General features: G+C 43.0%; 10 protein-coding genes, 1 long non-coding RNA gene, 3 other non-coding genes and 1 pseudogene across 27 annotated transcripts; 8 read left to right on the top strand and 7 right to left on the bottom strand.

The window, feature by feature from the left end:
- Window positions 1–24,240: 24,240 nt before the first annotated feature.
- LOC122692677 (zinc finger protein 501-like) lies at window positions 24,241–55,669 on the top strand. Its single transcript, XM_043900487.1, has 5 exons — window positions 24,241–25,046; window positions 40,635–40,725; window positions 46,348–46,676; window positions 52,436–52,562; window positions 53,043–55,669. Exons 3-5 carry the CDS (start codon window positions 46,644–46,646, stop codon window positions 54,341–54,343), a joined length of 1,461 nt encoding a protein of 486 aa, XP_043756422.1. The 5' UTR covers window positions 24,241–25,046; window positions 40,635–40,725; window positions 46,348–46,643; the 3' UTR covers window positions 54,344–55,669.
- Window positions 39,479–39,585, bottom strand: LOC122693020. Its single transcript, XR_006340820.1, has one exon. It is a non-coding gene; the product is annotated as a U6 spliceosomal RNA (small nuclear RNA).
- A 15,313-nt stretch (window positions 55,670–70,982) lies between the features above and the next one.
- On the bottom strand, window positions 70,983–77,778 carry LOC122692674 (zinc finger protein 154-like). The gene is given in 4 exon segments (XM_043900479.1): window positions 70,983–73,173; window positions 73,175–74,502; window positions 75,637–75,763; window positions 77,106–77,778. Coding segments are annotated over 4 exon segments (1,623 nt in total). The 5' UTR covers window positions 77,145–77,778; the 3' UTR covers window positions 70,983–73,044.
- Window positions 77,779–91,248: 13,470 nt separating this feature from the next.
- On the bottom strand, window positions 91,249–99,801 carry ZNF551 (zinc finger protein 551). Of its 2 annotated transcripts, none has more exons than XM_043900472.1 (4): window positions 99,098–99,801; window positions 98,082–98,241; window positions 94,715–94,838; window positions 91,249–93,465 (listed from the first exon to the last, which is right to left on the bottom strand). In XM_043900472.1, the coding sequence occupies exons 1-4, from the start codon at window positions 99,355–99,357 to the stop codon at window positions 91,652–91,654; spliced, it is 2,358 nt and encodes a 785-aa protein (XP_043756407.1). In that variant the 5' UTR covers window positions 99,358–99,801; the 3' UTR covers window positions 91,249–91,651. The 2 variants fall into 2 exon arrangements, with proteins under 2 accessions (XP_043756407.1, XP_043756408.1); XM_043900473.1 differs by having other exon boundaries at window positions 98,082–98,227; window positions 99,098–99,235.
- A 4,705-nt stretch (window positions 99,802–104,506) lies between these two features.
- Window positions 104,507–106,391, bottom strand: LOC122692678 (zinc finger and SCAN domain-containing protein 4-like). The gene is made up of 3 exons (XM_043900488.1): window positions 105,614–106,391; window positions 105,325–105,490; window positions 104,507–105,232 (listed from the first exon to the last, which is right to left on the bottom strand). The coding sequence occupies exons 1-3, from the start codon at window positions 105,998–106,000 to the stop codon at window positions 104,523–104,525; spliced, it is 1,263 nt and encodes a 420-aa protein (XP_043756423.1). The 5' UTR covers window positions 106,001–106,391; the 3' UTR covers window positions 104,507–104,522.
- Window positions 106,392–113,319: 6,928 nt separating this feature from the next.
- Window positions 113,320–113,423, top strand: LOC122692938. Its single transcript, XR_006340750.1, has one exon. It is a non-coding gene; the product is annotated as a U6 spliceosomal RNA (small nuclear RNA).
- A 5,857-nt stretch (window positions 113,424–119,280) lies between these two features.
- Window positions 119,281–129,056, bottom strand: LOC122692675 (zinc finger protein 211-like). Its single transcript, XM_043900480.1, is given in 5 exon segments — window positions 119,281–122,101; window positions 122,104–123,432; window positions 127,412–127,538; window positions 128,361–128,399; window positions 128,814–129,056. Coding segments are annotated over 4 exon segments (1,608 nt in total). The 5' UTR covers window positions 128,394–128,399; window positions 128,814–129,056; the 3' UTR covers window positions 119,281–121,982.
- A 14,910-nt stretch (window positions 129,057–143,966) lies between these two features.
- LOC122693022 lies at window positions 143,967–144,073 on the top strand. The gene has a single exon (XR_006340822.1). It is a non-coding gene; the product is annotated as a U6 spliceosomal RNA (small nuclear RNA).
- Window positions 144,074–151,025: 6,952 nt separating this feature from the next.
- LOC122692676 (zinc finger protein 211-like) lies at window positions 151,026–158,794 on the top strand. 5 transcript variants are annotated; one of them, XM_043900482.1, is made up of 4 exons: window positions 151,029–151,157; window positions 151,884–151,967; window positions 153,071–153,197; window positions 155,176–158,794. In XM_043900482.1, the coding sequence occupies exons 2-4, from the start codon at window positions 151,938–151,940 to the stop codon at window positions 156,564–156,566; spliced, it is 1,548 nt and encodes a 515-aa protein (XP_043756417.1). In that variant the 5' UTR covers window positions 151,029–151,157; window positions 151,884–151,937; the 3' UTR covers window positions 156,567–158,794. The 5 variants fall into 5 exon arrangements, with proteins under 5 accessions (XP_043756418.1, XP_043756417.1, XP_043756416.1 ...); XM_043900483.1 differs by lacking the exon at window positions 151,884–151,967 and having other exon boundaries at window positions 151,026–151,157; window positions 153,076–153,197; XM_043900481.1 differs by lacking the exon at window positions 151,884–151,967.
- Window positions 158,795–164,322: 5,528 nt separating this feature from the next.
- On the bottom strand, window positions 164,323–181,488 carry LOC122692673 (zinc finger protein 211-like). Its single transcript, XM_043900478.1, has 3 exons — window positions 181,254–181,488; window positions 177,061–177,187; window positions 164,323–168,685 (listed from the first exon to the last, which is right to left on the bottom strand). The coding sequence occupies exons 1-3, from the start codon at window positions 181,284–181,286 to the stop codon at window positions 167,061–167,063; spliced, it is 1,785 nt and encodes a 594-aa protein (XP_043756413.1). The 5' UTR covers window positions 181,287–181,488; the 3' UTR covers window positions 164,323–167,060.
- A 1,225-nt stretch (window positions 181,489–182,713) lies between these two features.
- On the bottom strand, window positions 182,714–207,753 carry LOC122692682. The gene is made up of 4 exons (XR_006340706.1): window positions 207,544–207,753; window positions 190,309–190,314; window positions 185,332–185,338; window positions 182,714–182,727 (listed from the first exon to the last, which is right to left on the bottom strand). It is a non-coding gene; the product is annotated as an uncharacterized LOC122692682 (long non-coding RNA).
- LOC122692669 (zinc finger protein 211-like) lies at window positions 194,083–246,621 on the top strand. 8 transcript variants are annotated; one of them, XM_043900467.1, is made up of 5 exons: window positions 203,955–205,648; window positions 206,458–206,546; window positions 206,770–206,896; window positions 231,006–231,491; window positions 242,468–246,621. In XM_043900467.1, exons 3-5 carry the CDS (start codon window positions 206,797–206,799, stop codon window positions 244,282–244,284), a joined length of 2,403 nt encoding a protein of 800 aa, XP_043756402.1. In that variant the 5' UTR covers window positions 203,955–205,648; window positions 206,458–206,546; window positions 206,770–206,796; the 3' UTR covers window positions 244,285–246,621. The 8 variants fall into 8 exon arrangements, with proteins under 8 accessions (XP_043756401.1, XP_043756405.1, XP_043756399.1 ...); XM_043900468.1 differs by having other exon boundaries at window positions 206,349–206,546; XM_043900466.1 differs by lacking the exons at window positions 203,955–205,648; window positions 206,458–206,546; window positions 206,770–206,896 and adding exons at window positions 194,083–194,323; window positions 195,467–195,593.
- On the top strand, window positions 217,603–220,124 carry LOC122692679 (annotated as a pseudogene).
- On the top strand, window positions 220,284–225,392 carry LOC122692680 (gastrula zinc finger protein XlCGF17.1-like). The gene is given in 2 exon segments (XM_043900489.1): window positions 220,284–220,565; window positions 220,734–225,392. Coding segments are annotated over 2 exon segments (903 nt in total). The 5' UTR covers window positions 220,284–220,288; the 3' UTR covers window positions 221,360–225,392.
- A 3,349-nt stretch (window positions 246,622–249,970) lies between the features above and the next one.
- LOC122692672 (zinc finger protein 211-like) lies at window positions 249,971–271,762 on the top strand. 2 transcript variants are annotated; one of them, XM_043900474.1, is made up of 3 exons: window positions 249,971–250,246; window positions 251,345–251,471; window positions 267,900–271,762. In XM_043900474.1, exons 1-3 carry the CDS (start codon window positions 250,199–250,201, stop codon window positions 269,639–269,641), a joined length of 1,917 nt encoding a protein of 638 aa, XP_043756409.1. In that variant the 5' UTR covers window positions 249,971–250,198; the 3' UTR covers window positions 269,642–271,762. The 2 variants fall into 2 exon arrangements, with proteins under 2 accessions (XP_043756409.1, XP_043756412.1); XM_043900477.1 differs by lacking the exon at window positions 249,971–250,246 and adding an exon at window positions 251,620–251,930 and having other exon boundaries at window positions 251,343–251,471.
- Window positions 271,763–279,769: the final 8,007 nt, after the last annotated feature.

The raw sequence follows: 279,769 nt of genomic DNA, 5'->3' as shown, positions 1-279,769 counted from the left end.
GTGGGGTCTTTTAGGTGGATGAGGACTGGGGGTTGGTGTTGGGCAATTGTTGGGATCTCGGTGTCCCAAACCTGGGGATCTATCTGGGAGCTAGAGGACCCGGTGAGTAGCAGTAGGAATCTGCCTGTGGAAGGGAAAGGCCCTGGGGCTAGGTGAAGTGTGGCCTTGAGTTTTGTTAGAATATCTCTTCCTAGCAGAGGGGTCGGGCAGGAGGGAATAACTAGAAAGGAGTGGGTGAATAGGCAATTGTCTAATTGGCAGTTTAAGGGCTTGGTCTCTAAAGGCTGTGACGGCTGGCCGTCAATTCCCATTACCGAGACCTGGGAAGGACGCAAGGTGCCTCCAAAAGAGGAAAGGACCGAATAGGTAGCCCCCGTGTCAACCAAGAAGTCGATCGACGTACCCACTACCTGGAGCATTACCCTGGGCTCGGCTTGGGTTATCGGGGTTCCCGAGTCTGGGCGGCTTCAGTCTTCATCGAAGGTCAGCAGTTGTAGGGTGGGGTCTGGGCTTGGAGTCATCCTGGGTCGCTCTGGTCCCTTACCCCATGGGGTCAGGGCCCGAGAGGCCGAGGGACAGTCACTTGCCCAGTGCCCACATTGCCTGCACTTTGGGCAGGGCCTTGTGGGCGGTCTTGGGTTAGGACACATTTTGGCCCAGTGTCCCTCTTTGCCGCATTTGAAGCAGGCCCCCGGTGGGGGTTTTTGTGGGCCCGAGCCCGTTGCTGGCTGCAGGGCTGCTATCAGAGCCTGGGTTTGTTGGTTGAGGAGGCTGGCCTGGAGTTTGGCCTTTTGTCTCAGTCTGGCTTTACAACTAGCCTCTGCAGTCTCTTCCCGGGCATTGTAAACTTTAAAGGCCATTTTTACCAGGTCTTGTATGGGAGTCTGAGGGCCGCCCTCAGCCTTGGCCAGTTTTTTTCGGATGTCGGGGGCGGATTGAGAGATAAAACAATTGGCCAGAGTGACTGCTCCGGCTGGGGAGTCTGGAGCCAGTCGGGTATATTGGATAAGGGCCTCTGTCAGCCTATTTAAGAACATAGCGGGGTTTTCGTCAGGGCCCTGGGTGATCTCATCCAGCTTGAGGAAGTTGACCACTTTATTAGAAGTGGCTTCCATGCCACCCAGGAGGCACTCTACCATATATCTGACCCTGAGTTCGCCTCCCCCAGTTTCCTGATAGTCCCAGTTAGGGTCTGTGTCTGGGACTGCCTGGGCCCCTGGGGGGCGCTCCAGAGAGGGGTTAGCGAAGTGTCTCTGGTCGGCCTGGGTCTTAGCAGCTGTCCAGATGGCTTGTCGCTCTTCTGGGGTGGTGGTGGAACCTAAGACCACATAGATATCTTTCCAGGTTAAGGCGTATGAGCAGGTCAGTTGGGTGAACTGCTTGATGTAGTGGGTAGGGTTGGATGAGAATGACCCAAGCTTGGCCTCAATTTGAGACAGGTCTTGGAGGGAGAAGGGGACTTGGACCTGTGCCAAGCCCTAGGCTCCGGCTACTTGTCTCAGAGGGAGTAGGGGGGCCAGGGCACAGGGAAAAGAATCTCAGGACGGCTGTCTGTGGGACTGTGTGTGTGAGCTGACCGGTGATGGGGAGGGTGTTAGGGGAGGTAATGGAGGATAGAGAATGGGAGTAGGAGGGAGGTGTATAGTTTCAGTTGGTTGTGTATCGATTGAGGAAGTGTGGGGAGGTGTTGTTGGGGCAGTTAGGGAAGTGGGAGTGGGGGAGGGAGCTGCTGGAGTCGGTTTTGTATCGATTGAGGAAGTGTGGGGAGGTGTTGTTGAGGCAGCTAGGGGAGTGGGAGTGGGGGAGGGAGCTGCTGGAGTCAGAGGAACATAGGGCGGCGGGGGGCGGGGGGGGCAACCAGGTCTTCTGGGGGAATAGAGAAGGCAGAGGACTCAGGGCCTGGCGATTCTTCGGGGGGGGGGAGGGTCTGGATTTGGGCAGGTGGGCTGTTTAGGAGCCATGGTGAGCATAATTTGGGTCGGGGAGCAGGTTGTGCAAAGGGTAGGGTGGGAGCGCAGTGTCCAGAAAGCCTGTACGTAGGGGACCTCGGACCATTTTCCCGTTCTCTGACAGTAATTATCTAGATCACAGAGGACATCAAAGTCTATCATCCCTGTGGGGGACCAATGGGAATCATTGTCTAGGGGGTATTGAGGCCAAGCCTCTGAGCACAAAAAAGTGAGCCGTTTTGGCCGGACGTAGCCCATTAACCTCAGATTTTTTAGGTTGGGTAGCAGGCATTCTAGTGGAGTAGACAAATTGGACTTGGGTTTGGAGGCCGCGGACCCCATGGCGACCACGTGGGGCTAGCCTCTATTGTCCGGGCGTCCCCGGGCGAACAGAGGCAGCCGGATCGGAGGTCTTGAGAGAGAGAGAGACTGGGGGCTAGCCTCTATTGTCCAGGCGTCCCCAGGCAAACAGAGGCAGCCAGATTGGAGGTCTCGAGAGAGACTGGGGGTTACTCAGCCAATTAGGACGTCTCTGGCACGAGCTGACAACCGGGAGGAGGCACAGCTGCCGGATAAGGGCCCGATAAGCGCGCACCGGTTATCTGGCCCTAGGAAGTGGTCGCCCAGGGTGGCGGGACCCAAAGCCGGAGGGACTTACCCCATCGTCTGCCGTCCGGGAGGTTGGTCCGTGGCTGAGGTGTGTATGGCCGCGGCGGTGGAACTCGAGGGGGCCCGCACGGCGTGAGCCGGGGCCCTCACCTTGAGCCCCACGTTGGGCGCCAAATGTAAGAACGCCGCGGCAAGACAAAGAGAGCGTCGGAGTATCAAGAGGCTTTTGTTGGGCAATCGCTCCCAGGCAGAGCTCCCAGGCGCGAGCAGGGGGAAAGCAGGAGTCTGCAGCCTGCGGGAAGGGGGGGGCGACACCTATATACCCTGGCAGCTACGGACTTGGCGGGACCTTTCCATATACGGTTAGGGTCGGGCTCTAGGGTGCTGGTTGGACTTTCTGGTCTCGTGCCAGTTTTTGATTGGCCGGAGTCTTGGCTCCTTTGTGTCCATCAGTCTGCCTGGCAACAGGCCATTGATTGGTGGATGTCTGTCCCTGGGACTTATCCGGGACTTTCCGGCGGGGGCTTCTCTGTCAGCATTTTCCGGCTGGCGCTTTCCCGCCTGTGGTCAGCGTGACCTTTCAATACCCAACTGGTTGGCCTAGAAACAGCAGGATTCGTCTAGAAAAAGGCACAGACCTCCCTTCTCTGCAGTGAGTGGATCTAATCCCCTTCTATTTTGTAATATGGTGGCCACCAAGGAATCAAAATTGATTTTGGATAGTTATTAGGCCTTGAGCTATTTCCTGGAGGCTGCCTGATAGGTCTTTAGATAGTGTCTGGTAGTTTTGGATGGAGTTGGTTAAGCTGGCGGTTCCTGTTCCAATTCCAGTCGCTGTTCTTTGTCCTACTAAGAGGAGAATGAAATGAACGGCTTGTTTTATTCACTTGTGGATGAGAGGAATAGGCAAGGGTTGATCTTTGGGGGCTATTAAAATGTTTGGACTGGAGTATACCAGGGTGCAGGTCCCGGTCCAGTTAGTAGGTGGACAGAGGTATGTAGACATCCCACACAGGAAAAATAGGCCAGGTGTCGTAATATAGCAGCTGAAGTCAATGGCGAAGAGAAGTCAAGGGGGTTTTGATCGTTCAAGGATGCTCAGAGACCCCACTAAGGTGGCCCCAACGATGGGAGAGATGGAGGAATATGCTGAGGGAAACCGCCCTGTAAAGGTTAAAGAGTGTCCTGTAGGACCAGAAACATTATATATAGCCTTTCTAGTTGCAAAGAGTAAGGTGGAGGTATGGTTGCACATGGAGCTTGGGATTGTGCCCATGGGTTGGTCATATGAACTGTTTTGGGAATTTCTGGATATGCAAAAAGGAGCTGGTTGTAACAGTGTTACTCTCTGGGTGATAGGGCCTCCTATTGGAGGTTTTCCGTTGAAGGAGGGAAGTTCAGTGAGTAAAGATTCTAAGTGAAGTGAAATCGCTCAGTCGTATCCGACTCTTTTCGACCCCATGGATGAAGGAGCCTGCACCAGGCTCCTCCGTCCGTGGGATTTTCTAGGCAAGAGTACTGGAGTGGGTTGCCATTTCCTTCTCCGGGGCATCTTCCCAACCCAGGGATCGAACCCAGGTCTCCCGCATTGTAGACAGACGCTTTACCATCTGAGCCAGATTCTAAGAGTATGTCTGAATTTCAAATTTGGTCACTAGTGTGAAGATATTTAAGATATGAGATGACTAAAGGCTCCCCATGGTATGAGTGGTGTAGGGACATGTTACCTGTGGTCCAGTCGAGGATGGATGTGGGAAGGGCTGAATCTCCCAGAGGAGTTACAGATAGATATATCCAGCAGTCTTTAGCCAATTGTGTGTTGGAAGCATTGAGAAGGGTATGGGTTAAATTAAGGGTCTGGAATAGATAGTTGAGGTTAGGATTTTGAAGGAGTTCATGGGTCAGAGGAAGAAGGGAGGATAAGAAGATGTTAAACAACATTTGGGAAAGTGAGTATAAGATAGATTACTATGAAAAAGCTGAGCGCCAAAGAATGGATGGTTTTGAACTGTGGTGTTGGAGAAGACTCCTGAGAGTCCCTTGGACTGCAAGGAATCCAACCAGTCCATCCTAAAAGAGATCAGTCCTGGTGTTCATTGGAAGGACTGATGATGAAGCTGAAACTCCAATACTTTAGCCACCTGTTGCGAAGAGCTGACTCTTTGGAAAAGACCCTGATGCTGGGAAAGATTGAGGGCAGGAGGAGAAGGGGGCGACAGAGGATGAGATGGTTGGATGACATCATCGACTTGATGGACATGGGTTTGGGTGTACTTCGGGAGTTGGTCATGGACAGGGAGGCCTGGCGTGCTGCGGTTCATGGGGTCGCAAAGAGTCGGACACGACTGAGCTACTGAACTGAACTGAACTATGGAAAAGAATTGGATTTCAAGGGGTAAAAGTTATAAGAGGTCCCCTGCAGCCACAGGGTGAAGATGTAATCTTTAACGTGTTCAAACGTCGATCCTTGAGGACTCGAGACCCAGATATCTGCCAGAAGTTGTTCCAGGAATAATTGCAGCCGTGAAACCAACAGGCTCATCCATCGCCAGTTGGGGCCAGTGGAAGCCGTGCGAACTTTAGAGTTGTAGGGCCTGTGTGAGAAACTTGGTAACCATTAATCTGGCAAGCATTTTCATCATTGGGCTTCATAACCTTTTTTAACTGAGTGATGTATACCCAAGGCGTGATTTCTTTTAATTTTGCAGTGGTAGGGGTCAGCAGAATTACCGTGTAGGGACCTTGCCATTTTGGGGTTAGATCTGAGTGGGACTGAGTTGTCATATAAACTCTGTCTCCTATTTGAAGGGATGGGTATGGAAGATTGGGATGTGGTTGAGGAAGTCATCCATATGTTGCCAAAGGGCATCTCGTATCTGGGCAAGTAAAGGAAAAGGAAGGTGGGATGGCAGTTTGGGACTGTCCTGGGAAGGGGGAAGACCCAAAGGTATTATGGGCCTCCCATACATGGCCTCGAATGGACTGATATTTAAGGGTGTTTTTTTGGTAAGGCCTGGACCTTTAATCGGGCTAAAGGGAGGAGTTTAGTACAGTCTTGATGAAATTCTATTGTTAATTTGGTAAGAGTTCTTTTAGGACTCAGCTCTCTCAATCTTACCGGACGACCAGGGATGATAAGGAATGTGAAACCTCTAAGGAACTTGAAGGGCTTGTGCAATATTTTGGTTGATTTGGGATGTGAACTGGGGCCCATTGTCAGACTGGAGGGAGGAAGGCATTCCAAACCTGGGGAGGATTTCAGTAAGAATAAGGTGAGCCACAGTAGGGGCTCGTTTGTTAGTAGTCGGGAAAACCTCAATCCATCCAGAAAATGTATCTATGAAGACTAGGAGAAATTTAACCCTTTTTATGGGTGGCATGTGGGTGAAACCTGAGTTAGGAATCCCCTCTCCCTCCAGATTGTAATGTTAGAATGTAATATGTTATAGACATACTTGGAGTCAGTGTAAATGTTTATCTTTTGGTCTTTGGCTAGGATCAAAGCTTGTGTAAGAGCTATCAGTTCAGCCTGCTGTGAGGATGTGTGAGCCGGGAGTGTGGCTGACTTGATGAGGCAAGGGGGGATTGTCGGGCTGTCCCTGAACTATAGTGTATCCAGCCCCGAATGGGGCTTGTTTCTGGGCACTGCCCTCTGTGAACCAGGATGAGACTGTGGGGTCAGTAAGGGGCTGATCAGTTATATGTTCAAAGGGATTAAGTGTCACACAGTCATGAGATAGGTGTCCTGCTTCTGGATCTGGTGTAGGGAGTAAGCTAGCAGGATTAAGAGGTTTACAAGGCATAAAAGAAAGGGATGGGTCAAGGAGGTGTGCCTGGAGGATTTGTAGTTGAGCAGGAGGCAGAGAAAGGAAAGCCCGATTAGAGTAAATCTTTGAAGGAACGAGGTGAGCATACATTTAGAGGAGCATTTCCGGTTAGTTTTTGGGCTTCAGGTATTAAGAGGGTGGCTGCAGCTAAGGCCTGGAGACAAGGTGGCCATCCGAGCATGATGGGATCGAGTTGTTTAGATAAGTAAGCTAGAGGCCCCCTTGCCCCCCCCCCCCCCCCTTTTGGCACAGAATCCCTAAGGCATGTCCTTGTCGAGAATGTAGAAAAAGGAAAAAAGGCTTGGTGTAATCAGGTAAGTAAAGAGAAGGGGCCTGTAGTAAATGTTTGATGAGAGTTGGTATGGGGGTGTGGAGAGAGGTGGGGGCCAACAAAGGTCCATCTAAGTTTCCTCGAGTAGCTTGGTAGAGAGGTTTTGTGTGGAGGGCAAAATTTGGGACCCATATTCAGAAGTTTAATAGACCTAATAGAGAAGAAAGTTCCTTCTTGGTTTGGGGCCTGCGGGTCTGTGTCAAGGCTCGAAGTCTTTGAGCAGGATTATTTTGGATATGGGAGTGAGAAGCAATCCCATGTAACTGACAGTGGTAGAAGCAATTTATGCTTTGGAGAGACTCTCTAGCCCCAGTTGCCTAGGGCATTTAATACTGTCGCAGTGTGGACTAGGCAGTTACAATGAGAGGAACAATAAATCATCTACATGTTGGAGTAAGGTAGTAGAGCCTGAGTCTAAAGTCTGTAGGTCTCTTTGGAGGGCTTGACCAAAAAAATGAGGGCTATCTCTAAATCCTTGTGGTAAAACAGTCCAAGTTAATTGTTGAGATTGATATGTGTCTGGGTCCGTCCAGGTAAAGGCAAATAGGGGCTGTGAGAAGTGGTGTAGAGCTATAGTAAAGAAAGCATCTTTGAGGTCCAGTACTGTGAAGTAGTGTGTCAGGGGAATATGTGAGAGAAGGATGTAGGGATTAGTGACCACGGGGTGTATGGTATTATGGCCTCATTGATCTTGGGAAGATCTTGAACTAGACCCCAGGAGTGGGGTCCCTCTTTGACTGCCAGTATAGGAGTATTATAAGAACAGATAGGCCTCAAAAGGCTGGCTTTGAGCAGTCGGGAGACTTGGTTTAAGTCTTTGTCTGGATTTTGTGGGCAGGGTATACTGAGTTTGGGTTATGACCTGAGAGGGATTTTAAGAAAGACCTGCATGGGGGAATGGTGTTGGGCTACTGATGGGGCTTCGGTGTCCCAGACCTGAGGATCTATCGGGGGAAGGTCATGGGGCAGGTTTTGGGAGTGAGGGCTGGCCACAGGTTCGGGTGTCATTTGGATGCAAAGAAGTGATATGGGATCTAAGAATGGGAGGTTTATAGAAGTTTGTAGCTTAGCCAGAAGATCACGTCCCATCAATGTCATTGGGCATTGAGGAACTACTATAAAAGAATGTGTTAGTGTTGTTTTGCCAAAGGAACAAAGAGGAGGGGTTATTTTGGGATAAAAAGGGATGCCTGAGGCCCCTTCAATGGCCACTTCTGAAGGTTGGAGAGGGCCCCAAAAGGAGGTTAAAAGTGAAAAGGCCGCTCCAATGTCTGTTAGGAATGAGACTTTGTGTTCGGCCACTGTGCCAATTACCCAAAGCTCTGAGTTCATCTGTATGGGGACTTGAGGTCTGGAGCTTGGGTTCCATCACTGGAATAACTCAGGCACAATTGGATCGTCTCTCACCTCATCTGAGGAACCATGGTCTGGGTGCCAGGGCCCCCCTGAATCTGGTTCCCAGCCCATTGTTGTTGGGCCTGGGGTGGACCCTGAGGTTTGATGGGTAGTGTCTGAGGACAATCCTTTTCCAGTGCCCCCATTGTTTGCAGGTGGGGCAGGGTTTGGTGGGTGGCCGGAGGTTTGGGCAGGACTTAGCCCAGTGTCCCGTTTGGTTACATCTGAAGCAGGGGCCTGGAGAGTTAGGTCCCATACGGGTGGGCCAAGGTTGATGGGCCAAAGGGGTTGAATTTTTTTCTCGACTAGCTGCAGCGAATAAAGCATATTTGGCCTTTCTTTCCTTTTCTTTTTTCGCTTCTTCCTCCCCATCGTTGAAAACTTTAAAGGCTGTTTCTAGGAGATCTCGCTGAGGGGTTTCGTGGCCCTTCTCTAACTGGCATAGTTTTTGGCGAATATTGGGGGCTGACTGGCTTATGAACTGGACGTGTAGGTACAGAAGTCCAGCAGGGGTGGAAATATCTAGATTAGTGTATTTTTGGACTGCCTCAGTAAGCCGTGAAAGAAAAAAGGCAGGATTTCCATCTTTTTCTCGAGTCACTTCCCTAATCTTATCGTAGTTAACATGAATGTGAGAGATTTTTAGCATTCCTTCTAGTAAACAAGTGATCATGTGATGTAGGTACTGGATGCTGGCATCGCCTGCTTGATATGTCTACTGTGGCTCAGTTAAAGGGACTGCATCATCAGCCACCAGATTAGTCCTATCTTGGTTATGGAGCTGATCAGCATGAGTCTGGGCTGCCTGCCAGATCGGTTCCTTTTCATCGGGGTTAAAGTGGCGTTTAGGATGTAATAAAGATCATTCCAGGTTAAATGAAATGCTTGGGTAAGGCTGGGGAATTCCTTCCTATATTTAGTAGGATTTTCTGAAAAGGATCCCAATTTTTCTTCAGTTTGGCTCATATCAGTAATTGAGAAAGGCACATGAACCCGTATAGGGCCGTCAAGTTCTGCTAACTCTCTGAGAGGAAAACTGTTTGCTTTGGGTCCTGGCCGATGGAAGGGGGGTTGGAAATCTCTTTTGGGGTTTCGGAGTCATCGCTTCCTGTTTTGGAGGAGGAAGGGCTAGGGTGGGGTCTTGTCTCTGGAAGCCTCATCTCTAGGGCGGTAGGGAGGAGGCTCATCTGCTGGATCAAAATCGGGGGCTGAGGGTTTAGTGGGCCTTTTGGGGGCTTTAGATTTAGATTTTTTTGTAGTGGAGGGGGAGAGAGAGCAGAGGAGGATTTGATAGGTAGAACAGTCCTTGTAGAGAGAAGGATGGCTTTTAAGGTCCCAGAAAGCTTGAATATAGGAGACCTCCAACCATTTGCCATTCCATTTGAAGAAGTTTGTGAAATCTGATAAAATATTGAAATTGAAAGTCCCGAGCTCAGGCCAGCAGTTTTGGTTATCCAGTTTGTGTTGAGGCAAAATTTGAGTGCAAAGTGACTCGAGCTTATGAACCTTGAGATCGGTCAAGAGTGGAGGTTTGAGGTTTTGTTTCACGCAGGCCGAGGGAGAGTCCTGCGGGACGGATTGGCTTGACCCCATAGCAAATGGCTAGCGACTACCCGGTCGAGAAAAAAAGTCGTCATCTAATCTTTTGACTGGGCAAAGAGAGACTCTGAAGGAGGGAGGGGCGTCCCCCAAGTACCTCCCCCAGAGGGCCTTTTGACCAGAGGGTTCCCCAGGAACCCGGAAAGAACGATAGTCTATGGCGCCCTAGAGTACCGTCCGAACTTCCCTGGGCTATTGGGTCAGGTGAGGATTCGTGGCAGATGGAGGGAGGTCTAATGGCAAAGGCCTCTGTCCTGGGGTTGGTCAGTCTCACGGAAAAGAAAGTGTAGAGGAAAGAGGAAAAGAGAGAGAGAGACAAATATTCCTTGGGGGACATGGAAAACCCAATAAAGCCCTTACACAGGACTTGTACCACTCACGAAGGCGCAGGGTGTCCTCTCGAGGAGGTCTTGAAAGCCTGGGCAGGAAAGTGAGCTTGGCAGGCTTCCATGCTCTGAAGAGGTGGAGAACGAGAAGGAACCTCAGCCTCCTGGGTTTCGGCACCAAATATGTAGGGTAAGGGAGTTAAACACGAGGTTCAGAAGAAGAACGAGACCAGCACTTTACAGAAACAGATCACCTTTAATGAGGCAAGAAGGGGCAGCAGTCAGATCAGTGAGCTGCTACACTAACCCTAGAAAAGAGTGAGTATATATAGGCATATATGTGGAAATCTATTGTCTTAAGGGGGCCTGTCCTTCTCTGAGGTTGTTTGGAGTAGTTATCTCTTAAACAGCTCGGTCAAGGAATTCTGGAGATCAGCCAGAGCCTGGGACTGCCTGGGAGCTGGGCATAATCAACCTTAATATCCATTTTTTTCTTGGGGTGAGAGAGTTCTTTGTTTTGCATAGAATGGAGAGGACTCGGATGGGAGTTTTAACTCCAGGCTATTTTGACCCATGTAATTTTCCTTCAGTATAGGGTTGCCAAATCTATTTTCAAAAAAGGGGGGTGTACATCTTGGAGTGTTTTTTAAAAGCTTTATTTAGGTATAATTTACATGTAGTAAAGTGTACATCTTTAAAGTGAAATATTGAGACTTTCCTGGTGGTACAGTGGATAAGAACCCACCTGCCAATTCAGGGGACACAGGTTCAATCCCTGGTCCAACAAGATTTCACAAGCCTTGAGGCAACTGAGCCTGTACACCACAACTACTATTTACTTTCCTTTATAATAGATACCTTTACATTTTCTATAATTTATATGATGGAATCCTTAAGTGTTGCTTTTTATTCTGTAATTATTTTATGTGATGTTATATTTGTAATATAGATGTTATATGAGTGGTTCATCACCCTCCTTTTTCTTGGTTCAATCCTCATTAGATATACTGCTATTTAACCATTCACTTGTTCATGACAAACCCAGACAGCATATTAAAAAGCAGAGACATTACTTTGCCAACAAATGTCTGTTTAGTCAAAGCTATGGTTTTTCCAGTAGTCATGTATGGATGTGAGCGTTGGACTATAAAGAAAGCTGAGTGCTGAAGAACTGATGCTTTTGAACTGTGGTGTTGGAAAAAGACTCTTGAGAGTCCTTGGACTGCAAGGACATCAAACCAGTCCATCCCAAAGGAAATCAACCCTGAATATTCATTGGAAGGACTGATACCAAAACTCCAATACTTCAGTCACCTGATGTGAAGAACTGGCTGACTGGAAAAGACCCTGATGCTGGGAAAGATTGAAGGCAGGAGTAGAAGGGGACGACGGGGGATGAGATGGTTGGATGGCATCACTGACTCAATGGATATGAGTTTGAGCAGGCTCCGGACATTGGTGATGGACAGGGAAGCTTGGCATGCTGCAGTCCATGGGGTCGCAAAGAGTCAGACACGACTGAGTGATTGAAATGAACTGAAACATTCACTTGTTTATGCGCATTTTGGATATTTCCAGATTTTGACTGTAGAAAATAAATTGGTGCAAACATTTGTATACAGTTTTTATAAGGATATTTATTTCATTTATTTTTTGGTCAAAGACTATTGCTGTGTCTGAATCATGAGGCACGTGACTATTTAGCTTTTGAAGAAGCTAACAATTTGTGACCTAATAATTGTGTTTTTTTAACATTCTTTCCAGCAGTGTATGAGGGTTCCAGTTTCTCCACATCCTAGTGAATACTTAATTTGGTCAGTCGTTATTAATTTTAGCCCTTTTAGTAAGTTTATCATGCTGTCTCACTGTTTTGTTTTTCTGTAAGAATTCACGATTAGCATTTTTCCCCAGATGTTTGGTCTCTTTTTTCATTTGCTCTATCTTGTGAAATACCCACTTTTATCTTCTGCCTACTTTATGAACTTTGGCATTTTCATGTGGTTTTTTTTTTTTTTTAACAAGTAGGACAAAGATGTACATTGAAGAGTCATCCATCTTCACTTGTTGAATAATGTGATTGTTAAGATTTGCTTTCAGTGCTGGAAGAATGTGTCCTGAGTTTTTTCAGTTTTTATTATGCACAGTGTAATGGACACATGTACCATACATTTTTAAGATTAATATACCCTAGGAATTTCCTGATGGTCTAGCAGTTAGGACTTTGCTCTTTCCCTGTCTGAGGCTCAGGTTCAGTCGCTAGTTGGGGAACTAAAATCTCACAAGCCTCATGCCACACTGCCCAAGCGGGGGAAAATAAAGATTAATCGGCCCCTAATATGTCTTTCATCAATTTCTGAAGTCCAGACTGAATAATAAACCCTTGCTTTGTAGTGTTTGCCCATTTTCCTGCTCCATTATGGGGGATGGTGGGTTGGAGCAGGACTGTTAGATGGATTAAGTGCCATCAGGCTGGACAGTACATCTCAAAAGCCCAGTGTGGAGGGAAATAGGAGGGCAGGGGTCAGTCTCTCCAAGCCTGGGTCAGGCAGACTGGGTTTGCAGCCTAGTTGTTGGGTTCACATCCGATCCCTTTGCCTTGACTCACAGAGAAATGACAGCCACCCACCCTCTACCCTCCCTGACCTCCTGGAGGCAGGGATAAGGAGAGATCCTGTCGCCTGGTCTTTAGAGGAGCTGAGGAGCCGAGGCGCCCGTTCCCCGTTAGGAGGGTGTGGCAGTGGTGACACATTGCGCCCAGCCACCCTGCGCTCCTCACAGTCCAAGCTGATGCCGTGGAACCGCCCTCAGGGCGGCCAGTGCTACAGACACTGAGGTGGCAACGTGGGTTTTCCACCTGAGAATCTGCAGGTGACTTATTGGAGCGCCTTCAGGCTCAGTTCCTGACTGGGATTTGCGGGCAAATCTTCGTGAGAATCAATAAAGAGAGACTGGGACTTGACCATGCAGGGTCCACAGGTTCCATCCCTGGTAGAGGATCTAAGATCTCACGTGCTGCCGGGCAAGCCCATGCATTGCAACTGAAGAGCCAACATGCTGCAACTAAGATCAGACACAGTCAAATACATGAATATTAAAAAAATAAAATAAAAATTAAAAAAAAATAAAAACAAAAAAAAGCACCCCTGACTCAAAGACCCCGCGGGAGTAGATGTGAGTCTTGTCCCCCGCTCCCTTGCTGGGTGCCCTGCAGTAAATTTTGTACTTTCTTTCATCGCCACCAGGTGGCACTAGATCGGCTTTGTGGAGCCAGTGGACTAAGTTGCATTTAGCAACACAAACACTTGGGTGATCCATTGCAGACTGATCCCACAGATTCTAGTGTGGCTCCTTTATGAGGAAGAAAAGCCGCGTCTCTGTCCTTAGAACTGGAATCATCGTTTTCCAGCGACGCTCATTGTGGAGCTTAGCCTTTTCTTTTTCTCCTGAAAGTCTCATAGGGAGAGCCCTTGCCTGTGACTTGCGCGTGTGTCCGAACCACATTACCCAGGATGCTCAGAGTAAAGAGCAGCATGGGTAACGAATGAATTATCAGGAAACAGGCAGTTTCCGTTTAAAGAACACTTCGTTGGGGCGGGGCTTCTGGCCTCTTCCCTAAGGCGGCCGTTTTAACTGCTCTAGGTCTGTTCAGGTCCGGAGGCCTGTTAGGACCGGGCGATGGGACCGAGAACGTTCAATGGGAGGGGCTGTCGTCGCTGCACAGAGACGGGTCTGAGCTTCGGCGACGCCGCCCGGGGACCACCTCGCCCGAGTCTCCCCGCCGTTCCTGGCCCCGCTCCGCCCAGAGTCGCTGGCGGCGGCGGCGCTGAGGGACCAGGCTCAGGTAAACGTCGTCCTCCGGGCTCGCACCGCCCTCACCCCACCGGACACGAAAGCCCCGAGTGCGAGGCTCCTGCTCACGTGCCCGCAGCCCAGGCCGCGGGCTCCAGGACGGTGAGGCGGTCGTGGGTGGGAGCCCTGTGTGTGATGGACTGTGTGATGGCGAGTGGGACAGGGTGATGGGCGGAGGGACCCGCAGTTGCAGAGGCTTGGAGGCCGGACTGGGGCTGGAGGATTCAGGAAACCTGGATCCATCTCATGTCTGCAGGACCCAGACAATGAGAAGCGGAGTCATGCCCGGACTGTCAGGCTGAGGGTTGTATCTTTATTGTCGGGACCTAAGAAGGTGTGGGGAGAAGGACGTGGCAACCCACTCCAGTAGTCTTGCCTAGAGAATCCCATGGACAGAGGAGCCTGGTGGGCTGATGTCCATGGGGTCGCACAGAGTCGGACACGACTGAAGCGACGTAGCATACATGCATGCATTGGAGAAGGAAATGGCAACCCACTCCAGTATTCTTCCCTGGAGAATCCCAGGGATGGAGGAGCCTAGTGGGCTGCCGTCGCACAGAGCCTGTGGGGTCGCACAAAGTCGACACGACTGAATCGACTTAGCAGCAGCAGCAGCAGGAAGGTGTGGAGAGTTTTGGACAAAAAGGGGAACAGGATTTACATTTGCTTTTAAAATGTTTCCCAAGGCTATTCAAAGGAAAAACAGATTTGAGGGGAGTGATGAGAACGCTGAGGCACTAGGAGGTTGAATCTTCGTTCAAGGTCACACTGCTGGTAAGGAGTGACAAAGTGCACGGAGGCACAGAGGTCAGACAGGTCAGACGACCAAACTGAGGTCAGCTGGCTCGGGCTAGGCAAGGATGCGTGTGGGGTGGCATGAGCCTCAACCTTTCTGTCCCCACTGTTACATTTTTCTAAGGTCTGTCTCTTTCCACAGAGTCCCAAGGCTGCAGAAGTACTTAGAGAACAAAACGGTTATGTAGAGGGTGTCTTAGTTCCTTTCTGGCTCTAACCCTCATTCAGATATTTTCTGGTTTGTGGTGTCCGGGGACTCTTAGGTGCGTTTTCCCAATCCTTGGCTCTGGGCACCCTCGAGAAATGCCATGCCCAGAGTCTTAAGTCCATATTAGAGGTTATATGGAGGTATTTCCATTTCTGGAAACCATCGTAAAGTAGTGTGGAAAGTTAACCCAGGAGCTGGTACCGCCATGTGCAAATACTTAGTATTAAAATTAAGGTGGGAGTGTTGAGGAAGCACAGGTTTCCTTATCTGGTATGAACACAAAAAGAAATAGAGGATGAACACCTGAGAAATTGAGCATCTGTTCTGGAGGTATTGGGTGGTTTCGATCAGAGGAGGGAGGTGATATTATCACGGTCTTAAAAAGTTATCTCTGACTGTATGTAGAGTGGAGAACAGACCATGGGAGTGAGAGGAGTGAGGCAAATCCCGGTAGAGGCTACTGACATAGTCTAGGTGAGAGTTAATGGGCCAGAGTTGTGGTTTAGTAGATGAGGTTGATGGAGAAGGAAATGGCAACCCACTCCAGTACTCTTGCCTGGAAAAATCCCATAGACTGAGGAGCCTGGTAGGCTGCAGTCCATGGGGTCGCTAAGAGTCAGACACGACTGAGTGACTTCACTTTCACTTTCATTCATTGGAGAAGGAAATGGCAACCTACTCCAGTACTCTTGCCTGGAAAAATCCCATAGACTGAGGAGCCTGGTAGGCTGCAGTCCATGGGGTCGCTAAGAGTCAGACATGACTGAGTGACTTCATTTTCACTTTCATTCATTGGAGAAGGAAATGGCAACCCACTCCAGTGTTCTTGCCTGGAGAATCCCAGGGACAGGGGAGCCTGGTGGGCTGCTGTCTATGGGGTCGCACAGAGTTGGACACGACTGAAGCGACTTAGCAGTGCAGAGCAGATGAGGTTGAAGTCTGGATGCATGTTCTGAAAAGGGGCAACTAGGTTTTCTAGTTTGGATGGTGAGAAGTGAAACAGAGAAATCAGAGATTACCCCAGGGTGTTTGGTCTTAGATCTGTAGGGATGGAAGCTCCAACTGAGATGAGGAAGTTGATAGTGTGAGTAATAATCACTGGGTTTATCAGAAGCTTTATTTTGACCATATTAAGAGTCTGAGGTATTTCAGGGACCAGTAAGTGGAGGCATCAAATTGGCAGCTGGACTCACAAACTGGGAAATCGAAAGAGGGGTTCAAGTGGAGCTATCCAAAATGTGGTAGCTACTATGTGGACCCAAGTGAGTGAGCTGTGGTCACATCTAGGAGGTATAATCTTCATGTTACAGTCCTAATGCTGTTCAGGGAGCAGGAAGTGGAGGATAGAGGCTGAGCACTGGGGCTCTTGCTTGAGTACCTGAGTGATGGTATTGGGTTTCTTGGTGGCTCAGATGGTAAAGAATCTGCAGTGCAGGAGACCTGGGTTCAACCCCTGGGTCAGGAAGATCCCCTGGAGAAGGGAATGGCAACCCACTCCAGTATCCTTGCCTGGAGAATTCCATGGACAGGAGCCTGGCAGGCTACAGTACATAGGGTTGCAGAGTCAGACACAACTGAATGACTATCGCTTTCACTTTTCAAATGCAGTTGAGGGAGGTATATGGCCATAAAGGTAGGGTGTGTCAGACATGAGAGCCTGGTAAGTGGCCAAGGCTTCCAAGAGAAGAGTAGATATGAGTTGGATGCCAAGGCATAGCAGTGATTGAGGCAGGATGACATGCAGACCAGAGCTATTGCTTCTTCACTTCACTAGGGACTCAACAAGATTTTGTGAGGATTTTAATGGGGTCTGGAGTGATTCATTCGGCCTGGTGGATATGGACAGAGGCAAATACTGTCATTTGTGGTAATTAGTGGGATTGGGGTGACTTGAGAAGGCTGTCATTGCTGAAGGACAGCGAGAGCTGCACAGAAATGGAAGAGGGCCATGGGCATCCAAGATTGACTGGTGGGTTTGTGTGGCTTAGTCTTAGGCAAGGAGCAGCCATGCAGGAAGAGAGGCCATAGAAGGCTTAGATGTTTCCACCCTCAATGGGTGCTGTGGGAGGTCTAAGCTAGTATTGAATCCTGTCTGAATTTGCTGAGCAAACCTGGGTGCTTTCTGCAAGGTTGTATTTTAAGACCTTAAATTAAGGACTTCCCTGGTGGTCCAGTGGTTAAGAATCCACCTGCCAATGCAGGGGACACAGGTTCGATCCCTGGTCTGGGAAAATCTCACGTGCCACAAGGCAATAAGCGGGGCACCACAACTACTGAGCCCATGTTCTAGAGCCATGAGCTGCAGCTGCTGATCCCTTGTTCAGTTATACTTCTCCTGAGAGGAGTGGGCTCACCTTGATGAGGTTCAGGGACACTTGTACCTTGATGCTGGGGAACCTTGAACTTAAAACCTTCCTGGATGAGGTCATCACACCTACCTCTGTGTCCAGAGGTATTCCCTGCTCTCTCTTTTCACCCTAGAGCCTGGTCTGCCCTTCCTACATCAGAACCACGGACAGTGTGTCCTTCCTCAAGTCCCTAAGTAGGTGCTGGGGTTGGTTGGATAAGGTGTGTGCACTGCCCTCTTCTCTCCTTGAAAAGCCCCAACTTCTGCTTCCATGAAGCCTCACAAAGAATGATTCAGGGTCAGCCATCTACTGGTCACTGTAATGGATTCTATTTTGCTTGCCCTCTGCCTGACCTGGTGACTTTGTCCAGATCTAAAGCACTCTAGTACCCTGGATCCTATTTCTCTCTTGTAGCTGACATTTCCTCATGCTTGCCCATGCCAGGATTTGCCATCATTGACATGTTTACTAATTACGTGGACCATCGTCTTTTCTTGCAAGACTCTCTGAAGTTTTCTGTAATAGTTTTCTTTCCTGTGTACTACTGTGTGCTGAGTTATTCTGGCCTAGTACTGGCTGCACTTTGTAACGTCTTTCTCTAAGTAATTGCATCCCATGGTTGCCATGTGTATTTGCTCATCTCGGGAGTAGGATGGAGTGCATTCAGTGGTTCACAAATGACTGTTAATCCAGTCACAGCAAGATGCATCAGGAGGCTCCTGGTCTTAAATGGCATCTCGGGGAGGGCATGACATCCAGGCTGTGTTCAAATTATAGGAGAAGCTTACTGTGTTTGTTTAGTATTTTGTGCCAGTTCTAGCAGCCACACCTCATTTCTGGTGTTGCTTCCCCATTCTTGACATTTTGATGGCTTGTTTACTCTGTCTGTTCTACTCTACATCCCATGAAGGACTAATCCTCACCTCTCTGGATTCTCACCTGCTTTTCTTACTGCTCCTTCTGCAGTGCTCTCCAATGTTGACTTTTACATATTGTGTCATGAGGTGTGCACCTATCTGAATAGTCCTTGAGCACAGACTATTCTATTGCAATTGGATATTCTTGGTCCTGGACTTACCCTTCTACTCTAGTGGTCATGTGTCACCAGCAAACGGGAGCCCTCTGGAAATTATTTGCAGATAAACTGGTTGTAGGCCCTGTTCTCCTCCAGATATCCCATTCCATAGCTGTGTCCTTCACCTTGCGAGGCCTTCCCCATTCTGTGCTCTTTATTTCCTAGTACAGCAAAGCGGCCTGATCCTTAGCCTGCATCACCTCCCTGGTCCTGTAGACAATCCCATGGACTTGAGTTTGTGTTCAGGTGGCCCTCTCCAACCATGTACTGTGTTATCTAGCATCATCTACAAGAGTGCATGATAGAAATGTACATGACTTTGCAATGTGAAGAGGCAACAGAAGTTTTCAGAAGGCAGATGGAAGAGCACAAAACAGAAATACAATGGCATTATAAATTTTAAGTTTCATTATGTGTCTAAACACACATCCATTCTTCTGGATTCCACTAAATAGTATGAAGAACAGAGAGAGAGAGAATGTCTGACATCTAGGACCTGTCTTGACTTCAGCTCAGTAACATTTCCTCATTTTGCCAGGAGCAAATCCATATGGAGAAGATTCCAAGTCTGGGAAGCCACTCTAGATGGCTCATCATTTTCCTGTGTTCCCTTTTTATGGAACCTGAATACAAGGTCACTGCATACATTTAGTAAATTATCTCTGACAAGGTGTGATCTTGGATCAGAGATAGAGAACAAACACATGGGGTAAAACAAAGGAAAGAGAAGAGGGACAGAGAGGGAAAATGAGAGAGATGAATTATGGTAGAAATGACACATAAATATCAGGAAGTGGCACAGTTCTGAAAATGAGAGACTGTTAGAGTTATATAGTTTGTGAACATGGGAAACACTATAATATTTTAGGTCAATTAATTCTTCAAGGTATAGAGAATGAGAAGCAGTTCATGAGAAAGAATAAGAAGCAAGCTATAAAGAGTGAAACTATGATCTAGACTTATGAAAATCCAGATTCTTAGACAGATGGGAAGGTATGATAAATCTTCAACAATGAAAATTTAAAATGGACATAACTGAAAGTAAGTTAACTGAGGGAAAATACATTTTCTAACACAATTGAAGTGAGATAGTTTTCAAAGGAGAATAATCAAAATAGAACTCTAATAAAGATTTATTTATATAAGTCTACTCACAATTTATCCACACATCTCAGCCATGGGATAGATATCCATATATAATTGCAACTACCATTGTTTCGCACAAGTTGACTTAAATTCCAGGTTTTCCGTGTTCAATACAGTGCTTAGATTAAGCAGTAGTTTGCTTCTAAGTACATCTGATTATCTCTACTTTTGTTTATTTGAAATTAAGTGCATCATTTTGAGTAAAGTCTTTTGCTTATTTACTTTGATTTTATGGACTAATCTTTTGCTCTTCTTCTCATGCTATTAACTTGGGGGCTTACTCTCTGAGTCTGTGAAGAATTGATACTGATGCTGCCTTTGTATATAGGTGTTACTTCTGCCCTCCTGACAGGGACCTCATTTGGACAGACCTATGACATAAGCCTAATATCTACCCAGTATTCTACCTGATGAATACTTAGGCAGTGATGCTTTAGATTTTCACACAAAGGCACACACATATACAACAGCCAAGTTTATAACTGTACAGCATGATTATTTACTGTTCAGTGTTTTGGTGTTCTGAGGTAGGAACTGTTGTAGAAACATAATTTGAAATAAAATGTCCTGCTAACCCAGAAAACTTCTTCACATAAAAGGAAGAGAAAAAAAACATTTTTTTTTTCTGTTGAACAAGCGTTGAGGCAGAATGTGATATGCATTACAGGCAATCTAGTGAGGAGATTGTGAAGTCAGTAAGGAACCTCACCCTTTTATGTGACCATGTAGTACAAGGTATTACATACAAGTCCTTGAGATAAATGAGAACTAGTTCTCCAGTAAGAGGATTTGACAGTACCATTTCTCATATCATTCATGCTAAATTTACCTTGTAATTGGAGTGACCATTGGTATTTGCTAAGTGTCTTTATCTAAAGGAAAAATACATTTCTTATACCTTTATGACAGGAGGTAGTTTTATAAATTAGAGCCAGACACCTGCTGAAGTTAGGCTCCTGCTCTTCTACAGAAACTGGAAGATAAGGGCACCCTCTTACATAATGATTAAATTTAAAAGAGCAATCTCTCAGGTCCCGGAGCAAAAGTTTTCCAGAATGCAAAGCTGGCAAAAGGCTTATATAGCTTTTAAAAATATATCATAATGGGCAAAGGAAGAAAAGACAAGTTTTCTTAAGTAAATGCCTTAAGAAAAAGTGGGTGTGGTGATGAAACTCTCCTTTTTTGCCTCAGAGAATTTATTTTTCTTTTTTTAAAATCTGTGTTTACTGTTACAAAACTCACTGTTAATTTGAACTTTAAGTTGATCTCCAAAAAATTTATTTGCATTGTCTAAGCATACTGGCTGGTTGAAGTTGCTTTCAAATGGAGAGGAAAACGTCCTAAAAATTTACTGACTTCTGGAAGCTTTTGAAGACTGGAAGAACTGAAGGGATATCAAGAATTCTGTGTGTGGGTGTGTGTAAGTAAGATAAAGCCAGGAAAGCATGTGATAACTTCTGACAGGTTTTGATGGAAACACCAAAGGAGAGAGATTTTCCGGAAGAGACATGATGTGTCACTGAGCGTTTATTCATGTAGGAGAAATGATAAGATTCCTTAAAAAATTCAATTAAAACAAATTGATTTTGTTAAAAATTATTTTTTAACTCTTTTAGTTTTAAGTATTAAATAAGTATTTTTAATATAAGTAATGTTTAGCAAAATTTGATAGCCATTAGCACCTAAAAGCAACATTCCAAGACCTACCTTTTCATGTAGTCTTTATTGTCCATATTTGATAATAACTTGCCATTTATTATAAATAACATGGTGCAGTGGTAAAGAATCCACCTGCCAATGCAGGAGACATGGGTTCGATCCCTGGGTCCGGAAGATCCCCTGGATGAGGAAAGGGCAACCCACTCCAGTATTCTTGCCTGGGAAATCCCATGGACAGAGGAGCCTGGAGGGCTACAATCCATGGGGTTGCAAAGAGTCAGACATGACTGAGTGACTGAGCACACACAATTAACTTATACACAATACTTGGTCATTGAAAAATAGTCTTACCTGTGGCAAAATGTATAATTCTTCAGCTCTGTGATGTCTGCTTCACTTAAAAGTGATTGAAAAAATTGTTTTGGTCTTTTTGTATTTAATCATGTAAAATGCTTTTTAATGTGTGCAGATATGAAGCACATAATTTAATTATTTAAATATCATTTTGATCCAGAATATGTAGGTAATATGGTTGTCATTAGTGATAAATCTTGCTGAAATAAGTTACATTTATTGCCACTAATAAAACGTCATAGCAGCAATACCTCCCAGAATGAGTTTTTCTTTTCAACATTCATTTATATTCCTATAGTAAATTAATACTAGATGGATTTCTTTTCCAAGATTTTAATTTGATGGTTCCCTATTATTTACAGACTCAAAGTTTTTAGTACTTGTTCAGTGACTTTGAGATCTGTCCTAATTTCAGATCCTCAGGATTATCTCTTGTTCACTTATCACATTTTTCAAAAGCATAAATACTGTGTGAACTTTTTTATGCTTATGACAGTGCGGTGACCTGGTGAGAAACCTCATCCTCTCCTGTTTCCACAATTCTACATGGTATTTATAGTGAGAAACTTGTGCTCACTTAACTATATGCCAATTAACAAATCAATCTCAAAACTCATTATTGCAGAGACTGAATATGATCTTTGGTATGATTCATTCTTTTTTTTTTTTTTTTGATTCATTCTTAAAAATTGTTTTATGATTCTATATCTTAATAGATGTAAAAGACATCAGAAAAAAATTAAGCAATTTCCTTCACTTCTTGGATCTGACCATTCTCAATACACTTTGACCTCAGCCTCAATACTTCATTATAGGAATGAGCACAGCTCATAGTGCTTCTGTCTATTCTCTATTCTTTGCACTCTGCCTACTCTCGGTGCCCCCTTTATCTTTTCCTCAATGCTGATATTGTGTAATGACTTAAAGCGTAAAGAAGAATCACATTTTGAAGACAATGTCTTAAGGATAATTATTCTGGTCACATGCTCAGCTTAATTGTATCTCTTCTCAGACATCACTGCTAAAACTTCTCTAAGATTTTCACATTTTTAACCATCTACTGATACTTCCACTGAGACATTTCAGACACAATCTCTGAATCACTACATAGTCATTAATAGCTTTCTGTAATTTGAATTTTATAACTTTTTCTCAGGTAGTAGCAGTTTGTCATGCAGAGCAGTCTCTGTAATCCAGGGGAAATGATAACGACTTCCCAGTGATGAGATCATAGTTTCAGTTACTCCGTGCAGTTTGGGGTTCAGAACACCTTTTTCATACATGCTCCATTTGTGAACACCACACCTGTTAATCTGTATGAAATCTGCATGTCTTTCATTGTTCTGTTTTTGAGAAATAACTATCAGGCTATCCAAAAAGAAACTTAATGATAAAAATATTATATGCTTGCTAAATTAGACACAATAACTTACTATGCTGTTAGAAGTATTTTCTGAAGTGACTACAGAGATCCACCTTTGTACTCCTGCTGACCCATCTGGAATGTTTTTTCTCTTCTTCCTGACCAAACATACAGAGACTGATCAAACTGATTCTAATGCTTCATAGTGCATAGATTTAATTGCAACATGGGTAATGATTATTTTTCATTATTAGTTTATTTTTATTGAAGTATAGTTGTTTTACACCTGAAACTAATCCAGGTATATAACATAGTGATTCAGTATTTTTATAGATTATACTCCATTTAAATTTATTAAAAACAAGGCTTCCCTGGTGGTCTAGTGATTAAGAATCCTGCCTGCCAATGCAGGGGACACGAGTTCGATCCCTACTCTGGGAAGTCCCCACATGCCACAGGGCAGCTAAGCCCTGTGCCATAGAACCTGTGCTCCACAACAAAAGAAGCCAGAGCAATGAGAAGCTCGAGCACCACAACGAAGGGCAGCCCCTTCTCGCCTCAACTAGAGAAAGCCCACACACAGCAGCAAAGACCCAGCATGACCAAAAATAAATAAATCTTTAAAAAGTTATTAAAAACAAAAGCTCTATTTTCCTGTGCTGTACAACATATCCTTGTTCTTATCTTTTTATACATAGTGAAACTGAGCAGGACCCTGTGGGACCTTCCTGGGAGAGACATCCCCAACCCTCATAGCCCCTGACTCCCCCCTGCCCCACTGGGTGTGCTGCATAGCTTGTGGGATCTTAGTTCCCTGAGCAGGGATTGAACCCAGGCCCTGAGCAATGAGAGCATGGAGTCCTAACCCTTTGACTGCCAGGGAATTCCTGTCCTGACGCTTGTTTATGAAAAATTTTATCCTCCTCGGCTTACCCAGAATTCCACAAAGCAAAATGAGAGAAGTGCAAAGATGCAGAAACAAAGGAAGGCAGTCAAGTGTGACAAAATAATAGTTTAACCATAAAACAAAGTGAAGGACCTTTATAGTTCCTCCTCAGGGGCTATGGATAATATCCTGAGCTATATCCTTGAGCTATTTTGCAGTTACTAAAACCCCCACCAGGTGGAGGAAGGTAACTGCATGCTGACAACCCGCCTGTAACCTCCCAGACCAATTGGAGTTAGAAAACTGATAATTAAGATTCTGAAAATATCACCATTATCTCATCATCAACCAGAGAATTGTGCTCAGGCTGATCACACATCCTGCCACCCTCTTCCTCATACTGTCTTTAAAATCCCTTCTTTGAAAGTCATTGGGGACTTCAGGTCTTTTGAGCATGAGCTGCCTGTTCTTGCTAGTTCCTGCAGTAAACCCTGTACTTACCTTTCACCACAAGGGAATATCAATGGCTTGGCTTTTCTGTGCATCAGGTGACTGGCCCAAGTTTGGTTTGGTAACAGTAGTTTGTGTCTCTTAGGCCCGTAGCCCTATTTTGCCTCTCTCCCATGAAATGTTTATTAGCTTCTGCTACCAGCGGACACATTTTGTATCTGAAGGACTAGGAATGATATGTGTATTTGGCTCTGTATCCTCTGAGAAGAAATGATACATGTGTCCTCAGGCAGCATGATGAAGTTCACAGAGACTGAACTAACACATCTCCAATCTTGGGTGAATGTCTTCAGGCAACCCAACACCCCCCAGAAGTCCTGAGATCTGTCCCTTTAAGAACGAACAAGAGGCTTCTAAATCCTTGGACGGGTGGACTCCATTTCCCAGCGCCCCTCGGGTCTAAACTTGTCAGGGTGCAAAGGGGTGGTGTGCGTTACCCCAAGCGTGAGAACTACATTACCCAGAATGCTCTGCTGAGCAGCCTTGCTGAGCCAATGAAGGCTCAGAACAGAGGCGTTTCCGTGCGTGTCCCCTAGCGAGGGGCGGGACTTCTGGCGTCCTCCTCCGGGCGGTCATTTTGGCTGTTCGGGTGTGTTCATCCGGACAGAAGTTCTGGAGCCGTGAGCCGGGGCCGACGGGACAGGACCGAGAAAGCGTCAAGAGGAGTGCCGCTGCACAGAAGCGAGTCTGAGGTTCGGCCGCAGCACCGCCCGAGATGATTCGCACCAGGGCCGGTTTAAGACCCGCCGGCCCGCTCCCGGACCCACTCCGCCCAAAGGCCTGGATGGCTGCGGCCGCTCGGAGGGACCCGCCTCAGGTAAGCGCTTGTCCTCGGGCCCTTCCCGCCCTCACCCCACCAGACGCTAACGCCCGGAGTGCCCTCTTCCCTCAGCCCAGTCCCCGTTGTCCGGGACGGTGAGGCGTTAGTACACGTGCTCTTGTTTCTGACAGTGTTTGTGAATAAACATTTCAGTTTTCCAGTTTAGGCTTACTATCTGGGGTGTGATTAGATGAGGGAGAGGGATACAGGCAGAGGAACCGGCATGTACAAAGGCCTGGAGCTGCGACTGAGCTCTGGGGATTCGGGAAATCTGGGCTCCGTTGTGCCCGGTGAGGAACAAAGTTTGGGGCGGAGTTATTCCTGGAATGGCAGGCTGAGGGCTCTGCATATATTCTCAGGATTCTAAGAGCTGTGGGAAATTTTAAACCAAACTACGTTAGGTTTTCAAAAGTCTTCCAAAAGCTGTTTAACAGCCTTTGAATGAGCTGGCCGGAGGAGGATGAAGACGTTGGGGCATCAGGAGGTTGAATCTTTGTTCAAGCACGCAGAGCTAGTAAGGTGAGACACTGAGGCACAAAAGTTAGGCATTCAGCCCAAGGGCCAGGCGTGCGCTCAGAGCGGCCCGAACCCCGTGAAACCTGACATTAATTATATTCATTCATCTGTAGTCTGTCTCTTAAAATATGACTGCCGAAACGTTTGTGGAACCTGTATAGGTATGTGTAGTGTGTTCCAGACTGTTACTGTTCACTTCCCCAACCCATATATTCTCTGTGTTGTGGTGCCTCGGGATCCTTTTTAATACATTTATTTATTTATTTATGGCTGTGCTGGGTCTTCCTTGCTGCGCAGGCATTTCTCTAGCTGCCGTGAGTGGGGGCTACTCTTTTCTGAGGTGTATGGGCTTTTTCATTGTGGTGATTTCTCTTGTGGAGCATGGGTTCAGTAGCTGTGGTGCATCGTCTTAGTTACTGTCACAGCTTGTGAATCTTCCCAGACCGGGGATCGAACCTGTGTCCACTGCTTTGGCAGGCAGATTCTTATACACTGCACCGCCAGGTAATTTCCTGCCCTGGGATTCTTTAAGGACCTAAGCCCAGGTCCTGAGTCTACCAAGGGTTATATAGAGGTGTTTCCATTTCTGGCACCTAATGTAAATGGATGTGGAAATGTTATCCCAGTACCAGGATGTGAAAGTGCTTAGAGGTAGAGCTGAGGTGGGATCATTAAGATCTCCTTTCCAATAGGTGGGAAGAAGGAACAAGAGGACAGAATTCAGGACTGGAACTGTTGCCTAAGCAATTGGGTATCTGTTCTGGAGGTGATAGGAAGTTTGGATAAAAAGAGGGGAATGACCTTGCCTAGCTCCATTCTTTCATTCGTTCATTCATTTATTTTTGGGGGGATGCCTCTCATTGCAGTGGCTTCTTGTAGCAGAGTGTGGGCTCTGGGTTACGTGGGTTTCAGTAGTTGGGGTACACGGGCTTGATCGTTGTGCCTCTGGGCCTAGTTGCTCCGCAGCATGTGGAATCCTCCTGAATCAGGGATTGAACCTGTGACTCCCGCATTGGCAGGCAGGTTCTTTAACACAGCCACCAGGGAAGCCCTTACCTAGCCCTTAAAATCATATGCCTGCATGCCTGCACAGTGGAGAATAGATTGTGAGACTGCGGGAAGAGAAAGGAAAACTAGTGTGGAGGCTCCTACAGTAGTCCACTTGAGGGTTTATGGAACAGAGTGGTAGCTTAGAAGTGGCTGGATTCTGGATATGTTTTTATTATGAGGTAACTGGATTTTCCAATGGGGAAGGAAAGTGTCTTTTTCTGCATGGGTGGTTATAACAAAATACCGTAAACTAAATGACTTATAAACACCAGGAGTTTATTTCTAGAGGCTGGAAGTCCAAGATCAGGGTGCCTGCATGATCAGGTTCTGTGTCTGGTGAGCGCCTGCTTCCTGGTTCCTAGAAGCCATGTTCTGTGTCCTTAGGTGGTAATGAACAAAGAGGAGCAAGCCTTCCTGACTTTTATACGGGTGTCAATGTCTTCTTTGTGGGCCCTACCTTCATGGCCTCATCTAATTTCCTCCCAAAGGTTCTTGCTCCTAATACCATAAAATTGGGAGGTTCTGTGTCAACTATGAATTGTGGGGGGACATAAACATTCACTCTCTAACAGTGAGAGAGTGAAACAGGATTCAGAGATGAACCTAGGTGGTTTTTTTTTTCTTTTTTTTACGTATTTGTATGATTGACTTATATTAGTTTCAATTGTACAATATAATAATTAGATATTTTTATACAGTACAAAATGATGACGGGAAAAATTCCGTTACTGTGTGTTACCATACAGAGTTACTACAATATTACTGACTCTGTTCCCTATGCTGTACTCAGGGGTCCCCAACCTATGGGCTGTGGACTGCTACCTCTTGTCAGATGTGCAGCGTCATTAGATTAGAAATAAAGTGCACAATAAATGTAATGTGCATGAATCAGCCTGAAACCATCCTCCCCTGGTCTGTGAAAAATTGTCTTCCATGAAACCAGTCCCTGGTGCCAAAAAGGTGGAGGACCACTGCTTACATTCTTTATAACTGGAAGTTTGTTTTGCAGTTACCAGGAGGCTTTTGTTTGTTTGTTTGCATGTGATCTTTGTTGTGTCATGCGGGCTCATTGGACGTGGCGCAGAGTCTAGTTGTGGCGCTCGGGCTCCTGCGGAGCCTGCAGGCTTCAATAGTTGCTGCTCGCAGGCTTAGTTGCTCTGCAGCATGTGGGATCCTAGTTTCCCACCAAGGGGTCGAACCCGAGTGCCTTGCACTGCCAGGCAGGTTCTTTTTTTTTTTTTTTCATTTATTTTTATTAGTTGGAGGCTAATACTTTTACAATATTGTAGTGGTTTTTGTCATACATTGACTTGAATCAGCCATGGATTTACATGTATTCCCCATCCTGATCCCCCCTCACACCTCCCTCTCCACCCGATTCCTCTGGGTCTTCCCAGTGCACCAGGCCCGAGCACTTGTCTCATGCATCCAGCCTGGGCTGGTGATCTGTTTTACCTTAGATAATATACATGTTTTGATACTGTTCTCTCAAAACATCCCACCCTTGCCTTCTCCCACAGAGTCCAAAAGTCTGTTCTGTACATCTGTGTCTCTTTTTCTGTTTTGCATATAGGGTTATCGTTAACCATCTTTCTAAATTCCATATATATGCGTTAGGATACTGTATTGGTCTTTATCTTTCTGGCTCACTTCACTCTGTATAATGGGCTCCAGTTTCATCCATCTCATTAGAACTGATTCAAAGGATTTCTTTTTAATGGCTGAGTAATATTCCATGGTATATATGTACCACAGCTTCCTTATCCATTCGTCTGCTGATGGGCATCTAGGTTGCTTCCATGTCCTTGCCAGGCAGATTCTTAATCTTGGGCTGCCAGGGAAGTCCCTACCATGAGGTTTTTATGTATGTATACATATACATACATATAACATTAAAATATATGTTTTATATATATATATATTATTTTAAGTTGCTGGTTTCTTCAAGTCAAATGCGTTTCCAATACCCTACATTTGTACTCTCCACTTCTCATAATTGCTGGTTTTGATACTGTATTTGTGTGTGGGTGATTTCCTACCTTGACTGTATGTTTGCCTTTACCAGTGAGCTTTCTCATTTGTAATTTTCTTGTTTCTAGCTGTGGCCTTTTCCTTCTAGAGGACTTCTTTTGGCATATGTGCTAAAGCTGATTTGGTGGTGCTGAATTCTCTTAGCTTTTGCTTGTCTGTAAAGCTTCTGACTTCTTGGTCGAAGCTAAACGAGAACCTTGCTAGGTAGAGTATTCTTGGTTGGAGGTTTTTAGCTTTTCTGCCTTGCAGAGTTTCTGCTGGAAAATCAGCTGATAACCTTATGAGAATTCCCTTGTATATACTTACTGCTTTTCCCTTGTTGCCCTTTTTTTCTTCTGGGCACACCGAGCAGCTCTCGGGTCTTAGTTTCCTGACTACAGATTAAACCTGGGCCACAGCGGAGAAAGATCTGAGTCCTAACCACTGGACTGCCAGGGAATTCCCAAGTTCTGTATATTTTAGTGATGTATGTATGATTATATGTGCTGTCAAAATATGCAGACTTGTACATTAGAGTACATTTTACAGTATATACTATAGAAAATTAAGACAAATGCCAGAGACTTTTATTATTTTAAATAGGGTTGTCATGAAAGGACTCTAATAAAAAGACATTAGAACTGGTGGTCTAGTGGCTAAGAATCCATCTTCCAACGCAGGGGATGCAGCTTTAATCCCTGGTCAGGGAACTAAGATTCCGCATGCCCCAGGACAAGTATGCCCACGTGCCACAACCAGAGAGCCCTGTGTGCTGCAATGAACAGCCCACATACCTCAACTAAGACCTGATGCAGCCAAATAAAAACTATTAAAAAGAAGAAAAAGACATTAGACCAAGTGGTCAAGTGGCTAAGCTTCCGAGCTCTCAGTGCCAGGGGCCTCGTCCGGGAACTGTCAGGCAGATTACCTCACTAGTGCTGACCTGGAGATTCCAGGTTGACTGATTTAAGGTTCGGTTTCTTTAGATTTGTATTTTAGATCGAGGCTTAATTGATTAAAAACGTCGTGTTACTGTCAGGTGCACAGCAGAGCGGCTCCGTTATACATGTGCATAATGCATCCACCGTTTTCAGATGCTACCCCATACATGTCATTACAGAACACTGAGGAGAGCTCCTGTGCTACACAGTAGCTCCTTGTTGATCATCTGTTTTATTTATAGTGTGTGTGTGCGTGCGCACGCTCAGTTGTGTCCGACTCTTTGTGACCCTGTGACTGTAGCCCACCAGGCTCCTCTGTCCATGGAATTTTCCAGGCAAGAATACCGGAGTGGGTTGCCATTCTGTTCTCCATTTATTTATAGTAGTGGATATGTTAATCCCAAACTCTGGATTTGTCTACCCCCCACCTTTCCCCTTTGATAACGTAATCCTTTTCAAAGTCTGAATCTGTTTATATTTTGTAAATAAGTTTCTTTGTAACAATTTGTATCATCTTTTTAAGATTCTGTATATAAGTGATATCATATGATATTTGTCTTACTTCACTTAGTATGATAATCTCTATTATTTCATTCTCTTTAATGGTTGAGTAATATTCTATTATATATATGTATATGTGTGTGTGCGTGGCGTGTATCTGTGTGTATGTGCCACGTTTTCTTTATCCATTCCTCTGTCGATGGATATTTAAGTTGCTTCTATGCTTGGCTGTTGTAAATAGTGCTGCAGTAAACATTGGGGTGCATGGGTGCATGTATTTTTCTTGCTTGCTTTCTCTTCCTTCCTCCCTCCCATCCTCTCTTCCTCTCTCCCTGGCTTGTAGGATTTCAGTTCCCTCCAGAATTGAACCGGGCCCAGAGCAGTAAAGCCCAGAATCCTAACCACCAGGCCACTTAGGGAACTTTCTTAAGTGGCATGTATCTTTTCAAATTATAATTTTCTCCTGTTAATATGTCCAGGAGTGGGTTTTTTAAACAACTTTAAGGAGAATACATTTTGTGAAGCAGAAGTAGTTTTCCCAAATTTACAGTCTTTAGATTTGACTTCCACAATGTTAAGGCTGTAGGAGATATTTCATTTTTCCTGAACACAAACTACAGTTCAATTTTAGATGGATGCACTATCATCTCCTTGGTGTATCATAGCAGTTTGCAGCAGATGTCGTAATTCTTATTTGTAACTGAAACTCTCCTTATACCACAACCACCAATTAGGTGAGTGGAATTGGATCCTACCCCAGTGACTGTAGGCACAGTTTCATGCGCTCGTCATTGACTCCCTGGAGCATATGCTGGTTTAGAGAGAAAATTTTCAGAATCACTGGCTAGGGTCTCAGGTTCTCTGCTCTTTAGAGATGTGAAGTCCTGGGTGGATCATCACTGCTCTAAGATGTCACCGTTTCCCATTGGCCAAAAAGATTCCACATGGAGATTTCCTTTTTAGCCTTACCACCTTCACTTAGTTGAGGAACGTTCAGAAAATCTAGGACATCTTTCCCTGAACTGCCTTAGTAATTGTAAATATTTCAGTACTTTGAGGTAAGAGAACTCAGATCTGTCATTTAAAACTTCCAAAACCCTGTTCAACTGAACTCCTGTGCACGTGTTGTCCCTGGGCCAGCAACCTTTTCCATTTCCTGTTATTTTCCTCTCCAGATTGCAGTTCTTGGCTCAATCTCTTTATTAAACTTTCAGCAGGGCCAGCAAATCTTAATTGTTACTTCATTAAGTTCCCTGGTGTGACTTCCTCCTCTGTTGATATTCAGCTCCTGCCACCCACAGAAAGAGCAGAGCTCACCATGTGAAAACAGTCTGCTTCCTAACCTAAAACAAATCAATTTAACTCGAATGCCAGCTAAGGGCCATGCCCCCGTGTCTTAATTTGTCTGCGGACTGGTTCTTGATCAAATCTCATGACTGGTGACCTCTTACTGCTCTCTCTTTCAGTCTCTTTTTAAACTAACATTATAAACACTTATTCCTTCTAAAAGTTTTTCCTCTGTTAGTGATCCAGTGCATTTCTTGTTCTATTGTCTCTGTCATCTTTTACAACTGAACTTTTATTTATTTTTAATATTTAATTTATTTTTCTGTGTCTGGTCTTAGTTTTGGCATGAAAACTCTCAGTTCCAGCATGTGGGATTCAGTTTCTGGATCAGGATTGAACCTGGACTCCCTGCATTGCGAGCATGTAGTCTTAACCACTGGACCACCAGGACCCTAGAACTGAACTCTTAGAGCATTGTTTTTTTTCTCTCCTGATTACGCTGACTATATAGCTCTACTTTTTGAAGTTTTGTGTATTAGCCTCACAGCTCCATTGTCACTAACAAAGTCCTAAATCCAATGGTTAACTTTAAGATTTTGTTTAAATTTCCTCTCAGAAGATTTTGCCGCAGTTGACATTTTTACCCTTTTTTTTTTATTTTTGAACTTTTTATTTTTGACTATGCTAGATCTTCATTGCTGCGGGCTTTCTCTAGTTGCGGTTCATGGACTTCTTGTTGCAGTGGCTTCTCTTGTTGTGGTGCACAGGCTTAATTGTTCCATGGCATGTGTTCCATGTTCCATGGTCTTCCTAGACCAGAGGTTGAACCAGTGTCTCCTCCATTGCAAGATGGATTCTTAACCACTGGACCACCAGGGAAGTCCCATGCATATTAAAAAAAAAAAAATAGTAATGCTTTATTGAGGTGCTATTCACATGACATGGAAATACCATGACAGGTATATGGGGTACATGTATCCTTTGGAACCATGGTTTTCTCCAGATATATGCCTGAGTGGGATTGCTGGATCATAATGTAAGGAACCTCCATACTGTTTTCTAAAGTGGCTGTACCAATCTATCAGGTTGGCCAAAAAGTTCTTTGGGGTTTTGCTGTATGATCTTAGGGAAAACCCAGATAAACTTTTTGGCTAACATATACCTTCCCACCAACAGTGTAGGAGGCTTCAACAGCAGTCTAAGTTTGATGACCTGATGGTAATACAAGTGAAAACTTGTTGAGAACTATGAAATAATCCACATAGTTGGGTCTTCTCTTCCCCACTTTGCACCTCTACCGGCATGACTTACTTACTTCTCTGTCTTAACCTCTCCTGAGGTTGAAGGGATTCAGTATGTTTAACTTTGCTAAGGAAAACTGATGAACAGTATAATAATATTAGGGCTTCCCAGGTAGCTCAGTGGGTAAAGAATCTGCCTGCAGTGCAGGAGACACAGGAGATGCAGGTTCGATCCCTGGGTCGGGAAGATTCCTGGGAGGAGGGCATGGCAACCCACTCCAGTATTCTTGCCTGGAGAATCCCATGGACAGAGGAGCCTGCCCAGCTACAGTCCATAGGGTCGCAAAGAGCTGGACATGACTGAAGCAGTTAACTGAGCACAGTATGATAATATTAGGAGAATCCAGTGTACTGGTATCTGAACATGACATTTGTTGAGATATGATACACTTCAGAATAAAAGGGTAGCATATAGCAAATGGAAAACAAGCTCAACATGTTTGATTACTAATATAAAAATTTTGTAAGTAATATTACAGAATCTTAAAAAATCCTGGAAAAGTGGACACTGTAATAGGAAAAAAGAAAAAACCCACAAGAAGTCATCATATAGCTACAAATGAACTGACTGACAGCCAAAATAATTTCGTTTACAATCCTGCTCTATTTCCCTCAGCAGTTTGCTTATCTTGAGGCAAACTCCAGAAGCCATATCACTACCTCTAAGTTCAAATAAGGGAATTCCCTGGTGGGCCAGTGGTTAGGACTCCATGATTTCACTGCTGAGGGTGTGGGTTCAGTCCCTGGTCAGGGAGCTAAGATCCTGCGAGCCATGAGGTATGGCCAAAAAGAAAAAAAAAAAAAAAAAAAATTAAGTATCTGTAATAGGCTAGGACTTTTTTTGTTTGTTTAATTGTAGTATCTTTATCATATGTAACTATAAACAGTTTCTCCATATTATGCAGTACCAAACAGTATTCAAATTTACCAGGGTATTTTATTTTATTTTCAATATTTATGTTATTTCTCTATTTAGTTTTGGCTGTGACAGGCCTTAGTTGCAGCGTGTAGGCTGTTCATCACAGACTTTTCTTTAGTTGTGGTGCAAGGGCTCAGTAGATGCGGCACTTGGGCTTACTTCCCCTGTGGCATGTAGGTTCTTAGTTTCCTCAAACCTAGGTTCCCTGTTTGGGGAGGCAGTCTTTTTCCTTTTTTTAAAGAAGGCATATTTTTAACTATTGGGTCGCCAGGGAAGTCTCTAGATTTTTTTTTTTTTTTTTAATATTTATTTATTTGGCTTCACTGGGTCTTGGGGCATGTGGAATCTAGTTCCTTGACTAGGGATCAAACCTGAGGCTCAAGCACAGAGTCTTGGCCACTGAACCACCAGGGAAGTCCTGCCAATAATGATTTTTGCCTGTACCATCAATATAGGTGATGGTTCTACCCTCCGTTTTCCTTTATTAGGTGGAATGTGTTTTTTACAAACAAGAAAGTTATTGGAGAAGAAGTTCAGATAGAAAAAGATGCAAAAATATCTTGTTTTTTATTTCTCCTTTCCCATGTGATGATTCGGTCCTTTGCCTTTCTCCAAAATGAGGTTTTGGGGGTTTTTTTCATAGTAGTAGTAATTAATAGTCAATGTAAAGGAGTTTTACAGATTTATAGTTTGTAGATACAGTTGACCCTTAAACTGCAGGGGTTATGGGTGCCAACCCCCTACACAATCACAAATTTGCATATAACTTTTGATTCCCCCAAACATAATTACTAATAGTCTACTGTTGACCAGCATATATATTCTATTTTATATGTATTTTATACTTATAGGTAGAGAAAAGAAAATGCTCTTGAGAAAATCAGAAGGAAATGAAAATACATTTACAGTATTGTAACATATTTATGCATGGCCACCAGGCACGTGAAAAGAGGCTCAACATTGTTAATCATTCAGTTCAGTTCAGTTCAGTTGCTCAGTCGTATCCGACTCTTTGCGACCCCATGAATCGCAGCACGCCAGGCCTCCCTGTCCATCACTAACTCCCAGAGTTTACTCAGACTCATGCCCATCGAGTTGGTGATGCCATCCAGCCATCTCATCCTCTGTCGTCCCCTTCTCCTTCTGCCCCGATCCCTCCCAGCATCAGGGTCTTTTCCAATGAGTCAACTCTTCGCATGAGGTGGCCAAAGTATTGGAGTTTCAGCTTCAGCGTCAGTCCTTCCAATGAACACCCAGGATTGATCTCCTTTAGGATGGACTGGTTGGATCTCCTTGCAGTCCAAGGGACTCTCAAGAGTCTTCTCCACCACAGTTCAAAAGCATCAATTTTTCGGTGCTCAGCTTTCTTCACAGTCCAACTCTCACATCCGTACATGACCACTGGAAAAACCATAGCCTTGATCAGACGGACCTTTGTTGGCAAAGTAATGTCTCTGCTTTTTAATATGCTATCTAAGTTGGTCATAGCTTTCCTTCCAAGGAATAAGCATCTTTTAATTTTGTGGCTGCAATCACCATCTGCAGTGATTTTGGAGCCCCCAAAATAAAGAGAAAGGCAGATCAAAACCACAGTGATATAACTTCACAGCTGTCAGATGGTTGTCATCAAAAATACCACAAATAACAAGGATGTGAAAAAAGAGAGAAAGCCCTCCTACACTATTAATGGGAATGTAAATTGCTGCAGCCACTGTGAATAGGAATATGGAGGTTCCTTAAAAGAACTAAAACTAGAACTACCATAGAATTCAGCATTTCCAGCCTTGGGTATTTATTTAAAAAAAAACAAAAACACCACTGATTTGAAAAGATACATGCACCCCAATGTTCATAGCAGCATTATTTACAATAGCCAAGAAAAATATGGGAGGAACCTATGATGATCAACAGATGAATGAATAAAGATGTGGGATATCTATCTATAAATGCATATATCTTCTATATATGTATTATATATACTGTGTGCATATATTTAATGGAATAGAATACTATGCAGCCATCAAAAGTATGAAAATTTTCCACATGCAACGTGGGTGGACTTGGAGGATATTATGCTTAGTGAAACAATTCAAAGAGAAAGACAAACACTGTATGATATCACTTTTATGTGGAATCTAAACAAAGAAAACAAATTGGTGAAGATAACAAAAAGAAATAGATTCACAATATAGAGAACAAACTAGTGGTTACTCGCGAGGAGAAGGGATATGATAGAAGTAGCATACTTAGAGGTACAAACTACGAGGTGTAAAATAAGCTACAAGCATATATTGTACACAGAGAGTATAGTCAGTATGTTATAACTGTAAATCAAGTGTAAACTTTAAAAAGTGTCAGTCTCTATGTTGTACACCTGAAACTTATATAATGTTGTAAATCAACTCTACCTTAATTTTAAAATAAGATGTGAAAAAATTCATATTTACAGGTATAATGATTTACGTGTTAATAATGAAGCAGCAATATGATTGGTCCATGGTAGCCTGGCTTATGCACTAATGAATGGTTGGTTATAAGAGTTTTTCCTGATTTTCATGTTTTATTCATGGTTATCCTTAAATTAAGGGTGAGCATGTACAAATTAAAGCATAGGAGTAAAAAATGGTAATAGATTCCTGGTTTAATTAATACGGTTTGCTGCAATGGATTTGAGAGTTTTTGTTGAAATATGTTAAAATGAATTAAGCTTAATAAGAACTTTTTAGTTTGATATTGTTTTATTGTCATCATGACCAGTTTTGCCTCATTAACATTTTAATTTATGGCTGCATTGGCTAATAGAGATGTATTCCTTCATGTGATTGTTTATTCAGAAAACATTTTATCATGATATCCTATTTAAGTAGTTATTTTGCTTATGTTGTGGTTGCTAGTTTTTGTCGCAGACTATTCCAGTTCAAGAATGGGAACTATTTATAAAGATATGGCAATTCCTAACATTGAAAATGTCTGAATTGCCTTTTTTTGTAGCAAGTATTAAGACTAAAGGGATTATTCTGTTTTCTTAATTTCATTTTCTTTTTTAAATTTATTTGTAATTGGAGGATAATTGCTTTACAATATTGTGTTTGTTTCTGCCATACAGCAGCGTGGATCAGCCAGTTTCTGTCTGACTTTTAAAGTTTTTTCATTTCTCAAAAAATGTTTCTGTATGGTACCAATCCTTCTTCCACTGTGTTTGCCCTAATTTCAGTGCCCATATCATACAAGGCCCATCTTATAAAAGAAGTCAGAAGCAGTCTTGAATAATCAGAACCCTTCCGCTGGATTGTCTAAGTTCATTTTGTTTTCTGGCACTGGTGCATTGACATCATCTTCCTCATCTATCACAAGTTCAGAAGCACTCATCTCCATCAAGTTGTCTACTGTTCATTCCTCTGGTATGGTGTCAGTTAGCTCTTGCATTTCTTCAAGATCCATGTCTTGAAACCCTTCACCTTCCCACCTGCCCCCCTCCCCTGGCCCCCATACCTACAGTCTCTTTCATGATTTTCTTGACTGCCTTTGTTTTAAATCCTGTGAAGTCATCTGGACACATTTTTCTCCAGTAGGAATTTATTGTTTCAGACTTTATGGCTTTCACAGCTTTTTCTATAACAAGAGCAACTTAAGTATAATCCTTCCTGACTTTTGTGGTGATTTCTTGATCAGAATCCTCATCTATCTGTAGCACTGATAATCTTTCCATAAAGTGCTGTATGTAATGGGCCTTACAAGAACTGTAAAAGGCAGTTCTTTACTTGCAGTATACTGATTTCAGGGACAAAGCAGCAATGGAACCAATTCAGAAAAATGGTTCTTCTTGTCCAGTCCTTCTTGTATAACCAAAGACTGGTGTTTATCTTTTCCCAGGGGTTAGCAGCTTTGTAGTTAGGGGAGTCCTAATTATCAACTAGACTGCATTTGCACAACATGGTCAGGGGCTTTGGTGTAGTCAGTAAAGCAGAGGTAGATGTTTTTCGAAACTCTTGTTTTTTCTATGATCCAACAGATGTTGGCAATTTGATATCTGGTTCCTCTACCTTTTCTAAATCCATCTTGAACATCTGGAAGTTCTCATTCCACATACTGTTGAAGCCTAACTTGGAGAATTTTGAGCATTACTTTGTATTGTGTGAGCTGAGTGCAATCGTTCAGCAGTTTGAACATTCTTTGGCATTAACTTTCTTTGGGATTGGAATGAAAACTGACCTTTTCCAGTCTTGTGGCCACTGCTGAATTTTCTAAATTTGCTGGCATATTGAGTTCGACACTTTCACAGTATCATCTTTTAGGATTTGAAATAGCTCAACTGGAATTCCATCACTTCCACTAGCTTTGTTCGTACTGATGCTGCCTAAGGCCCACTTGACTTCACATTCCAGGACGTCTGTCTCTAGGTTAGTGATCACACCATCATGATTATCTGGGTCATGAAGATCTTTTTTGTATAGTTCTTCTGTATATTCTTGCCACCTCTTCTTAATATCTTCTGCTTCTGTTAGGTCCATACCATTTTTGTCCTTTATTGTGCCCATCTTTGCATGAAATGTTCCCTTGGTATCTCTGGTTTTCTTGAAGAGATCTCTAGTCTTTCCCATTCTGTTGTTTTCCTCTGTTGCTTTGCATTGATCGCTAAGGAAGGCTTTCTTATCTCTCCTTGCTATTCTTCGGAACTCTGCATTCAACTGGGGTATCTTTCCTGTCCTCCTTTGCCTTTTGCTTCTCTTCTTTTCCCAGCTGTTTGTAAGGCCTCATCAGACAACCATTTTGCCTTTTGCATTTCTTTTTCTTGGAGATCGTCTTGATCACTGCCTCCTGTACAGGGTCACGAACCTCCGTCCATAGTTCTTTAGACACTCCATCTACCAGATCTAATCCCTTGAATCTATTTGTCACTTCTACTGTATAATCATAAGGGATTTGATTTAGGTCATACCTGAATGGTCTAGTGGTTTTCCCTACTTTCTTCAATTTAAGTCTGAATTTGGCAATAAGGAGTTCATGATCTGAGCCACAGTAAGCTCCCGGTCTTGTTTTTGCGGACTGTATAGAGCTTCTGCATCTTCGCCTGCAAAGAATATAATCAATATGATTTTGGTATTGACCATCTGGTGATGTCCATGTGTAGAATCTTCTCTTGTGTTGTTGGAAGAGGGTGTTTGTAATGACCAGTGCATTCTCTTGGCAAAACTCGGTTGGTCTTTGCCCTGCTTCATTTTGTACTCCAAGGCCAGCCTTGCCTGTTACTCCATGTATCTCTTGACTTCCTACTTTTGCATTCCAGTCCCCTATGATGAAAAGGACATCTTTTTTTGGTGGATGGTAGAATTAGCCTGTCCTTTTCTGCCTTAAATCCTGATGCTCACTTCTCCTCTTTACTAATAAATGTTTTTTGTGGTATTGCTATATGATATTCTTTTATTTTGTTTTTTTTTTTTAGTTTAACTTTTTTTTTTCATTTATTTTTATTCGTTGGAAGCTAATTACTTTACAATATTGTAGTGGTTTTTGCCATACATTGACATGAATCAGCCATGGATTTACATGTGTTCCCCATCCCGATCCCCCCTCCCGCCTCCCTCTCCATCCCATCCCTCTGGGTCTTCCCAGTGCACCAGCCCTGAGCACCCGTCTCATGCATCCAACCTGGGCTGGTGATCTGTTTCACTGTTCCAATGCTGTTCTCTCTGAACATCCCACCCTCACCTTCTCCCACAGAGTCTAAAAGTCTGTTCTGTACATCTGTGTCTTCTTTTTCTGTTTTGCACTTAGGGTTATCGTTACCCTCTTTTTAAATTCCATATATATGCATTAGTATGCTGTATTGGTCTTTATCTTTCTGGCTTACTTCACTCTGTATAATGGGCTCCAGTTTCATCCATCTCATTAGAACTGATTCAAAAAAATATGGAACGCTTCACGAATTTGCGTGTCATCCTTGCGCAGGGGCCATGCTAATCTTCTCTGTATCGTTCCAATTTTAGTATATGTGCTGCCGAAGTGAGCACTGATATTCTTAAATATATAGTAAGAATGTACATATTCTTATTGTTGATATTCTGGATATGATATTCTTTCTTGTAAGAGTAGGTAAGAATATGTATTAGATATTCTTATTAAGATATCTGTCTTTAAGATATTCTGAATATGGTATTCTTACTTTTTCTAGAATGTAAGATTATGATCTGAAGGCTCAGCAGTAGAGAAAATTTATTGATCATGTCCACAACTACCTAATGTTCATTATGAGGATGCAGCATGATTTATTTAGTCTCTCAGTGATAGATGCGAGGTTGATTATTCTTTGTTACTATAAAACAGTCTATACCAAATAGCTTTGTTATTATAAAAGATTGCTCTTATTATTAAATTAAAATGATTTGTTATGTGACTAAGTTAATTTTCTGGCATTAGAATTACCCACTATCTTTCTTTGTCACCCGATTCCTCTGATTCAAATACAATCAGTCTCTAACATACTTTATAAATTGATGGAGTAGTTTCTACTAACTTTAATTTGGCTATTATCTTCACTCAGACTGAGTTGGGATCCTTGGAAATTCCTCACTCTTTATAACTTTGTAATTCCAATTTGGGCATGAGATGAGACATCTTTGGATCACTTGGTCTTTGCTAACAAGTTGGTCTTTTCTTTAAAGGGATCATCTGGTTGCAGCTTTTGCATTGAATGAAACTGGATGTAAACACGGAAAGAATATGGGACTTTCTCCCAGCATGACTTGCCTCCTGAGTAGTTTTTAGGCCATTAAGCTTTGTCTGCATACCTCTTTGGGATCAAAGTCTTAGCTCCATCCACTGAGTACTCTGACTTCTGCTGTTTCCTAGACTGGATCCTGAAACTCCTGGTATAGATTGATGTTCCTGTTAGCGTGGTGAGGAGCAGAAACAGAAATATGGGGTGTGGGTATGTATGCATATCTTCCTGGGACTTTCCAGATAGACTGAGAGGAAGTATTGTCAGTGTCTGTGATATTGATGTAGTGTGTTTGGACCTTGTCGTCTGGGCTAATGCCTCCATTGTCTTTGTTCTTTACAGGTACAAGCAGTAAGTCCAGTACATTCTCAGCAGTAGACTTTCTTCTGGACCTGCCTATGAAGTCAGAGCCACATGTACCATCCTGATCCTGGTAAGCATGTTTGGCTTTTTTTTACTTATTCACTTCTATCTTTCTCCTTTGGATGACTCTGATTGTAAACCCAAGCCACTGGCCGACAAAAACCTTTCTTGTGTCTTTATGTTTCTCAACGTTTTGTCACTTTGTTCTGATTATCAATGACAGCTCTGTCTCTATGTTCTGATTTGTCTGCTGGGTAGGGAGAACCTCTTTTTCCAAATATGGCATCTGGGCTCAGAAAGTTCCCTCTAGGATATTCAGTCATGTATTTAATAAACTTTCCTTTTATGTTTATAATCTTGTGAACTATGCCAGTTAATCTGTTGGGAATTTTACATTGACTATTGAAAAACAGTTGAAGTGACTCAGTAGTTGTAGGCTACAAAAGAATCTGTTTCAGGAAGGGAGACCCCTTCCATGGCCTAAGAGTGGGCTCTTGTCTAACACTCAGAAATGAATTGTGTGAGGAGACACATGTGCAGGAGACTTTATTGGGAAGGGGCGCCCTGGCCGAGAGCAGGAGGGCAGGGGAACCCAGGGGGACTGCTCTGCCACATGGCTCACAGTCTCAGGTGTTCTGGTGATGGCGTTAGCGTCTGGTATGGCTCTGGCCAGTCATCTCGCCTGGCCCGTAGCCTGACTCAGGGGCCTTCCTGGTGGCACGAGCATCTCTCAGCTGAGGTGGGTTCCATTGAGAAGGTCTTTGAAGGGTTGGTCGTCTCCTCCCTCTTTTGCCCTTCCCTAATTCTCCTCGTTAGTTTTTGGGTTAGTTTTGTCCTGCAGTACACGTTCCTTTTCAAGACTTCCTCTTGTGAGACAACTCAGGCAAGCAGGCCTGGCCAAGGCAGGTGGTTTTGGTCTACAGTTCCCTAGCAAAAACTGTTGTGTAAATAATTATTCCTCCTAAAGGAGATCAGTCCTGGGTGTTCATTGGAAGGACTGATGTTGAAACTGAAACTCCAATGCTTTGGCCACTTGATGCAAAGAGCTGACTCAATGAAAAGACCCTGATGCTGGCAAAGATTGAGGGCAGGAGGAAAAGGGGACGACTGAGGATGAGATGGTTGGATGGCATCACCGACTCGATGGACATGGGTTTGGGTGAACTCCAGGAGTTGGTGATGGACAGGAAGGCCTGGTGTGCTGCAGTTCATGGGGTCGCAAAGAGTCGGACATGACTGAGCGACTGAACTGAACTGAACTGAAATAGTTATTCAGAGATGTTGCTCTGAAATTAAATAACGTACAACTTTTTCAGATTTGGGGAGTTTGATGGTTGAAATCCCATGCTGCTTTGAATTTTTTTTAATAACCCCAGTTTTCTAATCATTAAGGAAAGAGGCCTGAATCTACTACATCATCTTTTTTTTTGGTAATTGGAGGGTGATCGCCGTACAGTGTCGTGATGGTTTCTGCTGTATAAGAAAGTGAATCAGCAATACGAATACATACATCCTCCCCACCTCCCCAAGTCATCATGGAGCACCGAGCTGAGCTCTCTGTGGTGTGCCGCAAGTTCCCACTAGCTCTCTGTTTTACACATGTAGTGTATTTATGTCAAATGTAATCTCCCAATTCATCCTATCTCTCCCCTTCCCCTCCGCTCATGTCCATTCGTCCATTCTCTGTGACTGCATCTCTGTGCCCTGGCAGAAGGTTCACCTGTACCATTTTTCTAGATTCCACATACTTATGATAATTGTCTTTCTGACTTCACTCAGTATGACAGACTGTAGGTCCATCTACCTCTCTACAGATGATCCAGTTTTGTTCCTTTTTATGGCTAAGTAAATACTCCATTGTGTTTATCCAGTTCATCTGTCGATGGACATCTATAGGTTGTTTCCATGTCCAGGATATTGTAAATAGTGCTTCAATGAACATTATCATATATATATATGTATGTATGTATGTATGTATCTTTTTGAATTAAGGTTTTTTTCAGCGTATATGCCCAGGATTGCTGGGTCATAGTGGTAGTTCTATTTTTAGTTTTTCAAGGAACCTCCATGCTGTTCTCTATAGTGACTATATCAATTTACACTCCCACTAACAGTGCAAGAACCCTTTTCTTCACATTCTCTCCAGCACTTACTGTTTGAGGATTTCTTGATGATGGCCATTGTGATTGATGTGAGGTGATACCTCATTGTAGTTTTGATTTTCATTTCACTAATAATTAGTGATTTGGAGTATTTTTTCATGTGCTTCTTAGCCATCTGTATGTCTTCTTTCAAGAAATGTCTATTTAGTTCTTCTGCCCATTTGTTTGACTTTTGATTTTGAGCTGCATGAGCTGTTTATATATTTTGGTTTGTTTTGTTTCTTCATGTTGGGTCCTAGTTGCAGCACATGGGATCTTCATTGCATCATGCTGGATCTTTTGATGTGGCACACATGTCTAGTTGTGGCACGTGGGCTTAGTGGTTGTGGTACTGACTGGGCTTAGTTGCTCTGCAGCATGTGGGGTCTTAGTTCCCCAACTGAGGATTGAACCCACGTCCCCTCCATTGCAAGGCAGATTCTTAACCACTGAACCATCAGGGAAGTCCCTATTTGTGTATTTTGCAGACTAGTCCTTTGCTGCTTTGTTTGCAAGTATTTTCTCCCATTCTGAGGGATATCTTTTCTTGTTTGTGGTTTCCTTTACTGTGCAAAAGCTTGTAAATTTAATTAGGTCCCATTTATTTATTTTTTGTTTTTATTTTCATTACTGTGTGTGAGGTGCTTCAGAAAAGGTCTTGCTGTGATTTATGTCAAAGAGTGTTTTCCCTAAGTTTTCCTCTAAGAGTCTTTTAGAAGCTGGTATTACATTTTAGGTCTTTAATCCATTTTAAGTTTATTTTTGAATATTGTGTTAGGTGGTGTTTTTCTTGTTTTTTTTTAAGGTAGTGTTTTAATTTCATTCTGTCCAGTTTTCCCAGTCCTACTTATAGAAGAGACTTCTCTTTTCTCCAGTATATGTTCTTGCCTCCCTTGTCATAGACTTAAGTGACCCATAGATGTGTGGATTTATCACTGGGCTTTCTTTCCTGTACCATTGATCTGTATTTCTGTTTTTGTTCCAGTGCCATATTGTCTTGGTTACTATAGCCTTGTAGTATAGTCTGAGGTCGGGGAGCCTGATGCTTACAGCTCCATTTTTCTTTCTAGTTTGCTTTAACTCTTGGGAGTCTTTTTGCTTCCCATACAAACTGTAAAATTTTCTGTTCTAATTTTGTGGAAAATGCTTATGGTCATGTGATAGGGATTGCATTGAATCTGTGGATTGCTTTGTGTACTTTAGTAATTTTCACAATATTGACTCTTCCCATCCAAGAACTTGATGTATCTCTCCATCTCTTTGTGTCATCTTTGATTTCTTTCATCAGTATTTTATAGATTTCTGAGTACAGGTCTTTTACCTCCATAGGTGTGTTTATTCCTAGGTATTTTATTCTTTTTCTTCCTATGGTAAATGAGATTATTTCCTTAATTTCTCTTTCTGCTCTTTTGTTGTTAGTGCATAGGAATGCAAGCGCTTTCTGTGCATTAATTTTGTATCCTGCAACTTTAGGATTCATTGATTAGCTCTAGTAGTTTTCTGGTTTCATCTGTAGGATTTTCTTTGTCTAGTACATCATTTACAAATAGTGACACTTTTACTTCCTCTTTTCCAATTAGTATTTCTTTTCTTTTTCTTTTTTGAGTGCTGTATCTAGGACTTGCAAATCTATGCTGAATAGTAGTGGTGAGAGTGGACATCATTACCTTGTTCCTTTTCTTAGCAGAAGTGCTTTCAGCTTTTCACCATTGAAAATGATGTTTGCTGTGGGTTTGCTTTATACAGCCTTTATTATGTTGAGGTAGATTCCTTCTCTGCCCATTTTCTGGAAAGGTTGTTGTTGTTCTTTTTAAAACCATGACTGGGTGTTGAATTTTGTTAGAATATTTTTCTGCATCTGCTGAGATGATCATCTGATTTTTAATTTATTAATATAGTGTATACATTGATTGATTTGTGTATCTTCTTTAGTTGCATCCCAGTTTTTCCTTGCATTCCTGGGATAAATCCCACTCAGTCAAGGTGTATGATCCTTTTAATGTCTTGTTGGATTCTGTTTGCTAGTATTTTGTTGAAGATTTTTGCATTTATGTTCATCAGTGATATTGTCTATAATTTTTTATATGTGGTATTCTTGTCTGGTTTTGGTATCAGGGTGATTACTTTCATAGGACAAGTTTGGGCGTATTCCCCTCTCTGCAGTTTTTGTTAAGTTTGATAGAATTTACCTGTGAAGCCACCTGATCCTGGACTTTGTTTGTTGGAAGATTTTTAATTATACCTTCTATTTAATTACATGCAGTTTGATCTGTTTATATTCTCTAATTCTTCCTGGTTCAGTCTTGGAAAGTTATACCTTTCCAAGAATTCGTCCATGTGTCAGTTTTAATTTCTCTTTTTTCATGTCAAATTTTATTGATTTGAGTCCTCTCCTCCCCCACCCCCTTTTTTTTTTGTAAATCTGGCTAAAGGTTTATTGATTTTGTTTATCTTTTCAGACAATCAACCTTTAGTTTTATTGATCTTTGCAGTTGTTTTCTTCACATATATGCTGTTGCTATTTCACGTATTTCTGCCTTGGTCTTTATGATTTCTTTTTTTTTTTTAATTTTTTAAAATTTTTGGCTGTAGTGGGTCGTCTTTGCTGCACTAACTTTTTCTCTAGTTGTGGCAAGCAGGGGCTACTCTCTAGTTGCAGTGCGTGGGCTTCTCATTGCTGTGGTTTCTTCTGTTGTGGAGTGTGAGCTCTAGGCATGCAGGCTTCAGTAGTTGTGGCTTGCAGGCTCCTGAGCATACAGGCTCAGCAGTTGTGGAACACAGGCTTTGTTGCTCTGCAGCATGGGGTGGGGGGGGTGGTCTTCCCATGTCTCTCCAATTGGCAGGCAGATTCTTTACCACTGAGCCACCTGGGAAGCCCCTATGATTTCTTTTTTTATACTAACTTGAGGGGGGTTGTTCTTTCTCTAGTTGCTTTAGGTGTGAGGTTCGACTGTTTTGAGGTATTTCTTCTTGTTTCTTGAAGTGAAGTTGAATCACTGAGACAGCATTACCACTTATTAAAAAGGCAGACAGGACTTCCCTGGTGGCACAGTGGGTAAGAACCCACCTGCCAGTGCATGGGATGTGAGTTCCGTCTCTGCTTCAGGAAGATCCCACACGCTGTTGGAGCCACTAAGCCCATGTACAGCAACAAGAGAAGCCACTGCAATGAGAAACCCATGCAGAGCAACTAGAGAGTAGTCCCCACTCTCTGCAACCAGGGAAAGCCCACACACAGCAACAAAGACCTAACACAAGCAAGAATAAAAATTTAATTAAAAATTCAGTAAGTAGCTAAAATACTGTTGTTGTTTACTCACTAAGTTGTGTCTGACTTGTTTGTGACCTCATAGACTGTAGCCCATCAAGCTCCTCTGTCCGTGGGATTTCCCAGGCAAGAAAGCCATTTCCTTCTCCAGGGGATCTTCCCAACTTAGGGATCGAGCTCACATCTTCTGTATCTCCTGCACTACAGGCAGAGTCTGTACATACAGGTGGAGGAGTTTTAATTCACTGCTTTAATTCACTGTTTTATTTACTATTTAATTCAGTGTTTTATTCACTGCTGTGAGAACCACAGTGCCCAGAGGACTTTCAGCCAGCAAAGGCACATCAGCGTGGAACCAATGAAGGTCCAGGAGAGGGGCATTTCTGTGTGTGCCATCGTGTTGGGACAGGACTTCCAGCATCCTCCTAGTGGCGATCTGTTTCCTATTCAGAGGTTCCAGAACACTGGGTCGGTTCCAAGGTGACCCAGACTGAGAAGGAGACGTGAGCAAGAAAAATCATTGCGCCTGCTTCACAGAGACAGATCTGAAGCACTAGGCTGCTCCACCCTCAGAGTCCGATGGCGGCGGCGGCACTGAGGGGCCCACATCAGGTAACCCTCACCCTACCAGACACTAAAGCCCAGAGTGTGGGGCACCTGCTCACATGCCTGCAGCCCTGGGATCCAGGATGGTGAGGCAGTCATAAGTGGGGCCCTGTATCTGACAGACAGTGATGGTGTGTGGGAGAGGGTGATGGGCAGAGGGAGCCTCAAGTATAGCGGCTTAGAGGTTGGACTGAGCTGGGAGCATTCAGGAAACCTGTTTCTTTAGGGAATAGTGAATTAATGAAATGGCACCTGGATTGGCAGGCTCAGGGGTTATTTCTTCATTCTGAAAACCCTGGGAACCATTGGAGAATTTCAACGAAGGAGAAACATGAAGTTTCCCAGGAGGTTCTTTAGATGAAAAACGAGCTTCAGAGGGTTGAAGCACAGGGAGACTGAGTCCTGTGGCTGAGGACTGAATCTCGCAGGGTTTAGGCAGCCGGAGGGCTCTCTGCTCCAGGGTGAGCACAGCCGAACCCATTAAGCTCCACCCTGGTTGCCTGCCTCCACTTCCTTACCTTGTCGTTCCCACAACAGCTGAAGCACTTTTGGAATCTTCACAGTAAGGGTAGGGTTGCCAGGGCTCACTGATTGCGACCCTATCCATGTGGTGTCAGGGCCCTGGAGAAACATCAGGGTGAGGCTGGAGGTTACTATATAGAAGTGTTCCCAGTCCCAGAGATCAGTAAACTGAAGTGGTCATGGGCACACCTACCAGCATGTCCAAGATGCTTGAAGGTGAGGCCAGCCTGGCAGTATTCAGGGAAATGTCAGTCTCCTTCTGATGAGAACAGAGCAGGGAGGTAGGACTCAGACCTGGAATATGGGTGTTGATTTTGGAGGTGGTAGGAACAAGGGGAGGTTTGGATCATAAGATGGAGGTGACCTTACGTTACCCTGCCCAGCATGTTCCATCTTAGGTGGGAGGGTGAGAGGAGGCTGCCACACTAGTTCAGGTGAGATGTGTGTAAGACACAATTGTGGAGGTGAAGTTGTTGGATCTTTGTTCACTTGCTGAATCACATCCGACTCTTTGCAACCCTGTGACTGCAGCATACCAAGCTTCCCTGTCCTTCACTGTCTCCTGGAGCTTGCTCAAACTCATGTCCATGGAGTCAGTGGTGCTGTCCAACCATCTCATCTCTGTCACCCCCTTCTCCTGTTGCCTTTCCCAGCCTCAGGGTCTTTTCTAATGAGTTGACTTTTCACAGAAAAGGCCAAAGTGTTGGAGCTTCAGCATCAGTCCTTCCATTTAATATTCGGGACTGATTTCCTTTAGGATGGACTGGTTTGATCTCCTTGCAGTCCAAGGGACTCTCAGGTCTTCAACACCAAAGTTTGAAAGCATCAATTCTTTGGCACTCAGCCTTCTTTATGGTCAAATTCTCAAATGACTACTGGAAAAACCATAGCTTTAGCTCTGTCTGTTGGCAAAGTGATGTCTCTCCTTTTGCATACGCTGCCCAGGTTTGTCATAGCTTTTCTTCCAAGGAGCAAGCAAGCATCTTTTGATTTCATGCCTGCAGTCACTGTCTGCATTGATTTTGAAACCCAAGAAAACAAAATCTCTGTTTCCGTTGTTTCTCGATCTATTCGCCATAAAGTGATAGGACCAGATGCTGTGATCTTTGTTTCTTGAATGTTGAGTTTTAAGCCAGCTTTTTCACTCTCCTCTTTCACTTTCATCAAGAGGCTCTTCAGTTTCTCTTTGCTTTCTGGCATAAGGGTGGTATCATCTGCATATCTGAGGTTATTGATATTTCTCCCAGCAAGCTTGATTCCAGGTTGTGCTTCATCCAGCCCAGCATTTCGCATGATGTACTCTGCATATAAGTTAAATAAGCAGGGTGACAATATACAGCCTTGACTCCTTTCCCAGTTTTGTTTGTTTGTTTTTTTAAAAGTTTATTTGGCTGCATCTGGTCTTAGTTGGGGCACATGGGATCTTCGCTGTTGTAGTGCATGGGCTCCGGAGCGCATGGGCTCAGGCTTAGTTGCTCCAAGGCATGTCGGCATATGGGATCTTAGTTCCCTGACCAGGGGTCACACCTGCATCCTTTGCATTGAAAGGCAGATTCTTAACCTCTGGACTACCAGAGAAGTCCCCCTTTCCCAGTTTTGAACCAGTCCATTTTTCCATGTCCGGTTCTAACTGTTGCTTCTTGATCTGCATACAGATTTCTCAGGAGGCAGGTAAGGTGGTCTGGTATTCCCATCTCTTGAAGAATTTTCCAGTTTGTTATGATCCACACAAAGGCGTTAGCATAGTCCATGAAGCAGAAGTAGATTTTTTTTTTAATTGCCTTGTTTTTTTTATGATCCAACGAATGTTGGCAATTTGATCTCTGGTTCCCCTGCCTTTTCTAAACCCAACTTGTACATCTGGAAACTCTCAGTTCACATACAATTGTACAGTATTTGAATGTTCTTTGGCAGTACCTTTCTTTGGTATTGGAATGAAAACTGACCTTTTTCAGTCCTGTGGCCACTGCTGAGTTTTCCAAACAAATTTGCTGACATATTGAATACAGCACTTTCTCAGCATCATCTTTAGGATTTGAAACAGCCAGCTGGAATTTCATCACCTCCACTAGCTTTGTTCATAGTGATGCTTCCCTCAGTGCTTCCACTTGACTTCACATTCCGGGATGTCTGGCTCTAGGTGAATGATCACACCATCGTGGTTATCTGGGTCATTAAAATCTTTCTTGTATAGTTCTTCTGTGTATTCTTGCCACCTCTTCTTAATCTCTTCTGCTTCTGTTTGATCCGTACTGTTTCTGTCCTTTATTGAGCCCATCTTTGCATGAAATGTTCCCTTGGTATCTCTAATTTTCTTGAAGAGATCTCTCTAGTCTTCCCCCATTCTATTGTTTTCCTCTGTTTCTTTGGAGGTTTTCTTATCTCTCCTTGCTGTTTCTCTGGAGTTCTGCATTCAGTAGGGTAAATCTTTCCTTTCTCTTTTGCCTTTTGCTTCTTTTCTCAGCTATTTATTTGTAAGGCCTCCTCACAGATGACTTGTAAGGTTTTTGTCTTTACAGCTGAACATGGGAGTCTCCATTCACAGGACTGGAGCAGTCAGTGGAGGGAGTGGGAACAATTTCCAGTGAGGAGACCAGGAGTTTTGTTTTGGGCCATGTTTAAGAGCCTGACATGTTTCAGAAAATATAGAATGGAGGTTTCTATGTTTCAGAAAATATAGAAATCTGACACAGTTCAGCATTAGACCCACATAGGTGGTAACCACTGGGTGGAAGGAGCTCAGTGTCACATTTAGGAAAGGGAATTCTTGTCCTTGGTAATGTTACTCTCAGGTTTGAAAGAACAAGGTGAGTGTTAATTCTGTATCTCTTTCTGGGGCACATGGTTGGAGGAGGTGGCATTTGTGGGAGGAGGGGACAGTCTTAACAAGTGGCCAGGACTCCCAAGGGAATAGTGGACTGTGGTGAATGCAGAGGTCCAGGAGTAATTGGGGCAAAGGGACCCTGAGATTGGAGCTGCTCTTGTTCAACATTTTCTTGACTCACAAGAACTTTGTGGTGACCTTTCATGCAGCATGGTGTATTTCACTCACACTGCTACATGAATTTAGAGGTGAATGGGGACATTCGTGCCCATGTAATGGGCAGAATTACATCCCCTGAAGTTTTTAAGTTGAAGTGTTAACTCCCAGGACCTCAGAATGGGACTGTATTTGGAGGTCGGATTTTTAAAGAGGTAATTAAGTTAAAGTGAGATTACTAGCACAAACTACTAGTGTCTTTGTAATAAGAGGAAGTTAGGACTCAGGCACAGAGGAAAGACCATGGGAACTCACATGGAAAGTACCAGTGAGTTTTAATCCTTAATAAACCAAAGATTGAGACTGCAAATGTTTGAATAAGGGTAGTAGAAAAGAGAAGGGCTCTGATAGTAGGGGACATCAGTGCATGCATGCTTAGTTGTGTCTGACTCATTGCAACCCCATCCACTGTAGACTACAAGGCTGCTTTGTCCTTGGGATTTCCCAGGCAATATTCCAGTCGGTAGCCATTCCCTTCTCAGGGGGATCTTACCAGACCAGGGATCAAACCCATGTCTCCTGCATTGGCAGGCAGGTTCTTTACCATTGAGCCACCTGGGAACCCCAAAGGGACATAAAGTGCAAACAGATTGAGAAGAGGGCCATGGGGTATCTTAAGATCCACACATGGTTCTGGTGCCTGAGACCAAAGCACAGATTAGAGGCAGACAAGGGGGCTTAGATTTTAGGCTGCCTCAGGTGGTTGGGTCTTGCACAGGGCTGTAGCAGTAGGGGGTTCTCTTTATCAAGGCCTTTTAAGCTGTGTGATGAGTCACAGAGATGATTGGGACACCTGTGCCTGCAGATGAGATGTGCATGTGGAGAGGTAGTGGGAGCTGATGATTCCACATCCTCAGCATTGGACTGACAAGTACAGGTTGAGCCCATGTGATTGTACCTGGGAGGTACCCTCCGGGTTCCCTAGGGATGGGGCCTGACTGGCAGGGCTTAGGCACCCCCAGCAAGGCCTTGCACTTAGATGATAACTATTGGCCCACTTGCCTTTTACAGCTGAGGACTGGATACAGTGATTCATGGGACCTGAAGAGAGAGTGATATTAGTGGCACCAGGTCCTGGGCAAGTGTGGTCATTTGTGAGAGTCACAAGGCCTGGGGTGGTCCACTACATGGGGCTGAGCTTTGAATGTGGCTTGGGTGAACAGAATAAAGTTGTGATGGCTGAGAGTGAAGCCCAGGAGTGGAGAGGGCCACGTGTGTCTTGAGACCAGACATGTTCTGAATGCAAAGTCTGAGGCAAGGACCTGCATCTAAGTAATGAGGCCTCCAGAGAAAGATCTGGGGCTGCTGCAGCTCAGGAAGTCATGAGAAGTCCCTGGGAGTATTTGAATCCTGTTTGAATTGGCAGAGTATACTCTGGATGTTTTTTGCCAGGTTGTGGTATAAGCCTAAAATTAAAGCCAGTGTTACTTAAGTGCTGTGTTGTGAAACCATGAGGACTTCAAATGGCCTGAGCGCTGGTTCTTCTCACTCTGCTCCTACACATAAGGTCTCCTAGCCCAGCAGTCTTCTTTCTCACAGGGATTAAGTGGACTTTCTGCTCATTCCTTCTCAGGTTGTTTCAGTTCCCTGCCTGCCCCTGGAGGATCATTGTTCACTCTTTTCATTCATGTAGCCCAACTCTGGCTCTGTGTGTGTGTGGTTTCCTCCTCTCCCAGACTGAGTAGATGATTAATAAATTGCTGTTGATCTCATCTGACCAACATTAGGTCTCCTGTGTTTGGTCATCTCTATAACCATAGGACATGACGCCATCCTCCCCACGAGGGTAAAGTAGGAGATGATTGAACTACCATAATTTATAGGGACGCCAGAGAGGCATTTAAGCTGTGGAGTGGTCAGATGGTGGCTTGGGACATGTGTGGCTGTGTGTCTAGAGATGTGAGGGATGTACCATATTAAGAAGGATGTGCATTTGCAGAAGGAGTAAGTCTCAGGGCCCCAGTGTGAGACATACATGATTTATCCACAAGTTAGGGACATTGCCTGACAGCTGTGCCATATCTTCTTGTCTGTGTACCTCCTCTTGATGACTTCTGGCCCCAGTGATCAGTGGGCCCTTTTGCAGACAGTGGTCTGGTTTCGTCTCCCCTGATTTGGAGAGAAGGTGGGCATGGGTAGATGTGTCGGTGAGGGGTTGTGGTCTTTGGGAGACTTTGATTTCATCTTTCCCTCATCATGGCAGGGAAGTGTGACCTTTGAAGATGTGGTTGTGTACTTCTCCTGGGAGGAGTGGGGTCTCCTGGATGAGAATCAGAGATGCCTGTACCACGATGTGATGCTGGAGAACTTTGCACTTGTGACCTCACTGGGTAAGGCCCTCACATCCACCCCAGTACCTTGTGCTCAACTCTGCTCACTTTAGACATAGGTTCTGCCTCCTTTCCCTAAATGCCTGGCTAATAGGCACTAGGGTCAACAGGGCTGGGCTAAGCTACCTCTTCATGAGCCTGCCACCTCTAACTGTGCTGCCAAAAAATCCAACCACTGTCACAGGCCACTGTTCATAAAACTCACACATAGCACTGAAATGTCACTCAGCCAAGGCTCTCATGAAGGGTGTTGGTAGAGAACTTGAACTGGATGTTTGTTTCTTTTCTGCACCCCCCCCTTACATCCTTTATCTTATGAGGCCTTCCTAATTCTTAAGACTTTCAGAGCCCCAATACTGCACATCAGCCTCATATTGAGAGCAATCCAATGGGCTGTGCTGAGTCTCACACAGAATTATGTAGAGGCTGCCCCCTCCACCACAGACGACATGCATCTCACCCGCACGTCTGTGCTTTCAGGTTGTTGGTATGGAATGGAGGAGGCAGTGGCATTTTCTGTGGAGAGTGTTCCTGTAGAACAAACATCACGGGGCAAGACTGTAATTCCAGACCCATCCATTGAGAAGACTCAGCCCTGTGAGGGGTGTGTCAGGGCCAGGAGAGACGGTCTACAGCTGCCTGAGCACCAAGGCCTGCATCCTGAGCAAAACTCACACCCCTGTGAGGAGTGTGAGAAGCAACCAGGGTTCAGCCCTGACCTCTACCCAGAGCCCAGCAATGAGAAGCCATCCAGAAGGGACACAGACAAGGCATGTGTGAGAAGTTACAGATTTCACGTATCAGCAAAGCCCTTCACTTGTGAGGAAGTGAGCAAGGATTTCCTGGCTATGCTGAATCTCCTCCAGCATCAGGCCACACTCAAAGGGACAAAGCCACAGAGCAGCTTTCAGTGTGCAGAGCCCTTTCTTCATGGAAAAAGTCAGTACAAGTGCAGCGAGTATGAGAAACTGTTTAGCTGTGAATACACACTTTTTCAGGATCAGCAGATTCTCACTAGAAAAAACTACCAGGACTGTGATGACTGTGAGAAACCTTTTAACCAAAGTTCCCTCCTTATCAATTGCCAGAGACCTGATAACGCAGGAGCAAGGCCTTACGAGTGCAGCGAATGTGGGAAGGCCTTTAGCCAAAGCTACAGACTCATTCAACACCACAGAAGTCACACTGCAGCACGGCCTTATAAGTGCAATGAATGTGGGAAAGCCTTTAGCTACAAATTAAGACTTGTGCAGCACCTACAGATTCACAGTAAAGTGAGGCCTTATGAGTGTGGCGAGTGTGGGAAATCCTTCAGCTACAGCTCTACTCTCATTAAACACCAGAGAGTTCACACTGGAGCCAGGCCTTATAAGTGTGGTGAGTGCGGGAATTCCTTTAGCCAAAGCTCCAATCTCATTCAACACCAGAAGATCCACAGTGGGGCAAGGCCTTATAAATGCACTGAATGTGGAAAATCCTTCAGCTACAAATGCAAACTTGTGCAGCACCTGCGCATTCACACTGGAGAGAGGCCTTATGAGTGTGGGGAATGTGGGAAATCCTTTAGCCACAGCTCCACCCTCAATCAACACCAGAGAATTCACACTGGAGCCAGACCTTACAAGTGTGATGAGTGTGAGAAATCCTTCAGCCAAAAGTCCAATCTCATTCAGCACCGGAGAGTTCACACAGGAGAAAAGCCTTATGAATGTGGGGAATGTGGGAAATCCTTTAGCCAGAGCTCCCACATCATTCAACACAGAAAACTGCATACCAGATAACCTCACAAATGACTCAATGACTGTGAGAAAACCAGTCACAGCCAGTGTCTGTATTCAACAAGAAAATTATGCAGCAGATTTGGGAAAACCATCTTAAAGGTCTAAGCCCAACAGGAAACATGGGTTTCTTTGTGAAGGGCCATCTCCTAGAAGTTGAGCATTATACAGCTGAACATACACAGCAGAAACATTCCCTTTGAGTTTGTAGGTTGGTGGGAAGCTTTTAGGAGCCTTTCTGCATATTTCACTGCTGGCTCTGTTTCCTCAGTTATATCCCTTCTGGTTTCTGTGGCAGAAGCCTCTGCCCTACCAGCCAGTAGCTTCCAGGTTTCAACACTTTGTATCAGTCCTGGCAGTTTGATCAGGGGAGGGAGATGTCTCATCTCTGTCCCATTCTCTACAAAACAGTATGAATAATTTTCAGGTGTACCTCGTATTCCTTCCCCTCTGACAAATTAGGGCTCAATCCAGTTTTAGCAAAGTGTGGGTAACATTGACAGCAGTAGGTTTACCACCTTCCACTAGAGGCCCAGCTTGCATAGCTGCCAAAGTCTCCTAGGAAAGAGAGAGAGCTTTTAGTAAAGGGCCCTAGTTTATGGCCTGGATGCAAGGAATTTGGTGCACCCAGAGGTCACCTGGTGCTTGTATGAGAAGCATAGAAATCAGTTCCCTTTTCCCCAGTATTACACATAATGCTGAGCACTGTTGTGGAGAAGCTCCAGGTACTGCAAAAATCATGTGCCTTCAGGTCTCGAACTGGGTTTTCTGGTGTTACTGAATGATTTCAAGGGTGAAGCCAGAATCTTACTTCACACAGAAATGCTGGATGTGGTTATATGCACTGGAGGAGGCTGTGGCAAGGAAAGGATGTGCCTGTTCTAAAGGCACCTCCACAAATGTCCCAGTGACTGTAGTGTGTTAGATGAGTGTGTTCACTCCCATTATGTGTTCTTCCTTTGAACATTGTCAGAGCAAATAAAGCTTTGTTTATTCTCATAGCCTCTGGACTTTTCACCCTAAGCATCATGCTGCACAGACAATAAGAGTAGACAAGGGGACGAATGGAGATGCTGGAGCCCAGGGATATAGCTTTTGTGACCAGCTTCCTGCAGACTCAAAAACAGTCTTTACCAGTATATTTTTTCCCTGATGGAGGGCCTGCCAGGGAAGGGCAGGTTTCCAAAGCTCTGGTTATGAAGAAAAGGAAAATTTCTACATAAAACAAATTTCTACAAAGTTTTATTGAAATATAATTGATTAAAATTGTACAATATGGTAGTTTACTTGTACACCCATAAAACTATTAAAAAACATATCTACAACAAATAGTTTACTTGTTCCCTTTCATTTTTTTTTAGCCACACTGCATAGCTTCTGGGATATCTCAACTCAACCAGAGGTTGATCTGGGGCTGTGGCAGTGAAACACAGGATTCTAGCCTCTAGGCTACCAAGAAACTTATTTGTACTCTTAAAAACTCTCCCTTCTGCCCTCACAGCTGCTGTTGATTTTACTCTTTCACAGTAAATTAGCTTGTTTTATAAAACTTTATGATTGGAATCATTAAACTGTTTACTTTTTCAAAGAGATTGTGCTTTCTTCCCCATGCAGTTCACAATGTTGCTTATGTAAGTAACTTCATTTCACAGCTGAGTATTCCTCTAGAGATGTACCCCAGTTTGTTTACCCACCTAATTGCACATTGGCTTGTTCCCAGTTTTGGCTGTTACAAATAAAGCCTTATGTTATAACCGCTGGAAAAGAATGAGTTACGGGAGCTTCAGCTTACAGGCATTCTGCTTTCATCTAGCTCCACTAGGCCCACTATAATAGTGGACTGTAATACCTAACATCTCAGGACTAAGATAAAGAACCTTCATTGTTCCAAGTAACTTTCACACAAAATACAGTGCTGAGGTATCCCAAGCTGCTTGTAAAATACATCTTTAAAGCTTCTATGTTTCATAAATTTCATCCATCATTCCAATAGAATTTACCACATTCTAGATGTGGTTCATTTGGTCTCTCCCTGAAGCTGTTTAAACATACTGACTGCACCCAGTCCCCATGCTTGTAAGCTAGGTGTTTTGGAAGTTGCTGATGATTTATCTGTTTTACTACCCCCCACTCAGCATAGCATGGAAAGCATTCAAGTATTTGTATGTGCCCCAGTGTAAGAAGCCCTCCCTTCCAGTCTTCTGCACCCTAATACACCCTTGAGCTCTCTAAACCTACTCAGAACAAGTGAAAACCATGAAACCCTAGAGACCACCACCCTTGGAAACTAATAAAGGCAGAGCTTCAAGTCTGTGCTTCCTTCCTTTCCCTTCACCACCTCACTGTGGCATGCCCCCAGGACACCCTCAACAGTCTCTCAGTAATGTCTTGTTCTTCAAGTTTCCCATCAGATTTTGTTGAAGTGCTTCCTACAGTCATAGTAAGAACCACAAGTACTGCACCAGGGCAGTGTTGGCCCTGGTGCAGGGGGAATGGCAGTAGGACTCAATGAAGTTATAAGGTCTTGCAGTGAGTGCCTGGGGCATCCCAGCTGAGAGCATCCATCACTGCTGCCAGTGGCTTGGACCTACCGCACACAGTGAGTTGGCCAAAAAGTTCATTCAGGTTTCTGCATAACATCTTCATAGCAAAACCTAAACAAATTTTTGTGCCAATTCAATATTACTAGCTCGTCAAAGGAGTAGGGGGAGAAAGAACCTGGTATCATTTTCGTGTGGTATTAAAAAGTACCTACGAGTTACTTCACTACAATCACTGTAATTACAATGTGGATGATGTCCCTGCACAACATAAATCACAGAAAAAAAAGTCAAAACTTGTAATTTTTTGCCAGACATACTAAGTGCAACACCAAGGGAAAGAATTGAGTGCTGATTTTGGCAAGACTTTTAAGGTCACTGTAGTAATAAGGTGTACTTCTTTATAATGAGAATCCCACCTAAGAATGGAAAAACTGCTTATGGACTCTATTGAAGTAATTTACTTGTTTGGGAAGTTGGAATTTTGACAACAAAATTAAGAAATAGTCCCTGGCACATCACAACAATTTGGGAAGGATACAGAAATAAGACAGAGCTTAACTCCAGCAAAGTACTTAAATGGGGAGGAAGGGGATTCAGGAAGAAAACACTTTTGCTTTTAAATGGCCTGGGGACTTACCTTTCTTTAGCTGCACCAGGTGTCAGTGGCAGCACAGGGGCGATCTTTGCTGTGGCATGCAGGATCTTTAGTTGCAGCATGTGGGATCTTAGTTCCCTGACCAGATATCAAGCCTCTGCATTGGGAGCATAACGTCTTAGCCAATGGACCACCGGGAAGTCCCCCCTCAAAACTTAACTAACTTCCACAATAGAAAAAAAAAACTTAAAACCACCCAAAACGGCAATTTGAACATTAGAGTGTGCATTTGTTGCTTTTGAACACACCTATTACAATCACCAGGCTTCCCAGGTTGCACTAGAGGTAAAGCACCCACCTGACAACAAAGGAGACGTAAGAGACGCAGGTTCAATCCCTGGGTCACGAAGGTCCCCTGTAGGAGGGCAGGGCAACCCACTGCAGTATTCTTGCCTGGAGAATCCCATGGACAGAGGAGACTGGTGTGCTACACAATCCATGAAGTTGCAAAGAATCAGACACAACTGAAGTGACTTAGCACACACGCACACACACCAGTCACCACTGTGTGCCACACATTAGTCCAAGTGTGTGGTGCGCAGGAGAAGACAAAAAAAACAAGGAGGCCTTTGTGGTTAATAAGTGAGGGAGGATTCTGACCTCATGACCTTGGGCGCCAGCTGCCTGCGTCCTACAGTCCGCTCCATGCGGCTGTGTCCCTGCTGCTGCCGGCGGGCCTGGGAGGCCGGGCTAGCAGCTCCCAGCGCCGCCTGCCCAGGTCCATTCCACGCTTCCAGGGAGCTGCTCCAGCCCATGGGGTGTCCTCCCTGGACTCACTTGGCTTCCTGTGCTTCCTCCTGCCATGAGGCTGGGTCCCTTCACAGCTGGAGAGCCACAAGAAGCAGGAGGGATGGGCACTGGCCTCCTTCGCCCTGTGACCTGGCCACTGTGTGCCCTGGCCACCTTGGCCTTTCCTCACCGTATCTGCTGCATTCCTGGCTGGCTGGCCTCCCCTGGATCATGTCCTTCGGTGACCTCTTCTGCCATCATGACCTTGGTTTTTCTTCACAGTGACATCTTTGGATCACATGCATTGGCCTTGCTCTGTAGGGCCTCCTTTGTGACAGTCTGTGCAAACCCTGAGGTGGGGGGAAAAAGGTCAGGAAGACAGGGAATGAAGAGAAGAAATTAATAGGATGAAAATTTCCAAGGAGAAAGGGTAGTTTAGTGTAATAAATAGTGCAGGGGGTTGGATTATAAATTACATAATAACTAAAAACGGGTAAAAGCGTACTCCAGTCTAGATGTGATGAAAGGGCAGGCATGAGATTTAGGGGATGAAAGAAGAGGAAACACCACTGCAACATGTCTGAGGCCAGAGTACACTTGGGAAAGTACTTGGGAAAGTCTCAGGGCAGTGCAGAAGTGTCGCCAGGCCACACACAAGACCTGGCCCCTTGTAAGGACTCAGGTGGGTGGGGGCACATTGCCAGGGTAGGGGGCACGCCCCAGTGCCCACGCGGTGAGTTGCTTTCCTCGTCAATGCACCAGCAGTCCCCTCGCTAAAAATCAAGACAAATTTTGTGGGCGGAGGACCCCCTCACCGGCACATCCCCAGCGGATGCTGAAACAGATGTAAAGAGGCCCAGCTCTGAGAGGTCACAGGGTTTGAAAGCCGCGTACGCAGCACCGTCTCAGGAGCGAACCAAACAGCCCATTGGGCCCCGGGGGTCCCTGCCTCCCTGGAGACGCGGGGCCCAGGAGGCCCAGCGCTCGGAGTCGTGTCTGCAGGGGACGGAGTCCACAGACCGGGACCAGGAGAGTCTGCAGCCTCGCGCTCCCGGCTCGCCCCCGGCCTCCCAGCCAGGCCTGGCCCGGTTCCCACTTCCGGTCCCGGGAGACCCTCTCCCGCTCCCCGCGGCGGCCGGAGCGGCTCCGGTGGAGGCTGGTCGATCGGCGGGGCAGCACCACACCCGGGCCTGGACCGAGGGGCAGGTGTCGGCCTCCGCCTCGAGAACCTGCCGGCACAACCTCCGGAGAGAGGAGGAGGCCCACCGCCCAGCAACAACCAGCAGATCCCGCCTGCCCCGCGGGCCTCGCGGGCTTTGATTCCCAGCCAGAGACTGAGGACGGCTGCCGCGGTGAAAGCACCGGATACTACCTAGACCACCAGTGGTCTGTGACAAGGGTCCTAACCCTTCCGCTTTGCAGAAAAGAATGCCTGCAAAGACGGAAAGTAGTGAGACGAGTATTTACTAAGAGGAGCGAGTACAGTGCGCCCGGATAAACGCTCCGGTCGACTGAGGGAGACGGAGTCACTGAGTCGAACCCTCGCGGCAGTTTGACTTACTTAATTGGGGCATTTCTTCCGGGTTTCCTTCGGCGGATCATTTTGATTTGCCTGGTTCACAGGTCGTGTTTAGTGCATCTCAGAATCCTCCTGGATGTGCGCACTCGTCTTAGCCAAGATGGGTTCCAGCGAAGAGGCCCGTGGATAGCCTGGCATTAGCTAACATCACTCCCCTTTGACCTCCGAGGAGACTTTCTGTGTACATGCGGTCAGACAGGTCTCCTGAGAAATGTGTGGTCTGGGCAGGGCCCAGCCTCCTCCTTAAATTGTCCTGCTATTCTCATCTTGCAGTTTCAGTCCACAGGGAATGAATCTCCAATGCTTACCTGGGACCCATCTACCCCCTGCCTCATTACCGCCTGAACCACCCCCACCCCTACCTTGTCCGTGGAAAAAATCTCTTCCATAGATCTGGTCCCTGCTGCCACAAAGGTTGGGGACCACTACTGTAGAGGGAAGGGACGATATAAAAGAGGCTGTCAGGTGGCACCCGACAACCGGCAAGAACGTCAATGGGAGGGACCCAGACCAGGGGGTGGCAGGGGCACACCGCGGGCCACCGGGAGCCCTGGCCTCCTCCGGGCCCACCTCTGAGCCCTGGACCCTCAGGCGGGCTGCCCAGAGTGGGGCCAGAGAGTTCCCAGGCTCCCGGAAGGGCTTAAATAAACTCTGCAGCAGGCAGCGTACAGCTAGACACTTTCAAGGGGGCTTCTCGGGTGGTCTAGTGGTGGAGTCTGCCTGCCAATGCAGAGGACACAGCTTGGACTCCTGGTCCAGGAAGATTCCAAACACCACAGGGCAACTAAGCACAATGAGGCACCAGCTACTGACCAGATGTGCCGCAGCTCCTGAAGCCCCCTTGCCTAGAGCTGGTGCCCTGCAACAAGAGAAGCCACCGCAATGAGAAGCCCGCACTCCGGCATGAAGGGTAATGAAGATCTATCATAGCCAAAAAGTAAAATAAAAATAAATAAATAGAGCCTTATTTTTTTAAAAAAATATAAGGATTCATAAAAAACAATGAATTAATGGTTTCATTTGTGGGAAGGTGAGGTTTGTTTACTTTGGCAGAGCCACATGGCTTGCAGGATCTTCGTTTCCCAACCTGAAATTGAATCCGGGTCTTCAGCAGTAAAAGCACCGCATCCTAACCACTGAACCAGCAGGGATTTCCTGGATGAATGAATTCTGTCATTTTGAGCAGAGGCCTTTTTTTTGGTTGTGCTGGTTTTCCTTGCTGCACACAAGGTTTCTCTAGTTGTAGTTTTCCACTTTAGAGGAAAAAAAATCCCAAGAGAAAAACTGGGGATCTAGGGTCAGGTGTGCATGCATGCTAAGTCACTTTAGTCATGTCCAACTCTTTGCAACCTTACAGAATGTAACCCACCAGGCTCCTCTGTCCATGGGACTCTCCAGGCAAGAATACTGGAGTGGGTTGCCATTTCCTCCTTCAGGGGATCTTCCCAACCCAGGCAGAGAACCTGTGTCTCCTGTGACTCCTGCATCTCAGGTGGATTCTTTACCACTGAGCCACCAGAGAAGCCCAGGGTCAGGCCCAGTGATTTTAAAATTTGACACCAGATGTGTGACCCATAAAAAGAAATGCAGACACTGAAAGTTGTCAAAATTAAAAGCCTAGGCTCTGAAGCACCTTGTGAAGAGGATGAAAGGACCAAGGACAAAGGCCAGGAGAGAAAACATGTGCAAACCACACGTCAGATATGAATATGAAAAATTCTCAAAACGTCATGGTGTTATCTTAAAAAAAATCCAAATACAGAATAGATAAAACACACATAATGTATTTTTCCCAAGAGAAGGAGATACAATTAAATGGCAAATAAGCATATGAAAAGCTATGAGGCATTTCCTGGGAATGCAAATGAAAATCTAGGCAGATCCCTCAGAACGCCTGAAACAAAATACAGAACAGTAGCAAAATGCTGAGGTCAAGGGAAGATCCAATCATTCATCTTAGTGGTGATGTCAAGTGGTACAGCCACTATGGAAAACAGTGGTGGTTTACAAACACAAACAACAAAAAACCTTCCAAGTACCACACAATCCAGAAACTCAATCCCAGTCAAATTAAAATAGTGTAGTAGATGATTGACTCAGCAGGTCTACAATGTGCAAAACCTGCACATTCCAAAGAAAAGTCTGGCCTTGCCTGGCTCTCAGGAAGCCCTTGGAATACCTGATGAGTGTTCTTGTTTAGTTGAGGCTAATAACTTGCAGGGCCTTGGGCCATGGACCATGGGATAGCAGTTTCGCCTGCAGGAAGGAAGTCCTTTGTGGGATCATGTGAGTTCTTCTAGGAAGTGAGGCATCAAATAGGAGGGTGGTCTGGAGGAGCTCCCCCAATCCTTCCCTGACGAATAACATTTATCATCCCGAAAAATCTTGAACTTGCATGGCCTTAGCACCTCTTGTTCATCAGAGCACCAAACTGGAAACATGGATTCCTTCAAGGAGTGGTTAAATAAATTAGTTGGTGGCAGGGGTAGCTGTGAAGTCAAGTGAGCCTTAGGAAGCATTACTAGGAACAAAGCTAGTGGAGGTGACGGAATTCCAGGTGAGCTATTGAAAATCCTAAAAGATGCTGCTGTTAAGTGCTATACTCAATATTGTCAGCCAAGAGCTGGACATAACTTAGTGACTGAACAACAGCAACAAGGGGGTAGTTGAGGAACTAGAAGTGTTTGGAGATACAAATGGAAGGAAGAATGGACAGGACTGGGCAATGGGTTGTCTATGTCATGTGGAAATACAGGATAAGGGCACACTTCTGGAGTCTAGAACAGAGTCACTAGGTGAAGAGTGGTGGAATCCATTCAGACATGGCGCAGTCTGTGGCCCACCCAGGGTAAGAAAGAACAGGATTTTCGTGCTGGACCACTTTTAATACGTCATTTCTATGAAGCATCCAAGTCAGAAAACACAACCAGATGGTTGTATAGCTCATTCTGGAAGGAGATAAAATCTGGGGGTCATAATGCCTTAAAACAAACTAGATCACTAAGGTTATTTTTAAAATCATTTCAGTTATGGACTTTAGGGCCCAGGGTGGAGCACTTCAAGTTTTAACATTGAGGCGGAAGAGATGATGCTGGCAAGCAGTGCTATGTAGGAGCATCAAGAAAGGCAACAATGAAGGAAGTATCTAGCATCAGGAACCCAAGAAACCAAGGCTAGCAAGTCCCTCACCCCTACTGCTCTGAAGGAAACCAGGACATTTCACCCCTAAGTGTCCCCCACACTTTGGTACATCAAATTTTTTTTGCTTGTTAGTTTTTAAAGATTAATTTATTTATATTTAAGGCTGTGCTGGATCTTTGTTGCTGTGCGTGGGCTTTCTCCCATTGCAGTGAGCATGGGCTGCTCTTCACTGGGGTCATAGGCTTCTCACTGCGGCAGCTTATCTTGTTTCAGAGTGTGGGCTGTGGGCTCACCAGCTCTAGAGCACAGGCTCAGTAGCTGCAGCACATGGGCTGCGCTGCTCCGTGGCAAGTGGGATCTTCCCAGACCAGGGACCCCCCACCACATCCCCTGCATTGGCAGGTGGACTCTCTAACCACTGGACCACCAGGGAAGCCCTGGCACAGCAATTATTTTGAATTCCAGGCAGCTATGACGCAGCAGGTGCGAGGAGGACGCTCTCTCCTCTGTCTTCCTGAGAGCAGGAGATAAAGCTCCCATGTGAAATGCACCCTCCCTTTCCCCGGAGGAAGACATTTTTAAACACCAGGGACAGGAAACACGGTTGTGAAAGGGAGAACTGGGGACTGAGCAGTCTGTGCTCAGTTTAACAAACCTTGTTAATCTCATCCCTATCTTCTATTTCTTCACCATGAAATACCCACAGCCCAAACCCCCTTTCCTTCTCAATTCTTCAAAAATTGATCCTTTGACTAAGAGGTGTAGAAGCTTACTGTTCTTGGCATATTTGGGTCTTTATTCTTTCATGAATGCTCCCATGGACACGTAAACATTTAATAAAATATGTATGCCCTACTCCTGTTAATCTGCCTTTTGTCAGTTTCAACTCTGGGCCCAGCCACAGACACTAAGAGGGGAGAGAATTTTTCCTTCCGTACAGCTGTTAGGAAGTCCAGTACAATGATAGATGGCAAGTGAGCATTGTGATGTTCACCAAATAAGTCGCTGGTGTCAATGGCAAGAGAGAACAGTGTTGGGAGCGATTTGGGGATGTTAGGTGAAAATACTGAAAGCGTGTATGTTGAAAGAAGTGTTCACAAAAATTCAACTCTGTATTGCGTTTTTTAAAGAGGAGTTTAGGTTCACAGTAAAATTTAGAATAGAGAGTCCAGAATGCCCCCTCCTCTGCCACTGCTGGTCCCTGCCTAACCCCACTCCCCACAAACAAGAGCCAGAGAGAGAGAAACTCAGAGCCTTCTCCTTTGCCACTCTCCTACCAACATTCCACACCAGTGAGTTGTCTGTAAGCATCAGAATTCTCTTTTTTAAAATAGAAGCCTTCTTTCCTTTTTTAAAAAATTTTTATTTATTTACTTGGCTGTGTTGGGTCTTACTTTTGGCATGTGGGATCTAGTTCCCCAACAAGGGATTAAACCTGGAACCTGGGGCTCCTGCATTGGGAGCATGGAATCTTAGTCACTGGACCATCAAGCAAAAATAGGGAAAGAGAAGGTTAGAAAAACACGGAGATTAGTTATAGATACTGGGACTCCAGCACATGGGACTGACTGACTCTAAGGTCAGACTCTAAGGGACTCTGAAAGATTTCTGAATGTGTATTGATTTGATATGCAGGTCATTTTGAATTTACACTACCATCTAGCCACTTCTGAATGTCACACTCTCCCTCCTCCCCACTGAAAAGAGAAAGGAAGATGGATAAACATGACTGAACCCCACAAATGGCACCTCTGAATGAAGGTGGGTGCTCTCTTTATGCCAAGTGTGACTCTGAGTTGTGATACAAGGGCATTTTATGTTTTATTTTTTAATTTTTATGCCGAGCTACACAGCTTATGGTATCTTTGTTCCCGAACAGGGATTGAACCTGGGCCCTGGTGGGGGAAATGTTGAAACCTAACCACTGAACCACCAAGGAATTCCCACTAGGGCTGTTTTAAAGATTGATTTAATAGTTTTAACACAAGGAGAATGTAAATGTACTTACTGCCACTTATAAATAGCAAAATAATGTTATGTGATACATATTTTTAACAATTCAAAACACCACCATCTCCCTGACTTGGACTAAGGGAGTTTCTGGGTCTGCTGGAGAGGGTCATAGGCAGTGTGGAAAACCAGGGGTCAGCAATTCAAAATATTTTCTTCTTTGTAAGGTGAATAAAAATTATAAATGATGTAGTTGTAGGTGCTGCAATTTAAGAAGGAAAAGGCAGGGATTCATTTGAGCATTTAAGAGCACAACAGGTTATGTGGCTTACTGTAAAGTATTCTCCTGCCAATTCAGGAGCCACAGGACACTCGGGTTTGATCCCTGGGTTGGGAAGATTCCCTGGAGACGGAAATGGCAACCCACTCTAGTATTCTTGCCTGGGAAATTCCATGGACAGGAGTCTGTGGGGTCACAAAGAGTCTGACTCGACTGAGCATGCATGCACTGTAAAAGAATGGCCTGTTTTATAATTGGTGGCATCTTAGCTTTGGTTTAAAAAACAAAAAGACAATTGAGCCAGTGCACAGTCTTACCAATTATTACATAATCTAAATTACTGTAAATGCTGGAAGGTCAAGTTTCGGTGATTATGACAAAATACAAGTAGTGGACTTGACCTAGTCTGAAGGCTGAAGAAAAGATACCTTGAGAAAAACTTACTATATATTCAGTGTTAGGCAGAGTATTCCAGTGAGAGAGATAAGTTGGTATTGGGAAGCTGAGTGAACATTCAGGAAAGATAGAGGGGTTGAGACAGAATGAAGAATGCTTCATGTTCAGACATTGAACTAAGGAAATAGAATAATTTGTGGAAATAACTTAGTTGACCCATAAATTCAATGCATGTAATTTATAAATCTGAAATCATTAGAAACTAAATCTTAAGTCTTATTAAACTACAATACTGTGATTACACATTTTTAAACATGGTGATAAAATCAGCAAAAGGTAATTCCATTTGTCAAATAAAATTATTAAATCAATTTAATTTGTTCAGAAAGTCAATATGATGAGCAACTTTAAAAATACATAATTTGTAAACATCTACATACATAAAAAAATGTTTGAAGACTCTTGAAAGCAAATTCTCTTGAGTTTCCTGCTTCTTCTTATCTGGTAACCTGAAAGTCAAGGCCATTATTCAAAATCACATTTTAATCATTTTTCCTTCAAAAATATCTTTCACTAAGAATTTATGTAGCAATATAAACAGACTGCCCAAAAAACATTGTAAACTGTAATTCAATAAAGGATAAATAAAAAATAAAGAGCCTAATCTTTGTAAAGCATTAATGGCAAAAATAAAAATTAAAAAAAAAAGATTAATGGCTATCTTTCTTTCATCCTATGTTAGGACAATTTTTTTCCCCAGATATCAACACATCCTTTTCAAAAGTTTTCTTTTCCTTTCAACTGAGTTTTGTTAACCTACAAATATATTTCAAGTGAGGTCTAGCAGACTTTTTCAAATCATAGTTTGCAGCTCTTGGGTCAGTTAAAAGATGGGAGTGTCTGTATGTGCAGAGGGGAAGAATGATCTAGCAAAGTTTTATTTTCCCACCTGGAATCTGAGAAGTCTGACAATGCCAGAGATTTGAACAACCAGACTGAACATCCATTTTCTAAGAATGTCTCCTCCACAAGAAACTGCAAATTCAAGACACACTGAAGTACTTCAGCCAATTCAGAACACTGTAGAGGAAAGCGAAAGAGTGGACGAGAGGGATACAAACAGGACAAAGAGGGACCGGGCTTAGATAGACTTCCTAGTGAGGACCCACACAGTCAAAGGCTTTGGCCTAGTCAATAAAGCAGAAACAGACATTTTTCTGGAACTCTCTTGCTTTTTCAATGATCCAGTGGATGTTGGCAATTTGGTCTCTGGTTCCTCTGCCTTTTCTAAAACCAGCTTGAACATCTGGAAGTTCACGGTTCACGTACTGCTGAAGCCTGGCTTGGAGAATTTTGAGCATTACTTTACTAGCGTGAGATGCATGCAATTGTGCGGTTGTTTGAGCTTCAGAGAAACAAAAACTCAGGGGAACCAAATCATGGGGGGAAAACCCACACCTCTATTGACATTTTTATCTCCAAGAGTGATCTCAGCCAGGAGAAAGGAAAAGGAACCATATTCAACTAGTTCAAAGCATTTTGTTTTTTACACAAAGTGTGCTGAAGGAGGAACTTTTAAAGCAGAGCCTTATGTTTTATCAGAGCCTAAGTGACCTGGAAGAAGGAAAATGCACAACTCCAGCCACCTTGTTCCACCTAATGCAGAGGAGAGACTGAAAAGGCAAATACATTGAGATCTATGTTATGTGTCAATTTAAATTATTTTTTTTAACTTAAAACTTTAAACCACAAACAAAACTTCCTATGTTTTGGAACTTTTAAGAAATCGTTCCTAAAAAAAAAATAGAAATCATTCTTAAGGTTCCCATAGGTTAATGAGGAAGTTATAATGCAAAAAGAAAAAGAAATACTGATAACTAATCATAGGACTACAGAACACTTCCCCTCTCCCCAGACCTTAAAATCACCTGTTGATTGTAGTTCCATTTACTGAGTACATGATACTTAGCTATTAAGAAAAAAGTATAAGGCATAATGAAATTTTTTTTCAAAGTTTGAAGAGAAAAAGAAAAAAAAAGGTCTGGACAGAGCAAGTATCAGAATCAGACTCAAGACAAGTCAGACATATGGAATTATGAGACCAGGAATTTAAAACAATTTATATGTTCAGTGCTCTTCTGGATAAAGTAGATGAACAGACATGCAATATTAACTGCGATGGAAATTCTACCATAGAGCCAAGAAGAAATGATACAGATAAACAATTCTGTAACAAAAGTAAAGAATGCTTTCAATAAGCTTATTTGTAGACTGGATATAGTGAAGAAAAGATTCTGACTTGAGAGTATCTCAATAGAAACCACCAAAACTGGGGGTGGGACAAAACAGAATACTCAACTGTAGGACAACTGCAAAAGCTGTAAATTATGAGTAATAGGAATAGAAAAAGATAAAGCAACAGAGAAAACTGAATCAGTAATTAATAACTTCCTAAAACAGAATACAACATACTAAAATGGGTTCACTGGTGTATTCCAGTAAATGTTTAAGGAAGAAATTATGCAAATTCTCTTTCAGAGGACAGAAACAAAAGGAATAATTCCTAACTCATTCTTAGAGACTAGCATTGCCATAACACCCAAACAAAAGATACCAGAAGAAAATTTCAGACCATGAGCACTGATGCAAAAATTCTTCACAATGAGTACCATTGCACATCTATTAAACTCCAAACTATATATACACTGAAACACCAAATGCTGGTGACAATGTGGAACAACAGGAACTCATTCATTCACTGCTGGTAAGAACAGTATGGCCACCTTGGAAGAAACATTGGCAGCTTCTTAGGAAACTAACATACTCTTACCAGCAATAGGACACCTTGGTATCTACCCAAAGGACTCTAGAACTTATGTTCACACAAAAACCTGTACATAATTGTTTATAGTAGCTTTATTCATAATCGCCAAAATCTGGAAGCAACCAAGATGTCTCCTTCAATAGGTGAATGGATAAATGGTGGTATATCCAGACAATGGAACATCATTCAGTTTTAAAAAGAAACGCACTATCAAGCCACGATGGAGGAAACTTTTTGATTTGTTTTACGGAGGAAACTTAAAATGCATGTTAGTAAGTAAAAACAGCCATCTGAAAAAGCCATATACTGTATGGTTCCAACTATATGGCATTCTGGGAAAGGCTAAACTATGGAGATGTAATAAAAGATCACTGGCTCCCAGGCAATGTGGGGAGGGATGAATACACAGAATAGAGGAATTTTAGGGTAGTGAAACTACTCTATGTGATCCTATAGTGATGCACTGGTTATTGTTTAGAAACTAAGTTGTGTCCAATCCTTTGCAACCCCACGCCCTACCAGGCGCCTCTGTCCATGAAATTTCCCAGGCAAGAATACTGATAGAGTGGGTTGCCGTTTCCTCCTCTAGGGGATCTTCCCAACCCATGGATTGAACCCGTGTCTCCCATATTGGCAGGCAGATTCTTTACTACTAAGCCACCAATTATAAATTTGTTCAAATATATTCAAACTCAGAATATACATCACCCACAGTAAACCCTCATATGAACTATATAAACACTGGGTGACGAAAATGAATCAGTGTAGGTTCCTCAATTATAACAGGACCACTCTGGTGGGGGATGTTGGTAATGGAGGTGATGCATGTGCAGCAGCAGGACACTTTCCTCTTAATTTTGTTATGAACCTAAACTGCTCTAAAAAATAAAAACTTTAAATAAAAAAGTTAAAACTGTGAATATGAAAAAACACAAAACACTGGACCAAGGGGTTACTAAGCCTGGGTTTATTTCCAAGTCTGCTACTAACAAGCTCTCCAAGTCACTCACTTCTCCTTTCTGGGCCCTAATTTACTTATCTGCTTAAGAAGGAAAGTGGGAATCATGATATCTAAGGCTTTTTCCTGTTCTCATTTTTTATGTTAATGCTATTTTTTCTACTTTAAAGTTACAAATGACCTTGAAATCTATGTAGGATTTTGTGTATCAGATAAAATAAAATGGAATAATATGGCCACATAAACACGAAAAATGATAGCTATTAAAATAAAAACAAGATCAGGAAGTGACAAGTTTGCTTATGTTTAAAATATCCATTTTGACATTTACATTCAGAGTTTCAAAACTCAGTTTCCTCCTGGCCTTTTAAATTTATCCTTCTCACCAAAGTTAACAGCACATACTATACCCTTTGTAATGGCTGCTTTCACATATATCCAAAAATAGAAGACCACTAGGAAGTAACGTCTGTCATTATTTATCCTACACTACACAGCTTGCAGAATCTTAGTTCCCCAACCAGGGATCAAACTCAGGCCCTCTGCGGTGGAAGCATGGAGTCCTAACCACTGGATTGCCAGGGAATTCCCTATTTATCTTTTTATGGTTGTTCTTATTTTATCTATCCCTATGCACTTAGTGGTTTATTTTATTTATAATCACAGACACCATGTCATTTCACACATAACCTCTTCAGGAGGTATTTCTAAAATGTAAAGATCCTTATATAATTCCAATAATTTTGTTACATAAAATCAAAATATTTAAAATTTTAAGTGCTGAATTGTGTCAGTTGCATTCATTACTTAATGTAGACTGACTGCAGTCTGGATATAAAATTTATCTTAGGCAATAAGTAGGTGTGTCTTGCAAGTTTTTTAACCTCTATGTACCACTCACCTTTTTTAAAAAAAATGCCGTGCTGAGAACTTTGGCCATAAACTGTTGTATTCAAGGTAAACTGATTAGTTCAGTTACTCTTAGTGGGCAGTGGGTAGGGTAAGTTCTCCTAGAGTAGAAGTATCTATTGGAATTTCCTTGGAGGCTTTCTTTTGGCCAGGCCATGCAGCTGGTGGGAATCTTAGTTCCCCAACCAGGATTGAACACATACCCCAAGCAGTGGAAGTGCCGAGTCTTAGCCACTGGATGGCTAGGGAAATCCCCCACTTAACATTTTCTTTTAATCATATTATTCACTTGCCATTTGTTCATTAGAATTTGCCATGATCCAGATTTGGCTTATTGAGTCTTTTGAACTGTTTAATATGTTGACCCTTCTTCTGTATCTCCTATACACCAACTATGCTCAACATTATGAAATATAAGGGAAATGAAACTAAAACCACAGTGCTCTAATGCTATATACATTTAATCAAACAGTCAAATTTTTAAAAGCAAATCATATTCACTTTAGCAAGGATATAAGAGAACTGGAACTCACACTGCAGGCAGGAATACAAAAGGGAGCAATCATTTTAAAAGACAATTTGGTGTTTCTGGAAAAGTTATATATTCACCTACACTCTTATTCAGGTATTGCATTTTGAGGTATCAGCATGAGAGAAAGGAAACGATTCAATATGAAGAACTATATCCAATTTCTATATGGCTTTTATTTGTAACAGCCAAAACTAGAAATAATATCCATAAACAGATGAATAAATAAATTGTGGTACAGTGATAGAACATAATTCTCAATAATATAAAAGAACTACTCATATAAGCACCACTGATGAATTGCAAAATAAACATGTCATATAAGGGTACCCAAAGGAAAAAAAAAAGACTAAACACTTCATGATTTCAATTATATAAAATTCTAGAAAATACAAACTAATCTGTTATAATGAAAAGCAAATTAATGGCTGCTTGGAGGACAAAGAGATTCAAGGTAAGTATGGGGTGACAGAAACTATCATGATTGTTTGATGGTTTCATGGACTTACATAAATGTAAAAAATCACCAAATTGTATAGTTTAAATAGAGACAGGATTTCCTCATTTAGAACATCAGGTTTGGCAACCATACTGACTCAACGGACAAGTTCAGTACTTGCCTCAGTGGCAGCAAAAACAGGTGAGCAATTTTTGTGAGCAATTTTTGAAGTGGAAACTTCATTCAACATGGATACTGGATGGGTCACAAATCTCACAGAGCTGACTAAGGAGCTCTCTCCTCTCTATCCTTGTTCTAAGGCACAACAATGGCCTTAGGTGAACAGCCCAGAAAGGCCAGAGGAATCCACAAAACCTTTATATTATTTTCCTTGACAAGGCCCTAAGTTATACAGATAAAAGATTTCGGAAGTCCTGAGAATTTCCATACCTGCTTATCCCCCAAAGCCATAGTGACTAAACATTTTGAGTGACCTTTTGAAAGACGCACATTCTAATCAGTATGCTGCAGTCTCCTTCACTAATCCAGTGTTTCTATAATCTTAAAATCAGTGATGTTACTCTACAGAATTCAGGACATCAAGGCACAGGGCTCCACTGCAGAACTTGGGGAACAGATTTCCTTCAACAGTGCTGAGCAAGATGCAGTATCGCCTGTGAACAAGAGAACAAATTTATGTTGCTCTCAGAAGCACTGAGAGTAGTCACAGCAATCAGAAACAGCCCCTTCCTCAGTTTGAACTCTGAACCTGAAAAATAGCATGGCATACAATTTATAAATTAGGACCAAAAGCCCTACAATTTTTTGTTGAAGGCTTTGAGCAGCAATACAACCTAGGCCACAATTGGAGAGGCATATTCTGCCATCATACCGTCTCCACTGAGGCACACAATTTGGGATCCTCACCAGAGCATTTCATTTCTTTAGGCTAGCAAACCCAATTAACAACAAACCACCCCATACAGTGAAGGAACTGCTAAGATAAATGGTGGCTTAAACAGTAAGACCTTTACTATTCTACAAACAAGAGCAAGGGAAGGCTGACTTCCCCGGTTTGATGTCTTGGAGGCTGGAAAATCCCATCACTAGAGTCTAATGAAACCAATAATATCCTTGAAAAGTGTAGCCCATCTTTTCAAATCACCAGCAGAGTCCTTTAGGCCAAAACTGGGTAAGGTCCATGTCTTAACTCACGGAGGGAAAAAAACTGGCAAAGACTTAAGTGCTCAAGCTGCTCATGAATCATCCCACAAATGGGTCAGCACTGGGCTTTCCTTCCCTGAACACACTAGGCTGGGTGAATGCTGCACACAATAGAAATCTGCCTGGTGGTTAGGGGTGATATGATTTTTGCTACAGAACTGGCAGTGACATCAATCTGGCACGGGTTCTGGACAGGTTAAAAACTGCAACACAGTTCCCACATACCTGAAATTAAGTGGATGTTTGGATGAATGAGGTTCAAAACAGGCAAATGGCATCTTCATAAGGGCTCTCCTCCAGTGTTGTTGCACTCAACAAAGAAATCATATATACCTGCACATTGAAGGTAGTTATCCCATTTGAAATTTGTGGTATCCAGTGAGATACGTTCTTCAGCTGAAGGCTTTCTCACATTTGCTGAACTTATAAGGCCTTTCTCCACTGAATTCTCTGGAGCATACTGAAGCTAGACTTAAGCTACATGATTTCCCATGTCTGCCATACTCACAAGGCGTTCATCCAACGTGACATTATTCTGTTTTAGGAGCCTAAAGATTAATTTCCCACATGCAAATACGCACAAAGCGTTTCTCCGATGTAAACATTGTAGTGGTCACTGAAGCTGGACTTATGAGTAAACGATTTCCCAAACTCACTGCACTTATCAGGCCTTTAACAAGTGTGAACTCTTCGGTGTTTAATAAGGCTAGAGCTATGGCTAAAAGATTTCCCACATTCACTACACTCATAAGGCCTTTCTCCAGTATGAATTCTCCTGTGTTTAATGAGGCTGGAGTTTTGAGTAAAAGATTTCCCACATTCACTACACTCATAAGGCCTTGATCCCGTGTGAACTCTCTGGTGTTTTAAGAGACTGGAGCTGTAAGTAAAGAATTTCCCACATTCACTGCACTCATAAGGCCTTTCTCCAGTGTGAACTCTCCGATGCTGCAGAAGTGCAGAGCTTTGGCTAAAAGATTTCCCACATTCGCTGCACTTGTAAGGCCTTTCTCCACTATGAACTCTGCGGTGTTCAATGAGGCTAGAGTTTTGGGTAAAGGATTTTCCACATTCATTGCACTCATAGGGCCTTGATCCAGAGTGAACTCTCTGGTGTTTTATGAGACTGGAATGGTAGGTAAAGAATTTTCCACATTCACTGCACTCATAAGGCCTTTCTCCAGTGTGAACACTCCGGTGTTGAAGGAGTGCAGAGCTTTCACTAAAGGATTTCCCACATTCACTACACTCATACGGCCTTTCTCCAGTATGAATTCTCCGATGTTTAATGAGGTTGGATTTGTTGCTAAATAATTTTCCACATTCATCACACTCGTGAGGTCTTGCTCCAGTGTGAACTCTCCGATGCTGAATGAGGCTAGAGCTCTGTCTAAAGGATTTCCCACATTCCCCACACTCATAAGGCTTTTCTCCTGTATGAACTCGCCAATGGTCATTGAGGCTGTAGCTTTTGCTAAAAGATTTCCCACATTCACTGCACGTGTAGCATTTTTCTCTAGTGGGGACTCTCTGGTGCTGAGAAAGTATATGTCTGCAACTGAAGTCTTCAGTGCATTCTCCAGGGCTGTAACGAGTTTTCCCCCTGTGAAAGGCTGCTCCACACTCAGTTCTCCTGTTTGACTTATCCCTGGTGTGTGTGGACTCCCCACAGGAAACTGACTTCTCCAACACAAAAAATCTGCAGTTGTTCATAAATGAGGCTTTGCCCATCCTGCTTTTGAGGCATTTCTCTTCAATGTGCTGCTTGCGATGCTGATGTTTTACACTGAAATACAAGTGTTTCTCCCATGCCCCAATATCATACAGTTTCTGCTTCTGATGCTCAGTCAAGTGCAAAATGTCTCCCAAGTCCAGGTCACATAGCTCACAAAAATGGGCCTTCTGGGAGAACATGCCTGCTTTGGGAATCCTGACCTGTGACAGTCCACGTACAGAAATGTTCTGTTCAGAAGTTGCCTCTTCATCCTCTGCTCCATGCCAACAACCTGAAAACAAGTAATGCTGGTGAAGTGCACACTGACTTTGGTGGGAGGCGGTAACTGCTACACAAGTTCAGTGTAATAAACCCAAGAACCTCTCCATGCGATTGTTTGCAGGAACAAAGAGTTGGTTCTGGTTGAGGATGGGGCTGCTTAGCACTACTGGGCTATCAAGATCAGAGAATGGGAGAGACCTTATGAGGTGAAGGGCACAACCATGTGGTGGACACAAAGCAGAGAGACAGGGTCTGCAATTCATTCCTCAACAACCAACTTTCAAAAGGAACTTGTCTTTTGGTGACACATGAACACTGTATAAAAAGGCTGTGTCACATACACACACTCAAAAGAATAAAAATTAAATAATAATTTTAAAAAAGCTGTGTCAAGACCCAAGAAAATACAACTGTATAGGGCACCTGGTGTTGCAGGACTATTTAAGAATGTGTGCACACCTCATGAAACAATACACAGAGGCCAATATGGAAAGCACTGTAGATGCAGTGGTAAGAAAAACAGGTGAGAGAGAAGTCCAGAAATGTGAGGTTAACCACAGGTTGGAAGTAACAGTATAAGTGACAAAAGAAGTCATGAATCAGCAAAGTATCAAGAAAGGGGAAGAAGGAAAGACACAAATGAAGTGTGGCCACTGGAATCAAAACTCTAGTCAAACACAATAGGTTTCTGTTGCAGTTTGAATACAGCACTGTCATCATGTCTCTTACGTGCTACGATGCAGGGCCAGGCTCCATCTGAGCCATCTTGCTTGATTCATATACATCCTGTGAAACTCTGTGGGCTCTCCAACCCAATTCCACCCTCTCAATGATCAAATACATGGCATTCTGATGACACAAGAACCAAGGAATTCAAAATCTATGATAAACTATAATGGAAAAGAATAATGAAAAGAATTTAAAAAAATAATAATAATAAGAGTGCAAGTTGACAGGAAGGCTAGTGTTGGATATGCTAAAGGAAGGAGAACACAGTGCACAAATCTCAGCCCAACCAACCACAGCACCAACCCAGGGAACTGGGGAAGGAAGCAGTGTCCAGGGTCCTGATGTGAGGACAGAATGCTCCTGGGAAAAAAAAGGGCAGAGACAGTTCAAGGAGAGATGAGTTTGACAGTCTTACCCAAGGAGATTACAAGTGACAAGTTTTCCAGCATCACGCTGTGGTACAGGCATCTCTGAGCATCATCAAGGAGACCCCATTCCTCCCAGGAGAAGTACACAGCCACATCCTCAAAGGTCACACTGACCTGGCAAGATGAGGACAGATGAAATCATAAATAGCCTCCTTCTCAAGAACAACTATCCACTCCCTCCCACCCCCCACTGCCCGCCCCCCCCACATACATCCACCCTCCCAAACTCTCCATTTCAGAGAAGAAATCAGGCCCTGGCACCACTAATGCCACCGTCTTCAAATGGTCCCACTTATCACTGGAACCAGTCATCTACAGGAAGAGGTGGGTAGGTAGGTATCAAAGTTGTTGACCTGGCATAGAGGGATCCACACACTCGTGCCTGGATATTCCACTTATGTGGCCCAGGTCACATAAGTCCCAATTCCAGGACCCTGGTGTCATCAAGGATATTCCCTTTTCAGGTATGCATAATCTATGAGATTGGATCAAACAGCAACATGACTATAATCACCACCTCCTCACTGTCCCACACCCCAGACTTCTAGACTTGTGTATTTAGCTGCTCAATTAATGCCACCACCTAATGCTCTCAGAAACATCTCGGAAGTTTCTAATATCTCTGGAGAATATTACTCCTGTTACCAACTTCCTCATCAGAGCTCCCATTATCATACCTGCTCAAAACAAAACAATGCGCAAGAAGTATACCTGAATCCTGTTTTACTCCCTCATCCTTCACATCAGAAAATACAACGTGGGACTTCTCTGGTGGTCCACAGGCTAAGACTCCAAGCTCCCAATGCAGTGGACCGGGGGTAAAATCCCTGGTCAGGAAACTAGATCCCACAAGTCACAACTAAGAGTCTGCATGCTGCAACTAAAGATTCCTCGTGCCACAACTAAAATCCTGCACGCACAACGAAGACTCAAGACCTTTCATACCTGTTTATGATGGCTGTCAGAAACAAAAGTCCCTTCATATAACCCTGGCCGTGGGGTTTCTCCAAGGCTTCCAGATCCCAAACTGGGGACAAGGCAGCAAAAGATCTCAAGAAACCACAATCCAGAGAACATGTGGCTGGCGGTCAGCGCCAGTGAGGAAATGGGACACCCTCCCAACAGCACTTGGCGTGCTGGCTCCAAAAAAAGTGCCTCTGTAGCCGTAGGAAATGTGGAAATCGCCAACTCTTGAGGGATGAGTCTATGGCGGGGTTCGATGGGCTCAGGCCTCCCGATACCCCTGCTTGGCCCTGAAGACTGGGACGCTGGTACCCATTCAGTCTCGGTGCCGCAGCGCTCGGTTCGCCCTTTTAACAGGTGTCCCTCTGCCTGTCACCCTCTCCCACGCGCCATCACACTATCAGAAACAGGGTCCCACCCACGACCGCCTCACGTCCTAGACCCTAGGTTTTTAATATCTGGTGGGGTCAGGGCTCGGAGGACCAGCGTTTACCTGAAGCGGGTTCTTCGCCGCTGCCGCTGCCGCTGCCATCGGACTCTGGGGGGCGGGGCGGGGCCAGGACAGGAGAGAGTAGACGGGCGCGGCGGTCCCGATCCGAGGCCTGGGATGGGGCACCCCCGGCGGCGGCGTCGAGCCTGAGACCCGCCTCTGTGCAGCGGGGACAGAAACTCTCTCTCGGACTTCTTCAATTCCGTCACCTCAGGATTGGCCCAGAATTCCCTAACCTTTCACACCGGTTAAACAAAACCGCGAACAGCTAACATGGCCCCCAAGCGGAGGAAGCAGGAAGTTCCTCCCTCACGTTACGCGGCCTCCTCTTTCTAAGCTCTCATTGGGTAGCATTGCTGCCGCTCGACTCTGAACATTGTGGGTAATGTAGTCCCCATAGATTCCCCAGAGAGCGGGGACTGGGCTTCTTGCAAAGGTGGCCAGGAGGGGAGTTTGGGAAGTGGCACATACAGGTGAGCTTCGCCCCCTGTTTAAAGGGACCATGATTGCATTTCTGCCAAGTGCTCTCTGCAGCTGATCACCCAAGTGTTTGGAGACATGTTTCAGACTCGGTGAAGCTAAGCATGCTCCCAGAGGCCAAAAATACTATTTTTTGGCGTCAACCAACCCCCGTCACGGAGAAGGCAATGGCACCCCACTCCAGTACCCTTGCCTGGAAAATCCCATGGACGGAGGAGCCTGGTAGGCTGCAGTCCATGGGGTCGCTGAGTCAGACATGACTGAGCGACTTCACTTTCACTTTTCACTTTCCTGCATTGGAGAAGGAAATGGCAACCCACTCCAGGGTTCTTGCTTGGAGAATCCCAGGGACGGCGGAGCCTGGTAGGCTACCGTCTATGGGGTCACACAGAGTCGGACACGACTGACGCAACTTAGCATTAGCAACCCACGTCAAGGCTACAGATAAAAAAGATTATTTGTAGAGTCTTTCAAACATAAAACATGCCCACTGTTAGCATGAGCTAATAAACTTTATCTTATTTCCATTCAAATGCATTGACCCCAAAGCATAAAGTCAGTTTCCAGTGTATGTACATTTGGTGAGGGACAAAATACTCCAGATTACCTTCTGTTCTGTCATGGGAGGAGAAGCGGGTGACAGAGGATAAGATGGTTGGATGGCATCACCAACTCGATGGACATGAGTTTGAGCAAACTCTGGGAGATAGTGAAGGACAGGGAAGCCTGGCATGCTGCAGTTCATGGGGTCGCAAAGAGTCAGGCAGGACTTAGTGACTGAACAAAAACAGCAACAAACTTCAGATTATGGTGGTAAAGCTATTAGGGGGGCAGACAGGGGGTGGTGGAGACTGTGCACTAGGTTTTTTGTATGAGTGCCTGGTTTGGGGCTTTACAAACACACTGAGGCAGGTAAGTGGCCTCAAAAGGAATGTGTCAGGGACAGGATAGTCTGGCAGATGGCTAGGCTTCCAAGGGGAGAATAGGCATTAGATGGATGTGTGAATGCAGAAACAAAAGATTATTGAAGATGTCACTCAGACTGGGGCTGGTGCTTATTCACCATTTCAAGCACTTACCAGGATTCTGTGAGTACTTAGGATCTGGGGTGCTTCTTTCAGCCTGGAGACTAAAGTCTAGGGCAAACCTGGTTATTATGAGAGTCATGAGGGCTGGAGTGTTCCATTAAATGGGATTGAACTTTCAATGTGGGTTGGGTGAACAGAAGAAAGTTGTGATGGCTGAGAGTGCAGCCCAGGAGTGGAGAGGGTCACATGTGTCTTAGACCAGATGTGTTCTGAATGGCAAAGTCTGAGGCAAGGAACTGCCCCGACTAGTGAGGACTCCATAGAAAGATTTGGGGCTGCTGCAGCTCAGGGAATCATGAGACATCCCTGGAACTATTCAATCGTGTCTGAATTGGCAAAGCGTACTCAGGGTGTTTTTGCCAGGTTGTGGTATAAGGCCTAAAATTAAGGCTGGTACTACAGTGCTGTGTTGTAAAACCAAGAGGACCTCAAATGGCTTGAGTGCTGGTTCTCCTCACTCTGCTCTTGCACACAAGGTCTCCTAACCCAACAGTCTTCTTTCTCATGAGGATTAAGTGGAGTTCCTGCTCATCCCTTCTCAGTTCAGTTCAGTTCAGTCACTCAGTCGTGTCCAACTCTTTGCAACCCCATGAATCGCAGCACGCTAGGCCTCCCTGTCCATCACCAACTCCCAGGGTTTACTCAAATCCATGTCCATTGAGTCAGTGATGCCATCCAGCCATCTCATCCTCTGTCGTCCCCTTCTCCTCCTGCCCCCAAGCCTTCCCAGCATCAGGGTCTTTTCCAATGAGTCAACTCTTTGCTTGAGGTGGCCAAAGTACTGGAGTTTCAGCTTCAGCATCAGTCCTTCCAATGAACACCCAGGACTGATTTCCTTTAGGATGGACTGGTTGGATCTCCTTGCAGTCCAAGGGACTCTCAAGAGTCTTCTCCAACACCATAGTTCAAAAGCATCAATTTTTCGGTGCTCAGCTTTCTTCACAGTCCAACTCATCCCTTCTCAGGCAGTTTCAATTCCCTGTCTTCCCTGGAGATACTCAGGTAGGCCAACAGCACCCTCCCATGGAATCAGGAGACATCCCTTCCTACCGACATTAAGGAAGCTGATCTCACAAACACTCTTCTGAGAGCGCAACTCTGATGTGGCCATGTGTGTGTGTGGTTTCCTCCACACTTGTTCATCACCAGAGAGTTCTCGCCAGAGAAAGATGTCACATGTGCAGTGAATGTGGGAGATCATTTAGCCAAAGTTCAAGCCTCATTAGACACTGGCAAAAAAGTGTTAAGAGTACAACCAACATGGGTGACCTTTTAGCCAAAGCTACAGCCTCAGTAACCACTGGAAAGTTCACACTGGAGAAGAACCTTATGAGTGTGGGGAATATGAGAAATTGTTTAGACAAAGATCCAACCTCATGAAACACCAGAGTTCACACTGGAGAAAAAGCCTTTTAAGTGCAGTGAATGTGGGAAATCTTTTAGCCAAACAGCAGCTTTGTTCTATATTGGAAAACTATACTGAAGAAACGTATGGGGGAATTGTTAAGTCAAAGATCCAACCTCCTGAAACACCAGAGGATTCACACAAGAGAAAGGTCCTAAGAATGCAGTGAATGTGGAAAATCCTTTAGGGGAAGCTTCAGTGACTGTAAGAGTTCACACTGGAGAAAGACCTAAGTGTGACCAGTGTGAGAAATCCTTCAGCCAAAGCTCTAACCTCACTTGACACCAGAGAGTTCACACTGGAATGGGCCTTATGAGTGTGTTAAATGTGAGGAAGCCATAAGCCAAAGGACTTACCTGCTTGCTTACAAAACTCACACAGGAGAATCAACTCAGATGTGCAGAAAATGTTGTATTTCCTCCTTCAGTAAAATAACACTCAAGGACATGCCTCTTGAAGGCATCATCTGCCTGAACTGAACCTCCTACATCAACATAAATTCAGGGATGTGGGAGGTGCATAACACACCTTAACCTACCCAGCCCTATTTTTGGCCACACCATGGGGATGTCAGTTCCCCAACCAGGGATCGAATACCTTCCCCCTGCTGTGGAAGTGTGGGGTCTGACTGCTGAGCCCCCAGGGAAGTCCCAGTTAACCTACCCAGTACCCTTGCCAGCTTTCTGTGGTATCAGCTCTGTAGAGATACAGAAGGCACTGAATCTCTACCACCCCGCAGGCGCCCAGACTGTGCATCACTCGCCCACCCCAGTATGTTGGGAACGGGAAATCGCAGTGTTCCCCCATTCGCCTGGGGACTTCCTGAGAGGCTGGAATACCCTCTTTTCTGATTAGTTGGGGCAGGGACTTGACACAGCTGTGATCCAAAGGACTCCATTTGAGTTCTGCTGGTGACCTGAAAAGATGGAGTACCTTTTGGGGGGATATTGTTGGTTTGACATGACTCTCATGTTGGAATTTCCAGCCTCCAAAGCACGGACCCAGGAGCAGCCTGCCTCCAGTGTTCTGGTTTTCTGTTGTAACAAAGGCCTTATGGTTTCAATCAGCTTTAATCTTGAGTGTTCTATTCACTTTATGGGGTAGTTTGAAAACAAGTAGATTCTGCCCAAATACATGAAACAGATTTCATGGGATGCCGACCCTTGTGTACCTCATGGGGGTGGTGGGAGGTGGAATGGTAGCAGTTCTCTTGGCAGTTTGGGCTTGCTTTGCCTTGCTTTGAGTCAGAATGCTAGAATTTTTTGTGACAGAGTATATCCTAAGGGGAAGAGTGTGACAACCTCAAATACTTCTGGAAACAGCATAAAATTGTCTCTTCTTCATAGGAGATACTGCTCAGCAGTGGTGAGGGAAGTCTGTTCCCCGGGTCCTGGAGGGGAGCCATGAGCCCTGATGGCCACAATTCTGTATGTCTGGGAGTGTGTGTCACTGGTTGAAAGATTACAGGGGGAATGATAATCTTTCCAGGAGCAGAGAGCACAGGAGACTACAGCAGATTGGTTGGAATGTTCCTCTTTTAAAAGGGCATCCACAGTGCTCCAGGTGCCACGGCTGTGAAGGATGAGGAGCTGCACAAATTCTCAGGACCTTCAGAACTGTGTGTCTTGTGTAGCTGAGGGCCTCATCAGAAAATATCTGATGGTCTTAGGGATTCCTGTAGCTTCTCTGGGCTGTACACCCTAAGGCCACTGCTGCTCAGACAGGAAAACAAGAAGACGATGGAAGATCTCTTAGTCCAATGACATGGTTTTTGTGACCCAGCCTGCATTCCTTCCTACTGACTCAATTGTAAATGGTCTTCACTGCTCACCAGTGTTTGCTACTATTGAGGCAAGGTGCTGATCCCAGGGCATTACAAGGGATATGGTGGTGTCAACAGAGGTTTGCTAAGCTTTATTTTTCTAAAACAGTAAGAATTTTTGTTTGTTAAAGCTTTTTAGGTATAGTTAGTAGACAATAGTGTCCATATTTGAACTGTACCATTTGATAAATTTTGATATTCATGTAAACCCATGAAACCATCAAACAATCATGATAATTAACCTATACATTACACAATATTTACCTCATGTCTTTTAATAATCTCTGTCTGCCTTCCCTGGCCTTCCAGGAAAACACTGATTTACTTTATAATAAAATATTCTGCATTTTCTATGAGTGGAATTATATAAAGTGGTTAGTCTTTTTTCCCCTTCGTGTCCTCCTCATGCAGTGTATTTATTTTGAGATTCATCAATGGTTCTGATGTGGGTAGTTCATTTTTTATGTTGTTGAGGAGTATGATACTCTGCGTATACCACTATTTGTTTATTCTTTCATTTGTTTTTGGATATATGAATAGTTTCTGGTTTTTAGCTCTATCAAAATTGCTATAGACATCTCAGTACAATTCTTCAATATGGATATATTTCATTTCTCTTGTCTAATACCTTACAGTGTGATACCTGAGTTATAGGATAATAAATATATAACTTTTCAAGAAACATCAAACTGTGACCTAAAAGTTGTTTCCTTTTGTATTTCTGTCAGCAGTGAGAGACTGGTTCTTCCATATCTTTACCAACAGATGGGTATGGCTGGACTTTTAAAGTTTTGGCCCTTTTAATAAATGTGTATAACAATATCTCACTGTAGTTTTAGTCCCACTTCCCTGATGTTTCATGACGTTAAGCATTTTTCTTTTGCTCATTTGCCACCTTTATGTCTATTAAAATATTCATATACTTTGCCTATTTTTAAAAAATGAGTTTTGGCTATTTTTGTTTTCATTAGCCAGTAAGAAGATAGTGAAACAATAAAGACTTATGTTGAAACTTCGTTCATTCTTCTTTACTAAGGAGTAATTGTTTTTACTATTCTGGAATACTGGAAGATATCTCCCCCAACTTTTTTTTTGGTACAATGACCTCACATAACTTACAGTTAATTTTAACTTTTATCTGAATTTTTAACATATTCTCCATTACTTTAAGTCAAAATATTCAACAATAAAATAAATAAAGGGAAGTTCTCTGGTGGCCCATGGTTAGGACTCTGGGCTTTCACTATTGTGACTCAGGATCAATCCCTGGTCAGGGAATTGAGATCCTGCAAGCTGCCCAGAAAAAAACCCAAACAACAACAAAACAGAACAGAACCCAAACCCAAACAAAAAATAATCCCAAAACAGTAAGTCAAGCCATGATTTGTAACGTTGCCAGTTTCTCAGGTGTCCCTATGAAAAGAAGCATGGGGGCAGTTATGGACTTAAGTGTATGCCCCAAAATTCACATGTTGAAGTCTTAACATCCAGTACCTCAGAATATCTTTGTACAAGGAAGTGGGGTCTTTAAAAAGGTTAAATAAAACCACTAGGGTGGACCCTAATCCAATGTGACTGGTGTCCATAAAAAAAAGATGAGGAAGGTAGGACAGACACACAGAGGGAAGACCATGTGAAGACAGAGGGAGAAGATTGCCATCTACAAGCCAAGGAGCACCATCTCAGAGGAATCGATGCTGTTAACTCTTTGATCTCAGACTTCTAGCCTCCATATCTGTGAGAAAATAAATTCCTGTTTAAGCTTCCCAGTTTCAGGCACTTTGTTATGGCAACTTTTGCAAACTATTAGAGGGGCCATCAGCATCCAGGAAGGAGAGGGTCTGAGGCACCCTGGGGAGTAGGGAGGCGGAGGACACTCAGAGGAACCAGAGGGAACTGGGAGGGGCTCCCCTGGGGTGGAAAGAGGCCCGGAGGGAAGGTGGGGACCCTGGGTTAGACTCCCTGAGATGCTGGGCTGTGGGCTTGATTCTGGGATCCCCACCCCTCACAGCAGGGTGGGGGACCACAACAAAAGACTCTCCCTGTAAGTCCCGGCCCCAGTAGGAAGTGGGGAGAGGGAGCAGACCTGCCTTGGGAGCTGCTGGACGTTGTTTAAAAGCTCCTGGGGTGGGGCAGGGAGTGGGGGGAGTGGGGGCAAGTGGAGCAGTGAAACTCCAGGGAGTTACTCACTGGGGTCACAGTTCAAAACTAAAGAAAATATTCAGAGTTTCACACAATCAAAAGGCTACTCGAATTGGGGACCTCAAACAGGATTTGCAGAGAGCCTCCAAATGTGGGTTTCCCATGGAGGCACAATCTTGTTCCTTACACTATCCTGCTCTCTCTGGGAAACATGAATCACATTCCAGATGGTGGCATGAGATCTGGAATCTCTGCCTGAACCAGGAATGTCCCACGTACTGTATCACTTACCATCATCTACATGAGTGCATTATAAGGGCTTCCCTGGTGGCTCAGTGGTTCCACCCCTGATCTGGGAAGATCCCATATGGCGCGGAGCAACTGAGCCCCTGAGCCACAACTGTTGAGCCTGCGCTCTAGAGCCCGGGAGCTCCAACGAGAGAAGCAAGCTCAATGAGAAGCCTGTGCACCACAGTGAGAGAGTAGCCCCTGCTCACCACAACCAGAGGATGAAGAGCCATCACAGCCATAAATAAATAATGAGGGAAAACCGAAAACATTATAAAATTTAAAAAAAAGAAAAAAGAGTGCACTATGCAAATGTCCCTGGCTCTGCAATGTGAAGAGACAACAAGCTGTTTCCAGAGGGCACCTGGCCAAGCAGAGAGAAAACAGAAACAGTCTGAAACTGCACTACAAAGATTGTTTCATAACTATAACAAAACCTGAACAACTTTAACCTTGAGGAGTACACTAAATAATCAGAGAAACAGATATGGTATGACTGACATTCAGGATCTTATCCTGAACTCAGTGAGAAACATTTCCTCATCATTTGCCAGAAATAAATCCACAGAAAGATTCTGAGTATAGGAACACACTCCAGATGGCACATCATTGTCCTATGTTCATTTTTGTGGAAGTTTAACACAAGGTCAGTACACACATCTAAAAAATGATCTGTGACCAGACTATGGATCAGGGAGCTAGTGAGTAAATACACAGTACAAAGCAAGAGAGAGTGACCAAATGGACACATTAGAATGGAAGAAGAGAGAGAACTGTGTTCGAAACCACAGATAATGAAAAAGAAATGGAAGTGGCATAATTCTCCTAGTGTTACAGATGTGATTTTGAGTATGGAAAACTTACAAGAAGCTTACAAAATAATTTCTTCAAGCTGTAGAAAGTGAGAAACAATTCATCGGAAAGAATGGAGGAGAGGGCGGAGCTATGAAGAGAAAGCAAAATCTAAATTCAAGAAAATCCGAATTCAGAGACAGATGGGACAGTAGGAAACATCTTCAACAATGACAATTAAGGCTGACATAACCACAGGTTGGGAATTGAATGGAAGTTCATTTTCTAACAAAATTGTAATGATATAGATTTCAAAAGAGAGGAATCATAATAAAATTCCAATGAAGGTTTGTTTTTCTAAGCTGGTAAGCATAGTCTGTCAGCCCTGACATCAAGAGAGTGGATAGAAGCAGTGTGTGAAAGCAGAGGATTCACGAAGAAAATATTTTCAGAGTAGTGGCAGAAACTACAGCCTGGTACTGCCGTGTTCCATGCTGGGTGTTACTCTCTAAATCTCAGTCCATTTGGGCTATAAGCCTGGCACCACCAACCTCATCAGGACATCTGAGGTTCAATTCCTGTACAGAAGAGATGGCGGGGCTACACGCTAGGGATCTGAATATATGTGACTAGAACCCTCCTGCAACTTCCTTCTACAATCATGGGCTTATGTCCTAAAACTCTTCTTAGAGTCAGAGGACATGAATGATAATTAGTTAACAATCAGTTTTCTCCATTTAGATTTCAGTCTTGATTATTTCAATGGTTCTGCCTACTGTGAAGAGTTAGGAATAAGCAGTGAGATTTCCCCCCCCACCCCAACACCCCACAATCTAAAGGAGAATGTAGACTGAGTGGCTCACATATGACATTGGGTGTCCCTATCACACGTCTGTCCCAACAATCCATGACTGTGGTGGTGTAAGCGCCTCTACTCATCTCACAGGTCCCTGGCATGCTTTACATGCACCAGAGTGTGTGGTCTGTGTTTGCCATGCATCTTCTCTAATGTGGATGTGGTATGCACAAGTCTGGTTCCAGGCAGTGAGAAGCATCAACATTCCATACCTGTTAGGCTGGTGTCCCCAGCCTGTTTATGGAGCACCCTCAAGTTGTGCTGAGGTGTGTATCACACACCTAACCCACTGTGTTCCACAGAAGTGTGCTGCAGATCTCTGAGCTGTGATGCAGTGTCTCCAACTATGGTACCATGCGGCATACGAGGTGGAAGCAGAAGACACACTGTGTTTACTGGTTTGTCATCATCACAAAACTGTCCCTCTGGAAAAGACCTCAGGCAGTATCTACTACACCAATGGGGAAATATGGGGGAAGGGTGAACAGATTAAACAGAATGGAAAGTTGAGATATAATTGACATACATTATATTACTGTCAGGTGTACAATGTGATGATTAAATATTTGTATATGACAGTCATTTTGTGAATTTAGTGAAATCCCACATTTTGTTGACTGGGATTCCAGTAGCAACTGGCCTAACTCTGGTGCATGTATTCATTGGTGAAGCTGAGTTAGCAGAAATTTCAAAAGCCTGTATCCCTTAACATTTAGAATATTTTAAGCATCCTGTATCAAGAGGGATTACCGAGACCGTCTTTGATGATCCTGAAAAGAATTATGAGAAGATAATTGCTAGCCTTCAAACTGAAGCTGAAAAGGCTAATTTACAGTTAAAAGAGCTGTAAGTATGAAGACTGTGTACCAAACTATTAAAATTATGAGTTCTTATATTTTTAGAAATGCATGCTGAAGAGGTTATACACTGACATATCTGGGATTATAAAGTAAATGTAACCCGCTAATCTACATGTAGATAAAGAACAATGAGAATGATACATCATGATGAAGACTGGGAAAGTGTTCATGGGGTTTCATAGCAGTCTTTTCTATTTATGGATACATGTGAAAAGAGCCATTACAAAAGGCAGAATATGTGTGTATAATTTTATACACACATAAAGATAAATGGAAAGATAAACAGAAATAGGCAGGAGAAAATCTGGTTTCAGGGATGCAAGCATGTATGGAAATATAAAAATATGTGTTTCATTTTAAAAAATTTATTTATTTAAATTGGATAATTACTTATCAGTATTGTGATGGGTTTTGCCATACATCAATACAAAGTTTACATTTTAAATATGTACAGTTCAAGCTAATCTTATATATATATATATATATATATATATATATATATATATATATAGTTGTTCAGTCACTAAGTCATATCCAACTTTGCAACTTCATGGACTGCAGCATGCCAGGGTCCTCTGTCCTCTACCATCTTCTGGATTTTGCTCAAACACACACACACACACACACACACGCCTATTTTGCCATGCCTTGCGGCTTGCAGAATCTTAATTCCCTGAGCAAACACTGAACCCAGGCCTACAGCATGGAATTGCCAAGTCCTAATCACTGCACTGCCAGGGAATTCCCAAAGTTAATTTAAATCAAACTGTTTTTAAAAAGCAAATATTTAAAACATGACACTTTCTAATCACTTGACACTTTTGTTATTATCTGTTTTTTGAGGTTATTTGTGGCTACTGTATCAGCATGTTGGAAATAATTAATAATGTGCTACTGAAATATCTTACCAACTTCATGTTCAGTGACACCATTTTGGCAGTTTGAAATTGACCATGACAATATAAAAAAAAAAAAGATAAAAAGAAATTGACCATGACATGAATATTTACACCAGGGAAATTAACACAAAGACTACAAACCTAGGACTGATTTAATGTATTACTGAATATTTAGTCTTAAGAATGTAGTGGAGAATGTGTTAATGCTGATTAAATATAAAAGTATATGGTGCATGTGGATTTCAGGTTGTATACAGGGAAAAAATTGAGGACAAATAGTTTCCTTCCAGTATTCAAAAACAACTGTACCATAAGATAAAGAAGTCACATTGCCGAAGAACGAGTGGAATTCCAACATGTGTGTTTGTTGCTACACTGTCTTATTTGTTAAAATAAGTAAACACATAAAAAGAAAGTAGTCAAAAGTTATAAGTAGTCTTTTTACCAAAGAAAATAAACAGAGGGCAAATAAATGCATGAAAAAATGCCCAACATCATGAATTCTTAGGAAAATGGAAATAAAACCAAAGAGCTACAACCACACACTCATTTTAAGGCCTAAAATTTTAAAAGATCAACCATATCAAGCCTTGGCTACGTTGTACAGGAACTGCAATTCTCATACACAGTCGGTAGAAAGACAAAAGGGAACGAACGCTTTAGATCAGAGATGGGCAGGTGTTAAAATGTTAAACATCTACCTACACAAGTAACAGTCTGGGAAATACAACATATTCTTACAAAGAACAAATGCAAGTATTTAAAGCAGTTTTATTTGTAATACCCCAAATCTGGAAATAACCCAATGTCCATACACAGATGAATGGATAAATAAGGTGGTTATCCAAAGAACAGAAGACTACTCAGCAATTAAAAGAAAAAAAAAATTACTCATATAAGCATCATTGTTGAATCGCAAGATAATCATGCAGCATGAAGTAAATCAGTTTTTAAAAAAAGGATATACATCATATGATGCCTATTTAAAATTACAGAAATAACAAACTAACCTATTATAAAGGAAAATAAGTAAATGAATCAATGATTATCTGTAGGGCTGAGGAGAATAGGGAATGAAATTCCAAAAGGGCATGAGGTAAATATGTGAGTTAAATTAACTTTCATGATTGTGATGATGGTTTCACAGCTTTACACAAATGTCAAAGTTGATCAAATCATAACCATTAGGTAAGTGCACTTCGTAGTATATCAGTTATACAATCCATGTTGTTCAAGGGTTACCTTACCCTTTGCTAAATCTTCATAAAGCCTTAAAAAGTGGTTCCAAATAAAAGCTTAGATGTCCCACTTCTCCTGGTTAATTAGGTTGGGAACCCTGTATGGTCTCTACCACTTCTTATGCCCTGGGAAGCAGCTTTGCCTCAGTGGCAGCAAATATTGGCAAGCAATATTGCCACTTGAATCAACAGAACTGCTGGCTGGGTCACAAAAGACATATCCTTGGACTACAGGATTGCCCTTCTATCCTTGTTTTCCTACCAGTAGAGCAGTGGCCTTGAGGGAACAGCACAGAAATGCTATAGAAGCCCACAAAGCTCACCTATAGGAAATACAGTTACAGAGGTCCCGAGAATTTCTTACACATTGATCCCATAGTATATGGTCACTGGAACATTTGTGGATGAAGTTTCAGAAGGGGCATATTCTGTCTAATTTACTGCAGTCTTCTCAACCCCCTAATAATCTGGTGCTTCTGCACCAATGAAACCAGCCCCCTTTAAAACTGAGTTCCCCTGCCAAAATGGTTAACATCTCTACTCAAAATTGTATTCCTTTTCTTGTCCTGTCCCCGTTCCACCCAGGATTGAGGACTATCAAATAAAAGCAGGACCCCGTGGGTCCTCCTGGGCATAAAAGTTCCTCCATGTCCCTTGTTTGTTAGTATAGATAGAAAAAGGCTTTAGTTTCCAAGGCTTTCCCTGAGTTCCAAAGAATAGATTCAAGCAGCTTCTAATTAAGGAAGTGAGGGAATATAGAAACGAAGGAAAAGCAGTCAAGAAAGAAAAGTAATGACAGCTTAAACAATGCTGCCATTGCTGCTGTTTAGTCTCCAAGTCCCGTCTGCCTCTTTTGCGGCCCCATGGACTGTAGCCACCAGGCTCCGCTGTCCACGAAATTCTCCAGTCAGGAATACTGGAGTGGGTTGCCATTTCCTTCTCCAGGGGATCTTCCCGACCCAGGGATCAAACCCACGTCTCCTGCTTGGCAGGTGGATTCCTTACCACTGAGCCCCCTGGGAAGCCCATCGTAAACAACAGCTCAGCAATAAAACAGAGTCCTAGTTCCTCCTCAAGGGATACACAGAACAATCCGACACATACCTTTGAGCTGTTCTGTAGAAATGAAGACCCCCACCCAGGTGGAAGATGATGACTACATGCTGACCACAAGCACACAGACCCCAGCCTGGTTGAAACTAGCAGGCTGATGATTCAGGAAACTGAAACATCACCCTGTTAACTCAATACTAAGCAATCAGAAGAAAGTCCATGAGCAGCAACACTCAAACCAGATGTTGCCTTTAAAAACTCTTCCCTGAAATCCACTGGGGAGTTCAGGTCTTTTGAACATTAGCTGCCTATTCTCCTTGCTTTTGTATTTGCATGCTCAGTCCCTTCAGTCATGTCTGCCTCTTTGCAACTCTATGGACTGTATCCCATCAGGCTCCTCTGTCCATGGTATTCTTCGGGCAGGAGAATTTCCAGCTCTAGGAATTGAACCTGCGTCTCCTGCATTGCAGGTGGATTCTTTACCACTGAGCCCCCTGGGAAGCCCTCTCCTCACTCAGTCCCCTGCAATAAATGCTATGCTTCACTTCACCACAACCTGGAGTCAGCAGACTGGCTGTGCTACACCTGGGCAAGTGAACTTGAGTTTGGCTGAGTAACACCAATAATGACTCTACCTGATCCTTACAGTCTAACAATAAATGACACTAGCCTATGAAAATTTGTATATCATGGCACAGAACCTGGGGAAAAGCCCCCCTCAGTGGGACTAGGAAGTATGTAAACAAGGGAATAAAATTTTCACATTGCTCACAGAAGCACTGGGGGTCCTCAAAACAAAGGCCTCCTCTTTAGGGTGACTTCCGACCTCTCCAAAAATCCTGGCAGCAGTCCACCAATTAGGACCACAAGACCCTGCAGTCTTTCTTGCAAGGCCTTGGGGAGCAATGCAGATTAGACCACAGCTGGACAAAGAGCTATTTATTTCCTGCCATAAGGTCCCAGAAAGCCCAGAAAGTTTGGGATTCCCACAAAATATGTTCACTCCTACATTCTCATCTATCACAATTCTGCTTCCAAACCCCTGTGGATGAGAGAACAGACCTGCCAAAATTAAAGTTGCAAGAGTGGGCCTTTACAAAAGATCACAAACCAGAGCAATGTGCAGCAAGCAGTTCCCAGGTTAGTAAATTAGAACCTGGAAAAATTAATCACTAGTATGACATGAGAACAATAATGTCCCTGAAAAAGGTAGTTCTTCTTAGAAAGCTGAGTATAGGTCCTTTGAACCAAAACTGGGTCAGGTCCATTCCCTGGAAAATCAGACAGAAAGGAATGGAGATCTGGCTAAGGGTCTGGGCTATTTGTAACTTCCTTAAGCAAATGTGAGAACACAGAGGTCAGTTTTCTTGAGACTGTTGGAGTGGTGACTAATGTAGAGAGGTGAAATGGCTTCAGTCAGAAACTGAGTGTGACATAAATCTAACAGCTCTGGGCAGGTTAGAAAGTACAATGCATTTCCTTAAAGTTGCAGATGTAACTGAAACTTATGTGGAATCTTGCATGATGTATGCTTGAATTAGAGAGGTTTGAATTCAGGTAAATGGCTCTCACAGTCTCCTCCAGTGTTGTTATCCTGAATGAGGAAATAAAACATTCCCTGAACATTTAAGACTTTTCTCCAGTGTGAACTCTCTGGTGTCTAAGGAGGTTAGATTTGCAGCTAAAGGATTTCTCACATTCACTACACTCATAAGGTCTTTCTCCAGTGTGAACTCTCTGGTGTCTAAGGAGGCTAGATTTCCAGCTAAAGGATTTTTCACATTCACTGCACTCATAAGGCCTCTCACCAGTGTGACCTCTCTGGTGTTGAATGAGAATGTCACTTCGGCTAAAGGATTTTCCACATTCGTTACACTCATATGGCTTTTCTCCAGTATGGACTCTCTGATGTTGAATAAGGCTAACATTTTGGCTAAAGGATTCTCCACATTCATTACACTCATGTGGCTTCTCTCCAGAATGAATTCTCTGGTGGTGAATAAGGCCAGAGTGTTGTCTAAAACATTTTCTACATTCACTGCACTCATAAGGTCTTGTGCCAGAATGAATTCTCTGATGTTGAATGAGCTCAGATTTTCGGGTAAAGGATTTTCCACATTCAGTGCACTCAAAAGGTCTTTCTCCAGTGTGAACTCTCTGATGTTCAATGAAGACAAATCTGCGACTAAAGGATTTTCCACAAACATTGCACTCATAAGGTCTTTCACCAGTATGAACACTCCGGTGACGAATGAGGTTAGACAACTTTCTAAAAGACTTTCCACAGTCACTGCACACATAAGGCCTTTCTCCATTGTGAATTCTCTGGTGTTGAAGGAGGTCATATTTGTAGCCAAAAGATTTTCCACATTCACTGCATTCATAAGGCCTTTCTCCAGTGTGAACTCTTTGGTGCCGGAAAAGGCTAGAGCTGTGTCTAAAAGTCTTCCCACATTTGGTGCATTCATGACGTCTTTCTTTAGTGTGAACTCTCTGGTGTTCAATGAGCTTGGATTTGTAGCTAAAGAATTTCCTACATTCACCACATTTAAAATGAATTCCTCCAGTAAGTTGTGTCTGTTGGTGAATGAGTTTGGATTTGTGACTGAAGACTTTTCTGCATTCACAAGTCCTTTCTCCAGTGTGAATTCTCTGGTGTTTTGTAAGACTAAAGTTGTGGGTAAATAATCTTCCACATTCTCTGCATCCAGAAGGCTTTGTAACACTGTGAATTCTCTGGTGTTTAACAAGGCCAGAGATTTGGCTAAAGAATTTCCCACATTCACCACACTCACCTGGCCTTTGTCCAGTGTGAATTTGCTGGTGCTGAATAAGTCTGTAGTTGCAGTTGAAGCCTTTACTACATTTGTTACATTGATAAAGTCCTTCTTTAGAGCAGATGCTTTGATCTTGAACAAGATTGTGGTTGTGGCTGTCAACTTTTTCACATTCACCCCACTTGTAATGACTTTTTTCACTGTGAAAGGCCTGCTCACCCTTTCTGCCAGTCTGTGATTCCTCACTGTTGCTTGTGGCCTGGTGCTGGAGAAGGCCCAAGGTGGCTGGGCAGTCCTCCCCAACTTCCCTACTGGTGAAAGGCTTCCCTGACACAAAGAGGTTGCAGCTCCTCACAAATGAGACCCTCTCCACATCTCTTTCCCAGGGCTTCTCTCCACTGTCATCCCTCTGCTGCCAGTGAAAGTCTGCACTGGAACAGAAGTGTCTCAAACATGTACCACCCCAGTCTGGTTTCCTAAAACAGTATATTGTTCGGTGCTCAGCTTGGTGCAAAGTATCTTTTAAAATGGGGACACACATCTCATAGGGGTGGATCTTCCAGGTGGATAGACCTGCCTTAGAAACCCTGACCTGTGACTCTGCTTCTACAGATAAACTCTGCTCAGAAGGGGCCTCCTCATCTTCTGTTCCATGCCAACAACCTGAAAGCAGAAAAACGCTGAGGAAATGCATGTTGACTTTGGTGGGAGAGGAAAGACCCATTACAAAGGTGTGTGAGAGACACAACTGAGAATGAATCATGGGTTTGTTCTAAAAACAAGGGAATTGGGGGCAAGCTGAGGAAGTGGCTGCTTGGCAGCAGTGGGCAGCCTCTGAAGATCATAGAATAGGGGAGACCTCACCAGACAAAGGACACAAGGATGGGGTGCACCACCTGGTGCGGAGGCAAGGTCTCCAACTCATTTCTCTGCCAAAAACCTTCTGCTGTGGGGAAGGCTGGTTGTGTCCTGCCCTGGTAAAATTCAACTGGAACTGAGGAACTGGGGTTCAAGGACTATTTAAGGATATATGCACACCTCATGATACATGTACAGGTCAATGTAGAAGAACACTGTAGAGGGAGCAGTGCAGCATAACAGGTGATCCATGGAAACTACAAAGGTGACAGTGGTCAGGAACCGGAAGTCACAGATGAAATGACAAGTCAGCAAAGTGTCAGGTATGGGGAAAAGGCAGAAATGAGGTATGGCCAAAGGCACTACTGAACACAGGGCAGGTTCCTGAGTTGACCTGAAAACAGCCGTGATGTCATGTCCTCCCCCAGCTGCCATGCCCCAGGCCCAGGAGGCTCTCTGCTGAGACCATCTCACCATGTCTAGTCTGAAAGAAGTAGGATTCTCTCTGTACCCTCCACTGTTTAACTACTCAGAACCTTAATACTGCAAGTCTTATTGAGTGGCCAGCACTGGCCTCAAGCAACTTGGCATTGACAGTATTCAGTAAAGAAAACATTACAAAGAACAACTGAAGGAAAGAGTTCCAAGAACAGTCCATGGTTCGTGTAAGTAATGACCATGACCTGGCACAAGCAGTCACAGAGAACTCTTAGCTAGGAGAAGGAGGAAGAATTGGAGGCCAGGGATCTGGACATAGTCACTCCACCAGAGAGATGGCAAGCAGGATGGGATTCATTAGGTGGCCTGCTAGACTCCTGACTCCCAGACCCATCTTTGCACTTCTGGAGGCAACAGGTGTTAGGGCTGCTTGGGGAGTCCACTGCTCAGGGCACTACACACAGCTCAGTGCTGGCATCCACAGCACAACTGACAAGAAAGTGGAGGAAGTCAGCAGAGTCTGTGGTCCAGCTATGGGAAAGACAATGCTAATTCAGGGGGAAAGGGGAAAACAGGACATCATCTCAGAACATGAGGAAGGGTGTGAAGGTCTTACCCAGGGATGCTACAAGTGCAAAGTTTTCCAGCATCACACTGTAGTACAGGAGTCTCTGAGCCTCATCCAGGAGCCCCCACTCCTCCTCGGAGAAGTCAATGGCCACATCCTTAAATTTCACACCCTGTCATAATGGAGACAGTTCATTCCACCATCTGCTTCTCTCCTAGGATTCCAAGTTCATTGTGCCACGTTCCCCCTGCCCTGCCCCACCCCACCCGCCTCACCAATTTATCCTCTGCTCACTCTACTTCCCAACAATTCAGAGAAGATATCAGGCCTTGATGCCATTAGAGCCACTCTCCTTATATTCTCACTGATACTGTATTTTCCCACATCTACAGGCAGATGAGCAGACAGGTGACATCTGACCTCTGGGTCTGGGATGTAGGCCACATGACCTCTTGTCAATAAGGTGGGTGTAACGAACATAGGTTAGGGAGACAGGCTGGCCACAGGGAGGGTGTAATGATCTGACACTGGTCCTTCCTTCACCCTTATATCCCCACAACAGGGTCCTGGGGCCGTTAGTTCACACTACCTCTTCATATGCACATCATTCTTTGTTTTTTTTTTTTATTATCAGTGTAGGAAACTTTATTATTCAAGATTCCAGGCTCCTGGCCCACCTTGCAAGCAGGATTTTTTTTTCCTTTCTTTTTTAAAAAAATTTTTAGTTAATTTATTTATTTTAATTGGAGGCTAATTACTTTACAATATTGTAGTGGTTTTTGTCATACACTGACACGAATCAGCCATGGGTGTACATGTGTTCCCCATCCTGAATCTCCCTCCCACCTCCCTCCCCAGCACATCATTCTTTGAACCACACTTTGCTCCCGCAGCTGTATGCTGCAACTTCAAAGGTCACAGAGCCTTGCCATGATGGGGATAGTTCATTTCATGACCAGCTTTCTCCCTCGGATTCTAATTTCACTACCTTCCCTGTCCATCACCTGCTTAGCCTGTTCCTCCCCCATGATGGTGAAGACTTCCAAGCTGAGGTGGCACTGACGCCCACTGTCTCATCGTGGTCCTACTGATCACTGCGTCAACCCTAAACAATAGGCAGATGGGCAGACAGATGTCACCTAAGCTCTGGACCTGGCACATGAAGCCACAACACCTCACTCTTTTCAGGCAATGCCCCCCGTGTTCCCCAGATCTTCTCCCAGACACGGGCTCTCACTCTTCGCTCTCAGGCCAATACAAAGGCCCTGGAGCCAGGAGTTCACGTTCGCACTCCATGTGTACAGTATTCCCACCACAACTCTCTCACAACTGCACTCCCACAGTAGCAGGGCCCTCCTGCTTACACCATAGTCATCTCCTTGGCATCTCCATTCATAACTCAGCATATGTGATCTACACAATGCTAGCCAAGTTCAAACACGATCAAGTTCTACCTGAGACAGTCAAGGCCACACGGACAAAGGCAGCCTAGAGTCCTACTATGAAAGCTTCCTTCCTTGACTGTCCCTTGCTTCAAATTCATCTACTGAGAACCACATCAGATCTCAGATACCCATGGCCGCCTCCACTTGTACTGCATTTGATGAACCCTCACCAGTCACAGCTTTCCTCTCACCACCTAACCCTCATTCAAGGCCCGACACCTGCCCTTTGCACCACCTGTGACTTTTCCAGATGACTATTTGTCTCAGATCTGATCTGGTAGCCAGACTAGAACACCCCAAGTCCCACAAAGGATTACCACAAAATCCTGGTGAGTTGGTAGAGCACCAGCTTCTTTGAAATACTGATGATGCCTCTGCATCCAGCTCACATCCACTGATCCCTCAGAGACCTTGGTTGTATGCCAAACCATTTGCCCTCACAACCCTCTCTGTGACTACCTCCCTCACCTGTGCAGTGACACCCACCTCCCATAATCAGGGGTTCAAGTAAGAAACCCAGTCCTCAGACCCTCCCTCTTCTTCCTGGGCTATAATTACCTTTATCATCCTGACCAGGATTTCCTATAATAAAATGATCTACAACTCCTCCCTCATCTACACACTCTCCACTACCTTTTGGATAAGCCTGCATCCCAAACTCCTCCTCAGAGTTCCAGATGCCCACAAACTGTCCTCTGAAACATCTCATACCCTTAAGAAGCCAAGAATAAAACTTCTGATATCCCCAACGAAAATTACCATGACTATGGACTTCCCCATCTCAGTTGGTGGAGGCTTCAGATGCAAAAACCAAACTTTCACTTGACCCATGACTCCTACCTCTCCTCCTCTCAACCTCAAAATCAGAAAATCCAAGTTGCCATACCTAAAACACCAATCCAGAATCCAGCCACTTCTCCCACGGCCACCACCCTGGTCCAGCAACCAGCACCCTCACCCAGACTATAGCAGTATCCTCCTCCTTGCCCTTCTGATGACCACCCTGAGGCCAGTATTGTTCTCAATGCTGCAGCAACACAGAGTCTGTTTCGGCCCAGGGCAGATCACCTGTCTCCACTGCTCCAAACCTCTCATTGCTCCCAACACCTTCAGAAAGTATTAGTCGCTCAGTAGTGTCCCACTCTTTGTGACCCCATGGACTATAGCCCACCAGGCTCCTCTGGCCATGGAATTCTCCCAGCAAAAATACTGGTGTAGGTTGCCATTCCCTACTCAAGGGGATCTTCCCCACCCGGGGATCTTCCCGACCCAGGGTTCCAACCCCAGGTCTTCTGCATTGCAGGCCAGATTTCTTTACCATCTGAGCCACCACCTCCAGAGGAGACATCCAATTCTCACAAGGCAGTTCCAGAACTACCTCCTGCTCTACTGCTCCCAGTCCCACGAGAAAGAAAAGATACCTGCAGGTCTCTGAACCATCTCTACCCTCGCCTCCAGGACTTTGTACTTTCTGGTATTTATGCCTAAGCTGGTACTTTCCTTATCTCCTTCGACTGGTTGCCAACAATGGAAACCACTCTATCTAACTCTAGGCCTGGAATGTGTTCATGGTCCCCAGGCCCAAGGCCTGGAAGAGTGGCAGAACAATACCAGGACGCTATTATTCCAGAGACCGTAAGAGTGGGGTGAGGACTAAGGAGACCCTGAAATAAACTGCACAAACGACTATCACTCAGTGATTCCATGATACATAAATCTGGGGGAAAAGGGAGGTCATTTGAGAATTTGAGACAACCACGGCCAGCATCCTTGGCTCAGGACGCTTAGTACCCTTGGCGAGCCCAGGACCCAGATGAGCTCAAATGTCTGAGCCCCAACACTGTCTGTCAGTCACAAGGCTCCAGCCATGACCGCCCCACTGTCCTGGACCCTGGAGCCTGGGCTGCGGGCACTCAGGGATTTACCGTCTGGTGTGGCGAGGGCGGTGGGAAGACAAATGTTTCGTTTACCTGTGGTGGGTCCCTTAGCGTCGTCACCACTGCCATCGGACTCTGGATGGAGCAGAGTCTGTAAGGCGCAGAGATCTGGATCTCTTGACTGTTTTGGGTTGCCCCGAGGTACGCCGCCTGGTGGCTCAGCTGGTAAAGAATCCGGCCTGCAATGTGGGAACTTAAGAGACAGAATCCAAGGGTGCAAAAAAGAGTTACAAAATCTTTCCACTCCCCAAAGCCTGTTCCAACTGGCCCTCCCTTGGTTGCTCCCTTTCTTGGGACCATTACTACTTATTATCTTACTCCTCTTACTTGGACCCTGTTTCTTCAATCTCTTTCAAAGGTTTCTCCAAGATCGGATTTGGGCCATCTTTAAAGACCAGGTCAAGACCATTCTTGAGAGCCTCACCTCGACACCAGAAAATGGGGACCCTGGGCCCTAGTACAATCCTCCGTTCCAGACCCAGAGCTGTCGCTCTGACCCAGCACGAAGTAGCCAGAGAGACACGGCGCCCTTTCCCCCCATCTTTTTATGACTTCAGGGTCTGGAATGAAGGAGTCCTCCGGCCTGGAAGATATCGACCTCAAGGGCCCTCGCTGAACCAACTGACTTCGGGGATGACAAAACTGAACTTTAAGTTCCACCCCGATACTCCGGGCAGATTGCGTCAGCCCGGGACCCTCCACCCCCTGGACCGCACCCCCACCCCGCCCCGCCCCTGTTCATCCACAAACTGCCATCTCAGCTAAAGAATACCCAGAATGCCCCACCTGACTAAATCTTCCCGTGTAGCTTCTGCAAAAGCTCCCCTTAAATATGAAGCCTCCCTGATCCCGCAAGTGCTCAGCCTGGTCGTTAGACCGACAGTCTCCCCTCCTTGCCTGAATAAGGTAACCTGTCTCCGTTGAGGTCGTCTTCCTTTCTTCATTGCCTCGTCTTGAACTATACCTTACAGCCTGGGCTGCGGGCACCCGGGGACTCAGTCTGGTGTGGCGAGGGCGGTGACTGCTCGGAGGACGAACGTTTCGTTTACCTGTGGTGGGTCCCAAAGCGTCGCCGCCGCCGCCATCGGACTCTGGATGGAGCGGAGTCTGCAAGGCGCGGAGATCTGGATCTCTGCCTGTTTTGGGTCGCCCCGAGGTACGCCGCCTGGTGGCTCAGCTGGTAAAGAATCCGGCTTGCAATGTGGGAGACCTGGGTTCCATCCTTGGGTTGGGAAGATCCCCCGGAGAAGGGAACGGCTACCCACTCCAGTATTCTGGCCTGGAGAATTCCATGGACTATAGAGTCCATGGGGTCGCAAAGAGTGAGACACGACTGAACGACTTTCACTTTCACGAGGTGTGCCGCCTCCAAATCTTAGACCGGCCTCTGTGGAAGCCTCCGGCTCCTTTCTTAGGACCCCTGGCTCTGAAACTCTAAGCTGGCAATCTGACCTGCGTGAGTGCGTGCTTAGTCGCTTCAGTCGTGTCCGACTCTCTGCGACCCTATGGACCATGGCCTGCCAGGCTCCTCTGCCCATGGGATTCTCCAGGCAAGAATACTGGAGTGGGTTGTCATTTCCTTCTCCAAACCTGACCTGAAACAAGGCAAACAGACCGCCACAAGGAGGACGCCGGATGTCCCGCCCCCACGCCAGGCGCACGCAGGGAAATACTTCAGTCATGGGCTTTAATTGGCTCAACTCCGCCACCTTTCGGCGCATTGCCCTCTGGTTACTGTAGTTTCCGCAGCTGTGCAAGCTAGAGTTAGAGAAACCTGCCTGGCAGCCACCTAAGCGAGGAAAAGTTCACCGCAGCACGGAGAAATATGGCCACTATTTTGTAAAAACTTTAAATGAAGTTCACCCTATAAAAATATTGTCACGAGACTTCCCTGGCGGTCCAGTGGTTAAGACTCCATGCTTTCGCTGCAGGGGTCCTAAATTTTGTAGAAGCTGTGTGTCTGCAGAAACTCCCAGACTTCCCCAGTGCCCAGTGGTTAAGAATCCGCCCTCAAATGCGGGGACGCGGATTCGATGCCTGGTTCTGGAAGATCCCACACGCAGCGGAGCAACTAAGCTTGGGTACCACAACTTCGGAGCCCGCACTGTAGAACCCGCTCACATAACTAGAGAAAACACAGTCGCAGCAAGGAAGACCTAGCCCAGACAAAAATAACAAACTCCCCAAATGTGCTAATCTGCACTCACAGCAGAGTCTCCACCTCAGCCAAATGCACAGGAGGTGACCAGCGGGAGCCCACCTTTGTATTGCTGAACTCTGCCTATATCCACTGGGATTGGAGCTGGGTGGAGGCCCTGCACCCTTTCTGTTTATGATTTCCCTGCCTGTATGGTGCCAAGTAGAGTCGGACAGGCAACTGGTTTGTCAAGGAGCAAAACTCAACCATGTTGCCTAAGTAGAGGAGGGAGAGAAAAAGTCTTTTTTGGGAAAAACAATTTTATTTATCTTACTTGCTGATTCCAATAAACTGTACTCAAAGGTCAGGTATTAAAATCAAACTAGGGTGAAACAGATCACCAGCCCAGGTTGGATGCATGAGACAAGTGCTCGGGGCTGGTGCACTGGGAAGATCCAGAGGGATCCGGTGGAGAGGGAGGTGGGAGAGGGGATCGAGATGGGGAATACATGTAAATCCATGGCTGACTCATGTCAATGTATGGCAAAAACCACTACAATATTGTAAAGTAATTAGCCTCCAACTAATAAAAATAAATGGAAAAAAAAATCAGACTAGTCACAATACTAAGCATTTCGCAAGAGTGGACATCCAAGGTCTTTTATAATGCTAATGATGAGGTAATGGATAAAAATCAATTTGAAAATGTTTGCCTCCAGGAATCTGAGAAATACTTGTTTTTCCTTTACTCTTACACTGCTATCATACTTGACACTATTTTTTTCTTATTGAAGTATAGTTGATTTACCATATTATATTAGTTTCAGGTGTGATTCAATACAATGGTGATCCAATATTTTTATAGATTATACTTCATTTAAAGTTATTACAATATAGTGGCTATATTTTCCTGTGCTGTACAATATATCCTGGTTGCTTATTTATTTTTCACATAGTAGTTTGTCTCTATGCATCTTTCCCCCTATCTTGTTCCTCCCTCTTCCCCTCTCCCCACTGATAAGAACTGGTTTGCTCTCTGTAAGTCTTTCTTTTTTGTCATATACATTCTCTTAATTCAATTTTAGATTCCACACATGACTGATAGCAGAGTATCTTTCACTGATTTATTTCACTAAGCCTAACACTCTCTAGGTCCATCCATATTGTTGCAAATGGCAGAAATTCATTCTTTTTATAGGCTCTGCAGGTAAAGAATGAGCCTGCAATTCAGGAGACACAGGAGACATGGGTTTGATCCCTGGGTCAGGAAGATCCCCTGGTTTAGAAAATGGCAACCCTGGGAAATCCCATGGACAGAGGAGCCTTGTGGGCTACAGTCCATGGAGTTGCAAAGAGTCTGACACGAATATATATACCACAGGCTTCCTTGGTGCCTCAGCAGTAAAGAATCCACCTGCAATGCAGAAGATGTGGGTTTGATCCCTGGGTCGGGATGATCCTCTGGAGAAGGAAATGCCAACCCACTCCAGTATTTTTGCCTGGAAAATCCCATGGACAGTGAAGGCTGGTGGGCTACGGTCCATGGGGCCGCAAAACATCTGATATGACTGAGTGACCAAACAACAACAAATATATCCCACGTCTTCTTTATCCATTCGTGTGTTGATGGCACTTAGGAGGCTTCCATATCTTGGTTACTGTATACAGTGTTGCTATGAAAACTGGTGTGCCTGTATCTTTTTTTTTTTTTAATTTACTCTTATTTTTGGCTGTGCTGGGTCTTCATTGCTTCTTGCAGGCTTTCTCTCATTGCAGAGAATGGGGTCTACCTTCTAGTTGAGGTGCCCAGACTTCTCACTGTGGTGGCTTCTCTTGTTGCAGAGCACAGACTCCAGAGTGTTGGCTCAGTAATTGTGGTGCACCGACTTAATTGCCCTGCGGCATGTGGGATCTTCCCAAATCAGGAGTTGAACCAGTGTCCTTTGCATTGCAAGGCAGCTTCTTAACCACTAACCACCAGGGAAATCACATGTTTTTTTCAAGTAACCACACGCAACACTTCTGACACCAGAAGTGTGACTTTTTTTTTTCTCACAACAACCAGTTCTCTGTGACACCACCTGGGTATCTTTCTGACACTAACTGCACCTAGTGCAAATCCCTCAGGTTAAGAGCTCAGTCCCACAAGACTGGCTCCCACTTCAGAGGCCAGTTGCAAAGAGTGGTTCCCCATTACCCACAAGTTCTGTCCGATTTGGTTGCAAGTCAGTTTCCTCTGATCACCCTCCTTGAATTTGATCATTTGCTAGATCAGTTCCCAGAAGTCAGGGAAATGCTTACTTAACCAGTTTACTATATTGTAAGGGAAATGCCAAAGGATACAGATGAACTTTCAGATGAAGAGGTACAGAAAGATTGGGAAGGGTCTTTGAGCACAGGAGCTTCTATCCCTGTAGAGTTGGGACCTGCCACCCTCCTGGCACATGGATGTGTTCTTTAGCTGGGAAGAACTCCAAGTCCTGAACTTAAAAAAGCATGATCCATGATTAACTTAATCTCCAGTCCCTCTCCACTTCCAGAAGGATGGCGGGGTGGAGCTAAATGTTCCAAGTTTCTAATCATGGTTTGGTCTTTCCAGTGATGAGCCCCCATCCTGAAGCCATCCAGGAACCCACCAAGCATCACCTCACTAAGAGATGAAAAGACACTCCTTTCAACCTAGAAATTTCAAAGTATGAATTGCTTCTGTATCAGGAGCCAGAGTCCAAAACCAAAGAGTAGAACAGAAGATGCTCCTTGTGTTTTTATCTCTTAGGAAAATACGAGAGTTTTCAGAGCTCTGTTCTGGGGAACTAGGCAGACTCCAATACACGTATTTTGGCTATGTTTCACAGCCCACCTCCCAGAGGTCTTTCCAAAGAAAAGCCTTCTTTAATACCAAGATTTTCAAGAATATTCACAGTAGCAAAACACCTGGAGACAGCCCAGGCAAGAAGATGGATAGAACTTCCCTGGTGGTCCAGTGGATAAGAACCTGCCTGCCAATGCAGGGAACACGGGTTTGATCTCTGGTCCAAGAAGAGTTCACGTGCCAGGGGAAAACTAAACCTGTACGCCACAACTACTGAGCCTGTGCTCTGGAGCCGGTGCTCCACAACAAGAGAAGCCAACACAATGAGAAGCCTTTGCACCACAAGGAAAATGTTCCCGCTTAGTGAACTAGAGAAAGCCCATGTGCAGAAATGAAAACCCGGCACAACTAAAAAATAAATAATTTAAGAAAATAGTTATTAAAAAAAAAAAGTTCTTCTAAAGCTTTCCTTCAGAGATGGCAATGCTTTTTTTTTTTTTAAAGGAGGGCTTCTCTACATTTATCTGGAGCATTTCCACACTATCCGCACCCAGGTAGTTCTCCCTTCTATGGAAGTATCAAGGGAATCAGAGAGATGTCAGATTTACCCATTCCAGAATTCAGGCATTTCTATGTGGCACCTTCCAGTTTTTCAGTGAAACTGAAGCCTAATTTCCTACTGGAAACCAGTTCACAAATGTATTCCAAGTAACTGGCATATATGCCTTTGCCTTGGCTGTACACAGAATCCACTTTTTCCAAAGTGAACTTTCAAACTGATTCTGCGAGTAAGCTGCTTCTACACCCATAAGCTCCATCTACTGGAAGAAATTAATGGAACACATTGGACTTTTCTGGCATGTTAATAAAATTGCATACTGCAACTTTCAGTACCAGTCTTATTTAGGTCCAGTTTACCTATCAAATTGTAAGCCACTGAATTTAAGAAATGATTATATATATTTTTAAATATAAAGTGTTCCTTTCTTCAGTTAGGCTTCTTTTCTGAGTTTCCATCTCTGCTCACCTTTTTTAGGTGCCTGTGGATGCACTAGAGGTAAAGGGTGTGAGTGGAGGACAGGCGAGCAGGCAGGGAAAGTCTGATGCGACCACTGCGAGCTAGTGTTTGTGTCCTGGGCTTGGAACTAACTGTCTTCTCACATGAGGCACGTGTCTAAAGTTGGGTGAAACAATAAATGGAAAATACAGTTAGAAAATTCTATTTAACATTTTTTTATTTCTCTTCCTTTTTTTTTTTCCCCTATTTTTTAATTTGTACTTTTTTTGGGTGGCATGGTGCAGCATTTGGGATCTTAGTTCCCTGACCAGGGGTGGAACCCATGTCCTCTAGTGGAAGCACAGAGTCCAAACCACTGGACTGTCAGGAAAGCCCCCACTTTTTTTCTTTTTCTTTTAATTATTTTTATAAAGGATAATCTAAATGGAGAAATACTATGGAAATCTACATATTCACATACATATTTATATCCATTACACATTGGGGCCGTAGCCAAGGAAGATTAATTTAGTGTGGAGCACTTTTGAGGGTAGTTTTCTGGTGAAACCTAAGATGGCGGTGGTAGGTGGAGGACTGGCGGAAGCATCTCTGGCAGAGGGAACACTCATAGGGCTTCTCTCCCGTGTGGGTTCTCTCATGAGCCCGAAGGTTGGTTTTGTGGGTGAAGGCCATTTCACATGTGCTGCACGCGAAGGGCTTCTCTCCTGTGTGAATCCTCTGATGCACATGGAGGTCTGAAGCCTGGAAGAAGCCTTTGCCACACTCGGCACAAACACATGTCCTCTCATTATTGTGTCTTTTCTGGTGAACTCTGAACCGAGAGGAATGCCTGAAGGTCTTGGGACACCTCTCACATCTGTATACTTCTGGGGCTCTATGGGATCTTTCCCGGTGTTCCCCACATGCAGAAGTCCCCTCAGAGCTCTGGTTGGTAGAAACAGGCTCAGGGGTGACCTGGTCTGCTTCCACTTCCATGAGGACATCTTGAGTAGAGGGTCCTTTGAGGGATCCGTCCTGGGGCCTGGAGGGGCCTGGGCCTGCTCCTCTTCTGGAGCTTTGTGGATTCTCCAGAGAAACACCTCCTTCTTCCAGCCTCGGACTGTTCTCTTCTTGGACAATGAGTAGGGAAGGTATTTGATTGCTTGGACCAGTAATGCTGTCACTTACTTGATGAGTTTTCACAGAAAAGTTGTCATCATTTTCTTTATCTTCATTTTCTGTAGGGAGAGAAAAAGTGACTCAGTGAAATTACACCCAAGAAAGAGCCCACATGGGCCACCCCTCTGGGAACTGGGCTCTGCCCACTCACTTTGTCCTGTTTCCAGGGACATATCTTGAGGAGTCCAGGAGGTTGTCCCCGCATTCTCTCTTGTTGGGGTTCCTGTCGACAACTGTTTTGTGAAGTGAATGATAACTTGTCTTAAGGGCATATTCTCACAAAAGAGGGCTTCCTGTCCCTGCATGTGGACGTGGACCTGTGAACAAAGCCTGGTTACCATCTGTAATAACTCTTCTTTCTCTACTTCCAGGTAACTCCAACAGACTATTTATTCCTGACACTCCCACGTCCCTCACTCTGGATCAGAACCCCTACTTACTAAGCCGGGTGTCTTCATGCCATCGTCCGTCAGATCCTCCATGAGTTTCTCCAGGTTTCTGCCACTTGCATTCCATTTCTCCTGTAAAATGGACCTGTCACTGCAGTGCCCATTGATCATAAACTGTTCCAGGACCAGACAAGAAATTATTTCATCCTTGCTGTGTTTTTCTGGCTGCAGCCATGAGTGAAATAAGTGATAGAGTCTTTGCAGTTCTTGTCTTGCACTTGAATTATTGCTGTCTTGAAGTAAGTTGAGCTGAGTGCTGGGGAACTCAGGGATCCCCTCTTCCTCCTGGACGGCAGATCCTTGGGTGGGTGAATTTTCTGACCCAGGATCCCTCCTGGATGGTTCACCTTCAAAGGAGATTCTGTGGTCTGAAGCCATTCTTAACAAGAATTCTCAGAGAGCTGCAACTTGAGGGATTCAGTCTCCACTGACTTGTTTCTCGGGCAATCTCTTTCAACAATGTTCAAGGACTGCAAAGCTAGAGACAGAAGAAATATGTAGTTAACTACAACACTGTCATAGTTGAAAAGAAACAAAAAAAATCCAGGTTCAACTGAGTTCATGGACCAATTCTACTAGATATTTAGTGAATAATCAAATGGAGAAAATGGCAACATTATTAGTAATCCCAGAAATGTAAAATAAAACTACAACAACAAGCTACAAAATCACTACCTCCCAGAAGCCCTAGAATAAAATAGTTAGCTGTGGCATGGATTGGAGGACCTGGAACTCTCAATCACTGCTGGTGAGACCTCATATTGGAAATGCTTTGATTAGTATGTAATAAATCTGTATTTATGCATCCCCTGTGACTCATCAGTTTTACTTCTCTGCCTGTACTCAACAGAAAAATATATTCATGTGCATCACAGACATATACAAGAATGTTTATATCAACATAATTCATAATATTTCCATGCTGTAAATAATCTAAGTGTCCAGCATTAAATGGGACAGATTACAATTAATTGATGTCAAGGTATATTTGATAGACTGAGAAGAAATGAACTCCTCTATGCAACAACATAGAATAATCACAAAATACAGTGTTAAATGAAATAATCCAGGCACTAAACTATACATTTTGTGTCTTCTCATTCATGTTCATTGAAAAGTATTTAAGTATTATCAATATTATTTAGGATGTTGGTTACATTTTTGGAAGCACTGGTACATCCTGGAATAGGTACTTATGGAGGACCCCATCCCAGTTTGCCTGGGACTAATGAGAGAGTGCCTGGGATGTTGAACTTCCAGTTTTAGCGGGCGACAGTCTACCTCTTGATCTCGGAGGGAATTATACAGGAATGTTTCTCTGTCAAAATCCACCAAGCTATATATATATATATATATATACATATATATATATATATATACTTTCACTTTTTCTTTTTTCTGTATGTGCATTACATTTCAATAAAAACATTCAACTTAACTTAAAATAATAAGGAGGGGTGGACTTCCCTGGTGGTACAGTGGATAACAATCCCCCTGTCAATGCAGGGCACACAGGTTCGATCCATGGTCCAGGAATATTCTACATGCCACAGAGCAATGAAGCCTGGGTACCATGACTACTTAGCCTGCGTGCTGCAACTGCTGAAGCCTGTGAGCCTGGAGCCTGTCCACCACAACAGAAGAACCCACTGCAGTGAGAAGCCTGTGCACCACAACTAGAGAAAGCCCATGCAGAGCAACAACGACCCAGTGCAACCAAAAAATAAAAATAAACAAGTAAATAGTTTTTAAAAAGATTTAAACAGGAAATGGGGGACCTTCCTTCGTGGTCCAGTGACTAAGGCTCAACACTGTCAACGCAGGGTGTCTGGGTTCCATCCCTGGTCAGGGAACAAGATCCTCCTGCATACCACAATTCAGACCCAGTGTGGTCAAATAAAGAAAGCAAAATAATTATTTTAAAATAATAAATGAGTCTTAAATCATAATTGGAATTGACTGAACTGAATGAAGGCAATGATCTAGTATCAATACAAAGATATCCCTTCAGTCATTATAAGAAAACAAACTACTACAAAAAAAGGACAATAAAGTTAATGAAATAGGCAGGCTGGAATCCATACACATGATCATCTTGGGTTGGAAACTCCGACAGCAGACACAAGTCTGCAGACCCAGCCCAGATATACCCTGTGTAAGCTTGATGATACATTCCTTTAAAAATTTTCCCTTTACTTTCACTTCTTCTCTCTTTTTCTATCAACAATTACCCTTCCTTATGAAAAACATTTGTCGTTGCTTCACTGATATTATCAAAGTAATAATTTTATATTGATCTGTCTCTAATGCCTGTCCTTTTCCACTGGAGTGTAGGATTCAGAGGTGAAGCTTGCATTGCTCAATACTGATTTGTAACTATAAAGCATATGATCTGGGCAACCATAGGCACAGGCTTTCCTGGTGGCTCAGAGGTAAAGAAACTGCCTGCCCAGCTGGAGACTCAAATTTGTTCCCAGGGTCAAGAAGATCCTCTAGAGGAGGGCATGGCAACCCACTCCAATATTCTTGCCTGGGAAACTCCATGGAGAGAGGAGCCTGGCGAGCTATAGTCCATGGGGTCGCAAAGAGTCAGACAAGACTGAGTGACTAAACAATAAGAACCATAGGCACATCCCTTGGGATGTCAAACAAAAGATTTAATCCTCTTACTATATTATTGTTCTAATTGTGTTTTATTTTTCTATACAATTAACATTTCAAAGATTATTTATTTATTTTTTTTGTTCAGCCATGGGTCTTGGAATCGAACCTATGCCTTCAGCAGTGAAAGCGCAGAATCTTAACCACTGGACTACCAGGGAAGTCTCTGGATTTGTTTTTGTTTTGTTTTGTTTTTTTAAAGTAAATCATGCCACAAGATTAGAAAGTGGGGGTGTTTGTTGGGATTGATATGTGGGCTTCCAAATACCTAATTAATTTCTGTTAACTGATATCATGCTTTGTGTCAACCTCACCTGGTGATCTGATCAGATTAGCCGCCCTGATCTCATCAGTGAATGAGGCAAAGATGATTCTAGGAAAAACCCTACAGGAGAACACTGAACACATCTTTGCCCTCCCCCTAATCAGGGCTTCTGGCTCAGTGAGAATTGCCAATGCAGAGACAGAAGAGATTTGGGTTTGATCCCTGAGTCGGGAAGATCTGGAGAAGAAAATGGTAACCCACTCCAACATTCTTGCTCGGAGAATTCCATGGACAGAGGAACGTGGCGGGCTACAGACCACCAGGTCTCAAAAGAGTTGGACAGGACTCAGTGTGTCTAAACAGGAACAAGGATCCACTTATCACACCTATTCAGTCAACCTTTTTAAAATGCTAATCTGCTTAGGTCAGACTCCACTGCTCCACTTAAAATTTCCTCTATGGCTCCCTCTTGCTCTCAGTGAAAAGCACCAAGTCCTTCCTGATTCCACCAGGCTTTGCCTCTGCTTGTCCTCACCCCTCCCACCCCATCTTAGGTGTAGTGGCTAGTTATCTACATCCAAGTTCATTGGTTTCTATTGTTGTTGTTGTTTTTTTTCTGGTGTAATACCCCTGGGACTCCGTATGAGTTCTCTTTTCTTTGGCCATGTGGCATGTGGGATCTTAGTTCCCCAACCAGGGATCAAACCCACACTCCATGCATTGGAAGCTCTGAGTCTTTACCACTGGATGGCCAGAGAAGTCCCAGGTGTTTTCTTTGTGGACTTCTCCAGGCATACACAGACCACATGGTCACATTTGCAGCCATGCACTCAATTTCACACAAGCAAGGCTGCGGAGCAGCATTATGGCTAAGACTTGGAATTCAAAATTGTCATATTTAGACAACTTTTGGAATACAAAATTGTCGTATTTTCATCACAAGAAAAAGAAATGTAATGATGTATGCTGATGTATGCTAACTAGACTTATTGTGGTGATTTATTTCCCAATGCATGCAAATATGTCATATGTAGTACATCTGAAACTAATACAATATATATGGCTATTATATCTCAAGAGAAAACAAAACAACTACCCTTCCCCCACTCCATATTGCCAGTGTTCTTAATCAGGAGCCTGGAATTTCCAAGCTGTGTGATCCCATACATGATGCCATCAGGCCTCCATCCTTGTCATGGGAGCTCTGATCTCTAAGGACACCCAGTTCAGAATTGCCACAAGAACCAAAATAATTACTACATATGAAGCACATGGAGTATTCACTGGCACATGGTAAGCACAGAGTAAAAGTCCACTAAATAACTGATACACACCCTTTCACTTTCAGCCCCACCCTCACCTCAATTGGCCATGAACCTCGACTTCCATCCGGACCTCCAGAGGACTTCCCTGGGGGTTCAGCAGTAGAGAATTTGCCTGCCAATACAAGAGACTTGGGTTTGATCTGAGTCATAAAAATCCCCTGGAGAAGGAAATGGCAACCCATTCTAGTATTCTTGCCTGGAGAATCCCATGGACAGAGGAACCTGGCAGGCTACAGTCATGGGGTTGCAAAGAGTTGGACATGATTTAGTGACTGAAAAAAATTAAAAACCAAGCCAGACACAGACTTTCCTAGGAGAAGTTGGCTTCAGTTGGGCCAGATTTTGCACGGCCTGATCAGTGGTTCTGACAGACCATCCCCCATGCCTGTGAGGCATCCATGTCTTTGTATCTAGGAATTTTCTCCCCAGAGCTATGTGTACAAACACAGGAGTGCACACTCACACACACACACATGAAATGGCAAATTTTCCTTTTGTTCAGGAAACTCACCTCCCCCAGAAGACTGAACTCCACGCTGGGTGACCCTGAGCTGAAGGCTGAGGACTCTTCCCTGTATGACTCCCCTTCTCAACTGAGTTCATCTGATGTGCCCGCCCAAGGCTCCTCCTTTTTATAGGATCAAGGACAGTAATGCATTTAAAGGCCTGATTGGATAAAGTGTGCCTGTTGATGGGATCTCCATTGGAAGCTTCATTAGCGGCAGCTCTCAGGCTTTCCAGTAGTATTACATACCAGCCCTGGGCCTGGGGCAATAGGCCACAGTCAAACACTTCTATTTCTGCAGTGAAATGTAACAACACTTGCACTGAAGTGGGGATAGAAAGTATAATCTCAGGTGTGTTCTGGTCAAGTTCTGTCATCGTTTCTGTTTAGTCTCCAAGTTGTGTCTGACTCTTTTGTGACCCCATGGACTGTACCCCACCAGGCTCTTCTGCTATGGGATTTCTCGGGCAAGAATACTGGAGTGGGTTGCCATTTCCTTTTCCAGGGGATCTTCCCAACCCAGGAATTGAACTCTGGTCTCCTGCATTGGAAGGCAAATTCTTTACCATTGAGCCACCTGGAAAGTCCCAAAGTTTTGTCACAAATGAGTCTTATACAAACTTAACACTTTCCAATTTTCCAAGATTTGTGGATTCCAAGTGAAGCAGAGAGTAAGGCTAATATTCCCTCCTTCTGGGAATTCCCTGGGGGTCCAGTAGTTAGGACTTGGCTCTTTCACTGGTGAGGGCCACGAAAACTAAGATACAGCAAGCCGTGAGGCTGGGCCAAAACAAAAACAGAGACAAAGAAAAAGTCTCTCCTCCTGTGGTGCTGAGTCCAAGGGTGCCCCCAGGATCCCAAAGAAAGTGTTCCTAGTCCAACAAAAGAATCACAGGGCTGGAAACCAAGATCATTTAGTGGGAAGGGAAAGAGCAGTGCTTATTTTAGGTAAAGAAAGTGCACGATGTTTGATGGACTTGTGGGGAGGGAGGAGGGGGAAGGTGTTTACATAGTGACTGGCGCCTGGTCTGAAAATCTGGTGGGGGTGTGTTGTGTACTCACTCGGGGGAAGGCGGGAGGAAGGGATTTCAGGAAAATCCAGCACTTCTGTTTCCTGACTAGTGGAGTGAGTGACCCCCTGGAAGATGAGAGGAGAGTTAGGGAAGCAGACGGAGAGCTTTCTGAGAGAAAGGACTTTTGCAGTAGTCCTAATATTGTCTGCTTTCAAGTTATATCCAGAATCTGTTACTCCTGCAGCCTCATTATCCCTCCCTCGGATTAATGAGGTCAGCTCCTGACTGACCTCTCCCATCAGTCTTTTTTGTTGTCAGGGAGTGGGGGGTGCTGTTATGTAGCTTGTGGGATGTTAGTTTCCCAACCAGGGATAGAACCCAGGGTCATGGCAGGGAAAGCTGGAGTCCTAACCTCTGGATCTCCAGGGAATCCCCTCACAAGTCTTTCTATTCCTGAAGCAGTCATCAGAGGGACACTTTAAAAAAACATTAAAAAAAAAATTGTTTTTCCACACCACGTGACATGCAGGATCTTAGTTCCCCAACCAGGGATCAATCCCGACCCCGCCTGCTCGAAGTCTTAACCTCTGGACTGCCAGGGATTAAGTCTGGATCTGTTGTTATTAACAAGTCCGGACATGTCCCTTGTCTGTGGAAGCTCCCAGTGGCTCAGACCGCCTCTTGTAAAGAACTTCTCCATTTCCCTTAGCCTCGCAGTTTCATATAATTCCATAAAAATGAATTATCAGCAATGTGAAATTAACACAAAAACAAAGCCATACAAAATGCAAGCTCGTTTATGTCATCAGATTCAATGGACCTAAAATACCTGTCAACTCACCCTTAGTATTTACACGCTGTTTCTGGGCTTGCCTCGCCCCAGGCAGGAGAGTGTGGTGATACCACAGTGTAGAAATGGGCGTGCTGACGGTGGCTGGAGGCCTTGCTGACCCAGCTCTGGGGTCCTGGGCATCTCAGCCCCTCCTCTTGCCCCTTTGCTTCCTCCGTGCCACCCTCGTTGACGCTGCTGTTCCCAGAACCCCAAGGCTTCACCCCCATCTTAGGCTTTTATCCCCTTTCCCTCTGTCTCTGGGAGAAGAACCCTGGAGTTCTCCTCGAATTCTCTCCAGGTCTTTTTTCTCAAACATCTGCTTCTCAGTGAGAATTGCCCTGGACCCATTTTCTACAACTCAGGACCTCCCCACCCCCGCCCCAGTTTCTCTCTATTTACCCTCTCAGCTTTTTCTCCAGAGCACTGATCTCCATCAAACTCTATATTCTCCTTACGCGCCTTGTTTATTGCCTGTCAGTCCCCATTGGTAGGAATTTTGTTTCTATTTTGCTTGGCTCTGTTATCTCCAGTGATTTACAGAGCATTTGGGATTTGGCAGGTCTCATTAATGATATGTCAGTTTGAAATGAATATTCCAGGTGTGAGAGAGTGTGGCCTGACCTACTGTGGCTGCTGCAGGAAAGGCAGAATCAGACTTACGTACTTGGTTTATGGAATGGGAACCTCAAGACAGTTTCGGGTGCGGAAGAGATGGTCTTCTTGGGAGGGCTGCTGATCACATCTCAAAACTGCAGGGAGAAACACAGCTGACAGCAACTAGCAGAGTCCTGTTGGGAACTGAGGTCGTCTCAGACTTGTCTTGATCAGAGTCCTAAGCTGCGGGAAGGAGGAGTTAAAGCAGAGCAGTTTCTGGGGAACTTCCTGCTGGCCCAGTGGTTAAGAATCCACATGTCAGTGCAAGGGACACAGGTTCCATCCCTGATTGGGGTAGTAAGATTCCACATGCCCTGGAGCAACTAAGTCTACGGGCTGCAACTACTGAAGCCTGGGAGCTCAAGACCTGTGTGCCACAACTGAGATTCGAGGCAGCCAAATAAATTTAAAAAAACATTTAAAAAGAAAGAAAAGTGGCTTCATGCTAATTTCAGCAGCACATTTAATAAAATTGCAACAACACAGAGGTTAGCATGGCCCCTGCGCAAGGATGACATGCAAATTCGGGAAGCATTCCATATGTCGTGCCCTTCCTGTCCTGAAACCCTTTGCTAATTCACACACACACACACACACACACACACACACACACGCGCGCGGTTTCAGTTACATGGCGTTGGGACACTCAATGACTTCCTGTATAGACTGAGGAGAGGTCAGGCTGATGAGCAGTCCTGGCTTGTCAGGCCAGGCCCTCTCATCCCACAGACTTTGAGGATCACAGCTCAGATGGTGCCTCTACCTGGCCAAGTTAAGGTTAAAACAGATGAATCTGGTGGCCTATTGTGGTGAAAGCTGGACTCCCTTCCCTGCCCTGCCTAGTCATTTCACATATGTGTGTCCTCCAAGGCTTCTGGCCTGAACTTGGTCTTTCCTCCACACACACACAGGGCAACTCATACATCCAGGGGGAAATAACTAGACATGGAAGAAGAATGGCAGCCTCACAAGTCATAGTAAGTAACATATGCTATACGGAATAAAGAACTGGAAGAAAAGCATAAACAAATGAAATTAAGGGGAAAAAGTAAGCCAGGAGGTGAGGAGAAAAAAGCCATAGGAGCAAGACTATATGCTTTTTAGGAAAAGTGTTGGTTATAGACAACATTGATAAAGAAAGGACAGAATAGAATACAGAGGAGGATGCATGTGTGTGTCCTCAGTCGCTCAGCTGTGTACGACCCCGTGGACTGCAGCCCACCAGGCTCCTTTGTCCATGAGATTTCCCAGGCAAGAATAGTGGAGTGGGTTGCCATTTCGTCCTCCAGGGGATCTTCCCTAAGCCAGGGATCAAACCCACATCTCCTGTGTCTCCTACATCGGCTGGTGGATTCTTAACTGCTGCACCACCTGGGAAGCCCACATAGGACAGGGGTATTTATTTGTTTATTTATTTATTTAGGGGCATTTAAAGAATGAATCAGTGAGTTTGATGATCAGACTGAAGATGACACCTAAAAGGCCAAGGGTAGGAGAATGAAATAGAAAGCATAAAAGAACAAAGTTTGTGATCCACCTGGGGGAAGGGATTTTCTCTGCTTTATGCCTCCAAAACAGTGGCTAACACCTATTAACTAGTTGTGGTACTGAACCCGCCCTCTAAGCCTTCTAGAGTGCTGCAGCTACTGAAGCCTGCTCACCCTAGAGCCTGTGCTCCACAAGAGAAACCACTGCAATAAGCTCACGCACCGCAACTGGAGTAGCCCCGCTCTCCACAACTAGAGAAAGGCTGTGCACAGCAAGAAAGACACAGCACAGACAAAAACAGGTATGTAAATAAACACTCATTGTGGGATACAGAAAGAAAATGGAAGTAGATGCACCAAGATCTGGATCCCTCCCCAAGAGAGTGGAAAATACGTGATGATCAGGCAGGAGACTGTGTGGGTGAGGGCGGGGTTCGGCAGTCTAAGTCAGGTGCAGACATGATCCTGAAGTTGCTGGACTCTCAAGCATGTGGGAGGAGGTGGCCGAAGTTCAGGGATGAGGCAGGCTGATACCTGTGGGAGAGTCAGGGGACAAGAAGATAGAGGCACAGGTGACCCGGCCGGGGGTGCCATGAGGATGTTATGTGAGGGCATGTGTACAAAGGCTGGTAGGAATGGGAAGGAGGCCAGAAGGCAAGAAAGCAAGAGTCCTGGGAAGTCTCTGGAGGTCCAGTGGTTGGGACTCTGAGCTCTCACTGCTGAGGGAATGGGTTGAATTCCTGGTCAGGGAACTAGAATCTCTCACACACACACACACACACACACACACACACACACACGGCAAAGCCTCAGCTCATTGAACTTGAGGGTGCGGCAGTGTTTCTCAGATCTCCCAATGTACACACACACACACACACACACACACACACGGCAAAGCCTCAGCTCATTGAACTTGAGGGTGCGGCAGTGTTTCTCAGATCTCCCAATGTACACACACACACACACACACACACACACACACACACGGCAAAGCCTCCTAATCAGCAAATGGTACAGCAGGGAACTAAAATCTCTCTTACACACACACACACACACACACACACGGCAAAGACTCCTAATCAGCAAATGGTACAGCAGGGAACTAAAATCTCTCTTACACACACACACACACAAACACACACACACACACACACACGGCAAGCAGGGAACTAAAATCTCTTACACACACACACACACGGAACTAAAATCTCTCTCACACACACACACACACACACACACACACACACACACGGCAAAGACTCCTAATCAGCAAATGGTACAGCAGGGAACTAAAATCTCTCTTACACACACACACACACAAACACACACACACACACACACACGGCAAGCAGGGAACTAAAATCTCTTACACACACACACACACGGAACTAAAATCTCTCTTACACACACACACACACACACACACACACACACACACGGCAAAGACTCCTAATCAGCAAATGGTACAGCAGGGAACTAAAATCTCTCTTACACACACACACACACACGGAACTAAAATCTCTCTCTCTCTCTCTCACACACACACACACACACACACAGCAAGCAGGGAACTAAAATCTCTTACACACACACGCACACACACACGGAACTAAAATCTCTCTTACACACACACACACACACGCACACGGCAAGCAGGGAACTAAAATCTCTCTTACACACACACACGGAACTAAAATCTCTCTCTCTCTCTCTCACACACACACACACACGGTAAGCAGGGAACTAAAATCTCTTACACACACACGCACACACACATGGAACTAAAATCTCTCTTACACACACACACACACACACACACACGGCAAAGCCTCCTAATCAGCAAATGGTACAGCTCATTGAACTTGAGGGTGCGGCAGTGTTTCTCAGATCTCTCAATGTGTGAAGTGCTCAATTGTGTCTGACTCTTTGCAACCCCATGGACTGCAGCCTGCCAGGCTCCTCTGTCCTTGGGGTTTCCCAGGTTGCCATTTCCTCCTCCAAGGGATCTTTCTGACTTAGGGATTTAACCCGCGTCTCCTGCATTGGCAGGTGGATTCTTTACCATTGAGCCACCTGCGAAGCCTTCTTCCATCTCCCAGTGGCCCTTAGTCTGCAGCCATTTAGTCTAGCTCAGAGATTGTTACCAACTCAGCTTGTTGGGTTTTCCTAATAAATAGAAATCAATAAAGAGCCAGATGAGAAATTCAGGCAAGGCTTTATTGGAACTCATGTCACAGAACAACAGAGCAAGCACAGGGAGCAGATGCCCTTGCTGGCTCCTGGAGGAGGGGCAAGCAGGTCCCTTAAATGCAGCGAGGGCAGGGGCAGATCAGGGGGTCTGCCCACCCCTCTGTGGAGGCACTGTGTGCAGGGATCATGTGTAGTACTTCTTGTAATTTAGCTTTTGCTCCTAGCACGCAGTACCTCAAAGGTGGCAGTTGGCTTTGGGCCTTTTTGTATTTTATTATTTATAATTTGCCCCAACTGCCCACGCATGGAGTTATTTTTAGTCCCTTAAAGCTTCTTTGTATCTGCCATTCAAGGAGATGTTTGTCCACGTGCAAGCACTGCAGCAAAGGGTCTCAGGTCCTACATCCCAGCCTGTCTCCAGGTGAGGAGCAAATCTTCAGTTATGTCACCTGGGGTGGCCCCTCAGAACTGGGCAGCTGAGGGCCAGATCCCAGGCCTTCGTTTTCCTGTGAGATGTGAACATCCAACCTCAGTAGGCTTTTAGTCTAGGGCAGTTGTGGATACACATGACGCACACATCCATACTTATTATAACGCTTTGAAACTGATGTTTTCTCCCCCTTGTGTCAGTAGTTCATTTCTTCATATTGATGGGGAGTACTCCACTGATAAATATAACACTTTCTTAACCATCCATCTGTAGATGGATGTTTGTTTTTGCTACCTAGTTGTAGGCTTTGAAGAATAAAGTTTCTGGAAATGTAAGAATTGCTGTTTAGTCACTAACTTACGTCTGCCTCTTTTGCGACCCCATGGACTGTAGCCTGCCAGGCTCCTCAATGGATGGGATCAATGTATTGTAATCCACCATAAGATGCCAACCCGCCCAGGATACTTAACATCTATGGTGGTGTCTCAGATGTAAACAAAATTGGTTACTTCTCACTTTATGCTAATGAACCTCATTTTTATATAAAAGATAATTTTTTGTTATGTTTTCCAGATAATTTCTGGTCTTTTCTCATTTAATTGACCAAATTGTGTTACTTTTGTCTACTAATTCCTTTTGCTATTTTGTGCTTAAAGTTATTTGGAAAAGATCATGTAAACACAGATGAGGATAAATCTAACACAAATATTTTTCTTCCCATCTGTATAAGTATGAAATGAATCAATTATTGTTGTGAATCCTTTCAGTGACATTTGAATTCACTTACAGTGGCATCTGTTTTCCCTCTCTGGATCTGACCTCCTGGATGTTGGATTTATTTCCATTGTGCTATTTTAGCCCCTGCCAGAAGGTGGTAAAGAACTTGCCTGCCAATGCAGGAGACAGAAGAGTCGCAGGTTCAATCCAGATTGGGAAGACCTCATGGAGAAAAGCACGGCAGCTGCCCACTTGCATGGAGAATTCCATGGACATAGGAACCTGGTGAGCTACAGCCCACAGGGTCACAAAGAATGGGACACAACTGAAGTGACTTAGCACACACAGATGCCTGCATACAGCTGCATGGTTGTAGCTTGTGAGACATGCCCTTCAAGACCCAGCCCTGAAATAGGCAACTATTTTCTTCCCAAAACATTAGCACTAATTATATTTGTGATTACAGTATTTACCAAATATAGACAATTGATATGTGAGAAAGAGAGAGATACAGTCTTCAATAAAGCCTAGTCTATATGCACTGGATAACTTACGAAATTAGGGCCTAAAATTTGCTCCTCTGTTAAGTATGGGTGATAGTATTGAGAATGTCTAGAGCTAAAAACACTTTAAATGATAACTACGCTCCCTCTTGGTCGCTCAGACGGTAAAAGCATCTGCCTATAATGCAGGAGACCCGGGTTCAATCCCTGGGTCAGGAAGATCCCCTGGAGAAGGAAATGGCAACCCACTCCAGTATTCTTGCCTGGAAAATTCTATGGACAGAGGAGCCTGGTTGGCTACAGTCCGTGGGGTCACAAAGAGTCGGACACGACTGAGTGACTTCACTTTCACTTTCATGCTCCCTCTGATTGCTTTTAAATGTACTGAAATTCCCCAATCACTTTATAGAACTCCAATTATTCTGAATTATGGTGGATTACTCAGGGCTTTTCCCTCAACAAGAACATAGACACAAATTATCAAAGGATTCATACTGAAAACAGTATGGTTTTTTTTTTTAACCGTATGGTTTTGACTCCAAAATAAAACGCTATAAAATTGCATCTCAACTTCTTTTTTGTTTTGCATCTCAACTTTTAATATGCATTTTCCTTTTTTGCCTGCACTGCACAGCATTCGGGATCTTAATTCCCCAACCAAAGACGGAACCTGTGTCCCCTGCAATGGAGGTGTGGAGCTCTAACCACTAGACTGCCAGGGAATTCCCAATAAGCATTCTTTCTGATCCCTTGTGTGAAAAATAATTTCAAAGTTTGTTTTTTTGTTTTTTTCCCTCAACAATTGCCTGTACTTGAAATATCCTGCATGCTCTGCTTTTTCCTTCTTGAATAACTGAGATAGTGAACTGAATAATTTAACTGAGTGTCACTAATATTAACTGAATAAGTGTCATTAATATATCAGTAAATGGTCTTTTGTTTCCAATGAATATTTTGGTTTCAGGGGTGTTTTAAGTGTGTATCAAAACATCAAAATGTACATCTTAAACACATGCAGTATGTATGTTCAGTCAATTATACTTTCATGAAACAAATATTCAGAACTTGTCACTTCCTAATAATTTTACTGTTTTATTATTATCTGAGTCCTACAGATTATTGTAGTTCCTGGAGTTAGAATGATGGATTTCTAGCAACTCTTCCCAACTCCACGTTCGGTGAAACCATGCTGGCAGTTTGAAATTGGCCAAAGTGAGAGTATTTATACAAGGGAAATTGGAAAACACTACAAACCAAGACTTAATATGTTTTTGAAAGCCTAGGCTTAAGAATATATAAACAATGCAGATTAAACTTATATAAGTATATGGTGAATGTGGTAATTACATTGTACAGAATGCATAAAAATTAAGGAACAAAAATGAGCTGATTACTTGTTAATAAAAAGGTAAATAATCACAATATTAAAAGTAAAACGAGAAAAAAAATAAAACAAGTATAGATATATACAGATATTTCACCAAGAAGATATACAGATGGCAAATAAACACATTAAAAAAAAATGTTCAACACCATGAATCCTTAAGATGTAACTAAAATTAGTGTTTCCTTACTAAAAGGGTAAATTCAAAAGACTGACCATATCAAGTACCAGCAAAAATGTGGAGGCATTTTACATAAACCTGGTGGGTATATAAAAGCAAACAATGATTTAAGGTCACCATTTAGCCATTTTGTAAGTTAAACATTCACCTATTCTGACTCAGGTATTATACTTTGAGTTATTAACACAAGACAAGTGAAAATACATATATACAAAAGTACATAAAACTGTTCTATCAACTTTACTTAGAATAGCCAAAACTGGAAGTAACCCAAATTCTCTTAACCAGATGAATGAATAAATAAATGGAATAAGTATAGAAAAGATACCTAGTTCAGCAATAAAAAGAATTAACTATTTTTATATAAATAATTGAAGAATCTCAAAATAATTATGAACCATGAATAAAATCAGAAAAAATTAAACATTTTAAGAATAAAATCAGATATAAATCTAGAACACACAAAATAATCTATTGGAAGGTAAATCAATGATGGCTGAAACTTACATTATTGTGATTATGATGAGGTTTTCTTGGTTTACATGTAAATTTTAAATTGCATACTTCAAATAGACACAGAATACTGCATGATGACTAGAATAAAAGTTTATAAAATGGTTCAAAAGCAAAACATAGATATCCCACTCTTTTCAGAAAATCAGGCTTGGCAATCCTATATTACCTCTCTTTCCTGACGACCTTGGAGGAGCAGCCTTGCCTTAGTGGTAGCAAATACTGATGAGTAATAGATCCCTTCCCACCTGAGTTAACAGGAATGCTGGCTGGCCACAGAGCCACGCTGTGGACTAAGGGTTCTCCTTTCTCTCTCTGTTTCTCTGCCTCTGTGGCAAGGGGCTTTGGCTGAACACCCCAGAGAGGATGTAGGAGTCCAGAAAACCAATAGCTTATTTTCTTTGACAATGACCTCAGTCACAAAAGACACACGACTGGAGGTTGGGAATTTCTGGGCATCTGTGCACACTGATACTGCACAGTCACTGGAGCATCTGTTGATACAACTGGAGAAGGGGCACACTCCACCTACTTCACTGCAGTCTCCTCTGCTCCAGGGTACTTTACCAAGAGGGCTCCCCCCAGCCCTGTAGTCTTACAGTGGCACTATCTAGTGAACTCTGGGGATCAGGGATGTGGTTCTTTCATAGGCTAACTGCTAAGCATTATGTGATAGTCACTCTGAATAACAATTCATGTTCCCAGAAGTACTAGAGGTTGGCACAACTTCCTGGCTTCCCAGGGTGTTTTCTGAGCCCACAAAAAATCCTGATACACAGTCCACAAGTCAGGACCCCAAAGCTCTGCGGTCTTTCCTAGGAGACTTTGGAGAACAATGTGCCAAAACCAGAAAGACAGCTATATGCTTCATTCATACTGACATGTGAGGCAAACAGTGTACCTGATCCCTATGAAATCTGTGCCACCCTCAATGCTGGTATAGCCTAGCTGTCTTCAGATCACCTCACACAGTGAATAGAACCCCCAGATCAAAGGGGGCTTAATATTAATGCCTTTATTATTGCAAAGTGCAAAGTAATATGAGGCATGCAGTTCCCAGCTTGGTTCTCCAGTTCCTCCAGACTTAGAGGCTGAGAAAATCCAAGAGAAGTATCACTAGAAACTAACATGTCCCTGAAAATGCAGGCCTTTCTGTCAAGTCACCAACAGAATTCAGACTGGGTCCACTGGGCCCAAACTGAATGAGGTTCATGCCCTACTGTGGAAATGAGAAGGGAAAGAGGATGCCATAAGAGCTAAGACTACTCATTACTTCCATCCACAAAGGGGATGGGACAGAGGTCAGCTTACCTAAGCATGTCGGGAGGTAATTTTTGCACACTGTGGACCTGCCAGGTGATAGAGATGAAATGAATTCTGCCATAGAACTGGCAGTGACATAAAGCTGGTGAGGGTCTTGGGAGGTAAGAAACTGTAACACAACTCCTAAGAGATTCTCACATACCTGGAACTTGAGGGGAATGCCCCTACTGAAGATTTTCTGATCTATGAGTTTTAATTCAGGCAGATGGCTCCCTCACAACTTATCTCCTCCAGTGTAATTATACTAGACTGCATCTGCTGGCACATCTAAGGCCTTTCACCAGTGTGAAGTCTCTAGTATTGAATGAGGCCGTATTAGCAGCTAACAGATTGCCCACATTCACTGCACTCTTAAGATATTTTTCACTGTGAACTCTCTAATGCTGAATGAGGCTGGAACTTTGGCTAAAGGATTTTCCACTGTCCCCAGACTCATGAAATCTTTCTCCAGTGTGAATATTCAGGTGTTCATTGAGGTTAGATTTGCAATTAAAGATTTCCCACTTTCTTTTCTCTGATGAGGCCGTTCTCCAGTGTGACCTTTCCGGTGGTAAATGAGGCTAAATTTTCGGCTAAAAGATTTCCCACATTCATGACATTCATAAGGCCTCTCTCCAGTGTGAATTCTCTGATGTTGAATGAGGATGGATCTTTGAGTAAAAGATTGTCCACATTCTGCACAATCATAAGGCCTTTCTCCAGAGTGAACTCTCAGGTGGTTAATGAGGTTAGATTTGCAGCTAAAGGATTTTGCACATTCCTGACACTTATAAGGCCTCTCTCCAGTGTGAACTCTCAGGTGGATAATGAGGTTAGATTTGCAGCTAAATGATTTTCCACATTCCCTACACTCATAAGGCCTTTCTCCTGTGTGGATTTTCTGATGTGAACTGAGGCTAGAGCTTTGTTTAAAGGATTTCCCACATTTACTGCACTCATAAGGTCTTTCTCCAGTATGAAGTCTCCTGTGATGAATGAGGGTGGAGCTTCGGCTAAAGGATTTTCCGCATTCACCACACTGATGAAGCCGTTCTCTACAGAGACCTTTCTGATGTTGAACAAAGTTGGATCTTTGACTAAAAGATTTTCCACATTCTTTGTACACATAAGGTTTTTCTCCAGTGTGAATTTTCCTGTGGGTCTTCAGGCTGTTGCTTCGGGTAAAGGATTTTCCACATTCATGGCATTCATAAGGCCTTTCTCCAGTGTGGACTTTCTGGTGCTGAATCAGATTCCACCTTCGGGTAGAGGTTTTCCCACATTTGCTGCACTCATAAAGCCCTTCTCTAGCGAGGACTCGTTGGTCCTCAACAAGTGTATCTGTGCAGTTGAGGATTTTTTTGCCTTCTCCCCAGTTCCGATGCCTTTCCCCACCATGAAAGACAGCCTCACACTCATTATTGTTGTTTGGGTTCTCATTAGTGTGAGTGACCAGTTGATGGAAAAATCCCATGCTGGCTAAGTCGTCTTTCCTTATTCCCTCAGACAAAACGGATTCCCCTGACACATGGGTTTCACAGCTCTTTATAATCAAGGCTGTGTCCACAGAAGTTCTGATGGGTATCTCTCTAATGTGTTGTCCCTGATATTGCTGAAGGTTGGCAGAGATATAGAATCGATTCCCACATGTGTATGGTTTCTGCCCAAGATGTGCTTCCTGATGCTCAGGCAAGTGAAAATTATCTCTCAAGACTGGGCCACACTTCTCAAAGGGCTGGTCCTTCTGGGGAGATGAATCTGCCTTGAGAGTCTTGATCTGTGACACTCCTTCTACAAAAATGCTTTTTTCAGAAGGTGCTCCCTTATCTTCTACTCCATGCCAACAGCCTGAAATTAAAGAAGTGATGGTGAAGTACACGTTAACCTTTCTGAGAAGGCATCACAAATGTAACTTGATACATCAAAGAATCAGTCCATGAAACTGTTTTCAGGAAAAGGAAGTTGGGGTCACCTTAAGAAAGCAACTTCTGTGCACCACTCAGTCCCTAAGGTCAAAGAACGGTGCAGGCCTCAATAGGCACAGGACACAAAGAAAGGCCCAGGGGGAAAGGTACGTGCTACAGATCATTCTCTGTCAATGGCCTTATTTTTTTTGGCCATGACACTTGGCATGTGGGATGCAGGGATTGAATCAGTGCCCCCTGCAGAGGAAGCACAGAGTCTTAATCACTGGACCACCAGGTAGGGCATGTCAATAGCTTTTAGCAGGATTATATCTGCTGATGACATGTGATGCTGTGCAGAAGTCTATTTCAGGTCCAGAAAAATCTGACTGGAACAGAGGTTAACAGGTGTTTAAGGATTATTAGATAGGTGCATACCTTTGTAGGAACACTACAAAGGGGGAAAGCACTGAGGAGGGAAGAGTGTGAGGAATGAGTAAGGTAAGCAGTCCAGAGAGGTGGACAGTAGCTCTCAGCTGGAGTCAGAATAAAAACAACTAACAGAAATGACAAGTCAGTAAAGTGTCAAGAATGGAGGAGGAAAGATGGAGATGAGCTTGGCCACTGGCAATGGCACCAAAACAGAAGTAAAACAAGAGAGATTCTTGATGTGACTTCAACCAAGCCCTGAAGTCATGTCCTCTCCCATCTGCTATTTATCTGTGTCAGGTCCCCTCTGGGCCCATCTTGTGGAGAGTGGAGTCATATGCCTCCAGGGAAGCACAAAAGACTCTTCCTCTAGCCCCAGTTGAGCTACTGCATGAGAGCTGGATGATACAACTCCAAAGGGAAGGACAGGACAAGTCAGCAGCCAATACTAGCCCAGAAAACTCAGGACACAACAGATCACAGCAAACATATTTCAAATATTACAAATAGTACCTATGGACACAACAAAAGAGTGTCAGAGTAGTAAAGATGGCAGAGTAGTAGGATGCAGGAGTAAGTAAGCAGGAAGATGGCAGAGTAGTAAAACCAGGTGTTTTCCCACCTGGACAACAACTACAGTGGTAGAATCAGTCTGATGTAACCACTTTGTAATGCAAAATTGCTTTAATTTATGTCATTTGGAGCTCTTACTATTACTCTGATATTTAAAATAAAGACAGGCAAAGACACTAAAAGAAACCTACAGGGGAATATATTTGATGATTATCAGTGCAAAATTAATCAATAAAATACTAGCAGACTGTATTCAGCAGCATAATAAAAAGATGTTTGCCACAAACAACTGGGATTTATATCTAGAATGCCAGGATGATTCAACATACAAAGTTTGATCAATGTAATATATCACTTTAACAGAAAGGAAAAAAATGTTATCACCTCAGTCAATGTACGAAACACACCTGACAAAATTCAACACCATTTTATGATGAAAATACTCAACTATGAAACTATGACTAGAAGGAAATTAGCTTAACATAATGGAAGCAAAAAATTAAAAACCCACAGCAAACATTAAACTCAATAGTAAAGACTGAAAACTATTTTTCCAAGATCACAAATAAGAAAAGAATGCCAGCTTCCAACACTACTATTCAACATACTATTAGAAATTCTAGACAGACCAATTAGGCAAGAAAGACAAAAGTCATCCAAAAGAGAAAAGAAGGAAGTAAGAATCACCACATCTCATGAAATCTTAAAAATTCCACCACAAAACTGTTAGAATAAATCAAGTTAGCAAAGAAAGAGAATATAAAATGGAAAAAAAAAAATCAGTTATATTTCTATACACTAACAATCAACAGGAAACTAAGAAAACAATTCCACAGATAAAAGTATTTGTCAAAAGAACAAATTACCAAATTTAACCAAGGAAGTAAGATTTGTTCATTAAAAATTACAAAACATAGCTAAAAGAATTACAGACAGTAAATGGAAAAACTTCTATGCTCATGGATTAGAACACTTAATATTGAAGATGTCAAAACTATCCAAAAAAACCCCCAAAAACCAAACTAACCACAACATCTACATGTTCAATGCAATCCTATAAAAAATCCAGTGAGAATTTCTGTGGTAATAGAAAAATTCATCCTAAAATTCATATGGAATCTCAAGAGACACCAAACAGCCAAAACAAACTTGAAAAAGAACAAAGTTGAAGGAGTCACAGGTCTAAATATCAAATACCACTGTAAAGCTACAGTAATCAAAACAGCGTGATACTGGAATCCAGGAAGACATATAAACCAATGAAAGAATAAAGAGCTCAAAAATAAGCTTGCTCATGTAAGTTCAAACAGTTTTCAAAAAGAAGGCCAATACCATTCAAAAAGGAAAAACAGACTTTTCAACACATGATGCCGGGAAAACTGAATATCCACATGCATAAGAATGAAGTTGCATGGTACATAAATTAACTCAAAATGGACCAAAGATCTAAACTTAACAGCGACAACCACAAAACTCTTAAAAGAAAACATAATGGAAAAGTTTCAAGACAACTGCATTTGGCAATGATTTCTTGGATATGACATCAAAGGCACAAGCAACAAAAGAAAAACAAACTGGACTTCATCAAAATGAAAAATTTTGGTACATCAAAGGATGCCATGAACATAAGAACGAGGCAACTGACAGAATGGGAGAAAATATTTGCAAATCACATATCCAGTGAAGGGTTAACACTCAAAATATAGAGAGAATTCCTAAAACTCAACAACAAAAATCATCAACTTGATTCAAAAATTCTCAAAAGATTTTTTGAAGAGACATTTCTCCAAAGAAGATAAATAGACAATAAGCACATGAAAAGATGCTCAACATCATTAGTCGTTAGAGAAATGCAAATCAAAACACAATGAGATACCACTTCACACTAATTATAATGGTTATTACTCAAAAAAACAGAAAAGAAGTATATGCAAAAAGAGGAGAAATTGGTACCTTTGTGCAGCTGCTATGGAAAACACTATGGTGATTTTTCAAAAAATTAAAAAAAAAAAAAACTATCACAGATACAGAAATACTGGTTGTGGGTATATACCTAAAAGAATTGAAGCAAGGACAGTAAAAGAAATCTGCACACCCATTTCATAACACCATGATTCACGAGAAACAAAAGGCAGAACCACCCAACTGTCCACAGATGGAATACTGAGTAAACAAAATCTGTACATACAATATTATTTAGTCATAAAAAGGAAGAAATTCTGACACATGCTACAACACAGATAAATCTTTAACATATTATGCTAAGTAAGCCAAACATCAAAGGAGAACTACTGTCTGATTCCACCTACATGAGACACTCAGTCAAATTCATAGATACAGAAAGTAGAATGGTGGCTGTCAATGGATGGTAGGAGTTACTGATTAATGGGTATGGAGTTTCTGTTGGATGATGAAAAAGTTCTATGGATGCAGGATTGTGATGGCTGCACAATGAGAATGGACTAAATGCCATTTAGTCCATTAGGCAAATGTTTTGTATATTTTGCGACAACAAAAATAAAGTAAAAAAAACATAAACAAATGATCTGTAAGTAGTACTTACATTTGTGTAAGCAGTGACTATGTAAGTGACTACACTTCTAGCACAGTCAGAAACAAATGTGAGCTATAGGAAAGGAAGGTGCTATACTAGGGTGCTATGGTGCTGAGAGTCACCCAGTGAGGCAGAGGGCAAGACATGGGGGTCCATTAGGCTGACAAAACAACAGTGATACCAAGCCCTTACCCAGGAGGCTTTGGGGCAGTAGGTGCTGTAGTGATACAGATGAGAAAGAAGCGAGCACTCAGCCCAGCCCTTGTAAACACAGCAGAAATCCAGGCAACTAGGGACACACCTGCCCCTGGAGAAAAGAGATGCACAGAGCTTGGCCCAGGGCACAGGGGCAGGTGGAAGAGCTTACCCAGTGAGGATGTAAGTGCAAAGTTCTCCAGCATCACATCGTGGTATAGGCATCTCTGAGCCTCATCAAGGAGAGCCCATTCCTCCCAGGAGAAGTACACAGCCACATCCTCAAAGGTCACACTGCCCTGCCAGGATACAGACAGAAGAGACCATCAACTGCCTCACTCCTGAAGACCCACAATCCACCTCCTCGCACATCTACCCCATCTCCATCTTCCTCCTAAGAGCTCAGAAAAGATTCTGGACCTTGGTGCCATAGCTGTCTGCTTTCTCCTCACTCTCCCACTAACCGCTCTGTTCACGCTGCTGTCCACTCTGCAACCAATGGAGCCTGTGAAGACCCAGAAGAAATCACCTCCCTCATCTGATCCACACTTCCCACTGCCTCCAGAATAGATGTCCGACTTCACAGGCAGTCATTCCAGGTCTGACTGCTGCTCCCCACACCCAGTTTATTCTCACCAGAAAGGAAGGAGACCTGCAATTCCCTGAACCAGCTTAGTCTCACCTCCAAGCACTTCTTGTTTTTGTGACAAGCTTCCACATCTCTTTCTATTGGTGGCCTGAAATGGGAACCCTTTCATATAACACTTAGACTGGACTTAGGACCCTGAGCTAGGATTTCCCAAGATCTCCATACCATACCCAAGGGCTGGGAAAATGCCAGATGACAAGTTTCATGACAACCCAAATTTGGAGAAAATTAGAGGGCTTCCCTAGTGGCTCAGACAGTAAAGAATCTGCCTCTGATGCGGGAGATCTGGTTTCGATCCCCGGGTCGGGAAGATCCTCTGGAGAAGGGAATGGCAACCCACTCCGGTATTCTTGCCTGGAGAATTCCATGGACAGAGGAGCCTGGCGGGCTACAGTCCAGGGGATCGCAAAGGGTTCAACACGACTGAGCGACTAACACAGTGTTGCGACCAATGAGGGTAACCTACACTTACCCGATTAGGTTCCAAAAGCACCTCTGCAGCCATGGAAACCTGTGGGAAGAGGTAGGTCTTAGAGGGATGTGATCCTGGCAATTTTCCAGGGGCTCAGGCCTTCCCTGCACACTTGGCGGCACCCGAACCAAGTACCTGGGGCCGAGCATCTAACCTCTGTACTGACTTCCAGCAGCTGTGTGTCCTGTTCCCTGCAGACATCAAATGGGCTCCAGGGGTCCCGGTCCTCCCGCCTCAGTCCGACCTTCAAACCTCTGCATCTGGGGGTCCCTCAGCCTGTCACCCTCTCCCATGCGCCATCACACTATCTGTCAGACACAGGGCCCCACCCAAGACCACCTCACCGCCTATATCCCGGGGCCGGGGCTGCGGGCACGTGAGGAGGCTTCCCACACTCGGAGCTTTAGTGTCCGGTGGGTCGAGGGCGGTGCGGGCCCGAAGGACAGCGATTACCTGAAGCAGGTCGCTCAGGGCAACCGCCGCTACGGAGCCGCTGGGCCTGGTAAATCCTGGCCCGGACGGACCCGGCAGCCGCGTCTCCAGGCCGCCCCGCAGGCGGCGACGTGCCCGACTCTAGAACCGCCTCCAGTCACTGGGTACAAAGCCTCTTCTAGCTCCTTCTCTGTTACTTCAAGCCTGACTTTACGCACTCGGCCCTAGGACCCAGATAACAACCAAAAAGACCGCAGCGAAGACATCGGAAGTCCCGTCTCACCATGTCACGGAAATGCTGAAATTCTGAGCGTTCATTGGGTAATCGTAGCTGCCTCTCAACGCCTGGCTTTCTGGGTAATGGAGTTCCTGCTGCTACACAGGCCGGCAGGAGGGGCGTGTTTGCTTGAATGCCTGGAAAGGCATCAAGCAATCTCCAGGGCTGCAGAGAACAGACCTCCCCGTTTTTCTAGGTCGGGGATAGGCTTCGCTTCCTCTTAAAGGGGCGAAGGCCAATTTCTGCGGAGTCCGAAGTGCATTTCGAAAGCCTTAATGAGATCAATAGTGATCTCTTGAAGTGCTTAGATAATTTAGAGTCCATGTAGTCGACTCTAGTGAACATACACTAATAGATGCAAGAGTCCTTGAAATGCACGCAAACTGAGGAGTTTAAGTAATTTTGTGAGCTTTAGTGAGTTTTGGCCGGGACTTTAAAGGAAAAAAAAAAAAATCACTTGGACCATAGTAGACAAGATAGAGGAGGCTTATTGGACATCTCTGAGGAAGACGGACACGATGGGACCCGGGCCTCTCCTTCTTGTTAGTCAATGTGCAGAACTCTGAGAAACACCGTCTGATCCATAAAACATTAGATTATTTTAGCTGAAAAACATAACACTGTTTTACACAGGCACATAATTTTTTTGTAGTAAACAGTTGACGGTCATGTACGAAATGCCACATGAGCTATTTTCTGTTAAAAATCTATTAGAGAGGGCTTCCCAGAAGCCCTCTGCAGTGGTAAAAAAAAAAAAAAAAAAAAAAAAAAATCCTCCTGTCAATGCAGGACACATCGGTTCAATCTGTGGTTCAGGAAGACCACACATGCTGGAAGAGCAACTAACCCTGTGCGCCACAACTGTTGAGTCTCTGCTCTAAAGCCCAGGATTGAGTGCACTCACTGCAGCTACTGAAGCCTGAGCGCCCTAGAGCTGGTGTGCAGCTGGAAAAGCCGCTGCAATGAGAAGCCCCTGCACTGCTATGAGGAGTACCCCCGCTCCCTTGATGCAATTAGAGAAAAGCCTGGGCAGCAACGAAGACCCAGCACACCCAAAAATTAAAAAGAGATGCTTGCTCCTTGGAAGAAAAGTTATGACAAACCTAGTGTATTAAAAAGCAGAGAAATCACTTTGCCAACAAAGGTCCATATAGTCAAAGCTATAGTTTTCCACTAGTCATGTACAGATGTGAGAGCTGAACCATAAAGAAAGCTGAATGCCTAAGAATTGATGCTTCCAAACTATGGTGCTCGAAAAGACTCTCGAGAGTCCCTTGGACTGCAAGGAAATCAAACGAGTCAATCCTAAAGAAAATCAACCCTGACTATTCATTGGAAGGACTGATGCTGAATCTGAAGCTCCAACACTTTGGCCACCTGATGCGAAGAGCCGACTCATTGGAAAAGACCCTGATGCTAGGAAAGAATGAAAACAAAAGGAGAAGGGAGCAATAGAGAATGAGATGGTTGAATGTCATCACTGAATGGACAAGAGTTTGAGCAAACTGTGGGAGATAGTGAAGGACAGGGAAGCCTGGCTTGCTGCAGTCCATGGGGTCACAAAGAGTTGGACACAACTTAGCAACTGAATGACAACAATAAAAAGAGAACGTAACTTAAAAAAAGAATCTATTAGAGGAACATGTGTGGGTTACAGATTAAGTGAGAAGGCTGTGTGCAGCTATTTAAATTTGCAGCTCATGATTCATTTATGTGATTTATTACACTTTGTGCATGCTTAGTCACTTCTGACTCTTTGCCATCCTTTGGACTGTAGCCCGCTAGGCTCCTCTGTCCATGGAATTTTTCAGGCAAGAATGGGTTGCCATTTCCCTTTCCACAGAATTTTCCTGATCAAATTTTCCTGATCAAATCTGCATCTCCAATACCTCCTGCATTGCAGGCAGATTCTTTACCAGCTGAGCCAATGGGGAACCCCGATTTCTGATTAACCACCCTGATTACTCATTTATTCCATAATCCCCCCAAATTGAATATATGATTATTTCCTTGGTCTGAATGTGACAAATATTATAGCCTTGCAGTGATGATAGAATTTTACAAATACTTCATTAAAGACTCCGCTTAACACATGTCCCCAGCCAAAAACAAACACAAAACCAGTTATGCGCTTATAAACACCACCATCACACAGACCTCAGGAGTCTACGAAGTAGATTTACCTTCTTCATTTTAAAACTCATCAGGGCCTATGTCCTGAAGTTTTTAGAAGGTAGGCTATGAGGGTGTGTTTAATGAGGATAAAGTGAGAGAAATTCAGACAATATAGCTGAGAAGAGAGAAGATGACAGGGTTCCTGAATGAGGTGGAATAGCATGATGACATGTCTCTGGTTCCCTTAGCAAATATCTTTTTCTGTTCAAATATGCTTGTGCCTGTCTGTCTATCTATCTACCTACCATCTATGTATTTAAAATTTACATATATTAGGGAGCCCGACAATCTTGGCATCACTGAAGGTACTGATCATTCTGGCCCCTAAAGTCCTGCAGTACCTCGGAAGTAATAATGACTCATCATTTCTCCTGATCATAGAGGTCAATAAGAAATTTAGTGTCTCTGTACACAGAGAGTTGGGGTAAGTTGTCTATAGTCTATCTAATAGCCTTCGGAACAGTTACCTGATTTTGTAATACATGCTTTCTAAGAACCTGAAACTTATCTGAAATTAAGAGCTACTTAAAAACTTGGATTTGTTTCAAGGACAGTGACTGTTGATACAGAGTATGTTCAAGTGGGCAAATGGGACATATACATCTAAGATAAAGGCTTGGGATTCCGTGATCTCAGCTCCTCGTTGGGAAGTGATTATCACTCCACCTGTAATTGCAGTAACAGTGACTGCAAAGAGAATAGAAGTTATCTGTGACAAACATTTGGACTTCTGTAAAGCACTGAAAGAGAATCACTAAAAATGACTAATACAGATATCCACCAGAAGTGGCAGGAACAGATGTGGGAGAATAGTTCCAGTGGGATGTGAGGAAAGGACCCTGAGATCTATCAGCAAGAGAGGGGAGCCCATCAAGACTCAATCCAGGGACTTATCTGATGGTTTGGCAGCTAAGAAGTGGCCCAGGTTAGATACCTGATCAGAAAACTAGATCCCACATGCCACAACTAAGACTCCATGCAGTCAAATACATATATATGTGTATATATATATACACACACACTGCTGCTGCTGATGCTGCTAAGTCGCTTCAGTCGTGTCCGACTCTGTGCGACCCCATAGACGGCAGTCCACCAGGCTCCCCCGTCCCCGGGATTCTCCAGGCAAGAACACTGGAGTGGGTTGCCATTTCCTTCTCCAGTGCATGAAAGTGAAAAGTGAAAGTGAAGTCGCTCAGTCCAATCCGACTCTCCGCAACCCCATGGACTGCAGCCTACCAGGCTCCTCTGTCCATGGGATTTTCCAGGCAAGAGTACTGGAGTGGGTTGCCATTGCCTTCTCCATATATATACACAAATATATATATAAATCTGAAAAATAAGAATCAATTCAAGATTCCTTATGAGTGTGAAGTCTTTGTTTTAACATATGATTCCTCCTCACAGGTACTCATTTTTCATAAATTTTTTTTTTCATTTATTTTTATTAGTTGGAGGCTAATTACTTCACAACATTGCAGTGGGTTTTGTCATACATTGACATGAATCAGCCTCATTTTTCATAAACGTTTTTAATGTGTAATTTCAATTCATACATACATGTCAATGTACAGACATACACATGCAAACATACAAAACTAACACATGTAGTTTATTTTAAAAATCACCAATGCATGTGTATTTATGAATGTGTATGATTACATGTATATAAGTCAAAGTGTTAGTCCCTCAGTCATATCTGACTCTCTGTGACCCCATAAACTGTAGTCCACCCACTCCTCTTTCCCAGGCAAGAATACTGGAGTGAGTAGCCATTCTCTTCTCCAGGGCATCTTCTCAACCCAGGGACCGAACCCAGGTCTCCCTCATTGCAGGCAGATTCTTTTCCATCTGAGCCATGAGTGAAGCCCATAGGTGTATATATATATATATGTTTTTCTTTCTCTCACTCAGAAAAAGAAAGATAACCTCACTTAACGTTCTGCCACTCTTTACTAAACAGCATCAGTACATTCTGGGCATGCATTGATAGAGAGAACTCGGCACAAACCCATCCACAGCTGACAAGTGTCCCAGCAAGAAGATACACCATAATTAATCCAATCAACTTCCCATTGACTGAAACAATTATATATTTTCCTCATGTTATTTTTTCTTGATATCGACTCAAAGTCATGTGATGTAATGTACAGCATGCTGAGTATAATATAACAATGTATTGGGCTTCCCTGGTGGCACAGTGGTAAAGGTTCTGCCTGCCAATGCAGGGGGCTGGGGTTCGATCCCTGGTCCAGGAAGACTCATCATCCTGACAAGCCTTTGCACCACAACTACTGAAACCCGTGCTCTGAAACAAGAGAAGCCACTGCAGTGAGAAACCTGTGCACCGAAACTAGAGAGTAGCCCCTGCAACTAGAGAAAGTCCATGTAAAGCAACGACGATCCAGTTCAGCCAAAAAAAAAAAGTATTGTGTATTTGAAAGTGCTTAGAGAGTAGATCTTAAAATTTCTTATTACAAGGAAAAAATTGTGGGGACTTCTCTGGTGGTCCAGCAGTTAAGACTCTGCACTCCCAACGCAGGGGCCTGGGCTGGATCCCTGGTTAAGGAACTAGATCCCACATGCTGCAACCAAGAGTTGGAATGCTGTAACTAAAGATCACACATGTCACAAGTAAGACCTGACGCAGCCAAATAAATAAATGAATAAAAAAAGAAAAGAATTGTAAACATGTTCTGTGATATACATTAACTAGACATATCATGATCATTGTGCAATATATTCAAATATAAAAAATCACAAGCTGAAATCAAGACTACTGGGAGAAATATCAACAACCTCAGACATGCAAATGATATCACTCTAATGGCATAAACTGAAGAGGAACTAAAGAGCCTCTTGATGAGGGTGAAAGAGGAAAGTGAAAAAGCTGGCTTGAAACTCAACATTGAAAAAAACTAAGATCATGGATGGCATCAGTCCCATCACTTCATGGCAAACAGAAGGGGAAGAAGTGGAAGCAGTGACCAATTTTATTTTCTTTGGATCCAAAATCACTGTGAATGGTGACTGCCACCATGAAATTGAAAGATGCTTGCTCCCTAGAAGAAAAGCTATGACAAACCTAGACAGCATATTAAAAAAGCAGAGACATCATTTTGCCAACAAAGGCCCTTATAGTCAAAGCTATGGTTTTTCCAGGAGTCACATACAGATGTGAGAACTGGACCATAAAGAAGGCTGAGGGCTGAAGAACTGATGCTTTCAAATTGTGGTGCTGGAGAAGACTCTTAAGAATCCCTAGGACTGCCAGGAGATCAAACTAGTCAATCCTAAAGGAAACCAACCCTGAATATTCATTGGAAGGACTGATGCTGAAGCTGAAGCTGCAACACTTTGGCCACCTGATGCGAAGAGCTGACTCACTGGAAAAAACACTCATGCTGATAAAGACTGAAGGAAAAAAGAGAAGAGGTGGCAGAGGATGAGATGGTTAGATAGCATCACCAAACTCAATGAACATGAATTTGAGCAACTCTGGGAGATGGTGGAGGACAGAGGAGCCTGGCATGCTGCAGTCCATGAGATCGCAAAGAGTTGGACACAACTTGGCGACTGAACAACAACAATGACAAATCTGGAATACATAAATCTCTAGAGAAAGAATGCAGATTGGTGGTTGCCAGGGGGTAGGGTGGGGGTGAGAGTAATTGAGAGAAACCGTTTAATGGGTAAGAGGTTTTACTTTGGAGTGATGGACGTGTTTTGAACTGTGTAGAGGTGGTTGTTGCACCACATTTGCATGCACCTAATGCCACTGAATCTGAAACTGAGTGGGACTCTGGGGCTCCCAGACACGGAGGCCTTTCTGTCCCCCATTTCCTGTAGGCAAGACTCCAGCCATTATGAGGTTCACTGAGTTCCAAAGGGTGGTTCCAAACAGTTGCTAATAAGGGAGAAGCAGTCAAGATTGAAGGCAGCTGAAGAGGGTGGCAGAGGATAAGATGATTAGATAGCATCACTGACTCAGTGGACATGAGTTTGAGCAAACTCTGGGAGATAGTGAAGGACAGCAGAGCCTGGCATGCTGCAGTCCATGGAGTCACAGAGAGTTGGACAGAACTTAGTGACTGAAAAACAACAGCCAAGAAATCACCTGAGGCAAGATTAAGGGGATCAGAGAAGCTCATCAAGATTAGGAGAAGGGAGAGTCAGGGAGTGTGGGGTGGACATGTATACAGGTATTTAAAATGAACCAACAAGGACCTACTGTAGCACAGGGAACTCTGCTCCATGTTATGAGGCAGCCCGGATGGGAGCGGAGTTTGGGGGAGAGTGGATACATGTATATGAATGACTAAGTCCCTTAACTGCTCACCTGAAACTGTCACACCATTGTTAACTGGCTATCAGTTCAGTTCAGTCGCTCAGTCGTGTCCGACTCTTTGCAACCCCACGGACTGCAGCACACCAGGCTTCCCTGTCCATCACCAACTCCCGGAGGAGTTTGCTCAAAACTCATGTCCGTAGAGTCAGTGATGCCATCCAACCGTCTCATCCTCTGTCGTCCCCTTCTCCTCCTGCCTCCAATCTTTCCCAGTATCAGGGTCTTTTCCAATGAGTCATTAAAATATATATATGGGATCTAGAAAAATGTACTGATGAATGTATTTGCAGGGCAGGAATAGAGAAGCAGATGCAGAAAACAGACTTGTGGACACAGCAGGGGAAGGATAGGGTGGGAGAAACTGAGAGAGCTGAAACATATACATTATCATATGTAAAATGGATAGCCAGTGGGAAGTTTCTGTATAAGACAGGGAGCTCAGCCCAGTGCTCCATGACAGCCTAGAGGGTGAGGTGGGATGGAGGGTGGGAGGGAGGCTCAAGGAGGGGATATATGCATACTTATGGCTGATCCAAGTCCTTGTAGGGCAGAAACCAACACAACATTGTAAAGCCATTATCCTCCAATTAAAAAAAATTAGGAGACCCTACCACCTGAGACCCTGCCCACACCCTAGTTTTGTCAAAGACCCCAACTTGACTCACTGCTGGAAAAACCCTCATCAAGTTCTCTGGGGTTGAGACACAGAGTTTTTCAAGAAAGAAGCCTATCCTTTTCTAATTCACCCAGAACTCTGTCTCCGGGATTTGTTTTGACACCTGTCTATTTGTTAATTTGGTAACAAACTATTTTAGAAAGGTTAATTTAATATTATGTGAATTTTACCTTGATAAGTTTACAAAAAGAAATTAGGAGATGCCTTGTGGTAACCTATATGCCTCTTTTGTTCTCAGAAATGTGATAATCTGGTAACATTCGTGTGTGCTTGGGTGCTAAGTAGCTCAGTCATGTTGGGCTCTTTGCGACCCCATGGACTGTAGCCCACCAGGCCCCTCTGTTCATGGGATTCTCCAGGCAACAATACTGGAGTGGGTTGCCATTTCCTTTCCCAGGGGATCGAACCCATGTCTCTTACTTCTCCTGCAGTGCCAAGCAGGTCTTTTACCATTAGTGCCATAGTAATTCACTGAATATTAAAGTAATTTCATGGAGATGATTTTTCTTCCTCTGGTTTGCAACTTGCACAACTGGGCGAAATTGATTTCCATCACTTATCTTGCAGTGCCATTTGAATTTGCAAATCCTAAAATTTTGAAAAAATTATTTAATCTTTAAAAAAGTTTTTTTTTATATTGGGTTCACTTGGGCTTCTCTAGTGGCTCAGACCATAAAGAATCTGCCTGCAATGCAGGAGGGTTCCACCTCTGGGTTGGGAAGATCCCCTGGAGAAGGAAATGGCAACCCACTCCAGTATGCTTGCCTGTGGAATTCCATGGATAGAGGAGCCTGGAAGGCTACACTTCAACGGGGTGGCAAACGAGTCAGACATGATTGAGTGACTCAGCATATATACAAGTACGTCTGGAACAATCCTACTTATTTATTTTATTTTTTGGCCACATCACAAGGATCTTAGTTCCCCAATTATGCATTGAACCCATACTCCCTGTGGTGGAAGCCCGGAGCCCTAACCTCTGGACCACAGGGGATTTTCCCTACGAATCCTGCATTTTGAAAAGCAATGAAAAATATGAAGTAAACAACTCTTTCAACATTCAAAAAATGAAGATCATGGCATCTGGTCCCATCACTTCAAGGTAAATAGATGGGGAAACAATGGAAACAGTGATAGACTATATTTTCTTGGGCTCCAAAATCACTGCAGATGGTGACTGCAGCCATGAAATTAAAAGATACATGCTTCTTGGAAGAAAAGCAATACCCAATCTAGACAGCATATTAAAAAGCAGAGACATTACTTTGCCAACAATGGTCCATCTAGTCATAGCTATGGTTTTCCCAGTAGTCATGTATGGATATGGTAGTTGGACCATAAAGAAAGCTGAGTGGCGAAGAGTTGATGCTTTTGAACTGTGGTGGTGAAGACTCTTGAGAGTCCCTTGGACTGCAAGGAGATCCAACCAGTCCATCCTAAAGGAAATCGGTCCTGAATATTCATTAGAAGGACTGATGCTGAAGCTGAAGCTCTAATACTTTGGCCACCTGATGGGAAGAACTGACTCACTGGAAAAGACCCTGATGCTGGGAAAGACTGAAGGCAGGAGGAGAAGGGGATGACCGAGGATGAGGTGGTTGGATGGCATCACTGACTCTATGGACATGAGTTTGAGCAAGCTCCAGGAGTTGGTGATGGACAGGGAGGCCTGATGTGTTCCAGTCCATTGGGTCGCAAAGAGTCGGACACGACTGAGCAACTGAACTGAAATGAACTCAAACAACTCTTACATGATAGAAACTAAAAGCAAATGAAGTGTATTTTTCTTGAGTGAAGATACATTCTTCAATCAAAAGAGCACTAATTTTTATTAAAGATCTGCTTTTCAAACCTTCTCTAATGAATATTTTCAAATATATATGACATCACATACAATAGAATAATAAGACCCAGGCTCAACAACTGATTATCAGTGCAAGAACATCAAGCCTGTCCATATAAGATGGTCCTCTCTATTTCTCCTGAATTATTTCACAGCAAATGTCAAATGTATAATTTCATGCACACACAATTCAGTATGTGTCTTCAAAACATAGATATCATTTGAATATGAGAACTGAATATTTTTATCACACATGCACAAGATGTATAATTCACACTTATTAAATATTCAGGACGGATACAGGTTTCCTAATTACTACATACAAATTTTATACTAGATTTTCTTAAAAAAGGGTCCAAACTGATTAGAGTACCCACAGATTATAATTCCAATTGTTCTTATGAGGAAAAACCAGACCATTTGTTAAGGTAACTTCCCATCATCTATTAGTTTCTGGCATTCCAGTGATATTCTTTCTACTACCCTTCTAAAATTTTTCCAGTAAATGTGCATTTACACTAGAAATTTAATGAAATTCAAGTTCAGTTTATTTTCAAGGACAGGTCATAAGCAGTGCCATATACTTTCTTGCTAGAGAAATTAAAATATATTTATATATTATCAGTTTATACATGGATATGTGTATATATGCATGTGCTCAGTTATGTCTGACTCTGCAACCCCATGGACGGTAGTGCTCCGGGCTCCTCTACCCACGGGATTTCCCAGGCAAGAATACTGGAGTGGACTGCCACTTCTTACTCCAGGGGATCTTCCCAACCCAGGGATCAAACTCTTGTGCCTCCTACATACATGTATACATGAAGCATAAAATATGTGACATGGGAAAAACAATAGTCGAGACAGTATGTAACAAAAGATGAGTGAACCTGAAGGTGTAGCCATGGAAAGTATGAGAAAAGCAGCACAGAAAGGGAGAGACAGAAAAAAGAAGAGCATGAGTGACTTGTAGGAAAATACCAAATGGCCTTATGAATCAGAAGCAAGGGAAGTAAAAAAAAAAAGTTAGTAATGATTGAAACGTTTCCATGTCAGACACAGAAAGCACAATGAATCCCAATTAGACTGAAGGGAAGAATCCACATCACAGCTCATCACTAAATTTTTGACAGCTCATTCTTCGAAGGAAAAAACCTTCTAAGCAATAATGAATCCAGCAGAGTCATCTACTCAACTTCACTCCCTCATTTAAGAGGTTTCAATGTCAGGTGTGCCCCTGACTTTTGTCCTTTCCCCCTTCCCCCTTGATAATTCCCAGTTGTTTTCTCTCCCAGCTCTTTTACCACATCATCGGGGAGCCATCTTTATGATTAGATTTCTATAGTGTTGAGCGATATACACAATTCAAAAAGTCGTTTACAGATAATTTCCACTCCCCATGCAGACAGTGTGACTGCAATTACAGGTAAAATGACAATCACCTCCCAACAAGGAGATGAGATCATGGCGTCCAAACCTTTATCTTGTGATTCAGCTGCTGAACAGGCTCCAAGCTCATCCCTGCAACCACTGTCCTGGCAGTCAACTGGGTAAGTAGATACTTTTCAGATAAGCAACAATTCTTGAAAGTGAAATCCTTAGTCACTCAGTCATGCCCGACTCTTTGTGACCCCATGGACTACAGCCCACCAGGCTCCACTATCCATAAAATTCTCCAGGCAAGAATACTGGAATGGTTTGCCATTCCCTTCTCCAGGGGATCTCCCTGACCCAGGGATCCCACATTGCAGGCAGATTCTTTAACATCTGAGCCACTAAGAAAGCCCAGAAGTCTTTTATCTGAAGAAATCCAGAAGTAACTGAGGTAGATAGGCCCTGGCATTAGAAGATTGGTGTTTGTCAAGTGGAGGAAAATTGAAGCATTGTTTTCACCCAGACACTCCAAGGACAAAGCTAGTGGCAGAAGCTGAGCTCTGTTGGAATAAAGAGATAAGGTGCCCACTCCTCCTCGTTTTATGTCCTTGGATATGTTCCAGTGTCTCCTGGTTTACTCTATGGGAACTTGAATAGAATTTGTATCCTGCTGTTGTGTGAAAACTGTAAATCTTAGTTATGTTGAATTGGTTCCTAGTCCTCTTCAGGCCTACTATATCCTTTTACTTCTCTGTATATTCATTCTACTAATTTTTGAGGATTTGATATTGAAACTCCAACTAAAAACCTTCATGTATCTATTAAAAAATTGTAATATATAGTGCAACTATATGTAACCTTGTTCTGTATTTTCCAAGTCTCCTGTAGATGTGTTATATTTTCATAACTTAAAAAATAAAAAGAATTAAATAAAAGAGAGAGAAGGTGTCCTTTCCAGAGCTCAAGGAAAACTTCCTTGTCTCCACATGCACAGGAATGCTCCTCAAAGAAGGTCAAAAAGGGAGGGGCCGAAACCCGTAAGTGAGGGCATGCATCCACAGGTCTCTGCAGTGGGATCCATCTTAACAAAAAGTTTTGCACCTATGTTGAGGTGTGTTCCTAAGACTGGTCAGGTCTGAAGAAAAAGCAAGATGATTGACCAAAAGTAAACAAAGACCCTTGGCAGTCTCTAGTCCATGGGGTCGAAAAGAGTAGCACACGACAGCAAAAACACACAAAGACCTGGAAGGACTGTCCTATATAAGGGATTTAAGTCTCCTCTTTGGACTCCTCTCTGGCTGTGTATTTCGGCCTTGCTTCTGACTCAGAGAAATCAACCGCTTCGCTGTGTGCTCTTCCATACTATGTTGTGTCTCTAATAATAAATTTTATTCCTGTTTTTTTTTTTTTTAACAGATTTCGCCTCCTTGAAACATTCCTCATTTCAAAGACCGGGGCGGGGGAAAGGATGAACCAGGGACACTTTGATTCTAGCCTGTAGCCCCTGTAGTTTGGCTTTCATCCAGGCTACCCAGGTTCAATTCCTGGGCAGGGAAGTAAGATCTTTCTTCAAGACCACACACTGCTGTCTCCCTGAGATCATACTCTTCTCTGTAAAATAGTTTTGTTTTCTGGGGTCACAGCACACCTGTATCTTACATATTTAGGTGAGATGTTTTCTGAGAGAACTAGAGACAGATTTTCAACCTGGTTCTCCAACCCTGGCAATGCATAACATCTCCCCTTTCTCCTACCAGTTATACCATCTTTGAGTGTTTTTTGTTTTTGTTTTTTTTAAATTTCTTGACTGTTCACCACAGCATGTGGGATCTTACCTCCCCGGCCAGGGATCGAATCCATGCCCGCTGCAATGGAAGTTCATTATCCTAACCCTTGAAACACCAGGGAAGCCCTTGTTTCATCTCTTTGTAATCCTCTCTCCCCTTTTCCCTGAAGACACACTCTGAACCAGCTTCACTTGAACAGCTTCCCACTGCCGGCACGTGAAGAGCAATAAGATGAAGGTGATCTCCCAGACACTAAGCAGGCACCTGATGTCTGAGTGGCAGGTGCTCATATATGCATTTCTTATGGTGGAAAAGGATATTGAGCTGAAGGAAGTCTGTAGTAATAAAGTCTCAGCCTTTCTATCATCAGCAGAGCCTGTTTATATTATTTTGCCATTTGGAGAAACCAGAGTCCCTCCCTCTCATCGACAGGCATTTAATTCATTTATAAAAGCAAATATTACTAAAGATTATGCAAAGGAATCCTGCAGTGGGAAATTGCAAACCACTCCGGTATCTGGAGATGCTGGATTATCCCACGGATACATGCCTGGAGAATCCCATAGACAGAGGAGCCTGGGGGACTATGATCCATGGGGTTGCAAAGAGTGGAAAAGATTGAGCCACTAAACAACAATGCAAACAAATAATCAATGAATTAAAAAATTAAAATATAAAGTCAGCTTATCAGGTGATTATATTTTTAAATGCCTTGCTGTTGTCATTCAACCTTCTAAACTTCTAAATCTTGCCAGGCAACACATTTTCTCTCTCACTCTTCCTCCCTCCCTCCTACCACCCCCACATTTATCGTGTGTGTGTGTGTGTGTGTGTGTGTGTGTGTGTGCGCGCGCGCGTGCGTGCCCACAGGTGCACACACACTCAGTCACCAAGTTGCATCCAACTCTTAGTGAAGCCATGGACCATAGTCCACTAGGATTCTCTGTCCTTGGAATTTCCCAGGCAAGCATACTGGAGTGGGTTGCCATTTCCTTCTCCAGGGGATCTTCCCAACCCAGAGACGGAATCCTCCTTCTTTGCAGGCAGATTCTTTACCATTAGAGCCACCTGTGGCTTAAGAAAACTGTTAATTCCCTCGCCATGTCTATTGGCCTGCATCCTGTAATTTAGGTTCATTTTATGATTCGTCTTCAACAAGTTTCCTAAGTCTTTGCCCTTGCCCTTCCTCTTGCTTTTATGTCCAGTTCTATGACATAACTTTTGTTATATCTGATATTCCACATCCAAGGACCACACAGGTTTATTGCTACTGGGGTCAACATTTTTACTTGCCCAGAAATGAGATCTATTTTTTATTTAGAAAAATTTGACTGGATTACAGTTGCTTTAACACTGAAACTTCTCAGGACCGATGGTGAATGTTCATGAAGAGTCAGTTTCTGCCTGCTGAATATTGATGCTGAATGCCTTCTTTACTTCAGATACATAATTGATAATGTAATGGAAAGTACTGAAATAGATAACACAAAATAAATTCTTGTTTCTATAAATGTCTATTAAATTCCTTTAAATGAAAATTGGAGATTCTTAAGAAATGTCACTGAGGTAAAAATGGGTGATAAACTATACAAGTGTAAATATATAAAATCTGAGTATTCTCTGCTTAAATTTTGAACAGTTTAAAATGTTCAGACTAGGACTTCCCGAGTCGTCCAGTGGCTACAACTCCGCGCTCCCAAAGCAGGGGACCTGGGTTTGGTCCCTGGTCAAGGATGTAGATCTTACCTGCAACTGAGAGTTCACATTCTGCAACTAAAGATCTCACAGGCCATAATTAAGACCCAGAGCAGCTAATTAAATAAATAATAAAAATATTTAAAAAATAAATAAAATGTTCAGACTGTTATGAAGAACTATCAATTTTTAGGTTATTTATGATTTGGTTAATTATGGTTTATGATCGGGAAGGTGAGAATGTAAAACTCCTATTAGAAGAATTTGACCCACAATAAAATTTGGGTAAATTAAAATATGTTATAGTTAAAAATAACAGAATATCATTTCAATTTAATTTGTGATAATTTGTGAGACAAAGATATTTGATAAAGTTTCACTTTTTCTTTCTAAGGATTCTTCATTGCTAGTGTTTTTACATCATTTTTGCAACTGATAAATCTTCAGTTCAGTCGCTCAGTCGTGTCCAATTCTTTGCCACCCCATGAATTGTATTAGTACTGAGTAATTATCAACAGTTTTTTACATTCCACGTTTTTATATATGTTATTCTGGTTTAATTTTAGTTTCATTTTCACAAAATAAAGTGACCTGTCATCTGTGCCATATGTGGTCATTATTCTCTTCTTATCCATAAATATGTAAAATAGGCACGATTATTTGAGTTAGGGTATTTGCTGCCACTTATTTTTAGGTTTTTAAAGCTCTTAATGTGTCAAGCCAATGTTCACCTTCACTTTATCAATGAAGTTTAAAAAATCTTAATATTATATATACAATTATTTTCCCAAGTATTTCACATTAATTAACTTTATGTGTATATATGTTAGTGTGTGGATATGTTTCTTTAAACATCCTGCTACATTTCAATGAACTAACAGATTCTAATAAGTAAAATCTGTTGCTTTTATTTTGTGAGGGCTAATATCTGTTTTATCATTGTGAGGACTAATTTTCTTCATTACATGATTTAAACTTTTAACTTTTAAAATATTACCTTGAGTGCTCGCTTCGGCAGCACATATACTAAAATTGGAACGATACAGAGAAGATTAGCATGGCCCCTGCGCAAGGATGACACGCAAATTCGTGAAGCGTTCCATATTTTTGAAGCAACCTAGATGCCCATCAGCAGATGAATGGATAAGGAAGCTGTGGTACATATACACCATGGAATATTACTCAGCCATTAAAAAGAATTCATTTGAATCAGTTCTAATAAGATGGATGAAACTGGAGCCCATTATACAGAGCGAAGTAAGCCAGAAAGATAAAGAACATTACAGCATACTAACACATATATATGGAATTTAGAAAGATGGTAACGATAACCCTATATGCAAAACAGAAAAAGAGACACAGAAGTACAGAACAGACTTTCGAACTCTGTGGGAGAGGTGAGGGTGGGGTGTTTCGAAAGAACAGCATGTATATTATCTATGGTGAAACAGATCACCAGCCCAGGTGGGATGCATGAGACAAGTGCTCGGGCCTGGTGCACTGGGAAGACCCAGAGGAATCGGGTGGAGAGGGAGGTGTGAGGGGGGATCGGGATGGGGAATACGTGTAACTCTATGGCTGATTCATATCAATGTATGACAAAACCCACTGAAATGTTGTGAAGTAATTAGCCTCCAACTAATAAAAAATAAAAAAAAAATAAAAAAATTATAAAATATTACCTTGATATTATTGAAGAAATATTAGCTATGTTACCATTTGACTTATGTACTAAAAAATATGTATTTAATGAATTGAATTGTTAGCAATAGTCAGTTTCCTTTTTCAGTATCCAGTGTATCTCTCAGCTCAGTTCAGTTGCTCAGTTTTGTCTGACTCTTTGCAACCACGTGGACTGCAGCATGCCAGGCTTCCCTGTTTATCACCAACTCCCGGAGCTTGCTCAGACTCATGTTCATTGAGTCAGCGATGCAATCCAACCATCTCATCCTCTATTATTCCCTTCTCCTCCTGCCTTCAATCTTTCCCAGCATTAGGGTCTTTTCTAATGAGGCAGTTCTTCGCATCAGGTGGCCACAGTATTGGAGTTTCAGCTTCAGCATCAGTCCTTCCAATGAATATTCAGGACTGATTTCCTTTAGGATTGACTCCTTTGATCTCTTTGCAGTCCAAGGGACTCTCAAGAGTTTTCTGCAACACAACAGTTAAAAGTATCAATTCCTAAAAAAAAAAGTATCAATCCTTTGGGAGAAATATCAATAACCTCAGATATGCAGATAACACCACCCTTATGGCAGAAAGTGAAGATGAACTAAAAAGCCTCTCGACGAAAGTGAAAGAGGAGAGTGAAAAAGTTGGCTTAAAGCTCAACATTCAGAAAACTAAGATCATGGCATCTGGTCCCATCACTTCATGGGAAATAGATGGGGAGACAGTGGAAACAGTGTCAGACTTTAATTTCTTGGGCTCCAAGATCATTGCAGATGGTGATTGCAGCCATGAAATTAAAAGACACTTACTCCTTGGAAGGAAAGTTATGACCAACCTAGATAGCATATTAAAAAGCAGAGACATTATTTTCCCAACAAATGTCCATCTGGTCAAGGCTATGGTTTTTCCAGTAGTCGTGTATGGATGTGAGAGTTGGACTGTGAAGAAAGCTGAGCACCAAAGAATTGATGCTTTTGAACTCTGGTGTTGGAGAAGACTCTTGAGAGTCCCTTGGACTGCAAGGAGATCCAACCAGTCCATCCTAAAGGAGGTCAGGCCTGGGTGTTCACTGGAAGGACTGATGCTGAAGCTGAAACTCCAATACTTTGCCACCTCATGCAAAGAGTTGACTCATTGGAAAAGACCCTGATGCTGGGAGGGCTTGGGGGCAGGAGGAGAAGGGGACGACAGAGGATGAGATGGCTGGATGGCATCACCGACTTGATGGGCATGAGTCTGAGTAAACTCCGGGAGTTGGTGATGGACAGTGGGGCCTGGCGTGCTGCCATTCATGGGGTCAGAAAGAGTCGAACACGACTGAGCGACTGAACTGAACTGAACTAACTGAAGCTTTCTTTATGGTCCATCTGCCAGAGCTTGCTTAGACTCATGTTCATTGAGTCAGTGATGCCATCTAACCATCTCATCCTCTGTCTTCCCCTTCTCCTCCTGCCTTCAATCTTTCCTAGGACAGGGTCTTTTCTAATGAGGCAGTTCTTCGCATCAGGTGGCCATAATATTGGAGTTTCAACTTCAGCATCAGCCCTTCCAATGAATATTCAGGACTGATTTCCTTTAGGATGGACTGGTTTAATCTTACAGTCCAAGGGAACTCTCAAGAGTCTTCTCCAACACTACAGTTCAAAAGCACTGATTCTTCAGTGCACAGTTTTGTTTATAGTCCAACTCTCATATCCATACATGACTAGTGGAAAAACCACAGCTTTGACTAGATGGACCTTTGTCGGCAAAGTAGTATCTCTGCTTTTTAATATGGTGTCTAGGTTAGTCATTGCTTTTCTTCCAAGGAGCAAACGTCTTTTAATTTCATGGCTGCAGTCACCATCTGCAGTGATTTTGGAGCCCAAGAAAATAAAAGTCTGTCACTGTTTCCATTTAACAGAGTGAACAGTTAAAGATTTTAAAAGTTGTTTATCCAATTCCAAGGTTGTTAACCTGGTTATCAGAAGCTCTGATTTGCAGCTTTGAGTGAATGAGTGAGTGGTAGTTGCTCAGTTGAGTCTGACTCTTTGTGACCCCATGGACTGCTGCCTACTAGGCTCCTCCGCTTATGGAATACTCCAGGCAAAAACTAGAGTGGGTAGCCATTCTTTCCTCCAGGGCATCTTCCCAACCCAGGGATCAAACCTGTATGCCTGCATTGCAGGTGGATTCTTTACCGTCTGGGCCACCAGGGAAGCCAATTGGCAGCTTGAGATTTCTTGACTAAAAGCCTGACTTAACTGATTATGTTTCAGACATTCTTTTAGTAATGAAGAGGTTCTCAGTGAAGAGTTTAGGAACTATTCTATTTGGTACTTAATAAAAAATATTTTTAATTAAAAAAATTTTTTCTGTCTCCTCAATTTGATTACTCTGAGGTGGTCTGCACTGGAAGCACAGGAGAAACTACTCATAGTTCCTTCTATCTTTGAGTGTTTAGAATAACTATATATTTTTTTAAAGATGACTTCCCTCTGGTCTAGTGGGTAAGACTCTGTGCTTCCAGTACAGGGGTAGGAGTTTGATACCTAGTTGGGGAACTAAGATCCTAAAGGCCACACGGAGTGGCCAAAAATATATATACGTATACTGAAGGTGACTTTATACATCAATGAAATGATCTTCATTCAATTCATGGCTGTAGGAAGAAATGTTGTGTGAATGGTACATTGTTTATTCAAATACTCCCTTATATGAACACTTGGATGGAGTCCACCAGAAGACCTTCATTAATAACCACTTACTCTTTAAAGTCCATTTAAAGTAAAATACTCTGACTTGAATAGGGGCATTATTATAGGGCTTCCAAGGTGGCTCAGGGGTAAAGATTCTGCCTGCCAAATCAGGAGACACAAGAGATTCGGGTTCGATCCCTGGGTCAGGAAGATCCCCTGGAGAATGAACTGGTACCTGCTCCAGTATTCTTGCCTGGGAAATCCCATGGCCAGAGAAGCCTGGCGGGCTACAGTCCACGGGTTCCCAAAAGAATCAGACATGACTTAGTGACTAAAGTAAGAAAATGTGCTACCAAAAGAGTTTTGTGCTCTGTTCAGCAGTAGACACAGCCAAGCAGAAGGAAGTGACACATTTGAGTTCATTTATCTTTCTAGGATTCCTTCATTTATTTCTACCTCAAATTAAAATCAATATCTCCTAGATATTTCAGATGTGAAAGTGAAGGACATGCCAAGCAGGATATGGAAATTATCTTCCTCACTCAGACTGTAGCTGGGATCCTGGGGAACTCCTCTCTCCTCTGTCTTCATCACTTCACTTTGTTGACTGGACACAAGTTGAGACTCACAGATCAGACTGTCAACCAACTAGCCTTAGGCAACAACTTGGCTCTTTTTTCCAGAGGGGTCCCCCAAACGATGTCAGCGTTTGGATGGAAATATTTACTTGATGACGGTGGATGTAAACTTTTCTTCTATTTTCACAGAGTGGTCAGAGGGGTTTCTCTCAGCACTCCCTGTCTTCTGAGTGGCTTCTAGGCCATGAAGTTTTGCCCCAGAACCGCTTTGTGGGTGGACTTCGGAATTCAGTCTCCAAAGTGCACTGATTTCTGTAGTTTCCTTTTCTGGATACTACAGCTCTTGGTATACATCTGCATTCCTATTAGAGTAGGTGGCCCAAGAAACAGCAAAACAATAAGTGTAAAAACGATAATGGATATTGTTCCTCACTCACACCAGACAAATTTATCAGCTTCTTACATGCAGTTATATTATCTTCCATTGATGTTGTATGTTTGGGCTGCATGAGCTGGACTAGTAGGCACATGGTCCTTACCCTACACAGGCACAAGCAACAGACTCTCACCCAGATTTTCCCATGAGGCCAGAGCCGCAGGTACTATCCTGATCCTAGTAAGCATCTTTGTCTTCTTTATTGTCTTTCTTCCATTTTGACTCTTTGCAATACACTGATTGCGAATCCAAAGCAGTGGCTGATGGACACCACCATGCTAACAGCATCATGTTTCCCTGCTTTCAGCACCTTTGTGTTCATTAGCAGTGACACTCGTGTCTCTAAGTTCTTCCTTGTTCTCTGCACGAGGGAAAAAAATTCCCTAATTTAGCTTACCAGCTATAACTATACTAATTTCTTCTGTTAGGTCAATTATCAATTTGTATTTTTAACTTTTTAAATTAGATAATTACCCGTGCAAATTATTCTGCTAGAATTACTGATATAATGGTAAATTAAAAAACTCTTTGTTAAGTCAGCAAACAACAACTCTATACCCAAATTACAAACTACTTTTTAAGAAACAAACAGATAACATATATATATATTTTGTGCATATATATATATATATATATATATATATATATATATATATATATACACACACATACATACACACACACAGGCAAACCCAGATAGATGCATCTATGTGTAGACAGAATTTTTAAAAAGTTACCATTGCATAAACATTGGTTTTTCCCACAAGATAGAATAATCAGATTTTTCACTTTCTTAAACAAGAAACAACAGGCTCTAAGCAGAATCATTCGTGTTAAAACCAAGACTTGGTCTGTATCATAACTGCAGTTACAACCTTCCCCAGAAATGTAATCGTAAAGTGTTAGCAAGGAATTTTCTGGTCACCACCAATGGGACCATCTGTCACGTGAACCCTCTCCATTCCTCAAAGGAAGATGTGGTAACCGATCTAAAAAGAACTTTTCTCCAAAGGGAGATAATATGTGAAATAGTTCCTTTTCCTATTTATGACTTTTTTAAAATTTATTTTTTTTATTGAAGGATAATTGCTTTACAGAATCTTGTTGCTTTCTGTCAAACCTCAACCTGAAATCAGTCATAGGTATACATATATCCCCTCCCTTTTGAACTTCCCTCCCATCTCCTTCCCCATCCCAGCCCTCTAGGCGGTGCGGAGCCCCTTTGTTGTTTCTTAGCCAAACAGCAAATTCCCCTTGGCTATCTATTTTACATATGGTAATATAAGTTTCCTTGTTATTCCTTTCATCCATCTCACCATCTCCTCCCCTCTTCCCATGTCCACAAGTTTTATGACATCTTTGTGCTGCCTTAAAAAAACCTTTCTCTTTCTGTGGCACTTTGGAGCTCCTCTGAACTTGCTTGATCGACACTGTCAGATTCATGAATCATTCAATAAAGCCATTTAGAAATTTTAATTATTTATTTTTAGGTACACTGATTCTTCCTTGCTGTGCCTAGGCTTTCTTCAGTTTAGTTGCTGTGGGACAGCAGCGGGGTGGGGAGTGGTGTAACATTCTAGCTGTGGGGCGAGGGCTGCTTATCCTAGTGGCTTCTTTTGTTGTGGTGCACAGGCCCTAGGCTGGAAGTCTTCAGTAGCTACTGTACAGGGCCTCAGTTGCCCCAGGCATGTGGAATCTTTTCAGACCAGCAATGGAACCCAAGTCCCTCGCCCTGGGAGGCGGATTCTTGACCACTGCACCACGAGGGAAGTCCAAATCATTTAGATTTTTAACTCATACTCAGTTAATTTTGTTTTTCAACAATTTTCTATTTTATAGATGTACAGAGAGTAGCACTCCTTAATAAACAATAGCAAAGGTGCTATTTCATGAGAAACTGGCAACTGTATATTAAAAAAAGAACGTGCATGTATAAAATATTTGCGTTTCTTAAGATACAATCATTTCATGTTTTATGGATAAAACGATGTTTCTGAGTTCAGCACAATCACTGACTAAGAGGAAGGCGAGGCCAAGATCCCACCACGTCCATCTTTGTCAGAGCTGCCCAATATGCCTCCTTTATCTTGTCTCCTATGGTACAGGTGATTTTTTTCCTTTAAAGTCCCAGACAAAACTCACTAAAGTTCACAAAAATGACTTAAATGCCTCAGTCTGAGTACATTTAAAGGACAGTATGATAGTGTATCATCACTGTCATCTATCAGGGCATATTCACTAGAGACAGCTGCATGGAATCTAAATTATTATCCAAACACTTCGGAGATCAATAGGTTTGAAGCCTTTCTAAATGCTCTTCGAATTGCCCAGAAATTGTCCTAAGCCCCTTGAAGAGGAAACGAAGCTTCTAGCCTACCTGGAAAGAACAGGGAGGTCAGTTTTGAGCAGCCTAGAGGATTGCCTGACCCTGGTAGATTCAAGCAGAAACTCTCAGGCTGCAGGCTTGTGCCTGTTCGAACTCCATTATCCAGAAAGCTAAGCGTTGAGCGGCAGCGGAGAACACCCAATGAACATCCAGAATTTCGACATTTCCGGGGGGTGGGCTCACTGGGTGAAGGCGGGACTTCCTGTGTTTTCATAGCGGTTCTTTGAGCGGTTCTCCAGGTCCGAAGGATCGGGGTTGAGGTGACAGAGAAGGCGCGAGAAGACGCTTTGTTCCCAGGGACTAGAGGCGGTCCAACAGTCGGGCACATCGCTGCCTGCAGGGCGGCCTGGAGACGTTGGTGCCGGGTCCTTCCGGGACGCTCGGCTGGCCCCTCTCCGCCCACCGAGTCCTATGGCGGCGGCGGCTCTGAGGGACACGCCTCAGGTAAACGCTGATCCGTCCGGCCCTCATCGGCTTCATCCCAACAGACGCTAAAGCCCCGAGCGCCGGGCGCCTGCTCACGTGCCCGCAGCCCAGGCCCGGGTATCCAGGACAGTGATGCGGTGGTGGGTGGGGCCTTCTGTTTGACAGACAGTATAGTGGCGCCTGGTAGTGGGTGATGGGCGGAGGGATGCGCAGGCGCAGCGATGTGGCTGTCGGAGTGAGGCGGGAGAATTCGGGAAACCTGGGGTCCTTCTGATGGCTGCAGGGAACAGTGTGTGTATGCTGTCGCACCTGCAGTGGCGGACTGAGGAGTTGTACCTTCCTTCTTGAGGCCTTTGAAGCCATGGAAAAAAATTTTTTTTAATTATTTTTTTAACTGGAGGATAATTGCTTTACAGAATTTTGTTGTTTTCTGTCAAACCTCAACATGAATCAGCCATAGGTATACACCTGATGTGAAGAACTGACTCATTTGAAAAGACCCTGATGCTGGGAAAGATCGGAGGCGGGAGAAGGGGACGACAGAGGATGAGATGGTTGGATGGCATCACCGGCTCAATGGGCATGAGTTTGAGTAAACTCCGGGAGTTGGTGATGGACAGGGAAACCTGGCGTGCTGCAGTCCATGGGGTCACAAAGAGTCATATGACGGAGCGACTGTACTGAATTGAACTGATACATATATCTGGTCCCCTTTGAACCTCCCTCCCCATCCCACCCCTCCAGGTTGATACATAGCCCCTGTTTGAGTTTCCTGAGCCATACAGCAAATTTGGAGCCATGGAAAATTTTGAGGCAAAGAAACGTGATGTAAGTTAGGTTTGCAAAATCACCAAAGTCTGTTCAATGAAAGAACTAATTGTAGGGATGCTGAGGACACTGAAGCAGACTTAGTTTGGGGTTTTTTTCCAAGGACACACAACTGCTGAGAGTCAATAGAGGTTAGACACTCGGGGAACCTGGTTCAGATGCCCCCAGGTGTGCAGGAAAGGTCTCAGTCCCTGGGAAATTGCCAGGATCACATCCCTCTAAGACTTACCACTTCTCACAGGTTTCCATGGCTGCAGAGGTGCTTTTAGAATCTAATCGGGCAAGTGGAGATTACCCTCACTAGTCTCAACCCTGTGTTAGTCGCTCAGTCATGTTTGCGACCCCATGGGCTATAGCACACCAGGCTCCTCTGTCCATGGATTTCTCCAGGCAAGAATACTGGAGTGGATGCCATTCCCTTCTCCAGGGGATCTTCCCGACCTGGAGATCAAACCCAGGTCTCCTGCATCAGAGGCAGATTCTTTACCATCTGAGCCACCAGGGAAGCCTTCTAGTTTTCTCCAAATTAGGGTTGTTATTGAAACTTGTCACCTGGCATTTTCCTAGCCCTTGGGTGTGCAGACCTTGGAGAATCCTAGCTCAGTCCTGAGTTCAGTCTAAGTGTTATATGAAAGGGTTCCCATTTCAGGCCACCAATAGGAAGAGATGTGGAAGCTTGTCACAAAAACAGGAAGTGCTTGGAGGTGAGACTAAGCTGGTTCAGGGAATTGCAGGTCTCCTTCCTTCCTGGCAAGAATAAACTGGGTGTGGGGAGCAGCAGTCAGACCTGGAATGACTGCCTGTGAAGTCGGGCATCTATTCTGGAGGCAGTGGGAGGTGAGGATCAGATAACTAATCTGATCAATCAGGGAGGTGATTTCTTCTGGATCTTTACAGGCTCCACTGGTTGCAGAGTGGACAGCAGCGTGAACAGTGCAGTTAGTGGGAGAGTGAGGAGAAAGCAGACAGCTATGGCACCAAGGTCCAGAATCTTTTCTGAGCTCTTAGGAGGAAGATGGAGATGGGGTAGATGTGCGAGGAGGTGGATTGTGGGTCTTCAGGAGTGAGGCAGTTAATGGTCTCTTCTGTCTGTATCCTGGCAGGGCAGTGTGACCTTTGAGGATGTGGCTGTGTACTTCTCCTGGGAGGAATGGGCTCTCCTTAATGAGGCTCAGAGATGCCTATACCACGATGTGATGCTGGAGAACTTTGCACTTACATCCTCACTGGGTAAGCTCTTCCACCTGCCCCTGTGCCCTGGGCCAAGCTCTGTGCATCTCTTTTCTCCAGGGGCAGGTGCGTCCCTAGTTGCCTGGATTTCTGCTGTGTTTACAGGGGCTGGGCTGAGTGCTCGCTTCTTTCTCATCTGTATCACTACAGCACCTACTGCCCCAAAGCCTCCTGGGTAAGGGCTTGGTATCACTGTTGTTTTGTCAGCCTAATGGACCCCCATGTCTTGCCCTCTGCCTCACTGGGTGACTCTCAGCACCATAACACCCTAGTATAGCACCCTTCTTTCCTATAGATCACATTTGTTTCTGACTGTGCTATAAGTGTAGTCAGTTACATAGTCACTGCTTAGACAAATGTTATTGACAGACCCTTAATTAAGGTTCTTTTTGCTTTATTTCACTTGTGGCACGTATACAAAACATTTACCAGTTTCTATTTTTTTGGTCACACTGCTGCCTTCAACATCTTAGTTCCCCAACTGCAGCATGAACCCATGTCTCAACCACTGGACCACCAGGGAATTCCCACAGTTATTTAATTTGTATCCTCTTCATTTGCTGAATTCATTTATTCTAGAAGTTTTGTCGTGCAATCTTTACAATTTCATGAGCTGTGAATGCCTTTTGTCTGTTTTCTTAAGGCTCCGTGTAGAACCTCCAATACTACGATGAATACTAGTGGTAGAAGCTGGCATCATTTTCTTTTTTCTGGTCTTGGAGTATTTCTGACACTTGGAGGACAGACTCCTTACTGCCCTTCCTGACTCCTAGAAGCTATTCTTGGAATATGTACTAGGTCCCCACCCCAAGGGCTCAGAGGTAGCGAGTGGAAGGATGAATACTATTACCATGCTAAGAGCTGAAAGGGACAAAATTAAAGCAGTTGAGCATTGCAAAAGAGTTGCATTAGGCTAATTCTACTGGTGTGGTCGTCCAGAAGGAAAGTCAGATTCCTGATTCTTACTACTGTGTATCTTCCCTTCAGGAATGGCCTTAGGAATTTTTTGGTAATGTTTAAATAGCTTTCTGGTGGTCTCCTGTGTGCTGAGTTGTCTGGGCCTGTTTTGACTACTGACTTGTCCTGTCATTCCCTTATGATTTTAGTTCTCTTCAGTACATGCAGATCTTCAGGTGAGGCTATGAAAAAGTCCTCTGAGCTTCACAGGATGGACATGACTCCATTCTCAACAAGATGGGCTCAGAGCAGGCCTGACCTAGATGAATAGAAGTTGACAGAGGACATGACTTCAGGTCTTGGTTGAAATCATACCAGGAATCTATCCTGTTTTATTTCTATATTGGTTCCACTGCCAGTAGCCACACCTCACTCCTTTCCCTTTTCAATTCTTGACACTTTGCTGACTCGTCATTTCTATTCTGATTCCAGCTGAGAGATACTCTCCACCTCTCTACACTGCTTACCTCACTCATTCCTCACACTGTTCCCTACTCAGACTTTGTAGTGTTCTAAAGTGTGCAGGTATCTAATAATCCTTAAATACTGTTACCTTTGTTCCAGACGGATTTTTCTGGGAGTGGACTGTACTTTTACACAGCATCACATGTCATCAGCAGATAAAATCCTGCTAAAATCTATTGACAGACCTTTCTCAGTGGTCCAGTGGTTAAGACTCTGTGGTTGCACTGCAGAGGGCGCTGATTCAATCCCTGTTTGGGGAACTGTCATCCCACATGCCAGGTGGCATGGCCACAAAAAAGAAAAGCCGCTGACAGAAAAATCGGTTACAGCACAAACCTTTCCCCTGGGCCTTTCCTCATGTCCTGTGTCTAGTGAGACCTGCACCATTCCCTGACCTTAGGGACCCAGTGGTGCACAGCAGTTGCTTCCTCCAGGTGACTTTTCCTGAAAGCAATTTCATGAACTGATCCTTTGATGTGTTGAGTTACATTTGTGATGGTTTTGCCTCTTCTCAATAAGGTTAACATGCACTTCACCATCACTTCTTTAATTTCAGGCTGTTGGCATGGAGTAGAAGATAAGGAAGCACCTTCTGAACAAAGCATTTGTATAGGAGTGTCACAGATCAGGACTCTCAAGGCAGATTCATCTCTCCAGAAGGACCAGCCCTTTGAGATGTATGGCCCAGTCTTGAGAGATATTTTGCACTTTCCTGAGCACCAGGAAACAAATCTTGGGCAGAAACCATACATGTGTGGAAATCAATTCTATATCTCTGCCAATCTTCAGCAATACCAGGGGCAACACATTGGAGAGATAGCCATCAGAAGTTCTGTGGACACAGCCTTGATTATAAAGAGCTGTACAACCCATGTGTCAGGGAAACCCACTGTCTATGGGGAGATTGGGAATGATTTCTTAGTCAATGTAGGATTTTTCCATCAACATGTCATTCACACTGAGGAGAAGCCAAACAATAGTAATGAATGTGAAGCCATCTCTTACAATGGAAAAAGGCATAAGAACTGGGGAGAAGGCAACAAAGCCCTCAACTGCACAGACACACTTGTTGAGGACCAACGAGTCCTCACTAGAGAAGGGCTTTATGAGTGCAGCAAATGTGGAAAAGCCTGTACTCGAAGATGTAACCTCATTCAGCACCAGAAAGTCCACACTGGAGAAAGGCCTTACGAATGCCATGAATGTGGAAAATTGTTTACCTACCTCTCCAGCTTCATTATACACCAGAGAGTTCACAGTGGAGAAAGGCCTTATGAATGCAGCGAATGTGGGAAATCCTTTAGCCAAAGCTATAGCCTCAACAGCCATAGGAAAGTTCACACAGGAGAAAAACCTTATGAGTGCAGGGAATGTGGGAAGTCTTTTAGTCAAAGATCTAATCTCATTCAGCATCAGAGAGTTCACACTGGAGAAAGGCCTTATGAGTGCAGTGAATGTGGGAAATCTTTTAGCCAAAACTTTAGCCTCATTTACCACCGGAGAGTTCACACTGGAGAACGGCCTCATCAGTGCAGTGAATGTGGAAAATCATTTAGCCGAAGCTCTAGCCTCATTCACCACAGAAGACTTCATACTGGAGAGAGGCCTTATGAGTGCAGTAAATGCGGAAAATCCTTTAAGCAAAGCTCTAGCTTTAGCTCACATCGGAAAGTCCACACAGGAGAAAGGCCTTATGAGTGTGGGGACTGTGGAAAATCATTTAGCCATAGCTCCAACCTCAAGAATCACTGGAGGGTTCACACTGGAGAAAGGCCTGTTGAGTGCAGTGAATGTGGGAAATCATTTAGCTGTAAATCTAACCTTGTTAAACACCTGAGAGTTCACACTGGAGAAAGGCCTTATGAGTGTGGGGAATGTGGAAAATCATTTAGCCAAAGTTCCAGCCTCATTCAGCACCAGAGAGTTCACACTGGAAAAAGGTCCTGAGTACAGTGAATGTTGGAAAAAACTTTTCAGCTACAAACATGACCTCATTCAACCCCAGAGATGTCACACCAGTGAAAGGCCTTAGATAATGCTGGGATGTGCAGTTTCCTTCTAGTATATTTACACTGGAGAAGTTGTGACTGAGCCATCTAATGCATCTGAAAATCCACACTGGTGAGGTTTCCCTTAAGTTCCAGGTATGTAGGAATCTTTAAGAAGCTGTGCTTTACTTTATTAGGGGGTTCCCTTGTGGCTCAATTACCTGCCAGGCCCTTTACAGCTTTATGTCATGGCCAGTTTCATTTCTATCACCTGGCAGGTTCACACAGTGTGGAAGTTACCTCCCAACATGCTCAGGGAAGCTGATTTCTGTCCCATCCCTTTATGTGGAGGGAAGTAAAGAGTAGTCTTAGCTCTTATGACATCCTCATTCCTTTCTCATTTCGAAAGTAGGGCTTGGACCTCACTCAATTTGGGCCTAGTGGACCCAGTTTCAGTTCTGTTGGTGACTTGCCAGCAGGGACTGTATTTTCAGGGACATGTTAGTTTCTGGTGACACTTCTGATTTTCCCAGCCTCCAATTCACCAAGCTGAGAACTGCATGCCTTGTATTCCTTTGCACTTTGCAATAATAAAGGCGTTAATGTTCCAGCCCTCTTTGGTCTGGGGGTTCTATTCACTTCATATGAGGTGATTGGAAGAAAATTGGGCTCTACCAGCATTAATGATGGCAGAGCTTTCATGGGGGTCCTGTGCTTTGTGTGCCTCACATCAGTATGATTGAAGAATGTAACTCTCTTTGTGGTTTTGGCCTAATGTAAATACATTGTTGCTCAAGGTCTCCTCAGAAAGACTGCAAGGCTTTGGGGTCCTGATTTGTGGACTGTGTATCAGGTTTTTTTGTGGGCTCAGAAAACATCTGAGGAGCCATGAAGTTGTGACAACCTCCAGTGCTTCTGGAAACATGAATTGTTATTCACAGTGAATAATCACATAATGCTCAGCAGTTAACCTATGAAAGAACCACATGCCCTGATCCCCAGAATTCACTAGATAGTTCCACTGTAAGACTACAGGGCTGGAGGGAACCATGTTCGTCAAGTAACCCTGGAGCGGAGGAGATTGCAGTGAAGTAGGTGGAGTGTGTCCTAACATCGCATCAGCAGATGCTCCAGTGACTGTGACTGTGCAGTATCAGAGTGCACAGATACCTGAACATCTAGAATGTTCAGCCAAAGGCCATTGCCACAGAGGCAGAGAAACAGAGAAAGATACCTTCATCCACACTGTGGCTCTGTGATCAGCCAGCATTCCTGTTAACTCAGGTGGGAAGAGATCTATTCTCATCAGTATTTGCTGCCACTAAGGCAAGGGTGCTTCTCCAAGGTCATCAGAAAAGAGAGGCAATATAGGATTGCGAGACCTGAGGATTTTTCATTTTGGTTGTTCTTTGAGGCTTCCAGGATCATAGTTCCCTCACCAGTGACTGAACCCTGGGCCATGGCAGTGAAAGTGCCAATTCCTAGCCACTGGACCACTAGGGATTTCTCAAGATCTGACTTCCTAAAAAGTGTGACAGACCTAGATTTTTCTTTTGAGTCATTTTGTAAATTTTTATTCAGGTGTACTTGACATATGATATAGTGTATCTATTTGAAGTGCAGAATCTAAATATTTTGAGATTCTTAAGTGATAATATATAAGTAGTTCATTCTTTATTGCTAAGTAGTATCTTTTCTATAGTTACGTTGTTTGTTCACCCATTCATCTGGTTATGGTCACTTGGGTTATTTCTATTGTGGGTTATTGTAAATAAAGGTGCTAGAACATTTATATGTAATTCTGTATGTATGGATGGATTTTCACTTACACTGTGTTAGTAATTCAAAGTATAAAGCCTGAGTCATAGAATAGGTGAATGTTTGACTTGTAAAACTGACAAACTATGATCTACATTTATAGATTGTTTTTACATGCCCACCAGGAGCATGTAAAATGCTTCCACATTCTGGCCAATACTTGGTATGGTCAGTCTTTTGAATTTCCTTAAATTTTGAATTTAAGGAAGTAGTCATTTAATTACATCTCCCTAAGGAATCATAATGTTGATCTTTCTTTTTCTACATGGTTTATTTGCCATCTGTATGTCTTCTTGGTAAAATATCTGTTCATATCTTTCACCTATTTTTCTTTTCATTAACAAATAAATAGCTCCTTTTTATCCTCAATTTTTGTGTGTGCTATATACAATGTAATTACCCCATATACCATGTAGTTTAAATTTAATCTGCACTATCCACATATTTTAAAATCTAGACTTTCAATAATATAATGAAGTCCAGGTCTGTAGTGTTTTCCAGTTTTCCGAATACAAATATTCTTAGCATGGCCATTTTCAAACTAAACATGGTGTCACTGAACATGGAGTTGGGAAAAGTTGATAGAGGTACATCATTCCAACTCAATCATACTGATCCAGTAGCAACAAATGGTAATGAAACTTGGTCACAGCAGAATCTAACACAACACCGTAAAGCAATTATCCTTCAACTAAAATATTTTAACCATCCCTCCCCAAAAAACATAGTAAAATTACTATGAAGTGACAAGTTGTGAACATTTGTGTAAGGTGTAACCTCTGGGTGGAGGAAATGGCAACCCATTCCAGTACTCTTGCCTGAAAAATCCCATGGGCAGAGAAGCCTGGCAGACTACCATCCAGGGGCTTGTAAGCAGTTGGATACAACTGAACACACACATAAGGTATACCTGACTGAACATACAGAGTGCAAGTATTTAGGATGTACATTTTGATGTTGTTGTTGTTTTTTTTTTTTTACAGTTGAGAATTTTTATTAAAACAATCATTTAAATTACAACAGTCCGCCAGAATAGCAAACAGCCTTCCCTCGTCCGGCCCTGGCAGGAGGCCCCACGGGAGGGGGGAGGGTGGTTTGATGTCTTTGAAAACCGATGGAGCTTCCCTGGAAGCCCAGAGGGGCGGGCCTGGCCCTGGGGCAGCGGGCGTCCCCACACCAAGGCCGCCCCCTCCGGGGGCCGCCGGGTCTCAGCCCTGTCAGCGGGCGACAGCGCTGTCGCCGGTTGTCAGCCTCAGGATGTGCTGTTTGGATTCCAAAGAGGAAAGAGAGGGAGAGAGAGAAGCCTGTCCCCAGGACTCAGAAGGCAGTCACTCAGGAAGCGTTATGTAAGGCCGCGGGGGCCGCCCAGCAGGGACAGCAGACGGCAGAGCCCCCGGGGCCCAGGAGGGGCGGCGAGCACGTCAGCGAGGTGGTGTGCGTGCACCCGCCAAGGGCCGCCGGTGCAGCCTCGCCGAGGGTCACTGGCCCGGTGCTTCCGCCCAGCGCCCGTCAGGGGCGCTTCTAACCCAACGATCCCAGCAGGGCCCTGCTCTCGGGGGTCAGGGGCTTCCTTAACTGGACAAGCCCTCAGCTCGTCCACTCACACATCACACGTCGCCTCTGCGGTGGGCGCGCGCCCTGAGCACAGAGCTCCTCTGTCAGAGTCCTTCTTCCACTCGGGCTCAGGACCCTTCGGAGGGCCCCGTCGTCTCCGCCTGTCCACCTCCGGGAGGTACCTGCCTGCTCTCATCCCCGAGGAAAACCGCAGTGTTCCAGCCGGCCCACTCCCCCCTCCCAGCCCGAGGCAGCTCCCCTAAACGGCTCAGACGCCAGCCCGCTCCCCTGTGGCCACAGACTTCAGACAGACAAGCAGCAGTTAAATAATAATAATAACAACAACAACAACAAAAAAAACCCCACAAAGTCCGACAAGGTTTTTATAAATGACCACCATGCTCTGTGCCCACAGCCGCTGTTACAGACTAAATCTACAGGTCAGGGATGGATGGGTGGTGAGCCTGAGGAGACAGCCGGGCAGACGCTAGAGGATCCCCACCGGGAGCCTTGTCTCAGGGTAAGAGGCCTTGGAGGGACAGGGGAGACGGAGGGGAACCTCCCGGCCACAGCCGTTCATGCGTAATGTTCAGAGTCCCACCCCGCATGCCCCGACATTTTAATGTTTTAATACGTAACTTTTACCCAGAAAATCAGTATTTTCACTGGAAACAAAAGATAATCTATAATGCCCTTACTCAGTTAATTTAAACACTTCAGTGCTTTAAAAAATAAACAGAGCAAGAAAGATATTTAAAATAAAGGCAATTCTTGGGGGGGGGCGGGGCGGAAACAACAACTGAACTTTGAGGATGTTTTCCTCAGAAAGGATCAAAAGAATGCACATTAATTAAAAATTGAGATGCAGGGATTTCCCTGGTGGTCCAGGAGCTGGGATCCCGTGCTTCCAATGTAGGGGACCCAGATTCAATCCCTGAACAGGGAACTAGAGCCCATACGCCACAACTAAGACCAAGCACTGCCAAATAAAATTAATTAATTTTAAAAAATTGAGATGCAGTTTCTGGCAGTTTATTTTAGAGTAAAAACTATACTTTTTTCAGTGTGAATGCTCTGGAAGTTTGTGTCTTTGCTCTTTGTTGACAGAAAATTCATGAGTAAATCACAGTTTATGATTAGAGCTCTGTTTGGGAATTTCAATAAATTTGAAAACAAAGGAGCATACTTAAGTTTGTTATGCTCTAGCACTCTCAGTAGGATCATCTGTATTTAAGAGGAGCAAATTTTATCCCTTAATTTGTAGTTATCCAGTACAACTAAACTAGGACTGTTTTTCTGTCACATTTCAGGTTCCATATTTCATACATTCTATAACAACATGTCCACTAGTTTTGGGAAGAAAACAGCTGCCCATTATTCACAGTTACAGGGTTAGACTTTTTTTTCTGACCACACTGTGACCCCTGCTTTGGGAGCTTGGAGTCTTAATCACTGAATCACCAATTTTTGCAGGCATCTGGCAGGGGCTAAAACAGCACTATGGGAATGAATCAAACAGGAGTTTGATCTGACAGGAGGTCAGAACGATGGAGTGAGAAAAGATAGATGTAAAAGAAAAGATGTATGTAATTAAGTGAATCTGAATGTTTCTGGAAGGATCTACAGCCATAAATGTTTCCTTCCAGATTTATACAAGTGGGTTGGAAACTGTTTGTGTTAAATTTATCTTCATATCTATTCTTGCCTGGAGAATTCCATGGATAGAGAAGCCTGGCAGCCTATAGTCCATGGGGTCACAAAGAGTTGGACACAACTGAGTGATGTAACACTTTCACATGTATGTACACGAACAGGAAATAACTAAAGTAGTCGGTAAAATAGTAATAATTAATTAAATGAGAAAACAGAAAGGCCAGAAATAATCTTGATGTATCAAAAAGATATGTTGGGACTTTCCTGGTGGCCCATGGTTAGAAACTGCCTTCAATGTAGAGGATGTAGGTTCGATTCGTGGGAGGGGAACTAAGATCCTACATGCCATGGTGCAACTCCACCCCCACCCACCTCAACTATAGTGCTACAAACTAGAGCCCACACGTGCTCTGGAGCCTGAATGCCCCAAGGAAGATCTCGTGTGCCACAACAGGACCCAACACAGCCAAGATTGAATGTTTTTTTTAAAAAATATATGTTTAACATACAAATCATGTTCATTAACTTAAAGTGAGAAGTAACCAATTTTGTTTACATCTGAGACACTATCATAGATAGATATTAAGTGTCCTAGGAGGAACAGCATCTCATGGTGACTTCTTGATATCCTGGTTCCATCCACTGAGATCCCTATAGCTCACTCATAATTGAAATGAATGTGTATTCAATCCTCATATGCCTATTTCAAGAGCCTCTTCACCTACACAGGAACTCAGTACAATACACCTTTACTTAGTTGCCCATGGGATACCTCAAAGGTTCAGGTATCACATACAACCTCACTGGACAAGAACTTTATTGGACCCATCTGTGCTCAAGCACCCAATTATGGAGCTTCATTGATGACATCCCCTTGTGAGGGGATTTGCAAGACACTTGTGCAAGACATACATTCATCATTGTGCTTACAGACAACAGATGGGCTACAGCCCCACACATTTCAGTGTCATGCCAGCACAGTAAATTTCTTAGCTCCATCCAGTGTTTGTACGGGCTACTCTATTGCTAATGTGGTTAAAGGACAACTTCTGATTTTGTCAGCTTCCATCAGTCTCAGAGGGGCCAAACCTATTGGATCTTTCTGACTTTTAGAGGCAAGATATTCTGCATTGATGACTAAGGCTTATTTATACAGTCACTCAAAGATCATCCCACTTTGGGGCCTTTATAAGAAAAAGTCCTAATCAGTTCACATGGCCAACCATTCAACAGATACTTTTTTTTTGGCTGTGCCACACAGCATGCAGGATCTTCGCTCCTTCAACGAGGGATCTAAATTGGGTACGTGGAGTCTTAACCATTGGACCGTGAGCAAAGTCCCTAACAGGCACTTATTTTGCTGCCTCCTGGAGACTCCTCGGTCGAAGCTCTGCACACACCTCCTATGCTCTGCAGTCTCTGGGCCCATGATGGCAGTAAGCTACCCAGGGTCTTCTGGTACCAAGTGTTGTCTGTTTCAATGTCACGACATGCCATGTGAGCAACAACTGCTGGATGCTTACTCAACCCTCTCATAAAGGAAGGCTTTCACAGGACCTGAACTTGTGACACTCTGTACCCAGTTACCTTATTTTCTCGGTTATTAAAGCAACACAACACCCAGTAAACAGTGCAACAGCAAGGCCTTGATACATGACAGAGCTGTTCCTGGAGCTCTGGTGTTTCCCACTTGCAGAAGAGGTGGCTTTTGTCCTCAGTCTCTTGCCAAAGGTCACAGTACTGGCTACTTGGGCATACACTTGGGATCAATCAGAAGACTCTTGGGAGTCCTTTGGACTGCAAGGAGATCAAACCAGTCAATCCTAAAGGAAATGAACCCTGAATATTCACTGGAAGGATTGATGCTGAAGCTGAAGCTCCAATACTTTGGACATTGGATGCCTAGAGCTGACTCACTGGAAAAGACCCTCATTCTGGCAAAGACTGAAGGCAAGAGGAGAATGGGGGGGTGCAGAGGATGAGATGGTTAGATAGCATCATCAACTCAATGAATATGAATTTGAGCAAACTCTGGGAGATTGTGGAGGACAGAGGAAGCTGGCATGGGGTGGCAAAGAGTGGGAAATGACTTGGTCACTGAACAAGTTAACAATGGGAGATCGCACAATTTACAGTAATGCCACCAGTACATGTATACATGTGATGGAGCTCTCTGGGGGGCTCCATTCAGAAAATTTTGGATACAGTTCCTCAGTTATGTCTGACATACTCTGTCAGATGTTAGATGCAGATGTATTTGGCTTTTCTTAACTGGATTCTACTGTTTGGGCGTCACGATCTGGACTAGTGGGCACATGATCTCTGTCCTTCACAGACAAGCAGCAGGTCCAACACATTCACAGCAACAGAATTTCCCCAGACCTTCCCATGATGCCAGAGCCACACGCCATCCTGATCCTGGTGAGCTTCCTCAACTGTTTTTACTCTCTCTTCTATTTTGACTTTCTGTCGCTATGATTCTAAATCCATGCCAGTGACTGATGGACACTGTGCTACTAGCTTCCTTCACATTTCCCAGCTTCCAGCTCCTTTGTGCATATCAGCAGTGACACTTGTTTCTCTCTTTGCCTTCTGCACCAGAAACAAATGCTTTTCCTACTCTTGTTAAACATCTGTAAGTTTTCTCTCATTTTGGCATTTGGATCAATTACTCATTGTTTTTTTTTTTCTTTTTAAAATTAATTTTTATTCTTTTCTGCTACATCCTGGGGGTAAAATGGTTAAGGAGTATATTCCTGCCTTCTATTGCTAAGAGTGAAAAACTTGTTATATGGTAATTAATTAACCTAATTATGCTTCATTATCTAGTAGGGTGTCCTGGGAAAATGGAAAGAAACATCAAACTGGGAGATACAATTTGTTACCACGTGCTTGTTTACACCACAGGGACAGGATCCGCTTTGTTCCCCCACCAGACACCTCCCGTTCAGGAATGTTTATGAAATGAAGGAAATTCATCTCAGGTAGGCCACTGATTCATAATAGCTGCAAGCCCTGACTGGCATTTTTATTTCTAGTCCCCATGCCCATTATCAGTAGCCAGAGAGGTCATGGCCAAAGTGACATGGCACATGTGGTTAAGCAGCCAAGTGACTATTTCTTTCTCATATAGCAAAATATACTAGCTCCTCATGTGATACTCAAATTTGTCCTGCCTCTCTGTGAAAACAAACTTAACAATCAAGAGCCACACATCCTCCACATGGCTGAACACCCCTGGAGGCAATGTTTCTCTTCCTTCATCATCACAGCACCAGGCACCAGGCAACTAGAGGCCACCCCTATAGCATGAAGTCCAAAGTTATTCAAAGCAAGCAATCCTAAGGTGTTTACCCCTCTCTGCCAGGCCTTTCCCATAGAACCTTAGCAGACAGTGGTCTGAACACTTCCCACTCCTGCCTTATGTCTCATGACTACCCTGATAACCTTCCCATGTGTTTCCAGGATCTGTGAGCATCAATGTTTTCCTGTTGTTGTTTTTTCCTTATAGCCACACCTGACTGATCATCTCATAAATACTACAAATCACTTTTATAGAAACTCCCTTTATTAAATGTCTGGTGGTTTGTACCATCCAGAAAATACAATATTAACAATTCTCTGTGGAAAATTCACCTGTTTATTTTTTAATTTTTAAATTTTTTTATTTTTAATTGCAGTAGATTTACAATATTATGCTAGTTTCAGGTGTACAGCACAGTGATTCAGTATTTTACAGATTATACTCCACCAAATGTTATTATACAATAATAGCTATAATTCTTTATCTGATACAATATAAACCTGTTGCTGTTTTATAAATAGGAGTTTTTAATCTCTTAATCCCATACACATCATTTGTTCTATCACACTTTTGTCTCTCCTTTGATATCCATTAGTTTGTTTTCTACATCTGTGTAGTTGCTAAGTCATGTCTAACTCTTTGAGAACCCATGGACTGTAGCCTACCAGGCTCCCCTGTCCACGGGATTCTCCAGGCAAGAATACTGGAGTGGGTTGCCATTTCCTCTCCAGAGGATCATCCTGACCCAGGATTGAACCCACATCTCCTGCACTGGCAGGCAGGTTCTTTATCAGTGAGCCACCAGTGAAGCCCCTAAACCTGAGTTTGTTTCTGTTTTGCATGTGTATTATTTTGTATTGTTTTAAAATTGCACATAAGAGATATCATACAGTATCATACAAGTCTCTTCTTCACTCCTGGCTGTGCTAAACCCAGTGCAATGCTGTGGGACGGAGGTGCTGGGAACAGAGCATTACTAGGTAGATAATGGGATCATTCATTCACAGGAAAGCCATGAATGTTGCTTTTCAGTGGATAGTCATGACCACTGAGCATGGAGCGCAGTGTATGAGCTGAGGATGGGGGCAGAGGATGATTAGGTCTTCTTTGAGTTCCCAAAGCTGGGTTGGAAGGGAAAGAAGATTACAGTGACCAGACTTCTCTTGTCCTGAAAATAGGCAACCTGACACTGAATCCCGAATATCTGTCCATTGCTGGGAGGTAATAATTAGAAAACACAGCCTCTCTGTGCCTCAAATTCCTCCCTAGAAATAGTCCATTTGCTGCCTGATGACTGCACTTGTGGCCTCCCATGCTGTTACCCACCCCCAACTCCAACGCTAGTGCTGTCCTCATTAGCTGCATTCATAAGTCCCCTTCTCCAGTGTGAACTCTCTGATAACCAAATAGACCTGATCCACTATTAAGATTTCCCACATTCACTGCACTCAAAAGGCCTTTCTCCAGTGTGAATTCTCTGATGATCAAAAAGACTGGACTTATTAATAAAAGACTTCCTGCATTCACTGCATTCATAAGTCCTTTCTCCACTGTGAACTCTGATGATACTGAAGGCCAGAGCTAGCAGTAGATTTCCCACATTCACTGAACTTATAAGGTTTTTCTCAATGGTGAGCTCTCTGATGATACCGAAGGCCACAGCTAGCAGTAAAAGACTTCCTACATTTACTGCACTCATAAGGTTTTTCTCCACTGTGAACTCTCTGGTGATACCGAAGGCTAGAGCTAGCAGTAAAAGATTTCCCACATTCACTGCACTCGTAAGGTTTTTCTCCACTGTGAACTCTCTGATGATACCGAAGGCCATAGCTAGCAGTAAAAGATTTCCCATTCACTGCACTCATAAGGCCTTTTTCCATTGTGAACTCTCTGATGACGAAGAAGGCTCGAACTGCTAGTAAAACATTTTCCACATTCATTGCACTTATAAGGCCTTTCTTCAGTGTGAACTCTCTGATGATTGCGAAGGCTCAACCTAACAATGAAAGATTTCCCACATTCACTGCATTCATGAGGCCTTTCTCCACTGTGAACTCTGATGATACTGAAGGCCAGAGCTAGCAGTAGAAGATTCCCACATTCACTGAACTTATAAGGTTTTTCTCAATGGTGAACTCTCTGATGATACCGAAGGCCATAGCTAGCAGTAAAAGATTTCCCACATTTACTGCATTCATAAGGTTTTTCTCCACTGTGAACTCTCTGGTGATACCGAAGGCTAGAGCTGGCAGTAAAAGATTTCCCACATTCACTGCACTCGTAAGGTTTTTCTCCACTGTGAACTCTCTGATGATACCGAAGGCCATAGCTAGCAGTAAAAGATTTCCCACATTCACTGCACTCATAAGGCCTTTTTCCATTGTGAACTCTCTGATGACGAAGAAGGCTCGAACTGCTAGTAAAACATTTTCCACATTCATTGCACTTATAAGGCCTTTCTTCAGTGTGAACTCTCTGATGATTGCGAAGGCTCAACCTAACAATGAAAGATTTCCCACATTCACTGCATTCATGAGGCCTTTCTCCACTGTGAATTCTCTGATGATACCAAAGGCTAGAGCTGGCAGTAAAAGATTTCCCACATTCACTGCACTCATAAGGCTTTTCTCCAGTGTGGATTTTCCTACTGGAACTGAGTTGCTGCATTTGATTAAAGGATGTCCCAGAGTCACTGCTCTTATTCAGCACTCCCCCGTTGTGAACTTTCTGATGATATCGGATGCCAGCCAGAGTTATAAAAGATTTCCCACATACATTACACGTATAAGGCCTTTCTCCTTGGTGAATTCTCTGATGTCTATGGAAATTGGAGTTGTTGATAAAAGACTTCCCACATTCATTGCACTTATAAGGCCTTTCTCCAGTGTGAATTCTTTGATGTACATAGAAAGAGGATTGATGGGTAAAACATTTTCCACATTGAGTGCATTCATATGGCCTTTCTCCAGTATGAATTCTCTGATGTCCAATGAAACGGTTCTTATAGGTAAAAGATTTATCACATTCCTTGCACTGATAAGGCCTTTCTCCAGTGTGAATTCGCCTATGAATCCTGAGATACTTTCTTTGGCCAAAGGATTTCCCACATTCAGTGCACTCGGAAGACCTTTGTCTAATGTGACCTTTCTGGTGCTGAACATGGTTACTTTTGTGAGTGCCGCCTGTGAACTCACAAGACCGTTCACTAGTGAGGATTCTCTCATCTTGAACAAGTATGTCTGTGCGGCTGGAGGCTTTCTTGCCTTCTCCCCAGCTCTGATGACTTTTTCCACTGTGAAAAACAGTTTCACACTCCTTACTGTTGTTTTGTTGATTCCTGGTGTTTTTTATCTGTGGCTGAACTCCCATGTTGGCCACGAATTCCTTCCCAATCTCACTGTATGGGGAGAGACTTCCTGATGCATGGATTGTGCAGCTCTTCAAAAATGAGAGTTTCCCCTTAACATATTGTAAAAGATTCTCTCTCGTGTGCTGCTTCTGGTGCTGCTGAATGTCTGCAGTGAAACAGAACTGTTTTCCATGTGTCCCACATGAGTATGCTTTCTGTCCACTATTTGTTCCCTGCTCTTCAGTCAAGTGCAAAATGTTTCTCAAGACCAGGATGCATATCTTACAGGGCTGGACATTCTCAGCAGACGAATCTGCCCTGGGAGTCCCAATCTGTGACACTCCTACCGATTTGCTCTGTTCAAAAAGTGTCTCTTCATCCCCAGCTCCAGGCCAAGAACCTGAAAACAATAGTGAAGTCCACATTGAGTTTAGTACAGGGAAATGACACCATCACAACTGTACATCTGACACTTGAAAGAACGAGTCCACAAGACTGTGTTCAGGAAATGGAGTTAGGGTCAGACTGAGGAAGCAGCTGGTCTGTGTTACAGGGCTTTAAGGTCACAGAATAGATGAGGTCTCAGCAAACACAGGATGCAAGGATTGGGTATGGAGAAAGGGTGAAAGGCCTTTTCTATAGTTCACTCTTATCAATAGCTTCTGCCTAGACCACAACAGCTGGTGACCTTTTCTCTGCAGAACTGTACGTCCAGGCCTCAGAAAATCTAACTGGAACAGGTACCTGGTGTTTAAGGAATATTAAGGGATAGTCCCTTGTTTCAGGATATAAACAGTGTCAGAAAAATACTCTGGAGAAAATACTGTGAAGACCAATGAAATAAACAGTTTAGAGAGGTGGTAGGGAATTAATCCCAGGCTGGAGTCAGAATGAAAATGACAAGTAGGGCTTCCCTGGTGGCTCAGTGGGTAAGAATCCACCTGCCAATGGAGGGGACATGGATTTGAGGCTGGGTCTGCAACGATTCCACATGCTGTGAAGCAACTAATACCATGCACAGCTACTGAGCCTGTGTGCTACAACTACTGAAACTTGCAGGCCTAGAGCCCATGCTCTGCAATGAGAGTAGCTACCACAATGAGAAGCCTGCGTACCACAACAAAGAGTAGCCCCCACTTGCCACAACTATAGAAAGCCCTTGCAAAGCAATGAGAATCCAGCCAAAAATAAAATAAATGGATAAATAAATAATGAGAAGTAGAAAAAATTGCAAGTTGGTAGTGTCAAGAATGGAGAGAAGACTATAGAAATGACTTGTGGCCACTGGTAATCACACTAAAAGCACTAGTCAAACAGGATAGGTTCCTGGAATGACTTGAACACAGACCTGACATTAAGCTATACCAGCTGCCATTCAACTTGGCCAGGCTAACTGCAAGTGCTTTGTGCTGAGACCAGAGTCATGTCCATCCTGCGAAGCATGAAGGACTGTCCACTCTCAGTTCAACAACTACATGGAAGGCAAATGATACAACTCTTAATAGAACAGCAGGTCAGGTGAGTAGCCAACACCAGCCCAGAAGAACTCAGCACACAAAAAGGGACAATATTTAAATACTGCAAAAAGAAGCTCTGATGGAACCAGATGAAAGGATGTGCAGCAGATGGAATACAAAATGTTAGGATTCCATCTCCTTGCCTTAACAATAACTGTGCTGACAGAATCCAATAAATGTAGCTCTCGGAACTCGAATCTATTGAAGATCTGCAGTTTCCCAAGTTAAATTTATTTCAGTCAAGTTCAGTTCTTAGCCTCTGGAGCTGCCCATTCCCCAACCCAAAGTCCCATGGCGGGCTACTGTGTACATGTTTCTAGAGCAGACTGCACATGCTTTTTATGAGCCAGCGTGGAAAATAAGGAAGGACCTAGTTAGTCCACCAGATGTCAGTGATCTAATATAGTCTGACTGCTGGCTGCTGCTCCTGAATGAATGTGAGTAATACAGAGGTGGACACTCATTGCTGTAAATGGTACCACCGATACATAAATCTCCTCTCCCTCTGGCTGAAGATTTTAAGAGCCAGTGTCTCACTGCCTCCTCTTCATTTTTCTGTTTTTTCCCTTTTGAGAGTGACACATTTGAGGACTAAGGCAATCAAGAGCAAACACTGGGCTTCCCTGGTGGCTCAGTGATGAAGAGTCCGCCTGTCAATGCAGGAGACACAGGTTCAATCTCCTGTCTGGGAAGATGCCACATGCTGTGGAGCAACTATGTGCATGTGCCACAACTACTGAGCCTGTGCTCTAGAGCCTGGGAGCCGCAACTACTGAGCCCATGTGCTGCAATTACTGAAGGCCACACACCCTTGAGCCTGTGCTCTGCAACAAGAGAAGCCACAGCAATGAGAAGCCCATGCACTACTACAGCGCAGCCCCTGCTCACAACAACTAGAGAAAAGCCTATATATCAATGAAGACCTGGCACAGACAATAAATGAATAATAATAAAAAAAAAAACCCATAAAAGAGAACCACTTATATTGTGGAAATTTAAGTCATGGTGCACCCCCAAGGAAAAGCACACTGACAGGCCTGTCAGTTTACATCTCATATCAATATACAGGAAAGAGACACCCTAAAAACATCAAAAACAAGGAGAACCCCCCACCCAGCAAACCCTGGTTAATGGCAAGCACAGTATCTCCAGACTTACAACCATAAAATGCCAGTGTTCAGTTTTCAACAACAAAAACTCACAAGCAACTCACTCACAAAGAAGTGGTTGTCTTTTATGATTTTTTTTTATTATTCATTTATTGTCTGTGCAGAATAAACGAGAAGACCCACATTGTGGCACATTATAATCAAACTGCTGAAACTCAGAGAATCTCAGAGAATCTTGAAATCAGTGAGAGAAGTGACTCATCACAGACAAAGGGTCCCAAACAGTATCATTAGCAGATTTCTCATGGGAAACCTGGGAAGGCCAGAAGACAGTGGGCTGATACGTTCAGAGATGGCTGAAGGAAAAAAACCTACCAAGATTCCTTCAAAAATGAAGGAGAAATTAGCATATTCCCAGGTAAACAAAAGATGAGGAAGTTCAAGAAATGCTAAAGGGAGTCCTTCAAGTTGAACTGAAAAGACACTAACGAGTAAAATGATACAGACAAAGCTGTATAGAAGCAGAAAAAAAATTTTTTTTGGCCTGCCAGCACGGCTCTCAGTATTTTAGTTCCAGACCATAGATTGAACCCAGGACCATAGCAGTGAGACTGCAGAGTCCTAACCACTGGACCACCAGGGAATTCCCAGAATTTTTTTAATGTTATTGATGGCAAGCTGGTATAAACTAAAATTAATATGCTCTAGCTTTAGGATATTAAATGTAATCCCCATGGTAAATAGCAAAAAAAAAAAGTTTTATAATGTATACAAAGGAAATGAAAAGGGAATTAAGATATTTCACTACAAAAAAAAAATCAACTAAATACAAAAGGAGAAAATAACAAAAAGTAAGAAATGAGAAAGCTTCAAGGCGTATATAGAAAACAAAGAGCAAGACGAAAAAAAAATACCTCTCATCAATAACTGCTTTAAAGTAAATAGATTAACCTCTCAGAGCAAAACACAGACTGGCAGAATAGATTTAAAAAAATGATCTAGCAAACTCCCTGGCAGTCCAGTGGTTAGGATTCTGCACTTTCACTGCTGAGGGCATGGGTTCAATCCCTGGCCACAGAAGGAAGAATTCACAGGCTGTGTGGCACAATCCAAGACAACAACAACAACAACAACTGTATGCTGTTGACAAAACACAAGTTGAAACTGAAATGTAGATAAAGATATTTCATGCAAATAGTAACAAAAAGCACACAGGAGTAGCTATAAATCATACCAAACAAAGAATTTAAATCTAAAAAGACTATGAAGGACATTTATTTTGAGAAGATTCAATGTAACATGAGGCAATAAGTATAAATATTCACACACTCAATAGTAGATCACTGAAATACATGACGCAAAAACTAACAATCAAAAGGAGAAACAGACAGTTCTACACTAATATCTGGAAACTTCAATACTCTATTCTCAGTAATGGATAGGAACAATAAATTTAATTAGATAAAGTTTATACCAACTAGCCTCTCTAACCACAACAGAATGAAGATCCATAACATAACATGGAAAACTGAAATATCTACACATTTCTGGAAATAAATAGGTTCAAGAAAATAATCACAAGGGAAATCAGAGAATATTTAATAGACTAATGAGAACAAAACACCACATACTAAAACTACAGGATGCAGCAAAGGCCGTACTAAGGAGAACATTTACAGCAAAAAATGCTTGTATTAAAAAAAGAAATATCGGGAGGGAGGTGGGAGGGGGGATCATCCATGGCTGATTCATGTCAATGTATGACAAAAAACACCACAATATTATAAGGTAATTAACCTCCAACTAATAAAAATAAATGAATATATATATATATATAAATCATAATCTATCTTGAGAACTTGATAAACTACCAAAAAAAAAAAACCACCAAATTAAAGAGACAAAGCATTCTGAAAAAGGAAATGATAAAGATCAGACAAATAAAATAGCCAGAACATTCTGTTCTTCTTAATAAGGTTAACTGACAAGAAAAGAAAGTGAAAGAAAGTGAAGTCGCTCGGTCATGTCCGACTCTTTGTGACCCTGTGGACTGTAGCCTACCAGGCTCCTCCATCCATGGGATTCTCCAGGCAAGAATACTGGAGTGGGTTGCCACTTCCTTCTCCAGGGGATCTTCCTGACCCAGGTTTCAAACCTGGGTCTCCTGCATTGGAGGCAGACGCTTTAACCTCTGAGTCACCAGGGAAGCTCAACTGACAAGAAAAACAAGTGCTCAATTCCAGCCCTCTCTACACATTGCTGTCCCACCTAATGGAAGGAAAATAAATTGAAAGTAACTTGTGAAGTTCATAGTCCAGACACACAAGCTCATTAAAAGACTGATAAGTAAACATGCTATGAATGCTTCCAGTACTGTGCAGGCTTCCCTTCTCCACATCTTACCAACACATGAATAAAGGCCTATTTATAGCGGTTCCTTTTACCCCATACATCATGCCAGTTATCAAGAAAAAATTACACAGCATACTAAATGGTGAAAAGCAATATGAACAAAGGAAACTTCAAAACCAGAATCAGCTATCACAAGGATGTTGTAATTACCAGACTGGAAATACAAAACAAGTATGATATATATGCTGATTAATGTTTGGTAGAGTTGGGAGTTTATGATGGACAGGAAGTCTGGCCGCATGCTGCAGTCCACAGGGTCGCAAAGAGTTGGACATTTGAGAAATGGAAATTCAAAGAAAGAACTCAAAATTCTAGAAGTCAAAAGACTATAAAAGACATGAAGAATGAATATGATGGGCTTATTGATACACTGGACACAGCTGAGGAAAGAATCTCTGTGCTTGATGTTCTCTTTGTAGAAACTTCCAAAACTGAAAAGCAAAGAGAAAAACAAAAGAAAGAAATGCAAATCAAAACTACAATGAGGTACCACCTCACACCAGGCAGAATGGTCATTTATTAAGAAGTCTACAGGGGCTTCCCTGGTGGTCCAATGGCTAAGACTCCATGCTCCCTTGCTTACCAAAAAAAAAAAAAAAAACAAGAAACCTTCATGCTCCCAATGCAGGGGGCCCAGATTCCATCCCTGGTCAGGGAATTAAGATTCCACAAGCTCCAGATAAGAGTTTGCATGTAGCACCTAAAAGTTCCCGGGTATCCCAACTAAGACCCAGAATAGCCAAATAAATACTTACATACACACATATTAAAAACAAAAGTCTACAAATAACAAATGCTGTTGGTGTAGCCATTATGAAAAACAGTATAGATGTTTCTCAAGAAGTTAAAAGTAATGTTGCCATTATGATCCATCAATCTAATTCCTGGGCATATATCTGGCCAAAAACTATAATTCAAAAAGAGATAGACTCGTATGTTCACAGCAGTCTAGTCAGGCTCATGAAGATAAAAACAGAGAACACAAATTAATAACATAAAAAATTCAAAGTAAAACATAACTGTAGATACCATGGAGAGTAAAAGAATAATAATGAAAAATACAAGCAATCTCTAACCCCATGAATTTGATCACCTAGATGCAAGGGATCAATTCCCTGAAAGACAGTCTACCAAAACCCACACAACAGATAATCTGAATAGGTCCGTGTCAATTAAAGAAAATGAATTAAAAAAAAAAAAAATGAATCAAGGGGCCTCACTGGGGTTCCAATGGTTAAGCTCTGTGCTTCCACTGCATGGGGCATGCATTCAATTCCTGGTCAGGGCCTAAGATCCTCCATGCTATGCATTGTGGCCAAAAAGAAAAAAATGAATCAATAATTAATAACCTCCCAAAAGAGAATCTAACTGGCTCAGAGTGTTTCACTGCTGAATTCTTCCAAACATGTAATGAGAGAATGTATTATACAATTATCTACAATCTCTTTCAGAAGACAGAAACAAAGGGATACCTCCCAACTCATTCTGTGAGGCCAGTATTACTTTAATACCAAACCAAAAACATTAAAATAAAACTATAGAATAATATCTCTCATAGACATACACACAAAAAATTTAACAACTTTTAAAAATCGACTAAAACACTGTATAACTTCACACCGCCTTCTCTTATTTTCTGCCCATTGACAAACCTCTCCCCATATTTTGCAAAGACAAAATTCACAGCAAAAGTCCACATTATGTCAGCTTTCTCATATTGAGAGCTCTGCTATGCCACTGTCGAATTTTTCCCAAGATTTTTTTTCTTCCCCTCTCAAACTCTGCTTCCTTGGACAGATTTGGCAATAGCTTTGTAAGTGATGTGGACATAATCGCCTACAATAATGAAAAACCTACCAGGAATTTTTTTATTTTTCATTTCCCCTTAGGCATACCTAGTCTTTTTTTCTCCCAGGCAGATCATTCTGAGTGTGCGAGTGTGTGTGCACATGTTACAAAGACAACTACCATGTTAATAAAATATTCAATTTGAAACCCAAAAAAAAAAAAAAAAAAGAATTATATACCATGATCAACTGAGCAAGTGAAACTGGTTTAACATTTGAAAGTCAGTTAACATAATACTTATCAATACTTAAAAACACAATCTCATCAATTGATGCAGAAAAAGGACTTTACAAAATCCAACCTGCATTTATGATATATTAAAAAAAATACATCTACTAGTAAACTTAGAGGAAAAACTTCAAACTGATAACCTCAATAAAACCCTCTAGCTATCATTATGCTTATTAGAGAAAAATTAGCTTTCCCACTAAGATGAATAAGAAGGAAGGGTGTTCTCTCTTACCACTCCTTTTCAAATTTTTATTGGAAGACAACTAATACAATGAGATGAGGAGTTTATACAAAAGGTATATTGATTGGTATCAAGTTATGTAAGTTCTTATATTTTGGAATATTTACCCTTTAAATATATGGCTTGCAAATATTTTCTCCCATTAGGTAGGTTATCCTTTGATTTTGTTGATAGTTTCTTTTGCTGTTTAGAAGCTTTTTAGTTTAATTAGGAAAAGGTGTACTGATTGGGAAGGAAGGAAAATTGTCTTCACTCTCAGATGACATGATCAGGTACATCAAAAACCCCCAATATAGACATCCTGCCAAAAATATCCTAGAACTAAGAAGTAATTACAGGCCATTTTCCCCTTCTGAGATGGCCCACATTCTGAGTGTATCTCTAAATAAGCCTGCTTTCACTAAAGAACAACAAAGTTTTCAGGATACAAAGTTACACTATAAAAACCAATCACTGACCTACATACCAGCCCCACAAAAAACTGAAATTTGAGGCTAAAAACTCAATACCATGTACGTGAGTACAAAAAAAGAGAGAAAGAAAGTGATATTTAGTTATAAATCTACCAAGATACGTACAAAGGGCAAAAGCTTCAAAATGTTGAATTTGGGCATGATTTCTTGTCTATGACAACAAAAGCACAAGCAACAAAATAATAAACGAGATACTGGACCTCAAAAAAATGAACTTTTTTTTTTGTTTCATACCTTTAACTTAATGTCATCTGTCAATTATACCTCAAGAAAGGTATAGGGGAAAAGGAAAAAACTGACCTATTGTACATCACAGGGAACTATAATCATAGTAAAAAGGCAACCACAGAGTACAACAAGGAATTTATATCTAGAATATATGGAGGAAGTCTAGAACTCAACAACTAAAAAACCAAACTGATGAAAAAAAAATGGGAAAGGGACCTGAATAGATATTTTTAAAAGATATACACAGGAATTCCCTGACATTAGAGTGGTTGAGACTCTACACATTCACAATCATAGGCCCAGGTTCAATCCCTGGTCGGAGAACTGAGATCCCATAAGTTAATGTGGCTTGAACAACAACAACAAAAAAGATATACAAATGGCCAATAAGCAGACCATAATGGAAATGCAATGGAAATGATAAAGATATACCACTACATATCCATTAGATGGTAATCATCAGAAGACAGAAAATAAAGCTGCAGGCATGTATGTAGGGAAACTGGAACCTTGGAAAAGGTTGTGGGAAGAATAGCTCACCATCTGTTTAGCAGTGCCCATGTCAGTGACAACACTCTTCTGTACAGACAGGCACAAATAAATGTCAGATACATGGTGACCATGGTCCACATGTAAGAAAGACAGAGCTGTCCCTGGGGAAAAGAAGAAAGGCAGAGTCTAGCTCAGGAGGATAGAGGAGGGAGTGCGCGCCTTACCCAGCATGCATACAAGTGCAAAGTTCTCCAACATGACATCAAGGTACAGTTGTATCTGAGCCTCATCAAGAAGACACCATTCTTCCTGGGAGAAGTACACAGCTACATCCTCAAAGGTCACACGGCTCTGGTATAATAGGGACAAATAAAATCATGAACAGTCTTACACCTTCCATCTTCTCACTCATCTCCCCTACTGTCCAACCTGATGGATTCTCCTGATACCTGGGAAAGAAAAGCTCCCTCCCGTGATCTGAACTTCCTGTTGCCTCTGGAACACACAGGCATTTAATTTCAAGTTGAAATTCTGCTCTTCCCTGTTGTTTATTCCCACCAGAAAAAAAAGACCCGCACTTACCTTAACCAGCTTAGCCTCACCTCAAAGCACTATGATATACTGGTATGGGTTTCACTGTTCCATACTTCCTCCATAGAACCAGTGTGCACTCACTACCTCAGGCACAGGGTTGCCAAGGTCCCCAAACCGAAGTGTTGGGAGAATGGCAGGTTAAGAGCCCCAAGACCCTCCTCAAATACAGAAAATGTGTGCGTGAGAGTGTGAACAAGTAAGGGACTGGGACAACCTCCATTTACTAAATGTTCTTCTGCAGCTGTGGGAATCTGTGGGAACATGCAGACCACAGAGGAAAGTGACCAGGGCAGTGCTCCAGAGGCTCAGGACTTGCCAGGGCAGCTGCCTGGTACCATAGCCAGATAACCTCAGGCTGACTGGCTAACATCTCCTGTGTGACTCCATCCTCAGTACTACCTTTTATCAGCTGTGAGCTTTGAGAAGCCACACTTTCCATTGCTCAAGTCCTCATCAACAGCTACAGACTTTTCTTCCACTGAACAGGCCTTGGAGAATTTTTAAAAGCCCAGATATCATGTGCTTCCTTTACTCAAAACTCTCCAGCACTCCCAGCACTCTAAGAAGAAAGGTACAACCTCTCATCTGCCACTCCAGATGCAGCCTGGCCTCGAACTTTGTTTTTTGAAGAAACAGGATGGACTCCAGGTTCCCCAATGTTCCTGGTTCAGTTGCATCTCCAAGCCTCACCCACACCACATTACATCTGTGGTCAGAAAGAGGGACACCACCCCTGAAGACCTCACTGCACTGGGCCAGGCTCATGAGATAAAGTATGAAAAATGGGACATTTCCTGCCATATCGGTAAACAAAAAAGATGTCACAGTGATCAGCGATTGCAGCCCTCTAGTGTCAGCCAGTGAGCCCTAAGGGAATTCAGGAAGAATACCTGCCATTTAGCAAACTAGTCACTCCTATGCTGAGTCCCGAGAAACTCAGGATATGAAAACACAGGATACTTGCCTCAGCTAGCCGAGGTGCATATCAAAGGAGTTGTGGAGCCCTATACTGAGATGATAGGACAATATCTCCAAAATTAGTGAAGCTCGAAGGCCACCATTGTCATGTTTGTTATGAGCCGTCCTGTTCCTAACTAGCCAGCTCCAGCCTCCATGTGACATAACATACAGAATCCTGACTAATGACCTAACATACCCCTCTCCACAGGAATTTTCTTTTCATTGAGGTTATAAACAGTCCACAAGCCCTTGAGCCACCCGCTGCCCTGACAGTCTCCTGGCGGCTCTCCCTGGTCAGTTAGGAAGTCCACCCTCTGTCTCTGCAGTGCCCCTCTCTACCTCTCCCCTTTGTTCTCAATAAATTCGCTCTAGTCTAAAATGCTTTGTGTCTGGAAATTCTTTTTCAACTAGAGCTCAGATTGCCAAGACAGAAATTATTTCAGTGAGCCCAGACTCTCACATTTTTCCATACACAGAAAAGTGCTTAATTCTTTAACTTGGGTTATCTGACTTTCCTTAACAATAATCTTTTGATGTTCAAACACCTGCCCTTTGTTGCAAAACTTATATATAAGCTGGCTTTGTTAGGGGAAGAACACTGAAACTGCCTGCCCTGGCCAGGTACCATAGTAACTATTTGCATTAGCTGTTTTACAACAAGAGGTCCTGGTAAGGAACACTGGAACCAATAAGCCACCACCAACAGGGAGAGTTCAGGAAATGTAAAAAAGTGACACCAGGTGTCCAACCACCTCCCAGAATCCTCCTCACTGGCATCCATCTTGGCTGAACAAGGTTTGCACCACCAGGAAGGAGTCAGAATGATTGGATAAAGACAACCAAAGCTAATCCCCTCACCACAGAACTCCAGACTGCAATGCACATTGCAGAGCAGTTCCCCTGGGTTCCCTTACCCTATTGCTCTCTGACCCAGAGTTCCTTCCCAATAAAATCTCTTGCTTTGCCAGCACAAGTGTCTCCTCGAACAATCCACTTCCCAGTGTTAGACAGAGCCCACTTTCAGGCCCTGGAGGGAGTCCCCCTTCCTCTCCCAGGGTTCCTTGAGATATTTCTTGGGCTGGAAGTTCTAAAAATCCCCACGGAATAAAACATAACTCAACTTCTGAGTTGTACTTTTTTTTTAATTCTGAGAGACTAGACCAGCCAATATTTGTGAAGTGCTGAGAATGGGCCTGCTACAGCAGAGCAAAGTGAATATCGGTTTTTATTCTACTCCTGACAATTCTCCACCCTGGGGACTCCGAGGCTCCCAGGCTCCTTCCCCAGCAGCGCCCCTCCCAGTCTCCCTATACAAGCCTCCTTGCAGTCACCAGCTCCTAGCTTCCACTGGCAGGAACTGCTCTCTCCAGGGTCTTTCTCCCTCCTCCCCTTCCCTCTTCCTGGTTCCTACAGATGAGATTGGTGGAGAGAGCAGCGGCTGTGTGTGGTAGGAATAGGAAGCCAGGCAGCCAGTCCCCAGTCTCAGCTGCCTGCCTGGGGAGATGCCAGGCTTGATGTGCTTGGGGGACCACCCCTGTCTGCCCTGGGAATCAGGGCTTTCCCAAGGGCAAGGGCAGGGAAGTGCTGTAAGGTGAATTCTCGGTCAGCTACTTTCTGGTGCAAATATTTGTAGGGAGATGAGAAGAGACAGGCTTCTCCACTCCTCTGAAGATACAAACATATCTAGAATACTGGAGTGGGTAGCTGTTCCCTTCTCCAGGGGATCTTCCTGACCCAGGGATCGAACAGGGGTCTCCCACATTGCAGGCATATTCTTTATATTCTGAGTCACCGGGGAAGCCTATATATATATACACACACATATACATATACATACATATATATTTTTTTCCTCTCAAGGCCCATAGCTCCGCCTCACCCAATTTTGTAGTTTTTTGTAATTTTTCCCAAAGAAGAGAGAACCGTTATTCCTCCAAAGGACCGCCTTCTCTCGAACCCCGGCTCATCCTGTAGTCGCAGCTCTCCAACACAGGAGGATTCATTTCCCCAGAGTCCACTCGGCGATCAGCGGGTTCCCAGGTGAATTGAAATCCAGAACTATTCTCATCTGGCCGCCCTGGGAGTTGGTTGCAGCGCTCTCGGTACAACCTGTTCCTCCATCCTCTGCCTTCCCCTTCCAGGCTGCGCCCAGCTCAGCTCCTCCCGCCCTCGCTCGGGGGCCCCAGCTGCGCCCTCGGGAAGACACCCGCGGTCTCGGTGCCCCGAAGGGAGGGCGGGAGGAGGAGGGGAGGGCGGGAGGGAGGCGGGGAGCCGCGCGGGGTGGAGGCCGGGCCTGCGGCTGAAGGTTGCCTCGGCTGGAAGGCGGCTTTTGGCTGCCAGAACCGAGCGAGGCAGAGCGCAGGGCAGCGGCTTCTTGACGTCAGGACCCAGCGAGGGGACCGCGCCAGCCACCCAGCCCGCCCCACAGCGGGGCCGGCCGCCGGCGGGAGAGGAGTCCGGCGCGGGGCGCCCTGCGGGTGAGGGGGGCGCGGGAACCGGTCCGCAGGGGCGCAGCATGCCCTCCACCCCCGGGTCATGGAGATCGCTCTGGTGCCCCTGGAGAACGGCGGTGCCATGACCGTCTGATGGGGAGAGGAGGCCCGGACCACGGCGGGTCAGCTCCGCTGCTCGGCGACGGCCGCACTCAGCGATGGACTCAAGCGGCCGGCGCCCAGGAGGCGCAGCGGCGCGGAGAGGAGCGAAGACCCGGGAGGCCGGCCGTCGCCACCACCGCGCCAGGAGCTGCCCTGAGTTGTACTTTTTTTAAGGCCACAAACAACATGAGCGGGAAGCTGCTCACCTGGGGAGTTCACATTCTGGTGGGGAAACGGGCAGCGGAGAACCCGGAACTCACTGCACTTACCTGACCGGGGTCCTTCAGGGCAGGCACCGCCATCAGAGCTTCTTTCCACAGAGTGGTGCAGGGACCGTCCACTGGTCAGGTCGGACTTGGCGCGGACACAACCTGCAGGCGGCAGTGTCCCCAGCTCTTACGCCGTCCCCTATGACGCCCCTTGCGCTCTCTCGGCTTGTAACAGACCTCGCAACACCGCACGCTCAGACCTTCCGTCCAGCTCCACCAACTTGAGAGCAATCAAAATGTCCGCCAGGAAGACACCGGGAGCCCCTCCCCGGAAACGCTCCCTTTCTGTATTTTCATTGGATAAACGTCGCTCCTCCGTAGCGCAACACTTCTGGGTGATGTAGTTCTAAGTCCTCAAGGAAGAATGGTCCACACCTGAAACATCGGGGCAGAAAAAGCCAAGCTGAATTGCAAGGAGAGCTGAAAAGTGACCTCTAGGGCTGGAGAAGGAATTCATCCTTCCTAAGGGAGAGGGAGAACCATTAGAACATGTAGCCTTTTTGTCGTTAGGCACAGATTTGATTGTTGTTGAGACTGTGGATCTGGTCAGAAACTCTGCAGTGAGATCTGGGAGGGAGGTGAGGGGCTAAAGGCGGAAATGGAGATTTTGTTCATACTGCACAAGGTCTTAGACTTTGGCATTGGTGGGGAGTAACCATGCGGAATCCGACCTGGTTGCCCTACTGTCGCCACTCAGGTCCCTGTGAAAGGTTGTTGCTGAACGATAAGACGCTGGGATTCTTGGCCTCTGGAGGAGAAGAATTCAATCCGGGGCCAGAGATGAGGCTGGATCGCTCAAAGCTTTTGTGTAATAAAATTTTATTAAAGTATAACGGAGATAGAGAAAGCTTCTGACATAGGCGTCAGAAGGGGGCAGAAAGAGTACCCCCCTGCTAGTGTTCAGCTGGATGTTATATAGTCACTAGCAGTCTGTTAATGAAAAGAAAGGAATGTCTTAAAACGCAGAATGCACGAGGTCCCTCATCCATAAGATGCATTTTGGGACTCTCTATTGCCTAAAAGAATACACTAATTATCTGTGTAACTGAATAGAATCATAAATTCTATTATGCTTATTGGGGTATGACCACAAGTCTGTTGATAATTGTCCATTGTTAACTACCTAGGCTTAAGGCATATGAATGACGGGTTAACTTTGATTGCATCTTTCTTTTCCTTTGTTCAGACTAGTTTCAGGGAATTTGGGGAGGTGGGTTTGGGCACTTAGGGTATATAAGGTTTTCAGAAAAACTGGTCAGGGTCCTTGGCTAAACAGAGACTCTGCTGTGGGCCCGCTGGTGTAGTAAACTGCACTCCACTATCTGCATTGTCCTTCTGGGTGAGTTTGTTTCCCAGAACTTGTGGCTACAACAATATATCTCAGCATGAGAAGACTATGTGTTGCTTTTGGATGGAGTAAACTAGTAGTCTATAGGTGTCCATATATCCAGTTATATCAAATACGACTGAGCAACTGAACTGAAGTCCATTTTCATATAACACTCTGTGGGTTCCTGGGTGATTTGAATACCTTATGTCAGGTGAGTGTATGCTCCTCGGTTCTGTCTCGTCACAACAAAGGTTTGGAGCGACGGACATCAAAGCCCTCGACGCATTACAGCTCTCGGGTCTTGGACAGACCGTGTTATAGCTCTCAGGTCTCAAACAGACTGAGTTATAGCTCTTAGAGAAAGCAGTGTTACAGCTCTATTTTATTTACAAGATAGCAGGAGAATCCATCCTCGAAGCGTGAGGGCAAGCTAACCCAAAGAAGAGAGTGGAGGAGCCCGCCAGCCAGCGTAGGGTGGGGCGGTGGGGGGTTGGGGGGGGGGGGAGGCGGGGCGCATGCATGCAGGGGAGAGGGAGAAAGAAAGCTCTTTGGATCCTCCTTTTACGTGTTTTTCCTTTCCCCTGGGCCTGCCCTATGCAAATTGGGCTTAGGCAGGAGTGCTGTTTGTTCTACCTGAGGTCTTCACTCTGGTCCTCCGACCTTCCTTTGTTCTATTTTCACAGGCTTTTCCCTTCCTTGTCTTTTAGCCACCGCCATTTTGGACTCCTGTTTCCTATTCTAATTACCTAACACCTTATAATTTTTAAAACTCCTAATTGCTTTCTCTCTTCCTTTTTATTATTTTTCTCAATTGTCCCTCTGCCTCCACAGAGGATTGGTTCCGGGAGTCCCTGCCTATACTGAAATCATTGGCTGCTAAAGTTCCATAGTCAGCTCTCTGATTCTGAAGTTTTTGCATTTATGATTCTTTCAAGTATAGATCCTATAGTCATCTGTATTTATTGAAAAATATCCATGTTAAAAAAAAATCCATATATGAGTGGACCCAAGCTGTTCTAACCCATTATTAGATCCAGGATTAACTGTACTGTATGATTATTCTAACATGTTGAATATTTAAAATAATATCAACAACACCAAACCCAGATACAGATTAACAATTGATACTTGCCAAAGAGGGGGGAGGTCCATTGATAAAATAAGTGAAGGGTGTCAGAAGTGATAGATTTCTACTTATAAGATGATTGAATTTTTGACGTGGAAACGGAGAGCGGCGAGTGGAGGTCCCAGCGTAGCGTGAGTTTCTGTCTTTGGTTTCAGACCTGCCTTCTCTCAGCCTGCTTTTCTTTGTACCCCGGGTCTGAGGGTCGTACTGACTCTAAATCCCCGCTCCCGCCTTACCACCCCCAGCAAATTCAGACGTCTCTGTAAGCGGCGAAGGGGCGCCTGCCTTTTGCTTTCAAGTCCGCACTGAAGCCGGTTCGTGCTTTTGAAACACTGGAACGCTGCGTTTCGCACCCTTTTCCGGTTTAAAACCGTTTACTGACCTCACTGACCCTTCTACCCTTTCTACACCACATACAATTCTATTAAGCGAGGTGGTGTATTCGCTCCATGTTCTTCAGCCTCTCCTTCTCGGGCCCTGGAGGCCTCGCTGGCCGCCCCGTTCCCGGAGATGCCGCGTTCTCTCCCTGGTCCAGGGATTCTGGAGAGCCCGCCCCGCTCCTGAGACCCCAGTTCCTTCCAGCCCCTCTGTCCTCACGTCTCCTCAGACCTTCCCCTGATCCCTGGTGGCGGGAGGTGACCTGAGCCAACCACGTGACACCCATGGTTCTTCGGCCTCAAATACCGGCCGCTGGAATTTGGCTCTTGCGGGAAGGTCTTTCTTAAAAAAGAAGAAAAAAAAAAAAAAGATTGAATTTTTGAATGTAATGCACAGCATGATGACTCATTAACAAAACTGTATCTTATATTTAATTAATTAATTATTTATTTATTTAGATGAGTCGCTTGTGGGATCTAGTTCCCTGACAAAGGATAGAATCCTCATCCTTACACTACAGTGTAAGTGGAGAGTCCTAACCACTGGACTGCCAAGAAAGTCCAAAAACTATACTGTATATTCAGAAGTTTCTAAGAGAGTGGTTCTTAAAAGTTCTCAGCATGGGAAAAAAATTGTGACTCTGTTAACTAAACTTAATTTGTTAGTTAGTGCAGTGTATGTGTGGTACTTAGTCGCTCAGTTATATCCAACTCTTTGTGACCCGAAGGACAGTAACCTGCCAGGCTCCTCTGTCCATGGAATTCTCCAGGCAAGAATACTGGAGTGGGTAGCCATTCCCTTCTCCAGTAGATCTTCCTGACTCAGGGATTGAACCCGGGTCTCTTGCTTTGCAGGCAGATTCTTTACCATATGAGCCACCAGGGAAGCCAATATCAGATCATGTTATACAGTTTAAAGAAATATAGTGTTCCATTGCAGTTATATGTCAGTGAAATCTTTTAATTCTCTGATGCTCTCACTTTCTCTATGAAACCCAGATTTTTTTAAAAGTATTTATTTTTATTTATTTTGGCTGCACAGGGTCTTAGTTGCAATATGTGGGATCTAGTTCCCTGACCAGGGATTGACCCCAGGCCCCCTGCATTGGGAGCATGGAGTCTTAGCCACTGGACCATCAGGGAAGTCTGAAACCCAGATTTTTAATTGATGTCATTTTTCATCTGTCTAAAGAATTTCCTTTATTATATTCCCACAATTTTTCTGTGTCTAAGAAAGTATTTCACCATCACTCTTAAAGATTAATGTTACAAAAAAAAAAGATTAATGTTACGGATATTAAACTCTAGATTGGGGATGTCCACCCTCCCCAAACCCCATCATAATCACCACACCCACTGCACTTTAAATATTTTAACTCCACTCCATTCTTATTTGCCTGATTGCTGAGGAAAATTCAAATATAATTGTTTTTGTTGCTTCTCTATGAATAAGGCATTTATTCCTGTGGCTTCTTTGAGGATTCTTTTTTATTTCCTGCATTTGAATGTGATAGACCTACCTGTAGGTTTTTTTTAATTCATTCTGTCTGATGGTTTGTGAGCTTTGTGGATCTATGGGTTGGTATCTAACATTAATTTGATTGAAGTTTCTCCATCATTATTGCCTCAAGAATTTCTTCTGTTCTTTTTTCTTTTTCTCTTTGTCATGTTTCCATATGTGTATGTTAAACCTTTTGCAGTTTTCTCACATTTTTGAATGTTCCGGTGTTTTCCATTTTATTTTATGTCATTTCTTGTTTGCTTTTTAGTTTTGGAAGTTTATACTAAGAGAACATCAAGCTTAAACATCCTTTACTCAGTTGTGTTCAGCCTGTGAATAATATGTGCATCACAGTCATTCTTCATTTCAGTTACAGTGTACTTGACTGTAGCTTTGTTTTTTGGTCCTCTGTTAGAATTCTCATTTCTCAACTTACATTGTCCTTCTGGTATTGTATGCTGTTTTCTTTATTCTTTAGCAGAGGTTAATTAGCTTATTCATAATTATTTTATATTTCCAATGTGATCGTCTTAACATCCATGTGATATCTGATTCTGGTTGTGAATCTTTATCTCTTCAAACTCTGTTTTGTGGGACACTGCAGTTATTCAGTAGGCTCCATAGTTGCAAAAGTGTTAGATAAATTAGACTCTGTAGGTACAATTATTAATATGTTTTGGTGAAGATAGAGTCCTAAAATTCCTAAATTCTATCCACTGTCCATCCTTTTCCCTGGATCCACTGGATTTTTTAAATGTAATATTTAAATGTCATATATTGTGTACTGAGTTCCTCTGAGCCAGTGTTACCATTCACCCATCCTGACTCAGTTAGAAGTTGTATAGTTTGTGTCCCATGTAGTCTTTCAGCTTGCAATGGAGAATCCTTGGGGCTTTATGGTACGGACATCACTCTGGTCTCAACATAAAGTGCTCAGAGGTACCCTGGGGAAATGAACGGCAGCTGGGTGAGGGCTTGATATCAGGTCTGTGTTCAAGTCATACCAGAAAGAATGACTTTCTTCCTTTGGACAAGTGTCATGGTGCCATTGTCAGTGGCTACAAATCACTTCTCACATCTTTGTCTATTCTTGACCTTTTGTCAATTTGTCATTTCTACTACTTCCCAGTTTTAACCTCACTGCAGCCTACGATTCCTGCAACTGCTTCCTCAATTTGACTCCAAGCCTATTTCTGAACATACTCCTGGGCAGTGGTTCTTTCATGTGTCCAACACGGACTTCTGATGTCATCCCTTCCTCCAAAAAAGTCAACAAGGACTTCTCTACCACTTATTTGTTTTCAGGTTCTTGGCATGGAGTCCAGGATAAGGAGACACTTTTGGAACAGAGTGAATTGCAGAAGAAGTCTCACAGATGAGTACATCCAGCACAGGTTTGCCTCCTGAGAAGGTCCAGCTGTGTAAGATGTGCATCTAGTCTTGAGAGACATTTTACATTTGGCTGAAGAACAAGGAACAAACAGCAGGCAGAAAACATGTGTATGTGGGTCATGTGGGAAATAATTCTGTTTCACTGCCAACATTCAGCACCACCAGAAGCAGCATGTTGGGGAGAAATCCTGCCAATATGATATGGGCAGACCTACATTTAAAAATTTTATTTATTTATTTATTTGGCTGTGCTGAGTCTTAGTTGTGACACTTAGTATCTTTTAGTTGCAGCACATTTTACCTAAGCTGGGAGATCAGTAACCATAGGAAAATCCACACTGCAGAAAAGCCATATCAGTGCAAGGAATGTGATACATCTTTTACCCATAAGTACTCTTTCATTGAACATCAAAGAACTCATACTGGAGAAAGGCGTTATGAGTGTAAAGTATGTGGCTTTCATTATCATCAGGGCATTTACAGGGGAGAAAGGCTATATAAGCCTGGAGAATGTAGGACATCCTTTAACCAAATCCACCACCTCAGTTCCCATAGGAAAATCCATCTTGGAGAAATTTATGAGTGCAGTGAATGTGGGAAATGTTTTATTGATAGTTCAAGTCTTCATTGTCGTCAGAGAGTTCACACTGGAGAAAGGCATTATGATTGCAGTGAATGCAGGAAATCTTTTATTAGTAAATCCAGTCTCTTTGTTCATCAGAAAGTTCACATTGGAGAAAGAACATTATGAATATCCCAAATATGGCTGGCTATGACTTTGAAGGAGTTTAACGTTGTTCAGTTCAGTTCAGTCGCTCAGTTGTGTCCGACTCTTTTCGATCCCGTGAACCGCAGCACGCCAGGCCTCCCTGTCCATCACCAACTCCCGGAGTTCACCCAAACCCATGTCCATTGAGTCGGTGATGCCACCCAACCATCTCATCCTCTGTCGTCCCCTTCTCCTCCTGCCCTCAATCTTTCCCAGCATCAGGGTCTTTTCAAATGAGTCAGCTCTTCGCATCAGGTGGCCAAAATATTGGAGTTTCAGCTTCAACATCAGTCCTTTTAATGAACACCCAGGACTGATCTCCTTTAGGATGGACTGGTTGTTAGAAGGTGCAAAGAATCTCTGCATCAAATGGACCCTTTCTAGAGAGGAAGAACAGAGACACAGTATCATCTGTTTGTGATCTCGGCGATCTTGGCACAATGGATATGGATCTGGGATTCAGTGTTGCCTGGTTCAGGATTTGGGGAGTCTGGTCATTTCACTCCTCTGCTGCCCCTCCCCACCGCCAAGTTTGGGGACTGAAAGAACACCTCCATCCTAACACTTCAACACTCCCACCCCTACCCCATAAACCCTGCCAATACCATAGCCAAACCAATGCTGTGAGGGACTTACACAAGTGCCCACTACTGCCAGACCTTTCATGAGAGTGGTTCCTCTACACTCCATGTGTTCACTGACTTCTACCCCTCAGTGCAAGGACTCTGTCTCCTGTGTCCTGACCATGAACTACACACACCTTCCTGCCTTACCACCAGGGACTCCAGCTTCATTTCCACCCTTGCATGTCACCCTCCTGCTTGGGAATTTCCTCACAGGGACAGCCAGGCATTCCAGACTGGGTCATTGGTATCACCCCAGACTTCTTCACCACCATATTCAATGTTTGGTTTCCAAGGTCCTTTCCATCTTCATATACAGACTTCAGCATATTCCTTGTTGTTGCTGATTAGTTGCCCAGTCATGTCCAACTCTTTGTGACCCCATGGACTGCAGCACACCAGGCTTCCCTGTCCTTCACCATCTCCTTGAGCTTGCTCAAACTCATGTCCATTGAGTCGGTGATGGCATCCAATCATCTTGTCTTCTGTCATCCCCTTCTCCTCCTGCCTTCAGTCTTTCCCAGCATCAGGGTCTTTTCTAATGGTTTGGCTCTTCACATCAGGTGGCCAGAGTATTAGAACTTAAGGTTCAGCTTCAGTCGTTCCAATGAATATTCAGGACTGATTCTTCTAAGATTGACTGGTTTGATCAGCATGTTCCTATTACTCCATTATTTAGTTGACCCACAGATGGTTCTAGTCAAAGTGAGGGACACTGAAGGAATAAGAGCGTCCACTGTGGTCCTCACATGGCCTGGTTCCCAGGTTCTTCCTCTTGTCCTCTTTACTGATCTTCTCGCTGCTCCTTCCATCCCCACACCCTTCCATAAATGTAAGAATGTAAGTCACCAGATGATTGTTAAGCAACAAGTACTTGCCTACCCATTTTTGGGACCCACACTAGGCCCAGCTATCTTTTTTCTTTATTTTTAATATTTACTTTTAATTGGAGGATAATCACTTTACAATGTTTTGCTCGTTCTGCCATACAACAATGTGAATCATCCACAAGTATAAATATGTCCCTTCCCTCTTGAATCTGCATCCCTTCCCCACACCCAGTTCCACCCCTCTAAGTTGTCACAAAGCACTGGGTTGAGCCCCTAGTTCTATACAGCACCTTCCCAATAGCTATCTGTTTTATGTATGGTAGAGGATATTTCAGTTCTATTCTCTCCATTTTTCATATCCTCTCCTTCCTCCAGTGTTTCCGTAAATTTCTGTCTGTGTCTCTATTCCTGCCCTACAAATAGGCTCATCAGTACCATTTTTCTAGATTCCATGTATATGCATTAATATATGACTTTTTTTTCTTACTTCACTCTGTAAAATGGGCTCTAGGTTCATCCACCTCAGTAGAACTGACTCAAATTGATTCCTTATTATGACTGAGTAATATTCCATTGTATACATGTACCACAACTTCTTTATCCATTCATCTGTCAGTGGACATATAGTTTGTATCCATGTCCTAGCTATTGTAAATAGTACGCAATGAACAATGGGGTCCAAGTTTCTTTCTTTTTTTTTCCATTTATTTTTTTTAGTTGGAAGCTAATTACTTTACAATATTGTAGTGGTTTTTGCCATACATTGACATGAATCAGCCATGGATTTACATGTGTTCCCCATCCTGATCCCCCCTCCCACCTCCCTCCCCATCCTATCCCTCTAGGTCTTCCCAGTGAATCAGCCCTGAGCATTTGTCTCATGCATCCAACCTGGGCTGGTGATCTGTTTCACACTTGCTAATATACTTGTTTCAATGCTATTCTCTCAGATAATCCCACCCTCGCCTTCTACCATAGAGTCCAAAATTCTGTTCTATACATCTGTGTCTCCTTTTCTGTCTTGCATATAGGGTTATTGTTACCATCTTTTAAAATTCCATATATATGCGTTAGTATACTGTATTGGTATTTATCTTTCTGGCTTACTTCACTCTGTATAATGGGCTCTAGGTTCATCCACCTCACTAGAAATGACTCAAATTGATTCCTTATTATGGCTGAGTAATATTCCATTGTATAAATGTACCACAACTTCTTTACCCATTCATCTGTCAGTGGACATCTGGTTTGCATCCATGTCCTAGCTATTGTAAACAGTATGCAATGAACACTGGGGTCCATGTTTCTTTTTGAATTATGGTTTTCTCAGGGTCTATGGTGGGAATGTACATTGATATCGCCATTATGCAGAACAGAATGGAGATTTCTTAAAAAGCTAAAAACTACCACATGACCCAGAAATCCAGCCTACCTTAAACTCTAAGACTGAATGCATGCTGACACCTCCAATGAAGACTGTAATATAGCAGTATGAAATCATTATGATTTTAGTTGCATTTCTCAGGATTTTTGATGTTGAGTGTTGTTGGTTTTTAATGTCTCTTTTCCTGCGTGTCTTGTTTGGATATCTTTCTGTTCCTATCTTTTTGCCTACTTTTATTTTGTGGGATTAACCCATTTTCCCTTTCTGTGACAAAGAGGAGAGCAGGGAAACAACAAAGATATCTGTGACATTTCACTTATTCTTCAATAATGTGAGTGTCTCCTGCATGGAATTTGAATTTGGAATACTGAGAGAACATGGTTCTCATGTTTTCCTCAATTTCTTTGCTATACATAATGTAATGATCAAATACATTATACACATTTAAGATAAATGTATACTACTAACATAAGCTACCTCAATCTTAAGTGCAGACATTCAGTTACAAAGTAAATCCTTTTTTGATATTTAGCTTAATATTATATTTAGCTTAATATTATATTTAGCTTTATATTATAGTGTTTGCCAATTTCCATGAGTGTAAATACTTCCACAGCCAATGTCGGATTGCAAACATAATGTTACTGAACATGGAGTTGGGAAGCATTGCCAGTAGTGCACCAATGTATACTTTCCCCCCTTACAGGTTTGGTAGCCAAAAATAACTTTCAAGAATGCTACCATAGTTGAATGATCATATGGTGACAGGTTTTGCATATTTTAAAAATCATTTTATGGTTGTGTAGTAGACTTAAATTTTACATATTTAAAATGTAAATTTCAATATTCTGATACTTTGTGTATACTCCTCAAACCAGTTTCTACCTGCCATTTTAATTCATCCTCAACATTAAAATTACTGATGTAAGAGCATATTCCACTTTTTATTTATGTATTTTTTTATATTCCACTTTTTAAAATATATAATTTTATTTATTTTTGATGGTGCTGGGTCTTCATTGTTGCACAGGCTTTTTTCTAGTTTCTAGTTGTGGTGCAAGGACGTCTCATTGCAGCGTGCTAGAGCAGGGCTCTAGGGCACTCGGGCTTCAATAGGTTTTGCATATGCGCTTAGTAGTTTTGGTTCCCAGGCTCTATACCACAGGCTCAATAGTTGTGACCTCTGGTATTTCCTGGACCAAGGATTGAACCCTTGTCTCCTGCATTGGCAGACACAGTCTTTACCACTGAGCCATGAGGGAAGCCCACTACTTTTGTGATGACTATTTTCAAATGTTTATATAAATGGAATGACTATTGGGTCCTACCCCTTTGTGAGATCATTTATCACATTATCAGGCAAGTGTATGCTCCTTGGTTTTTGTCTCGTCACAACAAAGATTTGGAGTGATGGACATTAAAGCCCCCCTCGGCGTCTCACAGCTCTCGGGTCTTGGACAGACCGTGTTATAGCTCTTAGATAAATCAGTGTTACAGCTCAGTGTTACAGCTCTATTTTATTTAGAAGACAGCAGGAAAATCCATCTTCGAGGCATCAGGAAAGACATGAAGAGAAGAGAGCCCCAGTGTGCACGAGAGAGAGAGAGAGAGAGAGAGAGAGAGAGAGAGAGAGAGAGAGAGAGAGAGAGAGAGAGAGAGAGAGAGAGAGAGAGAGAGAGAGAGAGAGAGAGAGAGAGAGAGAAAGAGCGAGCAAGCTTTGGCTCCTCTTTTTATGTGTTTTTCTGTTTGTTTCACCTGAGGTTCTCACTCTGGTCCTCAGACTTTCCTTTGTTCTATTGTCCAGGTCTTTTAGCCACTGCCATTCTGGACTCCTTTTCCCTATTCTAACTACCTAACAATATCATGCATTTTTTGTGTATGTTTTTGTAACATCATGTCATCTGGAGTGTGAGTAGTTTAAGAAACAGAAAGTTCTAGTTCTAGGTTTTATGTGGTGGACTGGTTGGAGGCACAGTGGGACAGACAGAAAAGTTGCAGGAGCCTGAACCCTGTTTAGTAGGAATTTGCTTGCTCGCTCCTGGCCCTAGAGCCTGGCAGAGTGAGGTCTGCTTTATCAGCAGCTGGTTTCCAGTGAGCAGGTTCACATATACCCCAGCCAAGGAGAAGATATGCTCTGGCTCCACTGACTCCATGCCCCAACATGTTGCTGGATCTGGTGCAGTCAAGACCAGGGTAAGGACTTGATTTTGGGGAGCAAAGTCAAGTTCCAGGGCAGAGCCCAGGCTGGGCTGTGGTGGCCATTGTTGGCAGTTACTCCATGGATGCATGAGGAGCAGCCCACATTTTTGACAGCTGCTTAGCCATAGTTTACCCACCCCCAGCATACCTTCAGAGAAGCCACCCTGGCCCTGCCTCCTCCCTGTGGAACTGTGCCAGGCAGGGCAGGAGTGGCAGAAACTGGAGACACTGATCAGCTGTGAGGGACAAAGGGGTCTAGTCTTAGAGTCGGGATAACATATTAATAATCGCTCAGCCTGAATACCAAAGAAAGAGCCCAGAGACAAGGACAAAGACATCACAAGGTCCAGGAGAGACACACCACCGTGGTCAGACACAGCAGGCAGGATGTGGCGGTAGGCTTTTTTTTAACTGGGGAGGATAGGGAGGTTACTTGCTTTAGAGGGAATTGAGGTGAGGTTGGCTCATCAGTTGACACGGAAACCAGGAAAAAAGCAGGCCACTCACAGTCTCTGAGAAACTCAATGTGAAGTAATTACTATCTAATGACAAAAACAAGGACTATCTGGGGCTAGAGCAAGAAGGTAGGTATTGACAGATGAGGCTTTATTGTTAAGTGAAAGTTCAGGCAGGTAAGTAGGGTATAGGTGAAGCGGACTGGTGGGGCAGGAAATATACAAAGAGGAAGAATACAGCCATTTTGGGTGTCCTGATTATCCATCATTGTTTCTCACTTAGTTGCACACCATCACTGACTATGCAGGCAAGACAGCCTTTTCTAAGTGTTTTCCCTCTTGTTCAGCTGTAGCAGGCCTGCCCAGTATCAACTTTCCACATTCCCAGTCAGAATCCTGTAGTCTTTTTTTCTTTTCCCTGACCATAATTTATAGATGACTTGAGCACTTCAGGCTGCATGCATTTCAAGAGCAATAAGATAATGTTTTCTTACTTCCAGTTACCAGAGGATGTCAGCTGGATTATCCCTACACTTCAGTGATCAGTATGATTAAAGATTTAAATTCTATGAAGCACCCACCCCTATTTCGTCATCGACTCCCCATGTCTTTAATGAGGACGGAGGCCCCCGACACGTGATTTCCCAGCGCTCCTCCCAGTGCTGCTTGGCTTTCCTCCTTGGGCTCCCAGTGTGGCGCCATTCCTTGAGGCCTTGGCACTACATTACCCAGAAGAACTTGCGCTAAGGCGAGGTAGAGCCCTTGAAAATTCAGAAGCTGCGCATTTCCTGGAGGCCGAACATCTGGCAGTGTGACTTCCGGCGCGTTTATTTAGACGTTTTGTTTGTTGTTGAGACCGTGGGGCTGGTGATAAGCTTAGTAGTGAGGAGTTTGCTGGGAAGTGAGGGGCGTAAGGGGGAAGCGGAGCCTTCGTGCACACTGCACAGGGTCTGTTCTTAGGGTCGGGGAGGTCACCTTCTGCGGGGAGTTATCGTACCGAAACCGACCTGGTCGCTCCACTTTGGAAGCTCCGTTCCACCCACAGGCTCGGATGGCGGCGGCTTTGCTGCCGGCGCCACCTCAGGTAAACGCTCTGCCCTGCCCCCTTTGCCGTCAAAATATGAATGCCCCGTGTGAGAGCGCCTGCTCAGGTCGCTTTATCTCAGGGCCCTCTTCCACGACAGGGCTGAAAGCCTCTTGCAGGCCTTCACGGGTGATGTCCTTATTTCCGAGGACCTGTATAATATGTGAGTGAGGCTTTGAGGTGCAACTGAAGCAGGAATGTTGGGGAACCTCAGGTCAGTCCAACTTCTGTGAGGAACAAAGTTTGCGGGCAGGCTTCACCTGGAGTGGCAAATGAGAGATTATAATTTCCTGCATAGACCCTCTGGAAGCGGTGAAGAGTTCTGAGCACAGGAGGAACGTCATCTGAATTTAGTTTTTTTAAAATTAGGCTCCAAAACTGTTCAGTGAAGGAAAAGTCTGTTGGTGGGTGATGATTAATTTGAGGCAGAGGGAATTTCTGGCTTTTCCTTGCTCACAACTCGTAAGAGGTAGTACTGAGGATGGAGTCACGAAGAAGACCTTAGCCAGCCACCGTGCCGTTCCCAGGGCTCTGGTCCCAGGCACAAGTCCTGGGAAAGTTGGAGCCTCTGGAGCGTCACCCAGGTCACCTTCCTCCATGGCCTGGCGGTTCCCACAGATTTCCAGGACTGCAGAAGCATTTTTGGTAAATGGAGGTTGTCCCTGTCCCTCAATTATTCTCAAGCCGATGCACACATTCTTTGTATTTGAGAAGGGTTTTGAGGCTCTTCACCTGCCATTTACCCAGACCCTTGGTTTGGGAACCCTGGAGAACCCCACGTTCAGGGTCCTGAATGCAGGCTGGGGTTTGTTGAGGTGGTTTTTATTTTCCATCATCAATGGGAGGAAGTGTGGAACTGGTCATTTTTAATGTGAGGCTGAACTGGTTTAGGTAAGTCCGGGTATTTTTTTTTTTCTTGGTGGGAATAAACAGTAGGGAAGAGCAGGATTTTGGCTTGAAACGACTACCTGTGTTTTCTGGAGCCAATGGGAGGGTCAGATCAAAGGAGGGAGGTTTTTTTTTTAACCCCAGGTTTCAAGAGGCCCCATCTGACTGGGAAGTGGGGGAGATGTGCAAAGAATTTGGATGGTGGTTTTTCGGGAGTGAGTTTGTTCATTGTTTTATTTGTCCCTATTGTACCAGGGCAGTGTGACCTTTGAGGATGTGGCTGTGTACTTCTCCTGGGATGAATGGTGTCTTCTTGATGAGGTTCAAATACACCTGTACCTTGATGTCATGCTGGAGAACTTTGCACTTGTGTGCATGCTGGGTAAGGCCTGCACACCCACCTCCTTCCTCTGAGCTAGGCTCTGCCTTTCTCCTTTTCCCCTGGGGCAGTTATGTCCTTCTCACATATGGACCATGGGCACTACTTTCTCAAAATGCTGAGTTATGTCCTGTGGTTAGTATAGCTAGGAAGAGTGCAACCTCAGTGCCAGAACACCTGTATCCCCAAATTTGCAGTTCAGGATTCAGGGTCAGTAGTTTTTTTGTTTTTATAATTTTATTAAAATATTCTGTTCAGTTCTCAACTTTATGTTAATTTTTGCTGCACAGCGTAGCTACTAAGTTTTTTTTATACACACACATACACACAGACATGTATATATATTCCTTATTCGTTTCCCTTATGGTTTATCACAGGTATTGAATATAGTTTCCTGTAATATGACATCAGGACCTTGTTTACCCATGCTATGTTTACTAGTTTGCATCTGCTAATCCTATATTCCCAATCCTTCCCTCACTTACCTCCCTCCCACTTGGCAGACACAAATTTGTTCTCTATTCCTGAGTCTGTTTCTGTTTCCTAGGTATGTTTATATGTAGATATGTTGTGTCATATTTCAGATTCCATAAAGAAGTGATATCAAATGGTATTTGTCTTTCTCTTTCTGACTTACATCATTTGCAAATATTTTCTCCCAGTTTTTATGTTGTCTTTTTTGGTTGCTTTTGTTTTTAGAATACTTAAAAAAAAATTTTTTTTTGGTTGCATTGGGTCTTTGTTGCTGGGAGGATTTTCTCTAGTTGTGGTGAGCAAGGTTTACAGGTTGGTTTCAGTACTTGTGACCTGAGGGTTTAGTTGCCCTGTGGCATGTGGAATCTTCCTGGACCAGGGATCTTATCCGTATCCCCTGCAGATATATTCTTAGCCATTGGACTGCCAGGGGATTCTTGACATGGATTTCGTTTATTGATTTTTGAATGCTACATTATCCTTGTGTACCTTGCAATAATCCCAGTTGGTCATGGTATATAAATTTTTTTTTCTTTACAGTTTTTGATTCAATTTACTGATATTTCATAGCATGTGGATCTTTTTTTTTTTTTTTTCATACATATCATCAAAACTTTATTTTTTTTTTCTCTCCTTATTAGTTCTTTTTTTTAAATTTATTTAATTAATTTATTTATTTTTTATTTTTTTATTATTATTATTTTTTTTTTCCAGTGGGTGCATGTGGATCTTTTAGTTGAGGCATGTGAACTCTTAGATGCAGCATATGGTATCTAGTTCCCTGACCAGGGATGGATTCTGGGCCCCTTGCTTTGAGAGTTAGTAGTCTTAGCCAGTGGACCACGAAGGATATCCCACCTCTTTCATTTTTTTTCCCTTTTCTTTCATTTTTGATATTATTAATTTGTGTACTGCCTCATTTTCATAGTTAGACTGACTAGAATCCTTTTTATATTATTAGTCATTTTAAATAACAAGGTTTTTTTGAGCTTTGTTGATTTTTCTATATAGTAGTTTTAAAAGGTAAAAGCACAGATAATTGATTTTAGGTCTCCTTTTGTAATATGTTCATTCAGTGTTATAAATTGCCTTATAAACACTGCTTTCACTTACTTTGAGAAGTGTTGTGTTTATTTGAAAGTACTTAAAAAGTTTCTTCAATTCAGTTTAGTTGCTCAGTTGTGTCCGACTCTTTGCGACCCCATGAACCTCAGCACGCCAGGCCTCCCTGTCCATCACCAACTGGAGTTTACCCAAACTCATGTCCATTGAGTCGGTGATGCCACCCAACCATCTCATCCTCTGTCATTCCCTTCTCCTCCTGCCCTCAATCTTTCCCAGCATCAGTGTCTTTTCAAATGAGCCAGCTCTTCGCAGCAGGTGGTCAAAGTATTGGAGTTTCAGCTTCAACGTCAGTCCTTCCAATGAATATTCAGGACTGATCTCCTTTAGGATGGACTGGTTGGATCTCCTTGCAGTTCAAGGGACTCTCAAGAGTCTTCTCCAACACTACAGTTCAAAAGTATTAATTCTTTGGCGCTCAGCTTGCCTTATAGTCCAACTCTCACATCCATACGTGACTGCTTGAAAAACCATAGCCTTGACTAGATGGACCTTTGTTGACAAAGTAATGTCTCTGCTTTTTTTCTTTTAATGTCTCTGCTTTTTAAATGCTGTCTAGGTTGGTCGTAACTTTCCTTCCAAGGAGTAAGCGTCTTTTAATTTCATGGCTGCAGTCACCATCTGCAGTGATTTTGGAGCCCAAAAAAATAAAGTCAGTCACTATTGCCACTGTTTTCCCGTCTATTTGCCATGAAGTGATGGGACCAGATGCCATGATCTTGGTTTTCTGAATGTTGACCTTTAAGCCAACTTTTTCACTCTCCTCATTAACTTTCATCAAGAGGCTGTTTAGTTCTTCTTCGCTTTCTGCCATAAAGGTGGTATCATCTGCATATCTGAGGTTATTGATATTTTTCCTGGCAAATTTGATTCTGGCTTGTGCTTCTTCCAGCTCAGTATTTCTCATGATGTACTCTGCATATAAGTCAAATAAGCAGGGTGACAGTATACAGCCTTGACGTACTCCTTTTCCTATTTGGAATCAGTCTGTTGTTCCATGTCCAGTTCTAACTAACAGTTTTCTTAACATTCCTTTTTTGGGACTACTTCTCTGACCCATGTTTTATTTGAAAATGTATAATTTAATTCTCAAAATTTTGGGAATTTTTTCAGCTATCTTTGTGTTGCTTATTTTTTTTTTTTTGAAAGTTGCTCAGTCATGTCCAACTCTTTGTGACCCCATGAACTATATAGTCCATGGAATTCTCCAATCCTGAATACTGGAGTGGGTAGCCTTTCTCTTTTCCAGGGGTTCTTCCCAACTGTGTTACCGATTTTTGTTATAATTCCACTGTGCTCTGAGAAAAGACATTGTATGATTTCAGTTGTTTCAAATTTGTTAAGGTATGTTTTCTGACCTAGGATGTGGTCTATCTTGTGAATGTTATATGTCAGCATGAATATACTATTGTGCTGATTTTGGATGGAGTATACTTTAGGTGTCCTTACATCCAGTTGATTGATGATGGTACTTTTCAGTTCAACAGCATCCTTACAGAATTTCTGTTTGCTGAATCTGTTCATTTCTGGTAGAGGAGTGTTGAATGAAGTCTCCAACTATTATAGTCTCCAACTATTATATCTGTTTCTACTTGTAGGTCTGTTTTGCCTCACATTTAAATATTCTGTTGTTAGGCATTTAAATGTTTTGAAGGATTATTTTGTAATCTGAAAAACTGACCCCTTTATCATTGTGTTATTCTCTTTATCCCTGATGACTTTGCTTGTGTTAAGTCAGCTTTGATATTAATATAGTAACTATTTCTTTTTTTTTTTTTATTATCTTTTCCTCTTTTTTTTGACTGTGAGACATGTGGGATCTTAGTTCCATGGCCAGGGATTGATCTTGCACTCCCTGCATTGGCAGTGCAGTGTCTTAACCACTTGGCTGTGAGAGCCACATCCAGTCCTTGTGTCCTGGACATGGTGAGAGCAGCTGCTACTTCAGTTTAATCCCAGTTCATGTCCTGAACATGATTCCATGGACTGCCTCTTTCATGTATCAGATATACAGTTGTGATGATGTCATTCCCTCCAATAAAGTCAACCTGTTTGTTTTCAGGTTCTTGTCGTGGAGTCCAGGATGCAGAGACATGTTCTGAACAGAATGTATCTGCAGAGGGAGCATCACAGATTAGGGCTCCCAGGGCAGAATTGTCTCCTGAGAATACCCAGCCCTGTAAGATATGTGTCCCTGTCTTGAGAGACATTTTACATTTAGCTGAAGAGCAAGGAACAAATAGGGAGCAAAAAGAATACATGTGTGGGGCATGTGGGAAACAATTCTATTTTACTGCCAATGTTCAGCATCGCATTGGAGTGAAATTCTGCCAGTGTCATATGGGAAGACCTGCATATTTGAAAAGCTGTACAATCCATGCAGCAAGGAATCTGTCTACCAACATGGAGATTGGGAATGACTTACTGGCCTACATGGGAGTTCAGAAACAAACCACTAATACCAGGATGCCACAAAACAACAGTAAGAAGTATGATGCTGTTTTTCACAGTGGAAAAATTCATCAGAGCTGGGGAGGAGGCAAGATAGTCTCCAACCCCACAGACATGCTTGTTCAGGATGAAGAAGCCCTCACTGGTGAAGGATTTTGTGAGTTCAGCAAATGTAGGGAAGCCTGCACCCAAAGAAATAGCCTTATTCAGCACCAGGAAGTTCGTGCCAGAGAAAGGTCTTATGAATGCAGCCATTCTGGAAAATTTTTTACCCACAAATCTGGCTTCCTTGCAGGTCAGAGATTTAACTCTGGAGGAACGCTATATGCCTGTCCTGAATGTGGAAAGTCATTTAGCCAAAGGAGGTACCTCAGAATCCATAGAAAAATCCACACTGGAGAAAAGCCTTATAAATGCAAGGAATGTGGTAAATCTTTCATCCAAAAGGGGAGGTTAATTGACCATCAGAGAGTTCACACTGGTGAACGGCCTTATGAGTGCAGTGAATGTGGAAAGTCTTTTGTTGCTCTGCGTGGCCTCCAGTATCATCAGAGAGTTCACAGTGGCGAGAGGCCTTATGGGTGCAGTGAATGTGGGAAATCTTTTATTGCTAAATCTGACCTCCATTATCATCAGCGAGTTCATTCTGGAGAAAGGCCTTATGAGTGCAGTGAATGTGGGAAATGTTATATTGATAAGAGAGGTCTTCAGTATCATCAGAGAGTTCACAGTGGAGAAAGGCCCTATGAGTGCCGTGAATGTGGGAAATGTTTTATTTTTTCAAGTGGTCTCCGGTATCATCAGAGAGTTCACAGCGGAGAAAGGCCCTATCAGTGCAGTGAATGTGGGAAATCTTTTATTGTTAAGAGAGGCCTCCAGAATCATCAGAGTGTTCATAGTGGAGAAAGACCTTATGAGTGCATTGAATGTGGAAAATGTTTTATTGATAGGTCACGTCTTCATCGGCATCAGAGAGTTCACAGTGGAGAAAAGCCTTATGAGTGCAGAGAATGTGGGAAATGTTTTACTGATAGGTCAGGCCTTCATCGGCATCAGAGAGTTCACACTTCTGAAAGGGCTTAAATATTGGTAACTCTTTAGCCAGAGACAGCTTCTACATATCCATAGGAAAATCCACACTGGAGAAAAGTCTTACAAGTGCAATGAATATAATACATCTTTTTTTCCAAAACTGGAACATAATTGTACATCACAGAGTTCACAGTGGAGAAAGGCCTTACGCCTGCACTGAATGTTGGAAATCCTTTAGCTGAAGGAAGTACCTCAGTACCCATAGCAAAATCCATAGTGGAGAAAAGCCTTATCAGTACAAGGAATGTGATAAATCTTTTACCTGTAAGTACTGTTTCATTGGACATCAGAGAATTCATACTTTAGAAAGGCCTTATTAGTGTAATGTATGTGGTAAGTCTTATATATTCTGTCTGGCTTCCATTATCATCAGGGCAGTCACAGAGGAGAAACACTGTATATGTGCAGTGAATATAGGACATCCTTTAACCAAACCCACCAACTGAGTTCCTTTAGGATAAACCACGCTAGAGAAAACCCTTACGAGTGCAAGGAATGTGGTCAATCATTTTCCTGAAAGTGCCACTTGATTAGCCGTCAAGTAGCTCACACTGGAGAAAGGGCTTTATGAATATCGCAATATGACTGGCAGTGACATTGAGGGATTTGAGGTAGTAAGAAAGTGGGACGTACCTATGCAGCAAATAGACACTTTCTAGAGAGGAAACTGAAGCATAGAGATGCTGTATCATGTTTGTGATCTCTTTGCAATGGACACAGATCTGGGATTTAATTCCAGGTAACCTGTTTCAAGATTTAGGGAGTCTGGTCATTTTACCTCTTCCTGCTCCCTCCAGGTTTGGAGACTGAAAGAACACCTTGTCCATCCTGACACTTCTGCACCCCTCATCTCCTGCCTGATGAGCCCTGCTTATACCCTAGCCTCACGCTGATTATCTTTTTTCTGAAAACCAACATTGATGACTTTCCTGCAGATTCTTCCATTTAGCTACTCAACCAAACCAGTGCTGTGATTCAGTTTTTATTATTGCTATCTGAGAAAGAAGGGACATCCATCTCAGAGAGGTAGAGGGCTTTTCATAAGGGCTCTCTATTGTCAGACCTTTCGTGAGAGGGATTCCTCTACACTGCACATATACGCTGGTGGCTTTTCTGCTGCTCAGAGCAGGGACTCTTATATCCTGTGTTCTGACCATGAACTATGCACACCTGATGCCTGCATCACCACCAGGGGTTCCAGCTTCATTTCCACCTTTGCATAATTCTTGCAAACACTCTCCCCTTGCAAGTTCTTCACAGGGACAGCAACACTAAGCCAGGGACTCCAGACTCACTCATTGGGTCACTCTACATTTTACACTGGCTTCACCACTTTGGGATGTGCCTGTTGTCCCATTATGCAGTTGACCCACTCATGTTCTAGGCAATGTGAGGAACACTGAAGAACTAAGAGCATCCTCTGTGGTCCTCACATAGCCTGGTCTCCAACATTCTTCCTGTTAACCTCTGCATGTCCTGTCACTTCTCCTACCCCCACTCACTTTGAAAAGTGGAAGTTGCTTGCCCAGTAATGATTGTTAATCAGTAAGAACTTGCCCCCCCCCCCCCCCACATCATTAGGAAGCACAGTTGATGAACATTTCTAAAAAAATATTTTTGTTTGGAAACTTTCTTTACAGTACTTTGGTTCCTTTCATACAATGACATGAATCAGGCATAAGTATCTGTATGTACCCTCCTTCTTGACCATGCCCCCCCCCCCCACTCCATCCCACCTCCCTTATGTTGTCAGAGAGCACTGAGTTGAGCTCCCTGTGTTATACTGCAACTTCTCACTAGCTATTTTACACATGGTAATTATATATTTCAATGATACTCTGAATTCCTCTCACCCTCTCCTTCACCTGCTGTGTCCATAAGTCTCTTCTCTATGTCTATATTTCTGTTTTCTCCCTGCAAATAAGTTCATCAGTACCATGTTTCTAGATTCCATATGTGTGCATAAGTAAACTATATTTGTTGTCCTTTTTTTGACTTTGTATAATGGGCTTTTAAGTTCATCCACCTCACTAGAACTGACACATTGATTATTTTTTATGGCTGAGTAATACTCTATATATATACCACAACTTCTTTATCCATTCATCTGTCAGTGAGTGTCTCGGTTCCTTCCATGTCCTAGCTATTTTAATATTGCTGCAGTGAACATTGGAACACGTGTATTTTTGAATTATGGTTTTCTCAGGGTATATAGTGAGAGTGGAAATTGATATAAACATTAGGGAGGACAGTATGGAGATTTGTTAAATGTAGGAATAAAGCTACCACAGGACCCAGAAATTCAATCTATGTTAAAATCTAAGACTGGATGCATGCTGATACCTCCAGTGAAGACCATGTAACAGCAGTGTGAAATCATGATTTTAATTGCATTCATCAGGATTCTTGAGGTTGAGTGTTGTTTCTTAATTTCTCTTTACCTATGTGTCTTGTTTGGAGATCTTCCTATTCTTATCTTTGCCTTCTTTTATGTCCCCATTTTCTCTTTTTTTGATGAATAGGAGAGCAGGTAAACAAGAAAGACATCTGTGAGAGTTCACCCATTAGCCAGTAATGTCAATGATGTCTGCACAGAATTTGGAATACTGAAAGAAAATGTTCTCGTGTTTTCGTCAATTTCTTTAGTATGCATGATGTAATGAGCAGATACATTATACACATTTAAGATAAATCTGAATTTTTAACATAGGCTATTTCAGTCTTAAGTGCAGACATTAAGTTACAAAGTAAGTCCTATTTTATAATGTTTGCCAATTTCTGTGGGTGTAAATACTCCCATAGTCAGTGTCAGATTGCCAGCATAATGTCACTTAACCTGGAGTTGGGAACCTTTGCCAGTAGGCCACCATTGTGTACTTCCCCCTTTTACAAGTTCAGTATCTCTATATATAATTTTAAGAATTTTACATTACTTGAATGTTTATAAAATGACAGGTATTGGATATTTGTTTTAAACATTTCATTGATGTATAGTTGACTTAAAATAAATTTTACTTATTTAAAATGTACGTTCTGATACTTGTGTACACACCTTGAAGCAGTGTCCTCCTGCCATTTTTAATTCATCCTCAGCATTAAAATTACTGATGCAAGAGCATATTCTACTTTTAAAAATATATAATTGTATTTACTTACTTATTTTTGACTGTGCTATATCTTTATTCCTGTGCAGTCTTTTCTCTAGTTGTGGAGAGCGGTGGCTTCTCTTGTTGCACACTACCGGCTCTAGATCATGGGCTTCAGTCATTGTTCCCAGGCTCTAGAGCACAGGCTCACTAGTTGTGGTGCATGGGCTTAGTTGCTCTGGGGGCCTGTGGGATCTTTCTAGACCAGGGATCAATCAAACCTGCGTCTCTTGCACTGGCATGTGGGTTCTTTACCACTGAGCTTTGAGTGCAGCCCACCACTTTTGTGAGACTATTTTCAAATGTTTATATAAGTGGAATGATTATTGGGTCCTTGCCCTATGTTATATCATCTATCTTATCATGCAAGTTTTTTGTGTTTTTGTAGCATCATGTACTTTTGTGTTTTTTAAATTTATAGTCCCAGGTATCATGTCATTGCATACATCTTAGAATGCATTTGTAAACTAAGAGAGCCCTTAATGTAACTCCAATAACTTTATTGCACATGAAAGTATTCTAAATATTGCTGCATGTTAGCCCAACAGGGGACACAGTGGGACAGAGTTTGAATGCTGACCACCCTTCCATTGCGGCTGGATCTACAAACTCATGTACCAGGGCACAAAGAGGGATGAGATATGAGATCTTGTTGGAAGATACAGTGGGAATTTCAGACCCAGCACAGCAGGTTTGGCCAGAGAAACACACAAACACTCTAGAGAGATGTTGGGACAGGCGTGTGAGATGGATGCCCAAAGTTCTGGGCTTGTTACAATATGGGTGAAAGATTGAGTTCAGTGTTACAGTAAAGACAGCTGAGAATTTATACTCAAGAAGAAATGTTAGGGGACAGTGGATGGAAAAACACTGGCATGAAACACCATAAGGGCTGTTCTTTGCAAGCTGACTTAAGACTCTTGCCATAGAAATCAGATAAGCGTAGGAAACAGGTGTTTGACTAGATATCAATGTGGGAGTTATACTTGCTAAGTTGCTTTATCTCTTGTTAGGCTTCATCAAGCCTGTTAGATACCAACTTTCTGCATTCCCATTCAGGGTATTGTAGACTTTTTTCTTAAATGACTTCAACACTTCAAGCTGCATACATTTCAAGAGCAATAGGATAATGTATGTTTACTTCCAGTTACCAACGGATGTCAAGTAGGGTTGGTTTCAAGGAGTCTGAGATTATGTCTATAACACTTAAGTGATCAGTAGCATTAAATAATTAAAAGTAAAGCATTAAAGGATAGGCTGCTCTGTAGCACCCTATTTTCGTTCCCTCATGGGGCCCCCATCCTCTTTAGAATTGTGGAACCACCCTCCTTCACCTCAGGTGATTTCTCTGCGATCCTCGCGGTGCCGCTGAGCTTTTTCCCTTGGGGCTTCCAGAGTGGGGCGCAATTGCTCGAGGCTGTGGCACTACATTACCCAGAAGATTTTGCGCTAAAGCCACCTTCAGCCAATGAAAATCCAAAGGCGGTGCATTTCTTAGAGGCGGAACATCCGGTAGTGGGACTTCCGGTGTTTCGGTGGCTGACGTTTTGGTCGCTACTGGGACTGTGGAGCTGGTGAGAAACTCCGGAGTGTGTTGTTGGAGAGGGAGGTGAGGGACTAAGGCGAAGTTGGACGCTTTGTCCGTACTGCGCAGGGTTGCAGGCGTCGCCGTCGGCCGAGAATAACCGTGCCGAGTCCGACTCGGTTGTTCGAGTGTTGTCGCTCCGCCCACAGGCTACTATGGCGGCGGCTGCGCTGTCGGCTCTACATCAGGTAAACGCTTCGTGCTCCGGGTTCTCCCCTGCCCATTTCCTCACTGAAATACTGTTGCCCAGAGTTAGAAGCGACTGCTCAGGTCGCTTTATCTCAGGCCCCTGGTTCAGAATATGGAGGCCTTCGGAGGTGGTGTCCTTATTTCTGAAGACAAGTGTAATGTGTGGGTGAGGCTTGGATGCAGCTGAAGCAGGATCCTTGGGGAATCTATAGTCCATACTGTTTCGGTGAGGAGCAAAGTTTGAGGTCAGGCTGCAGCTCGATTACTAGATGAGAGGTTGTATTGTACCTTTCTTCTTAGGGCCTTGGGAGCCGTGGAGTTTTGAACAAAGGAAGGACACGATCTCGTCGAGCTTTTAAAAGTTCTCCAAAGACTGTTCAGTGGAAGATAAGTCTGTAGGGAGTGATGAGTACTTTGAGCAGAGGGAAGTTGTGGCTTTTCCACGGTAGCATATGGTAAAGGGTAGCACTGATGATGGAGTCACAGAGGAGAGGTTAGCCAGTCAGCTGAGGCTCCCTGGCCCTGGTACCAGGAAGCGGCCCTGGCACCAGGCAGCGGCCCTGGCATGTCCTGAGTCCTTGGAGCACCGCCCTGGTCACTCTTCTCCGTGGCTTTCGTGTTCCTGCAGATTCCCAGGGCTGCAGAAGCACTTTTAGTAAGTAGAAGTTGTTCCAGTCTCTCACTTGTTATCACCCCTAGGCGCAAATTCTCTGTATTTGAGTAAGGTCTTGGGGCTCTTCACCTGCCATCCTACCAGTTTTTTGGTTTGGGGACCTTGGGAACCCCATGCTTGGGTTATTGAGTACAGGCCTGCTCTGTGGAGGAAGTATGGAACATTACTCCTGGAACTCCTGTCAGTCCATGGAAGTGCTTTGAGGTGAAGCTGAGCTGGTTTAGGTAAGTGCAGGTCTCCTTTTTTTCTGGTGGGAATAAGCAGCAGGGAAGAGCAGGATTTCAGCTTCAAATGACTGCCTGTGTATTCTGGAGGCAGTGGAAGGTTCAGATCAGAGGAGGTTTCCAGGGGGTTACATCTACTGGGCTGTGGGGAGATACATGGGGAAATAGATGGTGGCTTTTCAGGAGAGACTGTTCATGGTTTTATTTGTTCGTGTTATACCAGGGCAGTGTGACCTTTGAGGATGTGGCCATGTACTTCTCCTGGGAGGAATGGTGTCTTCTTGATGAGGCTCAGATACAGCTATACCTCGATGTCATGCTGGAGAACTTTGCACTTGTATGCATGCTGGGTAAGGCCTGCACACCCACCTCTATCCTCTGAGCCAGGCTGTCTTTCTCCTTTCCCCTAAGGACAGCTCTTTACTCCTCACATCACCGCTTTTTTAAAGTGCTGAGTTATGTGCTGTGGTTAGTATGTCTATGGAGAGTGCATCCCTACTCCTTAGTGCCTGAACACCTGTAGCCCAAAATTGCAGCTGAGGATTCAGGGTCAGCAGTCTTTGTTTTGTATTTAATTTTATTGAATTATAGTTAATTTACAATTTTGTTTTAATTCCTGTTGTACATTAGGTTCTGCTGGTTATCCGTTTTAAATACAGTACATGTCAGTCACAAACTCTCTAACTATCCATGCCCTTCTCCTTTCCCCTCTGGAAACAGCAAGTTCATTGTCTAAATCCTTGAGTCTGGTTCTGTTTCGTAAATAAGTCTGTATGTATCAGTTTTTTTTTTTTTTTAATTTTCTTTGAGTGATATTATATGATATTTGTCTTCCTTGCCTGAGGTCCTTTCTCAGTGACCTGGTTTAAAGAAGCCCTTCCCTGGAGAAGGAAATGGCAACCCACTCCAGTATTCTTGCCTGGAGAATCCCATGGACGGAGGAGCCTGGTGGGCTACAGTCCACGGGGTCGCAAAGAGTCGGATATGACTGAGCGACTTCACTTTCAGTTTCAACCCTCAGCTGAGACAACTTTCAGCTCTTGTGTTTGCTATTGATTGTTTTCTTGAGTTCTCAAAGACCTGTGACCATATTTTTTTTAAGTTGCCTGTTTTCTAATTGCATCACTTTACACGCTGTTGTCTAATAATATGTGGTATTTAGAATGCCTTCTTAATTATTTTGAGCAGCCATTGCCTGTATTTTCTTAGCACCTCGTTGATTTTCTTACGTGAACTCATCTGACAGGGAAATGCAGCTTTTTTGTTTGCCCTCTCTGCATACTGGACCGTCTGAGTCAGTGTTCTAACTAATCCCTGATGGTCTCTGAGCTACTGTTCTACCAGACTCAGTAGTTATGTGCTTCAGGAATTTTTCGGTAGAATTGGTCCTATTAGGAGACTCTTGGTGTCACCTTTGTTATCTTAAAAGCTGGTCCCTTCGCTGAGGCTCTTAATTTTTTGAAAACTTGATTCTATTTCAGCTGAAAATTGGCAAGGCTATTTAAAAAATTGAGGGAAGCCGTTTAAGAAATTGAAAAGTAATCGCAAACAACATTGGGTAGTTGTGACTTTCAGATCTGTATCAGTTGATTTTTGTGCTCTTTTCCCTGTGTACGTGGTGGTTCTATTTTTCTCCAATAAAACTTTTTATTTAAAAAAAAATAAAAAAAATAAAAAAATAAAGAAGCCCTTCCCCAACACATACACACATTAGTCACTCTCTGGGACGTTATCCTGTTCTAAAAGCACCTTTGAGGTGTCCTGGTTGTTTGCTTACTTGTTTATGATCTGCCTTCCCCACTTAGAGTGCTAGTATCCGAGAGTGCTTTTATACCTGCTTCACAGCTGTGTTCACAGCCTGGAAGAGTGCCTGCTGTATAGTAGGTGCTCAGTGTAATCTGGCACATTAACTGGTTGAGTCGCTTTTCCAGTGAACAGATAGAAATATGTTGTTTCTTCCCACAGAATACTTTCAGTTTTGGTTGGTTTGAATCTATTTTAGTTTTCCTAAGTTTTTATTTTGTAGCAGGTTATAGCCGATTAACAATGTTGTGATAGTTTCAGGTGAACAGGGAAAGGACTGGGCCATCCATGTACAGGTATCTGTTATCTCCCAAACTCCCCTCCCATACAGGCTGCCAGATAACATTGAGCAGACTTTTGTGTGCTGTATAGTAGGCTCTTGTTGGTTATTCATTTTAAATACAGGAGTGCGCACATGTCCACCCCAAACTCCTTAACTATCCCTTCTTGCAGTCCTTCCTCCTGGCAGCCATTCTCTAAATCTGACTCTTTGTGTTTTGCAACTTCATTTGTATCATTTCTTTTTAGATTCTACATATAAGGGATGTCATAACTATTTCTCCTTCTCTTTCTGACCTAACTTTTCTCAGTATTGACAATCTCTAGGTCCATCCATGTTGTTGCAAATGGCATTATTTCATTTGTTTCAGTGGCTGAGTACTATTCCATGGTATATAAGCACCACATCTTCTTCATCTATTCATCTGTCGACAGACATTTAGGTTGCTCTCATTTCTTGGCTATTGTAAACATTACTGCAAGGAATATTGGGGTGCATGTATTCTTTCAAACTATGTTTTTCTCTGGATACAAGTCCAGGAATGGGATTGGTAGATCTTAAGGTAACTCTTATTTTTCTTGTTTTAAGGAACCTCTGTAGTGTTTTCCATAGTGACTGTACCAATTTACATTCTCACCAGCAGTGTAAGAGGTTTCCTTTTTCTCCACACCCTCTCCCAAATTTGTTATTTGTAGAGTTTTAGTTAATTAATTTACTTATTTTAATTTTGGTCACACTGGGTCTTTGTTGCTTTGCTGGGTCTTTTCTCAGCGGAGAGAGGGGTCTCCTCTCTAATTGAGGTGTCTTCTCTTGTTGCGGAGCATGGGCTGTAGCCCGCAGGCTTCAGTAGTTGTGGCTTGTGGGTTCTAGAGTTGTGGTGCACAGGCCTAGTTGCTCCGCGGCACATGGGATTTTCCTGGATCATGGATTGAACCAGTATCCCTTGCATTGCAAGGTGGATTCTTTACCACTGGACTATAAGGAAAGACCATATTTGTGGACATTTTACTGATGGCCATTCTGTCCAGTGTGACGTGGTACCTCATTGTATAATAGTTTTGATTTGCATTTCTTTGATAATTAGTGATGATGAGCACCTTTTCATGTGCCTGTTGGCCATCTGTATTTTTTCTTTGGAGAGATGTCTAGTTAGGTCTTCTGGGTTGGGTTTTTTTTGTTATCAGTTGTACTCCTCTCTATATATTTTGGAAATTAAGCCCTTATCAGTTACATTATTTGCAGTAGTTTGTCTTTTTGTTTTGTTTATGGTTTCCTTTGCTGTGCAAAAGCTTTTGTTTGATTTTGTTGTTGATCACTCAGTCAGTCGTGTCCAATTCTTTGCGACCACATGAACTGCATGCTAGGCTTCCCTGTCCTTCACCATCTCCTGGAGTTGCCTTATGTCCGGTGACTTAATGGTACCATCCAACCATCTCATCCTCTGTTGCCCTCTTCTCCTTCTGCCTTCATTCTTTCCCAGGATCAGGGTCTTTTCCAGTGAGTTGGCTCTTCACATCAGGTGGCCAAAGCATTGGCGCTTCAGCTTCAGCATCAGTCCTTCCAATGAATATTCAGGGTTGATTCCTTTTAGGATTGACTAGTTTGATCTTTTTGCTGTCTAAGGGACTCTCAAGAGTATTCTCCAGTGCTAGAGTTTGAAAGCATCAATTCTTAAGCTCTCAGCCTTCTTTATGGTCCAAGTCTCACATCCGTACATGACTGTGGGAACATCTATACATGACTATGTTTGATTAGGTCCCATTTATTTGTTTTTGCTTTTATTTCTCTTGCCTTGAGAAACTGTCAGGGTCAGTAGTCTTCCATCAGCCTGATTTATATCTCCTTGTTTGCCCTCTTTTTGGCCAAGTGACTTTCCAAGTGAATGGTACCCAAGTTTTACTCCATTCCTATACCTGACATTCTTTTTGTGCCTGACTCTGCAACAGTGTTGTCACTGACATGGTTACTACTGAAACAGACCATGAGATGTTTCTGCAAGATCTTTTTTCAAGATTCCAATTTCTTTATATCCATGCCAGCATCTGTTATTTTCTGTTCTTTTGTTTTGGTCTCCCCAAGGGGCATGCAGGATGTTATTTCTCTGACAAGTGATGACCAGGGATTGAATATCTGCCACCTGTATTGGCAGTATGCAGTCTTTTTTTTTTTTTTAATATTAGGGAATTGAAGGTATGAGTGCAAGGTTTTTCTTTTTTGTGTTTTGTTTTTTATTTATAGTATTTATTTATTCTTTTGGCTGCCCTGGGTCTCACTTGTGGCACTTCAGATTGTTGATCTTCAGTCTTTGTTGCAGCATGTGCCATCTTTAATTACAGCATGTGAACTCTTAGTTGTGGCATGTGGAATCTGGTTCCCTGACCTGGGATGGGAACCGGGGCCCCTGCCTTGGGAGCCTGGAGTTTCAGCAACTGGACCACCAGGGAAGTCCTTGTTATTTTCTTTTCTTTTAATCATTGCCATCCTAATGGATGTGAAGTGGTGTCTTTTCCCATTTTGGTTACATCCCTCATGGTGTGCTAATTGGTCATTTGTATATCTTTAAAAAATATCTACTCAAGTCTTGTTTTAATTTATTAATCTGGTTGGCTTTTCAGTTGTTTTTGAATTACAAATTTATCCATTGATTGTGAATATCAGTCCTTTACAATTTATTTATTTATTTGGTTGAGCTGGGTCTTCGTTGCTGTGCACAGGCTTCTCTTTAGGGTGGCTTCTCTTTTACCACGTGAAAGAGGCTCTCTCAGTAGTTGCAGCACCAGGGCGCAGGAGTTGCCGTGTGGGGGCCCTTGGATGTGTGGGCTTCAGTAGTTGTGGCGCACAGGCTTATTTACTTACATGTGCAGTCTTCCCAGACCAAGGAGTGAACCTGTGTCCCCTGCATTGGCAGGTGGATTCTTATCCACTGTACTATCAGAGAAGTCTGATATTAATCCATTTTTGTATTTGTGTTTTGGAAATGCTTTCTCCCAACCTATGGTTTCTTTTTTTACTGTGTTTATACAAACTTTTCATTTTTTTCTCTTTTCCCCACAGCTTTCTTGAGTTATTATTGACACATGATACTGTATAAGTTAAAGGTATGCAATCGAAATTGTTCCTTTTTATGAGGCCCAGTTTGTCTTGTATGTTTTTTCCTATGAATTTGTAATTTTATCGCTTAAGGTTAGATCTTTGGTATACTTTCAGTGAATTTTTGTATATGGTATTAGATAAGGTTCTATTTTCATTGTTGTACATGTGGGTATACAGTTTTCCTAGCACCATTTGTTGAGAAGACTGTCTTTATTGAATGGTAATGGTCCTCTTGTTAGTAAGTATTGGATTACATATTTGAGGGTTGATGTTTAGACTCGTTAGTCTCTGTTTTATTCCATTAGAATATATATGTTTTTATGTCAGTAGCACACTGTTTTGCTTTCTCTAGCTTTGTAAGAATTTCGGATTCATGTGTTGTGGGTCCTTAAACTTTGTTCTTTTTAAATAAAATGTTTATTTGTTTAACTGTGTATTTATTTCGGCTGCATTGGATCTTAGTTGTATCATGTGGGATTTTTTGCATCATGTGGAATCTTTTGTTGGAGCAGATGGGCTCTTTACTTATGGATCACAGGTTCAGTAGTTGTGGCTTTTGGGCTTAGTTGTTCCAGGGCATGTGAAATCTTAGTACTGTACCACTAAGGAAGTCCCCATCTGAGTGTTAAAATTGATGAACCTACATGAACACATCGTTATCACTCAAAATCTGAGTTTGTGTTAGGGTCCACTCTTGATATTTTCCATTCTATGGGCTTTGATAAATGCTTAATTACAGATATTCACCATTATAGTATCATACAGAATGTTTTCAATTTTCAACTAAAAATTCTCTGGGCTCCACCTGTCCATTCCTTCTTCCCCCTTACTCCTTGGTATCCCCTGATTGTTATTTTACTGTCTCATTAGTTTCCCCTTTTCAAGAATGTCATACCCTTGGAATCATGCAGTATGTAGCCTTTTCATATTGGCTTTCTCATAATGGTAAGTATTTTAAGCTTTTTGCCTGTCTTTTCATGATTTGAGTAGTTTGTTGCAGTTTAACTCTGAATGATATTTCTCTTCTCTGGGTGTATCATGTTTATCCATTCATCTACTGAAGGACTTCTTGACTACTTCCAAATTTTGAAAGTTATGAATAAAGCTACTGTAAGTTTCTGTGTCAAGGTGTTTGTGTGGATATACAAAGTGGACTCTACCACTAAGCATTCCAGTTGGCATTGAGTAAAATTCCGTTGCTTCACACCTTTACCAGCATTTGCTGTTGTCAGTGTTTGGATTTTGGCTGTTTTATAGATATATTAATGTATTGGCATAGCCTTTTGCATTTAATTTGCAGTTTCTTTCATCTATGCACACGCTAACTTGTTGTCTGTATATCTTTGCCTTTAATCAGGTGTCTAGTGAGCTTGCTCAAACTCTTGTAAATCGAGTCGGTGATGCCATCCAACCATCTCATCCTCTGTCATCCCCTTCTCCTGCCCTCAACCTTGCCCAGCATCAGGGTCTTTTCCAGTGAGTCAGTTCTTCCCATCAGGTGGCCAAAGTATTGGAGTTTCAGCTTCAGCATCAGTCCTTCTAATGAATATTCAGGACTGATTTCCTTTAGGATGGACTGGTTGGATCTCCTTGCAGTCCAAGGGACTCTCAAGAGTCTTCTCCAACACCACAGTTCAAAAGCCATCAATTCTTTGGCGCTCAGCTTTCTTTATAGTCCAACTCTCACATCCATACATGACTACTGGAAAAACCATAGCTTTGACTAGACGGACTTTTGTTGGCAAAGTAATGTCTCTGCTTTTTAATATGCTGTGTAGGTTGGTCATAGCTTTTCTTCCAAGGAGCAAGTATCTTTTAATTTCATGGCTGCAGTCACCATCTGCAGTGATTATGGAGCCCAGAAAAATAAAGTCTGTCACTGTTTCCACTGTTTCCCTCATCTGTTTGCCGTGAAGTGTTGGGACCAGATGCCATGATCTTAGTTTTCTGAATACTGAGCTTTAAGCCAACTTTTTCTCTCTCCTCTTTCACTTTCATCAAGAAGCTGTCTAGTTCTTCACTTTCTGCCATAAGGGTGGTGTCATCTGCATATCTGAGGTTATTGATATTTCTCCTGACAATCTTGATTCCAGCTTGTGCTTCATCCAGCCTGGCATTTTGCATGACATAGTCTACATATAACTTAAATTAGCAGGGTGACAATATACAGCCTTGACGTACTCCTTGCCCTATTTGAAACCAGTCTGTTGTTCCATGTCCAGTTTTGACTGTTGCTTCTTGACCTGCATACAGATTTCTCAGGAGGCAGGTCAGGTGGTCTGGTATTCCCATCTCATGAAGAATTTTGCACAGTTTGTTGTGATCCACACAGTCAAAGGCTTTGGTGTAGTCACTAAAGCAGAAATAGATGTTTTTCTGGAACTCTCTTGCTTCTTTGATGATCCAAGGATGTTGGCAATTTGATCTCTGGTTCCTCTCCCTTTTCTAAATCTAACTGGAATATCTGAAAGTTCATGGTTCACGTACTGTTGTTGTTAGCGTGTGAGATGAGTGCATTTGTATGGTAGTTTGAACGTTCTTTGGCATTGCCTTTCTTTGGGATTGGAATGAAAACTGACCTTTTCCAGTCCTGTGACCACTGCTGAGTTTTCCAAATTTGCTGGCATATTGAGTGCCGTGCTTTCACAGCATCATCTTTCAGGATTTGAAATAGCTCAGCTAGAATTCTGTCACCTCCACTAGCTTTGTTTGTAGTGATGCTTCCTAAGGCCTACTTGACTTCACATTCTAGGATGTCTGGCTCTAGGTGAGTGATCACACCATCATGGTTATCTGGGTCATGAAGATCTTTTTTGTACAGTTCTTCTGTGTATTCTTGCCACCTCTTCGTAATATCTTCTGCTTCTTTTAGGTTCATACCATTTCTGTCCTTTATTGTGCCCATCTTTGCATGAAATGTTCCCTTGTGTATCTAATTTTCTTGAAGTGATCTCTAAAGTCTTTCCCGTTCGATTGTTTTCCTCTATTTCTTTGCATTGATCACTTAGGAAGGCTTTCTTATCTCTCTCTGCTATTCTTTGGAACTCTGCATTCAAATAGTTTTGTCTTTCCTTTTCTCCTTTGCCTTTAGCTTCTCTTCTTTTTTCAGCTATTTGTAAGGCCTCTTCAGACAACCATTTTGCCTTTGTGCATTTCTTTTTCTCAGGGATGGTCTTGATCACTGCCTCCTGTACAATGTCACAAACCTCTGTTCATAGTTCTTCAGGCATTCTGTCTATCAGATCTAATCCCTTGAATCTATATATCACTTCCATTATATAATCGTAAGGGATTTGATTTAGGTCATACCAGAATGGTCTAGTGGTTCGTTTCCAAGGCAAACCATTCAATATCACAGTCATCCAAGTCTATGCCCCAACCAGTAATGCTGAAGAAGCTGAAGTTGAACGGTTCTATGAAGACCTACAAGATCTTCTAGAACTGACACCCAAAAAGATGTCCTGTTCATTATAGGGGACTGGAATGCAAAAGTAGGAAGTCAAGAGATACATGGAGTAACAGGCAAATTTGGCTTTGGAGTACAAAATGAAGCAGGGCAAAGACTAACATGGTTTTGCCAAGAGAATGCACTAGTCATAGCAAACACCCTGTTGCAACAACACAAGAGACGACTCTACACATGGACATAACCAGATGGTCAATACTGAAATCAGATTGATTATATTCTCTGCAGCCAAAGATGGAGAAGCTCTATACAGTCAGCAAAAACAAGACCGGGAGCTGACTGTATCTCAGATCATGAACTCCTTATTGCCAAATTCAGACTTAAATTGCAGAAAGTAGGGAAAACCACTAGACCATTCAGGTATGACCTAAATCAGTTTATTTATATCCTCTTAATAACTTCCTGGGGATTTGATTTGGATTACATTGAATTCATAGGTGAAGGTGGGTGTAACTGACATCTTGACAAAAGTGGAATGTGAAAGATCTTTGACACTTTAGGAATGTGAAGTATCTTTTCATTTATTTAGTTCTTTGATTTCTTCATCAGAGTTTTTATCATTTCCCTCAAGTAGATCTTGTACATGTCTTGGTAGATATATAACTATTTCTTCCTTTCTCTCTCCATTCTTTCAGGGGGTGTTAATATACATGGTATTATGTTTTTTGGGGACTTCTCAGGTGGTGCTAGCAGTGAAGAACCTTCCTGCCAGTTCAGGAGATGTTAGGGATTCTGGGACAATCCCCTGGAGAAGGAAATGGCAACCTACTCCAATATTCTTGCCTGGAGAATCCCATGGACAGACCAGCTTGGCAGTTTATGGTCCATAGGGTAACGAAGAGTCAGACATGACTGAAGTAACTTAGCACATTGTGTTTTTAATTCCAAACTTCACTTGTTTATTGTTGATGTCTAGGAAAGTAATAATTGACTTTTGTATGGTATTCTTGTATCCTGAAACCTTGCTGTAATTGCTTCTGAATTGCAGGATTTTTTTTTTTTTTTTTTTGGTGTATATTTTGTTGTTATATAGCTGGTTGTGCCATCTGAAAATGAAGGCAGTTTTATTCTTTCACTCCCTATCACTATAACTTTTATATAACTTTCTTTTCTCATTGCATTAGTTATGACTTACAAAGTTGAAAGGGAGTTGTAAAAGGGAACATCCTTGCATTCTTCATCTTAGTGGTAAAGTTTCTAGTTTTTGTCTAGGAAGTATGATGATACCAGTAGGGTTTTATTTTGATTTTCAAGTTAAAGAATTTTTCTATTTTTAGATAGCTAGGAGAGGGAGATTTTTATCATGAGTGGGTATTGGATTTGGCCAGATACTTTTGTTGTTTTTTTTTTTTTTTTTTGCATCTCTTGATAAAATCATGTATTGGTGGGTGCTTTTGTTTGTTTTTTGGACATGCTGCAGCTTGCAATGTCTTAGTTCCCTGACTGGGGATTGAACCCCAGCTGAAGCAGTGACAGTGCTGAGTCCTAAGCACTAGACTGCTAGGGAATTCCTGCATGTTCATATTTAAAGTGGGTTTTTTGGAGGGAATATGTACTTGACTCCTCTTTCTGAATTCACTCTGATAATGTGTTTTTTCATTGGTGTATTGAGACTATCAATGTTTAATATAGTCATATAGTTGAATAAATATCTAATGAATTTGTTACCATTTTTTACCATTGCCATTATTCTTTTTCCTATGTTTGTTGTCCACTCTTTCATTTGTTAATTGAGAATTTTGTATGATTGCCTTTTCTCTTCTTTGTTAGCATATAACGTATACTTTTTTCCCTTCATTTTTCTTTAATGTAATTGTGCTGGAGTTTGCACTATGTATTTATATCTGATTGTAGTCCACTTTGATATGACGCTGTATGGCTTCCTTGGTAGTTTGAATACTTTATAATTTAAAAAAATTCCTAATTTCTTTCTCTGCTCCATTTTATAATTGTTCTCATTTGTTTTAATGTTATATAAACATACATATATAGGTGTTTTAAAAATGCATAATGGGGTACACAGTTGCTGTTGTTCTTTAGAATACATATATGTATGGGAAGCAGCTACATGAAAAGATGCTCAGTATCAAGAATGGTTGGGAAAATGCACATCAGAAACACAATGAGATACCACCTCATACACGTTGTAATGTCTGTTATAGAAAGGACAAAAAAATAAATGTTGGTAAACTTGTAGAGAAAACAAACCCCTTGTGCACAGTTGGTGAAAGCAAAATTGTTAGTCACTCAGTCAGGTCTGACTCTTTGCAACACCATGGACTGTAGCCCTCCTGGCTCCTCTGCCCATGGAATTCTCCAGGCCCAAATGCTGGAGTGGGTAGCCTTTCCCTTCTCCAGAGGATCTTCCCAACCCTGGAGTTAAACCTGGGTCTCCTGCATTGCAGGCAGATTCTTTACTGTCTGTGGGTAGGAATATATATTATTGCAGCCACTATAGTAAAGATTATGGAGACTGCTTACAGAATTAAAAAAGGAACTTACATATGGTCCATCAAGTCCACCTTTTTGTATTTATGCAGAGGGAGTAAAATCATCATTTCAAAAACAGTATCTGTGCCTTATGTCTGTTGTAGCTTATTTATAATCAAGAGATGGAAAGAACCTAAGTGTCCATTGATGGATGAGTGGATAACAAAAATGAAATATATATGGAATATTATTCAGTATTATATAACCATAAAAAAGATGCCTGTATTGCCATTTGCAGTTGCATAAATTGACCTGGAGAGCATTATGCTAAGTGAAATAAATCAGGGAAAGACAAATCCAGTTGTCCCACTGTGTCCACTGAGGACTGGATCCAGGATCCTCTAAATACACTGAAGTCTAGAGGCCCATAGTCAGTCCTCTGATTCTGAAGTTTTCCCATTTGTGGATTCATCCAGCTACACAGAGCATATGATTCTGTGTATATTTATTGAAAAGTGTTCCTGTAAAAGTGGACCCAAGCATTCAGAACTCAGGTTGTTCCACATTTACCTGTACTGGATGGTTATGCTTACTTGTTGAATGTTTAAAACAATAACAGCAACACCAAACAGATACAGACAAAGGATTAGTGACTGCCAGACCAGAGCAAGGTGGGCAGATGAAATGAAGGAAGGATGTCAGAAGTTACACACTTCTAATTATAAGGTAAGTCCTCGGGATGTAAGGCACAGCGTAGTGACTCTAGTTAACATGACTGTGTTGAATATTTAGAAATTTCCCAAAGAGGGCGTCCCTGGTGGTCTCCTGGTTAGGAATCCGCCTGGTAATGCAGGAGACAGGGGTTTGGTCCCTGGTACAGCATTGCTGCGCACATGCTGTGGAGCAGCTAAGCCCAAGTGCAGCAGTCACTGAGTCTGCCTGTTGCAACTACTGAAGCATTCCTGCCTAGAGCTTGTGCTCTGCCACAAAAGAAGCTATTGCAATAAGAAGCCCATCCAACACAACTAGAGACTAGCCCCTGCTTGCCGAAACTAGAGAAAGCCTGAGACCAGCAACAACCACCAAGCGAAGTTATAAATGAGTAAATGAATAAAGAGAAAAAAGAAAATTCTAAAAGAGTAGATCTTAAAAGTGCTCATCACAAGAAAAAAAAAAATCACAGATTTTCTGAGGCTTGGAGATCTACTTCCTTACAGTGTCACAGGTTGAGGAGATGTGTTCCTGGTAAAAGCCATTGACAGAGGAGTGAATTGTAGAAGATGCCTTTCTCCTTGGGCCACATCCAGTCCTTCGGTCCTGCACTTGGTGAGAGCATCTGCTTCTCAGTTTTATCCCAACTCCATTTCCTGAACACAGTCCTGTGGAGTGATTCTTTCATGTGTCAGATATAGGATTATGATGGCGTTCCCTTCCTCCAGTAAAGTCAACGTGAACTTCACTGTCAACTTCTTTGTTTTCAGGTACTTGGCGTGGAGTTCAGGATGAGGAGACACCTTCTGAACAGAGCGAATCTGTAGAAGGAGTGTCACAGATTAGGACTCCCAGGGCAGGTTTGTCTCCTGAGAAGGTCCAGCTTTGTAAGATGTGCATCCTAGTTTTGAGAGACATTTTGCATTTGGCTGAAGAGCAAAGAACAAATAGCAGGCAGAAAGCATACACATGTGGGTCATGTGGGAAACAGTTCTATTTCACTGCAAATATTCAGCAGCACCAGAAGCAGCACATTGGAGAGAATCCCTTACAATGTATCATGGACAGACCCTCATTTTTGAAGAATTGCACAGTTCTTGCATCAAGGAATCTCTCTACCTTCATGGAACTTGGGAATGACTTCATGGCAAATATGGGAGCTCAGCCACAGGCCACTAATACCAGGAAGAAACTGAACAATAGTAAGGAATGTGAAGCTGTTTTTCACAGTGGAAAAAGTCATCAGAGCTGGGGAAAAGGCAAGATAGTCTCCAGCCACACAGACATACTTGTTCAGGATGGGTAGGTCCTCACTAGTGAAGGGTTTTGTAAGTTCAATACATGTGAGAAAGCCAGCACCCAAAGAAATAACCTCATTCAGCATCAAAAAGGTCATGCTAGAGAAAGGTGTTATGAATGCAGCCATTGTGCAAAATTATTTAGCCACAAATCCCGTTTCCTTGCACATCAGAGATTTAACTGTGGAGGGATGCTTTATGACTGCAGTGAATGTGGAAAATCCTTTAGCCAAAGGAAATACCTCATTGCCCATAGAAGGATCCACACTGGAGAAAAGCCTTATGAGTGCAAGGAATGTAATAAATCCTTCATTCAAAAGTGGAACTTAATGGAACATCAGAGAATTCACACTGGATTTGCAACCAATGTGGAAAATTTTTTGCCCGCAAATCCAATTTCCTTGCACATGAAAGACTTCACACTGGAGAAAACCCTTACGAGTGCAGCAAATATGGGAAAGCTCTTACTACTAGCTCTGGTCTCTATTATCATCTGAGAGTTCACACTGGAGAAAGGCCTTATGAGTGCAGTGAATGTGGAAAGTCATTCACTACTTGGTCTATCCTTTCTAATCATCAGAGAATCCACAGTGGAGAAAGACCTTTTGAGTGAAATTCCTGTGGGAAGTTCTTTAGCCGAAATGAACAACTAAGTGCACATATGAATGTTCACACTGGAGAAAAGCCTTATGAGTGCAATAAATGTGGGAAATCTTTTACAAGTAGATCAAACCTTTGTAATCATTGGAGAGTTCACAATGAAGTAAGGGATTTTGAATGCAGTGAATGTGGGGAATTCTTTCGCCAAAAGGCACATCTCAATGTCCATAAGAAGTTTCATGCTGGAGAACAGGCTTATGAGTGTAATAAATGTGAGAAATCTTTAACTGCTAGGCTGAACCACCAGTGTCCCCAGAGAGTTGACACTGGAGAAAGGCCTTTTAATTGCAGTGAATGTGGAAAATGTTTTACTAGTAGCTCGAGCCTTCTTCATCATCAGAGAGTTCACAGTGGAGAAAGGCCTTATGAATGCAGTGAATGTGGGAAATCTTTTATTGCTAGGTTGAGCCTTTGTGATCATCAGAGAGTTCACACTGGAGAAAGGCCTTTTAATTGCAGTGAATGTGGAAAATGTTTTACTAGTAGCTCGAGCCTTCTTCATCATCAGAGAGTTCACAGTGGAGAAAGGCCTTATGAATGCAGTGAATGTGGGAAATCTTTTATTGCTAGGTTGAGCCTTCGTGATCATCAGAGAGTTCACACTGGAGAAAGGCCTTATAAGTGCAGTGAATGTGGAAAAAGTTTTGTTGCTATGAGCGGCCTCCGGTATCATCAGAGAGTTCACATTGGAGAAAAACCTTATGAGTGCAGTGAATGTGGGAAATCTTTTACTGCTGGGAGGAGCCTTCGTGATCATCAAAGAGTTCACACTGGAGAAAGGCCTTATGAGTGCAGTGAATGTGGGAAGCATTTTATTAGTTGTTCGAGCCTTCTTCGTCATCACCGAGTTCACACTTAAGAAAGGCCTTATAACTGCAGTGAATGTGGCCAGTCTTTTACTAGTCAAACCAGTCTCTATGATCATCACAGACTTCATACTGGAGAAAGGCCTTTTGCATGCAGTGAATGTGGGAAAGCCTTTAAGCAAAGACAGCTTCTCCGCACACATTGGAAAATCCACCCTGGAGAAAAGCCTTATGAGTGCAAGGAATGTGGTATATCTTTCACCTGAAGTTGCCGCTTGATTAAACATCAGCAAGGTCACACTGAAAAAAGGGCTTTATAAATATTGCAAGTATGACTGGCAATGATGTCAAAGAAGTTTGAGGTGGTGACAGAGTGGGCAGAACCTATGAAGCAAGTGGACCCTTTCTAGAGCAGAATCTGAGGCACAGAGATGCAGTGTCATCTGTTTTATGATCCCTGTTGAAGGGATAAGGATCTGAGATTGAATGCCACATTGCCTGGTTCAGGCATTTGGAGAATCTGGTGACTTCACTCCTCCCCTGCTCTACACCCACCAGGTTTGAGGACTGAAAGAACACCTTGTCCATCCTGACACTTCTGCTCCCTCTGCCCGCACCCCATGAGCCGTGCTTACATCCCAACCCATGCTGATGGTCAGGGTTATCTTTTCTCTGAGAACCAACATTGATGACTTTGCTGTGGATGACTCCATTCATCTACCCAGCCAAACCAATGCTGTGATTTCATCCCTATCATTGCCATTTTAGAAAGAAGGGCTGTCCAACTCAGAGAGTTAGAAGGACTTCCAGAGGAGCTCACTACTGCCAGACCTTTCATGAGAGTGGTTACACTGCACGTGTCCACTGGCTTTTCTTTTGCCCCTCAGAGCAGGGACTCCAGTTTCTGTATCCTGACCGTGAGCTGTGCACACTGACAGCTCCATCACCACAAGGGGTTCCAGCCTCATTTCCCTGTGTGCACGTCTCCCACTGACACCCTCCCACTTGGGAAGTTCTTTATAGAACAACAGCGCCAAGCTGGGGACTCTGGACTGACTCATTGGCATTTCTCCAGATTCGACACTGGCCTCACCACTCTGCAGTGATTGGTTTCCCAAGTCTTGTTCATCTTCTTTACATACCCACCTCAAGATGTCCCTGTTCCCCTGTTATGTGGTTGACCTGCTCACTGTTTTGGGCCGTGTGAGGGACACTGAAGGCCTGCAAATGTCCAGTGTGGCCCTCACATGGTGTAGTCTCTAAAGCTCTTCTTCCTTTACCCCTTTACTCATCTCCTCACTTTTCCTCCTACCCCTCCAGAAAAATGTTGCTTAGTAAAATAATGATTATTAGTATGAATTTGTCCTCACTTTCTGAGACCCACACTTGATCAACCTAGCTTTAAAACTAACAGGAATGCAAGGTGGCCCCTCCCATGAAGACCAAAACCTCTGTATTAAAAAATTGTTATGATTTTAATTACATCTTTCTCAGATTATATTTACTTAACTGTGCCATGTGGCATGTGGGATCTTAGTTCCCCCCAAGCAGCGATCTAAACCATGTCCTGTGATGTGGACATGGGGAATCCTAGCCACTGGACCGCTGGTGATTCTCTTTCTCAGGATTCTTGATGTTAAATTTTTGTTTTTCATGTGTCTGTTTTTTATCTGTGTGTCTTGTTTTGTTAGATTTCTATTCGTACTTTTGCCAACTTCTGTTTTGTGAGGTTAGGCTATTTTCTCTTATTTTGACATTAGGAAAGCAAGGAGATAACAAAGACATGTTAGATTTCACTCATTCATGAATGTGAGTGACTTTTTTTCCTGCATGGAATTGTAATTCGGGATGCTGAAAGTTTGTGTTCTCAATTTTTATACAATACATAATGTAATGGCCACATACATTATACATGTTTTTGATAAGTCTGCTTTATTAATATATGTTACCTTCAGATGTAATTACACTAAATCAATCCCTGTTTTGTAGTGTTTGCCAATTTCCCTGGTGAAAATATTCACACCATTACCAGTGTCAAATTGCGAACATAATGTCGCTGAAATGGAGTTGGGAAGCATTGCTTATAACCCAGCATTGAATTCTTTTTCCCCCTTACAAGCCCAGTAGCTGCAAAATGTTTTAGGAATGTACCTAGTAAACCATAGTACAGTGATTATGAATAGATTTTTCTAATTTGTTTGAAAACTCGTTTTCTGGTTGTATAGTTGACTTTGTGTATGTACATTTAAACATTTTTGGGTACATCGTTAAAATCAGTTTCCTTCTCCCATTTTAAATTCATCTTCAACATTATAATTACTGATACAAGGGCATAGTCTACTTTAGTAATAACTATTTTCAAATATATATATAAATGAAATAAATGACTGTGTTGGACCCTTCCTGTATATTATGTCATTTATCATAATTATATACATTTTTTGTTTGTGTATCATGATTTACCTAGTCATTTTTAAGTTTTGTAATTGCAGGTTTCACATCTTTCAATACATAACTTCTTAGAATGCTCTTCAAAAATAAAAGAAACCTTTTTGTAATGCCAGCAATTTATTACACAAGAATGTATTCTAAATATCAGTGTTTATCTGCACAACCTGGGGGCAGTGCAACAAAAGGCTGAATGCTCACACCCTTCGATGCAGCCTGGATCTGCTAACTCATGTACCATAGCACAAAGGTATGTGACAGAAGTGAGACCTTGTTGGGGAAATACAGCGGGATGTGCTGACCCAGCACAGAATTCACAAGCAGTGAATTTTTTTGGGGCCAGGCATGTGATATGGATGCCCAAATTTGTCACACAGTTCTCAGAGATCCTGTATGATCAGGTAAGTGCAGATGGGATTAGAAAGACAATCGCCCACGTTACTTCAAGTTTGATGCACTGATTGTGTTCAGATCAGGGACTGAGTCACAATTGTGTTACAGGCTGGAGATTCACATCTGTGAGCAGCTTTGTTTAGCAGAGGACTTCGGATTGGGTTGCGCTTGGGGAATGCGCTTGCAAGGAGATGTGAACTGGGGAAGGTGGAGCTGGAGGCCCAGTGAAGTTGTAGCCGCCAGAGTAGGTAGTTCCTGGTTGTGACACAGTTGGTGGTGTGCAAGCTGGGAAGTGCAGAAGAGAAGCCAGTGCATCTGTTTCGTGTAGTGTGAGCTCTTGTCAAAGGCCTGGCAGCTGTGTGTCCTTGTGGAAGCTATTCAGCTGAGATGCAGACCCCTCCCTCCACAAATTCGAAGAATAATTACAGATTCTGAGCCCAGGGAAGTTTGCATAGATAAATGGGATCATTCACATTAAAATTATGAATGTTTGTTCCCACTGAAAAGAAAGGCGTGTCCATTAGCATGGGGCTGTGGTGTGACTGGGGCTGTTGTGGGCAGGGACAGGGTGTCAGGACGTGTACATGGTGTTCTTTGAGTCTCCAGTGGGATAGGGCAGATGTGGCGTACAGTGACAAGACTTCAGTAAATGTGAAGGAATTATGATCAAAAGATCAGAACAATCACTAGCTGAGGCCAGGGCAAGAAGGTAGTCATTGACTGATTAGGCCTTATGATAAAGATGAAAAATCAGCCATGTGAGTAGGGTATAGTTGAATCCGACTGGTTGGGCAGGAGATGTTCAGAGAGCAAGAGAATAGCCATTCTGTGTTCCCGGTTTATACATTGGTGTTTCTCAGTGAGTTGGGCACAGATTCTGCAGGCAAGAGAGCCTTTTCTGGATGTACAAAAGCAGTGCTTTCCCTCTTGTCCACCTGCATTAGGCATACCCAGATTCCCAGTCAGCCTGCTGTCTTTTTTTTTTTTTTTTTAAGGCAAGGCTTTATTGAGACTTGAGCTGCAGCTGCAGAGAGCAAAAACGTGTAACAGGTTCGCTTCCTTGGTCTCAGAGGGGCCTTTTCTGACATTTTTATTGTCCTTGAGCAAAGCTTGCAAAATAAATTCAAACTTTTTTTTTTCTTCTTTTTTTTGACTGGGACAAGGGGCTTGCTGCATTTTACTACCTGAAATACCGATTGAACCCACCTGCATGGCAGCAGTGAACATAATAAATCCTAATCACTGAACCACCAGGGAATTCCCCCAAATCGCTAACACTTCAGGCTGTATGCATTTCAAGAGCAATTGTTCAGTCTTTTAAGTGATGTCAAGAGTTTTTGACCCCATGGACTGCAGCATGCCAGGCCTTCCTGTCCATCACCAGCTCCCGGAGCTTGCTCAAACTCATGTCCATCGAGTTCGTGATGCCATCCAGCCATCTCCTCCTTTGTCATCCCCTTCTGCTTTCAATCTTTCCCAGCATCAGGAATCTTTTCCAGTGAGTTGACTTTTCGCATCAGGTGGCCAAAGTATTGGAGCTTCAGCTTCAGTATCAGTCCTTCCAATGAATATTCAGGGTTGATTTCAAGATCAATAGGATAATGTTCATTTGCTTCCAGTTACCAGCAGTAGATGTCAGCTTGGGTTGGCTTTAAGGAGTGAGGCCATGTGCAGACACTTCAGTGGTCAGTAGCATTAAAGACAAATGGTCTTAAGCCCTTCCTCCGGTCCAGAATCTTCCACCCACCTAAGAAGGATTAAGCCCTTCCCCCACACAGGCAGTTTATCAGTGCTCCTCCCCTCAGTGGTTTAGCTTTTCTTGTTGGTCTCCTAGTGTGGGGTGCCATTTCTTGAGGCCTTGGCACTACATTTCCCAGAAGACCATGCGTTATGACGGCGTTCAACCAATGAAAATACAGAATCCAGACATTCCTTGTAGGCCGAGCATCCGGCAGTAGACTTCTGGTCTCTTCTTGGCAGGCATTTTGATTGCTGTAGAGATTGTGGAACTGGTTGAAAGTCTTTGTGTCTCATATTTATGCATGTCACACTCATGTCAGCTGTAAAGTGTCTCAGTTACATGTATATATATTTATTCTTTTTCTTTTCCCTTATGGTATATCACAAGATACATAATATAGTTCTCTGTGCTGTAGAGTAGGACCTTGTGCTTTATTCATCCTGTATATACTGGTTTGCACTCCCAATCCTTTTCTCGCTTAGCTGCCTCCCACTTGGAAATCCTAAGTCTGTTCTCTGTGTCTGTGAGTCTGTTTCTTAGATGTATTCATTTATGTGATATTTTAGATTCCATATATAAATGATAAATGGTATTTTTCTATTTCTGACTTGCTTCACTTAGGATGATGATGTCTTAAGTCCTTGCATGTTGCAGCAAATGACATTATGTAATTATTTTTTTATGACTCAATAATGTTCTTTCGTATACATGCACCCTATTGTCTTTATGCATTCATCTGTCAATGGATATTTAGGTTATTTCCATGTCTTGGCTTTGAAATTTTTTCTTCCTGTTTTTTCTGTAGTTTTATAATGTCTATTGATGTACAAAAGTTTTTCAGTTTTTTCTTTTTTTCCTCCAACTTTTCTTGAGGTTCAGTTGACACATTATATGATGTAATTTAAGGTATAAAGTGGTAATTGTTCTTTTTTTTCAAGTCCAGTTTGTCTATTTTTTCTTTTGTCGATTTTGTCTTTATTGTCATAGGCAAGAATTTATGGCTGAATCCAACATTTTGAAAGTTTTCCCTTTTTTTCCCCTAAGAATTTTGTAATTTTAGCTCTTATATTTTTGCCTTTGATATATTTAGAATGCCTTTTTGTATATGGTATAAGACTCTTAACTTCATTCTTGTACATGTGGCTATCCAGTTTTTCCAACATTATTTGGTAAAAAGCCTCTCTTTATTGAATGGTAATGGTCTTCTTGTCAGTAATTATTGGATCATATATATGAGGGTTGATATTTACAACCTGAAGTCTCCATTCTATTTCACTGGAGTGGATATATGTCTTTATGCTATTAGCATGCTGTTTTGATTACTATAATTTTGTAATATGGTGTGAAATAAACCTTAGGTGCCTTTCATGAATCCCACTTGGTCATGATGTATAATTATGTTTATATAGTTTTTGATTCAATTTACTGATGCTTTGTGTTTTTGCATTTATGTTCATCAGAGATATTAGTGTATACTTTTTCTTTACGTTTTTGGTTTGGTATTAGAGTAATGTTGGTCTCACAGAATTAGATAGGAAGCAGTCCCTCTGTTTCTGTGTTCTGAAAGGAGTTGTAGAGAATTGAATATCTTCTTGAAATGTTTATCGTATTTCACCAGTTAACCAATCTGGGCCAATTACATTCTGTTTTGGAAGGTTATTCCTTATTGATTCAGTTACTTTAACAGATGTATACATATTTAGATTGTGAATTGTTGTGTGGGTTGTGATAGACTGTATATTTCAAAAAACTAATCCATTTCATTTAGATTATCACATTTATGGTCTTGGAAATGCCCATATATTTCATTATGTGTTTAATGTGCATTGTCTCTGCAGTGGTTTTTCCTCTTTCTTTCTTTAATTCTTTCTTCTTTTTTTTTTTTTTGGCTATGCTTCGAGGCATGTGAAATCTTCATTTCCAAACCAGGGATCAAACTGTCCCCTGCAGTGGAAGTACAGATACTGGAACATTGAGGAAGTCCTCTTTTATTTTTGATACTAATAATTTATGCCCTGTCTCATTTTTGTGATTAACTTGACTAGAATCTTTTTAATTTTATTGATCATTTTAAGGAACCAACTTTGGCTTTGTTGATTTTTTTTTTTTTTTTTGGCTTTGTTGATTTTTATCTTGATTTTTAAAAATCATTTCTTCTTCCTTTGGATTTTATTTTCTCTTTTTTCTAGTTTCCTAAGGTGATTGCTTTTAGATCTTAATTCTTTCTAATATTTGCATTCAGTGCTATAAATTGCCCTGTAACCACTGCTTTCACCACATGCACATTATTTTGAGAAGTGTTGTGTTTATTTTAAGATACTTAAAAATTTACCTTGAGATTTCTTCTTTAACCCATGTTTTCTTTGAGTTGTTTAATTTCTTATTGCTGTGCTGTTTGCCAGCTATCTTTCTGTAACTGGTTCTAGTGTAATTCCACCATACTCTGAGAGCAGACATTGTCTGATTTCTGTTGTTTCAGATTTGTTAAGGTGTGTTTTTTTGGCCCATGGTGTTCTCTGTCTTATAGATTTTCCATGTCAGCTTAAGATTATTCTGCTGTTAGATGGAGTAGACTAGTAGTCTGTAGAAGTCCATATATCCAGGTGGCTGTGCTGGGTCTTCATTGCTGTGCAGGCTTTCCTCTAGTTGCAGCAGGAGGGGGTAGTCTCTAGTTGTGATGCACAGACTTCTCATTGTGGTGGCTTTTCTTGTTCAGAGTACAGGCTCTCAAGCATTCAGGCTTCAGTGGTTGTGGCTCCTAAGCTCTAGAACAGAGGCTGTGTAGTTGTGGCACACAGACTTAGTTGCACTGTCGCACGTGGGATCTTCCCAGACCAGGGATTGAACCTGTGTCTCTTGCGTTGGCAGATGGATTCTTTACCACTGAGCCACCAGGGAAGCCTCTGGTTAGATATTAATATAGTTAATAACACTTTTTATTTTCTTGAATTCTGTTAATCTCTATCATTTTACTTTAATGTATATTCAGGTTTTATTTAAAGTGCATTTTGTTGTTTTAAATTTCATTTACTTAAAGATTTACTTTGGCTGTTTGGTCTTCTTTGTGGCGCACAGGCTCTGGAGTGTGCAGAGTCAGTAGTTGCAGAATGTGGGCTTAGTTGCTCAGTGGCATGTGGGATTTTAGGTTCCTGACCATGGATATAACCAGTGTCCCCTGAATTGCAACGCTGATTCTTTATCACTGGACCACCAGGGGAGTCCTAACCCCCTAAGGGGTTAGACAACATATGGTTGAGTCCTGTTTCTGAATCCACCCTGATAATCTCTCTTTTAATTGGTACACTGAGACTATTGATGTTCACTACATTGATATAGTTTGATAAATACCTAACGTGTTTGTTACCATTTTCTAAAATTGCCCTTGTTCTGCATTCCTGTGTTAGTCTACCACTCCTTTTTTGGTATTAATTGAGCATTTTGTATGATTTTATTTTCTCTCCTTTGTTACCTTACCAACTATATTTGCTTCTTTCCGTTTTTTTATTTAGTGGTTCTAAATTTGTGTTATGTATTAACAACTGATTTAAGACCATTTCCATATAATCCTATATGACTTCATGGGTAGTTTGAATAAATATATATTTGTGTCTTGTGGGATCTTAGTTCCCTTACCAGGGATCGAACTTGGGCTTCTGGCAGTGAAAAATGTGGGATTGTAACCACTGGGCCACCAGGGAATCCCTGCGTAATTAAAAAATATCCTAACTGAGGTGAGGTTCCATGGTTGCCTAGTGGATAGGCATTTTTTCACTGCTGTGGACCAGTTCACACCAGTTGTTATCTGTTAGATGTGAAAAGATATTTTTCCAAAGGAGACATGCTAATGGGAACCTTGTACATAAAAAAATGCTCACTATTACAAATGGTAGGGAAAATGCAAGTCAAAATGACGATACTACATCACACGTTATAACGTCTGTTATGAAAAACACAAGAAATAATGTTGGTAAAGATGTGGTGAAAAGGAACCCCCTGTGCATTTAATTTTGATCCTTTGTTAAAATTCCAATCTCTCTGCTTACATTGTCCTTCTAGTTTCAATGCTGTCTGCCCTATCCATTAGTAGACATTAATTAGCTTATTAATCATAATTGTTTAAAATTACCAATATCATTCCAGTATGTCTGTAGTATTTGATTGTAGTTTTGAAGCTTTGTCTATTCAAACTCTGTAGACTTTGTAGGTCTACACTGTAGAGCTTCAGTAGGCTCAATAGTTGCAAAAGAGTTATATCAGTTAGATTCTGCCAGAGCAGTTATGTTTATGTGGGGAGAGGAAGTCTTAAAAAGTTTATACTCCATCCACCGTACATCCTTTCCTCTGGCTCCAATAGAGATTATTTATTCATTTTAACTCCTTATCTTATATTATAGTTTGGTTGGTTTACAATGTTGTGTTAGTTTCAGGACACTTTTCATAGTACTTAAAGATTATTTAAATGTTTTCTTTGTAGTATTTGATGTCATGTATTGGTGCTGAGTTCCTCTGAGCCACTCTTGCTGTTCTTTTGTCCTAACTCTGTTAGGACTTGCATCATTTTGACTCAGGTAACTGGGAATGGAGAGTCCTTGGGCCTTATGGGATGGACATTACTCTGGTCTCTGCAGAAGTGCTTGGAGAGTCTCTGGCCAAGATGGGTGTCAAGTGGGGAGGGACTTGTTATCAGGTCTTTGTTCGTCATACCAGGAACATGTGACTTCTGTCCTTTGATAGTGTTGTGGTGCCATTGCCAGTGGCTACAAATGACTTCTCTTGCCTTTCTCTATTCTTGACATTCTGCCAACTTGTCATTTCTACTGCTTTACATTCTTAGTCTGACTCCAGCCTGGGATTCATCTCCCACCACCTCTGTAAACCTCATGTGGTCTTCACATTGTTTTCCCTGTGTTACTTGGTGGCAAAATTGTTTATGTCCTCAAACATGCATGTATGCTTTACTGTTTGTTGAACTCCAGCTACATGTTGCAGCTAGATTTTCAGTGGCATGGATGTACAATATACTTCTCCACAGTGTCACAGGTCAACAGAGGATGTAGTCCTGGTAAATCCATTGAGAGAGGAGTGATTTGTAGAACATACCTTTCGCCTTGGGTCACATCCAATCCTTGTGTCCTGGACATGGAGAGAGCACCTGCTTCCTCAATTTGACCCCAACTTCATATCCTGAACATGATTCCATGGACCTGTGTATGCTTTCTGTTCCCCATTTGTCCCCACTGCTTCTTTCATGTGGCAAATATACAATTGTCATGATATCATTCCCTCCAATAAAGCCAACCGGAACTTCACCATCACTTGTTTGTTTTCAGGTTCTTGGCGTGGAGTCCAGGATAAAGAGACACCATCTGAAGAAATCAAACCTGCAGGGGTGTTACAGTTTTGCACTCCTAGGGCAGGTTTGTCTCCTGAGAAGACCCAACCCTGTGCGATATGTATCCCAGTCTTGAGAGACATTTTGCACTTGGCTGAAGAGCAAGGAACAAATGGGGAGCAGAAAGTATACACATGTGCGGCCTGTGGGAAAGAATTCTATTTCACTGCTAACATTCAGCAGCACCAGAAGCAGCACGTTAGAGAGAATCCTTTCCTATGTAATACTGAGAGACCCTCATTCTTGCAGACCTGCACAGTTCACCCAGCAGGAAATTTCTCTACCTACTTGGAGATTGGGAATGACTTCATGACCATCATGGGAGTTCAGCCACAGGCCACTAATACTGGGAAGAAACTGAACAACAGTAAGGAGTGTGAGGTTGTTTTTCACAGTGGAGAAAGTCATCACAGTTTGGGAGAAGGTAAGATAGTTTCCAGCCACACAGACATACTTGTAGAGGATGAGAGAGTCCTCATTAGTGAGGCATTTTGTGAGGTAAACAAATGTGAGAAAGCTGGCACCCAAAGAAGTAATCTTATTCAGCATATGCAAGTTCACACTGGAGAAAAATCTTACAAATGCAGCCAATGTGAAGAATCTTTTAGCCACAAATCCCAATTCCTTTCACATCAGAGCTTTAATTGTGGAGGAACGCTTTATGACTGTAGTGAATGTGGGAAATCCTTTAGCCGAAGGAAATACCTCATTTCCCATAGGAGAATCCACACTGGAGAAAAGCCTTATGAGTGCAAGGAGTGTAATAAATCCTTCAGACGAAAGGGGAACTTAATTGAACATCAGAGAGTTCACACTAGAGAAAAACCTTATCAGTGCAAACAGTGTGGAAAATTTTTTGCCCGCAAATCCATTTTCCTTGCACATGAGAGAATTCACACTGGAGAAAACCCTTATGAGTGCAACAAATGTGGGAAAGCTCTTACTACTATCTCTAGTTTCTATTATCATCTGAGAGTTCACACGGGAGAACGGCCTTATGAGTGCAATGAATGTGGGAAATCTTTCACTACTTTGTCAACTCTTTCTAATCATCACAGAGTTCACAGTGGAGAAAGGCCTTTTAAGTGTAGTGAATGTGAAAAATTTTTTAGCCGAAAGGAACATCTCAGTGCCCATATGAATGTTCACACTGGAGAAAAGCCTTATGAGTGCAATAAATGTGGGAAATCTTTTACAAGTAGGTCAAACCTTTGTAATCATTGGAGAGTTCACATTGGAGAAAGGCCTTTTAAGTGCACTGAATGTGGGAAATGTTTTACCAGTAGCTCAAGCTTTCTTCGTCATCAGCGAGTTCACACTGGAGAAAGGCCTTACGAGTGCAGTGAATGTGGAAAATCTTTTGTTGCTTCAAGTGGCCTCCGGTATCATCAGAGAGTTCACAATGGAGAGAGACCGTATGAGTGCAGTGAATGTGGGAAAAATTTTACTGCTAGGTCGACCCTTCGTGATCATCAAAGAGTTCACACTGGAGAAAGGCCTTATAAGTGCAGTGAATGTGGGAAGTATTTTACTAGTAGGTCGAGCCTTCTTCGTCATCAGAGAGTTCACACGGAAGAAAGGCCTTATGAGTGCAGTCAATGTGGGCGATCTTTTACTACTCAAACATACCTCTATGATCATCACAGAGTTCACATTGGAAAAGGCCTATGAGTGCAGTGAATGTCGGGAAAACCTTTAAGAAAAGACAGTTCCTCCTCATCTGTTGGAAAATCCACATTGGATAAAAGCCTTTTGAGTGCAAGGAATGTGTTAAATCTTTCACCTGTTTGTGCCACTTGATTAAATAACAGTGTTCACACTAGAGTAAGGGCTTTATGAATATTGCAAATATTGCTGACAGTGATGTTGAAGAAGTTTGAGGTCGTAACAGAGCGTGAAGAACCTGTGCAGCAAATGGACTCTTTCTGCAGAGGGAACTGAGGCACAGAGACTGTATCATCTGTTTGTGATCTCCTTGGAATGAATAGGCATCTGGGATTCAATGCCAGGTTGCCAGGTTTAGGGTTTAGGGAGTCTGGTCACTTCTCTCCTGCTCTCCTCTCCTCCTCCCTGCAACACACCAGGTTTGAAGACTGAAAGAACACCTTGTCCGTTGTGACCCCTACCCTAGGAGCCCAGGTTAAACACAGCTTCATGCTGATTGGACAGGATTATCTTTTCTCTGCCATCCAGCATTGATGCCTTTCATGTGAATGACCACATTATCTACTCAACTAAACCAGTGCTTTGGTTCAATTATTATTATTGCCATTTGTGAAAGAAGGGGTGTCCAGTTCAGAGATTTAGAGGGACTTACACAGGAGCTCACTACTGCCACACCTTTCATGAGAGTGGTTGCTCTACACTGCAAGTGCTTCTCTTCTGCCCCTTAGAGCAGGGACTCCATTTCCTGTGTCCTGACCATAAGCTACACAGACCTGAAGCCTGGATTAACCCCAGGGACCCCAGCTTCATTTCCACCTATGCACATCTTTCACTAACAACCTCCCACTTGGAAGGTTCTCAGGGACAGCAGCCTTAAGCCAGGGACTCTAGACTGGCTCATTGGTATTGCCCTAGGTTTGGAACTGGCTCCACCACCATAAGCAGTGATTGGTTTCCAAGGTCCTGTCTACCTTCTTTATATAGCCACCTCAAGATGTCCTTGTTGTCCTGTTAAATGGTTGACCACTCATTGTTCTGGGCAGTGGGAAAGACACTGAAGGCCTGAGAATGTCCAGTGTATCCCTCACATGGCGTGGTCTCCAAGATTCTTCTTCGTTTACCCCTTTACCCATCTTCTCACTTTTCCTCCCACCCCTCCAGAAAAATGTAGCTCAGAAGAATAATGGTTGTTTATTAGTATGAACTTTCCCTCCCTCCATGATCAGCCTAACTTAAAAACTAGCCCTGAATGCAGACTGACCTCTCCCATGAAGACTAAAACCTCTGTATAAAAAAATCATTATGATTTTAATTGCCTTTTTTCTCAGGATTTTTTCCCCCTTCACTGTGCCATGTGGCTCTGGGATCTTAGTTCTCCTGTCCAGGAATCTAAAACGTGCCCCATGATATGGACATGTGGAATCCTAGCCACTAGACTGCTGGGGAATTCCCTTTCACTGGATTTTTAGTGTTAATTTTTGTTTTTCATGTGTCTGTTTTTCACCTGTGTGTTCTATTTGGGAAATTTTCTATTCATATTTTGGCCTACTTTTGTTTTCTGAGATTTGTATTTTCTCTTTTTTTGACAAGAAGGAAAGCAAAGAAAGATCAAAGACATCTGTTAGATTTGACTTATTCACCAGTAATGTGAGTGACTTTTTTCTGCATGGAATCATAATTCATAATACTGGAAGTATGTTCTAAAAGTTTATACTATGGGTGATGTAATGGCCACATGCATTATACATGTTTTCAATAAATCTGCTTTATTCACATTTGTTACCTTAGTCTTAAGGCCAGACAGTTAATTGCACAGTAAATCAAGTCCTGTTTTGTAGTGTTTGCCAGTTTCTTTGGTGTTAATATTCCCATCCTTGCCAGTGTCAAATTGTGAACATAATGTCACTGAAATAGAGTTGAGAAAAATTGCCAGTAGCCCACCATGTATGCTTTTTCCCCCTTACAGTTCCAGTATCTGGAAAATATTGTAGGAATGTAGCTAATAAATAATACTAGAATGATTATTGATAGATTTTGCTAAATTGTTTTAAAAATCATTTACTGGATGTAAAGTTCATTTAAATTTTATGTATTTAAGATGTACATTGGACATACTTGTGTACATCCTTCAAACCAGTTTCCTCTTGCCATTTTAAATTTACCTTCAACATTACCATTACTGATGCAAGAGTATAGTCTACTTTAGCAATGACTGTTTTCAAATATATATATATAAATGGAATGACTGATGGACTCTTCTTATATCTTATACCATTTATCATATTTATACACATGATCACTTTTTGTGTTTGTGTATCATGATTTACCTAGTCGTTCTTAAGTTTTATAATCTCAGGTATCATGTTTTTCAATGCATAACTTCTTGGAATGCATTTCTGAAATGAAGCTTTTTCATAACTCCAGTAACTAACACAAGAAAGGATTCTGAATATCAGTGTATGTCAGCACAGACTGGGACACAGTGTGACAGAGTTGGAATGCTCACACACCTCGATGCAGCCTCGATCCACAAACTCGTCTGGCGTAGAATGAAGGATGTGTGACAGAAGTGAGACCTTGTTGGGGAAATAAAGTGGGACATGCTGACCCTGCACAGCAGGTGTGGGTACAGAATTCGTAAACACTCCAGGGAGACTTGGGGCCAGGCATGTGATGCAGACGCCCCACACGTTGTGGTGTGTGGGCCACACACACTCACACAGTTCTTGTGGATCCTGTGTGATAAGGTGATTGCAGACAGGCTTGGAAAGAACAAGTTTTGACATCACCACAAGTTTGATGATGCATGATGGTGTTCAGTTGAGGGACTCGGTCACAAATGTGTTACAGGTGAAGATTCACAGCTGTGAGCAGCTTTGTTTCACAAGGACTTGGGGTTGGGTTTTACAGATGTTATGGGAGGTGTCATTCTTCAGCCCCTAGCATTTGGACTAAAGTCTGTTACAGATGGGTCCCCAGAAGATATTGGCACTTTCCTTCTGGTTATCTTGATAATTAATAATCATTTGGTGATTTATATTTTTCTGCTGGGTAGGAGGAGCAGTGGAGTGATGAGTGAAGTGGTTAGGAAGAACCGCTGGCGCAGAACAAGAAGGCCTTAGGATTAAGAAGGAAGGCCAGTCCTGTGTGTAGATATAGTTGATTAAGACTGGTTGGGCCAGGGGATGTTCAGAGAGCTAAAGAACAGCTTATTTGAATGGCCTGATTATACATCGGTATTCTTCAGCAAGTTGGGCACAATAAAAAACCACAGGCAAGAAAGCCCTTTCTGGGGGAGACCAAAAGTAGTGCTTTCCACCTTGTCCACGCGCTCAGACCTGTTCAATATTTCTTCTATATTCACAGTCAGGGTCCTGGCTGACTTTTTTCTTTCCCCTCAGACCAGGAAGAAAAACGAGTAACAGGTTCCCTTGCTGGCTCTTTGAGGGGCCCTGTCTGACATTTTTAGTGTCCCTGGCCAAAGGTTACAAAATGACTTTTTCCCCTGGCTACACAAGGCCACTTACTGGATGTTATTTTTTGGACCAGCGCTTGAACCCAGACACATGGCAGGAAACACCAAGTCCTAATTGCTGAACCACCAGGGAATTCCCCAAAATAGCTTTAACACTTCAGGCTGCATGCCTTTCAGAAGCATTAGGATAATATTTATTTGCTTCCAGTTTGCACTGGATGTCAACTTGGGTTGACTTTTAGGTGTCTGAGACCATTTGCAAACACTTCAGTAATCAGTATCATTAAAGACAAATGTTCTTAAGCCCTTCCTCCTGCCCTGGATCCTCTGCCTGCCTAAGGATTGAGCACCTCTGTCACAACAGGTAGTTTTTCAGCTCTCCTACCTCAGCGGTTTTCCTTTTTATTCTTCCAGTGTTGTTCAGTCGCTCAGTCATATCCAACTCTTTGTGACCCCATGGAATGCAGCACTCCAGGCTTCCCTGTCCTTCACCATCTCTCGGAGCTTGCTCAGAGTCACATCCATAGAGTCAGTGATGCCATCCAACCATCTCATCCTCTTGTCCCCTTTTCCTCCTGCCTTCAGTCTTTCTCAGCATCAGGATCTTTTCTAATTAGTCGATTCTTCACATCAGGTGGCCAAAGTATTGGAGCTTCAGCATCAGTCCTAATGAATATTTAGGACTGAATGGTTGGATCTCCTTGCAGTCCAAGGGACTCTCAAGAGTCTTCTCTAACACCACAGCTCAAAAAGCATCAGTTCTTTGATGTTCAGCCTTCTTTATGGTCCAACTCTCACATCCATCCATGACTACTGGAAAAACCATACATGACTAAGTTGCTCCACAGCATGTGGGGTTAGTTCCCTGATCATGGATTGAACCAGTGTCCCCTGTATTGTAAGACAGATTCTTAACCACTGGGCCACCAGGCAAGTCCTAAAGTGGGTTTCTTGAAGACAACATATGGTTAAGTTCTGCTTCTGGATCCATCCTGAAATCTCTCTTTTAATTGATGTACTGAGAATATCCATGTTTAGTATATTGATGTATACTTGGATTAATAGCTAACATATTTGTTACTATTTTCTAAAATTGCCCTTGTTCTTTTTCTTTCTTTTAATTTTTTTCTTTTTCATTTTCGTTTTTTGGCTGTGCTGGGTCTTGGTTGCTGCCTGGACTTTCTCTGCTTGCAGAGAGAACAGACTACTCTCTAGTTGTGCAGGCTTCTCATTGGCATGGCTTCCCCTGTTGTGAAGCTTGGGTTCTACCGTGCACTGACTTCAGTAGTTGCTGCTTCAGGGCTTTAAAGCACAGGCTCGATAGTTGTGGTGCATGGACTCAGTTGCTCTGTGGCATGTGGGCTCTCCTGGGATCAAGGATTGAACCCATGTCTCCTTCCTTGACCGGCAGATTCTTTACCGCTGAGCCACCAGGGAAAAAACCCTGCCCTCGTTCTCTGTTCCTTCGTTAGTGTACCACTCTCTTTTTTGTGGTGTTAATCAAGTGGTTGTATGATTTTATTTTCTCTCCTTTGTTAGCTTATCAGCTCTATTTGCTTCCATTTTTTTAATTTAATTGTGCTAAAATTTGCATTATGTATTTAGAAATGATTTGAGTGCTTCCTTATGCTATATGGTTTCATGGGTAGTTTGAAAAAATATATATTTCTATATAATACAGATACACATATATATGCATATATATGCACATTTGATCCTGTGGTTTTTTATTGAAAAGTATTCATGTATAAGTGGACCCAAGCATTTTAGAACCCCTGTTCCAGGTTTACCTGTACTGAATGATTACGCTACATGTTGAATCTTTAAATCAACATCACCACCACCAATCAGATACAGACAAAGGATTAGTGATTGCCAGATCAGGGTAAGAAAGATAGATGAAATGAGTGAAGGATGTCAGAAGTTACACACTTCTAGTTTATAAGGTAAATCCTGAGGATGTAGTGCACAGCCTAGTGACTTTAGTTAACAAGACTCTGTTTAATATTTAGAAATTTCCTGAGAGCATTCCTGGTGGTCTGGTTAAGAATCTGCCTGCCAGTGCAGGAACAGGGATTCGATCCCTGGTGCAAGCAGATCCCATATGCTGTGGAGCAACTAAATTCATGTGCTGCAACTTCGGAGTCTGCCTGTTACAACTGCTGAAGCATTCCTGCCTTAGAGCCTGTGCTCTGCAACAAGAGAAGACACTGCAGTAAGAAGCCTGTGCATTGCAACTAGAGAGTAGCCCCTGCTTGCCAAAACTAGAGAAAGCCTGAGACCAGCAACAACGACCAAGAGAAGCCATAAATAAATAAAAGAAAAAGAAATTGCCAAAGTAGTAGATCTTAAAAGTTCTCATCACACACACACAAAAATTGCAGTCAGAGTTTCTGAGTTCGGGAGGTATACTTCCTTACCTCTTCACAGGTCCAGGAAGTGTGTTCCTGTTAAAAATCATTGACAGAGGAGTGAACTGTAGAAGCCGCCTTTCACCTTCAGCCACCTCTAGTTCTGTCCTGCTCTTGGTGAGATCAGATGCTTCTCAGTTTTAACCCAACTAATTTCCAGAACACAGTCCTGTGGAGTGGTTCTTTCACTTGTCAGAATTCATGGCTGAATCTAACATTTTTAAAGTTTTCCCTGTTTTTTCCCCTAGGAATTGTGTAACTTCAGCTCTTACATTTTGGCCTTTGATATATTTTGAATACCTTTTTGTATATGGTATTAGGTAGGACTCTAACTTCATTCTTGTACATGTGGCTACCCAGTTTTTACAACACTATTTGTTGAAGACTCTATTGAATAGTAATGGTCGTCTTGTCAGTAATTATTGGGTCATACATTATGAGGGTTGATCTTTATAATCTGAAGTCTATTTCACTGGAGTAGATATCTGTCTTTATGCTATTAGCATGCTGTTTTGGTTCCTGTAACTTTTAATATGGTATGAAATAAACCTTAGGTGCCTTTCATGAATCCCACATGGTCATGATATGTAATTCTCTTTATATAGTTTTTGAATCAGTTTACTGATGCTTTGTGATTTTGCCTTTATGTTCATGAGAGATATTGGTGTATATATTTTTTTGCATCTTTTTGGTTTGGTATTAGAGTAATGTTGGCCTCACAGAATTAGTTAGGAAGCAGTCCTTCTGTTTCTGTCTTCTGAACAGAATTGTAGACAATTGTATATCTTCCTGAAATGTTTGTCATATTTCACCAGTTAACCAATCTAGGCAAGTTGCATTCTGTTTTGGAAGATTACTCCTTATTGATTCAGTTACTTTAACAGATGTATACCTATTTAGATTGTGTATTGTTATGTGGGTTTTGGTAGACTGTATCTTTCAAAAAACTGATCCATTTCATTTAGGTTATAACATTTATGGTCTTGGAGATGCCTGTATATTTCACTATACCATTTAATGTCCATTCCGTGTAGTGGTTTTTCCTCTTTCATTCTCTTTGTCTCTCTTTGTTTTCTTTTGGCTGTACCTCCAGGCATGTGAGATCTTTGTTTCCAAACCAGAGATCAAGCTGTCCCCTGCAGTGAAAGTACAAAGACTTTACCATTGAAATAGTGGGGAAGTCCTCTTTTATTTTTGATATTAGTAATTTATGTCCTGTCTTTTTTTTTTTTTTTCCTGTCTTGTTTTTGTGATTACCCTGATGAGAATATTTTTTATTTTATTGGTCATTTTAAGGAACCAGCTTACTTTGTCTTTGTTATTTTTCTTTGTTGATTTCTTAAATGATATCTTTTCTTCCTCCTTTGGATTTAATTTTCTCTTTTTTCTAGTTTTCTAAGGTGATTGCTTTTAGATCTTAATTTTTTCTAATATATGCATTCAGTACTATAAATTGCTGTATAACCATTGCTTTCACTGCGTCCACATATTTTGAGAAGTGTTGTGTTTATTTCAAGATACTTAAAAATTTACCTTGTGATTTCTTGTTTGCTCCATGTTTTATTTGGGTTGTTTGATTTCTCATTGTTGTGCAATTTTTCAGCTATCTTGCTGTTACTGGTTCTAGTGTGATTCCACTATGCTCTGAGAACAGACATTGTCTGATTTCTCTTGTTTCAAATTTGTTAAGGTGTTTTTTTCTGGCCCAGGATGTGCTCTGTTTTATAAATTTTCCATGTCAGCTTAAGACTACTCTGCTGTTAGATGGAGTAGACTTGTAGTCTATAGGTGTCCAGATACACAGTTGACTATGCTGGGTCTTCATTGCTGTTCAGGCTTTTCTCTAGTTGCAGCGACTAGGGGCTACTTGCCAGTTATGGTACACAGACTTCTGGTTTGGTGGCTTTTTTTTTTTTTAGCACAGGCTCTCAAGCATTTGGTCTTCAGTAGTTACAGCTCCTGGGCTCTAGAGCACAGTCTCAGTAGTTGTGGCATGTGGACTTAGTTGCCCTGCCGAATGTGCGATCTTACTGGACCAAGGATTGAACCCATTTGTCCTACATTGGCAGGCTGATTCTTTACCACTGAGTGACCTGGGAAGCCTCTGGTTAGGTACTAATATAGTTACTAACATTTTTATTTTGAATGCTGTTAATCTCTCTCTATCCTTTTACTTTAATGTTACATGCATGTTTTTATTTAAAGTGGGTTTTGTTTTAAAATTTTATTTATTTAAGTATGTTTTTAGTCCGTGCTGGGTCTTCATTGTGGTGCACAGGCTCTGGAGTGTGCAGAGTCATTAATTTTGGCCCACAGGCTTAGTTGCTGTGGCATGTGGGCTCCTGACCATGGATTGAACCAGTGTCCCCTGTGTTGCACTTCGAATAGTTAACCACTGGACCACCAGGGAAGTCCTATAGTGTGTTTCTCAGAGACAACATATCACTGAATCCTGTTTCTGGATCCACCCTGATGATCTTTCTCTTAATTGGTACATTGAGAGTATCGATGTTTAGTATATTGATATAGTTTGATAAATATCTAATATATTTGTTATCATTTTATAAAATTATCCTTGTTCTTTGTTCCTGTGTTAGTCTACCATTCTTTCTTTTTGGGTATTTATAGAGCATTTTGTATGATTTTGTTTTCTCTCCTTTGTTAACCACCATTTGCTTCTCTTCATTTTTTATTTAGTTGTGCTAAAGTTTGTATTATGTTTTCAGAATTGATTTAAGACCACTTCTATATAACATTATATGACTTTATGGATAGTTTGAGATATATATATATATATATTTCCATCTTGTAATGTCTTAGTTCCCTGACCAGGGATCAAACCTGGACCCCTGGCAGTGAAAGTGTGGTATCATAACTGCTGGCCCACCAGGGAATTCCTACATAATTAAAAAAATCGTAACTGAAGTTCCATGGTTGCTTAGTTGAATAGAACCCCAGGCTTTCATTGCCATGGACCAGTTTGAACAAGGTATTATCTGTTAGATCTGAAAAGATATTTTTCTGAATGAGTCATGCAAATGGGAACCTTGTATGTTAAAAAAAAAAGTTCAGTATCACACATGGTCAGAAAATGCCAATCAAAATGACAGTGAGATACCATGTCACACCTGTTCTAATGTCTGTTATGAAAAAGACAAGAAATGATGTTGGTTAAGATGTGGGGAAAAGGAACCCCTTGTGCACTCTTGGGAGGTGTGTACATTGTTGCCACCACTATGGAGTAGATCATGGAGAATCCTTACATTAAATAAGGAACTACAGTATGATCCAGCAATTCCCAACTCTGTGTATTTATCCATAGGGAGTGAAATCATCATATCAAAAAGGTATCTGTACCCCATGTTTATTGTTGCATTTTTAACACTATCCAAGTGATAGAAACAAGCTGAGTGTTCATTGATGGATGAATGGATAACAAACAGGTGGAATATATGGAATATTATTCAGCCCTAAAAAATAAGGCCATTTTGCCATTTGCAACATGCGTGTTTGCTTTACTGTTTCTTGAACACCAGCTACCTGTTCCACCCAGATTTTCAGATATACAAGATGTACGGTATACTTCTGCACAGGTCACCAGAGGATGTGGTCCTGGTAAAAGCCATTGACAGAGGAGTGAATTATACAGCATGCCTTTCACCTTGGGTCACATCCAGTCACATGTCCTGTGCTTGGTGAGAGCAGCTGCTTCCTCAATGTGACTCCAACTTCATATCGTGAACATGATTCCATCGACTGCTTCTTTCATGTGCCAAACGTACAATTGTGATGGTGGCATTCACTCCAATAAAGTCAACTGGATCTTCACCATCACTTGTTTGTTTTCAGGTTCTTGGCGTGGAGTCCAGGATAAAGAGACACCACCTGAACAGAGCAAATCTGCAAGAGTGTCACAGTTTCGCACTCCCAGGGCATGTTTGTCGCCTGAGAAGACTCAACCTTGTAAGATGTGCATCCCAGTCTTGAGAGACATTTTGCACTTGTCTGAAGAGCAAGGAACAAATGGGGAGCAGAAAGTATACACATGTGTGGCCTGTGGGAAGGAATTCTATTTCACTGCTAACATTCAACAGCACCAGAAGCAGTATGTTAGAGAGAATTCTTTCCTATGTAATACTGAGAGACCCTCGTTCTTGCAGACCTGCACAGTTCACCCAGCAGGAAATTTCTCTACCAACTTGGAGATTGGGAATGACTTCATGGCCATCATGGGAGTTCAGCCACAGGCCACTAATACTGGGAAGAAACTGAACAACAGTAAGGAGTGTGAGGTTGTTTTTCACAGTGGAGAAAGTCATCACAGTTTGGGAGAAGGTAAGATAGTTTCCAGCCACACAGACATACTTGTAGAGGATGAGAGAGTCCTCATTAGTGAGGCATTTTGTGAGGTAAACAAATGTGAGAAAGCTGGCACCCAAAGAAGTAATCTTATTCAGCATGTGCAAGTTCACACTGGAGAAAAGGCTTACAAATGCAGCCAGTGTGAAAAATTTTTTGCCTATAAATCCAGTTGCCTTGCACATCACAGAGTTCACACTGGAGAAAGGCCTTATGAGTGCCCTGAATGTGGGAAATCTCTTGCTAATAGGTCGACCCTCTCTTACCACCTGAGACTTCACACTGGAGAAAAGCCTTATAAGTGCAGTGAATGTGGGAAATCTTTTCCTGCTAGGTCAAGCCTTTGTCATCATCAGAGAGTTCACACTGGAGAAAAGCCTTGTGAGTGCAGTGAATGTGGTAAATTGTTTAGCCGGAATGAGCATCTCAGAGACCATAAGAACATTCACTCTGGAGAAAAGCCTTTTGTGTGCAATAAATGTGAGAAATCTTTCACTAGTAGCTCCAGTCTTCGTCATCATCGGAGAGTTCACACTGAAGAAAGGTCTTATGAGTGCAATAAATGTTGGAAATCTTTTACCAGTAGGTCCGGCCTTCGCTATCATCAGAGAGTTCACACTGGAGAAAGGCCTTATGAGTGCAGTGAATGTGCAAAATCATTCACAACTCAGTCAACCCTTTCTAATCATCAGAGAATTCACAGTGGAGAAAGACCTTTTAAGTGCAGTGCATGTGGCAAGTTTTTTAGCCAAAAGGTACATCTTAGTGCCCATATGAATGTTCATACTGGAGAAAAGCCTTATGAGTGCAATAAATGTGGGAAATCTTTTACAAGTAGGTCAAAACTTTGTACTCATTGGAAAGTTCACATTGGAGAAAGGCCTTTTAAGTGCAGTGAATGTGGGAAATGTTTTACTAGTACCTCAAGCCTTCTTTGTCATCAGAGAGTGCACAATGGAGAAAACCCATATGAGTGCAGTGATTGTGGAAAATCTTTTGTTGGGTCGAGTAGCCTCCGGTATCATCAGAGAGTTCACAATGGAGAAAAACCTTATGAGTGCAGTGAATGTGGGAAAAATTTTACTGCTCTGTGGACCCTTCGTGATCATCAAAGAGTTCACACTGGAGAAAGGCCTTATAAGTGCAGTGAATGTGGGAAGTATTTTTCTAATAGCTCGAGCCTTCTTCGTCATCATAGAGTTCACACTGGAGAAAGACCTTATAAGTGCACTGAATGTGGCCGATCTTTTACTACTCAAACACATCTCTATGATCATCACAGAGTTCACACTGGAAAAGGCCTATGAGTGCAGTGAATGTGGGAAAACTGTTCAGCAAAAACAGTGCTTCTTTATCCATTGGAAAGTTCATACTAGAGAAAAGCCTTGCGAGTGCCAGGAATATGTTAAATCTTTCACCCGAAGGTGCTGCATTATTAAATATCAGCGAGATCACACTGGAGAAATGGCTTTATGAATATTGCAAATATTTCTGGCAGTGATGCTGAAGAAGTTTGAGGTGGTAACAGTGGGAAGAACCTCTGGAGCAAATGGACCCTTTTTAGAGAGGAAACTGAGGCCTAGAGATGCTGAATCACCTGTTTGTGATCTCCTTAGGATGGACAGGGATCTGGGATTTCATGCCAGGTTGCCTGGTATAGTTTCTGGTGAGTCCGCTCACCGTTCACCCCAGGTTTGGGGACTTGAAGAACATCTTGTCCATCCTTACCCTTCTGCCACCCTGCTACACACACACACAGTGCACCACCCCATGAGCCCTGCTTATACCCCAGCCTCATGCTGATTGCAGAGGATTATGTTTTCTCTGGAATCAGCATTGATTACTTTTCTGTGGATGACTCCATTTATCTACCCATCTGAACCAATGCTGTGATTCAGTTTTTATCATTGTCTTTTGAGAAGGAAGGGCTGCCCAGCTCTGAGAGGCAGGGGGACTTCCAGAGGAGCTCACTACCGCCACACCTTTCATGAGAGTGGTTACACTGCACATGTCCACTGGCTTCTCTTCCCCTCAGAGCAGGCACTCCATCCATTTCCTATGTTCTGACCATGAGTTAGGCACACCTGAAGCGTGCATTGACATCAGGGGCCCCAGCTTCATTTCCACCCTTGCACATACCCTACTAACACCATCCCGCTTTGGAAGTTCTCCAAGACAGCAGCAGTAAGCCAGGGCCTCTGGACTGCCTCGTTGTTATTTCCCCGGGTTTGACACTGACTTCACCGCTATATGCAGTGATTGGTTTCCAGGGTCCTGTCCATCTTCTTTATATACCCACCTTAAGATGTCCCTGTTGCCCTGTTTTATGGTTGACGTGCTCACTGTTTTGGGCAGTGTGAGGTACACTGAAGGCCTTCCAGTGTGGCCCTCATATGGCATGGTCTCCAAGGCTCTTTTCCTTTACCCCTCTAACCATCACCTCTCTTCTCCCACTCCTCCAGAGAAATGTAACTCATGATTATATGTAAGAACTTGTCCTCCCTCCCTGGGTGCACACTTGATCAACCTAGCTTAAAAGCTAACACTGAAATCAGGGTTGACTCTTCCCATGAAGACTAAAACCTCTGTATAAAAACATCATTATGATTTAATTGCATTTTTCTCAGGAATTTTTTCTTGATTGTGCCATGTGTCTATGGAATCCCCCTGTCCAGAAATCTAAACTGTGTCCCGTGATGTGGACGTGTGGAATCCTCACCACTAGACTGCTGGCAAATTCCCTACTCAGGGTTCTTGATGATCAGTTTTTGTTTTTCATGTGTCTGTTTTTCACCTGTGTGTTCTGTTTGGTAAACTTTCTATTCATATTTTTGCGCATCTTTGTCTTCTGAGATTTGGCTATTTTATCTTATTTGACAAGAAGGAAAGGAAAGAAACAACAAAAATAACTGTTAAATTTCACCAATAATATGAGTGACTTTTTTCCTGCATGGAATTCTAGTTCAGAATATTGGAAGTTTATGTTCTCAATGTTTAAACTATTTGTAATGTAATTGCCACATACATCATATATGTTTTTGATAAGTCTGCTTTATTAACATATATTACCTATTCTTAAGTTAAGACATTTAATTACACTGTAATTAAATCAAGCCCTGTTTCACAGTGTTTGCTAATTTCTCTGGTGTAAATGTTCATACAATTACCAGTGTCAAATTGTGAACATAATGTCACTGAAATGGAGTTGGGAAGCACTGCCAGTAGCCCACCATTGTATGGTTTTTCCCCCTTACAGGCCCAGTAGCCACAAAATATTTTAGGAATGTAGCCAGTAAACCATAGTAAAATGATTATGGATAGTTTTTACTAAATTGTTTTTTAAATAGTTTACTGAATGTATATTTGATTTAAGTTTTACATATTTAGAATGTACATTGAGACATACTTGTGTACATCCTTCAAACCAGTTTCCTTCTGCCATTTAAAATTTATCTTCAACATTGGGGGGTGGGGAAAAAAAATAAAATAAAATTTATCTTCAACATTGTAATCACTGGTGCAAGAGTATATTCTAGTTTAGTAATGACTATTTTCAAATATATGTACAGATGGAATGACTGTGTTGGACCCTTCCTGTATCTTATATCATTTATCCTATTAATACACATTTTTTTGTGTTTGTGTGTCATGATTTATTTAGTCGTTTTTAAGTTTTATAATCCCAGGTATCGTGTCTTTCAATTCATAACTTGTTAGAATGCATTTCTAAAATAAAAGAAGCCTTTTCATAACTCCAATAACTAACAGAAGAAAGAATTCTAAATATCAGTGTATATCAGCACAGCCTGGGATACAGTGTGACTGAGTTTGAATGCTCACACCTCAATGCAGCCTGGATCTACTAACTCATGTGCCATAGCACAAAGGATGTGTGACAGAAGTGAGACCTTGTTGGGGAAATACAGTGGGATGTGCTGACCCAGCACAGCAGGTGTAGGTACGGAATTCACAAACACTCCAGGGAGATTTGGGGCCATGCATGTGATACAGACGCCCCACACATTGTGGTGTGTGGGCCACAAACACTCACACAGTTCTTCTGGATCCTGTGTGATAAGGTGAGTGCAGACAGGCTTGGAAAGAACAAGCTCTCCTACATCACTGCACTTTTGATGATGCACTGATGTTGTTTAGTTGAGGGACTGGGTCACAAGTGTGTTACAGGTGAAGATTCACAGCTGTGAGCAGCTTTGTTTCACAAGGACTTGGGGTTGGGTTTTACAGGCATTATGGGAGGTGTCATTCTTCAACCCTTAGCATTTGGACTAAAGTTTGTCAAGGATGGGTCCCCAGAAGATGTTGGCACTTCCTGCTGGTTATTAATAATCATTTGGTGAGTTATGTTTTTCTACTGGGTAGGAGGAGCAATGGGATGATGGGTAAGGGCGTTAGGAAGAAGAGCTTTGGAGAAAGGGAGAGAACCACAGTGGTGACTCCTAGTCCTTCAGGGTCACTCATGACACTTGGGTTAGTCACCAGGAGAGTGGATACAGGCACATCTTGAATTAGGTTCTTGAGGAAGATGGGCGGGACCTTGAGAGCAAATCATGGCCTATGGCTGTGGCCAGTGTCAAATCTCCGGGGACACTGAAGACGGTGTGGGGCTAGCATGTTTGTTGCTGCTGTCCCTTTGAACAACTTCAGAAAAAGGAAGGTGTCTGCAACGAAATGCAAACTGGGTGCAGTGGAGCTGGAGTCCCTGGTGGAGATGCAGACAGTGGTGTGGCTGCGCCACAGCTGGTGGAGTCCATGCAGAGAAGTGCAGAAGAGAAGCAGTGCACCTGTCAGTGTAGAGGACGCCCTCATTAGAGGCGGGCATCTGGGTGCCCTTGTGGAAACTTAACCTGAGGGGCAAACCCCTCCCTCCACAAGTTGGAAGAACAATAAATTCTGAGCACAGGGCAGTTCAGGTAGATAAATGGGGTTATTCACATGACAGCCATCAGTATTTGTTTTCAGTGAAAAGAAAGGGGTGTCCATCAGCGTGGGGTTGTGGTATGACTAGGGCTCTTTGGGGGAGGGAGACAGAGGGTGTAAGGATGCCCAAGATGTTCTTTGAGTTCCCGAGTGGATTGGATAGGACAAGGAGTGCAGTGATCAGATTCCCTATGGCCCGAACCGGGTAACCTGGGATGGATTCCCAGATACTCTTCTGTTGCTGGGGAATCACAAGTAGCAGACAGTCACTTGCTGTGCCTGTTCCTCACCTTACCACCTCACACTCCTCCAACCCCATTCCTCTCTGTGACCTTTCTGTCTCCTTCTCCATCTAAACACCCTCACGGACTCCCCTGGTGGTCCAGTGGTGGAGGCAAGCCTCCTTGACTGGTTGGAGACATGGTGGGATAGGTTGGAGGAGCCTGGACTCTGTTTAGTAGGAGTGAGCGTGTTTCCTCCTGGCCGGGAGGCCATGCAGAATGAGTGCTTCAGCAGCTGCTGGTATCCGATGAGCAGGCTCACTAGACACCCCAGCCATAGAGAAGTGCTCTGGCTCCACAAATTCCATGACCCAGCATGTTGCTGCATCTGGGGCAGTCCCAACCCCATCATGCCTGCAGAGAGACCATCCTGGCCCCGCCTCCTCCCTGTCCAGTGGTGCCACAGCACGGCGGGGGTGAGGAGGCTGGCAACGCTGATCAGCTCTGAGAAACCAGGTGGTCTAGTCCTAGGGGCAAGATAACATATGAATAATTGTGCATCCCAAAGACCAAAGAAAGGGCCCAGAGACATCAATAGTTGAATGGTTTGGGGATCTTAACTCAGCCAAAGCAAGGTCCAGGAGAGACGGCCCTGTGGTCCAGACACAGCAAGCAGGATGTGGTAGCAGTCTGTTTTACTCCAGAGGAGATTACCAGATTTAGAGAGAATTGTGACACAATTGGTTCATGAGTTATTACAGAAACCAGCAGAAGAGTATGCCTTTCACAGCCTCCTTGTTACACTGTCAATGTAAAGTTATGATCTAAAGATTAGAACAATCACAAACTGGGGCCATATCAACAGGGTAGTCATTACTGATTCGGGGTTAGCATTGAGCAGGAAGGTGCTTCACGTGAGTAGGGACTACTTGAATAAGACTGACTGGGCCAAGGGATATTCAGAGATCTCTTTTGGGTGGCCTGATTATACATCAGTATTTCTTTTTTTCTTCACATTAGGGAGAAAAATGAGCAACAGGTCCCTTGCTTGCTCCCTAAGGGGTCCTGTCTGACATTTTTAGTGTCCTGACCAAAGCTAACAAAATGACTTTTCCCCCTGGCTGCGCAAAGGCGCTTGGTGGATCTTCGTTTGGACCAGTGGTTGAACCCAGACCCATGGCTGGGAACACACCAAGTGCTAATCACTGAACCACCAGGGAATTCCCTGAAATAACACTTAAGACTGCATGGCTTTCAACAGAAATAGGATAGCTTATTTGCTTCCAGTTTCTGCTGGATGTCGGCTTGAGTTGGCTTTAAGGAGTTTTATGTATGTATGCTAAGTCGCTTCGGTCCTGTCCGACTCTGTGACACTGTGGACTGTAGCCCTCCAGGCTCCTCTGTCCATGGGATTCTCCAGACAAGAATACTGGGATGGGGAGCCATTCCCTTCTCCAGGGTGTCTTCCGGACCCAGGGATCGAACCTGAGTCTCCTACAGCTTCTGCATTTTTTAACCACTGAGCCACTGGGGAAGTAACCTGAGACCCTGTGGAAACACTTCAGTGATCACAAGTATTCAAGACAAATTCTCTTAAGCTCTTCCTCCCTCATTGGATCCTCCGCCCACCTATAAAGGATGAAACACCTCCCCCAAAACAGGTAGGATTTCGGCGATCCTCCCCCAGCAGTTTCGCTTTTCTTCCCAGTCTTCCTGTGTGTGTTGGGGTGTGTGTGGGGGCGGGGGGAGGGGGGTGTCCCTTGCTTGAGACCTTGGCACTACATTACCCAGAAGACTTTGCGCTAAGCTACGGTCATCCAATGAACGTGCAGAAGCGGGGCATTCCCCGGAGACCGAACATCCGCCAGTGGGACTTCTGGTGTATTCCCGGCAGACATTTTGATTGCTGTAGAGTCTGTGGCCGGTCAGAAGTCCTGGTGTCTGGTGTTGGGAGCGAGGTGAAGGGCCAAGAAGGAAGAGGAGGCTCTGTGCTCACTGGACAGTAGCGGGTCTTAGGGTCTGGCCCACCGCCGGCTTCCGGGAGTAACCCGGCGGAATCCGAATGAGTCCTTGGAGTGTCTCTTCTGCTGCGCTGAGGGAACCAGCTGAGGTAAAGGCCGCGTGCTCCGGCTTCTTCCCTGGCCGATTCCCCATCCGAATATGAACTCCCCGAGTGAGAGCTGCTGGTCCAGGGCAGTGAGGCCTTCAGGAGTGGTGTTCCTGTTTCTGATGACCAGTGTTATGAGGTGTGAATGAGACTTGGAGATGCACCTGAAGCGGGAGCATTGGGGAACCTGGAGTCCATCCTGTTTCTGTGGGGGACAAGGTTTGAGCCCAGGCTGCACCTGGAGTGGTAGATGAGGGTTGGTACCTTTTTTCTTAGGGCCCTGGCTGTGGTGGAGAGTTTTGAGCACCTGAAGGACAGGGTCTGGGTCAGGCTTTTAAACATTCTCCGAAACCCGTTGACTGGAAGAGCAGAGTGTAGGGGGAAATAAGGACTTTGAGGCGGAGCGAAGTCGTGGGTTTTCCTTGGGCACAGCTGTGAAAAAAGGGTATCACTGGGGACAGTGTCACAGAGGAGACGTTAGTCAGTCACCTGGCTCTGGTACGGCCAAAGGGCCAGGGAACGCCTGAACCGCTGAAACACCTCCAGCGTCACTTTCCTCCTTGGCGGGCCAGTGTCACAGATTGCTAGGCTGCAGAAGCACTTTTGGTAAATGGAGATTTTCCCAGCCCCTCACTTATTCTAAACACCCCCCCGCCCCCCGCCACAAACCCCACATTCTCTTCATTTGAAGTGCATTTAAGGGGCTCTTCACCTGCTATTCTGCCACTCTTCGGTTTGGGGACTTTGGAGAACCATATTCTCGGGGTCATGAGAGCAGGCGGGGTTCTCTGGAGGCAGTGTGGAAGTTTCTCCTTCAATCGGTACCAGTACCTGGAAGGGCTTTGAGGTGAGTCTGAGGTGGTTTAGGTCATTGCAGGTCTGATTGTTTTCTGGCGTGGGTGAACAACAGGCAAGAGCAGGATGTCAGCTTCAAATGACTGCCTCTGTTTTCTGAAGGTTCAGGTCAAAGGAGGAAGGTTCTTGCACCCAGGTCTTTGGAGGCTCCATCTGACTGGGCAGTGGGGGAGATGTGTGGGAAGATGGATGGTGGGTTTTCAAGAATGAGACTGTTGATGGTTTTATTTGTCCCTGTTATACCAGGGTAGTGTGACCTTTGAGGATGTGGCCGTGTACTTCTCCTGGGAGGAATGGTGTCTTCTTGATGAGGTTCAGATACACCTGTACCTTGATGTCATGCTGGAGAACTTTGCACTTGTATGCATGCTGGGTAAGGCCTGCACACTCACCTCCTTCCTCTGAGCTAGGCTCTGCCTTTCTCCTTTTTCCCAGGGACAGGTCTGTCCTTGTGACAACTGGACAGTGGACTCTGTTTTTAATTTATTTCTCTGTTTGACTTCTTCTTTCTTGGGTCTTAGTTGCAGCAGGTGGTATCTTCATTGTTGCAAGGGGGTTCTTTCCTTGAGGCGTGCCGTCTTCTCTCTAATTGTGGTGTGTACAGACTCCAGAGCTCTCTGGCTTACTTGCCCTTCACTGTGGGAGCTAGTTCCCAGACCAGGAATTCAACCCATGTCCCCTGCATTACAAGACGGATTCTGAACTACTGGACCACCAGGGGAGTCCCCATTACTTTTTTGCTAAATTGTTTGTTTATGTGTTGAGATTATTATGGCAAGGCCAGAGTACATCCCAACACTGGTAGCTCCAAAGTTGCTGCTAAGGATTCAAGGTCAGTAATCTTTTGTTGTTTTTAAGTTTATTGCAATGTTGTGTTCAATACAATCTTTAATTTTGTGTTAATTTCTCCTGTACAGGGAAGTGACTCAGTTATACATATATGTATATATATATATTCTTTTTCCTTATGGTATATCACAAGATATTGACTATAGTTTCCTGTGCTATAGAGTAGGACCTTGTGCTTTATCCATCCTGTATGTACTAGTTTGCATTTGCTAATCTCGAACTCCTAATACTTCCCTCGCCCACCTGCCTCCCACTTATAAATCACAACTCTGTTCTCTGTGTCTGTAAGTCTGTTTCTTAGATGTGTTCATTTATGTCATATTTTAGATTCCACATATGAATGATACCATATGGTATTTTTGTTTTTACTTTTTGCCCATTTCACTTTTAGAATGATAATGCCTAGGTCCATGCATGATGCTGCAAATGGCATTATTTAATTCTTCTTTATGGCTCAGTAATATTCCATTGTGTATATGTACCACATTTTTATCCATTTATCTTAGTTTATTTCAATGTCTTACCTTAGGTTATTTCCATGTCTTAGGATATTTAGGTTGTTTCCATGTCTTGGCTAATGTGAATAGGGCTGCTATGAACATTTGGGTGAATGTATCTTTTCAAATTATAGTTTTTTCTGGGTATATTACCAGAAGTGGAATTGCTGGATCATGTGACAACTAGTTTGTTTTTTGAGGAACCTCCATACATTTTTCCATAATAGCTGCATTAATTTACATTCCTACAAACAGTGTAAGAGACTTCCCTTTTCTCCACACCATCATCAACGTTTGTTAATTGTAGACTTTTTAATTTTGGCCATTCTGACAGTTTTTCAGTGGTACCTAATTGTAGTTTTGATTTGCATTTCACTGATAATTAGCAATGATCGAGCGTCATTTCATGTGTGTATTGGCCATCTGTGTGTATTCTTTGGACAAAAGTCTGTTTAGGTCTTCTGCCCTTTCTCTCAGTGCATTGGTTGTTTTCTTGTTATTGAGTTATATTGCTGTTTATATATTTTGGAAATTAAGCCCTTATCAATTGCATCATTTTCTTCCAGCTAGTATGTTCTCTTCATTTTGTTTTTGGTTTCCTTTGTTGTGCAAATAAATGCTTGTAAGTTTGATTAGGTCCCATTTGTTTATTTTTGCCTTTATTTCTGTTTCCTTGGGAGACTGTCAGGGTTAGTAGTTTTGCTGTCCAACTGATAGATCCCTCCTTGCTTGCCCTCTCTTTGTCTGGGTATCTGTTTAAATGCATGGTGTGCATGTTTTGCTCCATTCCTGTACCTGACATGTTTTTGTTGCTGACTGTACAACAGACTGTTGTCACTGACGTGGTCAGTACTGAAACAGACCTTGAGATGTTTATGCAAAACTTTTTCAAGGTTCTGATTTCTCTATATCTGCACTGGCATTTGCTATTTTGTGTAACTTTTTGATTTTTTTTCCCTAAGTGTGTTTACTGGCCATTTGTTTATCTTTAGAAAGATATCTATTCAACTCCTTTTTCCATTTCTTAATCAGGTTTTTTTTTGGTTGTTGTAGACTACTGTTCTACAACATGTGTTCTACAACATGTATTCTTTTTGGTATACATGTTTTTGAAATGTTTTCTCCCGATTTTTTCTGCGATGTTTATAGTGTCTGTTAATGTACAAGTTTTTCAGTTTTTTTGTTTTTGCTCCAGCTTTCTTGAGGTACAGTTGCCACATTATGTAATATAAGTTGGGCTTTCCTGGTGGCTCAGTGGTAAAGCGGAGAAGGAAATGGCAACCCACTCCAGTATTCTTGCCTGGAGAATCCCATGGACAAAGGAGCGTGGTGGGCTACAGTCCATGGGGTCGCGAAGAGTCGGACATGACTGAGCGACTAACACACACATGATGGTAAAGAATCCGCCTGCAATGCAGGAGCCACAGGAGACATATCTCTGAGTTGGAAAGATCCCCTGGAGGAGGGCATAGCAACCCAATTTAGTATTCTTTCCTGGAGAATTTCATGGACAGAGGAGCCTGGCGGGCTACAGTCCATAGGGTCACACAGAGTCAGATATGACTGAAGCAACTTGGCACACAGGCACATGATACAAGTTAACATATAAAATGGAAATTGTTCATTGCTTTGAAGCCCAGTTTGACTATTTTTTCTTTTGTTGCTTTTGCCTTTATTGTCATAGGCAAGGAATCATGGCTGGATCCAACATTTTGAAAGTTTTCCCTTTTTTTCCCCCACCTCAAAATTTTGTAATTTTAGCGACCCCAAGAACTGTCACCTGCCAGGCTCTTCTGTCCATGGAATCCTCCAGACCAGACTGGAGTGGGTAGCCAGCCGTTCCCTTCTCTAGGGGATCTTCCCAACCCAGGTATTACCGACTGAGCCACCAGGGAAGCCCAAGAATACTGGAGTGGGTAGTTTATCCCTTCTCCAGGGGATCCTCCCGACCCAGGAGTCGAACCGGGGTCTCCTACATTGCGGGCAGATTCTTTACCAACTGAGCTACCAGGGAAGCCCATATGGTATTAAGTAAGACACTAACTTCTTCTTGTACATGTGGGTATCCAGTTTTAACAACTCTTACTTGTTGAAAAGAAAGTGAAAGTGAGCTTGCTCAGTCGTGTCCAACTCTTTGCAACCCCGTGGACTATAGCCTACCAGGCTTCTCCGTCCATGGGATTTTCCAGGCTAGAATGCTGGAGTGGGTTGCCATTTCCTTCTCCAGGAGATCTTTCCTACCCGGGGATTGAACCCGGGTCTCCCAAATTGTAGGCAGACGCTATACTGCCTGAGCCACCAGAGAAGTACCTAACAACCTATTTGTTGAAAAGACTCTCCTCACTGAATGGTATTGGTCTTGTCAGTAATTATTGGATCACACGTTATGAGGGTTGATATATAGAATCTCAAGTCTCTATTCTGTTTCACTGGAGTATATATCTGTTTTTATGTTATTAGCGTGCTGTAGTTATCATAGTAATGTGTGAAATACGTCTTACATACCATTCCTTAATCCCACTTGGTCATGATGTGTAATTCTTTTTATGTAGTTTTTGAGTCAATTCAGTGATAACTTTGTATTTTTGCATCTGTGTTCATGAGCGATATTGGTGTATACTTTATTCTTTTTTTTTTTCCTGAAACCTATACTTTATTCTTCGTGTCTTTGGTCTGGTGTTAATGTTGGCCTCACAGAATTAGTTAGGAGCAGTCCTTTTGTTTTTGTCTTCTGAAAGTCGTCATAGAGAATTGTGTATCTTCCTGAAGTGTTTGTCATATTTCACCAGTTAACCAATCTGGGCCAGTTGCATTCTGTTTTGGAAGGTTATTCCTTATTGATTCAGCTACTTTAACAGATATATACCTATTTAGAACGTATATGTTTCTGTTGGTTTTGGTAGACTGTATTTTTCAAGAAACTGTCCATTTCATTTAAGTTATCACATTTATGATCTTGGAGATTCCCATTTATTTCATTATTATCCTTTAATGTCCATTTTAAGGAACCAGCTTTGACTTTGTTGGTTTTTCTTTATTGATTTTTTAAGTTATTTCTTTTCTTCTTCCTTTGGATTTAATTTTCTCCTTTTCTAGTTTCCTAAGATGATGGCTATTAGACCTTTCTTCTTTTCTAATACATGCATTCAATGCTATATATTGCCCTAAAACACTGCCTTCACTGCATACACATATTTCAAGAAGTGTTGTGTTTATTTCAAAATACTTAAAAATTAATCTTAATATTTCTTCTTTGACCCATGTTTTATTTGGATTAATTTCTCAGTATTGTGTGATTTTCCAGCTATCTTTTTGTTATTGGTTCTAGTATAATTTCACCATGCTCTGAGAATAGACATTGTATGAATTCTGTTGTTTGAAATTTGCTAGGGTGTGTTTTCCGGCCCATGACATGCTCTGTCTTGTGACTGTTTCATGTCAGATTAAGACTATTCTGCTGTTAGATGGAGTAGACTAGTAGTCTATAGAAGTCCATATATCCCGTCAATTGATGATTTGGGGAAGTTGACCCCTTTGTCACTGTGTCATTTTCTTTACTCATGATAGCCTTGCTTAAGTGAAATCTGGTTGGCTATTTGTTTATTTTGCTGGGTCTTTATTGATGTGTATACTTCTCTTTAGTTGCGGCAAGTGGAGTTACTCTCTAGTTGAGGTGCTTGGACTTCTCACTGTGGTGGCATCTCTTGTTGAGGAGCACAGGCTTTAGAACATTTGGGCTTCAGTAGTTGCAGCTCCTGGGCTCTAGAGCACAGGCTCACTAGTTGTGACTCACAGGCTTAGTTGCCTCACCCCATATGGCAGCTTCCCAGACCAAGGATTGAACCCAAGTCTTCAGCATTGGCAGGCGGAATCTTTACCCCTGAGCCACCGGGAAAGCCCTGCCCTTGTTCTTTGTTCATTTGTTAGTCTACCACTCTTTCTTTCTGTGGTGTTAATTGAGCATTTTGTATGATTTTATTTTCTCACCTTTATTAGTTTATCAGCCCTATTTGCTTCTTTTTTAAAATTTAGTTATGCTAAAATTTGCATTATGTGTTTAGAAATAATTTAAGACTCCTCCCATATAATGCTGTATGACTTCGTGGGTAGTTTATATATATATATCCTGCACCCCCCCACCCACCCTGCTCTGTCAGTCTTACGGGATCTTAGTTCCCTGACCAGGCATTGAACCTGGGTCCCTGGCAGTGAAAGTGTGGGGTCCTAGCCCCTGAAACACCAGGGAATTCCTACCTCATAATTTAAAAATATCCTTACTGAAGTTCTGTGGTTGCCTAGTGGATAGGACTCTGGGCTTTCACTGCTATGGACCAGTTCAAATATGCTAGTATCTGTTAGAGCTGAGAAGACATTTCTCCAAATAAGACATGCAAATGGGAACCTTGTACATAAAAAAAGCTCAATGTCACTAATGGCTAGGAAAATGCAAAATTAAAACAGCATTGAGATACCTCACAGATACCTCTCACCTGTTATGATGTCTATTAGGAAAAGACAAGAAATAATGCTGAGGAAGATGTGAAGTAAGGGGACATCTTGTGCACACTTGGGGTGAATGTACATTGTTGCAGACACTGTAGAATAGAGCATGGAGAATCCCTACAATATTAAATAAGGAACTACAGTATGATCCAGCAATTCCAACTCTGCATATTTATCCAGAGGGAGTGAAATCATCCTATCAAAAAGATACCTGTACCCCATGTTTATTGTGGCATTATTTTACCCTATCGAATAGATGGAAACGAAGGCAGTATTGCCATTTGCAACCACATGGAAGGACCTTGAGGGCATTATGCTGAGTGAAATAGGTCAGAGAAAGACAGATAAGTTCTTCCTGTTTCTTCAGAGCTTTGGTCCCAGCATACGTGCTAATACTGATATCTGTGGATTCTGAAACCACTGATTCTGAAATTTTCACACTTGTAGATTCATCTAAGTACAGATCATGTAATGCCGTGTAAATTTATTGAAAAACAGCCATGTACGAGAGGATCCAATCTTTTGTAATCCATGTTCTGTGTTTATTTGTAGTATGTGATGATACATATACAATGAATCTTTCAAACAGCACTACCACCAAACTCTGATATAGACAAAGGATTAGTGATTCCCAGAGTGAGGGAAGTAGGGTAGGTGAAATGTCTGAAGGGTGTTGGAAGTTACAGACTTCTAGTTTTAAGGTGAATAGGTCCTGAGGATATAATGTACAGCATAGTGGTTGTAGTTTTAACTAGATTGCAGTTAGGACTTGTATCAGTTAGGACTTGTATCATTTGTAACCCATGTTGTTATTCAACCGGGAATGGGAGTCCTTTGGGCTTCACAGGTTGGACATGACTCTGGTCTCAGCAAAAGAGCTTGGAGATTCTCTGACCAAGATGAATGGCAAGGGGGGAAGGGCTTGATATCAGATCTGTATTCAAGTCATACCAGGAAGATATGACTTCCATCCCTTGACTAGTGTTGTAGTGCTATAGCAAGTGGCTACAAATGACTTCTCTCATCTTTCTCTATTCCTGACATTCTGCAAGCTTGTCGTTCCTGCTACTTCCCATTTTTAGTCTGACTCTAGCCTGTGTTTCATTGCTTCTCTCCTCTATAAACCACTTATCTCATGTGGGCTTCACACTTGTTTTCCTTGTGGTACTTACTGACAGAATTTTTTATGTCCTTAAACTTGCATGCATGCTTTACTGTTTCTTGAACACCAGCCACTTGTTGCAGCCAGATATTCTGGGGCTCTCATGTTCAGTATACTTCTGCACAGTGTCCCCAGCCACTGGCAGATATGGTCTTGGTAAAAGCCATTAACAGAGGAGTGAATTGTAAAGCATGCCTTTCACCTTGAATCACATCCAGTCCTTATGTCCTGTGCTTGATGAGAACAGCTGCTTTCTCAATTTGACTCCAACTTCATGACCTGAACATGATTGTATGGACTGCTTCTTTCATGTGGCAGATGTACAATTGTGATGGTGTCATTCCCTTCAAGAAAGTTAACCAGAACTTCACCATCACTTGTTTGTTTTCAGGTTCTTGGCGTGGAGTCCAGGATGAAGAGACACCTTCTGAACAGAGTGAATCTGCAGAAGGAGTCTCACAGATTAGGACCCCAAGGGCCATTTTGTCCCCTGAAAAGGCCCAGCCCTGTAAGATATGTGTCCCAGTCTTGAGAGACATTTTGCATTTGGCTGAAGTCGAAGGAACAAATAGGACACAGAAAGCATACTTATGTAGGGCATGTGGGAAAGAATTCTGTTTTACTGCAAACATTCAACAGCACCAGAAGCAATACATTAGAGAGAAACACTTTCAGTATGATATGGTGAGATCCTCATTTTTGAAAAGCTGCACAATCCATGCAACAGGGAATCTCTCTACCAACATGGAGATTGGGAATGACTTCAAGGCCAACATGGTAGTTCAGCCACAGGCCACTAATACCAGGAAGAAACTGAACAACAGTAAGGAGTGTGAAGCTGTTTTTCACAGTGACAGAAGCCATCAGAACTGGGGAGAAGGCAAGATGGCCTCCAGCCACACAGACATACTTGTTCAGAATGAGAGAATTCTCACTACTGAAAGGTCTTGTGAGTCCAACAAAGTTAGGAATGCTGGCACCCAAAGAAATAGTGTTACTCAGCACCAGAAAGTTCACACTGGAGAAAGGTCTTTTGAATGCAGCCGTTGTGGAAAATGTTTTACCCACAAGTCCGGTTTCCTTGCACATCAGAGATTTAACTGTGGAGGAACGTTTTATGATTGTAGTGAGTGTGGGAAATCCTTTAGCTGAAGGAAATACCTCATTGCCCATAGAAAAATCCACACTGGAGAAAAGCCTTTTGAGTGCAAGAAATGTGATAAATCTTTTACCCGAAAGGGCAACTTAATTGAACATCGGAGAGTTCACACTGGAGAAAAGCCTTATCAGTGCAACCAATGTGGAAAGTTTCTTGTCAGCAAATCTAGTTTATCTGTACATCAGAGAGTTCATAGTGGGGAAAGGCCTTATAAATGCAGTGAATGTGGGAAATATTTTATTACTAGGTCTGCCCTCTATTCTCATCTGAAAGTTCACACTGGAGAAAGGCCTTTTGAGTGCACTGAATGTGGGAAATCTTTTACTAGTAAGTGGATCCTTTGTAACCATCAGAGAGTACACAGTGGAGAAAGACCTTTCGAGTGCAGTGAATGTGGGAAATTCTTCAGCCGAAATGAACAACTCAGTGCTCATATGAATGTTCACAGTGGAGAAAAACCGTATGACTGTAGTAAATGTGGGAAATCTTTTCCTGCTAGGTCAAGCCTTCGTCATCATCAGAGAGGTCACACTGTTGAAAGGACTTTTGAGTGAAGTAAATCTGGATAATCCTTTAGCCAGAGACGGCTTCTGCATATCCATGGGAAAATCCTCACTGAAGAAAAGCCTTTGAGTGAAGGAATGTGATAAATCCTTCATTGACAAATTCCACTTGTTTAAACATCTAAAAGTTTCATACTGTAAGGGGCCTCCTGAGTATATCAAATACATATGGTACTGACATTGGCGGAGTTTGAGGTGGTAACAGGGTGGGAAGTACTTGTGCAGTCACTGTGCAGCAAATGGCCGCTTTCTAGGGAGGAAACTGAGCATAGAAATGATGTGTCATCTATTTGTGATCTCCCAGCAATGGACAGGATATGGATTCAGTGCCAGGCTGCCTTGTTCAGGACATGGGCCGTCTGTTCACCTCAGTCCTCTTCCACCCACCCCGTCCATTTTGAGGACTGAAAGAACACCTTATCCATCCTCATACTTCTGCCCTGCTCCATCCCCACCAGAATATCTCTGCTCATACCCCAGTCCCTTTCTGATGAACAGTAGTTTCTTTTCTGTGGCATTCAACATTATTGCCATTTGAGGTGTCTCACTTAGAGAGGTAGAGGGACTTCCATAACAGCTCACTACTGCCAGACCATTCATATGTATGATTCTTCTACACTGCACATGGCCACTGGCTTCTCTTCTGTCCCTAGGAGCAGGGACTGTCCACACCCGACAGGGCTCTGAGCTCTGCCTCTCCCAGTGTACATCTCCTTCCTGCAAGCGTCCTCCTGAGATAAATTCTTCTCAGGGACAGCAGCGTGAAACCAACCAGCCTGGAAAGGATCATTGTCCTTGTTTCCCCATCACGTGGTTTACCCGCTCACCATTCTGGACAGTGTGAGGGACACTGAATGACTAAGAATGTCTTCTGTGGGCCTCACAAGGCCTGGTCCCCAAGGTTTCTCTTCCTAACCCCTTTACCCATCATCACACTTGACCTACCTATCTTAAAAACTAAGACTTGAAAAAAAAAAGAAAAAAAAAACCTAAGACTGAATTCAGGCCAAACCCTTTAATGAAGACTGTAAAACCTCATTTAGAATCATAATTTAAATCACATTTCCTTCAGAATTATTAATGTTGAGCTTTTTTTTTTCTCTCCATGTGTCTGTTTTGTACCTGTATCTCTTGTTTGGTTAAATTTCTGTTCTTTCGTGTATTTTATTTTGTATGATTTGGCCATTTTCTCTTTCCTTGACAAATATGGGGTTGGGGAAACAAAGACATTTGTGATATTTCATTCATTCACCAATAATGTGAATGACTTCTGCATGGAATTGTAATTTAGAGTACTAAATGAGTGTTTTTTTGTTTTCCTCACTTTTTTTTTTACTATGCATACTGTAATGGCCCCATACATTATAAAGGGTTTAAATAAATCTGCCTTGTTAACATATGCTACCTCAATCTTAAGTCCAGACATTGAATCATATAGTAAATTAAGCCATGATTTGTAGTGTTTGCCAATTTTCCTGGTGTATATACTCTCATCATAGCCAGTAGTCACACTGAGAACATAATATCACTGAACATGGAGTTGGGAAGCATTGCCAGTAGCCCACCATTGTCTGTGTGTGTTTTTCTATCATACAGATACAGCCACTTAAGAATGTAGCTAATAAAGCCATAGTAGAATGATTTTTTAAAAATTTATTTTTGTCTGTGCTGTATCTTCCTTGCACACAGGCTTTCTCTAGTTGCATTCAGTGGGAGCTACTCTTGTTGCTGTGTACAGGCTTCTCATTGCAGTGGCTTCTCTTGTGGAGCACTGTCTCTAGAGAGTGTGGCCTTTGGTAGTTGCAGCTTGCAGGGCCTAGAGCACACGGGTTTCAGTAGTTGTGGCCTGTGCACTCTAGAGGGCTGGCTTAGCAGTTTTTGTGCACGGGCTTAGTTTCCCCATGGCCTGTGGGATCTTACCGGACTAGGAATTGAACTTGTGTCTCCTGAATTGGCAGGCAGATTCTTAACCACTTGACCACCAGGGAAGCCCCAGGATGATTTTTTAAAGAGATAGGTTTTGCATATTTGTTTTAAAAATCATTTAATGAATGTGGAGTTGACTTACAATCAACTGCACATATTTTAAAATGTACATTTTAACTTTGTGATACTTGTGTGTACCTCTGAAAATGGTTTCCTCCTGCCAGTTTTAATTCATTCTCAACATTATGATACAAGAGCATATTCTACTTTTGTAATGACTGTTTTCAAATGTATATATAAATGAAATAACTGTTGGATCCTACCTCTGTCTTACCTCAGTTTCTTATATTTAAATTTTGAGACACAAAATAGGCAGGCCTACTCCTGACCCCATGATGGGTATTTGGGTAGTTGAATTTTTCATGGCCTTGTTTTCCTTCAGCCTGCCATGATTAGATGAGACTTTATAGGAGGACTTGTCAGGCGGTCATGTGTATTTGTAGCATCTGTAGCTGTAGGTGTTTGAATCGCCTATGCAACATTAGTTGTTCTTTGAATAGAAATTCAAAACATGCTCTTGAACATCACTTGATGAAAATCAAATCCTTTTCCAAGGACGTTTACAGCTATCAAAAAGTATTTACCCACTACTTTGAATGTTTATTTCAAACCAGTTACTGTAATAGTTGATATATTTGGGTTTAAATATATCTTGTTATTTTTGTGGATTTCTTTTCCTACCCCTTGTTTTTTATCTTCTCCTTAAAACAATTTTAAATTTTATTATTTCAAATTCAGTTTGTTTATTAAACTAAAAATTTTAACACATTACAGCACAATTATAAATACTTCTAGACATTACAAGGAGTATCAAGTATTGATTCATTTGTCCCATAGGAATATATGTTCTTCCAGCTATGCATAAGAATTCTTTCATTCTAAATCTCTAGGCAAATATTGTTCATACCTTACACAGTTAATGACATGTGTGTCAAGATTCAGATGTATTTCTCAAATCATCATTCCTTTCTATCACCAGTGATTCTTGAACTGGAATTATAGTCCCCTTTCCACTGTCTTTAAATAGAACCTTAGCTTTCCTTTATATGTGTTAATTTTGAATTAATTTTCTCACTTCCAATCATTTTGTTGCATCCATTCTTGAATGACAAGTTTGTTGACATGTTTGCTGTATATAGAAATTATGGTTTGTGATTTTCTTTTCTGCTGTAGGCATTGTTTCATTGTGTCCCATTCTGTAGCTATATATAGGGAGGAATGGTGAGAAATAACATCATTTTGTTTACATACTTCTTGTCTCAGCATAGACTAAGAACAGAAGGGCTACCATTTAACTTGAGACCTAATAAGTGGAGGTGGTTTACAGTTGTCCCAGTAAAAAGGGCTGAAAGTGCTGAATGTATAGGTAAAATAATAAATGAGTGTCTGGTGATCAAACTGAGGAATTGTAGTAGAAACTGGGTAAGTTCTCTCCAATCCAGTTTCCTCTTTTTCATACCCAGCTTCCCTTTTGCTTGAGTTGAATGGTATGAATGTGTTTTACACACACAAAAAATGGGCAGAAATGATTGTGAAGTTGGGTCAGAACATGGTTAGGTCTGAAAATTAAACTAAAATTAAACTAAAATTAAACAGGAGAAAAGCATATAAATGTTACTGAATTTTTATACATACATCACTGCCTTCACATGAGAATGAAAACCTGAAGAACTGACAAGAGTGGCAAGGTTTGTTTTATACATTTAGACCAAAAAAATTAACTGTTTTAAAAATGACAAAAACTAGGGGTTTTGGCTATAGGTAGTAAATTGGTGAAAAAGTAACAAGGTATGTTAATGGTTTTCTCCACTGTGAATTCTTTGTCTCTAGTGGTTAGAATGTACCCGCTATACAGAGAAGGACCTTTCACCTGGGAAATTAATCTACTTTTAGGGAAGCAAGATGTAGGGGTGATGGGAGGTAGGAATGGGGGGAAGTCAGAGTGAACTTCCCTAATTCAATGGGTTTTTTTCACCTCTTTGAGCTTGAGTTATCCAGTATGCCAAGGGGCCAATTTTTGAGGTACTGTGTCCTGAATTCAACAAGGTCAACAAGAAAAAAGTTTAGGAAAGACCCCCCACAATACACACACCTACCCAGTCAGCACACAGCCTGTCCCCCTGTGAGTTGATTCTTCCAGGGAAGTGGCAGTGATCCCACCAGTTACATTGTAAGGGGTTGTGACCCCCTTTACTCTCTTACAAGTGATTTTCTTTCTTTCCCCTCTATATTTTGACCTTAAAGTGGGATCTTAGTCCCCTCACCAGGGACTGAACCTATGCCCTCTGCAGTGGAAGTGTGGAGCCTTAACCACTGGACCACCAGGGAAGTCCCCCAAGTGATTTTCATCTGTTCCTTTCTGTAACTGTTGACTGTTGGTCTTCAACAGCTCTTTACCTCCTTGGGTTTCCCTGCTTCTTGGGATTTCTTTTCCAGATACCCCTGAATGGGAGAAGACCTGGACAGGGGTTCGGGATCACTGTGGGCCTCTTGGTTCTTGTTTGGGCTTTTCAGGTGGACCAGAGCCCAGGGATGTAGGGGGAACCCCATGAAGGTTAGTCCACTGAAACTCTTCCTGCTCCCCTCTTCCACATGGAGCTTGATGAGGACTTTTCCTCCCTGGCCCCCTTCCCCCTCAGAGGGGACGATGAGAAAGGAGGTGAACCAGGTGGGGTACAGAGTGGGGAATGGGGCCGCTGCAGACTCCCAGAGACATCTGGCATTGGTGGTTCCCCAGGAGGGCTATTTAGGAAGGACTCCTAGACTGAGACCCCTCTCTCATTCCATAGGCAGTATCCCCCTCCCTCACTCAGGCTGTGGAGTAGTGACTGGATCCTAGACACAAAATTCAGAGTGTTTGCCCTAAGCTGAGCCCTGCCTTTTCACCACTGTGGTCCTGGCTCCCACCCAGGTGTGCACCCCCAGGTCACAAAATTGAGTACCCCCCTTCCAATCGGGTCCAGAGGCTGCACCAAGAAGAGCAAGAAAGAAAAGGAGCTTTGCCCACTTTCGAGGGGCTCAGTTCTCCCTGGGATTCCCCTGCCTCCAGATTCCCAGTGTGGGGAGCCAGCCTCAGGGCTGTGCCCTCTGCATTGTAGCCAACACATCCTCTGGAAGGTCCCCCAGGACAGGAAGCCACCCAACCAGGTGGCCCTGATTTCATCTTCCTGGATTCCTGGGGACACCATGGCCTTGAACCATGCCCCTCTCCCACCTCTCCTCACCTTTAGGTACTTGATCTCTGTCTGGAGGCAGAGACAGCTTGCAGGAGGACAGAAAGGGGCCTCCTGACTTGCACAGAGAGTTCCCTGGGAACCTGCAGGCAGTTTCTCTGCCCTGGTGGAGGGACCCTGCAGGGACTGAGGTGCCAGTGGTGGCCCAGAGCCAGACTGTGTGGTGCATATAGACAAGGGACAATAAAGCAGGCCCTAAAGGAAGAAGGCAGCTTGATAAATGAAGATACATAGATGTCTTATACACACACACACATCTGTATACCAAATATGATTTTACTTTTGTGAAACAAAAAACACCTTGTATCTGAATATATATGTCTAGTTGAGGGGTACAGCCATGTGCAGAAAGAGTAAAACATACCATGCTGCAGGAACCCTCCTGCTCTGTTGGTGGGAATGTAAATTGGTATAACCATTATGAGGAACAGCATGGGGGTTCCTTACAAAACTATGTTTACAACTACCCTATGATCCACTAACCCCACTCCTCAGCATATATTTCAGAGAAAACCATAATTCGAAAAGATGCTTGCACCCCATTCCCTTTGTTCATTGCAGAGCTATTTACGATAGCCAGGACATGGAAGCAACCTAAATGTCCATCGACAGAAGAGTGGATAAAGAACAGGTGGTATACATATAATGGAATATTACTCAGGCATTAAAAATAATGAAATAATGCCATTGGCAGCGTTACGTGTTGTCATATTGAGTGAAGTAAGTCAGAGAAAGACAAGTATATGAAACCAATTATGTGAGGCCTTGGTACAGATGAATTTATTTACAAAGGAGAAACAGGGTGGGAAGCAGGGGAGAAATTGGGAGACTGGGATTAACATATACACAGTATCAAATGTAAAATAGATAGCTAATAACTCACTGTATAACACAGGGAACTTTATTCAGTATTCTGTAGTAACCTATATGAAAATATAAAAGGAGTGGATATATGTTTAACTTATGAATCAACTATACTCCAATAAAAATTAAAAAACAAGAAAAAATATACCATGGTGCAAGCTTTGTGTTTGTCTTTTTAAGACTTATTTATTAATTTTTTTGGCTGGTCATTGTTGTTGCACATGGGCTGTCTCTAGGAGAAGAGCAGGGCCTACCCTTCATTGCAGTGCGAGGGCTTCTCATGGTGGCTCTCTTGTTGCCAAGCACAGGCTGTAGGGCTCAAGGGTTTCAGCACTTGTGGGTTGCAGTCTCTAGAGTGTGGGCATGTAGCATCTTCTCAGACCAGGGATCAAATGGGTGTTCCATGTATTGCAAGGTGGATTCTTCACCAGTGGGCCATCAGGAATGCCCCAAACCTTGTTCTTGTTCCTGAGCCTTTTCACTTTCTTTTTCACAAGTTTGTATACTGAGGTACACCTTTATTAACAGTCACCATTTTCGTATTTCATTCATTTGAAGTTGCAGTGTATATTGAAGAACAGGGCTTCCCTGGTGGCTCAGACTGTAAAGAATATGCCTACCAATGTAGGACACCCGGTTTGATCCCTAGGTTAGCAGGATCTCCTGGAGAAGGGAGTGGCAACTCACTCCGGTATTCTTTCCTGGAAAATTCCATGAGCAGAGGAGCCTGGCGGGCTACAGTCCATAGGGTTGCAAAGAGTCAGACACGACTGAAGCAGCTGAGCGCACACACAGATTGAAAAACCTTACAGTTGCCCAGCTTCAAGACCAAAGAGCCCAGAGACAGCAGTGGTTTAGTGGACAGGGGGTCTTACCCAAAGCAAGGTCCTGAAGAAATACACCTACCATGGTCCACAGACAGCAGGCAGGATGTGGCAGCAGTCTTTTTTTTTTTTCCTTTTCTTTTTTTTTTTTACTGGGGATGAGAGGGAGGTGACCTGCTTTAGGGGGGACTGACATGAGGTTGACTCATTGGTTCTCATGGAAACCAGCAGAAGAGCACACCACTCCCAGCCTCTTTGACGTACTGTCAATGTTTAGAAGTTAGAAAAACAATCACTAGCTGGGGCTACAGCAAGAAGATAGAGTTTTTACTATGCATTTACAACTAATGGATGTCTAATTCCATATAACACTATGGCTTCCTGGGTAGTTTGCATATTTGGCTGTGCTGGTTCATAGTTGCAGCACTTGGAATCTTCAATCTTCATTGCAGCTTGCAGGATCTTTAGTTTGCAGCATGTCGTATCTAGTTCCCCAAGCAGGGATCGAACCCAGGCTCACTATGTTGGGAATGTAGAATCTCAGCCAATGGGTCGCCAGGGAAGTCCCTGAACACATTTTTTTTTAATAATTTTGTTTTCATTTTTATTTTTTATTTCTTGGGTACACTGGATCTTCATTGCTTTGCATGGGGTTTCTTTAGTTGCAATGAGCGGGAGCTACTGTTCCTTGTGTGTGTGCTTTTCATTGCTGTGGATTATCTTGTTGCAAAGCATAGGCTCCGTGCACGTTGGCTCAGTAGTTGGGGTTCACAGGCTCTAGAGCTCAGGCTTGGTAGTAGTAGTAGATGGGCTTAGTTGCTCCCTGGCAACTAATCTTTTAAACACCAGCTACCTGTTGTAGTCAGATTTCCTGGAGCCTGGGTGTATAGTATACCTCTGAACAGTCACGGGTCACCAGCAGATGTGGTCCTGGTAACAGCTATTGATAGAGGAGTGATTTGTAGACATGACTTTCACCTTGGGTCACATCCAGTCTTTGTGTCCTGGACATGGTGAGAGGAGCTGCTTCCTCAATTTGACTCCAGCTTCATATCCTGAACACAATTTTATGGACTGCTGCTTTTGTGTGTCATGTACAATTGTGTGTCATTCCCTCCAATAAAGTCAACAAGAACTTCACCATCACTTCTGTGTTTTCAGGTTTTTGGTGTGGAACCCGGGATGGAGAGACACCTGAACAGAGCGAATCTGCAGAAGGAGTGTCACAGATTAGCACTCCCAGGGCAGGTTCATCTCCTGAGAATGTCCAGCCCTGTAAGATATGTACCCCAGTTTTGAGAGACATTTCACATTTGACTGAAGAGCAAAGAAATATTAATAATAGTGGACAGAAAGCATACACATGTGAGGCATGCGGGAAACAATTCTTTTTCACTGCAAACATTCAACAGCACCAGATACAGCACATTGGACAGAAATCCTTCCAGTTTAGTATGGGGAGCCCCACATTTTTGAAGAGCTGCATGATACATGCAAGAGAAAATCTCTCCCCCAACATGGAGATAGCAAACAACTTTGTGGCCAACACGGAACTTCAGCAACAGGACACTAGCACCAGGGAGAAACAAAACAACAGTAAGGAGTGTGAAGCTGTTTTTCACAGTGGAAAAAGTCATCACAGCTGGAAAGAAGGCAAGATAGCTTCCAGCCACACAGACATACTTGTTGAGGATGAGGGAGTCCTCGCTAGTGAAGGGTTTTGTGAGTTCAGCAAACATAGGAAAGCCAGCACCCAAAAAATTAACCATATTCAACACCAGAAAGTTCACACTGAGGAAAGGCCTTATGAATGCAGCCAATGTGGAAAATTTTTTAGCCACAGATTCCGTTTCCTTGCCCATCAGAGAGTTCGCTGTGTAGCAAGGCTTTATGACTGCAGTGAATGTGGGAAATCCTTTAGCCTAAGGAAGAACCTCACTGCCCATAGGAAAATCCACAGTGGCGAAAACTCTTATGAATGCAAGCAATGTAATAAATCTTTCACCCAAAAGTTCAACTTAATTGAACATCAGAGAGTTCACACTGGAGAAAAACCTTATCAATGCAGCCAATGTGGAAAATTTTTTGCCCATAAATCCAGTTGCCTTGCACATCAAAGAGTTCACACTGGAGAAAGGCCTTATGAGTGCAGTGAATGTGGGAAATCTCTTACTAATAGGTCATCCCTCTCTTATCATCTGAGACTTCACACTGGAGAAAAGCCTTATGAGTGCAATGAATGTGGGAAATGTTTTACTACTAGATCTATGCTTTGTAATCATCAGAGAGTACACAGTGGAGAAAGACCTTTTGAGTGCAGCGAATGTGGGAAATTCTTTAGTCGAAATGAGCAACTCAGTGACCATAAGAATGTTCACACTGGAGAAAAGCCTTATGAGTGCAATAAATGTGAGAAATCTTTTACTAGTAGCTCCAGTCTTCGACATCATCGGAGAGTTCACACTGGAGAAAGACCTTATGAGTGCAATAAATGTTGGAAATCTTTTACTGGTAGCTCCAGCCTTCGTTATCATCGGAGAGTTCACACTGGAGAAAGGCCTTACAAGTGCAGTGAATGTGGGAGATCTTTTGCTGCTAGGACTGGGCTCCGGTATCATGAGAGAGTTCACAGTGGAGAAAGGCCTTATGAATGCAGTGAATGTGGGAAATCTTTTACTGGTAGCTCCAGCCTTCGTCATCATGAGAGAGTTCACAGTGGAGAAAGGCCTTATGAGTGCTGTCAGTGTGGGAAATTATTTTCTGGTATTTCCAGCCTTCATTATCATTGGAGAGTTCACACTGGAGAAAGACCTTATGAGTGCAGTGAATGTGGGAAATCTTTTATTGATAAGTCAAGCCTTCGTCGTCATCAGAGAGTTCACACTGGAGAAAGACCTCTTTGAGTGCAGTGAATTTGGGGAATCATTTACTCAAATACAGCTTCTCCATATCCATAGGAAAATTCACATTGCAGAAAAACTTTATGAGAGCTAAGATTGTGATAAGTCTTATCCAAAGGTGCCACTTGAGAAAATATCAGAGTTCACATGGGAGAAAGGGCCTTATGAATATAGCAAATGTGGACAGCAGTGATGTTGGAGTTGTTTGAGGTGGTAATGGTGGGAAAAAATAATGTAGTTACTGTGCATCAAATGGATCCTCTCTTTTGTGGAAACTGAGACAAAGAATGTGTCATTTGCTTGTGATCTCCCAGCAATGAACAGGGATCTGGGATTCAGTGTCAGGTTGCCTGGTTCAGGGTTTGAAGAGTCTGATCACTTCACTCCTCACCCCCTGCCCCGCTCCACCCTCAGGTTTGGGGACTAAAGAACACCTTGATTATCCTGATATTTCTTCCCTCCTTAATCCTCCTGCCCTGAGTCCTGCTCATTCCTCAGCCCCATACTGATGGACAGGAGTATCTTTTTCTCTGGCATCCAACATTGATGCCTTTCACATGAATGACACTTATTTACCCAACAAAACTAATGCTGGGATTCTATTATTATTATTTGCCATTTGTGAAAGAAGGGGTGTCCAGCTTAGAGAGGCAGAGAAACTTCCACAAGAGCTCACTACTGCCAGACCTTTCATGAGAGCAGTTCCTCTACACTGCACATGTGAACTGGCATCTCTTCTGGCTCTCAGAGCAGGGCCTCCATTTGCTGTGAACTACTCACATGAACTACCCACACCTGACATTTTTATTTCCACCAGGGCCCCCTAGTGCACATCTCCTTCCTATAAACACTCCTGTTTGGGAAGTTCTTTACTGGGACAGCAGCACTAAAGCAGGCACTCCAGACTGGGTCGTTGGTGTCACCGCAGACTTGGCACTGGCTTCACCACCATACACAGTGATTGGTTTCAGATACCCTGTTCATCTTTTCATACACTCACATCAGGTGTCCGTGTTTCCCTGTTATGCAGTTGACCCACTTACTGTTCTGGGAATTGTGAGGGACTCTGAGATGCTAATTGTGGCCCTCACATGGCCTGGTGCACAAGGCTCTTCCTAACCCCTTCACCCCTTGCCTCACTGCTTTCTTCCACCACTCCCTGAAAAATGTAAGTCACCAGCTAATGATTGTTAATTAACAAGAACTTACCCACCTCTCTTTGGGACCTACACTTGAGCAACCTAGCTTAAAAACTAAGACTGAAAAAAAAAAAAAAAGACTGAATGCATGCAGACACTTCCAAGGAAGACTGTAAAACCCACTGTGAAATCATTTTAATTGCATTTCTCTCAGGATTCTTGATTTGAGTTTTGTTTCTTTTTCATGTGTCTATTTTTTTTTTAACTTGTGTATCTTGTTTGGATGAATTTCTATTTGTATATTTTGTCTTCCTTTATTTTGTTAGATTTGGGTATTTTTTTTTTCTTGACAGGTAGATCAGCCAAACATCAAAGGCATCTGTGAGATTTCACCCATTCACCAATGGTGACCAAAGTCAGTGACTTCTTTTCTCAATGTAATTGTAATCTGGAATACTGAAAGAATATGTTCTCAATTTTTTCTCAATTTTATACTTTGCATAGTGCAATGGCCATATACATTATACACGTTTAGGATAAATCTGAATTATTAACATATACTACCTCAGTCTTAAGTCCAGACTTTCAGTTACATAGTAGATTAGTCTCTGGTTTGTAGTGCCTGCCAATTTCTGTGGTGTAAATATTCCCACCATAGCCAAAATCAAGTTGCCAACATAATGTCCCTGGAGCTGGGAAACATTGTCAATAGCCCACCAATGTCTTCTTTATGTACCATTACAGGTATAGTAGCCACAAACAATTTTAAGAATGTAGTTCATAAACCATAGCAGAATGATTATAAAAAGAAAAGTTTTGTATATTTGATTTAAGAATGGTGTCATGGATGTGGAGTTGACTTAGAATAAATTGCATGTATTTAAAGTGTACAACATTTTTTGTATTTGTGTAATGTATAATTCTAGATATGTCGTTAAATAACTTCTCAGAATACATCTTTCATTAAAAAATTTTTTTGGCTGTAGTTGGTCTTTTTTTTTTTTTTTTTTGCTGCTCACGGGCTTCTTTCGGTTGTAGCACAGAGAGCAGACTCTCTAAGCTGCAGTGCTGGTGCTTCTCCTTTTGGAGGCTTCTCTTGTGGAGCACAGGGTCTAGGCACCTGGGCTTTAGGAGCTGCTGCAAATAGGCTCTGTAGGTGCATCCCTCTGGCTGGATCAGTAGTTGAGGTGGATCAGTAGAGCGCTGCGGGATCAGTAGTTGAGGTGCAAGGGCTTAGTTTCTTCCCAGACCAGGGATGGAACCTGTGTTTCTTGCAGTGCAAAGAGGTTTGGTAACCACAGGAAGAGCCTTTTCTATGGAACGTTTCCCTCCTGCAGTTGCCTCAGGCCTGTGAAAACTCCCTCCACATTGCCAGTGGAGACTCCACATTGCTGACTTATTTTGGTTCCTGACCAAAACTTAAAAAATGACTTTAACTCTCCATTTCAGAAGAAATGGGATAATGTTTAGTTGTTTCCTGCCACCAGTGAATTTACACGTAGGTTGGCTTCAAGGTGCCTGAGATCATGCCCAAAGTCTTCAATGATAAGTAAGGTTAGATTCTTAAGTGCTCTTATACTCCTCGTCCCGGTGGGTCCCAGCCCCCTTAAGAAGGCTGGAGCCCCTTCCCAGCACTACAGATCGTTTCCCAGTGCTCCTGGGGGTGCTGCTTGCCTTTTTCGCAGTTGCTTCTTGGGCATCCTTCCTTGAGACTTTTGCACTTCGTTTCCCAGAAGGATTTCTGATCAGGGCAGAGATGTTCACCCACTGAAAATCGAGTCGGGGGCTTTTCCCTGATCGCGAACCTCCCGGAGAGGGACTTCCCAGTTCCTAAGTGGCGGCCGTTTTGGTTACGGTGAGGTTTGTGGAGCTGGTCAGAAGGTCTGGTTTGTGGTGTTGGGAGCGGGCTTACGGGACAAGAGGCGCAAGAGGAGGCTCTGTGCGACCTGAACCTGGGCGGTTCTGGGGGTCGGGGACACCGCCGCCTGCGGGGAGTTTCCGTGCAGAGTGGGACCCGGTAGCTCGACCCTCACTGCCTCACTCCGCCCAGAAGTTTCGATGGCTGGCGGTGCCTGCGCTGAGGGACGCGTCGCCTCAGGTAAGCGAGGCATGCTCCGGGGTCTCCCCTGCCTGTTTCCACAGAGAGTTAAGAACGCCAGGGGTGAGAGGCGCCTGTCCACGTCACTCTACCCCGAGACCCTTGCTCCAGCGCAGCGAGACCTTCAGGGGTCGTTTCTCTTTTTCCGTGTGAGTGAGGCTTGGAGATGCAACTGAAGCAGAACCATTCAGGGAACCGGAGTCCAGCTTGTTTCTGTGAGGAAGAAAGCTTGAGGCCAGGCCTCACCTGGAGTGGCAGATGAGAGGTTGTACCTCCCTTCTTATGGCGCTGGGAGTGGTGGAGGGTTTGAGCACAGGACGGGCATCACCTGAATTAGGCTTTTAAAAACACTCCATGGCAGAAGCCAGCAGGATATTGTAAAGCAATTATCCTCCCATTAAAAGTAAATTTAAAAATTACTCCAGAGCCTGTTCAGTAGAAGCACAGACTTCAGCGGGTGATGAGGTCACTGAGGCAGAGGGAAGTTGTGACTCTTCCAAAGTCACTACTGGTAAGAGATAGATTGCATTGGGAACAGAGGCACAGAGGACTGGTTTGCCAGTCCGCCTGAGGTTACCTGGCTCTGGTACCGGGCAGAGGTCCAGTTGTGAGAAGGACGAGCTGTTCTCAGGGAAAAGGAGAGGAGCCTGGTTCAGAGGATAGGTGTGGGTTTGCAGGCCTTACCCAGCGTGTGGAAAAGTGCATGAGGCTCTGACACACCGCCATGGTCACTGCCCTCCATAGCCTGCCTTTTCTTACATATTCCAGAGACTGAAGAAGCACTTTGGGCAAGTGGAGGTTGTTCCAATCCCTCACTCATTCTCACCCTCACACACACCTCTCTGTATTTGAGGAGGGTCTTGGGGCTCTTCACCTGCCATTCTCCTAGCCCTTTGTTTTTGGGACCCAGAAGAACCCCATACTCAGGGGCCTGAGCTCAGGTCAGGTTCTAAGAAGAGGGTTCTCATTTCCCTCCACCAATGGTCCTGGATCCCATACCAGTATGTGCATGTTCTGTGTGGTGAGGCCTAGCTGGTTTAGGTAAGTTCTGGTCTGCTTCCTTTTCAGTGGGAATAAAGAGCAGGATTTAGGCTTGAAATGACTGCCTGTATCTTGGAGGCAATGGGAGGTTCACATCAGAAAACACAGCCTTTCCCAAAAGACATAGGCTGGTTGGGCAGATGAAAATATGTGCGTGTATGCTCTTCTACCTAACTTCATCACTGTGCTTCAGTTCAGTTCAGTCGCTCAGTCGTGTCTGACTCTGTGACCCCATGGACTGCAGCACACCAGGCCTCCCTGTCCATCACCAACTCCCGGAGTTTACTCAGACTCATGTCCATTGGGTCTGTGATGCCATCCAACCATCTCATCCTCTGTCGTCCCCTTTTCCTCCTGCCTTCAATCTTTCCCAGCATCAGGGTCTTTCCCAGTGAGTCAGTTCTCTGCATCAGGTGGCCAAAGTATTGGAGTTTCAGCTTCAGCATCAGTCCTTCCAATGAATATTCAGGACTGATTTACTTTAGGATGGACTGATTGGATCTCCTTGCTGTCACTCTGCTTGAACCCCGCCCCCCAAATTGTATGTAATTATTTTATATTGTTAGGTTAATCAGGTTAGGCTTGTAATTGTCTTTTATTTTTGTCTATTTATTATGAAAACTGGTAAACGTCTTTTTTACTATTGTGGGGGAAGAAAAGGTTTTCTTCCCCAGGTCTCAGGTGGCTCCATCTGATCGGGCAATAGTGTAGATGTGTGGCAGGTTTGATGGTGGGTTTTAGGAGTGAGACTGTCCATGGTTTTATTTGTCCCTGTTATACCAGGGCAGTGTGACCTTTGAAGGTGTGACTGCTTACTTCTCTCAGGAGAAATGGTGTCTTCTTGATGAGGCTCAGATATACCTGTACCTTGATGTCATGCTGGAGAACTTTACACTTGTATGCATGCTGGGTAAGACCCTCACACCCAACCCTATCCTCTTAGCTAGGCTCTGCCTTTCTCCTTTTCTCCAAGGGCTGCTGTGTCCTTCTCACACGGGGACTATGGGCACTACTTTCTTAAATTCCTTGGTCATGTGTTGCAGTTACTATGGTTAGGCAGAGTGCATCCCTACTCCTTAGTGCCATGACCCCCGAGGCCCCTGAGTCTTGCAGGGCACCATTGTTTCACTAGTCTTACACCTACAAGACCCTTTCCCAAGATTCCAATTTTTTGTATCCACGGTGGCATCTGTGAGCATTGCAATCAGCAGTGAGTGAAAATCAGCAGTGAGTTAAAGGCAATGTGTATTGCTCCACACCCTTACTAGCATTTGGTGTTGTGAATGTTTGGATTTTGGCCCTTCTTACAGGTATGTAACATTGTGTATTTTTCAGTTTAATTTGCATTTCCTTGCTTTGTGTATATAGTTATCTGTCATCTGTATATCTTCTTTTAACATGGTGTCTATTAGGGGATTTTTCTCATTTAGTATTTGGGTTTTTGTTTTCTTAGTAAATTTTAATCTTTTTTTTTTTTTTTACATTTATGTCCATTTTGAGTTAATTTTGTTGTGAAGGGTATAAGGTTTGTGTCTAGGTTCATTTTTGACATGTGATGTTTAGTTGTCCTAGTACCACTTATTACAAAAACGTCCCTTTTCTCCATTGTATTGTGCTTGCTTACCTGTCAAAGGTCAGTTGAGTGTATTTTGGGTTTATTTCTGGGCTCTCAGTACTGTTGTTCATTGATCAGTTTCTCTATCCTTTCAACAATACCATATTGGCTTCATTACTTTAGATACTACGTCTTGAAGTTGAGTAGTATCAGTCTGCCAGCTTTGTTCTTCAGTAGTGTGTTGGTTATTCTTGGACTTTTGTGTCTCTGTATAAACTTTAGGATCAATTTATTTATATCCACAAAATAACTTGCTGGGATTTTGATCTGGATTGCATTGAATCTATAGATGAATTTGGGCAGAACTGACATCTTGACAATACTGGGTCTTCCTATTTATGAATATAAAATATCTATTTATTTAATTTTTTGATTTCTTTATTAGTGTTTGATTTTTGTCCACACTGCTCAGCTTGAGGGATTTTAGTTCTCTGACCAGATATCGAAGCCAGGCCAACTACTGCAGTGAAAGCAGGGAGTGGTAACCCCTGAACCACCAAGGAATTTCTGATTTCTTTATCAGAGTTTTATAGTTTCATCTCATGTAGATCTTCTTGTGCATGTCTTGGTAGATTTATAACTTAGTATTTCTTTCTCTTTTATCCCCCCTTTGAGGGGTACTGTGTACATGGTTTTTAATTTCAAATTCATTTGTTCATTGATGATACTGACATGGTTGATTTTTGTATATTAACCTTGTATCCTGACACCTTGCTATAAATTTCTTCTTTGGTCCAGAATTTTTTTTTTCTTCATCTAGTTTTTTGTTTTTTTACATAACTAGTCAGTCATGTCACCTGAGAATGAAGAGAGATTTATTCCTTCCTTCCTGATCAGTATACCTTTATATAACCTTCTCTCTTTGCCTTTGTTTTGGCTTCCAATATAAAATTGAAAGGGAGTTGTAAGAGGGAACATCCTTGCCTTCTTCATTGTAGAGGGAGAGTTTCTAGTTTTTCTCTTATAACTGTGATAGTAGGTGTAGGATGTTACTTAGATCATCAATTTGAAGATATTTTTCTGTGTTTAGGTTATCATGAGATTTTTATCATGAATGTTGGATTTTGTCAGAATAGATGAGATCATGAGTTGTTTTTTTGTTTGTTTGTTTTTTAATTTATTTCACTGCACTGGGTCTTAGTTGTGCTATGTGGGATCTTTAGTTGCAGCTTCAAACTCTTAGTTTGAGGCTTGTCGGATTTCATTCCCTGACCAGAGATTGAACCCAAGGCCCCTGCCTTGGGAATATGGAGTCTTAGCAACTGGACCACCAGGGAAGTCCCCAAGAGTTGGTTTTTAACCTGCTGATGACATGGATTATATTAATTAGTTTTTAAATGTTAAATCGGCATTGCATTCCTTGGATCATTTTCAGGTGATCACAGTGTATAATTCTTTTCCAGCATTTTTTGAAACAGCTTACCGATAACTTTGTTAGGATTGTTGCAACTATGTTCTTGAGAGGTATTGATCAGTGGTTTTCTTGTACTGTCTGTTTTGGTATTTTTCTCATGGAATTAGTGTGAAACTATTTCCTCATTTTTGTTTTCTGAAAACAATTAGAGAATCGAATAATCTCTTTGTTAATGTTTGTCAGATTTGACTAGTGAAGCAATCTGGGCAAATGGCATTTCCAGGAAGTTTGGAAGTATATTCATCATTGATTCAGTTTCTTTAATAGATGTAGACCCATTCAGACCATCTATTCTTGATAACTTTGCTTATGTGAAATCTGTTTTGATACTAGTACAGTTATTTATTTATTTATTTTTTGATTGTTTGGTATGTGGAATCGTGGGATTCAGTATATGTCAGGGAATGTTTGACGGGAGGATTCCTACGTGCTGTCTCTCATGAGTCCTTTGTCCCTCTTCAAGCGGAACAGCACGCTGCTCCCAGGGACTGAGGTCATTGTGTGAGGCAAGCATGAGTCTCCTTTAGTAAACATTCTCCTTAGGACAAAACAGCTTAATCTCCTTCCCCTTACTTGAGATATAGATTGTCTCCTGACCTTGTGACTAACGTTACCCTTTGTTCCCTTGGTAACGGTTGCTGTACATTTGGTTTTCTGATCTCTATCATTCCCGAAAGAAGTTTCTTGTACTGCAGCCTATATATACTCATAGAAAAATCATTAAAGCACCTTTGCTCCATCAGAGCTTAGGTCCCCGGGTCTTTTTTGTCTCTCTCTCTCTCTCTTTCTCTCTTTCACTTTCTTATCGTCGACTCCGCACCACAAGGTTCCGGTCCATTAAAGGACCCCAACAACTGGCGCCAAGAACAGGGACACTGGTGTACGTGGCATATCGGGCGGACTGACTCAGGGACCTGAGTCAGTAAGGGACCTATTGAGGTCGGTAAGTACTAAGGCATGGGTTAAACGGCTGGCCAGCCCCATTATTTTTCTACTTTACTTCACCATTTGTTTAAATTTCAGGAACTTCTGGCTTCACGGCAATGAATAGAGGCTTGCCTTCAAATAGTAGTTGAACATAATCCTTAGTTTCCTGATAAATGCAGTTTTGATTTAGAAATTTGGCTCCAAGTCAAAGAAAATGTTAAATGAGCAGCCAAACAAGGAAAAAATATTCCAATTGACCTCTAGCCCCTATGGGCTCTTATTAAAGCTATAATTCTGCCATTTCAAGGTACATTCTAGCCCTTCCAATATTCAGCAACAGACAGAACACTTATTACATAAATATAAATTAAATGATTAAACTTTACAAAAGGCCCAATTAAAACAATACAAAATATCTCAAAATTTTCTTACTAGCCCTGCCCCGGCTGCTCCAAGTGCTTCTCCTCTGCCAACAGTCGCAACTCCAAAAGTCTCTCCTTTGTTGGAACCTAATGAAAAGTTATGCTAATTTTTAAGCTAGATTAGAAGCTGCTATTTCCCGTACTGTAATCAGAGAAGAAACCAAAAAACAGCTAGAGAAATTACTTGCTTATGAGAATGCAAATCAGAAATGTCAAAGAGCTATAGCTGCAATTTGTGAGACTAGGACTATTATTGATTATTTAAAAGCTTATCGCAATCTAGGATCAGAAACTCAAAAGATGCAAATGCTGATTGAGGCAATGGCTACTACCTTTAAAAAGGGAAATGAAAGATACTTTAATTGTGGAGACAAAAATCATTTAAAAAGAGACTGCCCTAAAAAGGCTAATAATACCAAAAAATTTGCCCTCGCTGCCGTAGAAGAATGCACTGGGCCAAAAGTTGTAAATTTAAATTTGATATTGATGGAAAACCTATTCCGGGAAACTCCAAACAGGGGACCCCCCAGGTCCCCTACAACAAAAACCAAGGGCAAATTCTATCTTTTCCCTCAAACCCTCAACATCCAGCAGTGCTGCCATCGATATACCAGCCCTAAATGATTTTTTCCTTTACCCTTAAGCAGTCCCTTCTAGAATACCTACTGGGCTTTTTGGACCCCTGCCCCCACAAACCTTCAGTCTTTTGCTTGACCGATCTAGTCTGACTTCTAAAAGAATTACTGTTCACCCTAGAATAATTGATTCAGATTATAAAAGAGAGATTCAAATTCTGATGTCATCTCAGATTCTATGACAATTCAAAAAGGGGGACAAAATTGCTCAATTACTTCTTTTACCTTGCATTTCTATTAATTCCTCTAATAATGTACGGACAGATGGGTTTGAAAGTACAGATCAAAAACAGTCTTTGTAGACATCATTAGTATCTGAGTATGCCCGACCAAATATAAATATCAAAATTAATGGTAAAAGATTTTCTGGTCTCCTTGACACTGGATCTGATATTACTATTATTTTCAAACATTTATGGCCCAAATCCTGGCCTGTACAAAAGGTCTCTTGCCAAATTGCAAAAATTTCTCAAACTAAAGTACAAGAAGTTTATCAAGGTGTTCAAATATACTCATGTGAAGGACCAGAAGGCCAACGTGCAACATTAAAACCTTATGTGATAAATGTACCCTTTAATCTAATAGAAAGGGACTTACTTATACAATGGCAAACTCAGATATGCATTCCACATTTTTCCTAGGGGCCACTGCTCATTTAACAAACAAAACAATTATTAATATAACTAAGAAAAATTATGAGCCTATTTGGACAAAGCAATGGCCCCTTATGAAAGATAAATTACAAGCTACTAAAGAACTTATAAACACACAATTAAAATTGAAACATATTAAAAAATCTTGCTCTTTTTTGCAACCAGAGATCCCATCACCTATTACTGT

The sequence above is a fragment of the Cervus elaphus genome, chromosome 4 (assembly GCF_910594005.1).
Source record: "Cervus elaphus chromosome 4, mCerEla1.1, whole genome shotgun sequence".
Lineage (NCBI taxonomy): Eukaryota > Metazoa > Chordata > Mammalia > Artiodactyla > Cervidae > Cervus > Cervus elaphus.
Note: the sequence above shows the minus strand (reverse complement) of the source record. Positions and strands in the feature narration are given on the sequence as shown.

Bases quoted from the DNA above. Each gene is read 5' to 3' on its own strand.
- LOC122692677 (XM_043900487.1), top strand. From the start codon at position 46,644: ATGGCGGCGGCGGCACTGAGGGGCCCACATCAG. The intron at 46,677-52,435 runs GTAACCCTCACC...TCATCATGGCAG, and splicing joins CACTGAGGGGCCCACATCAG to GGAAGTGTGACCTTTGAAGA. The intron at 52,563-53,042 runs GTAAGGCCCTCA...CTGTGCTTTCAG, and splicing joins TGCACTTGTGACCTCACTGG to GTTGTTGGTATGGAATGGAG.
- ZNF551 (XM_043900472.1), bottom strand. From the start codon at position 99,357: ATGGACTCTATAGTCCATGGAATTCTCCAGGCCAGAATACTGGAGTGG. The intron at 98,242-99,097 runs GTAAACGAAACG...CTGTCTCTTAAG, and splicing joins CGCTTTGGGACCCACCACAG to TTCCCACATTGCAGGCCGGA. The intron at 94,839-98,081 runs GTAAACGAAACA...CCATTATGACAG, and splicing joins CGCTAAGGGACCCACCACAG to GGTGTGAAATTTAAGGATGT.
- LOC122692678 (XM_043900488.1), bottom strand. From the start codon at position 106,000: ATGGCTTCAGACCACAGAATCTCCTTTGAAGGTGAACCATCCAGGAGG. The intron at 105,491-105,613 runs GTAAGTAGGGGT...CTTTGTTCACAG, and splicing joins GCATGAAGACACCCGGCTTA to GTCCACGTCCACATGCAGGG. The intron at 105,233-105,324 runs GTGAGTGGGCAG...CTCTCCCTACAG, and splicing joins GTCCCTGGAAACAGGACAAA to AAAATGAAGATAAAGAAAAT.
- LOC122692676 (XM_043900481.1), top strand. From the start codon at position 151,125: ATGGCGGCGGCGGCTCTGAGGGACACGCCTCAG. The intron at 151,158-153,070 runs GTAAACGCTGAT...GTATCCTGGCAG, and splicing joins CTCTGAGGGACACGCCTCAG to GGCAGTGTGACCTTTGAGGA. The intron at 153,198-155,175 runs GTAAGCTCTTCC...CTTTAATTTCAG, and splicing joins TGCACTTACATCCTCACTGG to GCTGTTGGCATGGAGTAGAA.
- LOC122692673 (XM_043900478.1), bottom strand. From the start codon at position 181,286: ATGGCGGTGCCTGCCCTGAAGGACCCCGGTCAG. The intron at 177,188-181,253 runs GTAAGTGCAGTG...CTATTATACCAG, and splicing joins CCCTGAAGGACCCCGGTCAG to AGCCGTGTGACCTTTGAGGA. The intron at 168,686-177,060 runs GTAAGGCGCGCA...TATTGTTTTCAG, and splicing joins TGCACTTGTATGCATGCTGG to GTTCTTGGCCTGGAGCTGGG.
- LOC122692669 (XM_043900464.1), top strand. From the start codon at position 195,486: ATGTGGCTGTGTACTTCTCCTGGGATGAATGGTGTCTTCTTGATGAGG. The intron at 195,594-206,769 runs GTAAGGCCTGCA...GTGTTATACCAG, and splicing joins TGCACTTGTGTGCATGCTGG to GGCAGTGTGACCTTTGAGGA. The intron at 231,492-242,467 runs GTAAGATAGTTT...GTTTGTTTTCAG, and splicing joins TCATCACAGTTTGGGAGAAG to GTTCTTGGCGTGGAGTCCAG.
- LOC122692672 (XM_043900474.1), top strand. From the start codon at position 250,199: ATGAGTCCTTGGAGTGTCTCTTCTGCTGCGCTGAGGGAACCAGCTGAG. The intron at 250,247-251,344 runs GTAAAGGCCGCG...CTGTTATACCAG, and splicing joins CGCTGAGGGAACCAGCTGAG to GGTAGTGTGACCTTTGAGGA. The intron at 251,472-267,899 runs GTAAGGCCTGCA...CTGTGTTTTCAG, and splicing joins TGCACTTGTATGCATGCTGG to GTTTTTGGTGTGGAACCCGG.